General features: G+C 42.1%; 2 protein-coding genes across 5 annotated transcripts in view; both read left to right on the plus strand.

Annotated features, from left to right (window-relative positions):
- Positions 1 to 51,844: 51,844 nt before the first annotated feature.
- On the plus strand, positions 51,845 to 180,265 carry sh3bp2 (SH3-domain binding protein 2). The gene is made up of 14 exons (XM_060842792.1): positions 51,845 to 51,939; positions 88,879 to 88,928; positions 106,989 to 107,131; positions 114,256 to 114,358; positions 127,786 to 127,903; positions 136,995 to 137,065; positions 144,559 to 144,644; positions 151,056 to 151,145; positions 154,111 to 155,269; positions 163,753 to 163,879; positions 173,186 to 173,241; positions 177,366 to 177,444; positions 177,549 to 177,608; positions 179,441 to 180,265. The coding sequence occupies exons 3-14, from the start codon at positions 106,993 to 106,995 to the stop codon at positions 179,576 to 179,578; spliced, it is 2,226 nt and encodes a 741-aa protein (XP_060698775.1). The 5' UTR covers positions 51,845 to 51,939; positions 88,879 to 88,928; positions 106,989 to 106,992; the 3' UTR covers positions 179,579 to 180,265.
- A 90,988-nt stretch (positions 180,266 to 271,253) lies between these two features.
- The window catches only part of add1 (adducin 1 (alpha)), a 170,951-nt gene continuing 153,846 nt past the window's right edge, over positions 271,254 to 288,358 (plus strand). For 2 of the 4 annotated variants that reach the window (XM_060834598.1, XM_060834589.1), the window contains exon 1: positions 271,256 to 271,551. The gene's annotated coding sequence lies outside the window, so the exon portion shown is untranslated. Of the gene's footprint in view, positions 271,552 to 288,358 lie in introns of all 4 variants that reach the window. The other 2 variants (XM_060834616.1, XM_060834607.1) reach the window with 2 other exon arrangements.

The following is a 288,358-nucleotide window of genomic DNA, read 5'->3' on the forward strand; positions in this document are numbered from 1 at the left end:
GTCTTCCAAGTGCTTTTACATTAAACAAAAACAGAAATTTTGAAAACCTTAGCAAGTTTGGCAGCAGCTGCAGAGAGGAAGTAGAATTGATGTTTTGGGTCCAGTGAGACTTCTTCAGAACCCATATTGAATCAAGTCTTATATTAACTATTTTATAATGGACTCTACCAATGTGAAGCTGACTAGTCTGTAATTCATTGTTTTCTCTCTACCTCCCTTCTTAAATAGTGGAGTTACCCTAGCTACCTTCCAATTTACAGGAACTGTTTCAGAGTCTATAGAATTTTGGAAGATGACCATTAGCACATCTAATATTTCTAGGGCCATTTATTTAAGAATTATGCAATGAAGTTTATCAGGCCATAGGGATTTATCTGCCTTTAATCCCATTAAGTTTCCCAACACCATTTCCCTACAAATATTAATATCTTTTGATTCTTCCTTCCCATTAGGCTTTGGGTCCACTTGTGTTTGGAATATTATTTTTCTCTTCTTTTGTTAAGACAGAACTAAAATATTTGTTTAATTGGACAGCCATTCTGTATTCCCCATTATAAGTTCTCCTGATTCTGAATGTAGGGGACCTATATTCATCTTTATTAACAATTTTCTCTTCATATACCATTGTCAATTGTTGGGAAAACCCAGCTGGTTTCCTGTTAAATTTGTAAATACCCATCTGGTCAGTATTAAGTCCTTCTTTGGGGAAGCAAAATGACATCCTTACCTGGTTTGGCCCATATGTGACTCCAGATCCAAAATAATGTGACTCTTAACTGCCCTCTTAACAAATTAGGGATAGGCAATAACTACTGATTACTGGCATCTGTGAATGAATAAATGAAAATAACTATAGAAACTTTTCCTATCAGTTTGTATAATCCCTGCAAGTTTACTCTCATTTTCTATTTTTCCCTCTCTTAATCAGGCTCTTCATCTCCCTTTACTGGAATCTAATCTGTTCATTCCATATGATCCTTATAGTGGTTTATAAAATTGTGAAGGGCGTAGGTAAGGTGGATAGCAAAGGTCTTTTCCCTAGGGTAGCAAGTTCAAAACTAAACTGCCAGAGAAAGTGGTAGATGTTAGAACATTTAAAAGACATTTGGACATGTACATAAATAGGAAAGGTTTAGTTGGATGTGGGCCAAGTGCAGGCAAGTGGGACTAGCTTAGTTTAGGAAACTTGGTCAGTGTAGAACACAGAACATAGAGCAGTACCTCATTGGAACGGGCCCTTCGGCCCACAATGTTGTGCTGAACGTGACACCAAATTAAACTAATCCTTTCTGCCTGTCTTTGGCCCATATCCCTCCATTCCTTGCATATTCACGTGCTTATCTAAATCTCTCTTAAATGCCCCAAACATATCTGCCTCCACCACTATCCCTGGCAGCATGTTCCAGACTCCTACCACTCTCTGTGTACCCCTCACACCTCCTTTGAACTTTCCCCCTCTCACCTTAAATGCATGCCCCCTAATATTGGACATTTCAACTCTGGGAAAAAGATTCTGACTGTGAACATTTATCTACGCATCTCATAATTTTAAAGACTTCTATCAAGTCTCCCCTCAGTCCCTGCTACTCCAGAGAAAACACACCGAGTTTTTCTAGCCTCTCCTTACAGCTTACACTCTCTAATCCAGGCAGCATCTTGGTAAGCTTTCTCTGCACCCTCTCCAAAACCTCCACATCCTGCATTAACTATATTCTTTTCCTTAACATTTAATCCCCCGAAGTGCAGCACCCCACACTTACCTGGAGTAAACTCCACCTGCCATTTCTCCACCCATACCTGCAACTGATCTATATCCCGCTGTATCCTTTGACAACCTTCTACACTATCTACAACTCTGCCAACCTTTGTATCATTTGCAAACCTATTAACCCAGCTGTCTACATTTTCAAGTCCCAGTACAGATCCCTGCAGAACACCACTAGTTACTAGCACTGAAGGGGATAGAATGGGAGAGCAATAGTGATAGAGATTCAGTCATAAGAGGAACAGACAGGAGGTTCTGCAGTCACGGGCGAGAATCTCAGATGGCATGTTGCCTCCTGGGTGCCAGGGTCAGGGATAACTCAGCTCGAGTCATCAGGCTTCTTAAGGGGAGGGTGAGCAGCCAGAAGTGGTGATACACGTTGATACCAATGACATAGCTAGGAAAACAGAGGAGGACCTGAAAAGAGAATATAGGGAGTTAGGTTAGAAGCTAAAAGGCAGGATAAGTAGAGTAGTAATTTCAGGATTGCTACCGATGCCACATGCTAGTGAGGCTAAGAATAGACAGCGAGTGCAGACGAACACTTGGCTGCAGGGCTGGTGTAGGGGGAGGGTTTCAGATATGTGGATTATTGAGATACTTCCTGTGGAAAGTGGGACCTGGGCAAGGAAGATGGGGTGCACCTGACTGCAGGGATATCAATATCCTGGCCAGGTAATTTGCTAAAGCTCTTCAGAAAGGTTTAATCTAGATTGGCAGGGGGGTGGGAACCTGAGCTATGGATCAGATGATGGAATAGTTAATGAACAGCCAGACACAGCATGCAGAGAATGTGTGAGGCGGGGTGGACACTTAATAGGGCAAAGATGCAGTCAGTGTGATGGTTGACATATGTCTATTTTATTGTAAGAAGTATCAGGAATAAGGGTGATGAACTCAGAGCATGGATCAATACTTGGAACTACAATGTTGTGGCCATGACGAAGACTTGGATATCACATGGGCAGAAATGCTTGTTGGATGTTCCAGAGTTTAGATGTTTCAAAAGGAATGGGGGTGGGGGGCCAAAGGTTAGGTAAAAGAGGTGGGGAGTGGCATTGCTAATCAGGGATAGTATTACAACTGCAGAAAGGGAGGTCAGTGCAGGTGGAAGTCAGAAACAGGAAAAGAGCAGTCACTTCATTGGGACTTCCCAATAGTGACAGAGACATGGAGGAGCAGATTGGGAGGCAGATTTTGGAAAGGTGCAGAAGTCATGGGTGGTTTTAACTTCCCTAATATTGAATGGAACCTCCTTAGTTCAAATAGTTTAGATGGAGCAGTTTTGGTCAGGTGTGTCCAGGAAAGGTTCCTGACTCAATATGTAGATAGGCCGATTAGAGGGGAGGCCACATTGGATTCATGTGTTTGGCAATGAACCAGGCCAGCTGTCAGATCTCTCAGTGTGAGAGCATTTCGGTGTTAGTGATCACAACACCCTGACCTTTACAATAGTTATGGAGAGGGGTAGAAGCAGACGGTATGGGAAAGTATTTAATTAGGGGAGGGGGAATTACAATGGTATTGGACAGGAACTGGGGTGCCTAAATTGAGAACAGGTGTTCTCAGGGAAATGAATGACAGAAAAGTGGAGGCTGTTTAGGGAATGCTTGCTAATAGTTCTGGACAGGTTTGTCCCACTGAGGCAAGGAAGGGATAGTCGGGTGAAGGAACCTTTGATGACAAGAGTTGTGGAAGATCTAATCAAGAGGAAGAAGAAAGCTTACTTAAGGTTTAGGAGGCAACGAGCAGACAGGGTTCTAGAGGGTTACAAGGTAGCCAGGAAGGAACTGAAGAATAGACTGAGGACAGCTAGAAGGGGGCATGAAAAAGCTTTAGCGGGTAGGATTAAGGAAAACCCCAAGGCATTCTACATGTATGTGAGGAACAAGAGGATGGCCAGAGTGAGGGGAGGCCCGATCAGGGAGAGTGGAGGGAACTTGCATCAGGAGTCAGAGGAGATAGGGGAGGTCCTTAATGAATGTTTTGCTTCAGTATTCACTACTGAGAGGGACCTTGATGAACCTGAGGACAGCATGAAATAGACTGATATGCATGAACAGGTTGATGTTAAGAAGGAGGATGTGCTAAAAAGTTTGAAAATGATATGATAGATAAATCCTTGGGCCTGTTCGGGATATATCTTAGGTTACTACAGGAAGCAAGGGAAGAGTTTGCTGCACCTTTGGCAATGATCTTTGCATCTTCGCTGTCCACTGGAGTAGTGCCAGATGATTGTAGGATGGCAAATGTTATTCTCTTGTTCAAGAAAGGGAATAGGGATTATCCCAGGAACTACAAACCAGTCAGTTGTACATCTGTGGTGGGCAAAGTATTGGAGAGGATTATGAGAGACAGGATTTATGATAACTTGGACACCATAGTTTGATTAAAGATAGCATGACTTTGTGAGGGGCAGATCATGCCTCACAAACCTTATTGAATTCTTTGAGGATGTGACAAAACACATTGATGAAGGTGGACCAGTGGATGGGGTGTTTAGGATTTTGGCAAGGAATTTGAAAAGATTCCCCGTGGTAGGCTCACTCAGAAAGTAAGGAAGCATGGGATACAGGGAAATTTGGCTGTCTGGATCCAGAATTGGCTGGCCCACAGAGGGTGGTGGTAGATGGAAAGTTTTCAGCGTGGAACTTGGTGACCAGTGGTATTCTGCAGGGATCGGTTCTGGAACCTCTTCTCCTTGTTACTTTTATAAATGAGTTGGATGAGGAATTGGAAGGGTTGTTTAGTAAATTTGCCGATGACACGAAGATTGGTGGAGTTGTGGATAGTGTGGAGGGCTCTTGTAGGTTGCAACGGGACATTGACTGGTTGCAGAACTGGGCTGATAAGTGGCAGATGGAGTTTAACCTGGAAAAATGTGAAGTGATTCATTTTTGAATTTGAACGCAGAATTCAGGGTTAAAGGCAGGATTCTTGGCTGTGTGGAGGAACAGAAGGATCTTGGGGTCCATAGATCCCTCAAAGTTCTCACCTAAGTTTATAGGGTTGTCAAGAAGGTGTATGATTGAGTTTCATTAACAGAGGGATTGAGTTTAAGTGCCACAAAGTTATGCTGCAGCTCTATAGAGTTCTAGTTAGACCACACTTGGAATATTGTGTTCAGTTCTGATTATAGGAAGGATGTGGAAGCTTTAGAGAAGGTGCAGAGGAGATTTACCAGGGTTCTGCCTGGACTGGAGGGCATGTCTTATGAAGAGAGTTTGAGGGAGCTAGGGCTTTTCTCATTGGAGTGAAGAAGGATGAGAGGTGACTTGATAGAGGTGTACAAGATGATGACAGGCATAGATAGAGTGGATAGCCAGAGACTTTTTCCCAGGATAGAAATGTCTATCACAAGGCGGCATAATTTTAAGGTAATTGGAGGAAGGTTTAGGGGAGATGTCGGAGGGAGGTTCTTTACACAGAGAGTGGTGAGTGGATGGAATGCACTGCCAGCAGTGGTAGTAGAGTCAGATACATTCGGGAATTTAAGTGACTCTCTGATAGCCACATGGAAGATAGTACAGTGAAGGTCATGTAGGTTAGTCTGATAGAGTCATAGAGTCATAGAGATGTACAGCATGGAAACAGACCCTTTGGTCCAACCCGTCCACAACGACCAGATATCCCAACCCAATCTAGTCCCACCTGCCAGCACCCGGCCCACTTCCCTCCAAACCCTTCCTATTCATATACCTATCCAAATGCCTCTTAAATATTCGAATTGTACCAGCCTCCACCACATCCTCTGACAGCTCATTCCATACACGTACCACCCTCTGCATGAAAAAGTTGCCCCTTAGGTCTCTTTTATATCTTTCCCCTCTCACCCTAAACCTATGTCCTTCAGTTCTGGATTCCCTGACCCCAGGGAAAAGACTTTGTCTATTTATCCTATCCATGCCCCTCATAATTTTGTAAACACCTATAAGGTCACCCCTCAGCCTCCAACGCTCCAGGGAAAACTGCCCCAGCCTGTTCAGCCTCTCCCTGTAGCTCAGATCCTCCAACCCTGGCAACATCCTTGTAAATCTTTTCTAAACCCTTTCAAGTTTCACAACATCTTTTCGATAGGAAGGAGACCAGAATTGCATGCAATATTCCAACAGTGGCCTAACCAATGTTCTGTACAGCCGCAACGTGACCTCCCAACTCCTGAACTCAATACTCTGACCAATAAAGGAAAGCATACCAAACGCCTTCTTCACTATTCTATCTACCTGCGACTCCACTTTCAAGGAGCTAGGAACCTGCACTCCAAGGTCTCTTTGTTCAGCAACACTCTCTAGGACCTTACCATTAAGTGTATAAATCCTGCTAAGATTTGCTTTCCCAAAATGCAGCACCTCACATTTATCTGAATTAAACTCCATCTGCCACTTCTCAGTCCAGTGGCCCATCTGGTCCAGATCATGTTGTACTCTGAGGTAACCTTCTTTGCTGTCCATTACACCTCTAATTTTGGTGTCATCTGCAAACTTACTAATTGTACCTCTTATGCTCGCATCCAAATCATTTATGTAAATGACAAAAAGTAGAGGGCCCAGCACTGATCCTTGTGGCACTCCACTGGTCACAGGCCTCCAGTCTGAAAAACAACCCTCCACCACTCTCTGTCTTCTACCTTTAAGCCAGTTCTGTATCCAAATGGCTAGTTCTCCCTGTATTCTGTGAGATCTAACCTTGCTAACCAGTCTCCAAAGGGGAACCTTGTCAAACACCTTACTGAAGTCCATTTAGATCACATCTACTGCTCTGCCCTCATCAATCCTCTTTATCCTTCTTAGAGAAGGATAAAAGGTCGGCACATCATAGAGGGCTGAAGGGCCTGTACTGTGCTGTACTGTTCTATGTTCTATCTGTGTTCTATGTTTACGGATCTTCAACCTGAAAAATACCCTTCCACCACTGGCATGGACAAGTTGGATCAAAGGTCTGTTTTTGTGCTGTACGATTCTATGACTCTATATGGCTTTTCATCCAACCCCAGTACCCTGTTTCCATTTTTTCCCCATTCCTGTTAATCCCTTTGCCCCTAAGAGTTGTACCTAACTCCTTGAAAATATTCAATGCTTTGGCCTCAACTGCTTCTGGTGGCAGCGAATTGCACAGGCTCACCGTTTTCTTGGTGAAGAAAGTTCTCCTCACCCCAGCCCTAAGAGGCCTACCCCATATTTTTAGACAGTAAGCTGTGGCTCTGGACTCCTTGGTCATCAGGAATATCAAGCGTAGTGCAGATTCCTTGAAAATTGTTAATGGTGATGATTTCAATGATGATAAGGAAATTATGGACTTGTGACATAATTATCTTGTTTCAATATTGACAATAGAGGAAGGGTTCAGCTTGCCATACATCCCAATGAGTTTGACAGTGAATTAGGGCAGAGACTGAGCAACGTGTACACAAGCAAAATAGCAGTAATGAAGAAGAAAAATCACACCAAATAGTAATAAACTCAGGGACTTAAAGGAGGCTGTTGAGAGCATTGCAAAAGTCTAAACTATAATTGTGCAAACTTCTCTTGATTTGAAAATTGTTTTTACTTGGGAAGATTTGAGTGTCACTCTGCTCATTAGGAAGGGTGAGAGAGGTAAACCAATCTGTCAGCCCAACATCTGTTGTCAGGGGGTGTCAAAAGTCTTTGATTAAGGATCATCTGAGTAAACATTTGGAAAATTTTCGGTAGATCAGAACAAGATCAACATGAATTTGTCAAGGATAGGCCATGTTTGATTGTTAAATAGTTTGAAGAGGTCACTAAAGTAATGGACAAGTGTTTGTAGTTGTTAAAAGCAAATTACTGCGGATGCTGGAATCTGAAACCAAAAGAGAAAACGCTGGAAAATCTCAGCAGGTCTGGCAGCATCTGTAAGGAGAGAAAAGAGCTGACGTTTCGAGTCTAACTGACCCTTTGTCAAAGCTTTGACAAAGGGTCAGTTAGACTCGAAACGTCAGCTCTTTTCTCTCCTTACATACAGATGCTGCCAGAACTGCTGAGATTTTCCAGCATTTTCTCTTTTGGTGACTGTAGTTGTGGTTCATATGGACTTACAGGCATACCTTGGGTAAGCCCCTAGTAAGAGATTGCTAACTAAAGTTGGAAGTCTGGGAATTGAAGGTAAGTGAGTAACCTGCTTATCCGGTTGTCCAAGAAGCAGGAAACAAACGATGGAGATAATAAACAGGTCGCTGCAATTTGCAGCATGTGATCTAGCAGTGTCAAGGACTCAAATATTCATTTATTTAATTAACAGTTTGGATAATGAAATAGAGTGCTATGCATCTAGATTTGTGGTTGAGACAAGAAGAGGCAAGATTGCAATTAGTGCAGATGGAAATATTAAATTATAAAGAGTTACATATAGATTAAGTGAAAGAAAAGTGTGAAAAGTGCAAACATATGCGAAAGTATGGCAAATGGATTTCAATGTAAGTAAATGTGAGGTTATCCACTTTGGTCTTAAAATGAAAAGAACAGGAAATTTTCCAAAAGATTTTTAAAAATTGAAGTAATGAAATTACAAGGAGACTTTGGGGCCAGTGCATGCACCAACAAAATACCGTGAAATTGGCAGAAAATAATTAAAATAGCTCAGGAACTCTGGCCTTTATAAATAAAGCATTGGAATACAAGAGTATGAACATTATTCCTCCAGCTAACAGCTCTTAGACCACACCTGGGGTAATGGGAACTATTCTAGGTATACCTCTTGTGAAGAATGCATTAGCCTTGAAGAGAGATTGACCTAAATGATATCTGGACACCTGATATTAAATTACAAAATGGACATGTTGTAATATTTTCAAAATTGTGTTAGCCTTGTAGTCCTGCACTTTAGAAGGTTAGAGATGATTTGATTGAGGGATTCTAAATATTAAGGAGATCAGGGCAGGGAAGAACTGTTTCTGTGGGTGAGGAGTCTATGACCGGGGGGCACAGTCTAAAAGTTAGAGCCAGATCCTTTAGGAATAAGATGAAGAAACACTTTGCAATGCAAAGGATAGTAAATGTTTGAAATTCCGATCTGTGACTAGTAATTGATGCTAGATCAAGTATTAATTTTAATTTGGAGATTGATAGATTTTTGGTAGTCAATGGTATGAAGTGACAGAGGACAAAGATGACTTTATAGTGTTAGGTTGCAGATTAATCTTTACCTCATTGAGTGGTGAAAAAGACTTGAGAGACTAAAATGCATACTCCATTTCTTATCTTCCTATCCAATGGGTTCAAATCCCAGTCTGGAGACTTGAACCTAACCCTCTGAAACATTTGGGCTCCTCTCATGGAATACAATTCCGGTCACCCTTCTACAGAAAGGATGTTGTTCAACTTGAGAGGGTGCGGAAATTATTTACAAAGATGTTGCCGGGATTAGAGGGTTTGAGCTATATGGATAGATTGAATAGGCTGGGGTTATTTTCCCTGGAGTGTCAGAGACTGAGGGGTGTCCCTATAGAAGTTTATAAAAACATCAGGGGTGTGAATAGGGCAAATAGCCAAGATCTTTTTCCGAGATAGGGGACTCCAAAATTAAAAGGCATAGGTTTAAGGTGGGAAAGGAAAGATTTGAAAAGGACCTGAGGGGTAACGTTTTCAGACAGTGTGTGTGTATGGGATGAGCTGCCAGATTAAATGTTGGAGGATGCTACAATTACACCATTTAAAAGGTTAAAAATCACACAACACCAGGTTATAGTCCAACAGGTTTAATTGGAAGCACACTAGCTTTCGGAGCAACGCTCCTTCATCAGGTGATAGTGGAGGGCTCGATCGTAACACAAAATTTATAGCAAAATTTACAGTGTGAGGCAACTGAAATTATACATTGAAAAATTGATTGTCTGTTAAGCCTTTCATCTGTTAGAATACAGTGATAGTTTCACTTCTTTCATGTGTAAATCACAAAACCTTTTTTTTAAAATTGCATTCTCGGGTTAGCTGTGAACAATGGTGATAGATAGACAATATGTTGAAAGTGTTGGTCCCCTGGCTATGCCATGATGTTTAGATTGATTCTAATCTAAAAAGTTCCCTCCCAGTTGGGGAACACTTCAGTGGTCCAGGACATTCAGCCTTGGACCTTTGGGTGACCATTCTCCAAGGTGGACTTTGGGACAGGCAGCAGAGGAAAGTGGCCGAGCAGAGGCTGATAGCTAAGTTTCTCATTGGGAGGGCCTCAACCGGGACCTTGGGTTCATGTCACATTACAGGTGATCACCACTGCACTACACACACACACAAATATTCCTACACACACACACTCTCACATACACACGGACACAGGTACACACAGACACGCACACAGATACCTACACTCACCCTTATAGACACACACACTCACACACTCACACATGCACCCCGTCACAGACTTAAGACACTCTGCACTCACTACACACACACACTCACACACATACACACACACACACACACACACACACACACACTTTCTCACACTCACAAACCCCACCCCAGACAGACACACACAGACAGACAAAGAACCACATGGACACATATATTTTGTGGGGTGAATTTGTACTTGCAGGGTTACATTGTACTTTGCTCAAAAACTGCATGCATTCATGTAGAACTCTGAGCTCAAAAACTGCATGAATTTATGTAAAACTCCATTATCTCACTTTTTAGATTAGAATCAATCTAAATATCAGGTCATAGACAGAGAACACAGGGGGCTAACACCTTCAACATATTGTCTAGCTATCACCATTGTTAACAGCTAACCCGAGAATGCAATTTAATAAAAAGGTTTTGTGATTTACACATGAAAGAAGTGAAACTATCAAAGAATTCTAACAGATGAAAGGCTTAACAGACAATCAACTTTACAATGTATAATTTCAGTTACATCACACTGCAAATGTTTGCTATAAATTCTGTGTTACGATCGAGCCCCCCACTATCACCTGATGAAGGAGCGTCGCTCTGAAAGCTAGTGTGCTTCCAATTAAACCTGTTGGACTATAACCTGGTATTGTGTGATTTTTAACTTTGTACACCCCAGTCCAACACCGGCATCTCCAAATCATGACCCTTTAAAAGGCACCTGGATGGGTACATGAATAGGAAGGGTTTAGAGGAAAATGGGTCAAATGCTGACAAATGGGACTAGGCCAGATTGGGATGTCTGGTTGGCACAGATGAGTTGAACTGAAGGTTCATCCATACTGTATGACTTTATGACTGTAGGTACACTGGAACTGCCTTTTTGAACCACAACAGTCCACATTTTGTAAGGGATACCCACAATGTTGGCAGGGTGGGAATTCCTGAATTTTGATGCAGTGACACTGAAGGAGCAGCGATATATTTCCAAGTCAGGATGGTGAGTGGGTTTAGAGGAGAACTTGTACATGTGGTTGTTCCCAGGTATCTGCTGCCCTTGCCCTTTGAGCTGAAAGTGGTTGTGAATTTGGAAGGTGCTGTCTTGCGATCTTTGGTGAATATAGAACATAGAAAAGTACAGGCCCTCCAGCCCTCGATTTTGTGCCGAGCATTTATTCGATTCTAAGATCAAACTAACCTACACACCCCTCAGTTTACTCCCAATCATGTGCTTGTCCAGCAGTCGCTGAAATGTCCCTAATGTCTCTGACTCTACTACCACAGCTGACAGTGCATTCCACACACCTACCACTCTCTGCGTAAAGAACCTATCTCTGACATCTCCCCTATACCTTCCTCCCTCATGACAGCCATTTCTGCCCTGGGGAAAAGTCTCTGGCTATCCACTCTATCTATGCCTCTCATTACCTTGTACCCCTCTATCAAGTCACCTCTCTTCCTTCTCTCCAGTGTGAAAAGCACTAGCTCACTCGACCTTTCTTCATTAGTCAAGCCCTCAAATTGAGGCAGCATCCTGGTAAATCTCCTCTGCACCCTCTCCAAAGCTTCTACATCCTTCCTGTAATGAGTCGACTGGAAATGGACACAATATTCGAGGTGTGGTCTAACGAGGTTTTATAGAGCTGCAGCAAAATTTCATGGTTCTTAAACTCAATCCTCCTGTTAATGAAAGCCAAAACACCATATGCTTTCTTAACAACCCTATCAATTTGGATGGCAACTTTGAGGGATCTATGTACGTGGAACCCAAGATCCCTCTGTTCCTCCACACTGCCAAGAATCTTATCTTTAACCTTGTATTCAGCATTCAAATTCGACCTTCCAAAATGAATCACTTTGCATTTATCCAGGTTGAATTCCATCTGCCACTTCTCAGCCCAGCTCTGCATCCTGTCAATATCTTAGTGTAGCCTGCAACAGCTCTCGACACTATCTACAATACCACCAATCTTTGTGTCATTGGCAAACTTACTAACCATCCTTCTTACCATGGGGAATCTTATCAAATGCCTTACTGAAATTCATGTCTACCACATCCACTGCTTGACCTTTGTCAACTTGTCTCGACACATCCTCAAAAAACCCAATAAGACTTGTGAGGCATGACCTGCCTTTATCTTTAATAAAATTATGTTTTTCCAAATAGTCATAAATCCTATCGCTCAGAGTCCTTTCCAGTACCTTGCTTACCACTGATGTAAGACTGACTAGTTTGTAATTCCCAGGGATTTCCATATTCCCTTTCTTGAACAGAGGAACAACATTCACCTCCCTCCAATCAGCCAGTACTACTCCCATGGAGAGTGAGGACTCAAAGATCATCACCAAAGGTGGAGCAATCCCATTCCGTGCTTCCCGTAGTAACCTTTGGATATATCTGGTCTGGCCCTGGGGACTTCTCTATCTTGATACTTCCCAGAATATCCAGCACATCCGCTTCCTTAATATCAATCTATTAACCTGGTCCACAGTGTTCTCATTATCAACAAGGTCTCTCTATCTAGTGAATACTAAAGCAAAAAACATTCAGGGCCTTCCTTACCTCTTCAGACTTCAGGCACAAGTTTCCTCCATTATCTCTGATCTGCCCTACCTTCTCTCTGATCTTTCTCCTATTCCTCACGTATGTGTAGAACAGCTTTGGGTTTTCCCTAATCTTTCCCACTAAGGTTTTATTCTACATCCTAGCTCTCCTCAGTCCATTTTTGAGTTCTTTCTTAGCCACCCTGTAATCCTTGAAAGCTGTGCCAGATCCTTGCTTCCTCAACCTTAAGTAAGCTTCCTTCTGTTTCTTGGTGAGGATCTCCCCTTCTCTTGTCATCCAAGGCTCCTTCACCTTACTGTTCCTGGCCTGTCTCAGTGGGACAAAGTTATCCAACACTTGCAGGAAGAGCCTCCACATTTCTGTTGTGCATTTTGTAAGTGTTACTCACTGCTGCTACTAAGCATTGGTGGTGGAGGGAGCGAATGTTTGTGGATGTGTTGCCAATTAAGTGGGTTGCTTTGTCTTGGATGGTGTTGAGCTTCTTGAGTGTTGTTGGATCTACACCCATCCAGGCAAGTGGGGAGTGTTCCGTCATACTCCTGACTTGTGACATCTAGATGGTGGACAGGTTTTGGGAGTCAGGAGATGAGTTGCACACTGCAGGATCCCCTAGCCTCTGACTTGTTCTTGTAGCCACTGTATTTGTGTACCCAGTCCAGTTCAATAACTAATCAATGGTAACTCTCAAGATGTTGATGGTGAGGGATTCAGTATTGGTAATGCCAGTGAATATCAAGGGATGGTGGTTCAATTGTCTCTTGTTGGAGGTGGTCATGTCAAGTGCAAATGTTACCCGTCACTCATCAACCCAAACCTGAGATTGTCAAATTAAGTTCAACTCAAAAGACGGAACTTTGTCATCAGCTAGGCAATTTAGAGCCTTCTGGATTCAACCTCACACTGAACTGTTCTGAAGTAGAGTCACATTGGACTGAAAACATTAACTCTGTTTCTCTCTCCATGGTTGCTGGCAGACCTGCTGAGTTTCTCCAACTTTTTTTTTATATATGCATTCAACAATTCCAGCTCATACCCATGGGTCCCATTTTTTAGTTTCTTTTTGAAAGACAGCTGTTAGTAATGATTTTGCATTTTCTATTAAAATCTCCTCAAGACACAGCTCTCTATTAAGTCATACTTTTACTTTGCTCTCACCTTCCCTTTCTCCACCTCTAAATTCTAACTTCTGATTTAAGGTCACAAACCTGAAACTTTGACTCTCATCTCACTCTAAAGGTGATCTCGGACCTGCTGAGTTTTTGTTTTCATTTCAGATTTCAAGCATCACAATATTTTGCTTTTGCCTCAGAGACATTAGTTTATAGTGCTGCCATCTATTGGTACATTTGAGAAATCTCCATCACTTTTTTAGGAACATCTGAAATAGGAGAAAGAATCAACTATGAGACTGCCCCACTGTTTATTAGGAAAATGGCTGATCGTCCCAATCAGCTCCACTCTCCCACCAGCTCCCCTGAGAAATAAGAAATCTGTCTATCACAGCATTGAATATGTTATGATTTGGAGACACCGGAGTTGGACTGGGCTGTACAAAGTTAAAAATCACACAACGCCAGGTTATAGTCCAACACAACGAGGGTGGTATTCGTACGGAATGAGCTGACAGAGGAAGTGGTGGAGGCTAGTATAATTACAACATTTAAAAGGCATTTGGATGGGTATATGAATAGGAAGGGTTTGGAGAAGGGACTAGATTATGTTGGGATATCTGGTCGGCATGGACAGGTTGGACTGAATGGTCTGTTTCCATGTTGTACATTTCTATGATCTATTACAACCACCTGATGAAGGAGCAGCACTCCGAAAGCTAGTGCTTCCAAATAAACCTGCTGGATTATGACCTGGAGTTGTGTGATTTTTCATTTTGAATATGTTAAACTTAAAATATAAGCCATAACTATTAATTTAACCTAGGACAGTGTTTTGTAGAGGAATAAGACAATGTTATTTTCTGGGTCTTTAGATTGTGAAGGAGCAAAAATGGCCTTTGGTAGAATGACGTGTGCTTCTTGTCAGATGTGGGAGTTTTGAGAGAATTTAAGGATTACTACAGATTATATCTGCAATAAATGCTGTTGGTTATGAATCTTGCCAGATCAAATGGATCGGTTGGAGAGACAGAAGCAATGAGGAATTTGCAACAGCAACAGTATGTGATGGATGGCAGTTATAGGAAGGGGGGAAAGTCTCAGATACAGTCACAGAGATGGGTCAATTCCAGGAAAGGTAAGAGAGGTAGGCAGCTAGTGCAGGAACATTTTGTGGATATACCCATTTCAAACAGGTATGCTGTTTTGGAAAATGTAGGAGGTGATGGATTCTCAGGGGAGCATAGCACGAACAGCCAAGTTTCTGGTATTGAGGCTGGCTCTAATGCAATGAGGGGTACGTCGGCTTCCAAGAGATCAATTGTGTAAGGGGACTCTCTCGTCCGAGGTACAGACAGACGTTTCTGTAGCCAGCAGCAAAAAATCAGAATGGTGTGTTACTTCCCTGGTGCCAGGATCAAGGATGTCTCGGAGAGGGTGAAGATTGTTCTCAAAGGGGAGAGGGGCCAGCAGGAGGTCATTGTCCACATTGGAACCAATGACATTGAAAGGGAAAAGGTTGAGATTCTGAAGGAAGATTACAGAGAATTAGGCAGGAATTTAAAAAGGAGGTCCTCGAGAGTAGTAATATCTGGATTACTCCCAGTGCTACAAGCTAGTGAGGGCAGGAATGGGAGGGTAGAGCAGATGAATGCATGGCTGAGGAGCGGGTGTATGGGAGAAGGATTCACATTTTTGGATCATTGGAATCTCTTTTGGGGTAGAAGTGACAAGAAGGACGGTTTGCAACTAAATTGGAAGGGGTCTAATATACTGGCAGGGAGATTTGCTAGAACTGCTTGGGAGGATTTAAACTAGTAAGGTGGGGTGGGGTGGGACCCAGGGAGATAATGAGGAATGAGATCAATCTGAGACTGGTACAGCTGAGAACAGAAGTGAGTCAAATGGACAGGACAGGCAGGGACAAGGTTGGACTAATAAATTAAACTGCATTTATTTCAATGCAAGCTGCTTAACAGGGAAGGCAGATGAACTCAGGGCATGGTTAGGAACATGGGACTGGGATATCATAGCAATTACAGAAACATGGCTCAGAGATGGGCAGGACTGGCAGCTTAATGTTCCAGGATACAGATAGAAAGGGAGGCAAGAGAGGAGGTGGAGTGGCGCTTTTGATACGGGATAGCATTACAGTTGTGCTGAGGGAGGATATTCCTGGAAATGCATCCGGGGAAGTTATTTGGGTGGAACTGAGAAATAAGAAAGGGATGATCACCTTTATTGGGATTGTATCATTGACCCCCTAATAGTGAGTGGAAATTGAGAAACAAACTTGTAAGGAGATCTCATTATCTGTAAGAATAATAGGGTAGTTATGTTAGGGGATTTAAACTTTCCAAACTTAGACTGGGACTGCCATAGTGTTAAGGGTTTAGATGGAGAGGAATTTCTTAAGTGTGTAGAAGAAAATGTTCTGATTCAGTATGTGGATGTACCTACTAGAGAAGGTGCAAAACTTGACCTACTCTTGGGAAATAAGGCAGGGCAGGTGACTGAGGTGTCAGTGGGGGGGGCTCTTTGGGGCCAGTGACCATAATTCTATTCATTTTAAAATAATGATAGAAAAGGATAGATCAGATCTAAAAGTTGAAGTTCTAAATTGGAGAAAGGCCAATTTTTATGGCATTAGGCAAGAACTTTCAAAACCTGATTGGAGGCAGATGTTCGCAGATAAAGGGACGGCTGGAAAATGGGAAGCCTTCAGGATTGAGATAACAAGAATCTAGAGAAAGTATATTCCTGTTTGGGTGAAATAAAAGGGTGGTAGATATAGGGAATGCTGGATGACTAAAGAAATTGAGGTTTTGGTTAAGAAAAAGAACGAAGCATATGTAAGATATAGACAGGATAGATTGAGTGAATCCTTAGAAGAGTATAAAGGAAGTAGGAGTATACTTATGAGGGAAGTCAGGAGGGTAAAAAGGGGACATGAAATAGCTTTGGCAAATAGAATTAAGGAGAATCCAAAGGGTTTTTACAAATACATTAAGGACAAAAGGGTAACTAGGGAGAGAATAGGGCCCTCAAAGATCAGCAAGGCGGCCTTTGTGTGGAGCCGCAGGAGATGGGGCAGATACTAAATGAATATTTTGCATCAGTATTTACTGTGGAAAAGAATATGGAAGTTATAGGGAAATAGATGGTGACACCTTGCAAAATGTCCAGATTACAGAGAAGGAAGTGCTGGATGTCTTGAAATGCATAAAGATGGATAAATCCCCAAGATCTGATCAAGTGTACCCAAGAACTCTGTGGGAAGCTAGAGGAGTGATTGCTGGGCCTCTTGCTGAGATATTTGTATCATCGATAGTCACAGGTGAGGTGCTGGAAGACTGGAGGCTGGCTAATGTGGTGCTACTGTTTAAGAAGGGTGGTAAGGACAAGCCAGGGAACTATAGACCAGTCAGCCTGATGTCAGTGGTGGGCAAATTGTTGGAGGGAGTCCTGAGGGACAGGATGTACATGTATTTGGAAAGGCAAAGACTGATTAGGGATAGTCAACATGGCTTTGCGCATGGGAAAACATGTCTCACAAACTTGATTGAGGTTTTTGAAGAAGTAACAAAGAGGATTGATGAGGGCAGAGTGGTAGATGTGATTTAAATGGACTTCAGTAAGGCGTTCAACAAGGTTCCCCATGGGACACTGGTTAGCAAGGTTAGATCTCACAAAATAAAGGGAAAACTAGCCATTTGGATACAGAAGTGGCTCAAAGGTAGAAGGTAGAGGGTAGTGGTGGAGGGTTGATTTTCAGACTGGAGGCCTGTGACCAGTGGAGTGCCACAAGGATCAGTGCTGTGTCCTTTACTTTTTGTCATTTATATAAATGATTTGGATGCAAATATAAGAGGTACAGTTAGTAAGTTTGCAGATGACACCAAAATTGGAGGTGTAGTGGACAGTGAAGAAGGTTACCTCAGATTACAACAGGATCTTGACCAGACGGGCCAATGGGCTGAGAAGTGGGAGATGGAGTTTTTTTTTTGTAGATATTTTTATTGAAATTTAACATTTTTGCAAATTTACAAAAATAAACAAAACTCTCAAATACAAACATTGATGTACAATTAAATCATATATACAATAGTCATAATTTAACAAAGAAAAGAGAAAGAAAGAAAACAAAAAAAGAAAAAAAAAGAAACAAAAAAAGAAAGAAAAAAAAACTCAACTTTCTACTAATCTAACCTATAACTAACCAGAGTGTATACCTAAGTCTCTTACATGCTTGGAATGTATAAACATCAAATATAATAAAACCCGTATTCGCGCAGGATTCCTCTCCCAAGGGGCCCCGGAGCAGCCCGGTCTGAAATCTTCACTAAATAAAAGCCCTTGTTAGGATAGCCGAAATATCTGCATTTATATAATTCAAAAAGGGCTGCCATATTTTATAAAATAATTCAGTCTTTCGGTGCACCATATTTGTGAGGAAGTCAAGGGGGATATATTCCATAATTAATCTGTGCCAATTTGAAAGTCCAGGGGGGCCCTCAGCCACCCAGTTCACCAAAATATTTTTCCTTGCACAGAAAGAGAGAATAGAAAATAGTCTCTTCCCATGCATATCCAGAGATGAGAGGTTCGAAAAGCCCAAAAGGAGAGATACAGGGTCCACCCTAATTTCCGTTCCTAAAATTTCTGTCAGGGTATTTGCCACTTTAGTCCAGTATCTGCGGATTTTCTGACAAGTCCACAGACAATGTACAAGAGTACCCACCTCTATTTTGCATTTGGGACACATTGGAGATGCTCCTGCCTTAAATTTTGCCAGTCGAGCCGGAGCTATATGGGCCCTATGAAGTATCTTTAGTTGGATAGCCTGAGTTCTGTTACAGATAGCAATTCTTCTAGCATTCTCCCAAATGTCATTCCACATATCCTCAGAGGTTTCTAGCCCCAAGTCCTGCTCCCATGTTTTAAGCAGGTCATCCATGTCTCCTGAGACTCCATCATGTAGCAAATGGTATATAGTACTAACGGAGGATGCCCCCGCTGGTCGTAAGACATTACGTTCTCTGTCTGATTTATAAAGACTATCTATTAATGTAGTCTTCCTCTGTATATAATCTCGAACTTGGAAGTATCGAAAGAGATCCCCATTAGGTATTCCGAATTTCAGACGCAGTTGCTCAAAGGACATCAGGATCCCATCTTTAAATAGGTCCCCTAAGCATGAGATGCCCCTGGATCTCCAGAGTTTAAAGGTGGCATCTGTAATCCCCGGTTGGAATCCCCATGCGCCTACTATTGGTGCATGGGGGGATGTTTTATGTGAGTTACCCTCATTTTGCCGCATTATATTCCAGGCCTTAATTGTGTTTAATATTATGGGATTTTTACAGTGGTCTGTAATGATTTTCCTCTTATCTGAAAATAAAAGGTTAATAAGTGGGTATTTTACTTGGGAGGCTTCGATATCCAGCCAAATTGATTGTGGATCAGATGAAACCCAATCAGCTATGTAACTTAGTAGGGAGCTTAACTGATATTTCCTAAAGTCTGGGAAGTCCAGTCCTCCCCTTGCCTGTGGAAGCTGTAGCTTCTTCAGCTTAATAAGGGGCCGTCTATGGTTCCAAATAAAGGAGCCCAACCAGCCATATAATTTACGTAGGGCTAGCCTTGGCAGCATCAGCGGGAGCATTCTCATAGGATATAAGAGACGGGGCAGAACATTCATTTTAATTAATGCTATTCTCCCTAGCCAGGAAATCGGAAGGTCTCTCCATCGCTGGAGGTCCTGCCTTATCCTTTCCATTAATTGTACAAAATTAGCCCTATACAGCTGATCAAATACTGGCGTGATAAAAATACCTAAATATAAGAAGCCCTCCAGGGACCAACGGAAGGGAAAAGGGGATCCGTCCATTAAGTGGGGTATCATAGCCAGACCACCCATTGGCATGGCTTCCGATTTTGAAAAATTAATTTTATAGCCTGAGAATGCACTAAATGTATTAATAACTTGAATTAGACGAGGCACTGACATTAAAGGATTACTGAGGAATAAGAGAACGTCATCTGCATAGAGGGTAATTTTGTGTTTACCTGTACCAATCCTCGGGGCCATTATATTAGGATCAGTCCAGATGGCTTCTGCTAATGGTTCGATTATCAGTGTAAACAACAATGGTGAGAGAGGACATCCTTGACGGCAGCCCCTACCCACATTGAAGCCATCCGATCTTAACCCGTTAGTAATAACAGCTGCTTTGGGGTCATTATACAATGTTGAAACCCATTTGGTAAACACCTGTCCAATGCCAAACCTTTCCAATGTGTAAAATAAATATGACCATTCAACCCTATCAAATGCCTTTTCCGCATCCAATGAAATTACTACTCCTGGTATCTTTCCCTGATGACAGGCTTGGATCATATTCAAGACCCTTCTGATATTATTGGATGATCTGCGGCCCTTAATAAATCCCGTCTGGTCCTCCTTTATAATATATGGCAGTACCCTTTCTAGTCTTAGTGCTAACATTTTTGAGAGAATTTTAAAGTCTACATTTAGTAAGGATATTGGTCTGTAAGATGCACAATCTTCTGGGTCTTTTCCTTTTTTGAGGATAAGAGAAATATTTGCTTCTTTCAGCGTGGGCGGGAGACAGACCTGACTATGCGCAAAATTATACATATCCATAAGTGGGTCAACCAATATTCCTGTAAATTCTTTATAGAATTCAGCTTGAAAACCATCCGGGCCCGGTGCTTTTCCGCTCTGAAGTTGCCTAATTGCCTCAAGTATTTCTTGGACTGTTAAAGGGGTATTTAGGGCCGACACCTGTTCCAGAGTCAGGCCCGGGAAGGTCAAATTTTTAAAAAATGACTGCATCCTCCTAATCCTATCTTCACAATCCTGCGATCTATATAGTTCAGAATAAAATTCTTTAAAGGTCACATTGATCTTTTTATGATCATGAGTCAGGGTACCTGTACTTTCCTTGATGGTCGGAATAGTTTGAGGGGCTTTCTTTTTCTTTGCAAGAAATGCTAAGTATCTACCCGGTTTTTCGCCATATTCATATAATCTTTGTTTCGCAAATAATATTTCCCTTTTAGCCGTTTGAGTAAGCGCGGTGTTTAAAGCTGTCCTAAGAGCTGTAATCCTCTGCAATTTTGTGATAGAAGGTCTATCAGCGTATGCTGTTTCGGCTGCTTTTAGGCGAGCTTCGAGCAGACGCTGTTGCTCTCCCTTCATTTTCCTCTGGGTCGCTGAATAGGAGATGATCAAACCTCGTGCATAAGCTTTGATGGTCTCCCACATCATTGACGGATTGCTAGCCGTACCAGTATTAATTTCTAAAAATGTTTTAAGTTCTTGGGAGAAGTACTTTAAAAATTTGCTATCTTTTTTCAGGAAGGGGTCCATACGCCAATGCCGAGCAGATGTCCCATTGTTCTTTACCTTAGTTTCCATGTATACAGCGGCATGGTCAGAGATTGCTATAGTACCTATTTTACAGGTTGCTATGGAGCTTAGAAAAATCGATGGGGCAAAAAACATATCAATTCTTGTGTGACATTTATGTGGATTAGAGTAGAAAGAAAAATCTCTACCCTGTGGATGGAGACATCTCCATACATCTACCAATCCTAATTCTTTATTCAGGTCCGCCAGTTGTCTAGATCTGGGAGATACTCCAGCGGCACTCTTGGGAATCCTGTCTATTTCCGGATCCATAATACAATTAAAGTCTCCCCCTATAATTGTATGACGGGCACCAAAGGCCATCAGTTTTGAAAAAGCTTCCGTTATGAATTTAAAGGGGTGTGCCGGGGGGCAGTATACATTTAAGATCCCATATTCCTCTCCATTTATGAGGGCTTTAATCAAAATATATCGTCCAGATTCGTCTTTTATCTGATTTAGAATTTTCAAAGGGAAGTTCTTCCGGACAAGGATAACGACTCCCCTGCTTTTTGAATTAAAAGAGGAAAAAAAGGCCTGATCAAATCCGCCCTGTCGTAATTTTAAGTGTTCTTTATCCGACAGGTGTGTCTCCTGTAGGAGAGCTATATCCACTCTCTCCTTCTTAAGATTTGATAATATTTTCTTCCTTTTAACTGGCGAATTACTCCCCCTGACATTCCAGGTGCACCACTTAACCGACTGTTCAGCCATAATCATCTGGACAGATCCGAGACCCCTCGGGAGGGGAAACCCTATCTAGAACATCCCGAGCATGGAGCATACAAGATTTACAAAAGTAAAGATTCTCTGATACACTCAAAACAATATAACAAAAAACTCTTTCTAAATATAAAAAATATAAAACATTCCGAATTGGAGATTTTCTCCCTTGTTCCCAGGGAGCGTCACTTCCTCTCCCACAGTCCATCTTACCCTCTTCCAACCAGTGCCCCACCCTTGACCCAGGTGTTCCTCAATAAAATGAGGAGAATTCAAATATAATATAAAGCTAGAGTTAACAGTGAACACCCCACCCCCACCCACACCCACATCTAAATATATTTGGGAATATTAATACCATATATAACTATAAGATTACAATCTCAACACGTAATACTTAAATATAATACCACAAAATAACAGGGGAAAGAAAAACAACCCTGCTCCTAAAAACAGAAGTAAAATAGAATAAGGTAACCACCTCCCCCCATCAACATTAACCAAACGCCCCAACATATATATATATATACATACACACATAGGGGGAAAGATAAGAAAAGATGAAGGGATGTAAACCAAAATAATGGGAAAGGCAGACCAGCGTCCACAATCTCTTACAGCTTATTTAAGAGAGTCCAAGAATTCCTTAGCCTTCTCCGGTGATCCGAAGTTATATATGGATCCTTCGTGGCTAAGGCGTAGCGTCGCTGGATATCGTAAGGAGTACTGGATATTTAAGTCCTTTAAACGCTTCTTCGCCTCATCGAATGCCTTCCTCTTTCGGACCAAAGCTGGGGAGAAGTCCTGGAACAGCATGATCCTGGATCCTTTGTGGGTCATAGCTTGGGGATCTTTTCCCAGATTTCTTGAGGCTTCCAGGAGCATCTGCCTCTCCCTATAGCTCTGCAGCTGGAACAGGACCGGGCGTGGGCGCTGGGTTGAGCCGGGCCCACGTACTGTGACCCGGTAAGCCCATTCCACCCTTACCTGGCCTGATCCATTATGCAGATTTAAAAGTTGTGGCAGCCAATGCTCTAAGAATGCTGTCAGCTGGCCTCCCTCTTCCTGCTCGGGAAGGCCCAACAACCGAATATTTTTTCTACGACATCGATTTTCGAGGTCATCAATGTGGTTTTCTAGGTTCTGGACTCGATTCTCGAGAAAACGGATGTGGTTGGCTGTCGATTTTATCGCAGTCTCTGAGGCTGCGGCCTTCGACTCCACCTCTCTGACTCGGCACTCCAATTCCTGAATGTCTCTGCCCTGCTTCTGCAGCTCGGCTGATAGTGCTTCTCTGCTCTGCCGAGACTCATCGATAAAAGCATCAATCTTCGCCTCCCACCTGGCAAACATCTCTTCAAAGCTCATCTTCATTGGTAAATCTCCTGAAGTAGCTGAAGACACCTTTGTTGCAGCTGAAGAGGGAGAGGGTGGGGGAGGGGTCCCTGCTTTCTTAGAGCCGCCTGTTCCCTTCCCTTTACTCATTTTCCAGCTAGTATTAGACTATTTAAATGTACTAATAGGTAACTATTTAAGGTTAACAACTATTATAAATGGTTTAGTGAGTGTGGTGGGGGTGGATAGCCCACTTTTCCCAAGTTTTGGGTAGAGCACTGTGGACTCAGTCTTGCTGGGTCACCGCCATCTTGGATCCCCCGGAGATGGAGTTTAATTCCGATAAATGCGAGGTGCTGCATTTTAGGGAAAGCAAATCTTAGCAGGACTTATACACTTAATGGTAAGATCCTGGAGACTATTTCTGAACAAAGAGACCTTGAAGTGCAGATTCATAGCTCCTTGAAAGTGGAGTCGCTGGTGGATAGGATAGTGAAGAAGGTGTTTAGCATGCTTTCCTTTATTGGTCAGAGTATTGAGTTCAGGAGTTGGGAGGTCATGTTGCGGTTGTACAGAACATTGGTTAGGCCACTGTTGGAATATTGCGTGCAATTCTGGTCTCCTTCCTATCGAAAAGATGTTGTGAAACTTGAAAGAGTTCAGAAAAGATTTACAAGGATGTCGCCAGGGTTGGAGGATTTGAGCTAGAGGGAGAGGCTGAACAGGCTGGGGCTGTTTTCCCTGGAGCGTCGGAGGCTGATGGGTGACCTTCTAGATGTTTACAAAATTATGAGGGGCATGGATAGGATAAATAGATAAAGTTTTTTTCCCTGGGGTCGGGGAGTCCAGAACAAGAAGGCATAGGTTTAGGGTGAGAGGGGAAAGATATAAAAGAGACCTAAGGGGCAAAGTTTTCACACAGAGTCTGGTATGTGTATGAAATGAGCTGTCAGAGGAAGTGGTGGAGGCTGATACAATTGCAACATTTAAAAGGCATTTGGATGGGTATATGAATAGGAAGGGTTTGCAGGAATATGGGCCAGGTGCTGGCAGGTGGGACTAGATTGGGTTGGGATATCTGGTCAGCATGGACGGGTTAGACCGAAGGGTCTGTTTTCATGCTGTACATCTCTTTGACTCTCTAACTCTACATTGAACAGTAGTGTAACCAACAATGCTCTGAGGTAGACGTACTTGACAGAACTGAGCAGTGAACTGTTCCTATCAGCACGTAACTGACTGCATTAAATGTTCCCTCAGTGAGACTGGAGAGCCTGAAGACGATCATCTCCAATCTATGCCTTCACTTAGAGTGGTCGTAGAGATGAAGAACTCAAGGCTGCCTTTGTTCTTTCATGGGATGTAGTCGTCACTGGCACAACCTTCATTTCTTGGCCTTGAACTGAATGACTTACTCAGCCATTTCAGAGGGCAGTTAAGAGTCAACTGCATTGTTTTAAAGTCACATGTAGGCAATCCAGGTAAGGATGGCAGAGTTGGACTTCTTTCCCTGGAGTGTCAGAGGCTGAGGGGTATCATCATAGAAATTTATAAATTCATGAGGGGCATGGATAGGGTGAATAGCCAAGCTCGTTTCCCTGTGGTTGAGGTGTACAAAACTAGAGGGCATAGGCTTTTAAGGTGAGAGGGGAAAGACTTAAAAGTGACACAAGGGGCAACCTTTTCATGCAGATGGTGATGCATGTATGGAAAGGAAGGCTAGAGGAAGTGGTAGAGGCAGGTACAATTATGATATTTGGATAGGTACATGGATAGGAAAGATTTAGAGAGATATAGTCCAAACATAGGCAAATGGGATTAGTTCAGTTTAGGAAATTTAGTCAGCCTGGGCAAGGTGGGCCTGTTTTGATGCTGTATGACTATTTGTTTCGCTAAAGGGCATAGGGCAATGATGGTTTTCTGGGATGAGATGAGTTTTCAAACTCATTCTTTAAATTTCACCAGTTGCCATGGTGGGGTTTGAACATGACCCTAGGGTATTAACCTGGGCCTTAAGATTACTAGACCAGTGACTTTATCATTTTGACACCATCTCAACCAACTCAAACTACATTCTGTCATTTTCACCTGTGGACTTGCTGATCTCCTTTGCTTCAAGGTCCAGTCATGCTTGGGTTTAAAATTCTCATTCTTGATTATTTCAAATCCAATAATTGCCTCACTCATCTCTATTCCAATAACCTCCTATAGTTCTATACAAACACCGAAACAGGAATAGGCTGTTTAGCCCCAATAAGTCCATTTCAGCATTACATTAGATAAGCGCTGATCATCTTCTCAACATCAATTTGCTGCACTATATCCATGTCCATTAATGTCATGAATCACCAGAAATCCACCAATCACCATCTTGAACCACTGAAAATAATAAATGCTAGTGTTAACAGTGGATCAGACAGCATTCATGATGACTCTTCATCAGAGCTAAAGTGAAGAGTTATTTAGACTCGAAATGTTAGCTTGCTCTCTCTCTGTGGATGCCGTCTAATCCACTGTAATCTCCAGCATTTGTTATTTTCAGTACAGATTCCCGCATCGGCAATAATTTGCTACTCCATCTTGAACCAACTTAATGATTGAGTTTCCATAGCCCTCTGGGTTGGGAATTCCAAATCTTCACCAACTTTTGTATAAAAACATTCTCCTCTCCACAGAACTAAATGGCCTGCCCCTTATCCTGAGAGTATGGTCCCTACTGATCAGCTAGGCTAAGTATCTTATATACATCGAACATTGTGTTTTAGTGTTGTCACAATGCATTCTTCAAAACTCTAGAGGATTCAGACACAGACGCCTCAATGTCTTAAAACAACCCCACCATCACAGGGAATAATCTGGAGAGCCTCTGTGCATACTCTCTATTGCAAGTATCTCCCACCCTTGATAAAGACATCTAAACTGCACACAATACGACAGTGTCACCAAGGCGCTATAAGAAGGGCTTATGCCCGAAACGTCGAATCTCCTGTTCCTTGGATGCTGCCTGACCTGCTGCGCTTTTCCAGCAACACATTTTCAGCGCTATACAACAGCAGTAAGACATCTTTATACCTGCACTCAAATCACCTTCTGAGTTCTCCAATTTAAACTCTTGTGCTTCTCTCAGTTCTTTATCCATTGGTCACTGTGCCTTTGTTGATCTATGCCCTAAACTCTAAAAGGTGTCTTGCCCAACCTCTCCATCTCTGTCTCTTCCTTTACAACAACATATTATTTAAAAAAACGTAAGACTAGAACTTGCCTTTCACAAGAGCTTCTCTGATTGGACAACAACTGGAAAACTATTAAATCACTGCCACAAAAGGCTGTGGATGCCAGGTCATTGAATATATTTAAAACGAGCTGCGAATGTGTTGCTGGTCAAAGCACAGCAGGCCAGGCAGCATCTCAGGAATAGAGAATTCGACGTTTCGAGCATAAGCCCTTCATCAGGAATCATCATATTCCTGATGAAGGGCTTATGCTCGAAACGTCGAATTCTCTATTCCTGAGATGCTGCCTGGCCTGCTGTGCTTTGACCAGCAACACATTTGCAGCTGTGATCTCCAGCATCTGCAGACCTCATTTTTTACTCTATATTTAAAACGAAGATAGATAGGTTCTTGGTTGTCGGGGTGATTAGGGGCTATGGGGAGACAGCAGGAGAATGGGTTTGGGAAGCTTATTAGCCATGATTGAATGGCAGAGGAGATGGGCTGATTGGCCTAACTTCTGCTCATATGTCTTACGGCCTAATTGGAAATCTGAAAACAAGCCCTTCAATTCAATCAGTACCTGTTCAACCTCCATCCAAACCAGTAATTTACTTATTAACCCGTCCTGTTGCTACCTCCCCTTCATTACTCTACCTGTAGCTTTGTATATGGAAGGGGAGATTGTAGTATCAGACCTGATACACTGGAGGGCTCGGAGGATTGTACTACCAGCATTGAGGGGTGAGAGAGGTCATAAGATAAGAATCGAAATGCTAAAGCAGCACTAACCTCAGAAATATCAGTAATATAAAAGAGAGAAAGCTTTCAATAGGACAAAGGAGGTTGTAGGCTAGAGTTGAGTGTCAGTTTTATTTATCAGATTTTTTTCTCCCCCTTGGCTTTCCTCAGGTTCAGTTAGAAACCATTGTTTTACCATTGTTGGAAGTTACCAACTGAGGTTCAGGAATTCCCACAGAGTGGGACCAGCAAGGTGCTGACCAGTTAAGATGGACATTAGCAAGATTAACCCTCTCAGCCAGTGACACAATGGGGAGGAGGCGGTAGGGAAAGCCAAGAGAATGCAAGGAGGAGAAGGAAGATCTCAGGAACAGACTTAAAAAGTAGAAACTGAACTCAGTTAAAATAATAACCATTGAACAAACGGCATGATCGTAGAACCATAGGATGATCCAGCACAAAATGTGGCCCATTCGTTCCATCTAATCTGTTTTGGTCCTTTTGATGAGGTATCCAGCTTGCCCTCATTCTTGATACTTTGCTCAGTTTCCAGCAAAATTGTTCCCCTCCAAGGTTGTGTTTGAAGGATACCCTTGAATCAGTATCTAATGCCTTGTGGTGCTACATTTCTCCCTGACTTTATCACTCCAGCCAGTACAGTCCCACTGGCAGACCCACTCAGCTGCCTGTTCTTTATGTGCTGACCTTCAGTCCAACCAGTTCATGCTAACCATGATTCCAAACTAAACTAGTCCCAGCTGCCTGTGTTTGGCCTGTATCCCTCCAAACATCTATTATTCATGTAGTTATCCAAAAGTCTTTGAAACATTGTAACTGCATCTGCATCCATCAATCCTCTGCAAATTTATTCCACACACAAACCATTCTCTGTGTAAAATAATTGCCCTCATGTCTTTTTTAAATCTTTCTCCTCTCACCTTAAAAATATGCCCCGAATCTTGAAATCCCCCACCCGAGGGAAAATACACCTACTTTTCATCTTATCTATACCCTACATCATTTTATAAACTTCTGTAAGGTTATACCCCTAAACCTCCTGCACTCTAGTAAAATAAAATCCCAGGATTTCATCTCCAGCATCTGCAGACCTCATTTTTTAACCGAAGATTTTAACCTACTGCGAATCCTCTTGCAAGGATGCCTTCCTTGAAGAAGCTCTCTTCCTCCCTCTACAAGGATTTCAGTGAGTCTCTCTCTCACTGCACCCCCCAGGTCATCTCCTCTGACCTCTCCGCCCCCACCCCACTCTGGCCTATCACCCTCACCTTGACCTCCTTCCACCTATCACATCTCCATCGCCCCTCCCTCAAGTCCCTTCTCCCTACCTTTTATCTTAGCCTGCTTGGCACACTCTCCTCATTCCTGATGAAGGGCTTATGCCCGAAACGTCGAATTTCCTATTCCTTGGATGCTGCCTAACCTGCTGTGCTTTAACCAGCAACACATTTTCAGCTAAAATAAAATCCCAGCCTATCCAGCCTCTCCTTATTGTTCAAACCCTCCAATCACATCAACATCCTGGTAAATCTCTTCTGAACCCTTTTCAGTTTATTAATGACACAACGCCAGGTTATAGTCCAATGGTTTTGTTTGGAAGCACTAGCTTTTGAAGCGTTGGTTCTTCATCACGCGGTGGTCAAGCAGGACATTAAGACACAGAATTTACAGCAAAAGATTACAGTGATACAATGATACATTGAACAAAACTAGATTGTTAAGTCTTTCATCTTTTAGAATTGATTTGCTGGCTTTGGTTGTTTAATATGTAAATCCCAGAACTTCTTTTAAGTCACATTCTCAAGATAATTTAAGGTTTTCAAACATCTCAGCTCAGACAATGCCTTAAAGGTGTGAGTTAGACCAATCTTGAGTTAAACTGGTTCTATTTCCAAAATGGAATTTATAAATATTATATGGATTGACTGCCTGCATTGATTGCTTGCAGATTCTGCATTTTTTGAGCAAAATAGAATGCATCAGCAAATTTAATTCTGCAAATACAAATTCACCCCATAAACTTATACATGTGGCTTACGTTGTCTATCTCATACGCTGCAGGCAAGGATGCCCCGAGGCATGGCACATTGGTGAGACCAAGTAGATGCTACGACAACGGATGAATGGACACCGCACAACAATCACCAGACAGGGATGTTCCCTCCCAGTCGGGGAACACTTCAGTGGTGAGAGACATTTAGTGTTGGACCTTTGGGTGACAATCCTCCAAGGAGGATTTTGGGACAGGCAACGATGCAGAGTGGCTGAGCAGAGGCTGGTTGCCAAGTTCGGTAAACATGGGGATGGCCTCAACTGGGATCTTGGGTTCATGTCACACTACATGATGGCTCAGTGTTAGCACAGCTGCCTCACAGCACCAGGGACCTGGGTTCAATTCCAGCTTCGGGCAATTGTCTGTGTGGCATTTGCACATTCTCCCTGTGTCTGTGTGGGTTTCCTCTGGGTGCTCCAGTTTCCTCACACAGTCCAAAAATGTGCAGGTCAGGTGAATTGGCCATGCTAAATTGCCCGTAGTGTCAGGTGCATTAGTCAGAGGGAAATGGTTCTGGATGGGTTATTCTTCAGAGGGTTGGTGTGGACTTGTTGGGCCAAAGGGCCTGTTTCCACACTGTAGGGGATCTAACCTAATTTCCAGGTGACCACACTGCATGATACACTGTCACACACACAAACGCACACACTCCAACATACTCACACACTCATGCAGACTCTCTGTCATACACAAGCTCTCTCTCATGTGTGCACACATAAACCTCCCGCACTCATACCCATGCATGCACCCTCTCACAGGATTATGCTCCATCACACTCACACACACACACTTTACCAAGCTTGCACACACTCATTCATGTGCAGACACACCCACACGCGCACACTCACATGTATACATTCACTCTGTCTCTCTCTCTCTCTCTCTCTCCTGCATGTGCACACATATAATTTTATGGGGTGAATTTGTATTTGCAGAATTAAAATTGCTGATACGTTCTATTTTGCTAAAAAAATGCAGAACCTGCAAGCAGTCAATGCAGGCAGTCAATCCATATAATATTTATAAATTTCACTTTGGAAATGGAATCGGTCTGACTCAAGATTGGTCTGACTCACACCTTTAAGGCATTGTCTGAGCTGAGCTGTCACCTTTTGTTTGAAAACAAAAAACTTAAATTATCTTGAGAACGTGACTTAAAAGAAGTTCTGGGATTTACATATTAAACAACCAAAGCCAGCGAATCAATTCTAAAAGATGAAAGACTTAACAATCTAGTTTTGTTCAATGTATCATTGTATCACTATAATCTTTTGCTGTAAATTCTGTGTCTAATGGTCCTGCTTCACCACCACTTGATGAAGAGGCAGCACCTTGAAAGCTGGTGCTTCCAAATAAACCTCTTGGACTATAACCTGGTGTTGTGTGATTTTTAACTTTGTCCACCCCAGTCCAACACCAACGCTTCCAAATAAGTTTATTAATATCCTTCCTGTAACAGGGCGACCAGAACTGGACACATTACTCCAGACGAGGCCTCACCAAAGTCCTGTACAACCTCAACATGATGCCCCAATTCCTACACTCAAAGGTCTTAATAATCTGTAAGTGATGCAAACTTCAAAGAATTATAGATTAGATTAGATTACTTACAATGTGGAAACAGGCCCTTCAGCCCAACAAGTCCACATCGACCCGCCGAAGCGCACCCATCCAGACCCATTCCCCTACATTTACCCCTGCATCTAACACTACAGGCCAATTCACCGAACCTGCACATTTTTGGACTGTGGGGGGAAACCGGAGCACCCGGAGGAAACCCACGCAGACACGGGGAGAATGTGCAAACTCCACACAGTCAGTCGCCTGAGGCGGGAATTGAACCCGGGTCTCTGGTGCTGTGAGGCAGCAGTGCTAACCACTGTGCCACCGTGCCGCCCCAATTATGTGCCTAAACAGTTATCAGTTGCAGCAATCTTGCCTCTGAGTCAGAAGACTGTGTGAATAAAATCGCACTCCAGAGATCTGAATACTAAATCTAGCCTGATCCAGTATCAATCATGTACTGTTTGTGTTGTTAGATGTTGAGTAATAGGAGGAAGATTAGGCCATACAGACCATTAAGCCTTCCCTGCAGCAATCATCACCAATCCTTAAACTTTTTAAATCAAGACACCATGTGGCTTAATTTAATGGTTCGAAGCACAAAAAAACCGAGTACAGGCAAAATCTATTCAATCTTTCCTCATAGAACACCACCTTCACCCTAAGACCAGCTGAATGAGATTTCTCTGTATGGCCTCCAACACAAGCACATGGTGAATAGAAAAATGGCAGAGAAGTTAAGTCATTTTTTTGTGTCTGTTTTCACTGAGGAAAATACAAAAAAGTCTCCCAGAATTAGTGATCCAAATGGCTACGAGGAGCTGAAAGAATTTAGTATTAGTAAGAAGATTGTAATGTTAAATTAATTGGGCTGAAATTTGATAAATCTCAAGGACCTGATGGACCACTTTGCAGATTGTTGAAGGAGATAGTCAGAGATGGTCATGCATCATTGGAAGTTGATCATCTGCCAAAATTCTACAGACTCTGAAATGCTTCCTACAGGTTGGAACGTAACAAATGGCACACCATTATTTCAAAAGGGTACTTGAGGGAAAACAGGGGGAGTTTCAGACCTAGAATCTATTATAGGGATAGGATAAATAAGCTGATTGATAATAATGTGATTGGGAGAAAGTGAGGACTGCAGATGCTGAAGATCAGAATCGAGGGTATGCTGCTGGAAAAGCACAGTAGGTCAGGCAGCATCCGAGGAGCAGAAGGATTGATGTTTTGGGTATAAGCCCTTCATCAAGAAATAAGCCTTGATGAAGAGCTTTTGTCCAAAACGTCGACTCTCCTGCTCCTTGGATGCTGTCTGACCTGCTGTGCTTTTTCAGCAACACACTCTCGACAATAATCTGATTGGGCAGACTTAGCATGGATTTGTGGATAGGAGATAGTGTTTGATAAACTTGTTGGGGTTTTTTGAAGATATGCCTAACAGGATTCAGAAAGGACAGCAATAGACATAGCATACTTAGATTTTCAGAGGTTTTTGATATAGGATTCACAAAATACCTTTAGAAAAAAATTATTCAAACTGGATAGGAAACAATGTGTTATCAGTTATGAGTTAACATGAGTTAAAGATTGGCTAACAGACAGAAAACAGATATGAAGAAATAAGTGGGTCAGTCTCACAATGGCAGGCTGTGACCAGCAGGGTACCACAAGGATCAGTGATTGGCCCCCAACTGTTCAAAATCTGGATTAATGATTTGGAAGTGGGGACCAATTGGAATATTTCTGCATTTGCGAACAATTCAAAGCTAAGTGGGAAAGTTCAGTGGAAGCTGGAAAACCGTTTCAAGGAGATTGAAGGGACTTAGTCAATGGGCAAGAACATGGCTGATGGAATATAATGTCAGATTACCTCTTTGGTAGGAAGAACAGATGTGCAGAGTATTTCTCAATTGGTGAGAGTGTGGAAAGTGTGGACGTCCAAAGGGACCTAGGAGTCCTTGTCAATGAATCACTGAAGGCTAAGATGCAGATGCAGCAAGTTATTAGGCAGACTAATGGAATGTTAGCCTTTCTTGCAGGTATACAGGAGATTTTCAAGATGGCGGTGCTAGTAAGGTTGGGCTCCTGAGCCCATCAACTCCAGGTTGACACATCCCTCTTTCTCTTTCCTTTTCATCTTCTTTCTTTTTCTGTTTCTTCATCTTCTTCTTGTCGGCAGCAGAGGAGGTGTTATAAGGGAAGAGGCTGGAGTGGGGCTCATAGTGAAGGTGATGAGGCAATGACAATAGCTGTGGCTTATGGTTGTAGGCCCAGAGTGGGAACTCCTAGCGATGTTGGCGCGACAGCAGCTGAAGCTTTGGCTGTGTGGTGGGACTATCAATGTCAGTGAGGTAGCATCAATGGAGCAAGGGGAGGACTGCTGGGGCATCGGCTGGACTCAGAACAGAGACTGACTGTGGTCCTGAGACTGCAACATCTTACAGAAACAATGGGGACCTTAAGAAACCCTGGAGCCGTGCTTGACAAGAAGGGAGTAAAATTAAACATTATTTCTTATTTTTCTGCCATTACATTGTTCTGTCAATTACACAGAAGGTGAAACTCTATCTTAATTTCTTTTATAATCCAAAATGGCACCGGATGGTGATGACGAAACAGTTTTCACTGTATATTCCCAAATACACGTGACAATAAAATCATTCATCATTCAGGAGTAGTGAAGTCTAGCTTCAGTTGTAGAAGAGTTTTGTGAAATCACACTTAGCACAGTTTTGGTCTGCTTATCTCAGGAAAGATAATATTGCCATCAAGGGAGTGCAATGAAGGTTCCCAGGATGGCAGGATTGTCCAATAAAGAGAGTTAGGACAAACAGATCCTGTATTCTGGAAAGGTTTGAACATTGAGATGATGATCTCACTGAAACCTACGAAGTACTTAAAAGAGATGGACGGAGTAAATGCAGTAAGATATTACTCATGGGTTGGGAGTCTAAAACCAGGGACAATGTTTAAACATAAGGGAGATACCACTGAGATCTGAGCTAAGGTGAAATTATTTTACTTCGATGGTTGGGAACCTTTGGAATTCTCTACCACAGAGGCTCAATCTTTGAATACGCTTAAAGTAGAGATTGAAAATTTCTGATTACCAGAGGCATATAGGGTTATGGATGGGTAAAAAAGATTTAACAGGTCAAATGGCCTACTTCTGTTCCAATGTTTTTATGATAAGGGCCATTTGATCTCCTGTAACAGTGCTGGTGATCATCAACATTGGGACAGGATCCCAGGTTAAGACCTACTGAACCCAGGTGTCATATTTCACACAGAATACAGAGAGAGACAGGACAGCTGCAACCATTACAACCAAAAAGGACAAAAAGGTTTTGTAGTGATTGAAACTAGGTGGATCTTACTAACAATGAGATCCTTGATTGGAGTTGTTAAGCTGGGCTAATAAGGGAGCCCTGGCTGACAGATCTAAACAGAGGATTCCTTCACTTCAGGGACTGGCTCTGAGGTAGATGGCCACATTGTATTGTGCACTTGTAAGTAATGGGTGACTTGGTGACAGGATACTAGCTTCTGTAAAGTTATTTTAAACTAATCATTGGGAATTTAAGTCTCTTTTGTAGAGTCTTGGTTGCCATGAGGATCATTATAAAGTGTTGTGTACCATCATAGCAAGACCTCCCTACTTCTATATACCATCTCCTTTGCAATATGAACCAGACATTCCTCATTTTTAACAATCATTTCATGGGATAGTGAAGGCAGTGATTATTACCCATCCAGAACTGCCTTTAAACTTAGATGCTTACTCAGCTATTTTGGAGGGCTGTTATTAGTCAAACACATTGCTCTGGGTTTGGCCTTACATGTTAGCCAGACTGGTGAAGAAGGCAAATTTCCTTCCCTAAAAGGCATTAGTGAACCAGATGGGTTTATACAAAGATTGATGACAATTTCATGGCTACCATTACTAGATTAGTTTTCAATTTCACTATTTTCACTTTATTTATTAATTGAATTAAAATTCCACCAGCTGTATGGTTCCTACTGCATTATCCTGGGTCTGTGGATCACTACTCCTATAATATTACCTTAATGCCATTGCCTTGTAAAGGTTCCTCAAAAAGATCTCAGGCATTGTGTGAAGCAGCGGGGCTTAGCCAGTGTTCCATTCCAATATTTTTTTTCCTCACAAACAAATGAGTAACGTTTAATGATTAATTAATTAATAGACTGTAGTGACTGCAATATGAAAAATGTCGCAATTGTTGTAAAGTACTTTCTCAAAATTGTGGACTGTGTTACATAAATGCTAACTTTCAATTACTGATTGGTTTGAGTGATTGAATCTGGGGCTGTCATTGTTGTGATAAGCCAGCAGGGGAAGACAGAGCACACTTTGTGATAACATGAGTTTGTTATGGAGACTAGGAGATACTGTGACCGTAAGTTGTGTGACCTCAGTATTTAACAGCCCTGAGAGTTTCCATTCATAACTTAAAGAGAAACAAACAAGTGAACAATGTTGAATCAATGGGGGAAATCCCTCTACGTTTCAAAGATACTCTCAAACTGTGCCCAAGAACAGTGGAAGGTGCAGAATTTTCCACAGGCTTTCAGAATGTAACATGAGCTGGTCAATACTCTCTGCATCCCATTGGTGTGACAAGCAATTTGGGGATTCTTCATACAGAACCTCCGAATGGCCGAAACATTAACAGCCTTGGTTGTCTTTCGAAAACTGTTTCAACCTATAAATCAGTTACAGAAAGAGAAAAAAGGGTGAGATTTCAACTTATTAAAAACAAAATAACTTGCATAAGTTAAGATCTGTTTCAAGAGAAAAATAAAGATTGGATTTAAGAGAAAAAGAAAAAAGAAGACAGAAAGGAAATGTTAAAATGTTTAAACTTTACTAACACATATGCTAATTTGATACAAATCAATTTAAAATGTGTAAATATTCCCTTTCTGGCCAAGAAATTAATCAGCATTGTATTAGCAATTATTGTAGCATTAAAAGTGTATTTAGGTTCTTCCCTCTGAGTTGTAGTATTCTGAATAAGTTTAATGAGGAATTAATGTGCACATTCAGCAAGTGTTGAGAAGCTGGAAGTGAATACAGAGACGGAGAGACGTTGGAGAAATTTGAGTATGATGGTGTTCATTTTAAAACTGAGGCTCAGCCAGACTAGCAGCTAAAATAGATCAGTGAGAACAGGGTGACAGGTTAATGGGATTTAATTTGATAGGATATAGGCACCAGAGTTTTGTGGTGAGCTTCACTTTACAGCAGAAGCAAAGCAGAAGGCTAGCCAGAACTGTGCAGAGCTGGTCACAGCTCGAGTTAAAAATGTTATAATAAAGGCTTTCATATGGATTGAAACAGGGGCCAAAATAGGTTCTGTTACTAGCCGACACTGGAGTATGTGGTTCACACCTGATGACCAAACGTTGTACTTGAGCTACCATGACCTGTGAAGAACTCCCTCCTTCCCTACTTCATCTCACCTCTCACCAGAACCGTCTATTCCTTTCTCCTCTATCTATCCTATTAAATGTATCCAAGCCATTCATCTTAACTGCACTATGATAGAATACTTGTGGAGCCATGGTAGTGTTTCTCTCTGTGGGCTAGAAGGGTGGGTTCAAGTTCTACCTAACCCAGAGCTGTGCATGTCTGAACGGGTTGATTAAAAATATCTACATCCTGTGTTAGGAAGTTCGACATTTTCACTTCTATCTGAGTAAGGACTTTTCTCCTTATTAGGTAAAAACAATGACTGCAGATGCTGGAAACCAGATTCTGGATTAGTGGTGCTGGAAGAGCACAGGAGTTCAGGCAGCATTCCAGGAGCAGTAAAATCGACATTTTGGGCAAAAGCCTTTCATCAGGAATACAGCAGATTCCTGATTCCTGATGAAGGGCTTTTGTCCGAAACGTTGATTTTACTGCTCCTGGAATGCTGCCTGAACTCCTGTGCTCTTCCAGCACCACTAATCCAGTTTCTCCTTTTCCCTATTTATGGGAACTCTGGTCCACTAGATGGCGCACACACATAAATCTTAAAGAAGTTATAATTCTTGCACAAATTGCTGAGGGTGGAAATATTATATGATGTGACACAATTTATTAGCAAGGGGACGTAATTATTCCTGAACACCATAAAGTACCTTTTTAAAATTCATTTACAGGGTTGTGGGTATCCCTGTGTCAGCATTTATTACTCATCCCTAGTTGTTCTTATTTGGAGTGTACAAAGTTACAGCTCACACAACACCACGTCATAGTCCAACAGGTTTAATTGGAAGCACTAGCTTTCGGAGCGCTGCTCCTTCATCAGGTGATTGTGAAGTATAAGATCATAAGACACAGAATTTATAGCAAACGTTTACAGTGTGATGTAACTGAAATTATATATTGAAAAATACTTGGAAAGTTTGCTAAGTCTCTCATCTTTTAGAATGAGCATGTTGGTTTCAGTTCTTTCATATGTAAATCACATTACTTTTTGTGAGTTACATTCTCAAGTGAACTTTAGCAGTTGGTGTCATGTTGGCCCAGAGAATGCATTGAAGGTGTGAGGTGTCCTGTGTGAGGCTGTCTATGCCCCAATGTTCAGGATGATTATTTCTAAAAAAGAGATTTACAAAATCTTACATGGATTCATGCAGTTTTTGAGCGAAGTAATCCGGGTTCAATTCCCGACTCAGGCGACTGACTGTGTGGAGTTTGCACGTTCTCCCCGTGTCTGCGTGGGTTTCCTCCGGGTACTCCGGTTTCCTCCCATAGTCCAAAGATGTGCGGGTCAGTGAATTGGCCATGCTAAATTGCCCGTAGTGTTAGGTAAGGGGTATGGGTGGGTCGGTGTGGACTTGTTGGGCCGAAGGGCCTGTTTCCACACTGTAAGTAATCTAATCTAATCTAATTATTCTGCGAGTACAAATTCACCCGACAAACTTATGTGTGTGTGTGTGTGTGTGTGTGCACGTGGATGTGTGTGTGGAGTGTGAGAGTGTGTGTATGTGGATGTGTGTGAATGTGAGTGTAAAGGGATATAAGTCTGTGAGAGGATGTGTGAGTGCATGTGAGTGTGGGAGTGTATGTGTGAGCTTATGAGAGAGAGCTTGTGTATGAGAGAGGGTCTGCGTGAGTGAATGGGTCTGTAGGAGTTGTCTGTGTGCGTGTGTGTGTGTGTGTGTGTGTGTGTGTGTGTGTCTGTGGTGCAGTGGGGTCATTTATAGTGTGACATGAACCCAAGGTCCCAGTTGAGGCCATCTCCATGGGTACCGAACTTGGCTATCAGCCTCTGCTCGGCCACTTGGTGTTGTTGCCTGTCCTGAAGCTTGCCTTGGAGGATGGTTGTCTTCGAGAATTTCACACATTGAAGAAGTTATAGACAGCAATGACTGTTATGCATGAAACCCAACAGTAGGTCAGTAAACTTCCTGTTGTTGACATTGCGCCTGCTGACATTTCATTGTTGCTTTGATGCCTTCAATTCCCATCACCTTCAGTTCTAGTCACCCACAGTTCCTGACACCCACTTACTTCCCCACCCCCTTCATTTCTATTACCCTCATTGAATGCGAACTGCTTTTCAATTTCTGATGTATTTAATTTTCCTCTTGATTCCCCAAATTTCCGACATTCTGGATTTCCAAAACATTTCATTCCAAACATGCCTTTGATTGTTGGCTCTATCCTTTGTATCTCCCCACCTGCTGAAAATCGAATCTTGCTGGTATTCTTGCTGGCCCTGGTTCTCAGTGGAGGTGTTGGAGGGGGAGCAGGAGTTTGGTATCACAGAGTGACGGACTCCTCCTCACACAGAATGAGAGCATGTGTGTGGAGAAAAGGGAGGCACATCTCCCGATCACTTCAGAAACAGTGAGCATCTGAGGTTTATGATTCATTCCAGGAAGAATGTAATTAGAATCATAAAATCCCCACACTGTAGAAAGAGACCATTCGGCCCATCGACTCTTTTTTTCACCGACCCTCTGATCCCACCTAGACCAATTCCTCAACCTATTTCCATAACCCACCTAGCCTACACATCCCTAGACACTGTGGGCAATTTTTGCTAATCCGGCAAAAACCCAAGCAGACACGTGAGTATGTGCAACTCTACACAGTCACAGAAGGCTGGGATAGAGCCTAGGTCACTGGTACTCAGGCGCCATGCAACTCTAGAGAAGCTTCCTGCTTTAGCGGCATCCCAGAGTATCCTGTCCTTTTAGAGACAGGGGGAGAGAGTAATGGAGTGGTGAACACCTCCAAAAATCTAAAAGATCTCCAAGTGAGAGCCAGCAATCCAGCAGCAATGCTGGTCAGGATTTTTGGGATGAATTATTCTAAAAACACATTTCCCAGCACTGAATTAGGATTACAACCCCCCCCTCCCAGGATTATTGTCCAGTCTCTCTGGGAATTAAGCAGCACCTTGATTACACCAAGGGTGGGTTATCTGTTTGCAGTTAGCCATAGTTTGTGACTGACCATAAGTACCTCTCTGTTAGAGAAAATAAGAATCAAGTGGTTATAGAAATATAGAAGGCTAGAATACAGGAGCAGGAGTAGGTCATTCAGCCCTTTTGAGCTTGCTCTGCCATTCAGTATGATCACAACTGACCCACCCAGCTCAGTCCCCTACAAGCTTTCTCCCCGTATCCTTTGATGCCTTTGCCTCAGGAACTGTGTCAAACTCCTTCCCAAAAATATTTAATGTTTTGCCTCAACTGCTTTCTGTGGCAGAGAATTCCACAGGCTCACCACTGTCTGGGAGAAGAACTCTTTGCTCACCTGGGCTTGAAATGGCCAAACCCGCATCCTTAAAATGCAGCCCCTGCTTCTGGACTCCTTAATAATTGGGACATCCCTCCTGAGTTTACTCTGTCTACTCCTGTTAGAGTTTCATAGGTTTACATGAGATTTTTACCTCCACTTTTCTTCTAATCTCATTGAATATAGTCCGAGTCAATCCAGTCTCGCTTATTGCTCAAAGCGCACCCCTCCATATTGAGCACAGCTGGCCAGGAATTGCTCCCACCTCAGGCCATTTGGAACAACTAGACGATTCACCATGCAAGGGTGGCCTCTCACTTGATTCCCTGAAGCAGCTAGCAGCAACCTAAGATTCTGGCCAATGTCTGACACTGACAGTCAAGAATTATCCAATCGGTTAATTAATTCTACAACGTGGGCAGCCAATCAGGAGGACGCTGGTAAGGTCAAGTCTAAGCAACATAGAGTCATAGGGATGCAAAGCATGGAAACAGACCCTTTGCTCCAACTCATCTATTCTGACCAATCTAGTCCCACCTGACAGCACTTGGCCAATCTCCCTCCAAACCCTTCCTATTCATATACCCATCCAGATGCCTTTTAAATTCTGTAATTGTACCAGCCTCCACCACTTCCTCTGGCAGCTCATTCCATACATGCACCACCCTCTGCGTGAAAAAGTTGCCCCTCAAGTCCCTTTTAAATGTTTCCCCTCTCACTCTAAACCAATGCCCTTTAGTTCTGGACTCCCCCACCTCAGGGAAAATACCTTGTCTATTTACCCTATCCGTGCCCCTCATGGTTTTGTAAACTTCTATAAGGTCACCCCTCAGCTTCCAATGTTCCAGGGAAAATAGCCGCAGCCTATTCAGTATCTCCCTATAGGTCAAATCCTCCACCCCTGGCAACATCCTTGTAAATCGTTACTGAACACTTTCAAGTTTCATAACATCCTTCCGATAACAGGGAGACCTGAACTGCACACACAAAATTCCAAAAATGGCATAACCAATGTCCTGTACAGCAGCAGCATGACCTCCCAACTCCGATACTCAGCGCTTTGTTCAATAAAGGAAAACATACCAAACGCCTTCTTCACCATCCTATCTACCTGAGACTTTACTTTCAAGGAGCTATGTTCTATTAGATCTTTGAAAGTTGCCACTCAGGTGGATAGAGCTTGTAAGACGGCCTATGGTGTATTAGCGTTCATTAGCAGAGGGATTGAATTCAAGAGTCGTGAAGTGATGTTGCAGCTGTACAGGACTTTGGTAAGGCCACATTTGGAGTACTGTGTGCAGTTCTGGTCGCCTCACTTTAGGAAAGATGTGGAAGCTTTGGAGAGGGTGCAGAGAAGATTTACCAGGATGTTGCCTGGAATGGAGAATAGGTCGTACGAGGACAGGTTGAGAGTTCTCGGCCTTTTCTCGTTGGAACGGCGAAGGATGAGGGGTGACTTGATAGAGGTTTATAAGATGATCAGAGGAATAAATAGAGTAGACAGTCAGAAACTTTTTCCCCCGGGTACAACAGAGTATTACAAGGGGACATAAATTTAAGGTGAAGGGTGGAAGGTATAGGGGAGATGTCAGGGATGGGTTCTTTACCCAGAGAGTGGTGGGGGCATGGAATGCGCTGCCCGTGGCAGTGGTAGAGTCAGAATCATTGAAGACCTTTAAGCGGCAATTGGATAGGTACATGGATGGGTGCTTAATCTAGGATAGATGTTCGGCACAACATCGTGAGCCGAAGGGCCTGTTCTGTGCTGTATTGTTCTATGTTCTATGTTCTCTATGTTTTTATGAACCTGCACTCCAAGGTCTTTTTGTTCAGCAACACTCCCCAGGACCTTACCATACGTCCTACTAAGATCTGCCTTTCCAAAATGCAGCACCTCACATTTATCTAAACTAAATTCCATCTGTCACTCCTCGGCCCATTGGCCCATCTGACCAAGATCCCGTTGTAATCTGAGGTAACCTTCTTTGCTGTATTCATTCATGGGATATGAGTGTTATTGGCTGAGTCAACATTTATTGCCCATGCCTCTTCAGCCTTAGTGGTGAGCTGCCTATGAGAATTACTGCAGTCCATGTGCTGTAGGTAGACCCCCAATGCCATTAGGGAGGGAATTCCAGAATTTTGACCCAGCGATAATGAAGGATCAGTGATATATTTCCAAGTTAAGATGGCTAGTGGCTTGGTGGGGAACTTGCAGGTGGTCGTGTTCCCATGTGTCTGTAACCTTTGTCCTTCAAGATGGACGTGGTTGTGGGTTGGAAGGTGCTGTCTAAGGATCTTTGGTGAATTTCTGCAGTAGAGAGTACACTCTGCTACTACTGAATGTGGATGGAGGGAGTGGATGTTTGTGAATGTGGTGCCAATCAAACCAGGTACTTTTTCCTGGATAGTGTCAAACATCTTGAATGTTGTTGGAGTTGCACTCAAGCAGGCAAGTGAGGAATATTCCATCACTCTCCTGACGTGTGCTTTGCAGGTGGTGGACAGGCTTTGGGGAGTCAGGAGGTGAGTTACTCACCACAGGATTCTGAGCCTCTTATAATATGATTCAGCTTTCAGGACACTAATGAGACCATATCTGAGTACTGTGTACAGTTTGGTCTCCTTATTTATAGAATGTTATAAATATATTGAAGTTGTTCAGACAAGGTATACCAGACTAATATCAAGAATAAGAGGATTGTCTAAAGAGGAAAGGTTACATAGGACATAGAACATAGAACATTACAGCGCAGTACAGGCCCTTCGGTCCTCGATGTTGTGCCGACCTGTCATACCAATCTGAAGCCCATCTAACCTACACTATTCCATGTACCTCCATATACTTGTCCAATGATGACTTAAATGTACTTAAAGTTGGTGAATCTACTACCGTTGCAAGCAAAGCATTCCATACCCTTACTACTCTGAGTAAAGAAACTACCTCTGACATCTGTCCTATATTTATCACCCCTCAATTTAAAGCTATGCCCCCTCGTGCTCGCCGTCACCATTATTGGAAAAAGGCTCTCCCTGTCCACCCTATCTAACCCTCTGATTATCTTATATGTCTCTATTAAGTCACCTCTCAACCTTCTTCTTCTTCCCTCGTAAGACATTCCTTCCATACCAGGCAACATCCTAGTAAATCTCCTCTGCACCCTTTCCAAAGCTTCCACATCCTTCTTATAATGCAGTGACCAGAACTGTACACAATACTCCAAGTGCAGCCGCACCAGAGTTTTGTACAGCTGTAGCATAACCTCGTAATTCCAGAACTCAATCCCTCTGTTAATAAAAGCTAAAACACTGTATGCCTTCTTAACAACCCTGTCAACCTGGGTGGCAACTTTCAAGGATCTGTGTACATGGACACCGCGATCTCTCTGCTCATCTACACTATCAAGAATCTTACCATAAGCCCAGTACTTTGCATTCCGGTTACTCCGACCAAAGTGAATCACCTCACACATGTCCACATTAAACTCCATTTGCCACCTCTCAGCCCAGCTCTGCAGCTTATCTATGTCTCTCTGTAACCTACAACATCCTTCGTCACTATCCACAACTCCACCGACCTTAGTGTCGTCTACAAATTTACTAACCCACCCTTCTACACCCTCATCCAGGTCATACAGGACGAACAGCAGTAGAACCAACACTGACCCTTGCGATACACCACTAGTAACTGGATTCCAGCATGAACATTTCCCATCAACCACCACCCTCTGTCTTCTTTCAGCAAGCCAATTACTGATCCAAATTGCTATATCTCCCACAATCCCATTCCTTGGCATTTTGTACAATAGCCTACTGTGGGGAACCTTATCGAATGCTTTGCTGAAATCCAAATACACCACATCAACTGGTTTACTCTCATCTACCTGTTTGGTCACCTTCTTAAAGAACTCAATAAGGTTTGTGAGGCATGACCTACCCTTCACAAAGCCGTGCTTACTATCCCTAATCAAATTATTCTTTTCTAGATGATTATAAATCCTATCTTTTATAACGTTTTCCAACACTTTACCAACAACTGAAGTGAGACCCACTGGTCTATAATTACCTGGGTTGTCTCTACTGCCCTTCTTGAACAGGGGAACCACATTTGCTATCCTCCAGTCTTCTGGCACTATTTCTGTAGACAATGATGATTTAAAGATCAATGGCACAGGCTCGGCAATTTCCTCCCTGGCTTCCCAGAGGATCCTAGGGTAAATCCCATCAGGACCAGGGGGACTTATCTGCTACGTCATGTTTGTACTTACTAAAGTTTAGAAAAGTAAGAGGTGACTTGACTGAAACTTGTAAGATCCTGCGTTGTCTGTCCAGATGTGTACATCTGGAAAAGCTTGTTTCCTTTTGTCAGAGATTCTGGAACAATTCTGCATAAAAATAAAGAGTTGCCTCCATAAGACAGGGATAAAGAAAGACATTTTTCCCAAGCTGGTGGAAGTGCAGTTTTTAAAAAATGTTTCAGGCAGCGGTAAATAGATTCGTGATGAACATGGAGGTGAGGTTGGATAGGAATGTAGAGCCGAGGGTGCAGTCAGAATTCCAATGATCTTATTGAATGGCTGAGAAGGCTGAAGGGCTGAATGGCCTACTCCTGCTCCTATTCTATGTTTGCATGTGTCCTTTGCAATCTGTGCAGTGCCTTAAGTTGAAATAGAAGCTTTATGGTAGGATTGTGTTAAACATGGGCAGAGGAGGAAAAGCTACTGGTTTGGAAAATGCTCCAACTGAAGTGTTTCCATATCTAGAAAATATATTATGTCTGCCATTATCAATTGGTGCCTCCTCAGTCAGCTACAGAACTGAAGAATCCAAACAGACGGAGTCGAATCTCCTCTCATTACTATAAATTCTGGTATGTCGACTTGCAAATGAGGGAGTAATGGAGAAGGTTTCCTACAGATGATTCACCCTGCAACTTACAGTGTTTCATAAATAGTTTCATCATCTGCAAATATCCAGCCACATCTAATATTAGTCTGTGTCATACTTGTTGAAGTGAGTTTCCATTTAAGATTTATTAGGGGCTTTTCCTGTAAATTACACTTACTTCAAAAAAGATGATAACCAATTTTGACAAGTTGGAGTAATAAAGTGACATTTTCTAACCCTACCTCCCTTTTTTGAAGTTAACTCTGGCTTAGTGCATCACTTTCTCACCTCTGATTCACATGGTGTGTGTGGGTTCACATCCACTACAAGAAGGCATTGAACCAAAGACTTCTCAGAAGACATGTTAAGCTGAGTCCCTGTCTGTCCTCGAGGTGGATGTTAAAAAACCTCTCATGACCATTATTTGAAGATGAGTAGGGGAGTCCATCCCTGTACATTAGCTAATTTTATCCCTCAAACAGATCAGCTGGCAATTATCATTTGTTGGGGTTTGTTGTGAGCAACTGCCTGTAGTTTTTCCTGTGTTACTACAAATACTAACTATTTAATTCGCTAAAAAACAATTATGAAAAGTCTGGGGATGTGAAAGGTGTGATACAGATGCACGTTCTTCCTTCCTTTGTCCTTCATCCTTTCCAGAACTGCAACAACATTTCTCCTTGAGTATTTCCATCCTCACGTCTGATGAGGCAGGATTTCGAAAGACTCACTCAAAAGTTGAATTTCTTACATTCTTAAAAGACAAGGCTGAAACACTGACAATCATCTTTCTGATCCCTATCTTCACTGATGCCAGACTTCTGCCCATTTGGGAAAGAAAAATTCAAAGGTGATGACAGACTACCTGTGATTCATTTACAAAGTTAACTATAGTAACAGTGGGAGGTTAGAGCAGACTTGGGAATCTCATTACTCAATTCCAGAAAATTTGAAGAAAAGGACCATAATTGTGTAAAGGTGTGTGGCAGGTCAAACGACTGAATAGAAACAGCAATGAATGACTAAAGGATTCATAAGGAGGGAAAAATTAAAATGTGAGAGAAAGCTAACTAGAATTATAAATATAGACAGAATACATACTGAACATGGAAAATACTTAACAGAGTGAACAATAGACCCCAAATTCACAAACAGTGTGGGGTAAAAAAAATGTGCCCAGCTCCTCAAAAGCCTTTTCTGACTGTTCCAGAACCCATGGGATCTCCCTCTCTGCCGAGCATTGAACAGATCTCAGAATCTGAGATGGACACAGCAGATGTTACTTCCTCAACACCTTGCCTTCTGAGGAGAACAAATTTCTCTCAAGATGCTCCAGGCACAAGAGGGAGCTACTATGCATTACAAGGTGCCCATACCAGAGGCAGAGTTGGAGGAACCTGGCCCAGTGCTAAAACACTCCAGGAAGAGCTACATAAAACACAGACTGATTTACTCAGAATTAGAGGGGGAGGGATGTAGTGATTGTAATGCAGTTAGCCAAATGGACCTCATAGAATATCTGTTCCCTGATTAGGGATATTAATCCTTCAAATCAGGGACACCTGCTGGAAAGATAGGAACAGGAGTTAGCGAGTTTTGAGAAGATTTGTAGCTCAGGTTGAGGTTCTGGATGTGGGTTTAATCGTTGAGCTGGAGGGTACATTTCCAGATGTTTTGTTACTCTACTAAGTAAGATCTTCAGTGGGCCTCCGGGCGAAGCACTGCTGATAATTCCTGCTTTCTATTTATGTTTGGGTTTCTTTGGGTTGATGATGTCATTTCCTGTTCTTTTTCTCAGGGGTGGTAGATAGGGTCTAATTCAATGTGTTTGTTGATAGAGTTCTAGTTTGATTGCCATGCTTCTAGAAATTCTCGTGCATGTCTCTGTTTGGCTTGTCCTAGGATGGATGTGTTGTCCCACTCTAAGTAGTGTCCTTCCTCATCCGTATGTTAGGATGCTAGTGAGAGTGGGTCATGTCGTTTTGTGGCTAGTTGATGTTCATGTATCCTGGTGGCTAGTTTTGTGCCTGTTTGTCCAATGTAGTGTTTGTTACAGTTCTCACATGGTATTTTGTAAATGACATTAGTTTTGCCTGTTGTCTGTATAGTGTCTTTCAAGTTCATTAGCTACAGTTTTAATGTGTTGTGGGTTTGTGGGCTACCATGATGCCAAGGGGTCTGAGTAGTCTGGCAATCATTTCCAAGGTGTCTTTGATGCAGGGGAGATATCAGGTTTCTTAGCAGAGGCAGTAATGCAGAGACTCAAACAAATAGTTCTGCTAACCATCCAACCCAAACTTTGGGTCTGCTACATGGATGACACCTTTGTCATCACTAAACGAAACAAATTAGAGGAAACCTTCAATACCATCAATGATACCCTTACTGGCATAAAGTTCACTAAAGAGGAGGAAAACAACAACAAACTGCCATTCCTAGATGTCACAATAAACACGAACAGCCAATTGGGATCTTCAAACTACAGGAAAGCAACATATACAGACCAAATATTGAACTACAAAAGCAATCATCACAATATCCACAAACGAAGCTGCATCAGAACATTATTTTACTGAGCCAACACACATAGAGGAACTATGCAGAGCAGAGGAAAATCACCTATATTGTGTATTCAAAAAGAATGGGTACCCAATGAACACAGTCCACCGATTTCTCAGCAACAAATCCAAACAAGCAGACAAAACATGTCCAGAAACCCTAATCACTCTCCTCTACATCAAAGATATCTCGGAAACGACTGCCAGACTACTCAGACCCCTTGGCATCATGGTAGCCCACAAACCTGAGAAAAAGAAGAGGAAATGACATCACCAACCCAAAGAAACCCAAATATATAAATAGAAAGCAGGAATTATCAGCAGTGCTTTGCCCAGAGGCCCGCTGAAGATCTTACCTAGTAGGGTGACAAAATATCCGCAAATGTACTCACCAGCTCAACGAGCAAACCTACATTCAAGAACAGGAATGTCAGACATCCTGCTCACTCTGAGAATTGGCTTGATCAGTGTCGACTACTGGGTGACTTGGTGATATTGGCCTCTGTAGAGTTATTTCAGTGCTGGAATGGCTCATTCACATTTCAATGTTCTCACTAGTCCTTTATTTCTACAGTTATATGGGTTGTATATTTTGATGCCTGAGAACACACTTGTTTTCCTGCTTATGTGTGTTTTTTGACAAGTGGGTTTGTGTGTGTGTGAGTGTGTGTATGTGTGTGTGTGCACACAGGGCAACACTCAAAAATCAATGTATCTGTGTGGATGCTAATACACATTGGTCAATGGATGTATGTGTAGATGCATTTATTTACACATGTACTTGCACATTTGTCATAGAGTCATAAAGATTTTAAAACATGGTAAAAGACCCTTCAATCCATAGAAAATAGAGCAGTACAGCACAGGAATGGGCACTTCAACCCACAATGTTGTGCTGAACATGACGCCAAATTAAACTAATCCTTTCTGCCTGCCCTTGGTCCATATCCCTTCATTCCTTGTATATTCATGTGCTTATCTAAAGTCCCTTAAATGCCCCTATCGTATCTGCTGCCACCACCACCCCTTAGCAGCGTGTTCCAGACTCCTACTACTCTCTTTGTAAAAGACCTGCCCCTCATGTCTCCTTTCAATTTTCCACCTCTTGCCTTAAATACTTGCTCCTAGTATTAGACATTCTGAGCATCAACCCTATCTAAGCATCTCATAATTTCATAGACTTTGATCAAGTCTCCCTTCAGCCTCAACTGCTCCAGAGAAAACAACCTGGGTTTTGCTAGCCTCTTCTTATAGCTCATATTCTCTAATCCAGGCAGCGTCTGGGTAAATCTCTTCTGCACTCTCTCCAAAACCTTCACATCCTCCCTGTAATATAGTAACCAGAATTGAAGGCAATGTTCTGAATGTGGCCTAACCAAATTCATATCAAGCTGCAATATGACATCCTGACTCCTGCTTTCAATTCTGACTCATTCTCAATTCCTGACCAATAAAGGCAAGCATACTTTCCACCTTCTTTATCATCCAATCTACTTGTGTTGCTGCTTTGTGTTGGAGCTATGTACTTGATCCCCCAGATCCATCTGTAAATCAATGTTGTTCAGAGTCCTGCCATTAACTGTATACTTTTCCTTAACATTGGTTAGGCCACTTTTGGAATATTGCATATAGTTCTGGTGTCCCTCCTATCAGAAAGATTGGATTAGATTAGATTAGATTCTCTACAGTATGGAAACAGGCCCTTCAGCCCAACAAGTCCATACCGACCCTCCGAACAGTAACCCACCCAGACCCAGTCTCCTACCCTATGTTTACCCCTGACTAATGCACCTAACACTATGGGCAATTTAGCACGGCCCATTCACTCCTGCACATCTTTGGATTGTGGGAGGAAAGTGGAGCATCCGGAGGAAATCCATGCAGACACGGGGAGATTGTGCAAACTCCAGACAGACAGTTGCCGAAGGTGAGAATTGAACCGGGTCCCTGGCGCTGTGAGGCAACAGCGCTAACCGCTGAGCCACCGTGCCGCCCCAATGTTGTGAAACTTGAAAGGATTCAGAAAAGATTTACAAGGATGTTGCCAGGGTTGGAGGATTTGAGCTACAGGGAGAGGCTGAACAGGCTGGGGCTGTTTTCCCTGGAGCGTCGGAGGCTGAGGCGTAACCTTATAGAGGTGTATAAAATCATGAGGGGCATGGATAGAGTAAATAGACAAATTCTCTTCCCTGGGGTGGGGCAGTCCATAAATGGATGGTGAGAGGGAGAAGAATTTAAAACGGACCTAAGGGGCAATGTTTTCATGCTGAGGGTGGTGTGTGTCTTGAATGAGCTGCCAGAGGAAGTGGTGGATGCTACAACTTTGAAAAGGCATCTGAATGGGTACATGGAAAGGAAGGGTTTAGAGGGCTATGGATCAAGTGCAAAATTAGTTTAGGATATCTGGTTGGCACAGACGAATTAGGTGCTGTACACCTCTCCGACTCCGACTCTGACTCTATTTGATCCTCCAAAGTGCAGCACTTCATATTTACCTGGATTAAACTCCATCGGCCATTTCTCTGGCCATATGTGCAACTGACCTATATCCCGTTGTATCCTTTGACAACTTTCTACACTATCTACAAATCCACCGATGTTTGTATTGTCTGCAAACTTACGAACCCACCCATCTACATTTTCATTCAAGTCATTTATATATATCTCATGAACAGCAAAGGTCCCAGTAACAATCCCTATGGAACACCACTCATGGACCTCCAGCCTGAAAAACACCCATCCACCACTACCCTCTGTGGGCAAACCAATTATGAATTCACGCAGCCAATTCACCGTGGATCCCATGCATCTTAATCTTGTGGATGAGCCTACCATGAGGGACCTTGTCAAAAGCCTTACTAAAATCCATTTTAACAACATCCACTTCTCTACTCTCATCGATCACCTTTGTCACCTCCTTGAAAAGTTCAAAGAAGTTAGTAAGACGTGACCTGCCATGCTGATTGTCCCTAATTAGGCTATGCTTTTCCAAATGCGCGTAAATCCTATTCCTAAGAATTCACTCTAATACGTTCCCAACTACTGATCTATAGTTCACTGGTCTATAGTTTCCTAGATTATCCCTATATCCCTTCTTGAACAGAGGAACATTAGCTATTTTGCCATTCCTCTGGGACCTCTCCAGTGGCTAGTGAGGAAACAAAGATCTTGGTCAAGGCCCCAGCAATGGCCAAGCTAAATTGCCCGTAGTGTTAGGTGAAGGGGTAAATGTAGGGGTATGGGTGGGTTGCGCTTCGGCGGGTCAGTGTGGACTTGTTGGGCCGAAGGGCCTGTTTCCACACTGTAAGTAATCTAATCTAATCAATCTCCCCTCTTGCCTCTCTCGGTAACCTGGGGTAGATACCATCAGGACATAGCCACCTTAATATTCTTCAATAGATTCAACACCAGTTCTTTCTTGATCTCAACATACCTCAGCACATTAGCCCACAAATCCCACTATCCTCCATATCCTTCTCCTGGGTGACTATTGACACAAAGTAGCAATTAACGATCCCACCCACGTCCTCTGCCTCCAAGCACAAGTTCCTTCCTTTATCCTTCAGTGGTCCTACCTTCTCTCTAGTTATCCTTTCGTTTTAATGTATCTATTGAATAGCTTGGGATTCTCTTAAACCCTACTTGCCAAGGTTATTTCATGTCCCCTTCTTCTTGCTCTCCTTATTCCTTGAGTAATTGTTTGAGTACTTTCCTGTTTTATTTGCTTTTAGCTTCCTAAACCTTATATATGCTTCTTTTTCCCTTTTTACTAATTTCACAGCCTCTCTCATTATCCAAGGGCCCCTTACCTTGGATATACTTACAGGTCAGTGTGTATATGTGTAGATGTACACACAGCTCAGTGTGCGCGTGTGTGTAGATGTACACCCAGGTTTCTGTGTGTGTGTGTGTGTGTAGATGTACACACAGGTCAATATGTGAGTGTACATGTACACACAGGACAGTGTGTGTAGATGTACACACAGATCTGTGTGTGTGTGTACATGTACAAACACGTCTGTGTGTGTGTAGATGTACACGCAGGTCCATGTGTGTGTGTGTAGATGTACATACAGATCTGTGTGTGTGTGTAGATGTACACACAGGTCAGTGTGTGTGTATGTGTAGATGAGCACCCAGGGCAGTGTGAGTGTAAATGTACACACAGTGGTGAGCAGTATGAGTGCATGTATTGATGATGTTGTAAGTCAGCCTAATCTGACAACTTTACCGTCATTTTACTTGGAGAAAGTGAGGACTGCAATGCCGGAGATCTGAGTGAAAAAGCACAGCCGGTCAGGCAGCATCCCAGGAGCAGGAGAGTCGACGTTTCGAACGCAAACTCTTCATTTTATTTCCAAACTTTTTGAAATCAGTTCAAATTCAATAAAATAGGAGGCGCGACGTGAACACACGTTTGCTGCGGAGAGCGTTGAGGACTGTTGTCGATGATCCTCACCCGGCAGCTTGTCTCAGTGACCAGCAGACCCTTCCCCTGGGTTCCGGGGCTGCTCTCTAGGGGAGAGACTCTGGACTCGGCCAGAGTCAGCGCCCAGGCTCTGGGTCTGTTGGACATCTCCCCAACCCCAGGGTTAATTCAGGGGGAGCAGCACTAATGCATTATTCTAACAGGTGGCTGACAAGACGACAGTGAGCATTTTTTTTTTGAAAGCATGAAGTTAAGCTCCTTCAAAGGAACTGAGTCAGCGGATTCAGTTGAGGAAGTAGAGCGAGAGAGAGAGAGAAAGCAGTGTTTGGTCAGAGAGTCTGCAGCGAGCGAGTGGGACAGTTCACATTCCGGGCTGAAACATCGAGCTGCCCCCCTTCCAGCTGGTCACCCTCATGGAAGCTGTGCTCAGGTACAGTATCATCGCCCAGTGTCCTTTTTAATTACAGAGAAATCGAGAGCCAGGTAGAGTTGAACTCCCATAAGAGAGGGAGAGATGGTTTAGAAATTCGGAGGGTTGCGTTTTGACTCCGCGCTTGGAAGGTTTTTCGCCTCCAGATGTAGTGAAAATAGCGTTTGTCCCGGACATGAGTGGGACTGTGACCTGTCCCCAGTATTTATTCAGCGAGGTGACAGTCTGTTTATTGAATGAAGTGGAGATGAAAATTAAATAGGGCGACAGGGAGCGCAGGAACAGAAAACAAACATCAATATTTACAAGTCGTCAATTATTTACAGAAGCTAAGGATTTGATGGCCATTCGACCCAACTCCCATGCACTAGGTTGGGAAATTTAACTGTAATTTGTTTATGTTTACAATGAAATCCAGAAAAGTCTGGAAACGCTGAGGATCTGTGGAGTGAGACTGGGACAGGCTCATGTTGCTGTTGAGGATCCTTCGTTTTTTTATTCACTGGAGGGATGTAGGTGTCGCTGACTGGGCCCAGCATTTATTGTCCGTCCCTAGTTGCCCCTTGAGAAGGTAGGGGTGAGCTACCTTCTTGAAACACTGCAGTCCACCAGCTGTGGATTGTCCCACCATGCCATTAGGGAGGGAATTCCAGGATTTTGACCCACTGATGGAGCTGTCATATATTTCCAAGTCAGGGTGGTGGGTGGCTTGGAGGGGAACTTGCAGGGGGTGGTGTTTCCATGGATCTGCTGCCCTTGTGATTCTCGATGGGAGTGGTAGTGGGCTGTCAGATGATTCTTGGTGAATCTTTGCAGTGCAACTTGTAGCTAGTACACACTGCTGCTACTGAGTGCCAGTGGCAGAGGGAGTGAGTGTTTGTGGATGTGATGACAATCAAGCGGGCTGCTTTGTCCTGGATGGTGTCAAGCTTCTCGAGTATAGTTGGAGCTGCACCCATCCCGGCAAGTGGGGAGTATTCCATCACACTCCTGACATGTGCCTTGTAGATGGAGGACAGGCTTTGAGGAGGCATGAGGTGAGTTACACACTGCAGGATTCATAATCTCTGACCTGCTCTCGTAACCACTGTTTAGATGGTGAGCCCAGCTGAGTTTCTGATCAATAGTAACCGCCAGGATGCTGACAGTCAGGGATTCAGTGATGTTAATGTAATCAAATGTCAAAGGGCAGTGAATAGATTGTCTATTATTGGAGATGATCATAACCTGGCATTTGTGTGGCACAAATGTTATTTGTCACTTGTCAGCTCAAGCCTAGATATTGTCCAGATCCTGTTGCATTTGAATGTGGACTGCTTCAGTATCTGATGAGTCATGAATGGTGCTGAACATTGTGTAGTCTTCAGCAAACACTCACTTTGCGACCTGGGCATCATTGGCTGGGCCAGTGGGCAGCATAGTGGCACGGTGGTTACCATTGCTGCCTCACAGCGCCAGAGACCCGGGTTCAATTCCCGCCTCAGGCGACTGACTGTGTGGAGTTTGCACGTTCTCCCCGTGTCTGCGTGGGTTTCCTCCGGGTGCTCCGGTTTCCTCCCACAGTCCAAAGATGTGCAGGTCAGGTGAATTGGCCACGCTAAATTGCCCATAGTGTTAGGCAAGGGGTAAATGTAGGGGTATGGGTGGGTTGCACTTCGGTGGGGCAGTGTGGACTTGTTGGGCCGGAAGGCCGGTTTCCACACTGTAAGTAATCTAATCGATATTGCCCGTCCCTAGTTGTGCTTGAGAAGGTGGTGGTGAGCTTCTTGAACCACTGCAGTCCACACGCTGAAGGTTGATCCAACAATGTCATTAGGGAAGGAATTTCAAGACTGTGACCCAGTGATAGTGAAGAAACGGCAAGTCAGGATGGTGAGTGGCTTGGAGGGAACTTGCAGGTGGTAGAGTTCCCATCTATCTGCTGCCTTTTTCTTTCTAGCTGGAAGCGGTCACAAGTTTAGAAGGTGTTGTCTAAAGATCTTTGGAGAGTAGGTCATTTATGAATCAACTGAAGATTGTTGGGCCTAGGACATGACCCTGATGAACTCCTGCTGAAATGTCTTGGAGCTGAGAAGACTGACCACTAACAACCTTCTTCCTATGTGCGTAAGACTCTAACCAGCATAGTTTGCCCCGATACCCATTGATTCAAGTTCTGTTAGGCCACACTCGGCCGAATGCAGCCTTGATGTAACTCTCACCTTTTGTCCATGTTAGAACCAAGGCTGTAATGAGGTCAGGAGCTAGGTGGTCCAAGCAAAACCTAAACTGGGTTTCACTGAGCTGGTAATTGCTGAGCAGGTACTGCATGATAGTGCTGTTGATGACAACTTCCGTCACTTTACTGACGATCATGTTTACGACGGGGGTGTCTGATGGTAATTGGCCACGTTAAATTAAGAGTCATTGAGTCATACAACACTGAAACAGACCCTTTGGTGTAACTCATTCAGAGTGATAAGACATCCCAATCTGACCTAGGCCTATTTGCCAGCATTTGGTCCATACACCCATTCATAATTCATAGACTCATCCAGGTGGCTTTTAAATGTTGTAACTGTACCCGCTTTCACCACTTCCTCAGGCAGTTCGTTCTGTACACGTATCAACCTCTGTGTGAAAAAGTTACTTCTCCAGTCCTTTTTAAATTTCCCCTCTCACCTTCGACATGTGTCCTCTAGTTTTGGATTTCCCACTCCAGAAAAGAGATCTTGATTTGATTTGATTCAACTTATTGTTATCACGTGCAACCAAGTACAGTAAAAAGTTCTGTTTTGAGTGCAGTCGAAGCAGTTCATAACAATCAAGGATATACAGATCATAGGGTGATTGAACTGAGCAAGACAGAGTTACAATGACAAGATCAACATTATGTTTGAAATTTGAGAGGTCCATTCAGCAATCTGATAACAACAGGGAAGAAGTTATTCTTGGACTTGTTGGTACATATGTTAAACCTTTTGTGTTTTTTGCCTAATGGAAGAGGTTGGAAGAGATTACGACAAGGGTTGGAGGGGTCTTGATAACGTTGGCTGCCTTCCAACAGCAATAGGGAAGTGTACATGGAGTCAATGGATGGGAGGTTGGCTTGTGTGATGGTCTGGGCTGTGTTCACAACTTTCTGTAGTTTCTTACAGTCCTGGGCAGAGCAGTTGCCACAGCAAGTAGTCGTGCATCTGATGGTGCATCTGTAAAAATTAGTGAAGGTCATTGTGGACATGCTGAATTTCATTGAGTCATAGAGGAGTACAGCATGGAAACAGACCCTTTGGGACAACCCGTCCATGCCAACCAGATATCCCAACCCAATTCTAGTCCCACCTGCCAGCAGCCGGCCCATATCCCTCTAAACCTCTCCTATTTATATACCCATCCAGATGCCTTTTAAGTACTGCAATTGTATCAGCCTCCACCACTTCCTCTGGCAGCTCATTCCATACAGGTACCACCCTCTGTGTGAAATAGTTGCCCCTTAGGTCTCTTTTATATCATCCCCCTCTCACCCTAAACCTATGTCCTCTAGTTCTGGACTGTCTGACCCCAAGGAAAAGACTTTCTCTGTTTATCCTATCCATGCCCCTCATAATTTTGTAAACCTCTGTAAGGTCACCCCTCAGCCTCTGATACTCCAGGGAAAACAGTCGCAGCCTATTCAGCCTTTTCCTATAGCTCAAATCCTCCAACACTGGCAACATCCTTATATATCCTTTCTGAACCCTTTCAAGTTTCACAACATCTTTCCAATAGGAAGAAGACCAGAATTGCGCACAATATTCCAAAAGTGGCCTAACCAATGTCCTGTACAGCCGCAACATGACTTCCCAACTCCTATACTCAATGCTCAATAAAGGAAAGCATACGAAACACTTTCTTCATTATCCTATCTACCTGCGACTCCACTTTCAAGGAACTATGAACCAGCACTCCAAGGTCTCTTTGTTCAGCAACACTCCCCAAGACCTTATCATTATGTGTATAAGTCCTGCTCTGGTTTCTTTTCTAGAAATGCAGCACTTCACATTTATCTAAATTAAACTCCATCTTCCACTCCTCAGCCCATTGGCCCATCTGATCAAGAGGTAAAAACGATGACTGAGGATGCTGGAAACCTGATTCTGGATCAGTGGTGCTGGAAGAGCACAGCAGTTCAGGCAGCATCCAATGAGCTGCTCGCTGCTCGTTGGATGCTGCCTGAACTGCTGTGCTCTTCCAGCACCACTGATCCAGAATCCCATCTGATCAAGATCCCATTGTAATCTGAGTTAACCTTCTTTGCTGTCCACTAAACCTCCAATTTTGGTGTCACCTGCAAACTTACTAACGATACCTCTTATGTTCACATCCAAATCATTTATATAAATGTTGAAAAGTAGTGGACCCAGCACTGATCCTTGTGGCACACCACTGGTCACAGGCCTGTAATCTGCAAAACAACCCTCCACCACCTTTGAGCCAGTTCTGTATCAAAATAGCTAGTTCTCCCTGTATTCCATGAGATTTAACCTTGCTAATCAGTGTCCCATGTCCCATCTTGTTGAAAGCCTTACTGAAGTCCATATAGATCACATCCACTGCTCTGCCCTTATCAATCCTCTTTCCTTAGCTGCCTGAGTATGAAGAGCCATTGTTGTGCCTTTTTGACCATCACATCTACATGAGTGGTCCAAGACAGATTGTTAGTTATTGTCATTCCCAGGAACTTATACAGTCATGGAGTAGAGAGATGTACAGCATGGAAACTGAACCTTCGGTCCAATTTTTCCATGCTGGTCAGATTTCCTAAATAAAACTCGTCTCAATTGCTAACATTTGGCCCATATCCCTCTAAACCCTTACTGTTCACATACCGATCCAGATGCTTTTTAAATATTGTCATTGGAGCAGCCTCTGCCCCTTCCTGTGGCATCTCATTCCATACATGTATGACCCTTTGCATGCAAAAGTTACCCTTTAGTTCCCTTCAAAATCTCACCCCTCTCATCTTAAACCTATGCCCTCTAGTTTTGGTCTCCCCAATCCAGGGGAAAATACCTTGTCTATTTACCCTATCCATGCCTCTCATGATTTTGTAAACTTCTATAAGGTCACCCCTCCACCTCTGATGCTCCAGAAAACATAGCCCCAGCCTATTTAGCTTCTCTGTATTGCTCAAACCCTCCAACTGTGATAAATTCTTGTAAATCTTTTCTGAACCCTTTCAATTTTCACAACATCCTTCCCAAAGCAGGGAGACCGGTTGACGTTCTTGATTATCTCCATTGGTGTCGATAAGGGCTATTCAGCTCATGATTTTACAAATCTATATAAGGTCATCCTTCAAACTCTGATGCTCCAGGGAAAACAGCCCCAGTCTATTCAGCCTGTCCTTGTAGCTCAATCCCTCCAGTCCTGGCAACATCCTTGTAAATCTTTTCTGCTCCCTTTCAAGTTTCACAACATCTTTCCTATTAAAGGGTGACCAGAATATATGCAGTATTCCAAGCATGGCCTCACTAATGCCCTCAACATGACCTCCCAACTTCTATACTCAATGCACTGAACAATAACCTTCACCACCATGTTTACCTATGACTCCACTTTCAAGGAACTATGCACCTGCACCCCTCGGTCTCTGTTTTGGAAACACTCCCCAGAGCTCTACCATTAACTGTTGAAATTCTGCCCTGGTCATTCTTGTCAAAATGCAACCTCACATTTATCTAAATTAAACTCCATCTGCCAATCCTCGGCCCATTGACCCATCTGATCAAGGTCCCGTGGTACTTTGACATAATCTTCTTCATTGTCCACTGCACTGCCTATTTTGGTGTCATCTGCAAATTTCCCAACCATACATCCTATAGTCACATCCAAATCATTTGTATAAGTGATGAAAAGCAGTAGACCTAGCACTGATCCTTGTGGTACACCACTGGTCATAGGCCTCCAGTCCAAATAACAACCGACCACTGCCACCTTCTGATTCCTATCTTCAAGCCTTTTGTATCTAATCTTCTAGTTCTCTCTGGATTCCATGTGATCTAATGTTAATAACCATACTACCATGTGGAACCTTGTCAAAAGCTTTGCTGAAGTCCATACAGACATCTGCCACTCTGCCTTAATCAACCTTCTTTGTCACCTCTTCAAAAAGCTGAGATATGATTTCCCATACACAAAGCCACGTTGGCTATTCCTAATCAGTCCTTGTCTTTCCAAATGCATGTAAATCTTGTCCCTCAGAATCCCCTCCAACAACCAATGTTAGGTTCACCGGTCTGTAGTTCCCTGACCTTTCCTTACAGCCTTTTTTTAAATAAATGGCACTGCATTAGCCAACCTCCAGTCTACTGGCACCTTACAAGTGGTTATCAGTCAAACAAATATCTCAGCAAAGAGCCCAGCAATTTCTTCCCTTGCTTTCCACAGAGTCCTGGAAAACAAAATTTCTGATCAGGGCCGGGAGTTTATCTACCTTTATGCGTTTTAAGATCTCTAGCACCTCTTCTTCTGTAATATGAACTCTTTTCAAGACATCAATACTTATTTCCCTAAGTTCCCTGCCTTACTGAGTACAGGACAGACCTGGGCAATTTTCCACATTATTGGACCGATGCCAGTATTGTAACAGTACTGGAGCAGCTTGGTTAGGGGAGCAGCAAGTTCTGGGTCACAGGTCTTCAGTACTATTGCTGATATATTGTCAGGGCATGTGGGGTTTGCAATATCCAGTGTCTCCAACTGTTTCTTGATATTACATGGAGTGAATGGAATTGGCTGAAGACTGGTATCAGTATCGCTGGGGACCACTAGAGGAGGCTGAGATGGATCATCCACATGGCTCTTCTGGCTAACGATTGGATGAATCCTTCAGCATTATCCTTTGCACTGATGTGCTGGGCTCTTCCAGTACTGAAGATGGGGATATTTGTAGAACCTCCGCCTCCATTGAGTTGTTTATTTGTCCACCACCATTTCCAATTAGATGTGACAGGACTGCAGCGTTTTCATGTAATTCATTGGCTATGGGGTCATCTCACTCAATCACCTGCTGCTTCTACTGTTTGGCACACAAGAAGCTGTTTGGTAGCTTCATCAAGTTGATACCTCATCTTCAGGGTACCTGTTACTGCTCCTGGCATGCCCTCCTGCACTCTCTATTGAACCAGGGTTGATCCCCTGGTGTAATGGGAATGGTTGAGTAGAGGATATGCCAGGCCATGAGGTTACATAATGCGTTGAAGTACAATTCTGCTGCTGCTCATGATCCACAATGCTCCATGGATGCCCAGTCTTGAGGTGTTAGATCTGTTTGAAGTTTGTCCCATTTAGCACGGTGATATTACCACACAACACGATGGAGGGAATGCTCAATGTGAAGACAGGACTTTCTCTCTGCAAGGACTGTGTGTTGGTCACTTTTACTGATATTGCCATGGACAGATCTGCAGCTGGCAGATTGATAAGGATGCGATCAAGTATGTTTTTCCCTCTTGCTCTTCCCCTCACCTCCTGCTGCAGACCCAGTTTAGCAGCTACATCCTTTAGACTCTAACCAGCTCAATCACTAGTGTTGCTGATCAGCCACTGTTTGTGGTGGACTTTGAATTCCCCTACCCAGAGTACATTTTTCACTCGAGCCATCCTCAGTGCTTCCTGCAAATGTTATACAACCTGGAGGAATACCAATGCATCCACAGAAGGAAGGCTGTAGATGGTAACCAGGAGGTTTTCTTTTTTAACTAAAGCCATGAGACTTCATGGGATCCAGAGTCAATGTTGAGGACTCCCATGGCAACTCCTTCCCAACTGCCCATTATTATGCCGGTGGGACGGACATATCCAGGGACGGTGGTGGTTTCTGAGACATTGTCTGTGCGGTATGATTCCATGAGTGTGACTATGTCAGGCTGTTGCTTAACTAGTCTATGAGATAGCCCTCCCAATTTTAACACTAGGCCCCAGATGTTAATGAGGAGGACTTTGCCGGTTAAATAGGGCTGTTTTTTAACCGTTGTCTTTTCCGATGCCAAGGACGATGTCAGGTAGTCATCCAGTTTCAATTCTTTGAGACTTCATAGTAATTATTACAACTGAATGGCTTGCTAGACCGTTTCAAAGGTCAATTGAGAGTTAACCACATTGCTGTAAGGTCTGGCGCCACATGAAGACCAAACTAGATGAGGATGCCCCTGAAGGATATTAGTGAACCAGTTGGGTTTTCCTGACAATTGACAGTGGTTTCATGGCTGTCGACAGATTCTTAATTCCAGATGTTCCTTATTGAATTCACATTCCACCATCTGCCTTGGCAGGATTCAAACCCGGGTCTTCAGAGCATTAGCCAAGTTTCTGTCTTTATTATCAAGCAATGATACCATTAACTGTCGCCTCCTTCCATGTTGCAATCTTGATGAATGTTTCCAGCTATTTTTGTGGTTTTATTCCACATTTCTGGAAAATGATATTCACATAAAATCAGGACTTTACTCCCTAAACCTTTCCTCTCTTTGAAATTTCATCTGGTAACCTGTCTTGAATGATACAGCCAGGATTTGGGAAATGAAATGTTAGCAGTCATTGTTAGACATTTCGAGTATTAACATGGGGCTGACTTCCTATACTTGCACAGAACTATCAGGAGAGACTGTACCTAAGGTATTGCAGTCAGTTTTAAAGTCTGACTTACATTTCTAATTAACCTGTTCAAACACACCGCAGGAGCAGGTGGGACTTGAGGTAGGGACACTACATTGTGCCAAATGACTCCTCTTAAGGAGAGATCTACTTGCATTGGACACAATGCAGAAGAGATGCACTCAGCTGATCCTGGGATGGAGGGATTGTCTTAAGAGGAAGATTTGAGCAGGTTAAGCCTGTATCCATTGGAGTTTTGAATAAAGAGAGTAAATATGTGAATGGACAGAAAGATGAATGAATGGGTTAGATCAAGAGTAGAAGTTCTGAATTTCTAGGAATAATTAGAGAGAGGAAATAGTCAAGTACAGACAATGGCAACTGAAGACATGACAGCCTTCTGTACAGCACCCACAGATCATCAGTATTTCCAATAATTTATGTTATTGTTAGCTTTCTTCATCAAGACTTAAACTTTTCAATTCTCTGTAAAGGGACAGTATTTGACAGAATTTCTTACATTGATAAGTGGTATAGAAAAACTTCCAATTCTGTAGTGTTTTTCAAAACCTAAGGCTGTTCCAGACCTGTAGTTTCACAAAAACACAATTCCCAGATCCCTGCATCCCATCTACTTTAATCTGGCCTCTTGAATACTCTGTGATTTGAATTACTATTGATGGTCTTAATCTATCCAAGTGCTAAACTCTGGAATTCCCACTTCTCTCTCCCTCTTTAAGATGCTCTTTAAAAAACTACCTCTTTGATTAAATGTTGGTTGTCTAATCTAATATCATCTTATGAGGTCCTTCCTGGAAAGTACCTTGGAATGTTTCCTGACATAAAAGGTGCTATTTAAATCTGAGTTCCTGATGTTGTTGGGATGTTGGAAGTGAAGCAGCCAATAAACACACAGCAAGCAACCGCAAAATGGAAGGAGCTAATTTGCTTTAATGATGTTGGTTGAGAGATGACTATTGCTAAGAATGTCAGGAAAAAATCCCCTGCTCTTTAATAGGACTTTGATAGGACTTGACTGCATTGTCAGTCTAATTTTTTTCTTCATAACAACAAAAGGGTTAACAACTATCTAAGTGATATGTGCTATGGTATTGACAAAATAAATTAATCTAGCAGTTCGAAAAATACAGATAGCATAAAACAAATAATTGTTTTTATTTCCAAGTTACACCATTGATCTATCTTAACCATATGACCAAGTTTTACTTTTACTTTTATTAGTTCACAGGAAATTGGTTTTTTTTTGGATGAGCTTAGATTACTTACAGTGTGGAAACAGGCCCTTTGGCCCAACGAGTCCACACTGACCCACTGAAGTGCAACCCACCTGGACCCATTCCCCTAACACTACAGGCAGTTTAGCATGGCCAATTCAGCTACACATTGCTAGACATTTATTGCACATCCGTAAATGTCCTTTTGTTTCTTCAACTGACGCACTCCATTTGGTGTCGGCACACCCACAGTGTCAGGATTTTGACCCAGTGACCGTGAAGATATGGTGACATGTTTCCAGTTCAGAATAGAATGTGGTTTGGAGGAGAACCTGCTTGTGGAGGTGTTCCCCTGCACCTACTACTCCTGTCCTTCGAGGTGGTAGAATTTATGGGTTTGACTGGGATGATTTGTCTCCAACAGTCCTAACCAACCTCCCTTGTTCTTCCTGCCAATGGAGAGTTTCTTTGATTCCCATGACTTCAATTTTACAACATATTGCACTTGGTCATATGCTGCCTCGATGTCATGGACAGTCCCTCTCATTTCAACACTGGAATCAGGTCTTTTGTCTAATTTAAAACAGAAGCTGTAATAAACTCTGAAGCAGAAGTAGAGCAACAATGGCAGGGGTTTCTGGGTGTAATTGAGGACACAGTGCAGAGGTTCATCCTAAAGAAAAGAAAGATTATCCGGGGTGGGAGGGATTAGACAGCCATGGCTGACAAAGAAAGTCAGAAAATGTATCAAAGAAAAAGAGAGAGCCTATAAAGTGGCCAAGAGCACTGGGAAATCGGAAGATTGGGAAGACTACAAAAACAAACAGAGGATAACAAAGAGAGAAATAAGGAGGGAGAGGATTAAACATGAAGATAGGCTAGCCAGTAATATTAGAAATGATAGTAAAAGTTTATTTCAATACATAAGCAACAAATGAGAGACAAAAGTAGACATCAGGCTGCTCCAAATTAATGCAGGAGGCTAGTGCTGGGAGATAAGGAAATAACTGAAGAACTTAATAAGTACCGTCAGTCTTCACAGTGGAAGACAGGAGTAATATCCCAACAATTAAGGAGAGTCAGGGGGCAGAGTTGAGTATGGTAGCCATTACAAAAGAGAAAGTGGCCTAGATGGGCTACATTCTAGAGTTCTAAGGCTGAGGAAATAGCGGAGGTGTTGCTTGTGATCTTTCAAAAGTCCCTGGAGTCAGGGAAAGTCCCAGATTATTGGAAGATCGCTGTTGTAACCCTCTTTTTCAAACAAAAGATCAAGACAAAAGATGGAAAATTATAGGCCGATTAACCTAACCTAGGTTTTTGGTAAAATTCTAGAATCCATCGTTAAGGATGAAATTTCTAAATTCTTGGAAGTGCAGGGTCGGATTAGAACAAGTCAACATGAATTTAGTAAGGAGAGGTCATGCCTGACAAACCTGTTAGAATTCTTTGAAGAGGTAACAAGTAGGTTAGACCAGGGAAACCCAGTGGATGTTATCTATCTAGATTCCAAAAGGCCTTTGATAAGGTGCCTAATGGGAGGCTGCTGAATAAGGTGAGGGCCCATGGTGTTTGAGGTGAGCTCATGGATTGAGGATTGGCTGTCTGACAGAAGTCAGAGAGTTGGGATAAAAGGTTTTTTTCTCAGAATGGCAGCCAGTGACAAGTGGTGTCCCGCAGGGTTCAATGTTAAGGCCGCAGCTGTTCCCTTTATATATTAATGATCTGGATGAAGGGAGTGGGGGCATTCTGGCGAAGTTTGCAGATGATACGAAGTTAGGGGGACAAGCAGGTAATACTGAGGAGGTGGGGAGGCTGCAGACAGATTGAGACAGTTTAGGGGAGTGGTTCAGGAAATGGCTGATGAAAGTCAATGTAAGCAAATACGAGGTCTTGGACTTTGGAAAAATAAATACAGCATGGACTATTTTCTAAACGGTGAGAAAATTCCTAAAGCCGAAGTACAAAGGAATCTGGGAGCGCTAGTCCAGGATTCTCTAAAGGTTGTCTTGCAGGTTGAGTCTGTGATTAAGAAAGTGAATGTGATGTTGTCATTTATCTCAAGAGGGTTGGAATGTAAAAGCAGCGATGTGCTTCTGAGACTTTATAAAGCTCCATTTAGGCCCCATTTAGAATACTGTGTCCAATTTTGGGCCCCACACCTCAGGAAGGACATAATGGCACTGGAGTTTATCCCACAGAGATTCACATGGACAATCCCTGGAATTAGATTACTTCCAGTGTGGAAATAGGCCCTTCAGCCCAACAAGTCCACACCGACCCTCTGAAGAGCAACCTACCCAACCCACCTAACACTACGAGCAATTTCCCATTGTCAATTCACCTGACCTGCACATTTTTGGATTGTGGGAGGAAACTGGAGCACCCGGAGGAAACCTACGCAGACACAGGGAGAATGTGCAAACTCCACACAGTCAGTCGCCTGAGGCGGGAATTGAACCCGGGTCTCTGACACTGTGAGGCAGCCGTGCTAATGACTGAGCCACCGTGCCGCCCACAGTGCTGCCCACATAGTAGGCCTAACGTACAATGAACAGCTGAGGATCCTGGGATTATATTCATTAGAGTTTAGAAGGTGGAGAGAAGATCTAATAGAAACGTACAAGATAAGTTGTAAGTTTGAAGATGTTTGAGGGAGGGGTGACCACCGATGCTCCTGCTGACTTCATCTGCAGGAAGTGTGGCAGCTCCAGCTCCTCACAGACCGTGTTAGGGAACTGGAGCTGGAGGTGGATGAACTGAGAATTATTCAAGAGGCTGAGAGGGTGATAGATAGAAGCTACAGGGACATAGTTACACCAGAGAACAGAGGTAGCTGGGTAACAGTTAGAGGTGGGAAGGGAAGGAAGCAGGCAGTGCAGGGATCCCCTGTGGTTGTTCCCCTCAACAATAAGTATACCGCTTTGGATACTGCTGGGGGGGACGGCCTAGCAGGGGTAAGCTGCAGTGACCGGGTCTCTGGCACGAGGTCCGGCTCTGAAGCTCAGAAGGGAAAGGGGGAGAGGAGGAGAGCGCTAGTTATAGGAGACTCTATAGTTAGAGGGACAGACAGGCGGTTCTGTGGACATGGGCGAGACTCTCGGTTGGTTTGTTGCCTCCCGGGTGCCAGGGTCCGAGACGTCACGGACCGTGTCTTCAGAATCCTTAAGGGGGAGGGTGTGCAGCCAGAAGTCGTGGTGCACATTGGCACCAACAACATAGGTAGGAGGAAGGGTGGGGAGGTCATTCAGGAGCTCAGGGAGTTAGGCTGGAAGGTAAAAGCTAGGACGGACAGAGTCGTCATCTCTGAGTTGTTGCCGGTGCCACGTGATAGTGAGGCAAGGAATAGGGAGAGAGAGCAGTTGAACACGTGGCTGCAAGGATGGTGTAGGAGGGAGGGCTTCAGGTATTTGGACAATTGGACTGCATTCTAGGGAAAGTGGGACCTGTACAAGCAGGACGGGTTGCACCTGAACTGGAAGGGCACCAATATCCTGGGGGGTAAATTTGCTAGCACTCTTCGGGGGGGTTTAAACTAATTTGGCAGGGGGATGGGATCCGGACTTGTAGTCCAGCAAGTAGGTTAGCTGTTTTTCAGGATATCCAAGAATGTAGGGAGGCTGTGGAGAAGGTAGCACTGACAGGGAATACTTGCGGACACAGAGATGGGCTCAAGTGTGTATACTTCAACACAAGGAGTATCAGAAATAAGGAGGGTAAACTTAAGGCGTGGATTGATACTTGGGACTACAATGTTGTGGCCATCACGGAAACGTAGATAGAAGAGGGACAGGAATGTTTGTTGGAGGTTCCTGGTTACAGATGTTTAAGATTAAGGAGGGTGGTAAAAAAGGAGGGGGTGTGGCGTTGCTAATTAGAAATGGTATAACAGCTGCAGAAAGGCAGTTCGCAGGGGATCTGCCTTTGGAGGTAGTATGGGCTGAAGTCAGAAATAGGAAAGGAGCAGTCACCTTGTTGGGTGTTTACTATAGGCCCCCCAATAGCAGCAGAGATGTGGAGAAACAGATTGGGAAATAAATTTTGGAAAGGTGCAGAAGCCACAGGGTAGTGATCATGGGCGATTTCAACTTCTCAAATATTGATTGGAAGCTGTTTAGATCAAGTATATTGGAAGGGGCAGTGTTTGTGCAGTGTGTCCAGGAAGCTTTTCTAACTCAGTATTGTAGGCTGTCTGACCAGAGGGGAGGCCATATTGGATTTGGTACTTGGTAACGAACCGTGACAAGTGATGGGCTTGTTAGTGGGTGAGCATTTTGGTGATGGTGACCACAATTCTGTGACTTTCACCTTGGTTATGGAGAGAGATAGGTGCGTGCAACAGGGTAGGTTTCACAATTAGGAGAGGGATAAATACGATGCTGCAAGACAGGATCTGAGGAGCAGAAGTTGGGAGCATAGGCTGTCAGGGAAGGATGTCATTAAAATGTGGGACTTTTTCAAGGAACAGATACGACGTGTCCTTCATATCAATATACCTGTCAGGCAGGAAAGAGATGGTCGTGTGAGGGAACCATGGTTGACGAGGGAGGTTGAATGTCTAGTAAAGAGGAAGAAGGAGGCTTACATAAGGTTGAGGAAACATGGTTCAGACAGAGTGTTGGAGGGATACAGGATAGCTAAGAGGGAGCTGAAGAAAGGGATTAGGAGAGCTAAGAGAGGGCATGAAAAACCTTTGGCGGGTAGGATCAAGGATAACCCCAAGGCCTTTTATGCATTTGTGAGAAACATGAGAATGATGAGAACGAGGGTAGTTCCGATCAAGGACAGTAGTGGGAGACTGTGTATTGAGTCGGAAGAGATAGAGGTCTTGAATGAGTACTTTTCTTCAGTATTTACAAATGAGAGGGACCGTATTGTTGAAGAGGAGAGTATGAAACAGACTGGTAAGCTAGAAGAGATACTTGTTAGGAAGGAAGATGTGTTGGGCATTTTGAAAAAATTGAGGATAGACAAGTCCCCCGGGCCTGACGGGATATATCCTAGGATTATGTGGGAAGCAAGAGAGGAAATTGCAGAGCCGTTGGCAATAAATCTTTCGTCTTCACTGTCAACGGGGGTGGTACCAGGGGACTGGAGAGTGGCAAATGTGCCCCTGTTCAAAAAAGGGAATAGGGATAACCCCGGGAATTACAGGCCAGTTAGTCTTACTTCGGTGGTAGGCAAAGTAATGGAAAGGGTACTGAGGGATAGGATTTATGAGTATCTGGAAAGACACTGCTTGATTAGGGACAGCCAGCACAGATTTGTGAGGGGTAGGTCTTGCCTTACAAGTCTTATTGAATTCTTTGAGGAGGTGACCAAGCATGTGGATGAGGTTAGAGCAGTGGATGTAGTGTACATGGATTTTAGTAAGGCATTTGATAAGGTTCCCCATGGTAGGCTTATGCAGAAAGTCAGGAGGCATGGGATAGTGGGAAATTTGGCCAGTTGGATAGAGAACTGGCTAACCGGTCGAAGTCAGAGAGTGGTGGTAGATGGTAAATATTCAGCCTGGAGCCCAGTTACAAGAGGGGTTCCATAGGGATCAGTTCTGGGTTCTCTGCTGTTGTAATTTTTATTAATGACTTGAATGAGGGAGTCGAAGGGTGGGTCAGTAAATTTGCAGATGATATGAAGATTGGTGGAGTTGTGGATAGTGAGGAGGACTGTTGTCGGCTGCAAAGGGACTTAGATATGATGCAGAGCTGGGCTGAGGAATGGCAGATGGAGTTCAACCCTCTCAAGTGTGAGGTTGTCCATTTTGGAAGGACAAATAAGAATGCTGAATACAAGGTTAACGGTAGGGTTCTGAGGTAGGGGGTCTATGTTCATAGATCTTTGAAAGTTGCCACTCAGGTGGATAGAGCTTGTAAGAAGGCCTATGGTGTATTAGCATTCATTAGCAGAGGGATTGAATTCAAGAGTCGTGAGGTGATGTTGCAGCTAAATAGGACCTTGGTAAGGCCACATTTGGAGTACTGTGTACAGTTCTGGTCGCCTCACTTTAGGAAAGATGTGGAAACTTTGGAGAGGGTGCAGATTTACCAGGATGTTGCCTGGAATGGAGAATAGGTCATACAAGGATAGGTTGAGAGTGCTAGGCCTTTTCTCATTGGAATGGCGAAGGATGAGGGGTGACTTGATAGAGGTTTATAAGATGATCAGGGAAATAGATAGACAGTCAGAGACTTTTTCTCCGGGTACAACAAAGTGTTACAAGGGGACATAAATTTAAGGTGAAGGGTGGAAGGTATAGGGGGGATGTCAGGGGTAGGTTCTTTACCCAGAGAGTGGTGGGGCGTGGAATGCGCTGCCTGTGGGAGTGGCAGAGTCCAGAATCATTGGTGACCTTTAAGCGGCAATTGGATAGGTACATGTATAGGTGCTTAAGCTAGGACAAATGGTCGGCACAACATCGTGGGCCGAAGGGCCTGTTCTGTGCTGTTTTGTTCTATGTTCTACGTTCTATATTGCATGGCTTAGAAAGAGTGGACACTGGGAATTTGTTTCCGTTAGGCAGGGAGACTAGGAACCTAAGAATTAGAGGGGGTCAATTTAGAATGGAAATGAGGAGACATTTCTTCAGTCAAGGAGTGGTGGGCCTGTGGAATTCACTGCCATGGAACGGAGTGGAGGCTGGGACGTTAAATATCTTAAAGGTAGAGATTGACAAATTCTAGTTCTCGCAAGAAATTAAGGACTACGGGGTGAGTGTAGGTAAGTGGAGTTGAAATGCCCAAATGCCATGATTAAATGGCGGAGTGGACTCGATGAGCCAAATGGCCTTACTTTCACTATGTCTTAGAGTCTAAGTTAAACTGAACATCAGTAAGCAGATTATCACTGAGTAAATGCTGCGTTATAACATTATTGATGACAGCTTTCACCAGTTTGCTGATGATTGAGAGGAGTCTGATGGGGCAGTAACTGGCCAGATTGGATTTGTGTAGTTTTTATTTGTACACAGGACATACCTGGGAAATTTTCCACATTGTCAGGTAGGTGTCAGTGTGGTGGGTATATTTATTGCTCCAGACTAGTTCTGGAGTACATGCCTTCAGAGGTACAGCTGAGATGTTGTCTGGGCTTGGGTCTTTAATTATATAACAGTGCTAAAGATACTTTCCTGATATCACATCAGGAGTGAATTGATGGCCGAAGATTGTCATCTACAATACCAGGCACCGAAGGGAGAGGCTGAGAGAAATCTTCCATTTGGTAACTCTTGTTGAAGTTGGCTTCAAATACTTCAGCTGTTTCTTTTGGATTTATGCTGGGCTTTTCCTTCATTAAGGAGAAGGATATTCATAAATTCACATCCAATTAATTGTTGAATTGTCCACCACCATTTAAGACTATGTTTTTTATTCATTCAGTAATGGGGGAGGGCGTTGCTAGCTGGACCAGTATTTATTGCTCATTTCTAGTTGCCCCGAGAAAGTGCCACCTTCAACCACTGCTGTCCGTGTCCTGAAGGTACACTCACTATGCCCTGAGGAAAGGAATTCCAAGATTCTAACTTTTTATTAGTGTTTGGTTTAACGCACACATGAAGGTATCGAGTAAGACAGAAAAGACTATTTAACTGTAATCAATCATATTCTTGGTCTGAAGTCCCCATTTCTCTGATTATTTTAAAGACACCGATTAGATCACCGCTGGAATTCAAGTCAGATTAATGTGATCTGTTCCTAAGGAACTTTCCAAGTGTCAGTCTGGTACCACAGTGCTGTGACTGGGAAAAGCAATGGGGATAAAACTGTAGGTTGACCTTCCCTGTGCCAGCTGAATGGCCTATCTTGAGGTGAAAGGTATTCTCCAGAAGCCTTTTTTAGGGTTTCATTGATGAGACAGTGTTGGAGGTGGGTGAGTTGGTAGTTTATGAGATAGTGTGGAGTGATGTAATGAGAACAGAATTAAACTCAGTGCTCCTCCATGAGGCAGACTCCCTCACCTGGGTCTCAGTTTCACAAGGAGGGGTAGTGATAGTAGGCAAAGCAAGATATGATTCTGAGGTGAACTACTGCAGTTTCCTCTCTTCCTTGAATTCATTTTTCTTTTGTTTGTTCATTCATTCTTTTGTTCAGTCACAACGCCCATGCATTGCTTCCACTGCAGTGTATTTACATATTGTGGTGAACTCTTTAATACATCAATGGAAATTGGGGGATTTGTAACTTCTTTGAAGTTGACATTACTGGTCAAAACATTGGATAAATGTTTAATATTGTTTTTGATTCAGCAGCTCCTCCCTGAATGGTCAAGCAGTGTTGTTCTGTTACACTGTGGTTTTGCCACTCAGAGGTGTCAGATCTCTATACAGTCACGCCTACAGTTTCTGTTGAACCTGAGCCATGTTAGTCCATGCTTTAAGTTGAGATGGTAACATTTGATCATGAACAAAGAGTTCTCCACAGTGCGTGGTCAACTTTCAACCATCTATGAACATCATCTAAAAAGTCCAATCTAACATATGGCATATTCTCCCATTGATTCTGATATCACACCTTGATAGATTGTGGAGAGGTTGTTTCCTCAAGATTTGGAGATGCCGGTGTTGTACTGGGGTGTACAAAGTTAAAAATCACACAACACCAGGTTATAGTCCAACAGGTTTAATTGGAAGCACTAGCTTTCAGAGCAACGCTCCTTCATCAGGTGATTGTCGCTCCGAAAGCTAGTGTGCTTCCAATTAAACCTGTTGGACTATAACCTGGTGTTGTGTGATTTTTAACTTTGTTTCCTCAAGTCAGAGAACCTAGAATGAGGATTGCTGTTCAAAAATCTTTGGTCACTTGTTCAAAACAGAATGAGGTGAAACCTTTTCTCTGAGGGTCAAGAATCTCTGGAACTTGCTTTCTGAAAAAATGGTCGAAGCAGAGTTCTTGGATATTTTCAATGGACTGAAAGCTTATAAGGAGTAGGTGAGAATTTGCATTTGGCATTATAATCAGATCAGTCATCATCTCAAAGAGTAGTGGTGCAGGCTTGAGAGGCTGAATAGCTTACTCCTTATGTTTATGCAGCACAGAAGTTGGTCATTCATACCATCCTGTTCATGTCAGCACTTTAAAAGAGCTATCTGAAAAATCCATTCCCCTTCACCTTTTCTCCATGATAATGCAAGTTCATGCCAATTATAAAATAGCAATTAAAATTTAATTAGCTTTTGATCTATGTAGATTTATTTCGGAAAATTCTTTCTACATTTTCCTAAACAAAGCTTTCCAAGTAATTCATAGCATCCTAGAAATTCATAGCACAGAAAGAATGTGTTTTTGAAAAAAAAAGAGTTGTGTAAGATTAGATTACCTACAATGTAGAAACAGGCCCTTCGGCCCAACAAATCCACACCGACCCTCCGAAGAGCAACCCACCCAGACCCATTCCCCTACACCTGACACTATGGGCAATTTAGCATGGCCAATTCACCCTGACCTGCACATCTTTGTGACTGTGGGAGGAAACTGGAGCAAACCCACACAGACACAGGGAGAATGTGCAAACTCCACACAGACAGTCGCCGGAGGCAGGAATTGAACCCAGGTCTCTGGCACTGTGAGGCAGCAGTGCTAATGACTGAGCCACCATGCCATCCCACTGTGCCACTATGTGTGCTGGAGTAACTCACCAATGCTCCTGAGACAGCACATTCCAAACTAGACACCCCCTACCAGCTAGAAAGACAAGGGCAACAGATATGTGGGAACACCATCACCACCTGCAAGATCCCCTCCAGGTCACTCACCTTCCTGACTTGGAAATATATTGCTGTTCCTTCAATGTTGCTGAAAATCCTGGAATTCCCTCCCTAACAACGTTGAGTGCATCTATATTAAATGGATTGCAGTAACACAAGAAAGCAGCTCAACACCACCTTCGTCAGGGCAACCGGGGATGGGCCGTAAATCTCAGAATTGTATGGTGTGGAAGAGGCCATTCAGCCCATCAAGTCTGCACTATTAGAGTGAGAAGAAAAGATCTTTATGTGAGCTGTTGCAGTACTCACAGGAATTGAATGGACGATGTGAGTAACTGGATGCAACACAACAAATTGAAGTAAAGATAATACAGCAGGAAGCACAAAGTGCTAACTTTAGAAATATCCTATTGTATTCAGAATGAAGTAGCCACTATCCTTATTTGTCAGACTGTACAAGTATTTGTCTTGCAAATATACTTGAATCAAAAAATGTCTGTTTCCAAATAAAGGTTGGTGTTTAATTCATTTAAAATAAATGCACTTTAACACCTTTCACAGTTTCAGGATGTTTTAGGGTACATTAAAGCCAATAAAGTGCTTTTGAAGTGTTGACATTATGCTATGATGCAGGAAATGAGTACACAGCAAGCTTGCAGGCACTGCATGATAATCCGTTTCAGTAGTGTTGTTTCAGGGATAAATATTGGCCATGATATTGGGGCAGAATTTCCTTGCTTTTCTTCCAAATATTTTAGCCATCTAAACTTTGTGTTTAAATTTGTTTGTGAATTGTGGATGGCTGGGCCAGCATTTGTTGTCTATCTCTCACAGTCCTGGGGAAGGTGGTGAGCTGCTTTCTTGAACCTCTGCAGTCTGTGAGGTAAGTATAACTGTTAGAAAGAGAATTCTAGGAGTTGGACCCCAGTCCCATTGAAGGAATGGCGATATATTTCCAAGTGAGGATGGTGAATTGTTTGGAGGGGAATTTGCAGATGGTGGTGTTTCCAGACATCTGCTCCCTTCTCCTTCTTTTAAGTTGTGGACATGGTGGGTTTGAAAGATGATTTTGAAGGAGATTTGGTGAGTTCCTACATCCTCCTGCTCAGGCAATCCCTTGGGATCCACTCTAATGTTGTGGGTGTGACTAAACAATTCAAAGCCGGATCTACACTCCCTGCCACAAGCGAGGCAAGTGATGCTTCTGGAAGTGCTTGAGTGGGATATCTGGGTTTTTGCACACTCTTCCTGCTGTTTGCACTTGGCCTCAACCCGGGCTCTATCAGAGAACTCAAGATAGTTGGTGCTTTTGCAGATGCTTCGTTCCTTGTTTGGGCAGTAATGAGCGAGGGATTGTCACAGTTTATTACAGGTGTTGATTTTTTTCAGGGAGACTTTGAAAACGAACTTGAAGTATTTCGCCTGTCCTCCTCGTTGACCCTTACTTGAAACTCTGAATAGATCATTTGTTCTGGAGGTTATGTGTCTCCAGGACAATGTAACCAGTGCCTTGATACTGGGTTTGTTGCCCTGAGAATTGACACTGATATTGGAGGATCTATCTTTCGCGTGGATTGGAAGAATTTTGCAAAGGCATCACTGGTGTTAATTTTTAGGGGCTTTGAGGAGTCTGCTGTGGTGTGTTAGGTTGTATTGTTGCTGCAGTGCACCTTCTAGATGAGGTACACTACTGCTGTAAGCATAGTCCAACAGGTTTATTTGAAATCACAAGTTTTCAGAGCGCTGCTCCTTTGTCAAGTGAAGGTGCAGGACTCTGAAAGCTTGTGATTTCAAATAGACCTGTTGGACTATAACCTGGTGTTGTGTGACTTCTGACTTTGTCCACCCCAGTCCAACACCGGCACCTCAACATCATGGCGGCTGTAGGTCAGTGGTGGAGAAAGTATGTTTAAGTTAATGGATGCATTGGGAAGTTGACTGAAGAAAGATTTTAGGTTTCTTAATGTGGGAAAGAAGTGCCTGGAAATTCCTTTCACAGTTTTTAACTACATCAGCCTGGAATATTGCTGTAGCTTAATCAGTAAAACTGGATCTTTTCTCATACTCCTAAGATTCTGGAGAATTCCCAGAGGACTGGAAAACTGCCAATGTAACACCTCTATTTAAAAAGGGAAGGAGACAAAAGTAAAGCAGATTAGAATCCTTACAGCGTTGAAGTAGGTCATTTTGCCCAACAAGCCCACACCAATCCTCTGAAGAGTAACTCACTCAGGCCCTGTGTTTTCCCCTGACTAATGCACCCAGCACTTTGGGCAATTTACATGGCCAGATCACCTGATCTACACGTCTTTGGACTGTGGGAGGAAAGCTACACAGACACAGGGAGAATGTGCAAATTCCATACAGTCAGTGGCCCAAGGTCACTGTTGAACCCAGTTCCCTGGTGCTGTGAAACAGCAGTGCTAACCACTGAGCCATCATTCCAGCCCAAGTGTTAAAGTCTGTTACAAATGTTATAATAGCAAAACATTAAAATATATAACATGATCAAACAGAGTCAGCATGGCTTCACCGTGTTCACAAAAAAGTGGGAAGGCACATAGTGAGGACTCAAAGAATTGGCAGTGAGATATAGACAGGTTAAACAACTGGGCAGAAATTAGCAGATAGAATATGATGTGGGAACATGTGATGTTATGCACTTTGGCAAGAAGACTAGTGGAGCTGAATATTATTTAAATGGAGAAAGTTAGAGAACAGAATGATTTGGGAGACACTTAATGGTAAAGTTGCTGAACAAAGAGACCTTGAAACATAGCTCCTTGAAAGTGGAGTCACAAGTAGATAGGATAGTGAAGAAGGTGTTTGGTGTGCTTTCCTTTATTGGTCAGAATATTGAATGTAGGAGTTGGGAGGTCATGTTGTGGCTGTACAGGACATTGGTTAGGCCACTTTTGGAATATTGTGTGCACTTCTGGACTCCCTCCTATCGAAAGGATGTTGTGGAACTTGAAAAGGTTCAGGAAAGATTTACAAGCATGTTGCCAGGGTTGGAGCATTTGAGCGACAGGGAGAGGCTGAATAGGCTGGGGATGTTTTCCCTGGAACGTCGGAGGTTGAGGAGTGACTTTATAGAGGTTTGTAAAATCTTGAGGGGCATGAAAAGGATAAATAGACAAGGTGGGGGAGTCCAGAACTAAAGGGCATAGGTTTAAGGCGAGAGGGGAAAGATATAAAAGAGACCAAAGGGGCAACTTTTTCACACACGAGGGCAGTACGTGTATGGAATGAGCTGCCAGAGGAAGTGGTTGAAGCTGGTACAATTGCAACATTTAAAAGACATCTGGATTGATATATGAATAGGAAGGGTTTGGAGGGATATGGGCCAAGTGCTAGCAAATGGGATTAGATTAATTTAGGATATTGGTCGGCATGGATGAGTTGGACCGAAGGGCCTTTGTCTGTGCCGTACATCTCTATGAATCCATGACCTCTGGCATAAATCGTAAAAAGCTGGCATCAAGTTCAGAGATAATAGGGAAGGCAAATGAAATGTTGGCCTTTATTTCAAAGAGAATGAAATATAAAAATAGGGACATCTTGCAAAATTAATACTAGTCAGATCACAGTTGGAATACTTTGAACAGTTTTGTGCCTTTTTAAAAATTTGTGAATGGAATGAGGGCGTCTCTGGCTAGGCCAGCATTCATTGACCATCCCTATCTGCCCAGAGGTCAGTTAGAGTTAACCATATTGCTATGGGTCTGGAATCACATACAGGCCAGACCAGGTAAAGATGACAATTTTCCTTCATTAGTGAACAGATGGGTGTTTTCTGACAATCGACAATGGTGTCATGATCATCATTAGCGTCTTAATTCCAGATTTTTTTATTGAATTCAAATTCCACTATCTGCCATAGCAAGATTTGAAAACAGATCTGCAGAACATTACCTGGGTCTCTGGATTAATAATCTAGCAAAAATACCACTAAATGACTTGCTCCACTCTTATCTGAGGAGAGATAAACTGGATTGGAGACAGTCCAGGGAAGGTTCACTCGGTTGATCCCAGGAATGGAGGGGTTGTCTTATGAGGAGAGGTTGAGTAGATAGGGTCCTTAATTACTGGGGTTTAGAGAAGTGACCTTATTGAAACATACAAGATTCCTTGGGGGATAGATGTGGAAAGGTTGTTTCCCCTTGTGAGAGATTCTAGGACCAAAGGACATAATCTCAGAATAAGGGCTTGCACTTCTATGATAGAGACAAGGAATTTCCTCTGTCAGATGGTGGAAATCTTTTGTTTTATGGAATCTGTGGAATTCTTTACCACAAAGGGCTGTTGAGGCTGTATCATTAAATATTTTTAAGGGTGAGGTAGACAGATTTTTAATCAGCAAGAGAATCCAGGGTTTTGGGAAAAAGGCAGGAAAGTGGAATTGAGGGTTATCAGATCAGCCATGATCTCATTGAATGGTAGAGCAAAGTTGATGGGCTGAATGGCCCATTTATGCTGTTAAGTCCTGTGGTCTTATAAAAGCTAGAGATCAGTTATTTTAGGATTACTTTCAGCAATCACACAGTGATGCAATGGGAGGACGATATATCAGAATTAGTTCTTGCAGCCCTTTGAATCTCCTCTGCCATTTCATATGATTGTGGCCATTCTAGCTCAAAGCCACTTTCCCACAGGACTCTCCTATCCTCTGAATACCATTAAGGTAATATTTTCAAGATGAGAAGTCAGGATCTAGTTGAATGTGTGACTGGGACACTATTCGAGTGCAGAAATGGTCTCATGAGCCTGACCTAAATAATCGTGTGGTCTAACCAAGCTGCTAGTTTGGGTTTATAAGCCAGGCTACAACAAGTACTTAAACATGGCTAAATAAAGACACATTTTGTTGAAGCTCTTAATGTTTCATTCATCAGGACAACACCAATTTAAGTAGAAATCCACATTTTACTGCAAGAGAGGTGAATTCTGATTCGTAGGCAAGTGAATACTGACTGAGAGATGTTGCCATGAAAAATGGAGGTGAGCTAAAAGCCTATTGAGCTAGCTCTGTTAGTCAGCACAAAGATAGTTAATCTCAGGCTTTAAATCTACTGCTCCCCATTTCTCTTGATTCAGTGAGAGAACAAAAGTCTGTTAATGTTAGCGTTAAATATATTTGACAATGGAGTATCTTCAACCCACTGAGATATAGAATACTAGAGATTTGCAATTCTCTCAGTCAAGCAATTTCTCCTCAGCTCAATCCTAAATACTTGGCCTCTCTGCTGACAGTGTTATAGAACATAGAAATTTACAGTGCAATACAGGCCCTTTGGCCCTCAAAGTATAAAACCAATCTAAAGCCCATCTAACCTACACTATTCCATTTTTAGATTACTTACAGTGTGGAAACAGGCCCTTCGGCCCAACAAGTCCACACCGACCCGCCGAAGCACAACCCACCCATACCCCTACATTTACCCCTTACCTAACATTACGGGCAATTTAGCATGGCCAATTCACCTGACCCGCACATCTTTGGACTGTGGGAGGAAACCGGAGCACCCGGAGGAAACCCACGCAGACACGGGGAGAACGTGCAAACTCCACACAGTCAGTCGCCTGAGTCGGGAATTGAACCCGGGTCTCTGGCGCTGTGAGGCAGCAGTGCTAACCACTGTGCCACTGTGCCGCCCACCATGCCATCCATATGTCTATCCAATGACCATTTAAATGCTCTTAAAGTTGGCAAGTCCACTACTGTTGCAGGCAGTGCGTTCTACACCCTTACTACTCTCTGAGTAAAACAACTACCTCTGACATCTGTCCTATATTTATCACCCCTCAATTTAAAGCTATCCCCTCTCATGCTACCATTATCATCTGAGAAAAAAAGACTCTCACTGTCCACCTTTGATTATCTTATATGTCTCATATCTTATAAGTCACCTCTCAACCTTCTTCTCTCTAATGAAAACAGCTTCAAGTCCCTCAGCAATTTCTCATAAGACCTTCCATCCATACCAGGCAACATCTAGTCAATCTCCTCTGCACCCTTTCCGAAGCTTCCATATCCTTCCTATAATACGGTACACAATACTCCAAGTGCGGCTGCACCAGAGTTTTGTACAGCTGCAGCATGACCTCATGGTTCCAAAACTCAATCCCTATACTAATGAAAGCTAACACACTATATGCCTTATTCTCAACCCTATCAACCTGGGTGGCAACTTTCAGGGATCTATGTACCTGGGCACCAAGATCTCCCTGCTCAGGAATATTGTGTGCAATTCTGGTCTCTTTCCTATCGGAAGGATGTTGTGAAACTTGAAAAGGTTCAGAAAAGATTTACAAGGATGTTGCCAGAGTTGGAGGATTTGTGCTATAGGGAGAGGCTGAATAGGCTGTTTTCCCCAGAATGTCAGAGGCTGAGTGGTGACCTCACAGAAGTTTATAAAATCATGAGGGGCATGGATAGGATAAATATACACGGTCTTTTCAATGGGGTGGGGGATCCAGAACTAGAGGGCATAGGTTTAGAGTGAGAGGGGAAAGATATAAAAGGGATCTAAGGGGCAACTCTTTCACGCAGAGGTTGGTGCGTGTATGGAATGAGTTGCCAGAGGAAGTGGTGGAGGCTGGTACAATTGCAACATTTAAAAGGCATCTGAATGGATATATGAATAGGAAGGGTTTGGAGGGATATGGGCCAAGTGCTGGCAAATGGGACTAGATTAGGTTGAGATATCTGGTTGGCATGGACTAGTTGGACTGAAGGGTCTGTTTCCATGCTGTACATCTCTATGACTCTATGTTGAACAGTAGTGTAACTAACGATGCTCTGAGGTAGACGTACCTGACAGAACTGAACAGTAAACTGTTCCTATCAGAGGCAACTGACTGGGTTAAGTGTTCCCTCAGTGAGACTGGAGAGCCCGAAGAGGGCCATCTCCAATCTATACCTTCATTTAGAATCTTCCCTTAGTTATACTACCTGATCTGAAGACTACATCTATTAGGCCTCATTTGACAAATAGAGACAGTGTTGTTACATTGCTGGGAGAGGGAGTTAAAGCAATTTGTTCAAAATTACATACATATCAGATATATGTAATATATGTAATGAATAATAAAAGTATCAGACTTTAATTGCCTTCACATGGATTGCACAGACCACAGTGCTCAAGAGGGAAGGAAATAATTCGCTGATATGAATTTCTCGCCAGCCAAACAAGGAAGGAAGCAGTTTGCGACCTGGTTCTGGTAAATGAATTAAGACAAGTGGAATGTGTGACACAAGGATATCATCTAGCTGACAATGATCCCAACAATACAACCTTGTCACAAATATCAGGAGCAAGGTACAGTTATCACTGGGAACGTTACGAAAAGTTCAGGAAAGAATTCAAAGGCATTTAAGGATATTTGGACAGGTACATGAATTTGAAATGTGTTAAATGCAGGCAAGTGGGATGAGTTCAATTTAGGAAACCTGGCTGACATAGACAAGTTGGATTGAAGGGTGTGTTTTGGTACTGTATGACTCCATGACTCCATTAATAAGGAAGGGCAAGAGAAGAATGAGCAAAAATTAACAGGCAGCTTTAAATTGAAGCCTAAAACGTTTTTTTGAACATATAAAATGCTTGGTAAATGGTTGGACTGATTAAAAATCCAAAGGAATATCTTCATTTGGAGGATATGGTTTTGAATGTAGACTTTGCATCTCATAGAGACATTACAGTACATTGGTTTATCAAGTCAATGCTGGCTCTTTGTAGAACAATCCAGTGAGGCCTGTCCTGCTCTGCTTTTGTAAGCCTGCAAGTTCAATTTCATTCAGTGCCTATCCAATTTCTTTTTTGACACCATTGATTGTTTGCAATGGAGTGGAAACTGAGACAGTGACAGAGAGTTCTAGTTAATTACCATTCACTGAATGAAACAGGTTCTTCCTCACAGCCCCCCTGGATCTCTTGCCCAAGACTTTAAATTTATGTCCTTGGTCCTTCTATGATCAGTTGATTGGAATGGCATGTCTGTGTCTGTCCTATCCAAAACTATCATTTTCCATCAAATTTCCTGTCCATCTCCATTGTTTGTCCCAGTATCTTGGTAATTAAAATCCCCTGACTTCTGGTAAAACTTCTCTTTGCCCTCTTAAAGCTCCTCATATCCACCTTAAATTCTGGTGACTAGAACTGGGGGCAATACACTAATTATGGCCTAACCAGACTTCAACGTTTTAGCACAACTTCCCTGCTTTGTGTGCTATATCTCTACTTCTGAAGTCCTACATCCCATATACTTTGCTAATGACCCTCTCAGTATGCCCTGTCACATGAACCCCTACATTCCTGTCCCCCTGTATACTCTTCAGCACTGTGAAGTCAGTCGACAGATTCTTTCCAGTACTCTGACTAATTTGCATGGTTTATAATCGCTTCTTTTGTGTCTGCTCCCAGTTATTCCCTGGGTCCTAACTCTGGCAAGGAAGGCTGTGCTCTGCGGTATGAGAGCAGTGTGGCAGTGATTGCACTATCGTTGATCCACCCATACCTGTTATCATGACCTGATCTGCACCCGATGTGGCCTCCTCTATACTGGGGAGACAGGCCGCCTACTTGCGGAACGTTTCAGGGAACACCTCTGGGACACCTGGACCAACCAACCCAACCGCCCCGTGGCTCAACACTTCAACTCCCCCTCCCACTCCACCAAGGACATGCAGGTCCTTGGATTCCTCCATTGCCAGACCATAGCAACACGACGGTTGGAGGAAGAGCGCCTCATATTCCGCCTGGGAACCCTCCAACCACAAGGGATGAACTCAGATTTCTCCAGTTTCCTCATTTCCCCTCCCCCCACCTTGTCTCAGTCAAATCCCTTGAACTCAGCACCGCCTTCCTAACCTGCAATCTTCTTCCTGACCTCTCCGGCCTCACCCCACTCCGGCCTATCACCCTCACCTTGACCTCCTTCCACCTATCGCATCTCCAACACCTCTCCCCCAAGTCCCTCCTCCCTGCCTTTTATCTTAGCCTGCTGGACACACTTTCCTCATCCCTGATGAAGGGCTTATGCCCGAAACATCGATTCTCCTGCTCCTTGGATGCTGCCTGACCTGCTGTGCTTTTCCAGCAACACATTTTTCAGCCCTGATCTTCTTCTGCTCATTTCTGTTTTCAAATTATTATAATACACGCTCACTTACAGTACTATCCTGCTGCAGTGGTATTGAAATGTTTAAATTGCAAAATAAAAATCAGGAAGTTCAGTTAAGGGAAAAGTAACCTCTTCTTTCAAATAGTAACAAACAGGATGCTTAGGTTGCTCAATGTCCCCTAATCTGTAGTACTATTTTTACAGTATTTGTTCATTCTTGATTATGGAGATGTCAGCATTTAGAAATTGCTGGGGAAAGGGTGATGCTCGTGAAGGATATACAGTAGAGTGAGTTGCAATCCTATGTACCCAGGTCTCTCTCTGTTCCCACATCCTGTTCAAAATTACACCTTTTAATTTATACTAGGTATATAATCTAGCCTGACATTTCAGTGCACCATTGATGAACTGCTGTCTTTCTGTAGGTGTCATCTTTTAATTTCACTGCCAAACCGTGTCACCAAAAAGCAGATGAACAGCCTATTTTGCCCCTTGCTGATTTCAGAACCTTGGATTGGTTGATGTATTTTCCAACCAAACAATGGTGAATGTGTTTCAGAGACGAGCTAGTTGTGAAAAAATGGTACACGTTCTTTATCTTGTATTGGCAACCAAGACTCAACTGGAAAATGCAACCGACATTTGCTGTCAAGTAAAGTCCCTATGACCGAAAGTTTCCCTTCACATTTTTTTTTGGCTGTTTGATTGAAAATGAGACTGAAATATTCAGAAACTGGCAGCTTCTGCTTTTGTACATTGAGTTTCACAAAAAGCATGATATGCGAGGATTGGATTGGAAGCCAGCAGCCATTAGATTGCAAGGCTGTGGAACGGGGGGATGGGGGGGGGCGGGGGAGGTTGTGGTGGGGGGTGTGATTGCCAGTTCTGTTTGAACGCATTCCTGGCAGTTTCATCACCTGCCCCATCTGTTCACAGACCCATTATATCCCTTTTGCAGTATTTTTTACAGCAAAGAAATGGAAGGGATCTACAAAAATTGAATAAAACCCTTTTTTAAAAAAATGCTGATGCTTTTTTTCTCCCAGAGCTGCCTGTAACAGGGCTCAGGTGATTAATCTTGAATTGTTTCTGTTTCAACCAATAACATGAGTGTTGCCAACTATAGCTGGCAGAGTTAGGAGTGGTCCGATCATGACATAGGACCATGTGACCCTTGATCATGTGACAGCTGCAATTATTACTACTTGGGCACCATGGATTTTTGAGGAGCAGCTGTTATACCTCTAAGCAGCAGACAAAAAGGCAGCATAAGCCCAGGGTTGGGAGAGAAATCAGAGGGATTGTACAGTCATGAAGTGAATGGTGAAGGGGGAGGCTATACAATCACAGCAGGTCTGGCAGAATCCGTGGAGAGAAATCGGAGTTAATGTAACCGGTCGAGTAACTCGTTCTCAGAACTCAGGGAAACTGCACTCGTGTTAAGAACAAAAAAGTTCTGAGGAAGGGTCATTGACCCAAAACGTTAACTGGTTTCTCTCCATTGATGTTGCTAGACTTGCTGAGCCTATCCAACAACTTCTGCTTTGTTTCTGACTTACAGCATCTGCAGTTCTTTTGGTTTTTATTAACTACACAATCACATTCAGTTTTTGGCTAATCCCTCAGTTAACATGCCTTTTAAAACAATATCTGGTCAGTCAGTAACTAGGGGCCACGCTTTCAAGATTGTTAGCTTGAGAGCCAGGAGTGAGATGAAGAGAAGCTTCTTTAGGGTGTAGGTTTACTCGCTGAGCTGTAGGTTTGATATCCAGACGTTTCATTACCTGGCTAGGTAACATCATCAGTGGCGACCTCCAAGTGAAGCGAAGCTGTTGTCTCCTGCTTTCTATTTATATCTTTCTCCAGGATGGGGTTCCTGGGGTTTGTGGTGATGTCATTTCCTGTTTGTTTTCTGAGGGATTGATAGATGGCATCTAGATCTATGTGCTTGTTTATGGCATTGTGGTTGGAGTGCCAGGCCTCTAGGAATTCCCTGGCATGTTATAATGCCATAAACAAACACATAGATTTAGATGCCATCTATCAATCCTTCAGAAAACGAACAGGAAATGATGTCACCACAAACCCCAAGAACCCCATCCAGGACAAAGATATAAATAGAAAGCAGGAGACAACAGCTTCACTTCACTTGGAGGCCGCCACTGATGATGTTACCTAGCCAGGTAATGAAACGTCTGGATATCAAACTTACAGCTCAGCGAGCAAACCTACACCCTCAACCTCAACCTGAGCTACAAACCTTCACAAACCTTCCAGAAGCTTCTTTATTCAGAGGGTTGTTAGGATATAGAATGCTTGGGAGAGTTTTGGAGGTGGATTCCATAGGAGAATTCAAAAAACAGCTGGCTATATATTTGAAACTGATGAATTTAGAGGGTTACAACAATAGGACCACAGAATGGGACTCGCGGGGTTACTCTTTTCAGAGCCTGTACAGACGCGAAGGATCAAATGGTCTCCTTCTGCACTGTAAAATTCTAAATTATATATGACTCTATTACTTTATTGCTATTTTAGGAGACATCTGTGTATAATTTGGTAAACCCTTGCATGTGCAGAGTGGTCAGAAATCAAGGTCGAACATCCTCAGGAGAAAGTGAGGACTGCAGATGCTGGAGATCGGAGCTGAAAAGGTGTTGCTGGAAAAGTGCTGCAGGTCAGGCTTCTTCAGGAATCCTGAAGAAGGGCTCATGCCCGAAACGTCGATTCTCCTGCTCCTTGGATGCAGCCTGACCTGCTGCGCTTTTCCAGCAACACATTTTCAGCTCCGAACTTCCTGAGGCCCAGGAAATGAGAGAACTGAGGAGCAGGCATAGTGGAGGTCTACAGACAGTGAGGTTTGACAAGGGCTGTGACCATGCATGCAGATTTTTTAAATGAGTGTCAGTCAAGCTCAGTGGGTTAGAACACAGGAGAGCAGCTAGCAGTTGTTCTGTTTAAGTCAGGTAAGGCGACCCATATGATGTGGAGAGACAAAACTGTTTTAATTTTTATATGACATAGAGGCTAATTATATAGATTGTGTGTGTGCGCGCGATGGTTACTATTGATCTGTGTTGTGCCTTGATGTCTGTGACATAGAGGATGAATAATTTATCACTATCTCATCTTAGCAAATGTTCTCTTAGTTAGCCTTTAAAACATCTAATGAAACTCAGACGAGAACATATATGACAAACACATCCTCCATCTGATAGTGCAAACCGGGGACCATAATAATATCTTGCATGTACAAATTGGGCATTAATGAGTTAATTTAGATACATAAGAGGAATGAATTGTTTACGGTAGTGACTTGGGTACATTGATCACGATAAAGAATCTGCAGCCGAAATTTACAAGACCTGTGGAACTTGTTTTACACCTTTCAAGTGTAACATTGCTGAGCCATATTCCTCATGGAGTTAAGAGATCATTCAGTTAGTGTTTAGTTTAGTTAGGAGAATTTGAAAGAAAGTCTTGCATGCGCACTGCAGCTTTTATAATCATGGGACGTCACAATGAAGCACTCTGCAGCGAGTGAACTACCTTTGATGCAAAAACAAAATACAGAGGATACTGAAAGTCTACAGTAAAAATAGGAACTGCTGAAAATACTTTGACTCGTTGTATCTATCCAAAGATGTATAGAATGTTTCCAGCTGATGACCTTTCATCAGAACTGAACAGAGTGGATATTGGGAAGATGTTTTCAATGGACTAGGGCCTTTTAGATTTTTAGCACTGAGATAAGGAGAACCTTCTTTAGCCTGAGATTAGTGGAATTCATTACCACGGGAGGCTGTGGAGGCCAGGTCATTGAGTATATTTAAAACTGAGATAGATAGGTTCTTGAGAATCAAGGGGATCAAGGGAGAAAGCAGGAGGATGGGGTTGAGAAACTTATCAGCCAGGATTGAATGTTGGAGCAGATTCGATGGGCTGAATGGCCTAATTTTTGCTCCTATGTCTTATGGTCTAACTGGAGAAGGTTAGAAGTAGGCCATGATAGTGACAAAATATGGACCACTGATTTTCAAAGTCGCCATCTTATTTTAGTACCTGGGGCCTTCATGGACTAATATGATTTCAGGGGAAAGAATATCCTGCATTGAAGCAATCAGCAGACAACAGGTTACCTGAGCTTTGTGAAACCAAAGTGATTGAAACAAAATCATCAGAGCTGAAATTAATACTTTTAATCAAAAGATATTGATACTTAGTCTTTGCTGTTGAGCATAAAGAAATCCTCAGCACTTACCTTGATTTACACCTGTATGATAAATTTTGTACATTGTGGAAGGCGAATTGTCAAGCTTGACGTTGGAAACCATGAATCAGTTGTACTTGAGGGAGCTGCTTTTGGCAGTGCAGAGAAGTTGTGTTTATGTACATTTTAGTGCAAGGTACACCTCAGTTCAATTAAGTGTAGTTCATTAGTTCACAGGAAGTAATAAGGAACTAATTTGAAGGTTTGCTTGGAACCAGCTGGAGAAGGTGCTCTCTGAGCTTCTAAGAAGAAAAATGCCCAGTGACACAGCTGATTAAGAGAAAATATCAGAACATTGGGGATTCAAAGGACAGCTGAAATATTCACTCCAGCTGGGATTATAAGACTCAATTAAACAACTGTGGCCTCAAATTAAAACCTATAAGCCACAAATATTTTAAACTGTATATTCTTTTGATCTTCGTTTTGAGCTGGACTTTGTCTTTCTTTCAATGTTGTACATGTGCACATGTTTGTTAGACATAGCATCATGATTACTTTTTCCAAAAGTTAGCAGATAATAAAATTGTCATACTTTCACTCTGGAAAAATAAAACCTTGAAATTGATTCCTTATTACTTCTGGTGAACTATTGAACTACATTTAATTAGACTGAGGTATGCCTTGCACTAGAAAGAACATAAACTTTGATTGCAGCCAACGAAAGAGGTTGTAAAGAGATAAGCCAGCTCACACCTCCTTACCTACTTGTAAGTTGAAAGTGTGGCGCTGGAAAAGCACAGCAGGTCAGGCAGCATCCGAGGAAGCAGGAAAACCGATGTTTCGGGCATAAGCCCTTCATCAGGAAGGAGGTTTATGCCCGAAATGTCAATTCTCCTGCTCCTCGGATGCTGCCTGACCTGCTGTGCTTTTCCAGCACCACACTCTTGAATCTGATCTCCAGCATCTGCAGTTCTCCCTTTCTACTTACCTACATGTTACAATATTGTGGGCTGGTTTTCTGGGATAGAAACATGGAAAATAGGAGCAGGGGTAAGCCCTTTGGGCCTGCTCCACCATTCAGCATCGTCCTGGCTGGTCATCCTATTTACCACTTCGTTCTCAGTTTTCCAGCGACCACCCTCCATATCTTTTGATCCCTTTAAGTCCTAAGAACTACATCTACATCTTTCTTGTAAATCTTCAATGTTATGGCCTCAATCGTTTTCAGTAGCAGAGAATTCCACGTGCATTCCCATTGTACCCACAAACCATAAAGGAATTTGAGTGGGGAAATATAATGTACCTACAAAAACAATTTTTTTAAAACTACAATTAGGTTTATTATAATAAATTATATATAATTGACATTAACACTTTTCTAGGAAGGGACAAGGCAATTTATGAAAAATTAAGGGCACTGTCCTTGGAAGGAGTTAAAATTAAAAGGAGCAACTAGGTATTTGGTGATGGAGTTCCGCCTGAAAACCAGGAAAATAGGAATTGAAAAGCATGTGGCAAAATATCTAGAAGCTGAAAACTGAGGAAACGGATTTAGGGAAATTCCAATTGGAGCAGTGGTAATTGGAAGCAGAATTCAAAGAAAGGATAAACGAGAGAGAGGCAGGAATGGAAAGAAAACAGAATTTCAGGAAAGGCAAATAGAGAAGAAGGAGGCTGGAAAAGGGAAGAAAACAGCAATTTCAGTTGAAACGACTTTATTAAATTTAAACAAATAGGAATGTAATGGTATTGACTCTCAACATTTAATCCAGAAGCCCCCTCTAATATTCTGCAGAGCAGGATCAAATTTCACCAAAGCAGTTAGAAGGATTTAAATTCAATTAATTCAATCTCATTAATGGTGACCAGAAAACTACCATTTTCCACTTGGGGATACTGCATCCTTCTGGACTCAATACTGAGTTCAACCTTTAGGGCTTGAGATCTCCCATGTCTTTATCCCAAGCCCCACACATGAGGCTTTGTTATTACAGAGTCTGTTATTACACATAACCCATTGTTAGCCACTGACAGTCCCCATTAATTCACCCTTTGGGCTCTATCCCTATTGTTTACCCCTAACCCCCTCACCAACCCTATCTTCTGCATATGAACTGAATTTTCCTAGCTACCATCAGGAAGCATCATTGGACCTGAAATGTTAACTCTGATTTCTGTCCACAAATGCTGCCAGACCTGATGAACCTTTCCAGCAATTTTGATTTTTGTTTCTGATTAACATCATTCACAGTTCTTTCGGTTTTTATGAAACTATTATCAGTTGTCATTAAAAACCCATCTGGCTATTAATGTTCTTTAGAGAAGGAAATCTGCTGTCCTTATTTAGTCTGGCCTCCATGTGACTTCAGACCCACAGCAATCTTAAATGGCCTCTGAACTGGCCTCACAAGCCACTCAGTAGGTAATTAGAAATAGGCAACAAATGCTGGCCTTAACACCAATGCTAAGAACTATCCCAGTCCAACACAAACGTCTCCAAATCTTAACAGTAATGCTCACAATATAGGAGTTAATTTGGCAGTTATATAGCTATAGTGCATGCACAGGATCATATTACAGAGCTCCAGTAATAGATAATGGTAGTGCACTGTGATAGGCTAGTTAAACCACTGTTAGATGAGCTAATACTGAAGACAATGGTGTTGTAATGTGATAGGTTAAGTGTAATGTGGTGAACCAATGAGGCAGAAGATGATTAGTTTAGGAAGACAAAGCAAGCCAGTATGACTGAGTATGTTAATGCTATCAGATAAGCGCGGGAACCTAAGACTGTGTAAACTGCAGAGAAACAAATGTCTCGGGGACAGACAGAGAATACATTTTCTGGTTGTCACAGCTTTGATTTTGCAAGATTAAAGTTTAATTTCATGAAGGATTTTCTGCGTCTGGTGGTAATTATTTTTACAGAATATTGAATGATTCTTCCACAACAACATCTCAAGAAATAATGATTTTTTTAAAAAAAGTTTACATCAAGAAGGAATTTCAGTGTGCCCAGTAAAGGTACCTCTGGTGAGGGAACCACCCCTAACTCAGGTTTAAGGTTGAGGATGGTTAGCGTAATGGTTAACGAGGGACACTTGTTGTACAGTAAGTTCACAGGAAAACCTCGTGAAGAGCATACCCATCTACAAGACAACAAATGCAATTTTCAGGAGGACACTTTCATGAGTGTCTTGTCATGGGCAATGTTTAAGTAGCTCTCGTGGAAACCATTGGTTTTCTCAAGAATGGGACTACAGAAGGCAAAGAGATTTACTTTATCAAGCAATGAACACAGCCACCAATCAGGAATTAGAACTAGAAGTCATTCTGGTCAGGTTACCAAAAACATCATTTGACGTGTTATTAATTTCAAAGACCTACAATCCATCTATTTATCTATTACTTATATATAACAACTATATTCATAAATTAAATGCAATGCTACAAAAAAAATTACATAATACCCAAGTGATCCTAATTGTCTTCCCACTGCCCTTTATGGTACCTATGCAAATGTCCTTACACTATCTAATTGATTAGGCTTTGTCTCAAAGACCACTAGCTAACTAATCAACACCCTTTAGTCATAGAGAATAAATAGTTGCTGCATTTAAGATTTGGTATTGTTCTGTTTGGCTTGACGAGTGTAAGATGATAAACTTTATCCTCAGCAGTTTTATGTTCTGTACTATCAGGCGACTACTTCCCAAGCAACAAAACCAGAAATTGTTAGAACAGTTCAGCAGGTCTGGCAGCATCTTTGGAGAGAAATCAGAGTTAACGGCTGAGTTCTGAGAAGGCTCACTGGACCTGAAACGTTAACTCTTATTTCTCTCCACAGATGCTGCCAGACCTGCTGAGCTTTTCCAGCAATTTCTGTTTTTGTTTCTGGTTTCCAACATCCGTGGTTCCTTCGGTTTTTATTGACTACTTCCTAAGACTGTTTGTAGGTCGTTGAGAATGTTGGCTTGATTGCTACAAGTTACTCTTTTGTTGGCTGTCTTTAGAATCTGCTCCAGTAACAATCATTTGCTATTTGTTTTCAGCAGGAATTGAATGACCTTCATAATCCTCCACCAGTGGCCTCTCCTGACAGGTACGTACTGTGCTGTTCAACATTGTCATAGTTACCTCGTTATGGTCTTCCCAATTCAGTGAAATGCTGGCACAGGATTATCTGATTCCTGAAGAAGGGCTTATGCCCGAAACATCGATTCTCCTGCTCCTTTGATGCTGCCTGACCTGCTGCGCTTTTCCAGCAACACATTTTTCAGCTCTGATCTCCAGCATCTGCAGTCCTCACTTTCCCCTACAAGATAATCTACTCCAAGCTGCAGCTCCAATCACCAATTGAGTAAATGGTATCTATCAGTAGAATGAGTATCAGCCTGGGGTACATGCTATTGGTAGACATCACCAGCAAACACTGTATTTAATCTCTCTCCAGGGATGCTGCCAAAGCTGTTGAGTTTCTCCAGTATTATCTGCATTCATTTGTATTGAGACAGATTCAAGACTTGTCATCCACACAGCGATGCAGGTGTACAATTAAGACCTTGTTAACATGTACACTGTATGTGCTCTTGTATCCTCTTACTTATCCTTCAGCATAAATCTCACTGTTTCTACTCTTCTAAACTGAAACTAAAGCTTCCTTTATACTGTCCTCATCAAACACTCCCAGGACAGGTATAGCACTGCGCTAGATAGAGTAGAGCCGGTCCACTCTTTTAACTGAAAGTAAAGCTCCCTCTATACTGTCCCTATCAAACATTCCTAGGACAGGTGCAGCACAGGGTTAAGCACAATATTTACTTGCGTATCCTTAATTGCACTTGAGAAAGTGTTGGTGAGCTGCCTTCTGAGTGGTTTGATACGTCATGATACTATGGCTTTAAAGTCAATCACATTGCTTTGGGTTTGGATTCATATGCAGGTCAGCTGACAAAAGACAGTATTGGAAAAGCAGCTAGATTTTTACAATAGTCCAGAAGTAACATTGAGTCCATTTCTGAGACTAGATTTTATTAGAATGCAGATTTATTTACTTAATGTGAAGGGCACAACTTTGGAATGGTGTTATTGATGGAGTCCTGCATGCCATACCATAGCACTGGCCTTGCAAAGGAAAGTGCCATTCTTTCCTTTTCTTTGAATGAGGAAACATTAATAAGAACACAAGAAAAAGAAAGGGTAGGCCATTCAGCCCCTTAAGTGCGCCCCATCATTCTATAAAATCATTTCTCAGTTCCTCTTTTGTGCCAACTCCTAATGGTTCTTAACTCCCCATTATTTATAGGACAGATGTCAGAGGTAGTTTCTTTACTCAGAGAGTAGTAAGGGTATGGAATGCTTTGCCTGCAACGGTAGTAAATTCACCAACTTTAAGTACATTTAAGTCGTCATTGGACAAGCATATGGACGTACATAGAATAGTGTAGGTTGGTATGACAGGTTGGCGCAACATCGAGGGCCGAAGGGCCTGTACTGCACTGTAATGTTCTATGTTCTATTACTTCAAAAATCTATCTATTTCCTCTTTAAATACTGTAAGATCTAGTCTTCGCAACTCTCCTGGGTACAGAATTCCAGACGTTGTTTATGATATATATAAATAATGTAGAAGAAAATGTTGGTGAGGGGCAGATGCAGAGCGATGCTAAATAAGTTTGTGGATCAGACAAAGATTTACTGAGTAGTTGACAGTATAAAGGTGTTAGGCTACAGGAGGATATGGGAACGTAACAACAGGAGTAAGCCATTCAGCCCCTCAAGATCAAATGAGGATTGTAGGTGCATGAGAGTCAGAGTTGAAAAGTGTGATGCTGGAAAAGCACAGCAGGTCAGGCAGCATCCAAACATCAGGAGAGTTGACGTTTCGGGCATAAGCCCTTCATTCAGCCCCTCAAACCTATTCCACTATTCAATGAGACCATGGCTGATCTGTGGCCTAATTCCACTATTCTTGCTGTGACGATACTATGGCCATAAGAGGTGTTTTTGTCCTTTTTTTATGACGAGAGGCTGAGACAGAAGTGCCAAGTGGCCTGCTCCAAAGCCAATAAAGTAAACAACCTATGAGGCCTTGGGTTTTTTTTTAAAAGAGTTGAAACAATAGGTGAGGTCAAGCTGATTCAGAACAAGAATTTAGGTTTGGCTTTCAACAGCAGTTGCTGAAGTCTTGAAGCTGGGTGTGGAAGCTCTTATTCCTCTCTCTATTACAGCTGAAAGCTGGCATTCTCTTCCTGCTGCTAGAATTACATGTGAGACAATCGATTTTACTGAGTTTGCCTTTGCCAGTGATGTGCTTATGGAATGTTACTATATTGCAACAATTAATTAGTGGTACTTTATATATTTATATTATTTTGATAAGCATTTCAACAGTTACAAATAAGCCAATTATTTTATTTTAATTTTATCTGTATTTTAACGATAAAGTATGTTTTGCTTAACATTGAATAATTTGACCAATCAAATTGCATCTGGAACACAATGCCTGACATTTCGCTTTAAAAATAAGAAAATGTAAAGGTCTAGACTATTTTCTTAATATGTTTTGAGGTGGTTTGGTCTGGTCCATAACACTACCTTTGACTCATATCCTTAGTACCTTTGCTTAACAAAATATCTATCTATTTCTGATTTAAATTTAACAACTGTTCCAGTATCCACTGCCATTTATAGAAGAGACTTCCAGACCTCTCCCACCCTTTGTGTGTAGAAGTGCTTCCGAACATCTCTCCTTATTGGTTTGGCCCTAATCTTTAGATTAGTCCAGGGATGATCACCTTAATGGGATTGTATTATAGTCCACCCAGTCATCAGCTGGAAATTGAGAAACAACTTTGTAAGGAGATCTCATTATCTGTAAGAATAATAGGGTGGTTACAGTAGGGGATTTTAACTTTCCAAACATAGACTAAGACTGCCATTAGCAGCAGCATCTGCAGTTAAGGGTTCAGGTGGAGAGGAATTTGTTAAGTATGTACAAGAAAATTTTCCGAATGTGGATGTAACTAATTTGGAACCATTATTTAAGAAGGGTGGTAAGGACAAGCCAGGGAACTATAGACAGGTGAGCCTGACATCGGTGGTGGGCAAATTGTTGGAGGAAATCCTGAGGGACAGCATTGACACACATTTGCTGAAAATGTGTTGCTGGAAAAGCGCAGCAGGTCAGGCAGCATCCAAAGAGCAGGAGAATCGACGTTTCGGGCATGAGCCCTTCTTCAGGAATGCTCTCCAGCATCTGCAGTCCTCACTTTCTCCTTACTTAAATAAGCCTGTTGGATTCATCTGCCACCATGGGACCAGTGAGAATAATTCTATTTGTTTTAAAATAGTGATAGATAGGATCTTTGGATGCTGCAGCAACACATTTTCAGCTCTGATCTCCAGCATCTGCAGTCCTCACTTTCTCCTTTACACATATTTGGAAAAGCAAGGACTGATTAGGGACAGTCAACATGGCTTCGTCCGTGGGAAATCATGTCTCAAGAACTTGATTAAGTTTTTTTGAAAAAGTAACAAAGAGGATTGATGAGGGCAGAGCGGTGGACGTGATCTATGTGGACTTCAGTAAGGCATTCATCAAGGTTCCCCATGGGAGACTGATTAGCAAGGTTAGATCGCATGGAATACAGGGAGAACTAGCCATTTGGATACAGAACTAGCTCGAAGGTAGAAGAGAGAGAGTGGTGGTGGAAGGTTGTTTTTCAGACTGGAGGCCTATGTCCAGTGGTGTGCCACAACGATTGGTGCTGGGTGCACTATTTTTCATCATTTATATGAATGATTTGGATATACACAGGAGGTATAGTTAGTGAGTTTGGAGAGGACAACAAAATTGGAAGTGTAGTGGACAGCGAAGAAGGTTATCTCAGATTACAATGAGATCTTGATCAGATGGGCCAATGGGCTGTGGAGTGGCAAGGTGCTGCATCTTGGGAAAGTAAATCAGAACAGGACTTATACAATTAATGGTAAGGTCCTTGGGAGTGAATAAAGAGACCTTGGAGTGCAGGTTTATAGCTTCTTGAAAGTAAAGTCTCAGGTAGATAAGATAGAGAAGAAGGCATTTTGTATGCTTTCCTTTATTGGTGAAAGCATTGAGTATAGGAATTGGGAGGTCATGTTGTGGCTGTACAGGACATTGGTTAAGCCACTTTGGAATATCTTGTGAAATTCTGGTCTCCTTCCTATCAGAAGGACGTTGTGAAACTTGAAAGGGTTCAGAAAAGATTTCCAAGGGTGTTGCCAGGGTTGGAGGATTTGAGCTATAGGGAGAAGTTGTAAAGTCCGGGGCTGTTTTCTCTGGAGCATTGGAGGCTGAGGGGTGACTTTATAGAGATTTATACAATCATGAGGGGCATGGATAGGATAAATGGACATTGTCACTTCCCTGGTGGGGGAGTCCAGAACTAGAGGGCATAGGTTTAGGGTGAGAGGGGAAAGATATAAAAGGGAGGGGCAACGTTTTCATGCAGAGGGTGGTACACATATGAAGTGAGCTGCTAGAGGAAGTGGTGGAAACTGGTACAATTGCAACATTTAAGAGGCATCTGGTTGGGTATATGGATAGGAAGGATTTAGAAGGATATGGGCCAAATGGGACTAGATTAGGTTGGGATAACTGGTCAGCATGGATTAGTTGCTGTACATCTCCGTGACTCAAAGGTGCAAAACTTGACCTTCTCTTGGGAAATAAGTCAGAGCAGGTGACTGAGGTGTTAGTGGAATAGCACTTTGGGGCCAGTGACCATAATTCTAGTAGTTTTAAAATAGTATGGAAAAAGATAGACTGGATCTAAAAGTTGAAGTTCTAAATTGGAGAAAGGCCAATTTAGGCAAGAACTTTCAAAAGCTGATTGGGGGCAGATGTTCACAGGTAAAAGGGACAGCAAGAAAATGGGAAGCCTTCAAAAATGAGATAACAAGAATCCAGAGACAGTACACTCCTGTCAGGGTGAAAGTCAAGAGACATAAAAAACTGCAGATGCTGGAATCCAAAGTAGACAAGCAGGAGGCTGGGAGAACACAGCAAGTCCAGGCAGCATCAGGAGGTGGAGAAGTCAACGTTTCAGGTTTAACCCTTCTTCAAGACCCTTGTCTCCTGAGAAAGGGTGAAAGACTGGTAGGTGTAGGGAATGCTGTATAACTAGAGAAATTGAGGTTTTGGTTAAGAAAAAGAAGTAAGCATATGTCAGATAGAGACAGCAGAGATCGAGTGAATCCTTAGAAGAGTTTAATGGCAGTAGGAGTATACTTAAGAAGAAAATCAGGAGGGCAAAAAGGGGACATGAGATAACTTTGGCAAGTAGAATTAAAGAGAATCCAAAGAGTTTTACAAATACATTAAGGACAAAAGGGTAACTAGGGAGAGAATAGGGCCCCTCAAAGATTAGCAAGGCGACCTTTGTGTGGAGCTGTAGAGGATGGGGGAGATACTGAATGAGTATTTTGCATTAGTGTTTACTGTGGAAAAGGAAATGGAAGATATAGAATGCAGGGAAACAGATGATGACATCTTGAAAGAATGTCCATATTACAGAGGAGGAAGTGCTGCATGTCTTCAAATGCATAAAGGTGAATAAATGCCCAGGACTTGATTAGGTGCACCATAGAACTCTGTGAGAAGCTTGGGAAGTGATTGCTGGGCCCCTTGCTGAGATATTTGTATCATCAATCATCACAGGTGAGGTGCTGGAAGATTGGAGGTTGGCCACTGTTTAAGAAGGGTGGTAAGGACAAGCCAGAGAACTAAAGACCAGTCAGCCTGATGTCGGTGGGCACGTTTTTGGAGGGAATCCTGAGGGACAGAATGTACATGTATTTGAAAAGGCAAGGACTAATTAGGGATAGTCAACATGGCTTTGTGCATGGGAAATCATGTCTCACAATCTTGACTGAGTTTTTGAAGAAATGACAGAGGATTGATAGGATAGAACAGTGGACGTGATCTATATAGATTTCAGTAAGGCATGGTGACAAGGTTCCCCATGGGAGACTGGTTAGCAAGGTTAGATCTCATGGAATACAGAGAGAACTAGGTATTTATAAACAGAACTGGCTCAAAGGTAGAAGACAGAGGGTGGTGGTGGAGGGTTATATTTCAGACTGGAGGCCTGGGCCAGTGGTGTGCCACAAGAATCGGTGCTGGGTTCACTACTTTTTGTCATTTATATAAATGATTTGGATGTGAACAAAAGAGATACAGTTAGTAAGTTTGGGGGTGACACCAAATGTGAATGTGTAGTGGACAGCAAAGGAGATTATCTCAGATTACAACGGGATTTTGATCAGATTGGCCAATGCGCTGAGGAGTGGCGGATGGAGTTTAATTTAGATAAATGTGAGGTGCTGCATTTTGGGAAAGCAAATCTTAGCAGGACTTATACACTTAATGGTAAGGTCCTTGGGAGTGTTGCTGAATAAAGAGACCTTGGAGTGTGGGTTCATAGCTCCATGAAAGTGGAGTCGCAGGTAGATAGGATTGGGAAGAAGGCATTTGGTATGCTTTCCTTTATTGGTGAAAACATTGAATATAGGAGTTGGGAGGTCATGTTGCGGCTGTACAGGACATTGGTTAAGCCACTTTTGGAATATCTTGTGAAATTCTGGTCTCCTTTTTATCAGAAGGATGTTCTGAAACTTGAAAGGGTTCAGAAAAGATTTCCAAGGGTGTTGCCAGGGTTGGAGGATTTGAGCTGTAGGGAGAGGTTGAAAAGTCCAGGGCTGTTTGCTCTGGAGCATCGGAGGCTGAGGGGTGACCTTATAGAGATTTATACAATCACGAGGGGCATGGATAGGATAAATGGACATTGTCACTTCCCTGGTGGGGGAGTCCAGAACTAGAGGGCATAGGTTTAGGGTGAGAGGGAAAAGATATAAAAGGACCTAAGGGTCCACTTTTTCATGCAGAGGGTGGTACGTGTATGGAATGAGCTGCTAGAGGAAGTGGTGGAGGTTGATACAATTACAACATTTAAGAGGCATTTGGATGGGTATATGAATAGGAAGGGTTTGGAGGGATATGGGCTGGCAGGTGGGACTAGATTGGGTTGGGAAATCTGGTCAGCATGGACGAGTTGGACTGAAGAGTCTGTTTCCATGCTGTACATCTCTACGACTCTATGACTCTGACTACAGCTGGAGTACTGTGTGCGTTTCTCGTCTCCGTATCATAGGAAGGATGTGATTGCACTGGAGGGGTTGCTGAGGATATTCACCAGGATGTTGCCTGGAATGGAGCATTTTAGATATGAAGAGAGTCTGGATAAGTTTGGGATGTTTGCTTTGGAGCAGAGAAGTCCAAGGTGTAAGGTTTTAAGGGACTCAAACAAGGTGGATAGTAAGAGCTCTTCTCTTTGGTTGAAGGATTAAAGGGACATAATTTTAAGGTGAAAGACAGGAGATTTAGAGAGGATTTTAAGAAATAGGTTTGTCAGCCAGAGTGTGGAGGGAATCTGGAGGGAAGGATAGTTGAGTCAGGAAACCTTATAAACTTTAAGTGTACTTGGATGAACACATGAAGTGTTGTGGGCTATGTGCTGGAAAGTGGGACTAGTGTGGATTTAGTGTTGTTTTTGTTGGTGCAGTCTCACTGGGCAGAAGATTCTATTCTGTACTGCATGATTCTGCGATCCTAGGAGCACTCCATAATTATGTTATTCCAACCTGAAAAAGCTATTAATTCTGAATCTCTGCCTTCTGTGTGTTAACCCATCCTCATCTCCTGCTCATACATTACCTTCAATACATGAGCTCCTATCTTGTTCAATAACCTTTTATGTGTCATCTTATCAAATGCCTTCTGGAAATCCAAATACACAACATCTACCAGTTCTCTTTTATCAACTCTGCTTGTTATATTCTCATAACCACTGCAGCAAATTTGTCAATAACAGTTTCACTTTCACAAAACCATGTTGACTCGTTTTGATTGCTTTAAGTTTTTCCAAACGTCATGCTACATCTTTATTAACAGAATCTGGCATTTTCCCAATGCATATGTTAGGCTAAACTAAAACAAAGAATTGTGGATGCTGGAGATCTGAAACAAAAACAGAAAATGCTGAAGAAATTCTCAGCAGGCCTGGCAGCATCTGTGGAGCCAAAGCAGAGTTCACATTTTGAATCCAGTCATCAAAACATTAACATTACTTCCTCTTTCCAGAGATGCTGCTAGACCTGCTGAGTTTCTCCAGCAATTTCTGACTTTGTTGCAGATGTTAGGATAGTTGACCTATAGTTTTTGGATTTCAGTCTTCCTCCCTTCTTGAACTGGGGTGACCCATTAGCAGTTTTCCCATAATCCAGTGAGTTCTGGAATATATCAACCAATGCCTCCACTTTTGTTGCAGCCAATTCCATTAAAACCCTTGGGTGCAGGCCACCAGGTCTGCCTTTAAGGGTAAAAACAATGACTGCAGATGCTGGAAACCAGATTCTGGATTAGAGTGGTGCTGGAAAAGCACAGCAGTTCAGACAGCATCGGGGATTGGTTGGCTCAGTTGGCTGGTTTGCAGTACAGTATTGCCAACAGCATGGGTTCAATTCCTATGCCAGCTGAGGTTACCACTAGCACCTTTTGTATCTGCTATCTTTGGGATATTTATAGAATCCTCCACCGTGAAGATCAATGTAAAATAATGAGGTAAATTATGTACCATTTCCCTGTTCCCGTTATGAATTACCCAGATGCATCCTCCAAGGGTTCTGCACTCACTTCATATACACATACTTTTTTTTTATATACTATGGAAGCTCTTCATTTTGCTTTTTGCTTTGCCAATCAATTTTCTCATTTATTAGATTTTTGTCATCTGCTGGTTCCTAAAAAAAAACCCAAACCTCTGGCCTGCCACTAGTTTTAGCCACTTTGAATGCCTTAGTTTTTAATTTGAAATTCTCTTTGATCACCTTTATTAATCACAGGTGGTTCGTCCTTTTCACAGAATCCTCCTTTTTTTTAACCTTTTTTTGTGCATTATGAAATATCTGCTTATATATCAAATAATGCTCATCCACTGACTTTCCCCTTAGTGTATTTTCCCAGCCCCCTTTCCACATCCCTTTCGTCACACCTCTGTAATTGGCCCTAATTCAGTTAAGGAGGCTGGGTTGAGAGAAACCCAAATTACTCTGGTCACTTGGGCAAAGAACTCAATTAGGTGCCAATGGAACACAAACCCCAGCAAAATTCCAGGACAGAAGAAGATAGGATTTATTACAACGTAAACAAGAAAGTGGTTTGCAGGAGATTAATTTACACTAACATTTGGAAGCAAACATTACAAAACATAGCATAATTTGATAGATATGCCTGTTACATACAAGAACACTAAATTAACTGAAGTTATTATCAATGCCAGACACTAGCAGCAGGTTTTAAAGAAGAGAAAGGTACCTCTGCCTGAACCAGGAAAGTCTGGTTTGGTCAGTGCTGACTCAGCCAACCTAACCGGAACTTGAGCAGCTACAGTTTATTTGTAGGACCTTGCTGTTTGCAAAGTTGGGCTACGAGTTCAAATTCCAACACTATAATTGGAGAACTAGATTGAATTCAAGAAGCTTAGTACAGTTTTGGTGGAATGGAACTAACTTGATAGCTTTCTCAAAGTGTTGGCATAGGAGAACGTTGGGCAACTTATCCTGTAGGATTTTAAATTACACTGTGCCAAGAGACAAATTTAAACTTGTGTTGAGTGAAGGTTACATGAGGTATAAAGTACTCCATCATTAACATGCAGTTGTTACCTATAATAGGTAACAGTGCCTGCTTGATTTTGATTTACTTTATAACCACTTGTTGTTCTCTGCCCACAACATTAGCTGTGATACAGGAAGTGATATCTATAATTCAGAAATAAGGCGGTGTGAATGCAGTATATGTAGGCGAGTGGAGATGAGCAGACTTATAAATACCTTTCACCAAAATAGCAGCATTGTGCTGACACATTCTTGCGTGGCAACATCACACTCTGTAGATTGGAAGTTGGAAGCAGGAGTCAGTCATTTACATCATGGCTAATCAGTATCTTCACTTCAATCACCAGCTTTTGTTCCAGAACTCTCCAAAAATTTATCTGGCAGAAACCGGTTTTGAAATTTTCAGTTGACTAGTTTTCTTTGGAGAGGGTATTGCATTCAATACGGTAGAAACACGAAATACAAAAAGGAACAGATTTTGCTCTCCATTTCTTTTCAATCATATTTTCCACTCCCGTACCCTCAACTGTGCCTCAGTACATCATAGAGCATTGATTCATAAAGTCATACACTTCGTTCCAACCAGTTTGTTCTGACCAAATACCCCAAATTAAATTAGTCCCACCTGCCTGCACTTGGCCCATATCTCTCCAAACACATCTTATTCATGTGCATAACTAAATGTTTTTGAATGTTGTAACTGTACCCAGATTTATCACTTTCTTTGGAAGTTCATTCCACAGGCTAACCCCACTCTGTGTAAAATATTTACCACTCACGCCTTTTTTAGGTCTTTTTCCTCTCACCTTTAAAATATGTCCCCTAGTCCTGACATCCCCCCAACCAAAGAGAAATCTACAATTCACCTTATTTATACCCCTAATGATTTTACAAACCCTCAACCTCATACGCTCCAATGAAAAAATCCCAGCCTATCTAGTCTCTCCGTGTAATTAAAACCCTCCATCTGTGGCAACATTCTGGCAAGTCTCTTCTAAGCCCTCTCCAGTTTAAAATATCCTTACCGGAACAGGATACCTAGAACAGGTCACAACACTGCAAGAAGAGGCCCCACAGAGGTACTGCACTTTGAATCCGAAAACTGTGTTTCATGTCCCATTTTAGTAAATTATTGTTGTAACTTAGTCCAGCATTGCCATTGCAGTATTGAGTTGGTGGCATACTGTCAGAGGGCAGTTTTTGCTTGAGAGGTTAAGCAGAGACTTTACTTTTTTTAATATACACCCAGAATGGCTAAGACACACAACTGAATGACTTTCCAACTCCCAAAATCAACCTGACTCGTTTTCTTTTCCCTTTTTAAACACTAACCACTGCTAGTAAAACACCCATGTAGCCAGTTAGGTAGTTAAAACCTGTTTAGGCAATACAAACAACCAAACATGGGGGTGAGGTAGGGGATGAAAGAAGAGACTAAATCAAAATGGAATTGAAAGAGAAAAGGGTCTGCTCTTTTTAACTCTTTATACCCAGAAGTGCTATCCCACACAACAGAATGACTTTTCCATCATCAAATCATGGTGACTTTTTTTATATAAACTACTAACCATCACCAGTAATCACGCATGTAGCTGATTAAATATTTACAAGCAAAATCCATATTAGTTAATGCAAGGAGTGAGGGAGAGTTAGGGAGAGAGGGTAGGGACAGAATCAAAATTGAATTGGAGAAGGAAGGGAGGGGTCTGCTTTTGATATTTTTAAAATCCATTCAATTCAGTAGGATGGCATGGTGGCTAGCACTGCTGCCTCCCAGTGTCAGGAACTTGTGTTTAATCTTCACCCTCAGGTGACTGTGTGGAGTCTGTATACTCTCCCAGTGTCTGTGTTGGTTTCCTCTGGGTGCTCCAGTTTCCCCCCACTGTTCCAAGATGCGCAAAAAAATAGAAATTGCTAGAAAAGCTCAGCCAACATCTGTGGAGAGAAACCAGAGTTAATGTTTAGGTGGATTGACCATGGGAAACGTTGGGTTGCAAAGGTGGGGTGAACCTGGGAAGGCTGCTGTTCAGAGGGTGAGTGTGGACTTGATAAACTGAATGGCCTGCTTTCACATTCCACCATCTGCTATGTCAGATTCAAACCAGTTTCCCAGAACATTACCGGGGTCTCTGAACTGCCAGGGCAGTGACAATACCACTAGGCTATTGCCTCCCCACCCAGAGGTCTGGCTTATTGTTTTCTAATCAAACTGTCCAGAGATGTTGTTTTATACTTCAACCTGGGTCTCTTGGTTCAGAGGTAGGGACACTACCAATGTGCAATGAGAGCTGAGGGTTTGCTTTACTTTTTTTTTACCTAGAAAAATGATGACAAGTTGTCTGCGTTATAAAGGGCTCAGGAGCTGAGTTCTGGCTGAGCAGACCGTTGCTTGTTACGAAGGGAACTCATACTCAACAAACTCTCTAGGGAGATTAATGATTGTAACAAGGTCAGGCCAGGTGGACCTCGTAGAATATGAATTCCCTGACTGGGTTGTTAATCTGGTCCAAGCAGGGAGCCCTGGCAGACAGACATTCTGACATTCTAAGAGCTGGCTGAGGGGGCTGGATCAGTGTCAAAGACTTTCCAAGCGTAAATAAAGGGTGACTTGGTGATAGGAAATTGGCCTTTGTGGAATTACTTCAGGGGTTATCACAACAATGAAGGTAGAAATCACCCCAGAAAGCTATAGCCCAACTGTCAGAGACACCAATATTGTCTAATCCTTAGAATTTCACAGAAGTTACAGTGCAAAATGAGTAATTTAGCTTAAATGTTTAGGCTTCACATGATCCTCATTCCTCCTTGTTAGATTATCCCTCGATCACTTTCCCCCTGTTTATGCTATTTTCCCCACATGGCAGGAGATTTCACATTTCAAATGAGTCAGGTTAATGAGATCTCAGCCAAATTATTTATTTGTAACATCTTGTATTTGCGACTCCTGGAGTTTGCCTATACCACAGGTGGAGAATTCTTCTTTTTGTCTTAACCTTCAGCCTGTTTCACAGTTTTAATTACATATTACAGGTCACTTGTCAATCTTCTGATTTGTAAAATAAAAGAGCCTCAATTTGTCTAAAAATCCAGAATTTAACAAATGAAATGACCTTTCAGGTTACAGGGCTGATAAAGGTTACAGACATGGATGTGGGTCAGGCCCCTAGAGGGTCTTATAATCATGGAACATTGAAATATTGTCAAGCTGGGACCCATTGTAGATCAAACAGTATTCATTGGCGAAACTCACTGAACCATTGGGGAAAATGCAAATATGCACTTTAACTATATTAGAGGATATAATGTTGTACCATTACTAATTCACAGACTTGGGAGATAATGCTACTTTTATTTTGATTAGGCATTTTGCAACTGTAAGTACATTGAAAAGTACCATTGCCACTCATATTGATTGGAGTGATGGTTAAGTGGCCGAGCAGAGGTGAGGGGCCGAATGGCCTACTGCATTTCAAATGTTGAAAGGCCTTTTTCAGGTCAATCTTGGGAACACTGCATTGCAAAGTGATGAGGCTGGGACCTCTTTATTTGTCATGTCCATGTGCTGACCACAAGATCATAGAAAATGAAATTAGTTAATAAAGACAGAGACAAAATGTTTGGTGAAAGTGAGACTGTGGGTCCTATTGACCAAGAAATTCAGAACCAGGCCACGGTTTAATGATATAAGATAGATCATTTAGGACTGAGATGAGGAGAAGTGGAATTCTCTGCTGCAAGCAGCAGGTAATGCCAAAACATTGAATGTTTTCACGAAGGAGTTTATGTAGTTCTTAGGACTAAAGAGATCAAAGCATTCCGGGAGAAAGGGGGACTGAGTTGGATGAGAAAGTGAGGACTGAAGATGCTGGAGATCAGAGCTGAAGATGTGTGGCTGGAAAAGCGCAGCAGGTCAGGCAGCATCCACGGAGCAGGAGAATCAACATTTCGGGCATAAACCCTTCTTCAGGAATGAGGAAAGTGTGATCATGATGAACGGAGCAGCAGGCTCGATGGGCCGAATGGGCTCTGCTGCTACTTTCTAGGTTTCTATATTGATGAGCTGAATCCATGGAGGAATAGTTAAACAGGGGCATTTCTCTTGTACCATGTTCCCTTTGTTTAATTTTATTTTAAAAAATGCCTGACTCTGAGTTTTAAACATATAGCATAGTGTGACACTCTCGGATATTCTGAAAATGTTTCGCACACAAATGGTAGTGAGGGGCAGGAGCATCATTTTGGAACTTCAAGTTTGATATTTTAGACCCTTTTACGCCAACCGAGTGTGGAGGTAGCCACAGACAATATTGAAAGATATAAATGTACTGATTCGCCAATGAACAGACACTTCATGTCACGTCCTGTCTGGGAAGATGTTCTTGTTGCACGAGTCGGGTGAGGGGTGGGAATGCAAAGTTTCTTCGGCCAACTTGTACAGCTTCCGGCTTCCTGTGAATGTGAAAGTCAGGAAACCACATAGAGTTTATGAATACATATGGTCCATAAATATACAAGTGTGGAGCGGATCTGAAATAGGGAGGAGTTGTTGGAAGAAGTTGTCAGCGAGAATTTTCCTTCCAGTGTTAGACGTGAGTAGTTTGTCAACATTTGGAGAGGTGCAGAGCTCACTGATATCTCGGGATACAAAACCCACGAACACCCAGTTTCCATTCTCCTTTCTCGAAGCAGATGGTGGGAAGGCTGTTTGGTGCATTTTCACGAATCGTTTGCCTTCAGTGGCTCTGTAGATGGATCGTTGTTAAAGAAATTGTTGGATTGCTTGGTACGGGGCAATGGAAAGAGCCAAGTTGTGAATATTTTTAATTAACTTGTTCAAACATGACACGCCTCCGGAACAGATGGGATTTCAACCAAAACCTCCTGATCCAGAGGTAGGCACACGACCACTGCACTACTAACCCTCAAGGGTAGTTGTATAATTGCCGTTTTCTATCTCATTTCCTTGATGTTAAACTGAGGTCTCACCTGCCTGTTCAACTGTATATAAAAGTCAAGTCCATAGCCACCACATTAAAGAAGAGCAGGGATTTCACCTTGGACAATATCTATCCCTCAATCAACATCACTAAACGTTACCTGGTTATTTTTACACTGTAAACTATATTAATTATTTTTTTAAAAAGAGCTGGAAGTTATTCTGGGAAAGACGTGCTAAGACGAGGTTAGAATAGGCTCTGAGAGATACTAAGTAAAAAGGGCTTTTGCCCAAAACGTCGATTTCGCTGCTCGTTGGATGCTACCTGAACTGCTGTGCTCTTCCAGCACCACTGATTCAGAATCTGAGAGATACTGTAGGGGCAGAGTCGATAGTAAATGAGGCAAGTTTGAGAAGATACAGCAAGAAATATTGCTTCGCCTTGTGGCAAAGTCCACCAAAAAAAAGCTCTACCCAATTCAGAATTGTGCAAAATAATATAGAATTGAGCCCCAAGAGTTCATTCTGGTGATTTTCATTGATGTATTTTGTAACTTTGTTTTCTGACTGTGAGTACATGCTCGCCTTTCCTCAGTTTGCACATTAGGCACTTGCCAGAAGTTTGTCGAAGTATAAAGTGACTTCTTTTATTATTTCATTGGATGAGAGAATTACTAGCAGAATCAAGCATGTGTGACCCATGAGAAGGAGGTGGTGAGGTATAGATATCCTGACAGTGATGTTCGGAACGGCGTTTCAGGGTTTTAGTCTAGCATCAAAACCAAGAAAATTATGGCAGGACATTATAAAATACTGGTTTGGTCTCAACTAAAGTATATTTTCCAATCCAGGCTTCGTATTTGAGGAGGGATGTCAAGGCAATGGATGCAGCAAAGGTTCATTAGAATGGTTCCAAGGATGAGAATCTTGAGTTATGTTGTAGATGTGGTGACCAGAACTGCACTCAGTACTCCAGCTGTGTACCAAACATAACATAATCTCCCTGCCTTTATAATCTATACTATGATTGATAAAGGCTAGGGCCCCAGATTAGTTGCCCTGCCACCTTCAAGAATTTGTGGACAAGTAGCCCTCTGTTTCACTGAGCTTTCTAGAGTCTTACCTTTCATTGAGTACTCCCTTGTCTTGTTACTTCTTCCAAAGTGTATCGCCTCTGACTTATCTGTCATAAATTCTATCAGCCAATGATCTGTCCATCTGATCAATCCATTTATATCCTCCTGTAACTGAAGACCTTCTTCCTTACTATCAACCACCCAGCTGATCTTTGTGTCATCTGTAAATGTACTTATCATCCCTTCGACATTCCCATTTACAGGGTGTCCCTGATTTATGAATATGTGACTTACAAATGCTTGTATTTATGAATGCAATCCCATACAGGGATATAATGTTAAAGACTTGACATATGAATATTGACTGTACTTACTATATTGTCTCCTGCTACTAGGCCAGTTTTGGATCCAAATGGGCCGGATCCCATGTGCTTTTATCTTCTTTATTAGTTTTCCATGTGGGGCTTAGAAGTTTTGAAAATTAATGTATGTTATAGTTTATAAATTGTAAACTGTGAGGATGACAGTGTGGAATTCCAAAAGGACGTTGACTAGTCAGTGGAGTGGATAGATACATGGCAGATGAGGCTCATGCAGAGAGGGTGTGAGGCAATGCACTTTGGTCAGAAGAACATTGAAAGACAATATAAAATAGGGAGCACAATTCTAAAAGGGGTGCCAGAGAAGAGAGATCTGGGTGTGTATGTGTACAGATTATTGAAGGTGGCAGAATAGATGGAGGAAACAGTAAATTGAGCATACAATGTGCTCTGCATTATTGTTTGGTGCATGAATAGGGAAGTGGTGTTGAACTTCACAAGACACTTGTTAGCTCTCAGCTGGTGTATTGTGTAGAATTGTAGGTGCCATACAAAGAAATATGTGAATGCCTTGGAGAGTGTGCAAAAGTGATTTACAAGAATGATTTCAAGAATGAGGAACTTCAATTATGAGAATCAATCGCAAAGGTTGGGACTGTTCTCGTTGGAGAGAAGAAGGATGAGAGAAGATTTGTTAGAGGTTTTCAAAATTTTGATTGTGCTGGATAGAGTGGATAGGAAAAAGACGTTCCTGTTGATTAAAAGAAGAGGAGGGCTTGAGCTATAGGGAGAGACTGAATAGACTGGGGCTATTTTCCCTGGAGCGTCTGAGGCTAAGGGGTGACCGTATAGAGGTTTATAAGATCATAAGGGGCATGAAAAGTATGAATAGTCAAGGTATTTTGCCCAGGGTAGGGAGCCAGAGAAGGAAAAGGACCTAAGGAACAATGTTTTCACACAGAGGATGGTGTCTGTATGGAATTAGATGCCAGAGGAGTGGAGGCTGGTACATTAAAAGGGATGTATATATGGGGATTTGAATAGGAAGGGTTTAGAGGGATATGGGTCATATGCTGGGAAGTGGGACTAGATTAATTTAGAATATCTGGTCGGCATGGAAGTGTTGGACTGAAGGGTCTGTTTCCATGCTGTACATCTCTATGACTCAAAGAACAAGAGGGCATAGATTCAAAGTGATCTGAAAATGAAGCAAGAGTGAGTGAGAAAAAGCTTTTTCACACAGTGAGTAGTTCGGGTTCGGAATGTGCAGTTGGAAATATGGTGGAGGCAGGTTCAATTCAGGCGTTCAAGAGGATATATTGGATGATAATTTGGATAGAAATGGTGTGCAAGAATATGGGGAAAAAGCAGGTGATTGGCACTGGGTAATAGAACTGATGCAGACACGATGGGCCAAATGGCCTCATTCGACAGTGTAACAGTTCTATGATTCTGTGAGGTCTTCAAAATCCATGATCTGAGTAGGGAAAATAGGGAGAAACTGTTCCCATCAGCAAAAGTGTTCAAGTACCAAAGGACAATGATTTAAGATTAATTGCAGAAGAACAGTATATTTTCTTACACAGCGAGTGGTTGGGATCTGGAATGCAATACTTGAGTGAATAATGGACCCAAAATCAATGATACCTTTTGAAAGAAAATTAGGTAATTACCTGAAGAGAACAAAATTTACAGGGCTAAAGACAGGAATGGTACATGAATAGGTAGGGTTTAGATGGTTATGGGCCAAGTGCTGGCAAATAGAACTAGATTAATTTAGGATATCTGGTTGGCATGGACAAGTTGAACCAAAGGATCTGTTTCTGTGCTGTACAACTCTGTGGCTCTATGACTGTAAGTAGACTGTTCTTGCAGAGAGTAGGAATGGATAGGATGGACAGAGTGACTTCCTTCTGTAGTGAAACCATTCTGTGATTCTATGACTCTGCAGTGACAATAAAAATACAAGTATACAATGGTCTAAAATTCAGTGAAGACTCAAGCCTACTTAAATAACTTGAGTACTGTACTAAGTTGCAGCAATGAACTCATCTTGTTTGGTTTTGTTTGAATTGAATACATAATCAGCAATTTTTAATATTTTGTTTCAGCACAATGGCCGCTGGAATGGAGGAGAATTGGCCGGTCCCAATGAGAGCGATTGGAGCTCAGAACCTTCTCACTATGCCGGGAGGAGTTACACAGTCTGGCTATCTCCATAAGAAAGGAGGATCCCAATGGAAGATCATGAAGTGTAAGTTTGTCAGCCACACAGTTTGTTGTTTTAGTTTTATCGTTAGCTCCTTTTGCTGATATCAGATTCGGAGCCTCTTCCACTCCCACCTAATGTCAGTTTCCTCTAACTTTCCTTTCGCTGCACTTGTAAGTACATCCTCTGATTGTATATCCGATATCTCTGTGAAACTCTCCAGGATCGTTTACTATATACATTTTAAGAAGTGCAGGGTTTTGGCATTTATACACGTTCTGGGTTGCTTATAGAGAATTAGGTAGATACAACGGTGTGATAAATATAGGCCAACACATTGGGAGAAACTGGCTCCTTGACTTCATAATAGCAGTCCAAGATTCTATTACGTTCTGCTGAGAGAGGAGGCAAGAATGTTAGTTTAACGTCTCATCTGAATGTTCAAGCTTGGTGGGGAGGGTCAGTAATTTAATAAGATTATTTTCACTTGTCCATGATAGTAATGTTTTGTGGAAGATGAAATGTCCACTACTGTCAGTATGGTTCACTTTTCCTCTTCCTGCAGCTGGACAGTGCAGCTCCACTGATATTGATAGGCTCAGTGGTTACACGCGACTCAGCCACATTCCCTGAACCTGGGCAATAGTCCAAAAGCTATGGGGGAAGCGGGGAGATAAAATTCAGCTTGCTCTTTGTCTCCCACACTCTAACAGGAGTAACATTCAAGATCATAGATGCCGTGACTATCTCTGACTGGGATTATTTAGTGTGGAGAAGGTGCTTCCTATCTGCATTTACTCACTGTGTCAGTTTTTTTTGCACTGTAGGTCTGTTTTACTCTTCTTCCCCTTTTTTGAATTCCTGGCACCACACATTGTGGCAGGAAAGACAGAAAGACACATTCTGTCAGTCATTCTGAAAGCAGCTGCTGTGAAAGCCTAAATTCGATCAAATCTCCAATTTCTCTGCCTGCCTATAGGGTGAAGCCTGGTCTTTGGCTACTGTCCCACATCAAGGAAGTGGGAAATCCGAATACTTCAACATTTATTTCAAGATTATGTAGAATCAGGAGGGCAGGGCAGCAAGTCTGGGGACCCTGGGTATCGAGGGACATTGATAGTTTGATAAAGAAAAAGAAGAAAGCATATGTTAGATTCAGAGCATTAAAAACAGGGAAGGCCCCTCAGGAATACACAGTGTAGGGAGATATTTAAAAAAAAATTAGGAGGGCAAAGAGAAGCCAGAAAATATCTTTTGCACATGGCATTATGGAAAACCCCAAAGCTTTTTATAAGTATATTAAGAGTAAGAGAATTAACAGGGAAAAAAATGGGACCTATCAGAGACCAAAGGGACAACCTGTGCATAGAACTAATGGATATGGGTGAAGTCTGAAGTGAATACTTCTCATCTGTATTCACAGAGGAAAAAGACATTTAGTTGGAGATTTCAGTTTGGGTGGTGAGATTCTAGAACACATTAAGATCTGGTTAGGCCCCATTTGGAATACTGTGTCCAGTTTTGGTCCCCACACCTCAGGAAGGACATACTGGCACTGGAGCGTGTCCAGCGGAGATTCACACGGATGATCCCTGGAATGGTTGGTCTAACATACGAGGAACGGCTGAGGATCCTGGGATTGTATTCATTGGAGTTTAGAAGATTAAGGGGAGATTTAATAGAAACTTACAAGATAATACATGGCTTGGAAAGGGTGGATGCTGGAAATTATTTCCGTTAGGCGAGGAGACTAGGACCCGTGAACACAGCCTTAGAATTAGAGCGGGTCAATTCAGAACAGAAATGCGGAGACATTTCTTCAGCCAGAGAGTGGTGGGCCTGTGGAATTCATTGCCGCAGAGTGCAGTGGAGGCCGGGACGCTAAATGTCTTCAAGGCAGAGATTGATAAATTCTTGATGTCGCAAGGAATTAAGGGCTACGGGGAGAATGCTGGTAAGTGGAGTTGAAATGCCCATCAGCCATGATTGAATGGCGGAGTGGACTCGATGGGCCAAATGGCCTTACTTCCACTCCTATGTCTAATGGCCTTATTAATAAGGTAAATGTTTTAGCAGGCCTGCATGATGTAGAAAACCCCAAGTCCTAATGAAATGTATCCTCGGTTGCCATTGGAGGTGAAGGAGGAGATTGTTGGGTCCCTGGCAGAGATATTTAATACTTTGCTGACCTTAGGTGAAATGCCAGATAACTGGAGGATAGCTAATGTAATTCCTTTGTTCAAGAAGGACAGCAGGGATAGGCCATGTAATTACAGACCAGTTAGTCTGATGTTAGTGATAGGGAAATTATTATAAAGAATTCTTAGAGACAGGATTAATCAACATTTGGAAAGGCAGGGATAGTCAGCACAGATTTGTAAGAGGGAAATCCTGTCTGACTCATTTATCTTTTGAAAAGATGGCTAAATATGTTGAGGAGGATAGTACAGCTGATGTAGTTTACATGGATTTCAGTAAGACCTTTTGACAAAGTCCCACATGGAAGGCTAGTGAAAAAGGTAACAGCCCATGCGATTCAAGGCAACTTACAAAACTATATTCAGAATTGGCTTCCAAATAGAAGGCAAAGGGTGATATTGAATGGTTGCTTTACTGATTGGAAGCCACTGACCAGTGTGAAATACATGGCTCGGTGCTGTTTGATGTGTATGTTAATAACTTGGATGTGAATGTAGAAGGTTTAATTAGTAAGTGTCTTCAGGATACTAACAGGGAAAAAGAAGGTTGATAAAAATAACTATTTCCACTGCTGAAGATTCTAGAACCAGGGAGGATAGTCTATGAATTAGGCCAGGCCATTCAGCAGAGATGTTAGAAAACATTTCTACACACAAGAAGAAGTGGAGTTTAGGACTCTCTCTAATAGCAGTTCATGCTAATTCAATTGGTAAATTAAAAAAAAACAAATGTTTATTTAGCAAGGATGATGAGATTTGGGCCCAGGGCAGTCATATAGAGTTAGGCCACAGATCAGCCATGACCTTTTTGAATGGTGCAGCAGGCTCGAGGAGCTGAATGGCCTACTCTTGCTCATATGTTCTCACGTTCCTGAGGTTGTAGATGACACGAAAGTTGGTGTGAGGAGGATGGTCTCAGGCTACAGTCTGATTAGCTGGTAAATTGGGCAGAGCAATAGCAGATGGGATGTAATCCTGCGAAGTGTAAGGTGATGCATTTGGGAAGGTGAAATAACTGCACAGAGGCTGGTGTCCTGTCACCAAGTCACCCTGTTTTACACGTGCACAGTACATGCAGCTAGCTCAGAGCCAGTCCCTAGAGTGAGAAGACTTTCTAAGAGTCCTGTTATATCAGCCAGGGTTTCCTGATTGGCCTTTGGGAGTACTGAGGAACAAAGGATTTTGATGTACAAGTGTATAGATCCCTGAAGATGTCAGCACAGGTAGATAGGGTGGGAAAGAAGCCATACAAGATTTTTGCCTTCATTAGCCAGGGTGCAGGATATAGGAGCAACAAAGTCTTGTTTAAACTTTACTGAGCATTGGTTAGGCCACAGCTGGAATACTGTGTACAATTCTGGTCACCATACTATCATAGGGACATATTTGCACTGGAGAGGGTGCAGAGGTGATTCACCAGGATGTTGCCTGGAATGAAAAGACAGTAGATGTATCTAAGACTAGAGGGCATAAGGTTAAGGTGAGAAGTAAGTGGATTAGAGGGAATCTGAAGAAGAATGTTTTCACTCAGAGATGGGAGATATATGGACTATGTTGCCTGAGACCTTGGTGAAGGCAGGTACTCTCATAACATTTAAGAAACGTGAACACACACTTAACATGCCAGAGTATAGTAGGCTATGGACAAAGACCAAATACATAAGAACATAAGAACTAGGAGCAGGAGAGGGCCATTCGGCCCTTCGAGTCTGCTCGCCACTCAATAAGATCATGGCTGACCTTTTCATGTACTCAGCTCCACTTACCAGCCCTCTCACTGTATCCCTTAATTCCTTTATTGTTCAAAAGTAAATCTAGCTTAGCTTCAAAAACATTTACTGAAGTAGCGTCAACTACTTCACTGGGCAAGGAATTCCATAGATTAACAACCCTCTGGTGAAGAGGTTCCTTCTCAATTCAGTCCTAAATCTGTTCCCTCTAATCTTGAGGCTATGCCCTCTTGTCCTAGTTTCAACTGCCAGTGGAAACATCCTCTCTACGTCTATCTTAACTATCCCCTTCATAATTTTATATGTTTCTTTCAGATCCCCCTCATTCTTCTGAATTCCAATAAATATAATCTTACTACTATAATACTACTCACTCTCTCCTCATAAGCCAACCCCCTCATCTCCAGAATCAGCCTAGTGAATCTCGTCTGCACCCTCCCTTGCGCCAGTACATCCTTTCTCAAGTAAGGAGACCAAAACACGCAGTACTCCAGGTGTGGTCTCACCAGCACCTTGTACAGTTGCAACATAACCTCCCTGCGTTTAAACTCAATCCCTTTAGCAATTAAGGACAAAATTCCATTTGCTTTCTTATTTACATGTGGTGCCCGCAGACCAACCTTCTGTGATTCATGCACAAGGACACCCAGGTCCCTCTGCACAGCAATTGTGAGTGTGGTGCTGGAAAAGCACAGCCGGTCAGGCAGCATCCAAGGAGCAGGAGAATCGACATTTCGAGCATAAGCTTAGGCCTGAAACGTCGATTCACCTGCTCCTTGGATGCTGCCTGACTGGCTGTGCTTTTCTAGCACCACACTCTCGACTCTGAACTCCAGCAACTGCAGTCCTCACTTTTTCCCTCTCAGCAGACTGCATGTTTTTATCATCCAAGTAATAATCCTTTTTACTGTTACTCCTACCAAAACCATTTATTAACATTGTATTCCATCTGCCAGACCTTTGTCCACACACTTAATGTATCTATGTTCCTCTGCAATGTTTCACAGTTCTCTGCACACTGCCTTGCCACTCATCTTAGTGTTATCTGCAAACTTACCTACATGTGGTCCCCAACTCCAAATCGTCAATTAAACTGTGAATAATTGCAGTGCCCAACACCGATCCCTGAGGCATACCACTGGTCACTGATTGTCAGCCAGAATAGCACTCACTTATCCCCACTCTTTGCTTCCTATTAGTCAACCAATCCTCTATCCATGCTATATTTCACTCGTAACACCATGCATCCTTATCTTGTGCAGCACCTTGTCAAAGGCCTTTTAGAATTTTAGGTACACCGCATTCACTGGACGTCCATTGTCCACTTTGCTCATAATGTCCTCATAGAATTCCAAAAGATTTGTTAAGCATGACCTGCCCTTCATGAACCCTGTCTGTCCAATGGGATAATTTCTAAGGAGATGCTTTGCTACTTCTTCCTTGATAATAGACTCGAGCATCTTCCCCACTACAGAGGTTAAACTCACTGGTCTATAATTCCTCATCTTTTGTCTACCTCCCATTTTAAACAGTGGCTTCACATTTGCTGTTTTCCAATCTGCTGGGACTGCCCCACAGTCCAGCAAACTTGGGAAAATTACCGCCAGTGCACGTGCTATTTCTCCGGCCATCCCTTTTAGTACTGTGGGATGCACTCCATCAGGGCCAGGAGACTGTCTATCCTTAGCTCCATTAACTTGCCCAACACTACCTCTTCCATAATAATGATTGTTTCCAGGTCATCGCCCACCTTTGTCTCTTTGTCAATTACTGACATGTTATTCGTGTCCTACACTATGAAGACCGATACAAAATACCTGTTCAATGCCTCGGTCATTTCATCATATCCCATAACTAAATCCCCCTTCTCATCCTTTAAAGGGTCAATGTTTACTTTAGCCAGTCTTTTTCATTTTATGTATTTATAGAAACGTTTGCTATCTGTCTTTATATTCTGTGCTAGCTTTTTTTCTCATGTTCTATTTTACTTTTCCTTATTGCTCTTTTTATGGCTTTCTGTTGACCTTTAAAGTTTTCCCAATCTTCTAGTTTTCCTGCTGTTTTTGGCCTCTTTGTATGCCTTCTCTTTCAGTTTGATAGCCTGCCTTATTTCCTTAGACACCCACGACAGATTACTCCTTTTCTACAGTCCTTCCTTTTCACTGGTATATGTTTTTGCTGAGCACTTTGAAAACTGTTTTGAAAGTCCTCCACTGCTCATCAACTGTCCCACCATAAAATCTTTGCTTCCACTCTACCTAAGACAAGTCCTCCCTCATTCTAATGTAGTCTCCCTTGTTTAAGCACAGGATGCTGGTATTGGATTTTATCTTCACACTCTTCATCTGTATTCTAAATTCAACCATACTGTGGTCACTCCTTCCAAATGGATCCCTAACTGTGAGGTTATTAATTATTCCTTTCTCATTACACAGGACCAGATCTAGGATTGCTTGCTCCCTCATCAGTTCTATTGCACACTTTTTGATAAGATTACTTACAGTGTGGAAAGAGGCCCTTCGGCCCAACAAGTCCACACCGACCCGCCGAAGTGCAACCCACCCATACCCCTACATTTACCCCTTACCTAACACTACGGGCAATTTAGCATGGCCAATTCACCTGACCCATACAGCTTTGGACTGTGGGAGGAAACCGGAGCACCCGGAGGAAACCCACGCAGACATGGGGAGAACGTGCAAACTCCACACAGTCAGTCGCCTGAGTCGGGAATTGAACCCAGGTCTCAGGCGCTGTGAGGCAGCAGTGCTAACCACTGTGCCACCGTGCCGCCCACTGTTTAAGGAAACTGTCACGGATACACTCAACAAACTCCTCCTGAAGGCTACCTTGGTCTGACCAATCTACATGTAGATTACAATCCCCATGATAATTTCCGTAACATTTTTACAGGCATTAGTTATTTCTTTGTTTATTGCCCCCCCCCCCCGCCAAATGTGATGTTATTATTTGGTGCTCTACAGACTTCACTTATCAGTAACTTTTTCCTCTTAGATTTTCTAATTTCCACCCAAATGTATTCGACCTTATTCTAATGAAATTAGTGTAGTTTTGGTGTTTGTTGGTTGTCAGAGACATGGTGGGTCAAAGGACCTGTTTCTATGCTGTATGACTGTATGATTATGATTTGTCTTCTCTGTTTGTGAAGTTCCCTAGCTTCCTTACTTGACTCCAGGACCTGTCTTTACTGGTCTAAAATTGATTCTATTTCTGGTTTCAGGGCCACTGCGATTTGTTATCATTCACAAGGGCTGCATTTATTACTTCAAATCCAGCACCGCGGCCTCTCCACAGGGAGCTTTTTCTCTCAATGGGTACAACAGGTCAGTGTGGAACAATCACATTACTTGTATTTGACCTTCCCCAGGGTGGTCAAGATGGGTCAATATATGTTTCAGATTTACAACTTCCACAGTATTTTGCCTTTATATGTGTGTATCAAGAGTTTGCATTTTTGAGCAGAGTATGATTGAGGCAATGTGGTATAGATCTGGGATTAGGGCAAGTGATGGTCTAGTGGTATTATCGCTAGACTATTATTCCAGGAATTTAGCTAATGTTCTGGGGATGTAGGTTTGAGTACATATTGGAATTTGAATTCTAGTAAAAATGATTCTGGGGAGAAATTCATCTGGTTCACTAATTTCCCTTAGGAAAGGAAATCTTCCATCTTTAACTGGTCTGGCCAGACCCGCAGCTATGCAGTTGACTCTCAACTGCCCTCTAAAGTGGCCCTAGCAAGGCAGGCAGTTGTAACAATCACTACAAAGTGATTCTCCCGCCATCTCTTTTAGAAAGAGATGACATTGGGGGACACCTAGCATTAACCTAGCTGGCAAAAACAGCCTTGTAGACCCTGCAGAGTCCTATCTGGGGGCTGGTATAACATCTCTTCTTCATCAGATGGTTGTGATTGTAAGTCACAGAATTTATAGCAAAAGTTTACTGCGTGATGTAACTGAAATTATAAAAGTTAAAAAGGCCCGGGGGATTGTGTGTTAAGTCTCTCATCTGTTAGAATGACCATGTTGGTTTCAGTTCTTTCATATGTAAATCGCAAACCTTTTTTGAAAAGTTACATTCTCAAGTGAACTTTAACAATTTGTGTCTGTCAGCCCAGATAATGTATTGAAGGTGTGAGCTCCCCTGGGTGTGACTGTCTGTGCCACAATGTTTAGACTGATTCTAATCTTAAAAAATGAATTTACAGAATCTTACATGAATTTATGCAGTTTTTGAGCAAAGTAAGATATAATTTTGCAAGTACAAATTCACTCCACAAACTTATATGTGTGTGTGTATGTATAGTGCAATGGGGTCATCTATGGTGTGATGTGAACCCAGGGTCCTGGTTGAGGCCATCCCCATGGGTACCGAACTTGGCTATCAGCCTCTGCTTGGTCACTCTGCGTTCTTGCCTGTCCCGAAGTCTGCCTTGGAGGAAGGTCACCCAAAGATCCGAGGCCAAATATCCCGGGCCGCTAAACTGTTCCCTGACTGGGAGGGTGGCACGGTGGCTCAGTGGTTAGCACTGCTGCCTCACAGCACCAGGGTCCCAGATTCGATTCCAGCCTCGGGCAACTGTCTGTGTGGAGTTTGCACATTCTCCCTGTGTCTGCGTGGGTTTCCTCTGGCTGCTCCGGTTTCCTCGCACAGTCCAAAGATGTGCAGGTCAGGTGAATTGGCCATGTTAAATTGACCATACTTGTTAGGAGCATTATTCAGAGAACGGTGGGGTTCCTCTTTGGAGGGTCGGTGTGGACTTGTAGGGACGAAGGGCCTGTTTCCACACTGTAGGGAATATAATCTTGGGTGGGCTGTCTCACACAGTGGTCAAGCACCAGCCTGACATGAGCATACTCACGGAATCATTACCTGACAGTGTCCCAAACACCCTCACCATCCCTAGGTATGTCCTGTCCACCAGCAGGATAGACCTAGCAGAAGTGGCAGCATAGTGGTATACAGTTAGAAAGGAATTGCTCTAGGAGTCCTTGACATTGATGCTGGACCCCATGAAGCTTCATGGCATCAGGTTAAACATGGGCAAGTAAACCTCCATACTGTTTCATAGCCACTCAGCTGATTGATCAATACTCCTCCATGTTGAATAACATTTAGAGGAAGTACTGAGGATGGCAAGGACACAAAATGTACTCTGGGTAGAGGTTTTCAATGTTCATCACCAAGACTGAGTCTGCAGTAGGTGGTGAGACAACTAACAAGAGGGAAAAACATACTCAATCTCATCCTCACCAATCTGCTGGCTGCAGATGCATTTGTCCATGACTATCAGTGAGAGTGACCACTGTGCAGTCCATGTGGAGACAAAATCCCACCTTCACATTGCGAATACTTCCACCGCATTGTGCAGCACTTATTGTGCTAAATGGGACAGACATTGAACAGATCTAGCAATTCAAGACTGGGCATCTGTGAGGTCGTTGGACCATCAATAGCAGCAGTTTGTTCTTCAGCACAATCTGCAACTTCATATCCCCCACCCAACCATTACCATCAAGCCTTTTCAGACTTGTTCTCCTGTTGTAGTAGAAAGGAAATGCTTGTTCTAAAAATAGTCTATTTTATATAGAAGTTGGACTGCGGCTTCCCCACTGCATCTTGTAGACATAAATGACAAATCACATTAACCTTTGTTCATTCAAACTGCAGGGACCTTCTTGTAGAATCAATCTGGCTTATTTAAAAAAAGCGTTTCTGCTTTTCTGTTCTGCCTGGCCTCTGCAATGCTTACTTTCTAAAAATACTCAGGGCGGGACGGTGGCTCAGTGGTTAGCATTGCTGCCTCACAGCACCAGGGACCCAGGTTTGATTCCCATCTCAGGTGAATGTCTGTATGGAGTTTGCACATGCTCCCCGTGTCTGTATGGGTTTCCTATGGGTGCTCTGGTTTCCTCCCATGATCCAAAGATGTGCAGATCAGGCGAATTGGCCATACTAGTGCTAGATGCATTAGTTAGGGGTAAATGTAAGGTGCGGGAATGGGTCTGGGTGGGTTGCTCTTCAGAGAGTCGTGTTGGACCTAAGGGCCTGTTTCCATACTGTAGGGAATCTAATCTAACTGTTACCAAGAAACAGATCCAGGCGTATTCTCTTATATTACAAATTGATTATTCTTGTAATGAAAGAAAGGGTGAGAGGGGGATAGATTTAAAAGGGATCTAAAGGGTAATTTTTTTCACGCAGAGGGTGGTGTGTGTATGGAATGAGCTGTCAGATGAAGTGGTACAATTACAGCATTTAAAAGGCATGTGGATGCATTTATGAATAGGAAAGGTTTAGAGGGATATGGGCCAAGTGCTGGAAAATGGGACAAGATTAATTTAGGATATCTGGTCGGCATAAATAAGTTGGACCGAAGGGTCTGTTTCTGTGCTGTCCATTTCTATGACTCTAGTATACAGCACCTTTTGGAATGTCTGAAAGTGCTTTACCTGGTTAATCATTGTTGTTAGGTAGGAAAGGTGACAGCCAATCTGTGTACAGTCAGTTTCTACAAACAGCTGTTGCATTAATAACCAGATGGTTGACCTAATTAATTATTGGCCAGTGTATGTGGAAGCACCTCTCCTGTTCTCGTTCAAATGCTGTGGTGTAAGAATTTGTCATGTTCATCTGAGAGATCAAGTGCGGCCTTTATTTAAAGTCTTATCCAAAAGATAGCATCCTTGACAGTGGAGACACGCACACAGGAAGATACAGGTGGACACAGCCAGAGACACGCACACACAGACAAAGAAGTACACCCACAGACAGGATGTGGAAACATAGACAGGGACATGTGCACATTGACGGTGATGCATGCACACAGGAGAGACTTACACATACACAAACACTGAGATGTGCACACGCAGACAGATGTGCACACTCAGAGATGCATACAGACAAACATGCACATGTAGACACAGGCGCACAGACACAGAAGCGTGCTCACAGATACAGATGTGCAAAGAAAGAAACATGCACAGAGACACACTCACAGACTCAGGTGTGTGCCTGCATGTCATTTAGTGAAGGAAATCTGTCATCATTACCTGTTCTGGCCTACAAGTGACTCCAGATCCACAGAAATATGGTTGACCCTTAAGTGCCCTCTGGTCAATGGGCAATAAATGCTGACCTAGCCAATGATGCCACATCCCATGAATTAATTTAAAAAAGACAAATGCATGCATTCAATGAGTGGCTTAAGGACACAGAGAAAGACAGCGACATACACAGTCAGTGGCATGGACACACAAAAACAGAGATACAGACAAAGACACACATACAGCAACACATGTACAGACATTACCTCAACTGAAATTCTCCAGTTTATACGTACTATAGTTAGGAGAGCAATGATGTGAGTGACACTGTCTAATATTCCATTACAAACTGTGTAAACAATTAATGTAAACCTTCAGAGGAACCCAATTGTCAAGATTTTGAACACACTTTGAAAGCACATGCAGATCTGTAGGTTGCTGCAGAGCTATCACTGATGGCTGTGCACAATGCATCAGAATGTAAAGCACAGAAACAAGCCAATCGATCCAATCAGTCCATTTGGTTTATATTGCACATAAGCTTCCACCTATACTTTCTCATCTACCTCCATCAGTGTGCCTCCCTATTCCCTTCTTCTTCATGTGTATCTATATTTAAACTTATCCATAGCATCAAAAAGCTTGACACATTGAAAAAGGTCCTTCAGCCCATCAAACTTGTGCTGGTCAAAAAGTCCCGTCGAACTATACTAATTTCATTTTCCAGCACTTTTCCCATAGCTTTGTATACCTTGGCATTGCAAGTGTACTTCTAAATACTTCAATGTTATGAGTGTTCCTGCCTCTCCCACCCTTACAGACAGTGAGTTCAAGATTCCTGCCACTCTCTGTGTAAAAATAATTTTTCCCACATCCCCTCTCAACCTTCTGCTTTTACTCTAAACCTATGCCCCCGGTCATTTATCCCTGCACTAAGAGAAAAGGTTTCTTCTGTCTATGCCCCTCATAATTTTATACATCTCAGTCACATCCCCCTCAGTGTACTCTGCTGCAAGGAAAACAACCCGAGTCTGTCCAATCTCTGATCACACCTAGAACTCTTGAATGTATAATTTTATTATCACATGTATTTTATAGTAAGAATACAGTAAAACTCTTACATCCGAATAAATCTCCTCTGCAGCCTCTCAGCACAATCAGATCCCTCCTTTCATTTGGATTCCCGAACTGGACATAGTACTCTGGCTGTGCCTTAACCAACTTTTCATCTAATTCCAGCATAACCCCAACATGCTCTTAAACTCCACCTTCAACTCATAGAGGCAAGCATTCTACTTGAGTCTTTAACCATTTTATCTCACTGTCCTGCTACCTTAAGGGACGGAGGTACATGCAGACCAAGGTGCCTTTGATTCTCGGTGTTTCCCAGGGTGCTACTGTTCATCATGAATTCCTTTGCCTTGTTTGTCCAGCCCAAGTGCATCACCTTATGTTAATCCAGATTGGATTCCATTTGCCGTTGATCAGCCCATCTGACCAGAACATCTATACCCTCCCATACTCGAAGGGTATTCTCCTCACTATTTACACTCCATCAATCTTTTGTATCATCAGCAAACTTACTGCTCAAACCTTCTACATTCAAATCTAATCATTAATAAGTACCACAAACAGCAAAGGTCCCAATACTGATCCCCATGGGATCCCACTGGACACAGGCTTCTGGTCACAAAAGCATCCCTCGACCAACACCCTCTGCTTCCTGCTCCTCAGTTGGAGCCAATTATGGATCCAATTTGCCAAATTTCCTTGGACGTATGGGCTGTTACCTTTGGTATCAGTCTGCCATTTGGAATCTGATCAAAAGATTTGCTAAAGTCCAAGTAGACTACATCGAATGCATTGTCCTAATCAATGGTTATGTCTTTGAAACATTCATTCAAGTTGGTCAGAAATGACCTCCCCTTAACAAGACATGCTGACTATTCTTGATTAATACACACCTCTCCAAGTGTAGATTAATTCAGTCCATCAGAACTGCTTGCAATAGTTTTCCCATCACTGAGATTTGACTGATAAGTCTGTAGTTTCTTGTTTTATTCATTGGTTCCTTCTTATATAAAAGTACCACATGGAATGTCCCCCAGTCTTCTGGCACCTCTCCTGTGGCCAGAGAGGAATTGAAAAGTATTGCCAGTGCCATTACTATTTTCTCTCTTGCCTCACTGAACAATGTGGAGTACCTTTCATCCGGCCCTGGAGATTTAACTACTTTTAAGCCTGCCAGAGCGCTCAATATGCCCTGTCTGTTCAAGCTAATTTATTTTTAGTGTATCACAGTTCTTCGGTCTGATTTCTATTCCCACAATATTCCTCTCATTAGTGAACACCAACCCAAAGTATTGATTTAGAACACTACCCATGTTATATGGCTCCAAGTACAAATTATCCTTGATAATCCTTATTCTTTCCATAGTTCTCCTTTCATCAACTTTTTTTAAAATAGCTTAGGATTTTCCTTTACCTGTCATGAATCTTTCATCTCGAGCTTCTGCTGTTCTGAGCCCTCAGCATCTGCAGTCAGCCTCCTTTTTTCTCTTTATCTAATCCTGTGTATCCCTGATTGTTGGTCACACCATTTGTTTTTATTGCCTTCAATATCCAGGTTATTCAACTTAACAATATCCTGGGTAGCAAGATCCACACTTTCACCACTTTGTTAATCAAAATATTTCTTTACTAAGGGATTATCTTATGTCGATAATCTTTAGTTTAGGTCTTACCTATAAGTGGAACATTTTCACTATCTGATCTGACAAAACTTTACATAATTTAAAAAAAGCATTCTTATTAGATAACGCTTCAAGAGATTAAGCTTCTTGATCCTTTTCCAATGAGTATAACCTAATAGTTCTAGTATCATCCTTATTAACTTTTTTTATTTCTGATTCCTGGAATTGCTGGACTAATGTATGAAGAGAGATGGGTTCGGTTGAGACCATATTTACTAGAGTTTAGAAGAATGAGAGGGAATCTCATAGAAACCTATAAAGTTCTAACAGGTAGGTTAGAAGTAGAACATGCAGATAGGTGCTAATTGAGTGAGTACTAAGTGAACAGTCCCTGAAATTTAAGTCATTAATTCAAGAGATCCATATATATTGTAAGTACAGGGATAAACAGATTCCCTATAGTGTGAAAACAGGCCCTTCGGCCCAACAAATCCACACTGACCCTCCGAAGAGTAACCCATCCAGACTCATTTCCCAACATTTACCTCTGACTAATGCACCTAACACGATGAGCAATTTCACCTGACCTTCACACTGTGGGAGGAAACCAGCTCAGACATGGGGAGAATGTGGAAACTCCACACAGACCGTCATCCTAGGCAGGAATTGAACCCAGGTCCCTGGCAATGTGAGGTAGCAATGCTAACCACTGAGCCAGCATGTCACCCTTGTTACCCAATACTAGTTAGCAGTCACCATTCTGAAAATATTCCCCTTATCCCAACTCTCTGTCTTCTATTAGTTAGCCAATTCTTTATCTATGCTACTATGGGCTGTTACCTTATTAAGTAGCCTAACATGTAAGCACATTCTGAAAATCCTTGTTGCTTGTTACCTCCTCAAATAATTCCAATGGATTTGTCAGGCATAGTTTCCCCTTCATGAAGCCATGCTCACTCTGCTTGATTGTATTATGTATTTCTAAATGTTCTGCTATTATGTCCTCAATAACTTATTTTAACATTTTCCAAAAACAGATGAGAGGTGATCTTATTGAAACATACAGAATCCTGAGGAGATTTGACAGATTGAATACTGAAAGAATGTTTCTCCCCTTTGGGAGAGACTAGAACTAAGGGGGACAGTTTGAACATTAGGTAGGGGTTCTGGATCAGTGGTGCTGGAAGAGCACAGCAGTTCAGGCAGCATCCAACGAGCAGCGAAATTAGGTAGGGGTTGCCCATTGAAGACTAAGATGTGGAGAGTAGATTGTGCAACTTCACTTGTGATGCTATACTGGAAGGCCAACGTAGTGTTCCTGTGGAGTCTTAACTCATTGTACTTAAAGTAGTGTAATCCCAGAGAGATTTCAAACCTTCCGTTGTATGCACAGTGATATAATCTACACCAGTCTCTCACTCACACTGCTCTCTCTCTTTCTTCACCCTTAGTAAACCTATGGTTCTATTTTTGTGAGAGCATAAATCAAGCAAGGGTTATTCTGTGTCAAGGACATAAGTTGTCAATCATTATATGTGAACATACATACAAGTTGGGGGACTTTTAGATTAGTTAAGATTACCAACAGTGTGGAAACAGGCCCTTCGGCCCCTTATACTGCTTTGTCTTCCTACCTTTAAACCAGAAGATCTAGATACAAATCCCATCTGCCACAGAAACAAAAACAGAAATTGCTGGAAAAACTCAGCACATTTGGCAGCATCTGTAGAGAGAAATCACAGTTTCAGGTCCAGTGACCCTTCTTCAGAGATGTGTCTGAACAGATTGATCAAAACTATTTTTTTAACACAAGCTGGTAGATATTCTCATCCATTGGAAACAATGTTGGGAAATGGGTTCTTCGGGATTCTGTAAATATTGTAAAATTGTTTCTGGCGACATCTTACAGTTGAAAGTTAAAAGCTTTGCCGTATGTTATTGGTGAACACCTTCACCCTAACAACTATCATAGCTCCTCTTTATCAGTACTCTCAAACAGTGATAGCTGAATAGTCAGGATAAGTAGGAACCTGAGCTGATTTATTGTGGGTGGTGAGGCCAGTTGCTGTGCTGCTACTGACAGTCTGTCAGTAACAAACTACCTAGTGGATTAAGCTAGGTCTGTAGGGAACAAATGTTTTCCAGCTGAATTATCTGAGCCATTGGTGGGCAGCTAGTCTTTACTTATTTTTTTACTTTACTTATTTGTTACTGAGACATCTTTCAGGTCAGCCCTGATTTCATTGAATGGTGGAGCACAATCAATGAGCTGAAAAGCCTCCTCCTGCTCCTATGTCTTATAGTCTTGTACTTGCTAAGAACTATGAGTAACCGGGAGGCACAGTTTCTAGGAAAGTCTATGTCCCTAATTGTGAGGGGTCAGAAGTAATTTTATAAATTAGTTAAGCCTTTGGAGAATTCCTCATCTGATCAGACTGATCTTTTCTCTAAATGTAATGAATGCTGGCTGAGTGGTAGCATTGCTCTTCTTACTACACAGATTGGTTATTAAATTGTTGCCATACTTCCAAGACTAGATTTTGAGCGGTTGAATTTCATTAATCCAAACCCATTGCCCCCATCCTCATCCCAACCAGCTGTTCCTTAATTAATCATCTCCATATCCAAAGCTACTTACTCCTACAATACAACAGTGACTACACTTCTAAAGTACTTCAATGGTGTAAATTCTTTAGGATATTTTGAGGTCATACAGAATCTTTGGATCAAGTTCAATCTTTATTTATTAGTTTGAATGGTTCTGAGCAATGTCTCTATGACAGAAATATCATTACATTACTCAGAGCAGGCTCAAGGGGCTACCTTTTGGCTCTTATATAATTACGGTGTTTGTCGCTGTGTTCAGGATCAGTGATAGAATTTGGTGACTTTACTGAATCAAACACTCCTTCTAAAGCTGTAATCTGCAGCAGTTTTACATGGCCTTTGTGAAGTTGGTATGTACAGACACTAGAAATGTACAGTCTGTGGTACATTTAGATTTTGCCTGTGAATCTATACTAGAATTCTCTGAAGCTAATGTAACTATATTGTGGTCAGTCTGGTGATGTTATGCAATACAGAAGTCGGCCTTTTATTAGATTCAGTTGCAGATGGTCGAAGGAAGCTGAATGCAGAAAGCATTGAACTTTGCTGAGAAGTTTCTGTTTTTGTTGTATAGAAAACATTAAGATGCAGAATCAGGCCACTGGGTTCAACAGGCCCAAGCTGATATTTATGGTCCACCCTTCATTGAATCTCATCAACATGTTTTCTTCCTTTCTCTTGCATGTATTTATCTAGCTCTCTCTTTCCTCCCAAAATCCAAAGATGTGCAGATCAGGTGAATTGGCCATGCTAAGTTGCCCATAGTGTTAGGTCCATTAGTCTAGGGTAAATGTAGGGTATTGGGCAGGGAATGGGTCTGAGTGGGTTATTCTTCGGAGTGTTGAAGGAATGTTTTGGGCCAAATGGTCTGTTCCAGACTGTAGGGAATCTAATCTAGTACATTTGCACAATTTGCTTTAAATATTCCATTCAACAGTGAGTTCTCATCACTCCATCGGTAGAGAAGCTTCTTGTGACTTTCTTTTTGATTTATTAATGACATGTTTTAATTTATGGATCTTAAACTTGTTCTCACTCACATGAAGATACTTTCTCTATCTACTCAATCAAATCCTCTGACAGTCTTAAAAACCTCTTTTAGGTTACCCCTTAGTCTTTTTTTCTAAAGAAAAAGGCCTCCAGTCTTTTCTGATAGGTGTAACTTCTCAATGATATCATTCTCAGCCTTTACTTACCTTCTCTGTTGCTTTTCTATCTTTTTTTAAGATACAGAAATCATAACGGAACGTGGTATTCCGATTGTCCACATCAGAGTTGATGCAAATGTTTATATTCCACATATGCTTCCACTCGTCCTAACTCAAATAGCCCTATTAGCGTTATCTTGACAATTCCTTTCTTCTTTGTGTGTCTACACAAATGCATGTGTTATTCATCTCAACAACTCCTCGCCACATGTACTCAATACTCTGAGCAAGAATTTTATTGCTATATTGGCCTTCGTGGTCTTGCTTGGGTTTGCAATCTGCAGCTTTAGCTTCACAAACCGGGCATGAATCAAGGACTGGCATCCGTATATAACTGAAGCTGTAGGACCTTACTCTTCAGAGAATTTTGTAGTGTGGTTACGAGCCAAGGTCTATTCATGGGTGCATCTAGTGTCCACTTGAGCAAAAACAGGATGTGAGCATTCGGTTACACCATATCTGCAAAGCTTCTGTGACATTTCAGCCTCTGCATTCAGGCTGCAAGAATTGGCAGAGCATCAATACTGACCCTGCAATGTATACAGTTTCTAATCTCTGATGTGGTTTAAAATCAAATACAGACAGCTTGCTCCAAATATGAAGTCATTGTTACTCATGTTCTGGCCCCACACAGTTTACATTTCCAGACAGATTCTGATGAACTCTTTTTTTAAAAAAACTTCATTCTTAGAATATGAGAACTTCTAATTGATGGTGATGATGAAGATGGTAATGAGCTGCGCTCCTAAGAACTGAGTGATTTGTTGAAATATCTCAGAGGGTAATATCACATATAGGCCAGAACTAGGTAAAAATGGGTCAAATCCTTTTTTAAAGGGCATTAGTAAACAAGGTGGGTTTTTGCAATTAAGTTGTACGGTCACTTTTCCTCACTATTAGCTTCACTGACAGCTTTGACTTGGCTGCTCAACCATTTCCAAGGTTGATCCACTTTTTAAGAATTGATGCAAATGTGCCAGGATGGATACTAGGTTATGTTTGGACTTAACACAATAAATTACCTGTCAAGAAATTACCCAAGCTCCAGGTCAGATGTGGAAGCCGGAACCTTTGATTGACCTCGCTTCACCTTCAAACGGGTATAACCTAATCTTGTTGCCTGTGTAGCCCAAGTAAGATGCTTGCGGGGCCTGGAACATATTTTTCCTTCCTTAAGCATATGCCTGCTTTGGAAAAAGCCTTTGGACTTTACCAAGTTCTCTAAGTGTTCCTTGTTAGTTTTCCCTGTTATTTGAACGTCATCTAGATAAATGGCGAACTGAGGTAGAACTTGCAAAATGTTCTCCATCTTCAGCTGAAAAATTGAACAGGCTGGCAGTACCCTAAATGGCAGTCATATATTGGTACAAACCCTGATGGGGATTAATTGGAGCATACTTCTGGAAATCCTCATCTAAATGCAATTGCAAGTAAGAGGGACTCATGACTAGCTGCACGAGGACAGCTCTCTGCCACAAAAATCCCCATAAAGGCAAAGTGACCCATTGGCCTTCATAATTGGTGTGACCAGTGCTGCCCATTCTGCAAATTGGACTAGTCTGATGATTCCTTTGCATTCCAGCTGTCTGACCTCTTCTACTTTTGTCCATAAGGCAATGGCACTGGTGGGCCTTGCAGAATCATGGAATTGCTTCCTAGTCAACGTGCAAGGTAGTCTTGGCTCCTCTGATAGTTCCTAAACTTTTCTGGAGACTTCTGGTCACCCAGGCAACCATTTTCTAATTGAAAAATGTTGAGCCAATGCAGGTGAATCTCTCACAAGCAATTCCGCCTCATCAAGCTTGGACCCACGCCTTTTTTTTCCACAATCACTGAACCAGTCGCTTTTCATAAGAGATGGGAACCACAATCTGTCAATGTTCCACAGTACGGGCAGTTCTTCGCCAAGGGGATGCTTGCGTTCTTGTCCGTGTTGTAGAAAAATCACACTTTCGAAACAGTGCTTAAAGTGTTGATGATGTAATCATGTTACAGCCAAAACACATTTTAGAAGTTCACGCTTTAGAAACAGTGTCCCCAGTTTGGCAACTGTGCTACAGCACATTATAGCAGAACAACCGTTTCAGTTCTCAGCCTAGCTGAGGTCTTGTGCAAACTTAAGAGTTGCAGTCTGGAGTGAATTTTTTAAAAACCAGTTCTGGGATGACTGCTATGGCCACACCATTATTGACTTCTATTAGAACTGGGTGACCATTTGACCAGACGTTTATTTTGATTGGTTCTGATTTGGATGTTGCTAAGTCATTTAACTGTTTCAGATGTAGGTGGACTTTCAGGGTATGAACTCTCCTGGGTACCAGCCTATGAGTTATCTTAGAGGAGAAAGTGAAGTCTGCAGATGCTGGAGATCAGAGCTGAAAATGTGTTGCTGAGAAAGCGCAGCAGGTCAGGCAGCATCCAGGAAACAGGAGATTCGACATTTCGGGCATAAGCCCTTCTTCAGGAAGAATCCTGAAGAAGGGCTTATGCCCGAAACGTTGAATCTCCTGTTCCCTGGATGCTGCCTGACTTGCTGCGCTTTTTCAGCAACACATTTTCAGCAATGAGTTATCTTACTCAATTTAGGTCATGTAAGACTCTTTAACTATCTCAAGTCAGCATTCTGGCACAATGACTTGTGGGCCAGGAGCCTGAAGATAATTTTAATCTTTTAGCCAAGGCTTGACTTTGTTTTGGGGTTTTGTTGTGGACTGAGGCCCTTTGATCACAATATGTCCCGAATGAGGCTGTACAATTCCTCGCAGGTGTTCCCTAGTTCGGACTGGTGAAGATGTCTGCTTCCCTCAGGATATCCTGTAACTCTCATGCTCCACTTACCATATTTGCCAATGATAAAGCCAGTTGTAAAGTACCTGTTTGAAGTCCAGTTGAATGACTACCAATCATTGCCACTAATGACAGAGCAGCCCCATGGTTTGCTAAGACAATGGCAACTTTTGCATGGTTACATCATGGTTGCTCTGATCTGGCTGGGTTGCTAAGAAATCTGGTGAGATCTGTCTTAACTGAAGCTGCTGTTGAATGTGCCCTGGGGATGTTCAGGCAATTCAGCACCTTGAGCCTGCTCCCCTGTTTTCATATAAATATCTCAACTAGGCCTTAACTCCACTTCCCAGTCTGCTCTCCATAACCCTGTTACTGTGGTGTTTACTTCTCTCTTTCTTTTCCTCAGAGTTATGAGATCAACAGAAGAAACAACATCAAGCACTGTGTTTCCCTTCAAAATCATTCACATTAATAAGAAACACAGAACCTGGTACTTTTCAGCAGCATGCGAGGAGGAGAGAAAGGTGAGAGCATTTGGTTTAATGCGAACACTGCTGTTAGTGTCTGGTTGAAGATTGTGAAATACCAGGGTGAATGACTGTAGCAAGTAGTTAGGGGCATGGCTTGTGGCTACAGTATTATTTGGAGATTATCATCTATAGTGTCCTAACTTCTTATAACCGCTGTTGCAAGTGCTCCATTTAAAAATACCTAAAAATGCAAGGTAAGACTTTTATTTAAGAATTGAACAAATTGTTTAATTATTTTATTATTTCAGTGTAAGTCTAGTTCTGACTCAATAGCAATCAGTGACTGAAAACTTTGAAAGCAATTCCTTCTACATCATGTTAGCCATTCAGTTGCTAATTGGGAATCCTGATTTCAATATTGTAATTATTTTATTAATTGATTAATAAGTGAAACATAAATAATATATACCAGGCATATAATTTTATTATTACTTATTGAACTGTGTATTCATGTGAATTTTGTCTTATGTATGTACAGGTATATTTTTTAAATTCATTCATGGAATATAGGTATTGCTGGCAAGACCAGCATTTATTGTCCAGCCTTGAGAAGGTGGTACTGAGCTGCATTCCTGAACTGCTACACCTTGTGTGTTACCATGAAGGACACTTGTTCTCAACATTTCCTCTCGTTCTCAACATTTCCTCTCGTCTGAGTCGTGCTGACCCTCCTGTGCAATGACTACCAACCGTTGCTGTCTAATGATAGAGCAGCCCATGGTTTGTTAAGACAATGGCGACTTTGCCTTTTTTAAACCCACAGTGCTGTTAGGAAGGAAGTTTCAGGATTTTGACCAGCCATGATGGAAGAACAGTGGGACCTTTCCAAATCTGGAACTGCAGAAAGTTCTAGCTGATGTGTGACTTGTAGGAAAACTTCACAGAGTATTTCAAAATGTTTGCAGCTCTGTCCTTCTATATTATAGAGGTTTTGTGTTTAGATTGTGTTCGCTAGAAGCCACGTTTGTGAGTTGTTAGTGTATCTTGTAGACATTGTAGCCACTACACATTAGTTGTGTAGGGAGTGAATGTTTAAGGAGGTGGTGTAGGATATCAGTTAAGTTGGTTGTTTTGACAAGGATGGTGTCAAGTTTCAGTGCAGTTGTATCTGTACTCATTCAGGCAAGTGAAAAGTATTCCATTAAACTCTTACTTTGTACATTGTAAATGTTGAAAAATTATGACGTGAGTCACTTACTGAAGAAATCCTAGCCTTTAAGCTGCTCTTGTAGCCATAGAATTTATATGGACGGACCAGTTAGTTTCTGGTCAGTGGCAACCCCCAGAATATTGATAGGGCGAGGGATAAGTGATGATGAAGTGATGACATTGAAGCTCAAGAGGACATGATTCCATTTGTTGTTGTATTAGGTGATCATTGATTGTCTTCTGCATGACATGAATGTTGTTTGGCATTTCACAGTTCAACCTGAATATTGTTCATATTTTACTTTCTGTTTGAACAGACTTTCTTCATTGTCTGAAAAGTTAAGGAAGGTACTGAATATTGTGCATTCATCAGCAAACACCTCAACTTTAAATCTTCATTTGGAGGGAAGGTCATGATTTGATTTATTTGACTAGTATTTTTACAAAATACAGTGAAATGTGTTGGACAATATTGCCACATTCTGACACCATGTTAAAACACAGAAATATAAATCAATATGTAGGAAAGAAAGGCAGAGAATAAAGGAATAAAGAAAAATTTTCAACCTTACAGTCTATCTTGTTAAGTGTCTGCCATGGGCCTTCGCTGCACCACTGCCACTGGAACAGAAGTTGCCATTCATCAGTACCATCTCACCTCTACCAATGCCCTCACCACTATTAATCCTCGTTAGCCCTCGCCAATGCAGATGCCACCGAAGCTGCCAGGTATCATGCTGACTCAAACTCGATTCTGTTGCCACAATGAGTATGCTTTGGGCCCATCAGTGCCGATGGTGCTGGATCCTGTACTGGGCCCAACCTTGCCTTTGCCACCATCTCCATGAATCTGCGCTCGATGCAGGTGCTGCCAGGAACCCAAACTTGCCTCCGCTGCAGCAACAATGAGTCAGCACTAGGACCGCCCTGTCAATACAGAAGCTGCCGGGAACCCATACTCACCTCCAACGCTGCTTTGCTGGGCCTGCATGAGTCCCTGCTGGTCTCATTCACCACCACCATCACCTTGACCAAGGTCTTCAACAAGAAGTAAATAAAAGAAAAGAGAGGAACAAAAAGAAACAAAAAAAGAAGCCCTACTCCGACGCCACCTTATCTGAAGTCTGTGAGGTCATTTATGTAACAGCAGAAAGTTGGGACCAGGTTGGCCTTGGGTGTAATTTTGCAGTAATATCATTGACCTAAGATAATTGGCCTCCAACAACTACAGCTTAGAGTTTACAACCCTATAGTAGAATGTTATCAGAATCCATAACCTTTGCTGTTTTCAGAATGTCCAGTACTTCTGGATATTTTGTCGACTAAATCAAACTAGCTACTGAGATAATGGATCTTGGGAGGAGCATTTATGATGCATTTAGCACATGGGTGGTTATAACTGCTTCAACCTTGTCTCTCAAACTCACATCCTGGCTGTACTTCAGCGAGGAGAGAGGTATTTGTGGAGACTCTTTCTGCCTTTAATTGCTCACCACCACTTACAGCAGGGCGGCAGAGCCTTAATCTAATCTCTTTGTTGTGGGTTTGTTTAGCTAAGTCTACAGCATGATGCTTCCACTGTTTAGCATTCATGCAGTCCTGTGTTGCAGCTGCATCAAGTTGCCAACTCCTTTTTACATATAACTGTTTCTGCACCTGGCTTCCTCTTCTGCACTCTTCATTGAATCAAAGTCAGTTCCCTGTTGGTAATGGTGGAATGGTGGATATAATAGACCATAAAGTTACAGGGTTTTATGAAATGCACATCTAACTCATGGCCTCTAAGTGTTTGAGTTTCTAGATCTGTTCTGAATCTACTGTATTGTGCAATCCTTTATCCATTCACAAATACTGTAAAAACAGGAAGAGATGCTAATGTCGCTGGACATTGTGGTAATGTCACTGGACTAGCAATCTAGAGACTCATGCTTATTCCTTGGGGTTTTATGAATAATTCATGACAACTGATGGCATTTAAATTGAGTGGAGGCTGAGGGGTGGCCTTAAAGGAAATTAGGGAATGAGGATTGTGCTTACAACAAACAGTTTCATGGTAATCATGAACGACATTGCAAATCCAGATTTTGATATTTTTAACCAAACTGTTCAGTCATGTTATTACAACTCCTGATTTTAGTCATAGAGTCAGGGAGATGCACAGCATGGAAACAGACCCTTCGGTCCAAACTATCCATGCCGACCAGATATCCCAACCCAATCTAGTCCCACCTGCCAGCACCCGGCCCATATCCCTCCAAACCCTTCCTATTCATATACACATCCAAATGCCTCTTAAATGTTGCAATTGTACCAGCCTCCACCACATCCTCTGGCATCTCATTTCATACATGTACCACCCTCTGTGTGAAAACGTTGCCCCTTAGGTCTCTTTTATATCTTTCCCCTCTCACCCTAAACCTATGCCCTCTAGTTCTGGACTTCCCGACCCTAGGGAAAAGACTTTGCCTATTTACCTTATCCATGCCCCTCATAATTTTGTAAACCACTTTAAAGTCACCCCTCAGCCTTCGACGCTCCAGGGAAAACAGCCCCAGCCTGTTCAGCCTCTCCCTGTAGCTCAGATCCTCCAACCCTGGCAACATCCTTGTAAATCTTTTCTGAACCCTTTCAAGTATCACAACATCTTTTCGATAGGAAGGAGACCAGAATTCCACGCCATATTCCAACAGTGGCCTAACCAATGTCCTGTACAGCCGCAACATGACCTCCCAACTCCTGTATTCAGTACTCTGACCAATAAAGGAAAGCATACCAAATGCCTTCTTCACTATCCTATCTACCTGCGACTCCACTTTCAAGGAGCTATGAACCTGCATTCCAAGGTCTCTTTGTTCAGCAACACTCCCTAGGACCTTACCATTAAATATATAAGTCCTGCTAAGATTTGCTTTCCCAAAATGCAGCACCTCGTATTTATCTGAATTAAACTCCATCTGCCACTTCTCAGTCCATTGGCCCATCTGGTCCAGATCCTGTTGTAATCTGAGGTCACCCTCTTCGCTGTCCACCACACCTCCAATTTTGGTGTCATCTGCAAACTTACTAACTGTACCTCTTATGCTCGCATTCAAATCATTTATGTAAATGACAAAAAGTAGAGGGCCCAGCACCGATCCTTGTGGAACTCCACTGGTCACAGGCCTCCAGTCTGAAAAACAACCCTCCACCACCACCCTCTGTCTTCTACCTTTGGGCCAGTTCTGTATCCAAATGGCTAGTTCTCCCTGTAGTCCATGAGATTTAACCTTGCTAACCAGTCTCCCTTGAGGAATCTTGTCGAATGTCTTACTGAAATTCACATAGATCACGTCAACTGCAGTGCCCTCATCAATCCTCTTCGTGACTTTTTCAAAAAACTCATTCAAGTTCGTGAGACATGTTTTCTCTTGCACAAAGTCATGTTGACTATCCCTAATCAGTCCTTGCCTTTCCAAATATACATAAATCCTGTCCCTCAGGATTCCCTCCAACAATTTGCCCACCACTTACATCAGGCTCACTGGTCTACAGTTCCCTGGCTTGTCCTTACTACCCTTCTTAAATGGTGGTACCATGTTACCCAACTCCAGTCTTCCGGCACCTCACCTATGACTATCGATGATGCAAATCTCTCAGCAAGAGGCCCAGCAACACTTCCCTAGCTTCCCATAGAGCTCTAGGGTACACCTGGTCAGGTCCTGGTGATGTATCCACTTGTATGCGATTCAAGACATGCAGCAATTCCTCCTCTGTAATATGGATATTTTTCAAGATGTCACCATCTAGTTCCCTACATTCTATATCTTCCATGTGCTTCTCCACAACACTAATGCAAAATACTCATTTAGTATCTCCCCCATCTCCTGCAGCTCTATACCCAGGCTGACTTGCTGATCTTTGAGGGGCCCTATTTTCTCCCTAGTTATCATTTTGTCCTTAATGTATTTATAAAAGCCTTTTGGATTCTCTTCACCTTATTTGCCAAAGCTATCTCATGTCCCCTTTTTACCCTCCTAATTTCCCTCTTAAGTATACTCCTACTGCCTTGATACTCTTCTAAGGAATTCCTGCTGAGAAGTAGAGTTTTCCCATGAGAAGTAGAGTTGATTTGGCTCTTCTTGCATTCTAGCTTAATTTCAGATCTATCTGGATAATTTACGGTAATGCCAGTTGGTTTCCTGCATTTCTTTTCATTATTGAGTAATAATATTATTTTCATTCTTGAGTAATCTCTGAGACTGTGAATCTGGTCTGACCAGTTTGAGTCAGCAGTAGGTTGTCGCAGCAAAACGTGGCTGAAGACTAGAGGTTGTGGAATTGTTAAAGTGCCCAAACCATCAATGGGGTATTGGACCTGAAAGTCTGAAAGGCAGCTTACCTAGATCTCTATCCCGTGACACCACTGCCATCCCTAAAAACTCTTGTTTATATTTGAAATGAGGATAAAATCAAATTTGGCTGTGATAGCCCAGGCATGAACAGCCAACCAGCACTCATTACCTTTGCTCAGGTAAAGTATATGCCTGTTATAGGGGAATGGGCAAAATCTGTCATATTGAATTATTGTCTTCAGAAGAGGATGAATTGAGAAAAAAAAATGTGGGAAACAAATGCTGTTTTAAAATGGAACGAACCAATCACAAATAGAATAAAAGGTCTCCAGACTCGGTGATATTGGTTTTTCAATGAAACAATGAATGTTTATCTCTTCTTGAATAAAATTGTATTCATTTTATACATTGAAAGAACAAAAAGACATCTATCCAAAAAATGTGCAGGATGATTGTAGACAGTGGGACTTTCCATTACTTTAAATTTGAAAAACAATTTCTATATTGTTTTGTTGATATCAGAACAATTAGATTTTTTTATTAAACTCTATATTTCAGTAACCTTCTTATTTGTGGAATTCTTGTCGTAAGTACTGTTGTGGTTAAGATCAGTTAGTTCAGAACAGACAAAATGTCCCGAGTTTGGCACATTGATTTGTATGGCTCAGCATTCTTTCTGAATAGATCCAAAAGTTACAACAAGCAAAACCAGAAAGTTCTGCAAATAACGCAACATAGAGCTCAACCAAACCTTGGTCTGTCTTTAGTTGAAAATGTGTTGCTGGTTAAAGCACAGCAGGTTAGGCAGCATCCAAGGAATAGGAAATTCGACGTTTCGGGCACAAGCCCTTCATCAGGAATGAGGAGAGTGTGCCAAGCAGGCTAAGATAAAAGGTAGGGAGGAGGGGCTTGGGGGTGGGGCGATGGAGATGTGATAGGTGGAAGGAGGTCAAGGTGAGGGTGAAAGGCCGGAGTGGGGTGGGGGCGGAGAGGTAGTTCGGAGTCCGTGTGGGATCAGTCGGTTCCGTAGGCAGGTGCTGAGGAAGGAGATGTGGCTGTGGTAGGGAGTTCTGTTTTTACCCTTGGTCTGTCTTTAACCTACTGTTTCCCAAATGTTTTCCTATTGTGACCCCAATTTGTTTTAAATTCATTCATGAGATGTGGGCTTTGTGGTTGAGCCAGTATTTATTGCCCATCCCTAGTTGCCCCTGAGAAAGTGGTTGTGGTGGTGTCCTGCACCTTGAACCATTGCAGTATTTGGGGACTGGGGACTAGGGACACTGACAGCGCTGTTAGGGAGGGAGCCCCAGAGTTTGATTCAGCGATCCTGAAGGAACAGCAATATATTTTCAAGTCAGGATGGTGAGTGGCTTGAAGGGGAACTTGCAGGTGGTGGTGTTCCAATGTATATGCTGCCCTTGTCCTTCTAGATGGTAGTGGTCATTGGAAGGTGCTGTCTCAGGAGTCTTGATAAATTTCTGAGGGTAGGGTCCTGTTACAGAAAATTTTTAGTTGCTATGGGTGGCACGGTGGCTCAGTGGTTAGCACTGCTGCCTCATAGTGCCAAGGACCTGGGTTCGATTCCAGCCTTGGGCAACTGTCTGTGTAGAGTTGCACATTCTCCCTGTGTCTGTGAGGGTTTCCTCCCACAATCCAAAGATGTGCAGGTCATGTGAATTAGCTATGCTAAATTGCCCATAATGTTAGGTGCGTTAGAGGTAAAATATAGGGTAGGGGAATATGTCTGGGTGTGTTACTCTTAGGGTTGGTGTGGACTTGTTAGGCCAAAGGGCCTGTTTCCATACTGTAGAGAATCTAATCTTATAATTTTGTCAGAGATGCAGAGCACTCATCTCAGAGGTTGGGATCCCAAAGTTTCAGCTAATTAATTTTATATATAGGGTAGAAGAATGTGTCTGGGTGTGTTACTCTTAGGAGGGTTGGTGTGGACTTGTTAGGCCAAAGCCAGAGTTAATGTTTTGGGTCCAGTGACCCTTCTTCAAAACTCTCACCCCCTCCTTCAACTCCCTCCATGCCTCCATGATCGTACTTCAGGTGTCGTGTGGAGACAAAAAAAAAATCTAACAATATAATATGGCACTAAATCCAATAAACTTTATAGTGAAACAACTCTTGAACCAAAAAAGAATTTCAGAGCTTTTAAATCCCAACTGACTCCTCAACACAGTTGTGTTGATGCTGCACAAATAGATGCTAACGTTTCCTCTAACTTACACCTATCAATTAAAACAGTCCAGTAAGATTTTTTTCTCTCTCTCTTTTGGTGACAGTTTCTATCTTATTTTGAGGTTAAAGACCAGAGGACTTGAGAAGTCTCAGGTCATGACAATCAAACAAACCATATTTGCCTTTCAGAGTGTTTACATCTACTCCATCAATTTGTGACTCCCATATAAGGCTCTTGTACCCGCCAAAATGTGCCATATTTCAATTTTGAACCAATTTTAAATGGATAAGATTTGAGACTTGTTCCTCTGTGCATCCTCCCCACCCCTAAACTTTATTTCCTTTCTCCAATCAGGGAAAATGATTTTTGCTGGCAATGGGAGTGGGTTTTATGAGTCCAAGTATCAACCATCATCTTAAAATGCTCCGCGGAGTTTTTCTGACCCCACTGAACTTCTGCCCTTATCTTAGCATAGAGTACTTCCTTTGTAAGATAGAGAACAGAGTTTTCTCTGATATGTACAATGCTTCATAGTCATTGATTGTATTAATACTTAAGTCACAAAGTGAAAATACTTGGAATTAAGGATGGATGAGGGCTAACTAAACTTCTTGAACTAATCAGAAATGAAAAATCAAACTCAAAATATCATATAAATTTCCTGTTAAGAAGGGTCTCTTAAGAATTCAGCTCCTTTGTTGATTGATTCTTTTGATTATTTTCTCTTTAATTCTTTTGCTGGGTAAAGTGTTCCAAACTTTTGTGATTCTATGGTTAGTTAGTGTCCGATAATTTAAAACAAAAGAAAGTGGTTGAGATTGGATAAAGTTCCTGCTCCTGACCATTGTGACTTGTGATTATAATCAATAACCCCACTGGAAGTACAAATGCATGAAGATGACAATTGGGAACAGGAATGTGTTTGACTGCAATATTTCTTTCCATATAAAAGGAAATCAGCCACTCTCTCAAACAGCATGCTTGCAATTGACTAGATGGTCTTATTCTGTTGCTGTGTGATGACTAAAGCAGCTGTAGGTTGGAGAGAATGTTGATGTGCACTATCAAGTTTTGGAGATTCAACACTCCAGAAAAGCTCATATGGAGTTTCTTAGCTTCTTTTCATTCTTTCCCAATTAAGACCCTTGATCGGACTGGAAGTGTGGAATAGGAGAAGAGCTGGAAAAAAGGTCACAGTTTCCAGCTTTCACTCCACAATGATGAAATGATTAACAGTATGAGAATTTTAAGAATTGTGACAATGCAGATTGTATCTAATACAACAACTGAATGACCACGACTGTGAAGGCTTGGGGGCCTTCCTTATCCTTTGTCCCCATAGTTCCCATGGTGAATTAATGCTGAAAAGACACAGATGAAACGTGGTATGATAATTTCTTATTGCTGTTTCTTTCAGAAATGGATGATGGGTTTGCGAAAAGAAATTGATCGTTATCATGAGAAGACAGACATGCAAGGGAATTTGAGGTATCCACTGAAAACTTCCAACTAAGTTAAATTTTCTATAGTCACACACATTTCTTAATTACAGTAGAACCTCAATTATCCGAATGAGATGGGCAGGGAGTATTTTGTTTGAATAATTGATTGTTCGGATAATCGATCTGATCAGAAACAAGCAGTAATTTATGAATGCCAGTTATCCGAACATTTCTCGGTTATCTGGCAACACACACCATAATGTTGTTTAACAGGTAACTGATCTATCATAAACAAGCGGTAATTTGAGTGCCATTTATCGAACATTACTTGGTTATCCAGCAAGGCACACCATAATGCCGTTTAACTGATAACTGAATGCTCAGTTGCTTAATGCTGTTTTTATGGGACCTTGAGATCTTGTTCGGATAATCCGAAATTCGGATAATTGATGTTTGGATAATCAAGGTTATACTGTGTTATCCTTTTTACAAACATTTACTTAGTTCTTGTTTAATGCCTTCTTTCAGTTATTTCATTGTCATAAGTGAGTTTTCAATATCTAATACATTCAGTCATTCAGCCTGGGAAACATTGAGGAATGTCTTAGTTATCCTCATTGTTTCTGGGTTTGTGTGGCATCATTCCTGCCTTGTTCTTTCCCATACTGTCATATCACCAAGAGGAATAACCTGTTCATGAATACAACTTATATTCAAGCCTGTAGAAGAGCCATTTGTGTGCAGCACCCTGAAGGGAACTGGTGTCCATTGCACAGTATCCATCAAGGCAATACCTTAAAGGCAGAAGGAAGAAACATTAAATGAGAAAAGTCGAAAAGAAGAAGAAAACTTTTAGTCCAAAAGAAATTGAGCTCTTGAGTTGTTGTGATAATTAGTTAAAAATTACACAAAACCAGGTTATAATCCCAACAGGTTTAATTGGAAGCACTAGCTTTCGGAGCGCTGCTCCTTCATCAGGTGGTTGTGGTGTCCACAGCTACCTGATGAAGGAGCAGCGCTCTGAGAGCTAGTGCTTCCAAATAAACCTATTGGACTATAACCTGGTTTTGTGTGACTTTTAACTTTGTACAGTCCAGTCCAACACTGGCATCTCCAAATTGTGATAAATTCGAGCCTTCTTTAGTGAGAAGGAGAAGGGACTGCTTGTGTCTTGTAAAACGCACATTTCATGATTTCAGGATCATCTAAATTGCTTTTTAGACAAAATATAAATCCAAACAAATCTGGAATTTAAGGTCTAATAATGACCATGAAATCATTCTCATAAAAACACGTCTGGTTATTCATATCCTTTTCGGAGGAAATCTACCATCCTTGCCAAGTCTGGTGAAATGTGACTCCAAATACACATCAATGCACAATTTTAAATGCTCTCTGAAATAGCCTAGCGTGCCGCTCAATTGCATCAAATCACTAAAAAGTATGTTATCTAAATGGAGAGAAACAGAAGAGTGCTTTGGTGCAGAGGGTTCCATGTGTCCTCATGCATGGATCACAGAAAACTAGTTATGCAGGTTCAGCAGGTCATAAGGAAGACAAATGGAATTTTGGTGTTTATTACTAGAAGAGTAGAGTGTAAAAGTAGACAACTGTTACTGTGCCAGTGCAAGGCATTAGTGACACTAGACCTGGAGCTTTGCAGGTTTTAGAGGCAACTCAGAAGAGATTCAATAGATTAATTCCAGAGGTGAGGGGTTTGTCTTATGAAGAGAGATTGTGCAGTTTACACATTTATTGTCTGGAGTTTAGAAGAATGAGGGGAGATTTAATAGAGATGCTAAGGGGTTTTGATAGAGCAAGTATAGAATGGGTGTTTCTGCGTAGGTGGAATTCTAGAATGAGAGATCATAGTTTAGGATAAGGGGTAGCAGATTTAAAATACAGATGACAAGAAATTACGCTGTAAAAAGGTCATGAATGCTTGAATCACTATCCCAATGTGTACTCACGCTGGGACATTTAGTAAATTTAAGAAGGAGATGGACAGGTTTTTAATGAGTAATGGGTTAAATGATTATGGACAGAGATAGGAAAGTGGAGCTGAGGCTGAGATGAGACCACCCATGATTATATGAAATGATAGAGCAGCCTCAAGGAACTGAATTGGTTTCTCTCGCTCCTTTTAATTTTGTTTTTTAAGTAAAGGAATGAAACTGGACAAACCACTTGGCACCAGGTCAAAGCACATGAATCAACAATAGTAAAGCCAGCTGTGTCAGCCCTGTGAAGCCCTCCTTACTCTCATCTGCAGGCAAGTGCTAAAACTGGCAAAGCTGTCTCACCGACTAATCAAGTAACAGCTTGACAGTTATAATCACAAAAGTCACCACCCCAGAGTATGTTCTGTTCCAGAGGCAGGACAGACCCAGCAGAACACAGTTGTGGGGGAAATTGATGAGGGGTTGCCCAGGTGTCCTCAACATTGACAATGGACCCCATAAAGTCTCATTATATCAGGCCAGGCATGGGTAAGGGAACCTCAAGAACAAGCTGGGGCTGTTTTCCCTGGAGTGTCAGAGGCTGAGGTGTGACCTTATAGAGGTTTACAAAATTATGAGGGGCATGAATAGGGTAAATAGGCAAAGTCTTTTTCCTAGGGTTGGGGAGTCCAGAACTAGAGGGCATAGGTTTAGGGTGAGAGGGGAAAGATATAAAAGAGATCTAAGGGGCAGCTTTTTCACGCAGAGGGTGGTACAGGTATGGATTGAGCTGCCAGAGGAAGTGGTGGAGGCTGGTACAAATTGCAGCATTTGGATGGGTATATGAATAGGAAAGATTTGGAGGGATATGGGCCAGGTTCTGGCAGGTGGGACTAGATTGGGTTGGGAAATCTGGTCGGCATGGATGGGTTGGACCGAAGGGTCTGTTTCCATGCTGTACATCTCTATGACCCAATGAATGCTGGAGAAAGTCATGAGGTCTGCCAGAATCTGTGGAGAGTTTCCTTTGTTCATTCATGGGATGTGGACATCTCTGACTGGACCAGCATTTATTACCCATCCCTAATTACCCGGAGGGCAGTAAGAGTCAACCACATTCCTTTGGAGATAGAGTCACATGTAGGTCAAACTAAGGAAGGATCTCTAAAGGACATTAGTGAACCAGATGGGTTTTTCTGACAATCGGCAATGGTTTCATCTTATTTCAATCTTGTTTCCTGATTATTATTGAATTAAAATTCCGCTATCTGTCATATATCAAACCAACCCTGTTGTGGAATGGGCAGCACCGATTGTAAAGCCTGACCGGTCAGTTGCCTTTCTGGGGATTTTAAACAAATCGTAAACCACTTTTGCAGCTGGATAAATACCCAGTCCCTCGCATAGAGAATATAAACACAAAACTAGCGTGGGGCTGTCCTACATGAAGTTGAACATGAGCCATGCATACCTGCAATTCATTGAAGTATGCGACAATTAATACCCATAAGAGTTCGTACCACTATACAAGACAGCCATTTGGAGGTATCGTCAGCCTGTGCAATGTTTCAGCAGATAATGGGGAAAATTTTACAAGGTCTACCCCAGATCGCCATTTACCTAGATGTGCTAATAACCAGGAAAACTAATAAGGAGCATGTAGAGAACTTGGACATTGTGATGGGATACTGGCATCTGTGGAATTATTTCTGTTCTGGGTCATCAATCTGAGAAAGAACCCCTTATCCTCACTCACTGGTTCCTGCCCATATCCAATTCTCTACCCATGCTAATACAATACTTCTAACACCATGGGCTCTTATCTTCTGACTTAACCTTTTGTGAGGTACCTTGAGGAACACCTTCTGGAAGTCCAAATACAACACATCTACTGGTTTCCCGTATCCACTTTGGTTGAGACTTCCTCACAAAACTCTCATTATTTAAGTCAGATGTGATCTCCCTTTCATGAAGGTATGCTGACTCAGTTTAATTAAATTATGATTTTCCAATTGCTATTGCTTCCATAATTGTGGGCGGCACGGTGGCACAGTGGGCGGCACGGTGGCACAGTGGTTAGCACTGCTGCCTCACAGCGCCAGAGACCCGGGTTCAATTCCCGACTCAGGCGATTGACTGTGTGGAGTTTGCACGTTCTCCCCGTGTCTGCGTGGGTTTCCTCCGGGTGCTCCGGTTTCCTCCCACAATCCAAAGATGTGCGGGTCAGGTGAATTGGCTGTACTAAATTGCCCGTAGTGTTAGGTACGGGGTAAATGTATGGGTGGGTTGCGCTTCGGCGGGTCAGTGTGGACTTGTTGGGCTGAAGGGCCTGTTTCCACACTGTAAGTAATCTAATTATTGATTCGAACCGGTTTGTGCAGGTGGTTATAAGCTGCCTTCTTGAACTGCTGCAATCTATTTGCTGAACGTAAAGCCAAATGCCATTGGAAGGAATTCCAGGATTTGACCTGGTGCCACTAAAGGAAAGGCAACGTTTTTTCAAGTTATAATGGCAAGTGCCTTGGTAGGGAACTTACAGATGGTGGTATTGCCATGTAGCTACCACCCTTGCCCTTACAGAGGGAAGTGGTCGTGGGCTTGGAAAGTGATGTCTAAGAACCATGGTGAATTTCTGCAGTGCATCTGGTAGATGGTACGCACTGCCACTACTGAGTATTGGTGGTGGAGGGAGAGAATGCTTTTGGATGTTGTGCCAGTCAAATGTGCTCCTCTGTCCTTTGTGTTATCGAGCTTCTCGAGTGTTGTTGGAGTTACATTCGTCTAGGCAATGTGCTTCATCATTTTCCTGACTTACACCTTGTAAATGATGGACAGACTTTGGGAGTCAGGAGGTGAGTTACCTGCTGCAGGATTCCTAGCCTCTGATCTGCTCTTGTAAGCACAGCATGTGAATGGCTAATCCAGTACCAATGGTAACCCCCAGGATGTTGATGGTGCAGATTCATCAATTGTAAGACCATTGAATATCAAGGGGAGATGGTTAAATTCTCTCTTGTTATGGTCTTTGCCTGACACGGTGTGACATGACCATTACCTGCCAATTGTCAGCCCAACAATGGATATTGTCCAGGTATCTCTGTCATTCTGACATAGACCATTTCAGTATCAGAGGAGTTGTAATTTGTCTGAAAATGGTGCAATTATCAGCAAACACCTCCACTTCTGACCACACAATAGAGAGAGAATTATTGGTGAAACAACCGGAAATGGTTGGGTTAGGACACTTCACATGTGTGAAGAGAGAAACAGAGTTAATGTTTCAAGTGCAGTGGAAAGTGATGGTTTTTATTCTGTTGATAAAGGGTAAGGAGGGATAAGTGAAACAGATGGGGAATGCTTAGAGCAAAGGGAATGCTGGTAGATGAATTATATAGACGAAAAATAACTGCTAATGGTTTTAAATGTAGTGCTAATATAGAAAATAGATCAGCTGTACTGACAGCAACTCTTTTTAACAAGACACAGATAGGGTTGGAGGAGAGGGGAGAAAAAGGAGTCAAGATATAAAGAAGTAAGGTCAGCAGATCATGATTGGGTGTTGGAGAATTGTCAGTTGAGCTGAGTTGCTGTTGATAGATCTTTATGCTGGCTTCGGCCTAACGTCAATTCGGCATACAGCCAATTGGAGCTATAACCAATGCAAGAGGCTGAACCCCAGGTGAGGGTGCCTGGAACACAGTCAGGATGATTGTGAAGAAGGTGAAAGAAGGAATGCTAGTAAATTGGACCTTCTTCATGAAGAGGATCCTCCTGGATTGCTGTATGTTCCAAGCAGCGGATATAGTCTGTCTGCAGGATTTTTTCCAGCAAGCAGTACTTTGATCTGACCTTCTGAAGCCTGAGGCAAATGTGAATATCTTCTGAAGGTATTGAGGAGAAAGGAAAGTGAGGGTCCCCTCTCCATCCTGTCTCAGGTATTGCAAACAATGGGCCTAGCTGACTGGACCATTCTGTATCACCTGTCCCTTGTGGAATAATTTGGAAAGAATAACACCTTTGACCACAATTCTATCAGGAAGTAGTCAGCACATAACATCCTCGATATCCTGGGGGAAGAAGGTGGATCCTGTTCCTGGTTCCCTGAGCAGACTGCCAAAGTCATTTGGCAGAATACCTTATCACCAAGACTTTCCAACAAGCACCAAAACATAGCATGGCTGGTGGTGAGAAGGGCACTCTCCATCAAATTCTTTATGTATGTCCACATGCGTGCCATCAAAGTGGCTGTGGGGGGGGGAGTGCGGCTGGAATGTGCCTTTGTAAAGAAGGTCTGAAGAGAGATTTAGTGGCTTTTGTCAAAGTTTGACCTGAGCAGCTCCAGACGTGGGATTCTGGGCTCTGTGGGCTGCATCCTGGATGCGCACTGAGACTAACAAAGACTGTGTTTGAAAGAACATAAACTTAGTGAAAGATGCTCTTTGATCTGCTGAAAGCATTGTTGGTCTTCCAGTGCAAAGAGATTACCTCAACTGAGCATTGCAGACTGGCACATTCTAAAGTCCAGGACTACGTGCTGAGGGATGCACTAGGGGGCAGCTGCCACCAAGGCATGGAAGGGAAAGACCACCATTTGAGGGTGGTTTCTGCCAAAGTACAATGGGGTTTTTTTCAGTTGTCAGACCTTCTCGCCACCTCAATATATGTAAATAGTGTCCTGCGTAAAGTAAGAAATGTCATTGGCAGGGAATGTCAGATGTAAGGTTTGTTTTCCTTGAATTGCAAAGAGCTTTCAGAATTGCTTTAGTACATGTATATGTACATAATTTTTTTATGAATAAAGTATATTTTTGCAATTAAAATAAGACATTCATTAGGCAGATTTCAGAGATGAAGGGGTTGATTTATCAAGAACAGGCTAGTCCTTTTACCTATTCCTGAGATGCTGCCTAACCTGCTGTGCTTTGACCAGCAACACATTTGCAGTAGTCCTTTTATCATTAGGATTTAGAAGAATGAGAGATGGTCTGATTGAAACATACAGGATTCTAAGGATAAACATTGAGAAGTTGTTTCCACTGGCTGTGAAATTGCAGACTAGGGACATAATTATAGAATATGGGGACATTCATTTAAAATTAAGATACAAAGGAATTTCTCCTCTCAGAATCTATGAGAGTCTGGAATTTTATATCCGAGAGGCCTGTGGAATTTAGATCACTGCAAGTGTTTGAGAAGATAGATTTTTAACGTAGCAGGACATTGAGGAACTGACATAAAAAAGGAGTTGAGGCCTGAGGCACATCAGCCATGACATAATGAAGGGAGGCTTAAAAGGCTAAAATGGCCTTTTCATCCTATTATTTCTGGTTACTTGTTAATTATTTGTGTTGCCAATTGCTGTATTTTTGTTTTGAATGACAGCATATGTACCTACAGTGAACTGACAGCAATATTTCAGACTGAAAAAGGTACATTCAAATTTCATAGCTAGGTTCATCTTCATATTTGGGGTGTGAATGTCAAATTTTGAGAAGAACTTGTTATGGAGTATCCACAGAAATGCTGCTACAGAATAGATCATAGATCTAGATCTAATGGCTGGATTTTAATGACTTGCTTTGCGTGTTCTTCCTTTCAGTGACTATTCTGATGCCGAGAAGTTTTATGGCTCAATAGAGCGTCCAGTACAGATAAAATACACAGCAAAAGAATCAGAATCTGGAGGTGAGTGGTTAGCATTTTGCTTTCCTGCTATATTTGCTGTAGTTTTATGGGCAATGATGGGACTTGTATTTCATTAGCTAGTGTTAGGACTAATGACATACTATCAACTACATGGTTCAAATTCCATAAGGCCAGTGCCAATAGCATTGCTCTGATGCATGCATCTGATGACAAAATGATAATCATCTTCTGTAGCTCTCAGGTGAATGCTTTTTGATTCTAATCTAAAAAGTGAGATAACAGAGTTTTACATAAATTCAATCTAAACATCAGGTCATAGACAGAGAACACAGGGGGCTAACACCTTCAACACCTTCATGGGCGGCACGGTGGCACAGTGGTTAGCACTGCTGCCTCACAGCGCCTGAGACCTGGGTTCAATTCCCGACTCAGGCGACTGACTGTGTGGAGTTTGCACGTTCTCCCCGTGTCTGCGTGGGTTTCCTCCGGGTGCTCCGGTTTCCTCCCACAGTCCAAAGATGTGTGGGTCAGGTGAATTGGCCATGCTAAATTGCCCATGCTAAATTGCCCGTAGTGTTAGGTAAGGGGTAAATGTAGGGGTATGGGTGGGTTGCGCTTCGGCGGGTCGGTGTGGACTTGTTGGGCCGAATGGCCTGTTTCCACACTGTAAGTAATCTAATATTGTCTGGCTATCACCAGAAAGGCTTAACAGACAACCAATTTTTCAATGTATAATTTCAGTTACATCACACTGCATTGAAGGAGAGTGGCTCCGAAAGCTAGTGTGCTTCCAATTAAACCTGTTGGACTATAACCTGGTGTTGTGTGATTTTTAACTGATGAAAAGTGACTTGGTTATGGAAGTTAATCCAACAGAACATCTGAATGTCAGCTATCAAATCCAATATTTCCCTCTCTACCTGCTGCCTGTAATGGCCCACATGTAGCAATCAGTAATTAAGGGACAGCAATAGTTGTGGCCTCAAGTATAGATGCACGCAAATATTTAGGAGGCTCGACAGGTTGAAACTGGTGCTGAAAATAGTGCAATTTAGCGCCATCTACAGGAAATCTGTGGTGTCTGGGGAACAAAAATGGCAGAGGGAAGTCTGATACACTCGGCAGAAGGAAATGTTCTCACAAAATAGGAAGGAAAAGATAGGTTTTACAAATCCTCTTCAAGTCAGAAATAAACATTGGAATACAAATATAGATCAAATAGGAGAAAAAGTTTTTGATAAGCAAAATTATTCAAAGATCTGTAACATTTATGATTCTAAGATCAACATTTAGATGTTCTTGTAAGGGAATACAACTCCCCATCTGAGTTTTACAGAGCCAGAGAACTTGTTCAGCCAGCAACCATGGTTTCATATTATTAGAAACTCAGCAACTTGTGATTGATAAGGGCTTAACATTTAAATCTTTTCAATAATGAGAATAGTGTGTAAATAGTTGAGGTTCACAATGCATGTGTAGAGATAATGGGTCAGTACCCTCTAAAGGTATTGTTGACAAAGATTGTTTGGATTTCTGCATTGTACAGATGGCAGTGATTACCGTCAGTTTTACCCAGTGTTGATAGTTAAGTGGTCAGTAAAACACAAATCCTGGCCCAATATTTACTTCAAGATATTCTGCTTTAAAATATCAGCCTTCCAAAATTGTCCTAGACTATGAATTGACAATTAATCTTCAGGACTCGCTGCAAACATTTCTATGGAGGGGCACGACATTTTTAACATTTGTTTTAGTACAGAACATGAATATTGTTAAAAAGTGGAACATGTTACTATACTCTCTCTCAGTTAAGCTTATTCATTATAGAACTATTAAGGTTGATTAGACAATCCTTCACAGGCAACCAACTAAGCAAGCCTGTTCACTTTCCAAATGAGCATGGGTGTATCAAGCAACCATTGGAAGGACAGCGGATCCGAGCAGAAAACGGCGACGTCATCCATGTACAGGGAGGCCTTAACCTGCAGGCCCCCGCTGCCAGGAATAGTCACCCCTCTCAGGCTCGCATCCTTCCTGATGGACTCGGCAAATGGCTGTATGCAACACACAAACAAGGCAGGAGAGAGAGGGCAGCCCTGCCTGACTCCAGATCTGACTGGGAAGCTCTCTGATTCCCACCCATTGATTGAGACTGCACTGACAATGTCTGTGTAGAGCAGTCTGATCCAATTACTGATTCCCTCCCCAAAGCCCATTTTGGAGAGGACATCTCTCATATACCTGTGTGATATCCTGTCAAAGGCTTTCTCCTGGTCCAGGCTGATCAGGCAGGTGTCCAACCCTCTGTCCTGCACGTAGGTGATCATATCCCTGAGGAGTGCGAGACTCTCAGCGATCTTCCTGCCCGGCACAGCACAGGTTTGGTCAGGGTGAATCACCGACCCCAGAGCAGACCTGACCCGGTTGGCGATTACCTTTGACAGAATTTTGTAATCCACATTCAACAGTGAGATTGGTCTCCAATTTTTGAGTTCCTCACTCTCCCCCTTCCGCTTGTGGATGAGGGTGATGATGCCTTTCCTCATGGATTCACTCATGGTACCTGCCCGAAGCATACTGACATACACCTCCAGCAGGTCCTGGCCAATCAAGTCCCACAGAGCGGAATAGAGCTCGACCGGTAAGCCGTCGCTTCCGGGTGTTTATTCTTTTCGAAGGACTCGAGGGCCTTGGTCAGCTCGTCCAGAGATAGCGGCTGGTCCAGCCTCTCGCGTGTTCTGACGTCTAAGACCTCCGTGATAGAGGACAGGAACGACTGGGAGGCCGCGCTGTCAGTCGGCTTCGCGTCATACAGACTGGCATAGAAGGATTTACTGATCCTCATGACGTCGGCCTGAGATGACGTTATCGAGCCGTCTTCTTCCTTCAGGCTGCTGAGCACAGAGCTCTCTTTGTGCACCTTCTGGAAGAAGAAACGTGAGCACGTCTCGTCCTGCTCCACTGAGTGGACCCTGGACCGGAAGATTATCTTGGAAGCCTCCGAGGCAAAGAGCGAGGCTTGCTGGCCCTTCACCTCCTTGAGGTCCTCCGTGACATTGACCCCCATCGTCTGCAGCAGGAGCAGGTTCTGCATACTTTCCTGGAGCTGGGACAGTTTTCCCCTCCTCTCTCTCGCCTCCTGAACACCTTTGAGGATGAAGAACCTCTTGATGTTCCCTTTTACTGTTTCCCACCAGTCCGCTGGAGACTCAAAGAGGGGCTTCACGGTTCTCCAACCTGCGTAGTCCCTCTTGAGCTCCTCAATGTTTCCCGGGGTCAACAGCTTAGTGTTCAGCTTCCACGTTCCCTTACCAGCCCACCGCTCATCCTGTAGATGACAATCGGCCAGCAGGAGGCAGTGGTCAGAGAAGAACACCGGCTTGACGTCGGTGGATCTGACCGAGAGCGTTCGGGACACAAACAGGTAATCTATCCTTCGGGACACAGCGGATAGACCCATCTGCCCGTGACCAGGTGTATCTACGCTGCGCTCCGTCTGCAGGGGCACTGAAGACGTTGTGCAGCTTGGCATCTTTTACCGTGTCCATCAGGGTTCTGGACATGTTTTACGGCAATTAATTTTTATTCCCTTCCCAGATTGCTTCACCAACTGTATGGACATTATTCCCAGACTGCTTCATTGTGACAGTGACTGTGAGAACACCCTTTGCAGAATAATAAATATTATTATTGCCAGTGAGGCTTAGATCCTATATAAAAAAAATACATTTTGTTTTAAATCCCTGTTTGAGATTTATGCACGATTTTCTGAAATTGTCTCCTTTGACCTTTGTCTTTATTGGTCAGCCATGATGTGGTGGTGCCAGTGTTGGACTGGGGTGAATGAAGTCAGAAGTCACACAACACCAGAGTATAGTTCAACAGGTTTATTTGAAATCACAAACATTTGAAGCACTGCTGCTTCATCAGTTTGCCTGACGAAGGAGCAGTGCTCTGAAAGCTTGTGACATAAACCTGTTGAACCTGTGGGTCTGGGTGGGTTGCTCTTCGGAGGGTCGGTGTGGACTAGTTGGGCTGAAAGGCCTGTTTCCACACTGTAGGGAATCTACTCTAATCTAATATATAACCTGGTGTTGTGTGAATTCTGACTTCATTGGTCAGAGCATTGAGTTTAGGAGTTGGGATATCATGTTGGGGCTTTACAGGACATTAATTGGGAGAAAGTGAGGACTGCAGATGCTGGAGATCAGAATTGAGAGTGTAGTGCTGGAAAAGCACAGCCAGTCAGGCAGCATCTGAGGAGAAGAGAGTCGACGTTTCGGGCATAAGCCCTTCAACAGGAATTCGATGTTTTGGACATCGAATGATGGGCTTATGCCCGAAACATCGACTCTCCTGCTCCTCGGATACTGCCTGTCTCCAGAATATTAGTTAGGCCACTTTTGGAATACTACTTTCAATTCTGGTCTCCCTGCTATAGGAAGGATGTTGTGAAACTTGAAAGAGTTCAGGATGTTGCCAAGGTTGTTGGATTTGAGGAATAGGGAGAGGCTGAATAGACTGGGGCTATTTTCCCTGCAGCATCAGAAGCTGAAGGGTGACTTTACAGAGGTTTATAAAATCATGCGGGGCATACATAGGGTGAATAGACGAGGTCTCTTCCATAGGGTAGGGGAGTCCAAAACTAGAGAGCATAGGTTTAACATGGCAGGGGAAAGATTTAAAAGGAACCTGAGGGGCAACGTTTTCACAGAGAAGTGGTGCATATTTGGAATGAGCTGCCAGAGGAAGTGGTGGAGGCTGGTACAATTACAACATTTAAAAGGCATCTGGATAGGTTTATGAATAGGAAGAGTTTAGAGGGATATGGGCTAAGTGTTGGCAAATAGACTAGATTAATTTAGATATCAGATTGGCATGGATGAGTTGGACTGAAGGGTCTGTTTCCATGTTATAAATCTCTATGACTCTATTATTGTACAGAACAAGAGGAAAGGATATGATAAATGTAGGAAAGTATGCACAAAGCTTTAAAAGTAATTGCATTTCCATATCTCAAGTTATGTCTTAACATGACTTTAGTTTAAAACTTTTAATTTTACATCTAAAGGGTCACCTGCCACTGTGATTAATTGATCATAACCCATACTCAATGGAGGGTTAAGAGATGAGAATCTGGTAGTACATGTATATAAAAGGCTGAGAAGATAGCAGGGAAAAACCTGTGGAGCAAAAGTGTTTCTTTACTGATTTCATTCATCTCATCTCATCACTCATTACATTCCTCACATCCAATAATTGAATTATGCCTGAGCTGCTTTAGATATTACTGTTTGCAGCATCCAAAAGCTCTACCTTTCTTGGATAGAGCGTACAGTGAACTGAGTTTATATGCTGTAAGGAGGTAGACGAGATTTACTTTGGTCCTTCTTTTGGCAGGATTGTAAATAGGCATGAATATATTCTGTGTCAAGATGTAGTGCTGGAAAAGCACAGCCGGTCAGGCAGCATCTGAGGAGCAGGAGAGTTAATGTTTCGAGCATAAGGACTTCCAGATGAATATATATTCTGTATTGAGTATTTATAGCAGTATTGCAAGGTATTATGAGAGTTGTCATAAAGCTGGTCCCGTTTTTCCAAAAGCTGTTTCTTTTCTCAAGGATACTGTGTCCTTGGTTTTTTTTTCTGAGAGGTTGTAAACAGCTCCCAGTTCTGAATAGACTGGTTTGGTTCCGAAATTAAAGGGTATTAAGAGGCCTTTTGTTTATCTGTTAACAGATGAGACTTCAGAGCTAAAAAATGTGTTGTTGGAAAAGCACAGCAGGTCAGGCAGCATCCAAGGAGCAGGAGAATCAACGTTTCGGGCATAAGCCCTTCTGCGCTTTTCTAGCAACACATTTTTCAGCTCTGATCTCCAGCATCTGCAGTCCTCACTTTCTCCTAGATGAGACTTCAGGGCAAAGTGGTCATGTTTTTGAAGTGACCTGTATAATGAAAGGAGAGTGGTCAGCTCCCGAGCTGAGCAGTTCAGTCCGGAACTCGTTAGGAGTTCAGCTGGATGGAAACAGGCTCTCTCTCTCTCCTTCTGCCCTTCTAACTTCATCTGTGAACATTTGCTCCATTTCCACTGTTTTTCTTCAGGGGGGTTGCTTATTGGTACTGTTCTGTATATTTGGAACAGCATAATTAAGTCTCATGTGGATAGACTGAGTTCTCTGGGGCTTCTTTATTCTGTTTTTTGTGTAATTTTGGAAATAAATATTTGTGTTTTAAAACCTGGTAATCAATCTAGCTGATTTACTCCAGGTAATTTTCACTAAACACTTACCAATACAAATTGCAAAGTTATAGTCTGGGCTGCCTGCTTAAGAATGTTTTGAGTGGTCTGGCCTAGTCCATAACAGAATTCACAGTACCTGAAAGAATTCATATTCCTCCGTTTTCTCTTTTGTGTCATGTATTCTTACAGATTTTATTTGTTTTACTCAGATTACGCAGTTGATGAGGAGGAGGAGGAAGAGGAAGAAGAGGAGGAGGATGACTACCTGAGACCAGATGGACTCTCTGTAGAATCAGAAGGTATTTTTATTTTTACTCCTTTATGAAATGTGGACATTGCTGGTTTGGCCAGAATTCATTGCCCATCCCTATTTGCCCAGAGTCACGCATAGGCCAGACCAGGTAAGGATTACAGATTTCCTTCCCTAAAGGACATTAGTGAACCAGGTGGGCTTTAATAACAATCAACAATTATGCCCAGGACAGCGAGGTATTGTTTGACTTACTCTATTCCTTTTTTAATGTTTGTCACTTACTGAGGTAGGCTGTAGGATATATCTTCAATTCCCCTGGTTTTCAGATTACAATTTCCAAAATAGGCCTACAGCAAAATCCTTTAAACTGAAATCAAGGATAGACTTACTAACAAAACATTCAAAATGTAGAGGAATAGTTTTGATATTCCTTCCACATAGACATGCACTCAGAGAATTAAATAAAAGAGGACAGGAGAAGAAATATGTTAAATATTACAAGCTTTGTTCAATCCAGAGGTACTAAAAAAATCAATTCACAAGTTATAACTTTCTGAAGGTCAGCAGTGTCTAATAATAGTTTCCTTTGTGAGCTGGACTCAGTAGCTATCCTTCTTGCAGGCAAAGCATAGTCAACTTTCCATCCAGCAACTTCAAGACAAAGATGGAAATCTGCTCGCCCCCTACAGGTCAGCAGCAACTGACTTCGAACCCCACAAATGTACACATCAGCAATTCAGTTTCCAGTCATGTGACAAAGACAGGTATTTCAGTACTGATGGTTCATCTCAGTGGGCTAATTGGAAGGTTGTTAAGCTGGCAGTGCAGCTTTGCCTCCCCCAGCTGGTGAAAACATAAATTGTTTTGAGGCTCTCCTTTATCCAAAGCTGGCAGGAAGCAGAGAGCTAGTGTCTAACTCCTTTTGTGTCAGCTTTCGCTCCAATATCACCAGAGTGGAACAGTTCAAAAGTTTCTGAAAATATGATCACATGATCATTTTATGAGTCCAATAACATCGTTCATTTTTAAAGGAAACTGAATTAAACTAAAAATTATAGAAAAGAATATTGTATTTGTTTGGGATTTCTCTTCATGGCCTCTGGCATGTCAAGTGACTTCCTCACAAAGTTCCAACAAGCTTCTCAAACAAGATTTGCCATTTGTAAATCTATGTTGACTCTGTCCAATTTTGCTATTTCTTCCAAATGACCATTTGTTACTCGCTTTATATCACAGGTCGTTCTTCTGTAATGTGATGATTACATTCTTGTGAAACCCCGGGCTAGATAAAAATCATGCAATAAAAATAGCACTTAAAGTGTTGGTGGTGCATGTTCTAAAAGCTATTGCTTTAGAAACAACGTCCTCTATTTGCCAATTGCATTACAGCTAATTTGCATTGATGAAACACCCATTATAGCAGAATGACCTGTAGATTCTAACATTTTCCTTAGTACTGACATTAACCTAACAAGTCTTTGATCTCTACTCTCCTTCCCTTCTCAAATAGTGGAAGCTACCATTCAGCCATCAGGAACCTTTTCAGAATCCTTGGAATTATAGAAGCAAGCTGGTGTAGACTCAGTGGGCCGAAGGGCTTCTCCCATATAGTATGATTCTAAGATCCAAGCATGTGTGCCTTGTTCCCCTATAGTACATGTCCTCACTATTTGTCTTCTAGTCAAGTAAAATCAGGGTTTAAAATTCTCATCCTTGCTGTTAAATTCCTCTACGACCCCACCCCTTCCTATCTTTGTAATATTCTCCACCTTCACAACCCACCAAGATCTCTGTCATCCTCTATTTCTGGCCTCTTGTGAATTCCCAAAGATAATTACTCCACCATTGGTGGCCACACCTTCAGTTGCACAGATCCGAAGTTCAGGAATGCTCTCCCTACATCTCTTTGCCTCTTTCTGATTCACTTTTCTCCTTTAAGACATTCCTGAAAACCTACTATTTTGACCGAGCTTTTGATCATCTGATCTAATGTTTTCCTATACTTCAAAAATATCCCAAAATGCATTAAGCAATGGCTTTATATTTTGAAGTATGAATAATTTTATTACATAGTGTTAGGATGGAGCTACAGTCCCCGTGTTCGTTTGAAGGAGAGAAACACTGGATCTGATTCAAAATATAAGCTGGTTTAATGAGAGAGAGCCGTACACAAAAAATACAGTGAGATGTTTACTGCTCACTGGAGAAAGCGCCTTCTGATCTATTGTTCTCTTTGTCTAGCTTTTAGCCCCTCGCATCCCAGTGCTACATCCTTATTTGGTAAAACTCAGAATTTTCATATGTGATTGGGTCTCGCCTGATAACGTTCTATTACCTCAGTTTGAGCTACGTGTATCTAGACACGGTTTCAATGTCCTGTTATCTGTTCACCCTTCCTGGGGCCTCATTATGCCATCAGCGTTTCAGTCTGTTCTTAGTGTAACATAATGGCTTACTGTTGTCTAGTGAAGCTAACAATTTCCAGACTTGCTAATACTACCTTACATGAGCACTACCTAACAATAAAGTTTCTTACACTGCCTAACCTTAATAATGGATCCCAACAATAGCTAAGTTAAAAATCACATAACATCAGGTTATAGTCCAACAGGTTTACTTGGAGGTACTAGCCTTTGAAAGCCAGTGCCTCTGAATAACTCTGTTGAGCTATAACCTGGTGTCGTGCGATTTTTAACTTTGTCGACCCCAGTCCAAAACTGGCATCTCCAAATTATATAGCAAATAATGGCTGTTAGATTGTCCCAGCATTGTCTTCTAAATGGTGACATTGGATTCTAATCTCCAATGGTTCAATGAACACAGATTTTCATAACAATCAGAAATACGAGAGTGTTGTAGAATGTATTGAATCAGTTAATTTCTTGTTGGAGAAGTGGCAAAGATTATAGGTGGCATCGATTAAAAATCTGAAAATTGTATGTGAGGTAATTCAGTTGGATTTTTAGTTGTGGTGAAGTGAAATATTACTTTTCTCTTCCCAATGTGTTTAGGTGTTCGCCCTATGTTGAATTCTCCAAGTCAGCTAGAAAAGAGCAATAAAAAACCACTTCCTCCTCTGCCACCACCCACACAAAGACGCATGTCACATGAGTTGGTCATTATTAAAGAAGGTGTATCAAGTTCATCACAGGATCATTTGCCTTCCCCTTCTTCTACAAAAACTGAAACCAGTGCATTGTTCAAATGTCTGTCTCCCAAAGCTTCTCCAGGCTGTCCAAACCCCCCTAATGTACATTTAAAATCCACTTCAAATGGAAAGGAGCAACACAGGAGATACTCAGAAACTACAGACTCTGACATCAAAGTGAAAAGCAAATTTGCAATGGAGTTAAATAAGCATTTACAACATACAGCTGGAAAAGAGACATCACTTGATGTTGTATCCCCTTCTGTACTCTTCTACAAAGGACATAATTCTGGATCTCCTTCCACACTCATGAGCAAAGCATTAGGCACAGTACCTCTTCCAGTGCCTATAAACAAAGGAACTGTCACTGTACCTCCTCCAGTACCAATGAATAAGAGAACGAGCACTGTACCTCCTCCAGTACCAATGAATAAGAGAACGAGCACTGTACCTCCTCCAGTGCCAATGAATAAGGGAGCTAACACTGTACCTCCTCCAGTGCCAATGAACAAAGGAACTGGCACTGTACCTCCTCCAGTACCAATGAACAAAGCAGCTAACACTGTACCTCCTCAAGTACTAATGAACAAAGCAGCTAACACTGTACCTCCTCCAGTACTAATGAACAAAGCAGCTAACACTGTACCTCATCCAGTGCCAATGAACAAAGGATCTAATGCTGCACCTCCTCCAGTCCCTGGCAATAAAGGATTTACTGCTGAATCTACAATATTTATGAGCAAAGAACCAAGCACTGCATCTCCTTCAATACTCACGACAAAAGGATGTAATGCTGGATCTCCTCCTGCACCATTGCCCAAAGGATCGAATGCAAGCCCTCCTCCATTACCAGCAAACAAACCCATGTTTACACCAATTCCATCTGAACTGGTACAGGTCAAGCCTAAACTATATAAACCAGAACTGCTGCCAAAAGGAACTTCAGCTTTCACCAAGCAACTACCTCCTGCTGTTAAGCCTAACTTTCAACAACATGATACAAAACTGCCAAAACCCTTACAGTAAGTGATTTGCTATAAATTATTGTTATGATTGATATGTAATTGACATTTCAAGTAAATTGGCAACACCACTGTTTTAGCATTTACCCTTCATATGAGCACGAATTTTAATGAAACTTACTCACTGTGTCATAGTTGTGTGTATATTCACTGAGCTGGGAAGTTGATTTGCAGACATTTCATTCCCTGTTGATACCTGAGCTACAAATCCTTATACAAACCCTACTCACTATGTTCCTACATTCCTTTAAAATGTTTCCTTTTATCCAAAAATCCAATCTGTTCTGGGCAGTGTCAAAGAAACTTAGGAAATAGGAGCAGGAATCAGCCACTCAGCCCTTTGAGCTTGCTCCATCATTCATTATGACCATGGATGACAATCCAACTCAATAGCCTATTCCCACTTCTCCCCATACCCTTTGAATTGCTTCTTGTCAAGTGCTCGATCACTCCTTTTTTGCCTTAACTATTTTCTGTGGTTGTGAATTCCACAGGTGCACACTCTCTGGGTAAAGAAATCTATCTTTACCTCAGTCTTAAGTGTTATACCTCCATCCTGAGACTTTGACCTGTGGTTCTAGACTCATCTGCCATTGGGATGCTTTCTGATCTACCTGTTAAAACTTGCATGTTTCTATAAAATCACCCCCTTATTTTTTAAACTCCAGCGAATATAATCCCAATTGCTTTAACCTCTCCTTCTACATCGGTCCTGCTATCCCAATAATCAGTCTGGTAGATCCTAGGTGCACCCCCTTTATAGTAAGAACAAGCTTCCTCAGATTAGGACCAAAACTGCATACATCTTAGATACACTCCAGGAATTCCTCCTCTACAGTATTGTTCCTAATTTGACTTAGAACATAGAACAGTAGAGTACAGTACAGGCTCTTAGGCCCTCAATATTGTGCTGACCTTTTATCCTACTCTAAGATCAAACTAGCCTACATAGCCTTCATTTTACTATCATCCATGTGCCTATCCAAGAGTCACTTAAATGTCTCTCTTGTATCTGACTTGACTACCAATGCTGGCAGTGTGTTCCAAGCACCCACCACTCTCTGCATAAAGAACCTACCTCTGACATCCCCCTTAAACCTGCCTTCAACTTCTTAAAATTATGCCCCCTTACGATAGACATTTCCACCCTGGGAAAAAAATCTCTGGCTATCCACTCTATCTCTGCCTCTCAACATCTTGTACACCTCTATCAAGTCACCTCTCATCCTTTTTTGCTCCAATGAGAAAAGCCCTAGCTCCCTCAAATTTTCTTAGAATTAGATTCTCTACAGTGTGGAAACAGGCCCTTTGGCTCAGCAAGTCCACACTGACCCTCTGAACAGTATCTCACTCAGACCCATTCCCCTACTACTCTACGTTAACCCTTACAAATGGACCTACCCTACAAATTCCTGAACACATGGGCATTTTAGCACGGCCAATTCACCTAACCTGCACATCTTTGGATTGTGGGAGGAAACCCACGCAGACACGGGAGAATGTGCAAACTCCATATACAGTCACCTGAGGCTGGATCTGAACCCAGGCCCCTGGCACTATGAGGCAGCAGTGCTAACCACTGAGCCATCATGCGCCCTCCAATCCAGGCGACATCCTGGTAAATCTCTGCACCCTCTTGAAAACTTCCACATCCTTCCTATAACGAGGTGACCAGAACTGAACACAATATTCCAAGTGTGGTCTGACTACAGCTTTCTAGAACTGCAGCATAACATCATGGCTTGTAAACTCAATCCCCCTGCTAATGAAAGCCAACACACCATAAGTCTCCTTAACAACCCTATCAACTTGGGTGGCAACTTTGAGGGATCTATGGATGTGATCCTAAGATCCCTCTGTTCCTCCACACTGACAAGAATCCTGCCTTTACCCTGTCATCTGCATTAAAATTTGACCTTCTAAAGTGAATCACTTCACACTTTTCCAGGTTGAACTCCATCTGCCACTTTTCAGTCCAGCTCTGCATCATGACAATGTCCTATTGCAACCTACAACAGCCGTCTACAGTATCCATAACTCCACCAACCTCTGTGTCATCAGCAAATTTACTAACCCATCCTTCACTTCCTCATCCAAGCTATTTATAAAAATCACAAAGAGCAGAGGTCCCAGAACTGATCCCTGCGAAACACCACTGGTCACTGAGCTCCAGGCTGAGTACTTTACATCTATTACAACTCTGTCTCTCAGAATAATTTGCTCACCACCAATGTAAGACTGACTGGTCTGTAATTCCCAGGATTACCCCCATTCCCTGAGGAATAACTTTTGCCACTCTCCAATCATATGGTACTACTCCAGTGGACAGTGAGGATGCAAGGATGATCACCAAAGCAATCTCTTCCCTCGTTTCCCAATCTATACACGGATTAAAGTCACCCATAATTACAGATTGCCTTTATTTGAGCATCGAGTAAAAAATGAGGTCTGCAGATGCTGGAGATCACAGCTGCAAATGTGTTGCTGGTCAAAGCACAGCAGGCCAGGCAGCATCTCAGGAATAGAGAATTCGACGTTTCGAGCATAAGCCCTTCATCAGGAATCTGTTTGAGCATCTCCAAGTTCCTATTTAATGCCATTCCCAATATTACTCCTGTAGTTTAGGGGTCCATATACAAGCACCTATAAAGTTTTTGGTGTTTCTCAGGTCTATCCATGCAGAATCGGTATCATTAGAACCAATATTCTTCCAAACAATTGCATTAATTTCCCCATCAAACAGCAATACAACTCCATCATCTTTCCCTTGTTGATGTTAAATATTGAATACCCTTAAAGTTGAGTTCCCAACTCTGGTCACCTGCTGTCATGTCGCTATACAGTTAGAGAGTCATACAGTATGGAAACAATTGGTCCAATTTGTCAATGCCAACCAAGTTTCCAAAACTAAACTAGTCCCACTGACCTGCATTTGTCCCACGTCCCTCTGAACCTTTCCTATTCATGTACTTGTCCAAAAGTCTTTCAAATGTTGTAACTGTATCTGCATCTACTATTTCCATAGCAAAGGTCTTTTCCCTAGGATGGGGATTCAAAACTAGAGGGCATAATTTTAAGGTGAAAGGAGAAATATTTAAAAGGGACCTGAGGGACAACTTTTTCACACAGAGGGTGGTTTGTATATGGAATGAGCTGCCAGAGGAAGTGGTAGATGCAAGTTGCATTATAGTATTTAAAAGAAATTTGGGCAGGTACATGAATAGAAAAGATATGGGGCAAACAGAGGTAAATAGGATGAGTTTATTTTGGGAATTTTGATTGGCATAGACAAGTTGGATCTAAGGGTCTGTTTCCATGTTGTGTGGGCTATGACTTTATGAGAGAGGGAAGCAGCACTGTTGATGTCATCAATGTACTGGAGAAAGAGTTGTACGTGGGGTCCAAAGTAGGATTGGAACAAGGAATGTTCCGTGTACACCACAAAGAGACAAACATAACTGAGACTCATGTGAGTACTCACGGCTACATCTTTGATCTGAAGAAAGTGCGAGGACTTCAAGGAGGACTATTTGAAGTGAGCATGAGCAGGCCATGGGGAGGAGAGTGCTCGTGGTAGATGGGGTCATTTCAGGCCTTTTTTCCAGGTCAAAGTAGAGAAGATTCTATTGGAGAATGGATGTGGAAAGGGGTAATATCTCCGTGGGAAGAGGAGACGGCTGGAGCCCACAAACTGGAAATTCTGAAACTGACATAAAGCATCAGAAGAATTGTAGATCTATGTTGGGAAGGACTGGGCAAGGAAAGGAAATAAACAAGTTGAGGTAGGAAAAGCTGAGTTCTGTGGGGCAGGAGCAGCCAGAAATAATGGGTCTGCCCTGGGAGATCTGTTTATGGATATTGGGAAGAAGGTGGAAGTGGCCTGTATAGGGTTGGGAGACTGAGTTTGAGGCAGTGGAGGGAGATCACCACATGAAATAAGGTTAGTATGTTGTGGACATAATAGCCTGGTGTTTAATAATCTGGTCATGGTCTGAGGAGATAGGAGGAAGTGTCTGAGAGCTGATGCTTAGCCTCCGCTGAGTGTGCCAGACATCAACAGCATCACCTTTGTTGACAGGCTTGCTTACAAAGTCAGGGTTAGATCTGAGAGCATGGAGTGCAGTCAGTTTAGAAGGAGACAGAACACCATTCCTTTTTTCAGGCTTCCTGCAGTGCCCCAACAAAGCTCAGCGCAAGCTGGAAGAAGAGCATCTCATTTTCTGCTTGGGAATCCTGCAGCCTTCAGGACTCCATATTGAGTTGGATAATATTAGGGCCTGAGCACCTTCTCCCATGTCCTTACCCCAAACCCCACACACCAGGCCTTGTCATCACATACACTGCTCCTATAAACAACCCATTGTCAATCACTAATTATCTCCATTAGCAGCTATTTATTTTCCCTGCTAACCTTTACCCATTCCTTTGTTTGCCTGTTTGCTTTTTTCTCTGTTTGGGCTTCATTTCCACCTTTCCTTTACACCTTCACCACACCCCCTGCTTCCCCCACTTCCCTCACCCCACTGTCAGCATACAAACCAACCTTTTCCAAGCTACAGATAGTTCTGAAGAAGAACCACTTGACCCAAAACATTAACTCTGCTCTAGGGCAGTGTCACCTCCAGTTTAGCTTCATCGTTCATGTTTGGTCAAAATCTGAAATAAGGTCAGGTGCTGAGTGGTCCTGGCACAATTGAAACCAAGCACCAATGAGCAAGTTACTTCTTTGCAAACATTGCTTTGATAGCACTGTTGATAGTCCCACTTTACTTATGATGGAAGCAAAAACAGAAATAGCTGGAAAAACTTAGCAGGTCTTGTAGCATCTGTGGAGAGAGAGTAACGTTAACTCTACTGCCTCTGATTTTCAGCATCTGCAGTTCTTTGGGTTTTTTTTTAAATTAATGTGGAAAATTGCTCAGGTATGTTGTGTACACAAAAAGCAAGACAAATCCAATTAGGCCAATGACTACTCTATTGGTCTACACTCCAGCCTATTGGAAGGATTTTGTAAAACTTGAAAGGGTTCAGTAAAGAGGATTCGAGCTATAGGGGAAGAGGCTGAATTAGCTGGGCTGTTTTCCCTGGAGTGTTGAAAGCTGAGGGGACACTTTACAGAGGTTTATAAAATCATGAAGGGCATGGATACGATAAATAGACAAGGTGTTTTTCCTAGGGCGGAGGAGTCCAGAGCTAGAGGGCATAAGTTCAGGGTGAGAGGGGAAAGATATAAAAGGGAGCTAAGGGGCAACGTTTTCATGCAGAGGGTGGTGCGTGTGTGGAATGAGTTGCCAGAGGAAGTGGTGGAGGACGGTGCAATTACAGCATTTAAAAGGTATCTGGGTGTGTATATGAATAGGAAGGGATTAGAGGGATATGGGCTAAGTGCCGGCAAATGGGACTAGATTAGGTTAGGGTAACTGGTCGGCATGGACGAGTTGGACCATCCATGGTCTGTTTCCATGCTGTACATCTCTATGACTCTAAGTAAAGTGGGATTATCAACAGTGCTATCAAACGATGTTTGCAAAGGAATACCCTGCTCATTGGTGCTTAGTTTCAGTTCTGCCACGACCACTCAACACCTGACCCTATTTCAGCCAAACATGGGCAAAAAACCAAACTTGAGGTGGGGTGACACTGCCCTAGAGCAATATTTGACCCAGTATGGCATCGTGGACCCCTAGCAAACATGGTGTCAATAGAAATCAGGGAAAAAAAAAACCTTTGCATTAGTTAAAGTGCATATCTTACACAAAGAAAGATTGTTGTGGAATAAATATTAAACTTACAGTGTGATGGTTATCCTACCAATGTGTCCTACCAATACTGTCATGGATTGATGTATCTGCAACATGTAGATTGATAAGGGAAATCAAGTAGATTTTTCCCACTTATTGCTTCTCTGTCATCAGCTGAAATCTTTCTTTGTATTTATATTTCCCAATTTCAGACAGCATCCTCATGAATCTGCATTGTACCCTATCTGTAGACTCAATAATCTTCCTTTAGTTTGGAATGTAATAATGGAGACTACAGTTGACAGTTTAGTGAGATTCTGCACAGATTTATTACCTGTTTGCATCTATAGTCTGTACTGTTTATAATAAGTCTAGAACTACTTTAACCCCTTTCTGCTACAACTTGAGAGACTTTGGCTAAAAGTCTCTCTCCTCTGGCACAGTGTCAAACAGCAACTTACATTTATAGAATGCAACATTTTCACGAAATGAAAATGAATGTCTCATAGAGAGACACTGATATATATCTTTTACCTTGTAACCTTATCCTTTAGGGAGGTTTTTTTTGAGGTCGGGGTGGAAGGTGTTGGTAAAGTGGATGAACTGTTCAACCTCCTCGTGGGAGCACAAGGCAGCGCCGATACAGTCATCGATGTAGCGGAGGAAAAGGTGGGGGGTGGTGCCAGTGTAGCTGCGGAAGATGGACTGTTCCACATATCCTACGAAGAGGCAGGCATAGCTGGGGCCCATGTGGGTGCCCATGGCTACTCCTTTGGTTTGGAGGAAGTGGGAGGATTGGAAAGAGAAGTTGTTCAGAGTGAAGACCAGTTCAGTCTGACCTGCTGCACTTTTCCAGCAACACATTTTCAACCTTATCCTTCATCCTATTAATATCTATTTGCAGCCAAGATAGCTGCTATCTTGATGTCTTCTGAAATTTTAAAATAATTCCCTTCAGCCAATATCCAAATTTTTCTTGAACTGAATCCAAATCTAGGAGGTGACCAAGCATGTGGATGAGGGTAGAGCAGTGGATGTAGTGTACATGGATTTTAGTAAGGCATTTGATAAGGTTCCCCATGGTAGGCTTATGCGGAAAGTCAGGGGGCATGGGATAGAGGGAAATTTGGCCAATTGGATAGAAAACTGGATAACCGGTCGAAGTCAGAGAGTGGTGGTAGATGGTAAATATTCAGCCTAGAGCCCAGTTAAAAGTGGAGTTCCGCAGGGATCAGTTCTGGGTCCTCTGCTGTTTGTAATTTTTATTAATGACTTGGATGAGGGAGTCGAAGGGTGGGTCAGTAAATTTGCAGATGATACGAAGATTGGTGGAGTTGTGGACAGTGAGGAGGGCTGTTGTCGGCTGCAAAGGGACTTAGATATGATGCAGAGCTGGGTTGAGGAGTGGCAGATGGAGTTCAACCCTGCCAAGTGTGAGGTTGTCCATTTTGGAAGAACAAATAAGAATGCGGAATACAGGGTTAACGGTAGGGTTCTTAGTCAGGTGGAGGAACAGAGGGGTCTATGTACATAGATCTTTGAAAGTTGCCACTCAGGTGGATAGAGCTTGTAAGAAGGCCTATGGTGTATTAGCATTCATTAGCAGAGGGATTGAATTCAAGAGTCGTGAAGTGATGTTGCAGCTGTACAGGACTTTGGTTAGGCCACATTTGGAGTACTGTGTGCAGTTCTGGTCGCCTCACTTTAGGAAAGATGTGGAAGCTTTGGAGAGGGTGCAGAGAAGATTTACCAGTATGTTGCCTGGAATGGAGAATAGGTCGTACGAGGATAGGTTGAGAGTTCTCGGCCTTTTCTCGTTGGAATGGCGAAGGATGAGGGGTGACTTGATAGAGGTTTATAAGATGATCAGAGGAATAGATAGAGTAGACAGTCAGAAACTTTTTCCCCGGGTACAACAGAGTGTTACAAGGGGACATAAATTTAAGGTGAAGGGTGGAAGGTATAGGGGAGATGTCAGGGGTGGGTTCTTTACCCAGAGAGTGGTGGGGGCATGGAATGCGCTGCCCGTGGGAGTGGTAGAGTCAGAATCATTGGCGACCTTTAAGCGGCAATTGGATAGGTACATGGATGGGTGCTTAATCTAGGATAGATGTTCGGCACAACATCGTGGGCCGAAGGGCCTGTTCTGTGCTGTATTGTTCTATGTTCTATGTTCAAATGGTCTCTTCTCACCATAGTGAAAAAAAACTGTCCTTAACCCATATTCACTGCTCTGTTCATTTGCAACAATTTAAAAGGGTTCAGACGTAACTTAACATTTTTGGCCTGTTTAGTGGGCATACATTATGCTAGCAGAAAGTGAGGGCTGCAGATGCTGGAGGTCAGAGTCGAAAAGTATGGCGCTAGAAAAGCGCAGGAGGTCAGGCAGTATCCGAGGGGCAGGAGAATCAACGTTTCTGGCATAAGCCCTTCATCAGGAATCATAATACATTGTGCAAGTACAGGAATTGCATGCCATTCCACGTAATTCAATGCTGAGTCTCCCAGCAAGATAAGGCTATAGCACTATTTCTTGAAAATTGCAGGGCCACGTTAGCTCCACCACATTTATACAACATATTCTGGTCCTTGCTCATCATTTTATGCACTGCACATTTTTATAATGGTATACACAATATTTAAGATTGAATGAGTCATATTGTACATTGCTACCTTAGAATATGAGAAAAATGTATAGTTAATATATAAGGACAAGAGCAAATAAAACATTATTTCTTCTAGCCGCTCATCTCCTGAAGGACGAAGTTTTCGGTCTGCTGAAACTGAAAAGCTGGTTCCACGCCTAAGGTCTCAATCGCAGCCATCACGGAGCCATGTAACTGAGAGTGATGATGATGATTATGAAAATGTAAGAATATGGCCTTCTTTTGTAGAACACCCCACATATTGCTCACTCCATCAGTACTTATCCCCTAAGCTTCTGATGCTATGACCAGTGACCCAGAGCAGATCGCAATAGCGCTTTGGATTGGAATGAGATAAAACATGGCATTATTTGAATTAATATTTTTGGAAAAAAAGTTAAAAATACTCCATTTGGCAGTGTTTTTGTTAACTATATGTTGATGTTGTGGCTAAAGTGAAATACTTCCTATCCCTCTGATAATTTCACTACATTTTATTTTATTTATTCAATACATGAGTGGCCTTTGGTTAAGACTGCTCTGCACTTATAAAGTACCTAATTGCCTTGTCAAAATTGATTAGTATTTCACATGAAATATGTTGTCAAATATAATTGTTATTTGACATCAGCAATATCAGTGAAACAGTGATGAGTTGATTGGTTTGCTTTTGGTGACACTGATCTTGGGGGCCAAGACACCAGGCAGGCTTTCGGATATTCTCCAAATAGTACTATGGAATTTTTAACATCCACTTGTAATCTTCTCATCTGAATTTGTAAGATCACACAACTATCAGTTCTACTGCTTTTGCCTTAGTTGCCTAGAAACCAAGGTTCACAGTTCATTTCTTCACAGCATGTCATAATACAAAAATCTCAATCCTTTCTTGGTCTTCACTTCCTTTGCAATGCTCAGGTGTGTAAAAGTCTAACCTCGCATCACCTGATCTTTATTTTATAATTTTACCATCTTTGGTCTTGGTGTCTTGTTCAGAAGGACAAATGTCCAAAGGGAACCAAGTTTCTTTGTTCATGAGTCTCTAAGAGCTAACAGTGCAAATGATTTGTTGGCCTTCATCACAAGGAAATTTGAGTACAGGATTAAAGATGCATTAATGCAATTGTGTAGAACTTTGACGAGATAAAACTCCAGATTGGAAGAACATAGCAACTAGAGTACGTTGTTCAGCCTGCTGAGCCTATTTCTGTTACATGGCTGATGGGACACTTCAAGACTCTTCTTCCATCCCCATAACCCTGTATGTCATGGATGATCAGAAATATAACAATCTTTATAATAAGCATACTCAAAGATTGGGCATTCACTGCCATCTGATGTAGAGAATTCCAAAAGTCCATAACCTACTAAATTTTTGAAAAAAATTCTCCTGCTGTTGGACCCCTGTGGTATCTCTTAATTTTAAATTGTGCACCCTGCTCTTGAATTCCTTAGTTAAGGAGTGAAATACTTATCACAAAGAAATGCAACAGAGGTTCATCTCATTAATCCCAGGATGGGGATATTGTCATATGAGGAGAGACTGTAGGTTCAAGTTCCCTAGAGTTTCAAAGAATGAGAGGTAATTTCACTGAAATTTACACTATTCTTACAAAGAAAGCTTGGACATAGATTGGATGTTTACCTGGTGAGTCTAAAATCAGGAAATACTCTTAGGATAAGGGGTAAGTAATTTAAAACTGAGAGGAGGTATTTCTTTACACAGAGAATGGTGAATCTTTGGATCTTTCTATCCCAAGGGCTGTGGAAGCTCATTCAAGACAGAAATCAATAGATTTGAACAGGCAAATGACTTCAAAGGATACAGAGATAATGAGGGAAAGTGACATTGAGATAGAAGATCAGCCAGTATCTAATAGATTGATGGGAAGACTTGATGGGTTGAATGGTTTGCTCCTGTTCTTGTGTCATATCTTGGAGGTATTGATCTTTTTCATAGGTTGTCTTCTGTTTTTAAAAGGCACTGTATCTTTACAATGTGTTTTGTACTAACAATAAGGAAATCAAAAATTGTGTTGCTATATAAAATTCCTAAATATAAACAGTTGCCCTTAATTTTGAGTATTGTAAAGTTAATTTATGGGTGTGACTTATAGGAAATAAGTAATGGAGGTTAACAAACAGTGGCCTCTAGTGGAATCATCTCGCAATAATGGGAGGATTCTGAACCGATTGAGTAAATTCAGGAGAGGGTAAAGACAGACAATTGTTATTGGATACCAACACTTGCAGTTTAGCCACTTTATAGGAAAGTAGAGCTATTTTGTTAATTACCAAGTCACATAATCACAATACTGTTGCAAGAACTGAAATATCAAGGATATGGTAATACTGGAATCATGAATGATACAGTATATAAAGAGGTGTTTAGGTCCATTGCACTTGTGCTAGGTCTTTATCTATTAATCTCCTCTTTCCCAAAAGTCCTGAATTCTTTCCTTCAAATTCTGTTTTGAAAGTTACTATTTAATCATCTTCCATAACCCCTTTAGGTACTACATTCCACATCATTATATTTTTATTGAGTATAAAAACACTTCATGCCACTATTTCCCTGCTGCTGTTTTACCTATCATTTTATACTACTTTTAATAAAGCCAAGGATTCTATATATTGTAACTTTTCCTATCACCTCCAAAGATTTGGTTACATGCTTCTCTAATTTTCTCTGTTCTTACATCTGCTTTTAAGTCGTACCATTTAGCTTTACTTTGTGTCTCCTCATTCTTCCTGTCATAATGCATCATCACACTTCTCTTTGTTAAATTTGTGATGAGTCTGCCATTTCACCATCAGCTTTTGTCTTCTGAAGTCTATAATTATTTTTATCTTTCTTTAATACATTTGTGAGTGTTTTGACATTTGAGGACTTTGAATTTTGTAATGCACTCTCAATTTCAGAACAATAACAACAAAAGGGTCAAGTCCTAATTGCCTCCTTCGCTATTTGGGTAATTAGGGATGGGCGGTAAATAACTTTTGCCAGTGATACTTGATCCTTAAAAATCAAAGGAGCATACTCTTAGAACCAATCCCAGAGAAAAATCTTTGCATAGCTAAAGAGAAAGTGAGGACTGCAGAAAAGTGTGGCACTTGAAAAGCACAGCAGGTCAGGCAGTATCCGAGGAGCAGGAGAGTCGATGTTTTGGGCATAGGCCTTTCATTACACCTGCTTTCTGAACCTTAGTCAATTTTGATTGATTTTATTTATTGTCATGTGTACCAAAGTACAGTGAAAAGCTTTGTTTATGAGCAGTACAGGCAAATTATAGAATGCAAGGATATACAGATCAAAAAGACTTAGACAGAGGCATACAGGTTACACTGCACAGGGAGTGCGCTAGACAAGATCAACATTAGCAAGATCAGCATTATTTGAGGCTAAAATGTCCATTCATCAGTCTAATAACAGCCAGGGGGAAGAAGCTGTTCCTGTTATGTGTGTTCAGGCTTTCGTATCTTCTGCCTGATAGAAGAGGTTGTGGGAGATCATTAATGGTTTGCAATGGGTCTTTGATGATGTTGGCAGCCTTTCTGCGGCAGTGAGCCATGTAAATGGATGGAAGGTTGGCTTCTGCGATGGTCTGGGCTCTGCATACCACCTTTTGTAGTTTAGATGAATTTTAGATCCATACCATCACATTCCCTCTTATTCTTCTGAAATTTTGAGTTTGCTTACAATTCCATTATGTGCAACTTTAACAAATGGGGAGCATGTATCTATCGTTGTGGGAACACTTCTGGTTCACTGTCCTTTTGAGAGGGAGATGCATCATCCTTACCTAGTTTGGCAGATGTGTGGCTCCAGGCCCACAGCAATGTCATTGATTCTTAGAAAATGATCTTTATTCTGCCACCTCCTCCAACTTCGTTTTAATTTAGTTCCTTCCCTCTTTTCCTATCCTCTTCTATTTTTATTATTGTTGCACTGTGAATAGTGTTTATTAATTGTTAACTGCTTAATTGGGAACATGGATTTTTTAAAACAATGATCTCAGTTCTGCTGGCTCTCTTGTGAAGTAGTTGTAGTGTCTCTACCTCTGAGCTAGGGTTCATATACCACCTGCTCCTGAAACATGTCATTACACCCCTGAACAGGTTGATTAGAAATTATCATGATTTTAGTTCTCCACTAATGGTGAGCAGACGTCTGGGTGGGGAAAGGTAAAATCTGATTTTTGTGCTAGACTGTAGATTGACAATAAAATCCTTATAAAGCTTAGATAGTCTTTTGCAACCTAATTCAAGACATGAATATCCGTCTATGAAACATCCTGGTACTTCCAAGGCAATGCCACTATCAGAGTCTATTTGCCAACCGATCAATGGTATAATGTCATAGAGTCATAGAGATGTACAGCATGGAAACAGACCCTTCGGTCCAACCGACCAGATACCCCAACCCAATCTAGTCCCACCCGCAAGCACCCAGCCCATATCCCTCCAAACCCTTCCTATTCATATACGCATCCAAATGCCTCTTAAATGTTGCAACTGTATCAGCCTCTGGCAACTCATTCCATACACGTACCACCCTCTGCATGAAAAAGTTGCCCCTTAGGTCTCTTTTATATCTTTCCCCTCTCACCCGAAACCTATGTCTTCTAGTTCTGGACTCCCCGACCCCAGAGAAAAGACTTTGCCTATTTATCCTATCCATGCCCCTCATAATTTTGTAAACCTCTATAAGGTCACCCCTCAGCCTCCGACACTCCAGGGAAAACAGCCCCGGCCTGTTCAGCCTCTCCCTATAGCGTAGATCCTCCAACCCTGGTAACATCCTTGTAAATCTTTTCTGAACCCTTTCAAGTTTCACACCATCTTTCCGACAGGTAGGAGACCAGAATTGCACACAATATTCCAACAGTGGCCTAACCAATGTCCTGTACAGCTGCAACATGACCTCCCAACTCCTGTACTCAACACTCTGATCAATAAAAGAAAGCATACCAAACATCTTCTTCACTATCCCATCTACCTGCGACTCCACTTTCAAGGAGCTGTGAACTGCACTCCAAGGTCTCTTTGTTCAGCAACACACCCTAGGACCTTACCATTAAGTGTATAAGTCCTGCTAAGATTTGCTTTCCCAAAATGCGGCACCTCGCATTTATTGGAATTAAACTCCATCTGCCACTTCTCAGTCCATTGGCCCATCTGGTCCAGATCGTGTTGTAATCTGAGGTAACTCCCTTCGCTGTCCACTACACCTCCAATTTTGGTGTCATCTGCAAACTTAGTAACTTGTTATAAATTGTTATTCCCTTTGACATTTGATATTCTTAGGATTTTGTACTGATGAGTGAGAGATTAAAAAGCCCCACAGCAGATCTCTTTTTATGACAATACTGAAGTCCTGTACTACTAAGCTATGATCTAATAAACTAGTTAAACCCAATTTCCCTCTCACAAAAGTATGTTGACTCTGCTTCCATTGTGGCTTTGAGTAACATGTTAGAACTTTCTCATGAATGAATTCCAGGATTTCCCTCAAGTGCATGTTAGGCTAACTGAGTTATAGCCCTGTGATTTCTTCCTTTCTCAAATAAAGGAGTTATTGCTATTTTCTGGGACCTTTCCAGAGTCTGTGGAATTTTGAAAAAAAGTAACTATTATCTCTACTATCAATGCACACCTCTTTTATGACCTTAGAAGGCACCCACCTGATCCTAGGATTTTGTCAGCCATAAGGTCTCTTCATTTTCCCAGCAGTTTTTTTTCGCTTGATGATGGCAATTGATTAGATTAGATTAGACTTACAGTGTGGAAACAGGCCCTTCGGCCCTACAAGTCCACACCGACCCGCCGAAGCGCAACCCACCCATACCCCTACATTTACCCCTTACCTAACACTACGGGCAATTTAGCATGGCCAATTCACCTGGCCCGCACATCTTTGGACTGTGGGAGGAAACCGGAGCACCCGAAGGAAACCCACGCAGACACGGGGAGAACGTGCAAACTCCACACAGTCTGTCGCCTGAGTCAGGAATTGAACCCGGGGCTCAGGCGCTGTGAGGCAGCAGTGCTAACCACTGTGCCACCGTGCCGCCCACTGCTTTAAGATCATCCTTTCCTTTGGCCTCTTGATTTCTAAATATCTTTGAGAAGCTTTCTAATTTTTCTACAGTGAAGACAGACACAAAATACTAGTATCAAAATGCTATACATGTATCTCTTGAATCTTATTATCCTACTCTAATTTGCTCAAGACCATAAGACCATAAGACATAGGAGTGGAAGTAAGGCCATTCGGCCCATCGGGTCCACTCTGCCATTCAATCATGGCTGATGGGCATTTCAACTCCACTTACCCTCATTCTCCCCGTTGCCCTTAATTCCTTGTGACATCAAGAATTTATCAATCTCTGCCTTGAAGACATTTAGCGTCCCAGCCTCCACTGCACTCTGCGGCAATGAATTCCACAGGCCCACCACTCTCTGGCTGAAGAAATGTCTCCGCATTCTGTTCTGAATTGACCCCCTCTAATTCCAAGGCTGTGTCCACGGGTCCTAGTCTCCTCGCCTAACGGAAATAGTTTCCTAGCATCCACCCTTTCCAAGCCATGTATTATCTTGTACGTCTCTATTAAGTCTCCCCTTAATCTTCTATACTTCAATGAAGGAGAAAGTGAGGTCTGCAGATGCTGGAGATCAGAGCTGAAAATGTGTTGCTGGAAAAGCGCAGCAGGTCAGGCAGCATCCAAGGAACAAGAAATTCGACGTTTCGGGCATAAGCCCTTCATCAGGAATCATAAGCCCTTTCCTGATGTAGGGCTTATGCCCGAAACGTCGAATTTCCTGTTCCTTGGATGCTGCCTGACCTGCTGCGCTTTTCCAGCAACACATTTTCAGCACTAAACTCCAATGAATACAATCCCAGGATCCTCAGCTGTTCCTCATATGTTAGACCAACCATTCCAGGGATCATCCGTATGAATCTCCGCTAGACACGTTCCAGTGCCAGTATGTCCTTCCTGAGGTGTGGGGACCAAAACTGGACACAGTACTCCAAATGGGGCCTAACCAGAGCTTTATAAAGTCTCAGTAGCACAACGATGCTTTTATATTCCAACCCTCTTGAGATAAGTGACAACATGTATTCGCTTTCTTAATCACGGACTCAACCTGCATGTTTACCTTTAGAGAATCCTCTACTAGCACTCCCAGATCCCTTTGTATTTTGGCTTTATGAATTTTCTCACCGTTTAGAAAGTAGTCTATGCTTTTATTCTTTTTGCCAAAGTGCAAGACCCCGCATTTGGCATCAAGGCTCAGGAAATAACTCAAATGTTACTACCATCAATGTTCTGCTTTCAATTCAGCTCCTAGCTGCTGATATTCATTATTCAGAACCTCCTTCCTAGCTCTGCTACGTCATTGATACACCTGTGGACCATAACACTGGATCCTTCCCCTCCCACTGCAATGTCATCTCCAGCCTTTGACAAATGACTAGACATTTGTCATGAGATAGGCAACTCAATCTTTAGTCTCTTGTTATTGGCTGCAAAGAGTTGTGTCCATCCCTTTGCCTATACTATCTTCTACCACCACTGCATTCCTATTTATTCCCCTCCCCGAATGGCTTTGTGTGCCATGGTCTGTTCATTCCTCCTCCTCCTAGCTCCTGCAATCATTCATACAAGCTGCCAGATCCTCAAGCCTGGTTGCCTTGGATTTCATTTAGTATCCATCAAAGCATATTTACTGCAACGGCAATATGTCACCTGACATCCCAACTTTATTATGTGTGAATTAATGGTTCTTAATTTATTATTAATAAATCCGACTGCTGCTGATGAGCATTACTATTTAGATGATAAAAAGTTACACTTACTAATTTTGAAAGAGAAATGAGAAAATATCACCAACCAATCAATTGGATGGTTCCTTTGATGACACACTTTGACTTTACTCAGGATGCAGTTAGTTCATTCTGGAGTCACAGACTGACCAAATTCCTTACGTTGCTGTTCTGTCAATCTCTGCACTTTTTTGTAATGATTCACTGGGATAGTGCATTGGAGTCAGGCTCATTATTTCTGGAGATGTCACAAATATGAATATTACTTTAAAACCCTGAACTGTTTAACTAACTGTGTAGCTCAGATTATAATAATATGCACATCAGATTGATTTCCATTATCATGAAAATATTGATTTATTGTAATCAAACTGTTTCTTTAAATCAATAGCAAAACAAGTTGAATTGCTAATCTATAACTTCGCAATTAAAACTCTACCCATTCTTAAATTCACATACACATCTAAACAAAGACATAAAGAGATAACAAGAAGCAAATGTAAGTGGAGAGGGAAAAAATGTCAGAGGAGCACAGTTCTGGCAGTAGTCCATATCAGAGATGTTGGTGAGTTGTTTTCTTTCAGCCTTCTTTTCACTCTTTCTGATTATTTGCTAATGACACAAAGTTGTGGATATACAGATTCTTAGTCTTTCAGTCACTGGTGGAAGATTTGTCCTCGCAGTATGTCTGAATGTGGTTTTCTCCTTTTCTTTTCATAAAGGGATTTGTAGGGACAACAACTTACAGAGAAAGGGAGAGTAGCTTGCTACTAAAGATTTCCTTTTACTTTTCCACAAAGAAGTGTATAGAGAGAGAGGGGGAAGAAAGTGGATGGATGTTTTCTCTTCGCATGTTGGCTGTTTCTGCTATAGTCATCTGCCCAGGAACCAGTCAAATAGTTGTTACTGTGCTGAGTCCACAACTGGTCCTGATTGAAGAAAAACAATCAAATGGCTGCCTCTGGGTAGTGCTATTTTGTCTGAAATGCTCTCTCACTGCTTGAATAATAAACCTTGTAGATACAGCTCCCAGTGTATGCCTGTGATTTGTTTTGAAAATTTCAAGCATTTTTTACACAGTCTCCTAGATTTAAAGCAATGTTTTTTTTTCATTTTTAGTCCACAGAGCAAAGAAAGTGTTCTTTACACTTTGCAGTGCTGTGCCTCTGATCTCTGTACTCTTTGCAGTGCTGTGCCTCTGATCTCTGTACACTTTGCAGTGCTGTGCCTCTGATCTCTGTACTCTTTGCAGTGCTGTGCCTCTGATCTCTGTACACTTTGCAGTGCTGTGCCTCTGATCTCTGTACTCTTTGCAGTGCTGTGCCTCTGATCTCTGTACTCTTTGCAGTGCTGTGCCTCTGATCTCTGTACACTTTGCAGTGCTGTGCCTCTGATCTCTGTACTCTTTGCAGTGCTGTGCCTCTGATCTCTGTACACTTTGCAGTGCTGTGCCTCTGATCTCTGTACTCTTTGCAGTGCTGTGCCTCTGATCTCTGTACTCTTTGCAGTGCTCGTTTTATTTAAGAAAATATTGCCCCTGAACATGACTGCTCCGCTTGAGTTTAAACCTAACCCAAAGTGCTTTAATCCAACCACAGAAAATAGAAAGGGTCTATATGAAAGTATGCCTTCAACTGAATTACCACATTTATTTATTTTATGTCATTTTACTTGCTTTACTTATTATGTGGCTTTATTGCAGGTACAGCTGCCACCCTCTGTCTTTGTAAATACAACAGAATCCAATGATGTTGAGAGGTAATTATTTATTGCATCATTAAACGTAGATATATTACTAACCATTAGGATTAAATGGCAACATTCAACTTTTCTACAATCTTCAAGCGATTGTAGAAATGCAATTGCATTTACTTCCTGCAGTATACAATATAACTCTCTAAGTGAACACCAATATTTTTGGAAGGTTTGTTTAAATACATCAAGAGAGCATAGATAAATGCAACAGTTCAATTTTATAAGATGTTCATTTTCTCCCCTTTCCTTCCACCAATGTTGGCTGTTTGATGAAGCATTGACGTATATGTGGCGTTCCTCTGGTTCTTTGATAAAGTGGTTATTATTCTGTAAGCCTTGATAGTAAATTTTTTCAGGAATTTGGACTGTGCAGTGCCCTATTTTACTCTTTCTAATTATATATTTATAGTACCATATTAATAAAGAAGAAACCTTCTAATAGAAAAAAATTCTCCACCTCCTCGTTGCAAACAGAAGACCCCTTTTAGCATAAAAGCAAAAGAAAAAACATGCAACATGGTGAAGATTAGTGGGAAGTCTTTAAATATCAGCCCAACGATAACTTTAAAAAAAGGAGACAGAAGATGAAATGTGAGGGCAAGCTAGATAGTAACATAAAGAAGGTTTCAAGAGTATTTTTAGATATCTAAAAGATAAGAGAGCGGCAAGAATGGACATTGGACCATTGAAAAATGATGCTGGGGAAGTAATAGAAGGTAATGAGGAAATGGCAGAGGAACTGAATAGCTACATTGCATTAGTGTTCACAGTGAAAGACACCAGCAGCATACCAGAACTTCAAAAGAGTCAAGGAACAGAGTTGAGTGAAGGTCACATCGCGAAGGAGAACATGCTGGGGAACCTGTAAGGTCTGAAGGTGGATAATTCATTCAGATCAGATGGAGGAGGGGGGGCACTGCTTAAGAAGGGTGGTAAAGACAAGCCAGGAAACTATATACCGGTGAGACTGACCTCGATGGTGGGCAAGTTATTGGAGGGAATCCTGAGGGACAGGATGTACATGTATTTGGAAGGGCAAGGACCGATTCGGTTCAGTCAACATGGCTTTGTGTGTGGGAAATCATGTCCCACAAACTTGATTTAGTTTTTTGAAGAAGTAACAAAGAAGATTGATGAGGGCAGAGCAGTAGATGTGATCTATATGGACTTTAGTAAGGCGTTCAACAAGGTTCCCCATGGGAGACTGATTAGCAAGGTTAAATCTCATGGAATACAGGGAGAACTAGCCATTTGGATACAGAACTGGCTCAAAGGTAGAAGACAGAGGGCGGTGGTAGAGGGTTGTTTTTCAGACTGGAGACCTGTGACCAGTGGAGTGCCACAAGGATCGGTGCTGGGCCCTCTACTTTTTGTCATTTACATCAATGATTTGGATGCGATCATAAGAGGTACAGTTAGTAAATTTACAGATGACACCAAAATTGGAGGTGTCGTGGTCAGTGAAGAGGGTTACCTCCGATTACAACAGGATCTGGACCAGATGGGCCAATGGGCTGAGATGTGGCAGATGGAGTTAAATTCAGCTAGGTGCTGCATTTTGGGAAAGCAAATCTTAGCAGGACTTATATACTTAATGGTAAGGTCCTAGGGAGTGTTGCTGAACAAAGAGACCTTGGAGTGCAGGTTCATAGCTCCTTGAAAGTGGAGTCGCAGGTAGATAGGATAGTGAAGGCGGCGTTTGGTATGCTTTCCTTTATTGGTCAGAGTATTGAGTACAGGAGTTGGGAGTCATGTTGCGGCTGTACAGGACATTGGTTAGGCCACTGTAGGAATATTGCGTGCAATTCTGATCTCCTTCCTATTGGAAGGATGTTGTGAAACTTGAAAGAGTTCAGAAAAGATTTACAAGGATGTTGCCAGGATTGGAGAATTAGAGCTACAGGGAGAGGCTGAACAGGCTGGGGCTGTTTTCCCTGGAGCATCGGAGGCTGAGGGGTGATCTTATAGAGTTTTACAAATTTTGAGGGGCATGGATAGGATAAATAGAAAAAGTCTTTTCCCTGGGGTCGGGGAGTCCAGAACTAGAGGGGAAAGATATGAAAGAGACCTAAGGGGCAACTTTTTCACGCAGAAGGTGGTATGTGTATGGAAAGAGCTGCCAGAGGATGTGGTGGAGGCTGATACAATTGCAACATTTAAGAGGCATTTGGATGGGTATATGAATAGGAAGAGTTTGGAGGGATATGGGCCGGGTGCTGGCAGGTGGGACTAGACTATATTGGGATATCTGGTTGGTATGGACGGGTTGGATTGAAGGGTCTGTTTCCATGCTGTACTTCTCTATGACTCTATGACTACACCCCAGAGATGTGAAGGAGATAGCTGAAGAGATTGTAGAGGCATTGGTGGTGATCTTGCAGGAATCACTGGAGTCAGCAAAGGTCCCATATATCTCGAAAATGGCTAATGTATCACCTCTGCTTAAGAAAGGAGGGATGCCGTAGACAGGAAACCATCAGCTGATTAGCCTGATCTTAGTTGTTGGTAAGATTTTACAGTCCATTTTTAAGGATGAGAGTTCATGGAAGTACATGGTAAAATAGGATGAGTCAGCTCAGCTTAAGCAAAGAGAGGTTGTTCCTGACAAATCTGTTAGAATTCTTTGAAGAAGTAATGAATAAGTTAGACAAAGCAGAGTGTAGATGTGATCTATTTCTAGAAGGCCTTTAGCAAGATGCCTCACAGGAGGCTGCTAATAAAAGGATTGGGTGACTGGCAGAGGGAGAGGGTAGGGATAAAGAAGTCTTTTTCAGGATGGCAGCCAGTGACTAGTGGAGTTCTGCAGGGGTTCAAATAGAGACCACATCTATTCATGTTATATGTTAATGAAGACATTATGGCTAACTTTACAGATGACACAAAGATAAGTGAAGGAGTAGGTAATGATAATGAAGCCGAAGGCTACAAAAGGACTTGGACTGGCTAGGAGAATGGGCAAATGAAACACAATGAGGGAAAGTGTGTAATTATGCACTTTGGCAGGAAGAATAAAAGCTTTGACTATTTTCTAAATGGAGGAAGGCTTTTGAAATCTGAAGCTCAAAGGAATTTGGGAGTCCCAATTCAGGATTCTCTTAAGATTAACACGCAGGTTCAGTTGGCAGTTGGAAAGGCAAGTGCATTGTTAACATTCTTTCAAGAGAGATAAAATGTAAGAGAAGATGTACTGCTGAGAATATATAAGGCTCTAGTTAGACTAGATTTTGAATATTGCTCCGGGCTCCAATTCAGGATGGATGTGCTGTTGTTGGAGGGGGTCCAGAGGAGGTTTCCAAGAATGATCCTGGGGATGAAGTGCTTGTCACATGATGAATGAATGATTGAAAACTCTGGGTCTGTACTCATTGGAATTTAGAAGGCTGTGGGGGGAACTTCATTGAAACTTACAGAATACTGAGAAGCCTGGGTAGAATAACATGGAGAAGATGTTTCTACTCGTGGGCATACCTTTAGAACTGAGGTGAGGAGGAATTTCTTCAGCTAGTGTGTGGAATTCATTGCTGCAGAGAGCTGTAGAGGACAAGTCATTGAGTGTATTTAAGACAGAGATAGATTCTTGTTCTTGATTGGTAAAGGGATCGAAGGGTTACAGGGAGAAGCAGGAGAGTGGGGTTGAGAAACATATTAGTCGTGATTGAATGGTAGAACAGACTCGATGGGCTGAATTGCCTAATTCTGCTCCTACATCTTATGGTCTTATGGTCTTTTCAATATCATGAAGGAGATAGAGTAGTGAGAAACACCCCTGTATCCTCCTTAATAACACATTCTGGCATTTTCACTTTGACGGATGTTAAGCTAACTGACCTGTAGTTTCTTGCTTTCTATCTCTGCTTTTCTTGAATAGAGGAGTTCTATTTTCTAGTTTTATGGGATATTTCCAGAATCTAGGAAATTCTGGAAAATTAGTCCAATGTATCTATTATTTCAGTAACTATTTCTCTTTAGATCTTCTTTGGAAGAAGTCCATCAAGAGATGGCAAATTGTGAGCTTTTAGTTATAAGAATTTTTTTCAGTACCCTTTCCCTGGTGAATACAATTGTTTTAATAAAGTACAGAGACTTTTGAAGTACTTGTTTAAAATAATTCTCATTTATTCAAAAAGGTTGTTCATATCTACACATCCCAGATCCAACCCAGAGAATGGACTGTACTGTATACGGAATTCTTCAAAGGCAGGAAAGGTACCAGTCTTAAAATTTATAGTAGTTGTGCTCTTTGCTCCATCACTGATAATTAACTGGTCTGTTTTAATTTATTTTTCCTACTTTCTGCCCTGTTGAAAAAGGTTTTAGTTGTATGGGATGGCTCAGAGAAGAAAGTGAGAAACTACAGAATTTTTGAAAAGGTCAGCAAACATTCTTTAAATATTTTTGCAACCAAGTTTGACAAATAATGATGGGTAGTCAACTACATTTGCTGTTTTAATTCTGTATTCCTCTTTTTGAGCATAATCTCAGTTCATTGGGAAACCCTTCCAAAACAATGATACTCAGTGCACAAGCTACTAATCGATGTAGCTACATTATAGATGTGGTTAGATTGTCATGGAAAATCTCATTTTGTTTCTCTTTTTCTCACATCTCATGAGTTTTAAACGGCTTTGATTGGCCTCTTAAGGGTTTCAAATAGCCATTTGAGAGCTTCAATTACTGAAGAGCAGATGGGCTGCCTAATACCCACCCAATTCCCTTTATATTGAAGTGAAACTGGAAAGTGATGGGCACAGCATGCCACTTGATTTTACAATCCCAAAGCTGCCAATCCATTCTCTTGGGAGCATAAAATTCTGGCTGTACAGAAATTATAACATAGGAGGCCATTCGGCTCTTCATATCCAATCCAACTTTCTGGAGAACAACCCACATCTCGTCCACATCCCGCACCTCCGCCCTCAGACCACACCCCTCCAACCGTAACAAGGACAGAACGCCCCTGGTGCTCACCCTCCACCCTACAAACCTTCACATAAACCAAATCATCCGCCGACATTTCCGCCATCTTCAAAAAGACCCCACCACCAGGGATATATTTCCCTCCCCACCCCTTTCTGCCTTCCGCAAAGACCGTTCCCTCCGTGACTACCTGGTCAGGTCCACGCCCCCCCCCCCCCACTACGACCCACCCTCCCATCCTGGCACTTTCCCCTGCCACCGTAGGAACTGTAAAACCTGTGCCCACACCTCCTCCCTCACCTCTATCCAAGGCCCTAAAGGAGCCTTCCACATCCATCAAAGCTGTACCTGCACATCCACTAATATCATTTATTGTATCCGTTGTTCCCGATGCGGTCTCCTCTACATTGGGGAGACTGGGCGCCTCCTAGCAGAGCGCTTTAGGGAACATCTCCGAGACACCCGCACCAATCAACCACACAGCCCTGTGGCCCAACATTTCAACTCCCCCTCCCACTCTGCCGAGGACATGGAGATCCTGGGCCTCCTTCACTGCCGCTCCCTCACCACCAGAGGGAGGTGGTGGAGGAAGAACACCTCATCTTCCGCCTCGGAACACTTCAACCCCAGGGCATCAATGTGGACTTCAACAGTTTCCTCATTTTCCCTTCCCCCACCTCACCCTAGTTCCAAACTTCCAGCTCAGCACTGTCCCCATGACTTGTCCGCACTTGTCCTACCTGCCTAGCTCCTTTTCCACCTATCCACTCCACCCTCTCCTCCCTGACCTATCACCTTCATCTCCTCCACCACTCACCCATTGTACTCTATGCTACTCTCTCCCCACTCCCACCTTCCCCTAGCTTATCTCTCCAAGCTTCCGGCTCGCTGCCTTTATTCCTGATGAAGGGCTTTTGCCCGAAACATCGATTTCGCTGCCCGTTGGATGCTGCCTGAACTGCTGTGCTCTTCCAGCACCACTGATCCAGAGAATGGAGAACAACCCAGTCAGTCCCCTTCTGAACTTTATTTCTGTAGTCATGACAGTTTACATTAGGACATTTAAAAAAAATTATATAAAGTCTGACAAAAATATAATCCACATTTTGAATTCAAAATTTGTATTCACTCCAATTAATGATCAGAGATTTCAGGCAATGGTATCCAATAGTACCATAAAGCTGTACTGAAATTCAATATTTATTGATTTCAATTTATTGTGTTTGTATTCCTGATAGCAGTAGAGCAGTATTGTTCTAAATACCATTTTTGCTTTTTCCTTTAGGAATCCAAGTTCTTCCTAGAAGCGGATGTAAAGTTCATATGCCTCGCAAGCATGGTTGAGTTTTACCATAAGCACACACTTCCAATACATGACAATTTACGTCTCAAAGTGCCTTATGGCTATGAGCACCCAACATGACATTAACTCTTCATATACTGCCTCTTTGGATGTGAAACAAATCAATATGATCAACAAGACAAATTAAACTGCACATGAAAAGCTTGGATGATTTAAGCAATACTGTTCTAGAAGAAGGCAGAAAGAAAGAAAAAAAAACAGAATTGTTGTACATTCCATCAGTTATTGTAACAGGACAACCTGGAAAGCTGTGAAATATCATTTATCAAAGCAAAAAGGCTGTAATGCCTTCTGTTGACTTCTCTCACGTTTCTGTGTCATACAGAAAAGATACTGGCAATTGTTGGAACTGAGATAAATCTTTTCCTTTTCTGGTTGTGAAGCACTTTCTGCTCAGAATCCTGACCAATCAGAGACAACTATCGGATCACCTGGGCTCTTCAAACTCTGCATTTATTGTCAACATCCACCTCAAGACCAGAGTTCTGAGGAACATTTGACGCAAAATATTAACTCTGATTTCTCTCCACTGATGCTGGCAGACTTGCTGAGCATTTCCAGTAATTCCTATTTTTGTCTCCAGAGACATAGAGATATGTAGCATGGGCCTGTATTACAATTTAATTTGCCTTTTCAGCACTGACCTACTATATTGATTAATAATCCTGTAATTGGATTCCTTATACATTCCTCTGGTAACAATTAGAATTTATTGCACATTAAAAGGAATTCCAAGACGAGAGAAAATGTTTTGAGAATCTTAAAACATGCTTTGGTTTGCATAATGTTAAATGATTAGAAGATGTGATATAGACGCCAGCACAACGACCAAGTCTTTGTAGGTTTGCTGTATTATTTTAATATGCTTTTATTTGGTTACCTTTTAAAATTGATAACACAGAATTTAATGCCCAGAAATAAGTAACTTGGCCCAATTAGCCTGTACCTGCATTGAGGTGACACAAATCTTCTCTCACTCCATTTATTTTATCTCAGCCTTGCAGCATAATTCCAATCTCTTTTCCTCAAATAAGGATATCACAATAGCTAAGTGGTTAGCACTGCTGCCTCACAGCAGCAGGGACTTGGTTCACTCCCAGCCTCGGGTGACTGTTTGGAGTTTGAAAGTTCTTGCTCATATCCACATTCGTTTCCTCTGGATGCTCCGGTTTCCTCCCACAGTTCAAAGATACGCAGGCTAGGTGGATTAGCCATGGTAAATGTGGGGTTACAGGATTAGGATGGGGGAGCTGGGCTGGGTCTAGGTGGGATGTCTTTCAGAGGATCAGTGTGGACTCAGTGGGCTGAATGGCCTCTTTCCGCACCGTAGGGATTCTACAATTCAATGAAATATATGATGAATGAGTACATTAGGAGTGAGCGTAGTCCACCTAACAAAGTTATCCTGCTTCAGGATTCAATAAGACCATTGCTGATCTAATTGTAGTCTAACCTCAATTTTTCTGTCTCCCCCTTTAAACCTCCACTCTTTTGTAGATTTAAAAAAAAAGACTGAACTGAATATTTTAAATGACCCAGCTTCCACTTCTGTCTGAGGTAGACAGTTCCAAAGATTGATGATTCTGAAGAGAAATTCCTCCTCATCTCATTCTTAAATGAAAGACTCCTTATTTTGAAACTGTCGTTTTCTCCAACAAGACAAAAGTATCAGCAATTTTTTGAGAAGATGTGTAGTTCAGGTTGATGATAAGTATGTAAGTTAGCTCACTGAGCTGGAAGGTTTGTTTTCAGATGTTTTGTCACTATGACTAGGTAACATCAGCAGTGAGAGTCTCTGGTGAAGCGCTGGTGGTATGTCCCGCCTCTATTTATAGGTCTTTGTTTCTTGAGGTGGGTGATGTCATTTCTGATTTTTTTTTCAAGGGAAGGTAGATGGGATCTAAGTCGACGTGTTTGTGATGGAGTTCTGATTAGAATATCATGCCTCCAACAAATCTTATGCATGTATTTATTTCACCTGTCCTAGAATGCGTGTGTTGTCCTAGGCAAAGTGTGTCTTTCTTTGTCTGTATGTATGGAAACTAGTGATCGTGGGTCATGTCTTTTTGGTCTTTTGGAGGAAGTATCCTCAGCATATACCCTCTCAAGGCCCCCTCAGAATCTTGTACGTTTCAATAAAAACCACCTCTCAATCTTCAAAACTCCAAATAACATAGGCCCAAACAGCTCAACATTTCCTCATAAGACAACCCCTTCGTCATAGAAATCGACAAAATGAACTTTCTGTTCCTCCAAGTGCACTCCTTAATAAATAAGGAGACCAAAGCTGGATGCAATTCCCTGGTAGTGGACTGACTGATGCACTTTATTGTATTATTGAGATTTTCCTACTTTTATTCTTGATTTCCTTTTTGACAAAGTCCAGTATCCTTTGGGAAAATTCTGAGCTAATTGCCTCAACCATTTCCTGTGGCAGCACAAAACAAATTCACTAAGTGAAGAAATTTCTCTTTATTTGCAAACTATTTTTTCAGTAATTTATTAGTAACCATCTTGTATTCGTGGACTCTCATTTTGGACTCTCCCACAAGTGGATGCATTCTCTCCATAACTACCCTGTCCATCCAGATGTTCACTTTGAGTATCATGCACGCTAGTCCATGCAAGTTGAGGGAATGAATGATGTGAAGATGCCGGTGTTGGACTGGAATCATCAGAGTTAAAAGTCACACAACACCAGATTATAGTCCAACAGATTTATTTGGAAGCACTAGCTTTCAGAGCACCACTCCTTCAACAGGTAATTGTGAAAGTGTCTTCATCCAAGAAGCACCACATTGCAATTTCGAGCAGATATTAGATTTTCTACTGCCTAATCTAGGAATAGGGAGACAAATTTTGTGAACTCTTTTGTTGCTTAAACTAAAATCAGTTTGTTGAACATAGTGCAGGGGCTGAATCTGGGGGGGCCCACCTGTAAGGCTCAGTTTCTCAATTCTCCATCTGGCTGAGCAATTGTTGTATCCTAAAATATTGTCTGATTTATTTTGCTCTTGGATTAAAACAAAATTCATGGGTCTTAAAATTGCACTGTGTAATAATACCACACAATAATTAATTTGACTAAATGCTTCTCATTAACTTAGCAACAACAGAGAGAAGAATACCACATGCTGCACAGTGGCTCAGTGGTTAGCTCTGCTGCCTCACAGCGCCAGGGACCTCGGATCAATTCAAGCCTCGGGTCTGTGTGGAATTTGTACATTCTCCCCGTGTCCACATGGGTTTCCTCCGGGAGCTCCCGATTCCCCCCCCAGAGTCCAAAGATGTGCAGGCTAAGTGATTTGGCCGTGCTAAATTTCCCCATAGTGTTCAGGGATGTGCAGGTTAGGTGTATTAGTCAGGAGAAATGCAGGAGGAGAATAGGTTAGTGTGGATTGTTGGGCCAAATGGTCTGTTTCCACACCGTATAGGTTCTATGATTGTATGAGATGCTGCGTTAGCCATTCATACAACAGTTTCCCAAAATCAATGTACAAATAGAAGTAGACCATTTTATCCTTCAAGCCTGAAATGAATGCATAAATTGTTTCCTCATTCATATCCAAAATTGCTTCATATCTTTTAATATCTATGATTAAACAATGTATGAATAGCAGAACAGGCTTGTGGGGTTGAATGGCCTACTCCCACACTTAATTTGTATGTTTGAAAAAAGCTGCAAAGTTCTATCATGCTGTGTGTGTAGAAGTATTCTGTCACTTCACTCCTGAATGGTCTGGCTTTAATTTTCAGACCACATCCCCTAGATCTAGACTCCCCAGCTATCAGAAATAGTTAATCTCTCTCTACTCAATCTGTTCCCCTTAATATAACTTGGTCTCTAGAAACTTTGAATCTACTATAGAACTGCTATTTAGACTGATGCTGGTGGTGATGCATGAAAGAGTTGAGTAGTCAAGAACAGTGTGCTTGGGAAGCAGGAACACTTTTGCATTTTGTAAGAGTGCAGAGATTGTTTTTCATGTCAATGATAGCCATAATGTGGAGGTGTCAGTGTTGAACTGGGGTGGACAAAGTCAGAAGTCACACAACCCCAAGTTATAGTCCAACAGGTTTATTTGAAATCACAAGCTTTCGATGTGCTGCTCCTTCATCAGGTGAAGACTTGATGATGGAGCAGCGCTCCAAAAGCTTGTGATTTTATATAAACCTATTGGACTATAACTTGGGGTTGTGTGACGTCTGAGATGTTTTTCAGTTTTTAACAGTCTTAAAGTACTTCACTGTTCCAAAGTACTTACAACCAGACAGTTAACTTTATGTACTAATACACATATATTTATTTAATTATTGATGAAATTCACACATCTAATTAAAATATCTGCATCCTTATAATTGCACAAAGTCATAATCAATTCAAGAGTGTTCTGCAGACATTGGGATAACACAGTTAAACTAATAGGATTTGTTTTCCAGGCACTGGCATGATCATCTGGACTGCAACAGTTCAGACTGCCTTATATCATACTTAACATTCAAAACAGAAAACATCGCAAATACAGGGCAGTCAGCTAGCATCTCAAAAAGGGAAAAGAATGGTCTTCTTTAAGTTCTCAGCTGTGACACAGATCTGACAAAAGGTCCAAATCTGTGATGTTAGCCAATCTTTTTCCTTTATGGTGCTGATGAGTTGGATACTTATTTTCATGAATTTATGCATTTAATGCTTAAGTGAGATGACTGAAGAAAGGCAAAGGTTCTAAATGAGTTTCATGGTAATAAAAGTTTTAACTGCATTGCATTTATTTAAATACGGTTTGTATTGGAATAACATTTATACATATTGAAAATTATTTACAAAATGTATATAGGAATTTTTTTTATATAAGTAAACTATTTTTGAGATCTGTTTGAGAGCATTTCATCATTCCAGTTGCTAATGATTTTTGTCATTATTTGGTTAATGACATTCTTATTTACCTCTGGAGTAGTGGCATTTTATTAAATTGCAAAGAGTATCACAGCCATAGCTGATCTTATCATATAATATTCACACAGCCACATTTCCAAAAGGATAGTAATTCAGACTGGAAACTCTTAAGTAGTTTCTTTTCTGTATATGCACAGAAATTATTTATGTTATGCACAAGTTAGGATTGAACCTGAAACCTGCTGATCTGCATGGTTCAGATACTCAGTGGCTTATCCAATGAAGCCATTATGATAGCCTATTACTTTTAGCAAGTGCCAAAATACACCTTCATGAATCTGCTGTGCTTGAAATAATGTTGAAACCAACATAGGCAGGGTAAATTCTAAGCAAACTGTGAAATTGTAAAATTGTGTTCTTTGCTAAACGGCAGTAAAGAAGATGTTTGTAACTATTGCACTGTTAGATCTACCTAGCACTCTTGGAACCTAGTCTTCAACAGGCAGGGTTCCTGCCATGGTTTTGTGTAGCTTTAGAGTGTTAGAAAACAAATGCCTTCTCATGTCACAGTTTGCTGCTGAACCAGAGACACTTCTTTGCAGCTAGAAAGAATCCTTTTGTTAGAACTGCAGAATATAGCCACTGGAAAATTTAGTGAATGGGCTTCCTGCCAATATTGGAAATGCAGTGAATGAAAACAGGAAATGTTGATCAGTGTACAATGAGTTAGCGAGCATTGGAATAAGAAAGGAGACAGCATTTTTGAAAAATGTTAAAAGTTGGGGGAGAGCATCTATAAGACATGCCAAAATGTTGGTATGCCTTTTTAGATTTTGACTGATTTACAGTCAGAATTTTCAATCTTTATTTCTGGAATTTTATATTTTCTTTTCTGTTTCTTTATTCGTAGAATGTGGGAGTTGATGGCTAGGCTAGCATTTATTGCCCATGCCAAATTGCCTTGCAGAAGATAATGGTCAGCTAATTCTTGGACTGCTGCAGGCCTCATAGACCCACAGTGCTGTTCAGAAGAGATTTCTAGGATTTTGATCAAACAACAATGAAGGAACATTTAAAGTGAGAGGAGAAAAGTTCAAAGTTTTTTTTACACAGATGTGGTGGTGGAGGTAGATACATACAGCACAGGAACAGGCTCTTCAGGTCCACCATGTCAGCACCAACCATGATGCCATTCTAAACTAATTCTATCTGACTGCACATAGACTAAATCCCTCTATTCTCTGCCTGTTCATGTGTCTGTATAAATATCTCTTAAGCATTACAATTGTATCTACTTCTACCACCTTCCCTGGCAGCACGCTCCAGGCACCTATCATCAACTATTTAAAAGATTTCTCACGCGCATCTCATTAAAACCTTCCCTCTCTCACCTTAAACCTATGGCCCGGAGTATTTGACATTTCCATACTGGAAAAAAGACTGATTATCTACCTACCAACTATCTACCCTATCCATGCCTCTCACAACTTACATACTTCCATCAGGTCAACCCTCAGCCTCTGACACTTTAACAAAAACTATCTAAGTTGTCCAATCTGTCTTTAAAACTAATACACTCCAATCCAGGCAATTGTCCTGGTAAAACTCTTTGACACCCTCCCCACATCCTTCCTATGGTGTGCAACCGGAACTCTGCACAAAACTTTAAATGTGGCCTACCTAAGCTTTATACAGATGCAACATGATTGCCTAACTTTATACTTAATATCCTAACCTTACACTTGTACAACCTTATCCACTTGTGTTGCTGTTTTCAGGAAGTTATGGTCTTATACCGCAAGATATCTCTGTATGTCAATGCAGGACCTAATTTCCTCTTGCATTTGACCTCCCAAATTGTATCAACTCACCGTTGTCCAGATTAACTCCATCTGCCCAACTTTTTTTTATATAGATATTCTTATTGAAAAAGAAGATTTTTAAGATATTTTACAAAATTACAAAAATAACACAAACTAGTGTATTCCACTTTACAATATAACAACACTAATGTAATTTTTTTAAAAACTAACTACTAATCTATTCTACAAACGACCAAATTGGTATAATTGAGGACACTGTACAGAGGTTCATCCCCAAGAAAAGAAAGATTATCTGGGGAGGGATTAGACAACCATGGCTGACAAAGGAAGTCAGGAAATGTATTAAAGAAAAAGAGAGATCCTATAAAGTGGCCAAGAACAGTGGGAAATCAGAAGATTGGGAAGGATACAAAAACAAACAGAGGATAACAAAGAGTGTAATAAGAAATGAGAAGATCAAATATGAAGGTAGGCTAGCCAGTAATATTAGAAACGATAGTAGAAGTTTCTTTCAGTACATAAGAAACACATGACAGGCAAAAGTAGACATTGGGCCACTTCAAACTGATGCAGGAAGCCTAGTGATGGGAGATAAGGAAATAGCAGGAGAACTTAACAAGTACTTTGCGTCAGTTTTCACAGTGGAAGACATGAGTAATATCCCAAAAATTAAAGGGAGTCACGGGGCTGAGTTGAGTATAGTTGCCATTACGAAAGAAATAGTGCTAGAAAAGTTAAAAAGTCTTAAAATTGATAAATCTCCTGGCCCCAATGGGATACACCCTAGAGTTCTGAGAGAGGTGGCTGAGGAAATAGCAGAGGCATTGGTTGAGATCGTTCAAGAGTCACTGGAGTCAGGAAAGGTCCCAGATGATTGGAAGATGGCTGTTGTAACCCCCTTGTTCAAGAAAGGATCAAGACAAAAGATGGAAAATTATAGGCCAATCAGCTTAACCTCGGTTGTTGGTAAAATTCTAGAATCCATCTTAAAGATGAGGTTTCTAAATTCTTGGAAGAGCAGAGTCTGATTAGAACAAGTCAACATGGTTTTAGTAAGGGGAGGTCATGCCTGACAAACCTGTTGGAATTTTTTGAAGAGGTAACAAGTAGGTTAGACCAGGGAAACCCAGTGGATGTGGTCTATCTAGACTTTCAAAAGGCCTTTGATAAGGTGCCACACGGGAGGCTGCTGAGCAAGGTGAGGGCCCATGGTGTTCGAGGTGAGCTGCTGGGATGGATTGAGGATTGGCTGTTTAACAGAAGGCAGAGAGTTGGGATAAAAGGTTCTTTTTCAGAATGGCAGCCGGTGATGAGCGGTGTCCCGCAGGGTTCAGTGTTGGGGCCACAGCTATTCGCATTATATATTAATGATTTGGATGAGGGGACTGGGGGCATTCTAGCGAAGTTTGCCGATGATACGAAGTTAGGTGGACAGGCAGGTAGTACTGAGGAAGTGGGGAGGTTACAGAAGGATCTAGACAGGTTGGGAGAGTGGTCCAGGAAATGGCTGATGGAATTTAACGTGAGCAAGTGCGAGGTCTTGCACTTTGGCAAAAAGAATAAAAGCATAGACTACTTTCTAAATGGTGAGAAAATTAGTAAAGCCAAAGTACAAAGGGATCTGGGAGTGCTAGTCGAGGATCTCTAAAGGTAAACATGCAGGTTGAGTCCATGATTAAGAAAGCGAATGCAATGTTGTCTCTTATCTCAAGAGAGTTGGAATATAAAAACAGAGATGTGCTATTGAGACTTTATAAAGCTCTGGTTAGGCCCCATTTGGAGTACTGTGTCCAGTTTTGGTCCCCACACCTCAGGAAGGACACACTGGCACTGGAATGTGTCCAGCGGAGATTCACACGGATGATCCCTGGAATGGCAGGTCTAACATATGAGGAACGGCTGAGGATCCTGGGATTGTATTCGTTGGAGTTTAGAAGATTGAGGGGAGACTTAATAGAGACGTACAAGATAATGATTAAAGCACAGCAGGTTAGGCAGCATCCAAGGAACAGGAAATTCAATGTTTCGGGCCAGAGCTCCTGATGAAGGGCTCTGGCCTGAAACGTCGAATTTCCTGTTCCTTGGATGCTTTCTAACCTGCTGTGCTTTAACCAGCAACACATTTTCAGCTCTGATCTCCAGCATCTGCAGACCTCATTTTTTACACGTACAAGATAATACATGGCTTGGAAAGGGTGGACACTAGAAAATTGTTTCCGTTAGGCGAGGAGACTAGGACCCATGGACACAGCCTTAGAATTAGAGGGGGTCAATTCAGAACAGAAATGCGGAGACATTTCTTCAGCCAGAGAGTGGTGGGCCTGTGGAATTCATTGCCACAGAGTGCAGTGGAGGCCGGGACACTAAATGTCTTCAAGGTCGAGATTGATAGATTCTTGTTGTCTCGAGGAATTAAGGGCTACGGGGAGAACGCTGGTAAGTGGAGTTGAAATGCCCATCAGCCATGATTGAATGGCGGAGTGGACTCGATGGGCCGAATGGCCTTAATTCCACTCCTATGTCTTATGGTCTTATGGTCTTATGGTCTAAAACATTATACCTTATTAACAATAAACAAAAAGGTAAATAAAAAACTGGATACATACTCAAAATAAATTTATATCAAGTCATAACAAAACCTGTATTTATATGGGATTCCTCCTCCCGGGCGCCTCCAAACCAGACGGAACCATTACCACAGGTAAACAAAAGTCCTGGACAATATGACCGAAATATCTGTGTCAGTGTAGTTCAAAAAGGTCTGCCTTGTTCTATAAAATAATTCCGTTTTTTGGTGCACCATTTTCGTAAGGAAGTCAAGATGTTTACATTCCATGACTATCCTATGCCAATTTGAAAGTCCTGGGGGACCTTCGGATACCCAATTCACTAAAATATTTTCCCTCGCACAAAAGGAAAGGATAGTAAATAAATTCCTCCCGTATACATCCAGAGAGGGAAAATCTGGCGACCCAAAAGTAGGGACACTGAATCCAATCCAATGTCCGCACCCAAAATCTTTGTCAAGGCATTTGCTACTCTGTCCCAATACCTGCGGATCTTATGGCATGTCCACAGACAATGAGTGAGAGTACCAACTTCGATTTTGCATTTAGGAAACATTGGGGATGCTCCTACCTTGAACTTTGTGAGTCGTTCAGGTGCTTTGTGAGCCCTGTGAAGTATCTTCAATTGAGTAGCCTGAGTTCTGTTACAGATAGAGACCTTACTGGCATTTTCCCAGACGTCCTCCCACATTTCTAAAGAGATTTCCAACCCTAATTCTTGATTCCAGATTTTATACAACCATTTCATGTCCTTCATACCTTATTGCATAGTAATTGTAGAGAGTACTGACCGAGGGCGGCCCCATCGGCCCAAGCACTCTCCTTTCCCTATGCGATTTATAAGGATTGACTATCAGTGTGGTCTTCTTTTGTATAAAATCTCGTATTTGAAAATACTGAAAGAGGTCCTTGCTGAGCAGTCCAAACTTCTGCCACAGCTGCTCAAAGGACATCATGACCTCCCCATCGAACAATCTCTCAAACAGGAAATACCTCTGGACTCCCAAATTTTGAATGTAGCATCGGTCAGTCCTGACTAGAATCCAAATGTTCCCATTATGGGGGTAGAAAGGGAGGTTTTTTGCAGGTTACCCTCATCTTGTTGCATTATCCTACAGGCTTCAATAGGGTTTTTACAATAATCCGTAATAACCCTCATCTTGTCCATAAATAGTAGATTGATGAGCGGACATTTTGCTTGGGAAATCTCAATATCTAACCAGATTGACTGTGGGTCATAAGAAACCCAATCAGCTACATAAGATAATGGGGAGCTCAAATGGTACCTCCTGAAATCCAGCAAGTCCAGCCCTCCCCTTACTTGTGGAAGCTGCAACATTTCTAATTTGATAAGGGGCTGTCTATGATTCCAAATAAAGGAGCTGAGCCATACGTAAAGCTTATGGAAAGCCTGTCTCGGCAGCATCAAGGGGAGCATTCTCACAGGATATAAAAGCCGAGGTAGAATATTCATCTTAACTAAGATACTCTGCCTAGCCAAGATATTGGGAGATCTTCCCAGCGTTGTAGGACCTGCCTTATTTTCTCTAATAAGTGTGTATAATTGGCTTTATATAGCTGACCAAATACTGGAGTAATGAAAATACCTAAGTACAGAAAACCTTATAGTGACCACCGAAAGGGAAAACAAGATTAGTCCAGAAAATTGGATGTACTGGCAAGGCCTCCCAATGGCATGGCCTCCAATTTCACAAAATTGATTTTGTTACCTGAAAACATACCAAATAAATTGACCACTTGAATAAAGTGGAGCACAGATATCAAAGGATCTCTTAAGAAAGGGAAGACATCATCCGCATAGAGAGTAATTTTGTGCTTGCCCGATCCAACCTCCGGAGCTGTTATGTTAGGGTCAGTTCCAGAACCAGCGGTTCAATCACTAGTGTAAATAATAATGGTGAGAGAAACATCCCTGGCATCAGCCTCTGCCAACACTAAAGCTATCCGAACTAAACACGTTGGTGATCACCACTGCTTTGGGATCATTATATAATACTGAAACCCATTTAGTAAAGACCTTTCCAACACTGAACCGTTCCAGCATATAGAAAAGATATGGCCATTCTACCCGATCGAATGCCTTCTCTGCAGCTAGGGAGACAAGTAAACCTGGTATCACTCCCTGCTGGCAGGCTTGTCCCATATTTAAGACTCTTCTAATGTTATTAGTTGAGCTGCGATCCTTTATAAATCCCGTCTGATCCTCTTTTATAATGAATGGTAAAACCCTCTCCAGTCTTAATACTAACATTTTTGAGAGAATTTTAAAATCCACATTTAACAAGGATATGGGTCTATATGAAGAGCAGTCTTCTGGGGCCTTTCCCTTCTTAAGAATGAGAGAAATATTTGCTTCTCTCAACGAAGGTGGAAGGCAACCCTAACTATGTGAATAGTTATACATATTTATAAATTTATACAATTCAAAATATAACTTTCTAAAGGCTGCATTGATCTTTTTATGATTAAAGGTCAGGGTACCAGCACTCTCTCTAATAGACGGAATGGCTTGGGGAACCTTTTTCTTTCTGGCAAGGTACCTGCCAGGCTTGTCACCTTATTCAAATAAGCTCTGCTTTGCGAATACTATCTCCCTGTTTGCTGTTTGAGTCAGTGCGGTATTCAAGGCTGCCCTAAGGGCTGTGATCCTCTGTACGTTAGTAGTGGAGAGCCTATCAACATACACACTTTCAGCTGCCTTCAGGCGAGTCTCAAGCAGACGCTGTTGCTCTCCCTTTTGTCTTTTCCAGGTCGCAGGATATGAGATAACCAAGCCTTGCGCGTATGCCGTAGCAGTTTCCCACATCATCGAAGGGTTACCGACCGTGCCTGAGTTGATATCCCAGAAGGTTTTTAATTCCTGCAAGAAATATTTTATGAACTTGCTATCCTTCAATAAGAAAGGGTCCATACGCCAATGTCGGGGACCTATCTAATCATCACTAGTCTTAACTTCCATGTATATTGCAGCATGATCAGAAATAGTTATATTACCTATTTTACAAGACAGTATCGAGTTCAAAACGATCGAGGGGACAAAAACATGTCGATTCTGGTATGGCACTTGTGTGGGTTAGAGTAGAAAATAAAGTCTCTACCCTCAGGGTGGAGACACCGCCACACATCTACCAGCCCCAAATCCCTGTTCAGATCCGCCAGTTGCCTAGCTCTCAGAGATATGCCTGCAGAGCTCCTAGGTATCCTGTCCATCTCTGGGTCAATGATACAATTAAAACCTCCCCCCTATAATTGTATAGCGGACCCCGAAAGCCATCAACTTAGAGAGTGCTTCTGTTACAAATTTAAAAGGGTGTGCCGGGGGGCAATAATGATTCAAAATCCCGTATTCCTCTCCATATATTAGGGCTTTAATCAATATATACCGTCCAGACTTATCTGTTATCTGGCTTAACATTTGGAAGGGAAGACTCTTCCAAATAAGAATGGCTACTCCCCTACTTTTTGAGCTGAAAGATGAAAAGAACATCTGGCCAAGCCCACCCTGTTGCAGCTTCGAGTGCTCCTTATCAAGTAGATGTGTCTCCTATCAAAGAGCCACATCAACCCTTTCTATTTTAAGACTTTATAATATCTTTTTCCTTTTGATTGACGAATGGCTCCCTTTGACATTCCAGGTGCACCACATAAACGGTGATCCAAAGTTATACACAGATCCTCCATGACTGAAGTGCAGTGTTGCCAGATATCGCATAGAATATTGAATATTTAAGTCTCTCAGACGTTTCTTTGCCTCATCGAATGCCCTCCTCTTGTGGACCACAACCAGAAAAAAGTCCTGAAACAACATTATATTGGAGCCCTTGCACATCATGGCAAGGGGATCCTTCCCCAAGATTCTGGAGGCCTCCAGCAGCATTTGTTTTTCCCTGTAACATTGAAGTCAAACTAGAACTGAGTGGGGGTGTTGGTCCGACCCGCGCCTGCGCACAGCAACCCAGTGGGCTGGCTCAACCAACACTTGGCCCAGCTCCGACTCCAGTTTCAGTACTTGTGGGAGTTATTGCTCCAGGAAATCCACAAGCTGGCATTTTGAGGTCATTGGTATGTTCCTCCAGGGTCTGAACTCGCCACTCAAGAGCCCAGACCTGACCCAGCTTCTGTAGAATGACAGAGATCGACTCCCACCTGGACCGGGTCTCCTTGATGGATGCATCGATCTTCTCTTGGAGTTTCATGAACTCCAAAATCAGGCTTGCCTCTACAGGTAAGTACCCTGAGGTGGGGGGGGGGGGGGGTGTCTCTGCCTGTTGCGAACTGTGAGAGGTTTTGCCCTTAGTCATTTTAAAAAGCACCAAACCGTTAAAGTTTGATGCATGATGCAAAATGGCCAAGAGTGCCACGCTAAAGCTATTTTAAGTAATTTAACAGGTGGGGTGAGGATGGGCACCCCACTTTGCCTGAGACTTGGGCAGAGCTCTGCAGACTCAGACCTGCTGGGTCGCCACCATCCTGAATCTCTCATTGCCCAACTTTTCAACTGATCTATATCCTTTGACACAGATATTCTTCCTATTCTTCCTCATATTCACTATTCCACCAAATTTAGTGTTAAATACAAACTTACTCATCAGACCACCCACATTTTCATCCAAATCATTTAATATATTACAAATAACAGAGGTCCCAGCACTGATTCTTATGAAACACTACTGGTCACAGACTTGCAATCAGAAAAACACCTCTCCATAACTACCATCTATCTACTGTGACCAAACCAACTTACCCCTCACTGTGTATTCCATATGTCATAATCTTCTGGACTAGCCTACATGAGGGACCTCTTCAAATGCTTTAGAAAAGTTTATGTAGACAACATTCTTCTCTCACCTTAACTGTATGCCCCCTAGTATTTGACATTTCCATGCTGAACAAAAGGCGATACAATAAACAATCAAATTTGTGAGACAAGACTTCCAATTGGTAGGGAGTTGAACTGCTGCTATTATTATCAATCAAAAACTTCAAGAAGGGTCTAATGGGTTTCTCTGATGTGGCTTCCCTGTTAATTTATCTGCACAAAACCATGCTAACCATCCCTAATAAGTCCATTCTTTTCTAAATGCAAGTAAGTCCAGCCCCATAGGATTTTCTCCAACAACTTTCTTACCACTAATTAAGGCTCACCAGCCTATAGTTTCCTGCCTTATCCTCATTGCTCCTCTTAAAGAAAGGAACATTACTTATTCTTTAGTCCTCTGGGACCTTGCCTGTGGCTAAAGAGGACATTAAAGTCTCTGTCAAGGCCTAGCAATCTCTTCTCTTGCCTTCTTCAGTATCTTGGGATAGATCCCATCAGGCTGTGGTGATGCATTTACCTTAATGCAATTCAAGACATCCAATACTTCCTCTTTATTAATATCAACATGCCCTAGAACATCAACATACCCCTCTAATCTTACCATCATCCATGTCCCTCTCCTTGTGATGCTTGAGATGCTTTAAAGTACTCATTAGGAAACCTCACCTACTTGCTCTGACTAGACACATAAATTCTCTCCTTTATCCTTGAGTGAACCTATACTTTCCATAGCTACTCTCTAATATATGTATAAAACAACTTGAGATTCTCTTTAATTCCACCAGTCAAGGACTTTACATGTCTCCATTTAGCCCTCCTAACCCCTTACTGGTTGAGTCATAATGGTTTGTGGCTTTGAGCAGAATTTGGAAATGGTGATGTTTCTACATTTGTCCTTTTAGGTAAAGGCCATTGCTCTTAAGAAGGAGAAAGTGAGGACTGCAGATGCTGGAGGTCAGGTTCCTGAAGAAGGGCTTATGCCCGAAACATCGATTCTCCTGCTCCTTGGATGCTGCCTGACCTGCTGCGCTTTTCCAGCAACATATTTTTCAACTCATGGCTCTTGTGAAGCCTTGGTGAATTAAGAGCCGAACTTGAGATCAACTGGAACCAATTAAATGCGGCCATTTCAGTCAGCTGGCAGGGACCAATTTGGAGGTGAGCATTTGGCAGCAGGCAGAGGTTCAATAATCCAGATAGAGGCATTTCTTGGTGAAAGAGCAGCCACAGTCTCCATTTAGAGGGACTGCAGATTCTTTGTCCCAAATCAGAGTGGCAGTGGTTGTCATTTTAGGAAATTTTCGTTTCTACAGTCCATAAAAGCAGAAATGTTGGAGCTTTATGATCCCCTGATGGCAAGCTAGGAAGTGGGGAGTTGGTAAAATACCAGGGAAGCCATATCAGAGAAACCTGATAGACCCTTATAGAAGTTTCTGATTGATAGTAATTGCAGCAGTTCAACTTCCTACCAACTGGAGGTAGGCAAACAATCAAGACAATTAAAAGACCAAGTAAGGGCCATTTCCCTGGGCAGATGGCATTTTCTATGTTTGTCCCAATAGCTTCCGTAGCAACCTAGAATGCAGAGTAGGAGTGGAAGCCTTGACTTATGGCTCAAAAGCAGGACCCTACTCGTTACATCACAAAGATTGTCGGAAAACTTAGAAATGTATATCTGTATAAAAAAAGGAAATGGAAGGTATTCAAGGTTTCAGAAACTTATTGGCTTTTTGTTTTATCAGCATCAATAAAAGGAAAGAAACTGTCTTCATTTCAGTATTTACTCATTATCAAATTCATTAGATTCTACAGGTTTTTAATTAAAGCTTATAGGTTAATTTAAGAAAATTGATTTGGAAGTCTTACTGATACTGGTGATGCATGCAAGCAGATTAAATATGCCCAAACAGAAGGAACTCTGAAGAAACTGTAATTAATAACCTAATTATCTTAAGTCAAATTAGCTCCTTCTCAATATGGCTTATAGCCACAACTGTAAATAAAGTTCTACTCAGGCTCTGTTTTCAGTCAGAGAATTGTACTCAGGATTCAGTAGATACCAAAATACTGATTCAAATTTACCATTATAACAGTTCACAATAGGAATAAGTTTCAACAGTCAAAAGAACTAGGGGTGTAGTAGTGCTGTTTTAATGGAGCCTTGCAGAAACAGTCTTTGAACAGTATTTCCTGATTTTTTTTTTGCTGCACAGCAATAGGAACTTGAAAAATAATATATTCCAGCTCATCAGTCAACATTGTAGAAGCTGGCAGTCTGTGAAGAGAAACTTAAGGCATCTGGAACAGCGAGTCTGCCAAGGGTCAAAGGTGAAGGAGATGTAGGACATACATGGCCCAAGGCTATATTATGAGTAATAGTGTTTTAAAGAAATAAGGCTTTTTTTTCCTTTTTCTCTGTACAACATTTAACTTTGTTCTGAATTGAAGAATGTGTAAAATGCAGTCATGGGCCTCCCTTTGGAGCTTTCACCTGCACACCATTTCTAAAGCTGTGAAAATATACCCAAATGTAAAGCAATTGCAAGCTTTTTTTCCAGAAACTGTTATTCTAGAAAAGTATCGACAAGATACATAGAGCCATTGAGATGTACAGCATGGAAACAGGCCCTTCGGTCCAACTTGTCCACGCCAACCAGATATCCTAAATAAATCTAGTTCCATTTGGCAGCATTTGACCCATATCCCTCTAAATCCTTCCTGTTCATATACCCATCCAGACAGCTTTTAAATTGTACCAGCCTCCACCACTTCCTCTGGCAGCTCATTCCATACATGTGCCACCCTCTGTGTGCAAAACTTACCCTTTAGATTCCTTTTAAATCTTTCCCCTCTCATCTTAAACTTACGGCCTCGAGTTTTGGAATTCCCCAATCCCTGGGAAAAGACCTTGTCTATTTATTCTAGCTATGCCCTCGTGATTTTATAGACCTTTATAGGATCACCCCTCAGCCTCCAAAGTTCCACAGAAAATAGACCCAGCCTATTCAGCTTCTCCTTATAGCTCAAATCCTCCAATCCTGGCAACATCCTTGTAAATCCTTTCTGAACCCTTTCATGTTTCACAACATCTTTCCTATATGAAGGAGACCAGAATTATTCCAAAAATGGACTAACCAATGTCCTGTACAGCCGCAACATGGCCTCCCAACTCCTATACTCAATGCTCTGACCAATAAAGGAAAGCCTTCTTCACTATCCTATCTACCTACGACTCTCATATTGGCCTCAAAAATCTGTCTATCCCCTTCTTAAATTTACTAAATTTACACTCCACTCTGGGACAGTGATTTCCACAGACTCATGACACTTTGAGAGAAGTGTTTTAAACCTGAATCATAAAATCAAACAGTGCAGAAGTGGCTTTTAGTCCATCAAGTCTGTACAGACAAAGCAACACTAAATTTATACTTGCCCCAATATAACAACACAAATAGGCCATATCGCCCTTTGAGCCTGTTCCACCATATAATGAGGTCATGGTTGATCTGTGGTCTAACTCCGTATACCTGCCGTTGGTCTATATTCCTTTATACCTTTGCTTAACAAAAGTCTGTCTATCTCAGATTTCAAATTAACAAGTGATCCAGCGTTCACTGCTCTTTTTTGGAGAGTTCAAAACTCTGCCACCCTATTCATAACATTTTGAAGATCTATGCATCTGAACCCCCAAGTCTCTTTGAAGAGTTCAAACCTCTGCCACCCTTTGTGTGCAGAAATGCTTCCTAACATCTCTCCTGAATGATCTAGCCATTATTCTCAGACTATAGTCCCCATGTTCGAGAATCCTCAACCAATGGAAATAGTTTATCTTTCTCTAACCTGTCTTTTCCTGTTATGATCTTGAAGACTTTGATCAGATCACCCCTTAACTTTCTAAATTCTTGAGATAACAGGCCTGATTTGTATTATCTCTCCTTATAACCTAACCCCTGAAGTCATGTTTCTTGTAAACCTATACTGTATTTGCTTCAAGGCTAATAAATCCTTCCTAAGGTGTGGTCCCAGATCTGCTCACAATACTCCAAGTGGGGTCTAACCAGGATTTGTACAACTGCAGTATAATTTCTCCAACCTTGTACTTCAGTCCTCTAGATAGAAAGGCCAGCATTCTATTAGCTTTTTTGATTATTTGCTGCATTTATTCATAACATTTTGAAGATCTATGCATCTGAACCCCCAAGTCTCTTTGGTCATCCAGTATGTTTAACTTCATACTCAATAAGCAGTCAGATCTGTCCTTTGTGGATCGAAAATGGATAACCTCACAATTGCTTACATCTATCACAGTTTTGTCCATTCACTTAGACTAACAGTATACCTTTGTAATTTTATTTTATCATCTACACTGTCTACAATGCTACTTAATGTTGTGTCTTCAGCAAATTTGGATATATGATTTTCTACGCCATTTATAAAGTTCTGAAGTAATAAGGTTCATTGCTGTGCAGCATTTAACCCATAGCCTTAGATGTTATGACATTTGAAATGCTTATCCAAGGACCTTTTAAAAGATTGTGAAGTTTCCCGCTTCTACTATCTCTGCTACTCCTTATCCTTAAACTATGCCCTCTCATTCCAGATTGCCCCACAAGAGGTAACATCTCTCTACTTCTACTTTTTAAAACCCCTTTTGCATCTCGTTTACCTCAATTAGCTCTCCTCTCATTACTTTAAACTCTAGAGAGTATGAGCCTAAACTACTGAATTTTTTTTCAGTACATGAACCCCTCAGCTCTGGAATCAATCTAATAAATCCCCTCTAAGCAACCTCCAATGCAACTCCATCCTTCCTGAAGTAAGGGGATAAATTGTATGCAATACTCCGAGTGCAGTCTCACTAATGTCTTGTACAGTTGGAGCAACTGAACCTACTTTCATCCTCCATCACTTTAGCGAGAAGTTTGCAACATCAATACCAAGGCAAGAGAGAGTAAGGATTCTACAAATTCACTTCAGGTGTCCCTTCCTCTCAGTGAGACCCACGCACAACAGGACCCACACAAGATCCCCAAAAACCTCTTCCCAGGACAATGCCCAACCCTTCTACTTCCACTCTGTCTGTGATCACAAACTCTGCAAAACTTTAAGCTGGGGAGTATTAAATTACATCTAGACAGGAGATTCAGAAAACCTGGGCCATCTAGGCCCAATGGCACCTCGGCATGATCACCCAAACTTTCCCGGTCAACAGGATCAACTGCAAAACAGGCTCTCACCATCCCAGCTGTAAAAGTCAAGACTGCACTTTAATATAGTGTGAGGCAGAAGAAGAAAAGCACTTACTGAAGGCACTTACATGGGTCAAATATCCTTGTAAATAATCTTTCACTTTTATAAATATATTTAACCTGCTCCATTAAAATGCCAGCTTAATTGAATTATTTGCTGTCAGAACTGGCTAAGTCACAACATTGTGAGTGATGAGAAACTAGTTCAGACATCCCAAGGATGAAAGGATTTCTAATGGCCAAGCATTGGTCGTCTCTCACAGCAACTGATTTGACTACGCATAGGCTCAGTGATCAGCGATTCTTGAACTGTGATCCAAGGTATTTCAGTCCAAGTGGGGCACATTGAATCTAAACAGAGTGCAGGGATTGTACTACGGTCTGGTCTGCACATGTCATTCCACACTTTAACCATCTTGTGACGAGAATACAGAATCAGTGATGATTCCATTCATCTCTGGAGGGAACGGTTCTTTCTATACTATCTCCAATTCTTCCATTTCTGTAACCATTCCTTTTGTGAACTTAACATCATGGCAGCTCAGACATGCAGTGGATTCCTGTCCAAACTGACCCTGCTCAGATAGAATTTTATATGGACTCCTTGCCCTTGTCATTCAGTGGCATTATCATCACTGAATCCCCCACGACCAACATCCTGGGGTTACCATTGACCAGAAATCAAACTGGACTAGCCATATAAATAAAGTATAAATACAGTGGCTGCAAGAACAGGTCAGAGGCTAAGAATCCCACAGCAAGTAACTCACCTCCTGCCTCTCCAAAGGCTGCCCACCGTCCACAGCCCACAAGCCAGGATGCAGTACTGTCCACTTGCTCGGATGGATGCAGCTCCAACAACACTCAAGAAGTTTGACACCATCCAGGACAAAGCAGACTGTTTGATTGGCACTATATCACGAGCATCCACTCCATTCACCAAAGATCAGTAGTAGTGTGTAGTATCTAAAAAATGCACAGCAGAAATTCACCAAAGATGCTTATACAATACTTTCCAAACCAATGGCCACTTCCATCTAGAAAGGCAATGGCAGCAAATACGTAATTACCCATAATTCCCTGGCTGGTGGAACTTGATCTTCAGGACTGATTTTAGCTAAATCCCCAGACTGGAAGAACATAGATCCCTGAAGTCTGTTGGACCAGGCATCTAATTTTTATTATTCACTTGTGGGATGTGTGAGTCATCGCCAAGGCCAGCATTTATTGTCCATTCCCAATTGCTGTGGGTCTGGAGTCACATGTAGGCTAGACCAAGGACTTTAGTGAACCTGACTGGGATTTGCCATAATTGACAGTAGTTACATGGTTGTCATTAGCTTTTTAGTTCAGACCTTTATTGAATTTAAAATGCTATGGTGGGATTTGAACCATGTCCCCAGAACCTTGGCCTGGGGTGTTGGATTACAGACCAGTGACATAACCACTAAACAGAAAGGGTTCCAGTGTAATGCTGTTAATGAACAACAAGATCTGCATATAAATATAAAATGACAAGATAGGAGGCAGACAACATTCAATGCAGAGAAATCTGAAGTGATTCATTCTAAAGGAGGTGCAGGAGCAGAGGGACTTGCCGTATATGTACATAAGTCATTGAAGGTGCAGAATCCAGACCTTTGTGGGAAGCTAGGGAAGAGATTACTGAGCCCCTTGCTGAGATATTTGTATCATTGACAGCCACAGGTAAAATGCCGGAAGAATGGAGGTTGCCTAGTGTGGTGCCATTATTTAAGAAAGGTGGTAAGGAAAAGCCAGGGAACTATAGACACATCAGTGATGGGTAAGTTATGAGGAGGAATTCTGAGGGACAGGATTTACGTGCATTTGGAAAGGCCAGGGATAGTCAACTTGGCTTTGTGCATGGAAAATTGTGTCTCACTAACTTGACAAAAAAAGATAGATGAAGGCGGAGAGGTTGATGTTGTCTATATGGATTTCAGCAAGGTGTTTGACAAGGTTCCGCTTGGCAGATTGGTTAGCAAGGTTAGATCACATAAAATCCAGGAAGAACTAGCCCAGTGCATACAAAATTGGCTTGAAGGAAGGAGACAGAGGGTGGTGGTGGTGGACTGCGTTTTGGAATAGAGGCCGGTGACCAGTGGTGTGCCGCAAGGATCAGTGAAGGGTTCACTGCTTTTCATCATTCATATAAATGATTTTGATGTGAATATAAGAGGTATAGTTAGTAAGTTTGCAGATGACACCAAAATTGGCAGTGTAGTAGACAGTAAAGAAGGTTAATTCAGAATACAATGGGACCTTGATGAAATGGGCCAATGGATCAATTAGTGGCAGATGAAGTTTAATTTAGATAAATGTGAGGTTTTGCAATTCGATTAGATAAATCAGTTCATGACTTGTACAGTAAATGGTAGGGTCCTGGGCAGTGTTGCTGAACAAAGACACCTCGGGGTGCAGGTGCATAGTTCTTTGCAAGTTGAGTCATAGGTAGATAGGGTGAAGAAGGCTTTCAGCATGCTTGCTTTCATCAGTCAGAGCCTTGAGTATAGGGGTTGGGACGTCTTGTTGCAGCTGTACAAGGCGGTGAAGTCACATTTGAAGTTCTGGTCCATCCTACTATGGAAAGGATATTATTAAACTAGAAAGAGTGCACAAAAGATTTATTAGGATGCTACCTGGACTGGAAGTTATAAGGAGAGGTTAGATAGGCTGGGTTTTCTTTCCCTGGACCACAGGAGATTGAGAGATGATCTTATAAAGGTCTATAAAATCATGACAGGCATAGATAAATTAGATAGCTGACAGCTTTTCTACATGGAAGGGAAGTCTAAACAAGTGGAAATAGGTTTAAGTGAGACAGGATAGATATGAAAGGGTCCAAAGGGGCAATTCTTTCACACAGAGGGTGATGAGTTATGGAATGGGCTGTTAGAGGTAGTGATGGAAGCGATTACAATTTTGTCATTTAAGAAATATTTTAAGATGTACATGGATGGGATGTGGACCAAATTCAGGCGAATGGGACTAGGTTAAATTGTAGAGATGAGGCAGCACAGGCTGAAGGGCCTGTTGGCATGCTGTAGAGCTTGATGACTGTATGACATTGTGGGCCTCATTGCATTCCGTACCAATTCTCTGAATTCTGTGATTAGTCAGTGCACTTCTGTTATGTAAACAACTGACAATGTCACATCTTAATTTATCAGGAATAACTGTGGAAAAAGAGATGTAACGTATTACATTGCAGTATAATTGTGAAAGTGCCACTACACCACTCAACATTGGTTACTCTCTAGTCACATAAATGAAAGCAATAAGAATAAGAAGAAACCTACAATTTACTAAATATATCCAATTTTTACAGAACAGTTTTAATAAAAGACAACTTAAGAAATTGGAGCTTTTAGAAAATGGCACACTTGAGGTTACTTTAAGGGCAACTGGATGAAGGCAATTTGCCAGGAGAGTTACAATTCACTATTTACCAGTTTTTGACTACTGTGAAAGACAAATAGAAACCTTTCCAAAAATGTAGCACTAAAGCTCAAAACAAAACTGTCAAATCATTCTCCCATCATGGCATTTACTTACTTAGTGGCAGCAATCAGAATCACTTTGCATTACTTCTAAATGAATGTCTTTAGTTGCCAGAATTTTGTATACTCATTCTGTCCATACTAAGTTAATGGAACTGTCACTTCCTTTCAGATCAAGTTCTTCACTTTCCCCTGCAGGAAACAAAGAAACCAAACCAAGGAAGCTTGTATCCCATAACAACTGGGGGTGTAAATGCAATAAATCCTTAGATTTCATTGATGTATAAGGATGCACTATTCATCTGCGTTATTCAAAAGTTAATTAAAAGATTTTGGTATTACGCAGAAAGGAAATTAATATTTTAAATTTAGAAGCCAGATGCAACATTAAAGGAAATTACATCAATACAAATTCACTGTAATAGTACAGACCGAAATCTGTTCAAATTCCAGCGAAACGATGCATAATTCCAAAGACTTCAAGCCAAAAATGCAATAGAGACATAAGGTGGATGAAATAAAAGGAGAAAAACATTGAACAGATCAGAAAAATATGAAGAAACTGGATTCCATGAATGAACTGGATTGAAGACAATGAGAAGACCAATATTTGTAGGGCACTAGATTATTTTCATATGTATGCTTTAAAAGAAACAATACATAGATATACTGTACTTCATATGTAGAAATATTTGAATTTTAAGAAGACATCATCTATAAACTGTGAAGTTTCATGATGCTGTGATGAACGTCCACAGATTTGAGCTAGTCATTTTAAACACAAGAACCCTTCTTCAGGACCAGGGTTGAGTGTAGGGGAACTGCAGATAAAGGTATTGGGGTGGGGGCACAGAGTGGTAAAGGGGAATAGGTAGAGATAGTTGGAGAGTGCAAGCTGGTTGGTCGATGAGAGGGATGAATCCAATTGGTGGTTGAGAGGAATGGAAGGGAGGGGGAGGGACTGGGAAGGATGTTGAGGGATGGGAAGGGAGGTTACTTGAAATTAGAGAACTCAATGTTGAGTCCTCCGTGCGGTAGGCTGCCCAGGCGGAAGATGATGCGTTGTTCCTTCAATCTGCTGATTGGTTCATTTTGGCGATGGAGGAGGCCAAGGATGGTCATGTCGGAAACAAGTGGAAAGGGGAATTAGAATGGGCGGTGACTGAGAGGTCCTGTCAGCCCCTGCAGGCCCAGCTGAGATGTTCGGCAAAACGAGCCCTGAGTTTACGTTTGGTTTCCTTGATGTAGAGAAGGCCACATCAGGAGCACTGGATGCAGTAAACTAAGTTGGAGGAGAGGTAGGTGAACCTCTGTCTCACCTGGAAGGACTGTTTGGGGCCCTGGGTGGAGGTGAGGGGTGGTGTGCCGGCAGGTTCTGCATCTTTTCTGGTTGCAGGGGAAGGTACCGGGAGCGGCTTCGGAGGGGTTGGTGGGGAGAGTTCCGCCAACCAAAGATTGGCAACAGGAACGGTCCTTGCAGAAAACAGAGAGGGGTGGGGAGGGGAAGATGTCTTTGCTGGTGGGGTCTAGTTGGAATTGCCAGATGTTTTAACGATAATGCATTGGATGTGGAGACTGGTGGGGTGGTAGGTGAGGACAAGGGAAACTCAGTCATTATTGTGTGGGGGAGGTTAGAGCAGTGGAACAGGGAAGGGAGGTGGATGACAGTGGAAAGCACGGTGTTCAAAATAGGTGGATATTTGGGATGCTTGGGAGTGGAATGTCTCCTCATCTGAGCAGATGCGACAGAGGTAGAGGAATTGGGAGAAAGGGATGGAATTCTTGCAGGACACTGGTTGGGAGGGGTATAGTCCAGGTAGTTGTGAGAATCTGTAGGTCTGTAGTAAATGTCCTTTTTGAGAGTGTTGCTGGAGATGGAAATGGAGAGGTCAAGAAAGGAGAGGGAGGTGTTCAAGATGGACCAAGTGAATTTGAGGGCGGGGTGGAAGTTGTGGCGAAGTCAATGAACTGCTCCAGGTCAGCTTGGATGCAGGACGCTGCACTGATGCAGTCATCAATGTAATGGCGGAAGAGTTGGGGCACAGTTGCTTGTGTAGGTACTGAGAAGGCACTGTTCGACAAAGAGGAAGGCATAGCCAGGGCCCATCCGGGTGTCTATAGCCATCCCCTAGATTTGGAGGAAATGGGAGGAGTTAAAGGAAAAGTTATTAAGGGCATGGACTAGTTCAGAGAGGTGGGGGAAGTGGTGCTGGGGTTGTGTAGTATTGGTGGAGGGATACCGGATGGGTCTGTTGGAGAAGAAGAAGCTGAGGGCCTGAAGGCCATCCTTGTGGGGTGTATGAGGTGTATAAGGTCTGCATGTCCACAGTGAAGATAATGTGCTGGGGCCAGGGAACTGGAAGTTACTGAAGAGATGGAGGATGTGGTTGGTGTCATGGATGTTGGTGGGAAGTGCCTGAACCAAGGGGGAGAGGATGGAGTCAAGACAGAACGAGATGAGTTCAGTAGGGCAGGAAAATGCTGAGCTGATGGGTTGGTTGGGATTGTTGGGTTTGTGGATCTTGGGAAGCAGGTCAAACCGAGCAGTGTGGAGCTGGGGAACGATAATATTGGAGGCAATGGAGAAGAGATCACCAGAGGCAATGAAGGCACGGACAATGTGAGTGATTAGGGCCTGATGAATCACAGTGAGGTTGTTGTCAATGGGTTTGTTGATAAACTGGGGGTTTGTGTGGACTGAGTGGAGCACTGTACGTTCAAAGGGAGTGAGGGTGTTGGAGAAATTCAGGCAGCTGATGTCATGGTCAGCAGTCAGCAATGAAGAGGTCTAGGCTGGATACGAGGCCGGCGGGAGTTTGACCAAGTGGAAGAGGATGGTTAGAGGTTGGAGAAGGGATCCTCAGAGGGAGGTTTTGTTGAAGAAAGTGGCACGGAGGCAGAGAAAGAAGAACTCAACGTTGGCGGGTGCAGAATTCATTCAGGTGGGGACGGAGGGACACGAATGTTACCCCTTTGCTAAGGACGGACAGTTCAAACTCAGAGAGCTTGAGGTCAGGGTGGGGGCATAATGAATATGTGGCAAGGCTTGGGGCTGGGGTTTTGTGGGGGCCCCAAGGAGACTGAAGTGGAAGGGGAAGGGTGATAGCATGTGGTGGGTGAGGGTTGGATATGGTGTGGTGGGGGGAGTAGGTGTTGTAGAGAAAGGAGATTGGGAGGCGGGTGGACTGGGGAGCGGGTTGGGAATAGGGGAAAGTCTGCAGGGGATTGGGGTGCATCATGGAGTAGATAGGTGAGACTAGCTGCAGGTAGGCAGTAGGACCTGGGGTGATCCTGGGAAATGTTGATTGCAGAGTGGGAGGACCCAGAAGTGGAGGCGAAAGCTGGAGGCCAGTCCCGAGGATCTCAGCTAGGCCTGAAAGGGCCACCCAGACCTCCCAGTCACCATCCATTTTAATTCTCCTTCCCACTCTCTTTCCGACATGACCATCCTTGGCCTCCTCCTCCATTGCCACGAACCAAACTGCAAATTGGAGGAACAACACCTCATTTTCCACTTGGGCAGCATACAGCCCGGAGGACTCAACATTGAGTTCTCCAAGTTCAAATAACCTCCCTTTCCTTCCCCCAACTCAAATCCCTTCCCAGCCCCTCCCTCTCCCTTCCATTCCACTCAGCCACTGACGAGATTCATCCCTCTCATTGACCAACCAGTTTGTACCCTCTACCTGTTTTCACCTATCCCCTTTATACCACCCTGCACCCCCGCCCCCCCCCCCCAACACCTTTATCTGCAGCTCCCTTTACATCCGTCCACAGTCCTGAAGAAGGGTTACACCCAAAACATCGACTTCTCCACCTCCTGATGCTGCCTGGCTTGCTGTGTTTTTCCAGCTTCCTGCCTGTCTATCTTGGATTCCAGCATCTGCAGTTCTTTTGTCTCTAACTTAATTTTACCTTTGGCCATCAAATTTTCAGAAGATGGGCAGTTTAACATAGATAAGTGAGGTTGTCCATTTTGGTTGGAAGAATAGAAAAACAACTTGTTACCTAATTGGAGAGAAATTTCAGAGTGCTTCAGTGACAGGAATTTGAGTATCCTCGTGCATGAATTGTAGAAAACTAGGATGTAGGTACAGTACTTAAAAAGGAAGGCGAATGGAGTTTTAGCATTTTTTGCTAAAAAAAAATTATAAAAGTAGGATGTGTTCCTGCAACTGGACAAGGCATTGGTGTGACAGCATCTGGAGTATTAGATTACTTACAGCGTGGAAACAGGCCCTTCAGCCCAACAAGTCCACACCTACCCGCCGAAGCGCAACCCACCCATACCCCTAACCTAACACTACGGGCAATTTAGCATGGCCAATTCACCTGACCCGCACATCTTTGGACTGTGGGAGGAAACCGAAGCACCCGGAGGAAACCCACGCAGACACGGGGAGAACGTGCAAACTCCACACAGTCAGTCGCCTGAGTCGGGAATTGAACCTGGGTGTCAGGAGCTGTGAGGCAGCAGTGCTAACCACTGTGCCACCATGCATTTTAGAAAGCCATCATCTATGACTTACTTGAGAAGAAATGCAGTTGCATTGGAGGCAATTCAGAGGAGATTAGTCTTATGAAGAGAGATTGAGCAGTTTAGGCCTACACTCTCTTGAGGTTAGAAGACTGAGAGGAAATCTAATTGAGGTATATAACATGTTAAAGAGGATTGACAATGTAGACAGAGACAGGGTGTTTCTTCTTTGTGGGGGGAGCAATCTAGAATGAGAAGTCTTAATTTTAGGATAAGGGATAGTGGATTTAAATCAGAGATGAGGAGAAATTACTTCTGTAAAAGGGTTGTGAGCCTTTGAAATTCACTGTCCCAGAGTGTGATGAATGAGTAAATTTAAGGAAAGATAGACAGGCTTTTAATCAGTAACAAGGAGTGAGCAGGAAAGTGAAGTTGAGGCCAAGATGAGATCAGCCATGATTGTAATGAATTGCGGAACAAGTTCGAGGGGCTGATTTGGCTACATCTGGTCCTCACTCTTACATTCTTAAGAAAGAAGAGCCAAGTGAACCTAAGAGTAATTTTTCCAGAAATATTCTTTGAAAATACTTTGTATTGTGCATTGAACCTGTAGTCAAATAAAATTAGAACTCTTTAGCAACTCTATGAAAACATTGCAAAAATAATTATTTCAGTGAGAAAATGTTACATATCAGTATACAAAATAGCAGAAGCAAGTGACCATTTGGCTCCTGCAGCCTGTTCTGCTACTCAGTAAGATCATTTGTATTTCAAATTCCAAACTTCCATCTAACCCCTTATAACTATTGATTCACCCGCCTAACGGGAGTATGTACACCTTTGTCTTAAAAATATTCAGTGACACTGCCCCTAAGGTTGAGACTCTGAATGGAGATTACAGAGAGTTACGCAGAAATTTCAAGGAGGTCCTCAAGGGGAGTAATATCTGGATTACTCCCAGTGCCACGACCTAGTGAGGGCAGGAATAGAAGGATAGAGCAGATGAATGCATGGCTGAGGAGCTGGTGTTTGGGAGAAGGATTCACATTTTTGGATCATTGGAATCTCTTTTGGGGTAGAAGTGAGCTGTACAAGAAGGATGGATTGCACCTAAATTGGAAGGGGACTAATATACTGGCAGAGAAATTTGCTAGAACTGCTTGGAAGGATTTAAACTAGTAAGGCGGGGAGGTGGGACCCAGGGAGATAGTGAGGAAAGAGATCGATCTGAGACGGGTACAGCTGAGAACAGAAGTGAGTCAAACAGTCAGGGCAGGCAGGGAAAAGGTAGAACTAATAAATTAAACTGCATTTATTTCAATGCAAGGGGCCTAACAGGGAAAACAGATGAACTCAGGGCATGGTTAGGAACATGGGACTGGGATATCATAGCAATTACAGAAACATAGCTCAGGGATGGGCAGGACTGGCAGCTTAATGTTCCAGGATGCAAATGCTACAGGAAGGATAGAAAGGGAGGCAAGAGAGGAAGGGGACTGGCATTTTTGATAAGGGATAGCATTACAGCTGTGCTGAGGGAGGATATTGCTGGAAATACATCCAGGGAAGTAATTTGGGTGGAACTGAGAAATAAGAAAGGGATGATCACCTTATTGGGATTGTACTATAGACCTCCCAATAGTCAGAGGGAAATTGAGAAACAAACTTGAAAGGAGATCTCAGCTATCTGTAAGAATAATAGGGGATTTTAACTTTCCAAACATCGACTGGGACTGCCATAGTGTTAAAGGTTTAGATGGAGAGGAATTTCTTAAGTGTGTACAAGACAATTTTCTGATTCAGTATGTGGATGTACCTACTAAAGAAGGTGTGAAACTTGACCTACTCTTGGGAAATAAGGCAGGGCAGGTGACTGAGGTGTCAATGGGGGTGCACTTTGGGGCCAGTGACCATAATTCTATTCGTTATAAAATAGTGACAGAAAAGGATAGATCAGATCTAAAAGTTGAAGTTCTAAATTGGAGAAAGGCCAATTTTGATGGTATTAGGGAAGAACTTTCGAAAGTTGATTGGCGACACATGTTCACAGGTAAAGGGACGGCTGGAAAATGAGAAGCCTTCAGAAATGAGATAACAAGAATCCATAGAAAGTATATTCCTGTCAGGGTGAAAGGGAAGGCTCGTAGGTAGAGGGAATGCTGGATGACTAAAGAAATTGAGGGTTTGGTTAAGAAATAGAAGGAAGCATATGTCAGGTATAGACAGGATAGATCGAGTGAATCCTTAGAAGAGTATAAAGAAAGTAGGAGTATACTTAAGAGGGAAATCAGGAGGGCAAAACGGGGACATGAGATAGCTTTGGCAAATAGAATTAAGGAGAATCCAACGGGTTTTTACAAATATATTAAGGACAAAAGGGTAACTAGGGAGAGAATAGGGCTCCTCAAAGATCAGCAAGGCGGCCTTTGTGTGGAGCCGCAGGAGATGGGGCAGATACTAAATGAATATTTTGCATCAGTATTTACTGTGGAAAAGGATATGGAAGATATAGGCTGTAGGGAAATAGATGGCGACATCTTGCAAAATGTCCAGATTACAGAGGAGGAAGTGCTGGATGTCTTGAAACGGTTAAAAGTGGATAAATCCCCAGGATCTGATCAGGTGTACCCGAGAACTCTGTGGGAAGCTAGAGAAGTGATTGCTGGGCCACTTGCTGAGATATTTGTATCATCGATAATCACAGGTGAGGTGACGGAAGACTGGAAGTTGGCAAACATGGTGCCACTGTTTAAGAAGGGTGGTAAAGACAAGCCAGGGAACTATAGACCGGTGCGCCTGACCTCAGTGGTGGGAAAGTTGTTGGAGGGAATCCTGAGGGACAGGATGTATTGGAAAGGCAAGGACTGATTCGGGATAGTCAACATGGTTTTGTACATGGGAAATCATGTCTCACAAACTTGATTGAGTTTTTTGAAGAAGTAACAAAGAAGATTGATGAGGGCAGAGCAGTAGATGTGATCTATATGGACTTCAGTAAGGCGTTCGACAAGGTTTCCCATGGGAGACTGATTAGCAAGGTTAGATCTCATGGAATACAGGGAGAACTAGCCATTTGGATACAGAACTGGCTCAAAGGTAGAAGACAGAGGGTGGTGGTGGAGAGTTGTTTTTCAGACTGGAGGCCTGTGACCAGTGGAGTGCCACAAGGATCGGTGCTGGGCACTCTATTTTTTGTCATTTACATCAATGATTTGGATGCGAGCATAAGAGGTACAGTTAGTAAGTTTGCAGATGACAACAAAATTGGAGGTGTAGTGGACAGCGAAGATGGTTACCTCAGATTACAACAGGATCTGGACCAAATGGGCCAATGGGCTGAGAAGTGGCAGATGGAGTTTAATTCCGATAAATGTGAGGTGCTGCATTTTGGGAAAGCAAATCTTAGCAGGACTTATACACTTAATGGTAAGGTCCTAGGGAGTGTTGCTGAACAAAGAGACCTTGGAGTGCAAGTTCATAGCTCCTTGAAAGTAGAGTCACAGGTAGATAGGATAGTGAAGAAGGCGTTTGGTATGCTTCCCTTTATTGGTCAGAGTATTGAGTACAGAAGTTGGGAGGTCATGTTGTGGCTGTACAGGACATTGTTAGGCCACTGTTCGAATGTTGCGTGCAATTCTGGTCTCCTTCCTATCGGAAAGATGTTGTGAAACTTGAAATGGTTCCAAAAAGATTTACAAGGATGTTGGAGGATTTGAGCTACAGGGAGAGGCTGCACAGGCTGGTGTTGTTTTCCCTGGAGCGTCGGAGGCTGAGGGGTGACCTTCTAGAGGTTTACAAAATTATGAGGGGCATGGATAGGATAAATAGACAAAGTCTTTTCCCTGGGGAGGGGGAGTCCAGAACTAGAGGGCATAGGTTTAGGGTGAGAAGGGAAAGATATAAAAGAGACCTAAGGAACAACTTTTTCATGCAGAGGGTGGTGCATGTATGGAATGAGCTGCCAGAGGATGTGGTGGAGACTGGTACAATTGCAACATTTAAGAGGCATTTGGATGGGTATATGAATGGGAAGGGTTTGGAGCGAAATGGGCTGGGTGCTGGCAGGTGGAACTAGTTTGGGTTGGGATATCTGGTCGGCATGGATGGGTTGGACTGAAGGGTCTGTTTCCATGCTGTACATCTCTATGATTCTATAACTCTACTGTCTTCTGAGGCAGACACCCCCGAGAGAAATAATTCTCCTTACCTCTGATCTAAAAGGATGACCCCTAATTTTAAAACAATGTTCCACTAGTTCTGAACCAGGGGACAAGAGAAAACATTCTTTCCATGTCAACTTTTTGATTTCCAGCAATTGGCTTTGGTATTTCCAATTTTAGTACAATGAAAACATGTTAATTTATTCATATCGCTTTTCAGTTCCAGCCTCTCTCTTGTTTTACTTTGAAGTCCTTCTGTGCGTTCTCTTAAAAGTACTTCTTCCATTCATAGATCTCCTATTTCTTTAATCTGCTTGTGCATTTGAAATTCCATTTCCAGAAGACCTTTGATGAGGTGCCGCACAGCAGACTGCTGTAAGATAAGAGCCCATGGTTTAGGGTAGTAGCATGAATAGAGGATTGGCTGACTGGCAGAAGGCAAAGAATAGGGACTGAATGGTCTTTTTCAGGATGGAAGTCAATGGCGAATGCAGTTCCGCGGGCATCCATATTGGGACCACAAATGTTCACGTTATACGAACAATAATCTAGATGAAGGAACTGTGGGCATTGTGAGGTGAAGGGCAATGTTGAGGAAGCATTTTTTTAAATCTCAGTTTCAAGTCTTTCTTTCTCTTCTTTCAGTTCAATTCCTTTTATTCCTAACTGCAGCAAAATCATCAAAGACGCCTCCCACCCTAGTTATAATTTTGTCCAATGTCTTCTGTCAGATTGAAGGTGCAAAAGCTTAAACACATGTAACACCAGATTCAAGAACAGCTTCCTTCCTGCTGTATTAGACTTCTGAATGGACTTCCAAATTTCAAATCTAATGTTGATCTTGCTTTTTGTACACCTTCTTTGCAGTTGTAACTTTGTATTCCTGTTCAATCACCCTATGATCTTTGTGTCTTTGTATGTTATGATCTGCTTGTAATGTATGCAAAACTTAGGTACGTGTGACAATAATAATTAAATCAAATCAAATCCAGCAAAGCCTCCCAGGTTTCAGGTTTTCTTTCTTCCATTTCTCAATATGTAATCACTTGAAGCATCTCATCCTTACATAGTCTGTTTTCGCTTCTTCCTTTAAGTTATCTGCTAAATCACTCTGTTTAGTTTTAGTCAAGAATTTGAAATAATCTACAGTGATGTCTTCCACTTCCAAAAATCCTTAACATTCAAAGCCATCTTCAAATTCTGCGCAATAAACTTTACCAGAATACAGCTGTTTTATATCCAGAACTACCACATAACTGTCATTTTCAGTAGTAAAGACATGGATCCCTCTTAAATCCAGGGAATGCAATAATCCTGACCAAACCATTTGTTGTAATCCCAGTTGATATCATTACTGGCCAAGTCTGATCTCGAACTGAAGTCATTGTTGATAAATCACATTTTGATTAGCTTTGGTTTTGAGAATATAGTGTCTCATTGAAACATAAAGCAAAATCTGCAGCATTGACTACTTAACATTAAAACAGAAGTCTATTAATAAAAGAAATTAATATGAAACAGAATAAACCAAACCAACTGCTTATAGCATATATTCAAATATTTTTCAATACACAGAAAAGTAGAATCCCATTAATCCCAAAACACTCATATATAAATTGAAAAGAAAACAATATTTTTTGTAAAGCACTCAAAATATATCCCTAGCACATTACCCAAAAACATACTTTTCATTGTACACAAAAATACCATTCATACAATACTCACAGAAAAGTCCCTGACTTTAATACCTTGGTAGGTTTAAGTCATTTGTGATAGCCATTTATAAACTGGAAATACAGACAGCTTCTTCCTGGAACTATATGCTCCTAAGCTTAAATATATTCAATTTTAAGTAATCTCTTCTTGGTTTTATCCCAATACCTAACTCTTTACTCTAAAATAACCTATTTCTCTAAATCCTCCCTTTCTCATTAGCATTACTATCTTCGTCCAAGAATTTTTAAGACTTCTCAAAAGTTAAAGTAAACCAAAAACAAAATCTTGCTCTTAGCTGTTGACATTTTCCTTATACTTAAACAAAAATAAGTTCCAAAAATTTCGATAAAACCTTGAAGCCCATTTATTTATTTTGCTGGGACATGAAACAGATGAAGGTAAACAAATATCCATTAGTGGTGCATAAAAACTCATTAGTTCTAAAGTTACGTCTCAAAATCTGCTTTAGAAGTAATCATTGTGATTAAAGAAATAGTTGGAAGTTAGTTATTCATTTTAGATGTACAGAAAACTCATTTGTTACTAACTCAGAGTCTAAAAACTCACTAATAATATATAAATTGCATTGTTTACATTTCAAGTTTTATTGGGGTTAATCAGATTGTACTTTTACCATGTGTTTTGAAATCTTTAAATAGAGTCATAGAGATGTAAAGCATGGAAACAGACCCTTCGGTCCAACTCGTCCATGCCAACCAGATATCCCAATCCAATTTAGTCCTACCTGCCAGTGCCTGGCCCATATCCTTCCAAACCCTTCCTATTCATTTATCCATCCGAATGCCTTTTAAATGTTGCAATTGTATTAGCCTCCACCCCATCCTCTGGCAGCTCATTCCATACACATACTACCATCTGCGTGAAAAAGTTGCGCTTTTTATATCTTTCTCCTCTCACCCTAAACCTATACCCTCTAGTTCTGGACTCCCCCACCCCTATTTATTGTCTATTTATTCAATCCATGCTCCTCATAATTTTGTAAACCTCTATAAGGTCACCCCTCAGCCTCCGACACTCCAGGGAAAACAGCCCCAGCCTGTTCAGCCTCTCCCTGTAGCTCAGATCCTCCAACCCTGGCAACATCCTTGTAAATCTTTTCTGAACCCTTTCAAGTTTCACAACATCTTTCTGATAGGAAGGAGACCAGAACTGCACGCAATATTCCAACAGTGGCCTAACCAATTTCCTGTATAGCCACAACATGACCTTCCAAACACTGTACTCAAAACTCTGACCAATAAAGGAAAGCCAAACACCTTCTTCTCTACTTTCAAGGAACTATGAACCTTCACTCCAAGGTCTCTTTGTTCAGCAGCACTCCCTAGGACCTTACCATTAAGTGTATAAGTCCTGCTAAGATTTGCTTTCCCCTGTTCTTAGACTCAGGATCCCCTATCTGCCACACCCTGCTGTTCCTGATTACTGGTAGAATTTGAATTACTTAGTCTACCAGGTGTGACTGCCATCTGAAACGAAGCGTCCAGGTAACTCTTCCCACTCCGGATGTGCTGAAGTGTTTGAAACTCAGATTCCAGATCATCAATTCTGAGCCGGAGGTCCTCTAGCAACCACCATGCTGCAGATGTGATCAATGCATATTACAATGGAATCAGCCAGCTCCCACATTAAACTACACCACATCACCTGCCCAGCCACCTCTACTTAGTTACTTTATTAATTTACATAAATTTATGAGCTAATTTCTATACTTCTCAGCGATGCTCTTTTTAAAACTTACTGCAGATTTCCTACCAGCTAATCAGGTCAGTTTCCCTGTGACGTCACTCCAGTATTTTTCTCAGAGACAGTGAGTCTTACGCTCACTCCGTGCTGCTGCTCCGCCTTTCAACCACTCCCCACAGACTGGGTTAGTACTTAGATGGAAGACTAGGTGCGGTCAGCATTAATGAACCGTCACAGAAAGTGGTGGAGGCTGTTACAATTTCAGCATTTAAAACATATCTGGACAGGTGCATGAATAGGAAGGGTTTAGAGGGATATGGGCCGAATGCTGGCAAATGAGACTAGATTAATTTAGGATATCTGGTTGGCATGGACAAGTTGGACCCAAGGATCTATTTCCATGCTGTACATCTCTAGGAATCTATCTATATCATTTACGAATATCACAAACAGTAAGTGACCCAGAAGTGATCGTTGTAGTTTGCCACTGGTCACCAGCCTCCAGTCATACAAACAGCCTCCAACCACCAAGGCAATTTTGAATCCAACTTGTCAAGTTATCCTGGACCTTATGTGCTTTTACCTCAATCAGTATTGAGGTTCCATCTGGAACCTTGTCAAAGGTTTTGCTGAAATCCATATAAACTATATCAACTACCCTAGCCTCATCTACACATTTGGTCACCTCCTCAAAACATTCAACCAGATTACTTTTTAAAACACACGATCCCCCTCTGAAAGCCATGCTGACTAGCCCTAATCAAATTTACTTCTCCAAATGGAGAATAATTTTCTTCTTCAATATGTTCCCTACTATTAATTAGACAGTCACATCCTCGTCTATCTCTGCCACCCTTCTGTCCTGCAGTCCTCTGGCACTTCCCGTCACTAGAGATAATTAAAAGTTTGGGCCAGTGTGCTGATTAGAATATTTCCTCCACCTCCCAGAACAGCTTGGGATACAACTTATCCAAACCTGGGGATTTATCCACTATTAAATCTGCTAAAACCTTCAATACTTCTTTGCTTCCTTTATCAAAATGCTCAGAAACTTTACAGTCCATCTTCTCTAATTCTGTACTTGCAACCTCCTCCTTCTGAGCAGACAGATAGGAGTTACTCATTTAACAGTCTACCAGTATCCTTTGACTTCACACACAAATTGCCCCTTGGTGTCTAATAGGCCCTGCTATTTCCCCATTTGTTCTCTTCCCCTTGATATGCTTGCAGAATATCTTGGGAATCTCCCTAATCTTGCCTGCCAGTATTTCTTTTTCTATGCTCCCTCGATCTCCCAATTGTGTTCTTAAATAGCCTCCTGCATTATCTATGCTTCTCTATGGCCTCTATTGTTTTGCTCCCTTTATACATCTTCTTCTTTATCTGTATCTGTACACATCCAGTATTTCTATGAGCTTGTTGCTCCTACATTTTACCCGAAAGGGAAAATGTTGTTGCTGTACTCTCCCCAGGATCTTTGTGAATGGTTCCTACTGTTCTGCTGTAGCTTCACACTCAATAACAGTCTATTTGGACCAGATCCTGTTTTTTTTAAAATAAGACCTGCCTTACCTCAATCCAAACCCTTTTTGCATTGGACTGGAGCAAGGCAGATTTTATTAAAACATAGCATAATCTGGCCATAGTAGATGGGAAACAGCTAGGTAAAATCTACAGCAAAACAGGGGGATGCATTCAAAATGGAGTTAGCAAGGTTACAGGCCCAACACGCTCCCTGTCAGGTGAAATACAGAAACAATCCCAAAGAATCCACATATTGAGGGATATTCAGGACTGGATAAAAAGGATGAGAAGCATGTAACAGGTACAAAAGAAGTAAATCAATGAAGGCCTGAGTGTAGAAAGGAGGGGCTTGGGGGCAACAGGCATCACCTGACTGCAACTAGGATAGCAAGCACACCAAGAGGAAAGAGGGTAACTAAGTAAAGAATGTGTCCTATTAAAGACCAAAGGAGCAATCTATGCATGGAGCTGGAGGTCAGTGCTCCAGTGTCAAACAAGCACTTCACATCTGCCTTCAATTTGGAGGAGGAAGGGGCACAGAATTCAGGAAGAGCAATTGCAAGTTTCTTGAGCTGTTTGACATAGGGAGTATGAGGAGGCATTGAAGGTTTTAGCAGGCGTACAAGTAGACAAACTCCCAGGTCCGGATAAACTGAATCCCAGGCTAGTGGAACATTGTTTTAACATTAGGGGTCATCCTTTTAGATTAGAGGTAAGGAGAATTATTTCTCTCGGGGGTGTCTGCCTCAGAAGACAGTAGAGTCATAGAGTCATAGAGATGCACAGCATGGAAACAGACCCTTTGGTCCAACCCGTCCATGCCGACCAGATATCCCAACCCAATCTAGTCCCACTTGCCAGCACCTGTCCCATTTCCCTCCAAACCCTTCCTATTCATCTATCCATCTAAATGCCTCTTAAATGTTGCAATTGTACCAGCCTCCACCACATCCTCTGGCAGCTCATTCCATACACGTACCACCCTATGCATGAAAAAGTTGCCCCTTAGGTCTCTTTTATATCTTTCCCCTCTCACCCTAAACCTATTCCCTCTAGTTGTGGACTCCCCGACCCCAGGGAAAAGACTTTGTCTATTTATTCTATCCATGCCCCTCATAATTTTATAAACCTCTAGAAGGTCACCCCTCAGCCTCCGATGCTCCAGGGAAAACAGCCCCAGCCTGTTCAGCCTTTCCCTATAGTTCAGATCCTCCAACTCTGGCAATATCCTTGTAAATCTTTTCTAAACCCTGTCAAGTTTCACAACATCCTTCCGATAGGAAGGAGACCAGAATTGCATGCAATATTCCAACAGTGGCCTAACCAATGTCCTGGACAGCCGCAACATGACCTCCCAACTCCTGTACTCAAAATTCTGACCAATAAAGGAAAGCATACCAAACGCCTTCTTCACTATTGTATCTACCTGCGACTCCACTTTCAAGGAGCTATGAACCTGCACTCCAAGGTCTCTTTGTTCAGCAACACTCCCTAGGACCTTACCATTAAGTGTACACCTGATCAGGTCCTGGGGATTTATCCACTTTTATGCATTTCAAGACATCCAGCATTTCATCCTCTGTAATATGGACATTTTTCAAGATGTCACCATCTATTTCCCTACATTCTATATTTTTCATGTCCTTTTCCACAGTTAATACTGTTGCAAAATACTCATCTAGTATCTCCCCCATCTTCTGCGGATCCACACAAAATGTATGTTATATGCAAATAGTTTGGTTTATTCTGTTTTATCTTCATTTTTTTCAAAGTAAATCTGTTTTGTTGTTAAACTGGAAGCTGCGCCATTGCATGTTTGCGTTTCAGTGAAAGATTGCTTCTTTAAAACCAAGTAAACAAAATACAATCTATCAAGCCAGATTTCAGCCTGGGATCTGACATGTCTGGCAATAATATCTGCTGGGAACATGATATTCCAAAATATCCTGTTAAATGCCTGCTACTGTATCTCTGTTGAACTATCCCCTAGCCCAGTAAGTTAGTTTGATTTCTACTAACTCAATTATCATGCCCACATACAACATTTCTGTAACAGTGTTCCAATGAGCCTCAACAGAAGCTCGAAGAACAAAGAACAAAGAAAATTTACAACCCAGGAATAGGCCCTTCGGCCCTCCAAGTCTGAACCTATCCAAATCTACTGTCTAAATCTGTCGCCCAATTCCTAAGCATCTGTATCCCTCTGCTCCCCACCTACTCATGCATCTGTCCAGATGCATCTTAAATGAATCTACCGTGCCTGCCTCTACCACCTCTGTTGGTAACATGTTCCAGACACCCACCACCCTGTGTGTGAAGTACTTGCTGCAAGTATCTCCCTTAAACTTTTCACCTTTCACCTCTCATTATTGAATCTTTCACCCTGGGAAAAAAGCTTATCTCTATCCACCCTGTCTATACCCTTCATGATTTTGTAAACCTCAATCAGGTTCCCCTCAATCTCCTTTTTTCTAGTGAAAACAAACCTAACCTACTCAACTTCTGGATTAGTGGTGCTGGAAGAGCACAGCAGTTCAGGCAGCATCCAAGGAGCAGCCTTGGATGCTGCCTGAACTGCTGTGCTCTTCCAGCACCACTAATCCAGAATCTGGTTTCCAGCATCTGCAGTCATTGTTTTTACCTAACCTACTCAACCTCTCTTCATAGCTAGCACCTTCCATACCAGGCAACATCCTTGTAAATTTTCTCTGCATCCTCCCAAAGCATCTACCTCCTTTTGGTAACGTGGTGACCATAGTTTCAAAATGCGGCCAAACCAATGTTTTGTAGAATTTTAACATGACTTGTGAGCACTTATACTCAATACCCCGTCCAATGAAGGCAAGCATACTTGCCTTCTTGACCACTCTATCCACCTGTGCAGCAACCTTCAGGATACACTCCCAGATCTCTCTGCCCATCAACTTTTCCCAAGGCTCTTCCATTCATTGTATAAGTCGCTCTAGAATTAGACTTGCCTAAAAGCATCACCTCACATTTGTCTAGATTGAACTCTATCTGCCACTTTTCCGCCCAACTCTCCAGTCTATCTATCTTCCTGTATTCTTTGACAGTTCCTTATGCTTTCTGCTATTCCAGCAATCTTCATGTCATCTGCAAGCTTGCTGATCATACCAACAATGCCCTCTTCCAGATCATTTATGTATATCACAAACAACAGTGGCCCCAATACTGACCCCTGTGGAACACCACTGGTCACCTTTCTCCATTTCGAGAAACTCCCTTCAACCACTACTCTCTGTCTCCTGTTGCTCAACCAGTTCTTTATCCACCTAGCTAGAACACCCTGCACATCATGTGACTTCATTTTCTCTATTAGTTTACCATGGGGAATCTTAACAAACGCCTTATTAAAGTCCATGTATATGACATCAACAGCCCTTTAGAGTCTGATTCCAACCTTCCATTTACCCATTCTATCTCCTCTATCTATTCATCTCTCCCCTCTCCACCCCCCACTTCGAAACTAGCATAAATAGCCAGTTTTCTCTCGCCATTAACAGTTCTGATGAATAGTCACCAGATGGAATTTCTCCAGCAATTTCTGTTTCTGTTTCCAGCAGTTTCTGTTTCGGATCTCCAGCATTTGCAGTTTTTTTCTTATTATTTACATCCATATAGCTGCTTTATTTAGGTTTAACAACGAGTCTTAGATCTAATTTCTCCCTTCCAAACTGAATATAAAATCAAATCACATTGTTATCGCTGTTATCTAGAGGTGCCTCAAGTCTGAGATTGCTAAATTAACCCTGTCAGATTACACATTGTTAGTAGCTTTATAAGCTGCTCTCTGGTCAGTTCGAGAAAGAGCTGCTCTGCAAAATTATCTGAAAAGCAATATATGAACTCTCCATTCAGGTTACGACTGCCAATTGATTTCTGCACTTCATATGTGGATTAAATTTACCCATGATTATTTGCTATCCTCTTGTTATAAATACCCAATATTACTTTTTATATACTTTGTTCCATATTGTGGTTACAGATAAGGGCCTATTGACTATTCCTATCAGGGAATTCTTTCTCCCACTATTACTCATCTCCACCCAAACTGAGTCTACAATCTGAGATCCTGAACACAGGTCATGTTTAACTGTTGCACATTTGCTATGCTTGATCAACAGTGCTATTCGTCACCTTTACCTAGTTTCTTATTTTACATGATTGTCATATACCCTGCAATGTTCATGTTGTCTTATAGCCACATCTCTGTAATGGCTATCAAATTATATTTATTTACTTCAACTTTCAAAATCAATTTGTTTGCTTAATTTAAAATGTTATATACATTCAGATACAAAATATTTGGTTTTAGGTGGATTCGCTATGCTACGTTGCTACTTAACGTCCTGCAGTCTAGGTGAGTTAGTCATCGTAAATGTGGGATTATGGGTAGTCGCTGAATCTCGGTAGGATGATTGGAGGATCGGTGCAGACTTAGTCACATTCTGATGTCCCTGATCACTAACTGAGTGTGAATTACTTAATCTCCCAGGTGTGACTGCCTCCTGAAACAAAGCGTCCAGGTAACTCTCCCCCTCCCGGATGTGTCGCAGTGTTTGAAGCTCAGATTCCAGATCAACTCTGGTCCGGAGTTTTTCCAACACCCAACACTTGCTGTAGATGTGGTCACTGCCATTCACAATGGGATCAGCCAGCTCCCACATCATACAGTCACAGCACATCACCTGTCCAGCCATCTCTGCTTAGTTAATTACTTTATTACTTTGTATAGGTTTGATTTAAAATACTTTCTGATACCGCTCTGCTATAGTCTTTTTCTAAAAACCAATTAATAGATAAACCATAAAAAGTAATTTTTTAGCCATTCACTGATAAAGAAATAGAAAATCCTTACCTTAACAAACCAGAGTCCTATTTTTGGTTAGAGGACGAGGGTGGGGGGGGGGGCCACGGTGGGAGACACAAGTGTAGTGTCTTGGGTTCAGCCACTGCCCAGATATATTACCGGCAGTCCCCTGGTCGTCGCTCCTGCTCTTCCTACTTATTAACTAGGTTAGAGGAAGAGGGCGGGTGGGAGAGACTACAGTAGTAGAGTCTCGGGTTTAGCCGCCTTGCTGATATATATGGCCACTGCTTTCCTTCCCGGCTGCCCCTCCGGTCCACGTCACTTCCTCCACTGCTCCCGCTCCTTCTCTGCTGCTTCTCGCACTTAAAGTGGCCTTTGGAGTCGAAGGGTGAGTATTTATACTCAGTGTTTATCTTCCCAGCTGCCCTTCTGGTCTCCGTCACTTCCTCCGCTGCTCCCGCTCCTTTTGTGAAAGCGAAAAACACCGCTGCCTACTACCGGTAAGTAATTTTAATAAAAACTGCCTTACCTTATCTGCAGTCTTCCGAGTTCATCCTACCTCCTCTGCTGCTTGCACTTAAAAAATCCTGATAGTGTGAAGGCGAGGCTAGCTGGTGACTGAAGATATTGAGGCACTGGTCAAGACAAAAGGAGGTAAATGTCAGGTATAGACAGTTGGAATCAAGTGAATCCCTTGAGGAATAGTGGTGGTAGGAATACACATAAGAGGAAAGCCAGAAGAGCAAAACAAAACATGAGATAGCTTTGGTAGATAAGGTTAAGAAGAAAATAAAGAGATTTTACAAGTATATTAAGAGGAAAAGAATACCTATGGAGGGAATAGAGCCCCTTAAAGATCAACAAGGTCATAAGACGTAGGAGCAGAAATTAAGCTATTCAGCCCATCGAGTCTGCTTTGCCATTCGATCATGGCTGATACGTTTCTCAACCCTCATCTCCTGCCTTCTCCTCATAACCATTGATCCCCTTGATGATCAAGAACCTATCCATCTCAGTCTTAAATACACTCAATGACCTGACCTCTATTGAATCCCATAAATTCACCACTCTCTGACTGAAGATGTTTCTCCTTATCTCTGTTCTAAAAGGTCTTCCCTTTACTCTAAGGTTGAACCCCTTGGGTCCTAGTCTTTCCTACCAATGGAAACAGCTTGCGAGCATCTATTCTGTCTGTTTCAATTAGATTTCCCCCCACCCCCATCCTTCTAAACTCCATTGAGTATAGACCTAGGGTCCTCAAACATTCCTCATATGTTAAGCTTTTCATTCCTGGGACCATTCTCATGAACCTTCTCTAAACATGCTCCAGGGCCAGTACATCCTTCCTGGGGGCCTAAAACTGTGCATAATACTCCAAATGTGACCTGACCAGAAGTACATCCCTGCTTTTATATTCAAGTCCTCTCTAAATAAATGCCATCATTGCATTTATCTTCCTAACTACTGACTCAACCTGCAAGTTTACCTTGAGAGAATCCTGGACTAGAACTCCCAAGTCTCTTTGCACTTCAGACTTCTGAATTTTCTCCCCATTTTGAAAATAGTCCATACCTCTATTCTTCCTACCAAAGTGCACGACCTCACACTTTGCCACGTTGTACTCCATCTGCCACTTCTTTGCCCACTCTTCTAAACTGTCCAAATCCCTCTGCAGCCTCCCCACCTCCTCAATGCTACCTGTCCCTCTGCCTATCTTTGTATCATCTGCGAACATAGCCATAATGCTCTCAGTTCTTTCATCTAGATCGTTAGTGTATAAAGTGAAAAGTTATGGTCCCAGCACTATGCCTTGCAGAACACCACTTGTCACCAGCTGCCATTCTGAGAAGAACCTTTTATCCCCGCTGTCTGCTTCCTGCCAAACAGCCAAGCTTCTATCAGCCAAGCTAGCACCTTGCCTCCAACATGGGCCCTTATCAGTCAGTAACCTCCTGTGTGACATCTTGTCAAAGGCCTTCTTGAAGTTCAGGTAGGTAACATCCATTGGTTCTCTTTGGTCTAACCTGCTCGTCACTTAGAGTTATGGAGATATACAGCACAGAAACAGACCCTTCGGTCCAACTTGTCCACGCTGACCAGATATCCCAATCTAATCTAATCCCATTTGCCAGTGCTTGGTCTATATCCTTCTAAACCATCCTATTCATATATCCATCCACGTGCCTTTTAAATGCTGTAATTGTACCAGCCTCCACCACTTCTTCTGGCAGCTCATTCCATGCATGCACCACCCTCTTCATGAAAAAGTTGCCATTAGGTCCCTTTTAAATCTTTTCTCCTCAAAGAATTCTACTAGATTTGTCAGGCATGGCCTCTATACATTTCCAAGTATTCAGAAATCTCATCCTTCACGATGGATTCCAAGATCTTACTCACAACTAAGGTAAGGCTAATTGGTTTGTAATTTGCCATCTTTTGCCTTACTTCCTTTTTAAACAGGAGTGTCTTGATAGTGACTATCCAGTCCCTGGGACTGTCCCTGATTCTAGCGACTCCTGAAAGATCATCACTAATGCCTCCATTATCTCTTCAGCTATCTCCCTTAGAACTCTGGGATGTAGTCCATTGGTCCAGATAATTTATCTACCTTCAAGGCATTCATTTTTTTAGGCACCTTCTCCTTGGTAATGGTCAACATACTCAGCTCTGCCCCCTTGCTCACTTGAGTTTTTGGGAGATTACTCATGTCTTCTCACTGTAATTATTCAGTTTCTCAGCATTTCCTTGCTCCCCATTACAATCTCTCTAGCAGCATTTTCCACTTTTGCTTCTCTTTTATCCGATATATCTCTAAAGAAACTCTTACACTCTTCCTTTATATTACTAGCTAGCTTACCCTCATATTTAATCTTGTCCCTCCTTATTTCTTTTTTTTGTTTCCCTCCATTGGTTAGCTTCCAAATCCATTGGTTTCCCATTGTCCTTTGTCACATTATTCAGAGTATTCAGCAAGAATGGATATCCCTGCAATTTCACTTTTGTTCTTATGCTATCCCTGACTTCCCTAGACAGCCATGGTTGCCTCATCCTCCCTCTACCATGTTTCTTTTCCCTCGGGTGAATCTCTGCTGCATCTCCTGAATTATTCCCAGAAACTCCTGCCATTGCTGTTCCACCGTCTTTCCTGTTAGGCTCCTCTCCCAGTCAATTCTATCCAGCTCCTCCCTCATGCCTCTGTGGTTGCCTTTTTTCAGCTGTAATACCATTATCTCTGATTCTATCTTCTCCCTCTCAAATTGCAGAATAAATTCAATCATCATGGATACGTTCACCGAGCTGGGAAGTTGATTTGCAGATGTTTCATCCCCTGTCTAGGTGACATGTTCAGTGCTTTAGAGCGTCCTGTGGAGCACTGCTGTACTGTGTCCTCTGGAATTTATTTGGTTCCATTTCTACTGCTTCTGGTAGCTCATTGTAGCCGTCAATATATTGGGTCCAGGTCAATGTGCTTGTTCATGGAGTCCGTGGTTGAGTGCCATTCTTATAGAAATTCTCCAGCTGTCCTCTGTTTAGCTTGTCTTATGATCTTTGTGTTGTCTCAGTCAAATTTGTGGGGCGGCACAGTGGCACAGTGGTTAGCACTGCTGCCTCACAGCGCCTGAGACCCGGGTTCAATTCCCGACTCAGGCGACTGACTGTGTGGAGTTTGTACGTTCTCCCCGTGTCTGCGTGGGTTTCCTCCGGGTGCTCCGGTTTCCTCCCACAGTCCAAAGATGTGCGGGTCAGGTGAATTGGCCATGCTAAATTCCCCGTAGTGTTAGGTCAGGGGTAAATGTAGGGGAATGGGTGGGTTGCGCTTCGGCGGGTCGATGTGGACTTGTTGGGCCGAAGGGCCTGTTTCCACACTGTAAGTAATCTAATCTAATCTAATCATCTGTGTGTATCAGGATTAGAGTGTTGCTGGAAATGCACAGCAGGTCAGTCAGCATCTGAGGAGCAGGAAAATCGACGTTTCAGGCAGGAGCCCTTCATCAGGAATCCTGCCCAAAATGTCGATTTTCCTGCTTCTTGGATGCTGCCTGACCTGCTGTGCATTTCCAGCACCACTCTAATCTTGATTCTAATCTCCAGCATCTGCAGTCCTCACTTTTGCCTCATCTGTGTGTATGCCTACTAGGGGTAGCTGATCATGGCGTTTAGTGGCTAGTTTGTATTCGTGGATGTGGATTGCTAGTTGTCTACCTGTTTGCCCTTGTGTTTCGTGCAGTCTTTGCATGGAATCCAACAATGTAAATTGTGTTAGCCTTGCAATGATGGATATAGGGATTTTTGTTCTGGTGAGTTGTCTGAGTGTGGCAGTCGGTCTATGGACTGTCATGAGTTTGAGTGGTTGGAGAAGTCTGGCTGTCAGTTCTGAGACTTTCTTCATGTAAGATAGCGTGGCTAGTGAGTTAGGTCGTGGCATGTCCTCGTCTCGTTATTTGTCTGTTAGGCATTTGCGGATGTAATTGCAGGGATATCCATTCTTGTTGAATAGTCTGTAGAGATCTTCTTCTTCTTCTTCCCTTGGTAGGCCAGGAGTGCCGCAGTGTGTTGCAGCCCTTTTGAACAGGGTCCTAATGCAGCTTCTCATGTGTGTGTTCAGCTAGTTGCTGTTCTAATTCAGGACCTGGTTGGTGTGTCTGGCTTTCCTGTACATTTTTCTGGTGCATTCACCATTCTGCGTTCTTTGTACCATCACATCCAGGAATGGGAGTTGATTGTTGGTTTCCTCCTGTCTCATAAATCTGATCCCTGTGAGTATGTGTGTTCTCAATTTCTGTTCTCTTAATGGTAGCACAAGTGTCATTTATGTATCTGATCCATAGTTTGGGTTGGATTTGTGGTAGGGCTGTTTGTAAATTAAATCATAGTATGATCACTGCCTCCTAAGGGTTCCTTCACCTTAAGCTCTCTCTAAAAGTCTGCCTCATTGTACAACACTAAATCCAGTATTGCCTGTTTCCTAGTGGGCTCCACTACAAACTGCTCCAAAAGGCTATCTCATAGACATTCTACAAATTCCTTTTCTCAGAATTCACTCCCAACCTGATTTTCCCAGTCCATTTGCATATTGAAATCCCCCATGATCACTGTAACTTTGCCTCACCCAAACATCTTTTCCAACTCCTGGTTATCTTGCGCCCCAGCTCTTAACTACTGTTCGGAGGCCTGTACATAACTCCAACTATGGTTTTTTTACCTTTGCGGTTTCTCAATTCTACCCACACAGATTCTACACCATCTGACCCTACTTTGTTTCTTACTATTGATTTAATTCCATTTCTTACTAATAAGACAACTCCCACCGCTCTGCCCATCTGCATATCCTTTCAATAGGATGTATATCCTTGGTTATTCAGCTCCCCATCCTAATCCCCTTGCAGCCACATCTCTTTAATGCCCACCATATATACTTGCCAATTTCAATCTGCACCACAAGCTCATTTACCTTATTTATTATACTGCGTGCATTCAGATATAATACCTTCAGCCCTGTATTAACAATCCTTCTTCTCATTGTCATTTGTCCAGTGTGCTTCAAGTTTGATTGCTAATCTTTTCCATACTCTGTCCTATTTGTGTCTATGCTGGACACTTAAATAACTTCTCTCGAATTCTACTCCCTTACCTCCTCCTTTAATTTGGGTTTCATAATTTATCCTGTAACTGAACCCTCCCACCCCACTACCACCCCCATTTAGTTTAAAGCCCTGTCTACAGTTATGCAATTCACTGGGAGTCTAGTCCCAGCACAGTTCGGATGAACACTGTCCCATAGGAACAGGTCTCTTCTTCCCCAGTACTGCTGTTAGTGTCTCATGAATTCTCCCACACCAATGTTTGGGCCATGCATTTACCTGCTTAATCTTTTGGCTCTGTGCCAATTAGTTCATGGCTCAGGTTGTAATCCAGAGATTATTACCTTTCTGGTTCTGCTTTGTAATTTAGCTCCTGGCTGTTCATATTCCCTTAGCAGAACCTCTGCCCTAGTTTTATCTATGTCATTGGTACTTCTGTGGACCACGACCACTGGATCTTTACCCTCCCATTTCAAGTTCCTCTGAAGTCCAGATTAGATATCCTGAATCCGAGCACCAGGCAGACAACACAATCTTCGGGACTCTCAATCCTTGTTATAGAGGACAGTATCTATGCCTCTAATTATACTATCCCCAATTACAACAAAATTTCTCTTCTATCCCTCCATTTGAATGGTTCCCTACACTACATTGCTATGTGTGGAATCACAGGAGATGGATGAGATCTCAAATGAATATTCCACATCACTGTTTACTGTGGAGAAAGACATGGAAGTTAGGGAACTCAGAAAATAAATAGAGATGTCTTGAAAATTGTCCACATTACAGAAAAGGAGGTGCTGGAGATCTTAAAATGTGTAAATCCCAGGACCTGATCAAGTGCATCCCTGGACATTGTAGGAAGCTAGGGAAGAATGTGTGGGGCCCCTAGCAGAGAAATTTTATCATAGAGAGCCATGGATGAGGTGCCAGAAGACTGGAGCGTGGCTAATGTTTTGCCATTATTTAAGAAAGCCAGGGAACCACAGATCAGTAAATCTGACTTCAATCATGGGCAAGTTGTTGGAGGAGATTCTAAGGGACAGGATCTACATGCATTTGGAAAGGTAAGGACTGATTAGGGATAGTCAGCATGGCTTTGTGTGTGGAAAATCATGTTTCACAAACTTGATTGAGATTTTGAAGAGATGACCAAGAAACTTGATGAAGAGTGATAGCATCCACATGGATTTTAGCAAGTCCTTCAACAAGGTTCCACATGGTAAGTAAGGGTAGATCAAATGGGATCCAGGTAATACTAGCCAATTGGATTTTAAAAATTGGCTTGGTGGTAGGAGACAGAGGGTGGTGGTGGGGGTTGTTGTTCAGACCGAAGGCCTGTAACCAATGTGCTGCAAGGATCAGTGCTGGGTCTACTGCTGTTTGTCATTTACATAAATGATTTGGATGAGAATATAGGAGACATGATTAATAAGTTTGCGGATGACACCAGAATTGGTGGTGGAGTACTCAGTGAAGAAGTGTACAATGGAATCTTGTGCAAATGCGTCAGTGGACTGATGAATGGCAGATGGTGTTTAATGTGAATAGCTGCAAAGTATTGCATTTTGGCAAGACATACCAGGGAAGGACTTATACAGTTAATGGTAGGACCCTAGGGAGTATTATTGAACACATAGACCAAGGGGTGCATGTGCATAGTTTCTTGAAAGTGGTGTCACAGGTAGACAGGGTGGTGAAGAAGGTGTTTAGAAGGGTTGCCTTCATCGGTCAAAGCATTGAGTATAGGAGCTGGGATGTAATGTGCAGCTGTACAAGACATGGTAAGGCCACATTTGGAGTACTGCATTAGGGTCACGCTGCTAACAGAAGACCATAAGACCATAAGAAGGATGTTATTAAACTGGAAATGGTGCAAAAAAGATTTATAAGCATGTCACCAAAACTGGAGAGTTTGAGTTATAAAGAGAAGTTGAATAGGCTGCGACGTTTTTTAACTGAAGCACAGTAGGCTGAGGGATGACCTTGTGTTGCTGGAAAAGCGCAGCAGCAACACATTTTCAGCTCTGATCTGCAGTCCTCACTTTCTCCCTGAGGGATGACCTTATAAAGGTTTAAAAAATTATGAGGGGTATAGATAAACTGAATACCCAAGATATTCTCCTTACGGAGGGGAGTTCAAATTTACAGAGCATAGGTTTAAGGAGTGAAGGGAAAGATTTTAAAAAGAGACCTGAGGGGCAACAGAGGATGGTGCGTATACAGATTGAGCTGCCAGAGGAAGAGGTAGAGCCGAGCACTTAAAACATTTAAAAATGTTTGGACAGTTACTTGGATAGGAAATGTTTAGAGGAATATGGCCTAAATTTGGGCAAATGGGACTAGTTCAGTTTAGGAAATATCACCATTCCTCCAATGTCGTTGGAACAAAACCCTGGAATTTCCATGTGGCATTGTAAGTCCACCTTCAGCACGTGATCTGCACTGATTCAAGAAGACAGCTCATTACAACCTTCTCTAGGCAATTATGGATGGACAACAAATCCTGGCCCAGCTAATGATGCTCTTGTGCCACAACAAAGAAAAAAATCCTTGATTAACAGACCATCACAGTCCTGTAATAACATTTGAAATTCGTTTGAAAAGCTCATACACCAAAATAAAGAATGCAATTTGAATAATTATTCTCTTTAGAAATGCATGTAAATGTCAGAAGATAAATAAGCTCATGATTTCTTGAATGGCTGTGTAAACAACCCTGCTGAGCATTTTGGTTTAGCGATTTGCAAGATATTGAAATCATCAAACTAGTCTTCCTCTGAACAACTGAATAAACAAAATGTCACTGAATAGAAAATAAGAGATTCTGAGACATTCAAAAACCTCAGATATCTGTAAGAACCAACCCAAGATTTCCAAAAAGAGAGATAAAATAAACTTCAAGATTAACTAGCAAATAATATCAAAATGGACAGCAAGATCATCTTTAAATATATAAAAATATAAATAAAATGGATAATAGGGAACATAAATGCAAAGTTGGCCTTTACCTCAAAGGAAATGGAGAATAAAAGTAGGGAGGTTTTGCCAAAATTGTAAAAGGCACTAGTCAGACTATAACTGGAATAGTGTGAACAGTTTTTGTCCCCTTATCTAAAGTAAGATACACTAGCATTGAAGGCATGTCGAGAGAAAGTTCATTAAGCTGATACAGTAAGACTACTTTGTAAGGAGAGACTGAGTAGTTTGAGCCTGTACTTGTTGGAATATACCATATTGAAACTTACAACATTTTTAGGGGACTTGACAAGGTAGATGCTGAAAGATTGTTTCCATTTGTAGAAGAGTCTAGGACCAGAGAGTATAACCTCAGAATAAGAAGTTACACTTAAACGACTGATTTGAAGGGGAATTTCTTCTTTCAGAGGGTTCTAAGTTTGTGAAATTCTTTAACACAGAGACCTGTTGAAACTGGGTCATTAAGTATATTCAAGACTTGGATATACAGATTTTTAATCAATAAAGAAATTATGGGGAAATGACAGGAAATTGGAATTGTGGATTATCAGTTCAGCTATTGTTATGGACCAGGCCAGTCCCCTCAAAACATTTCAAGAAAGTAGCCCAGGATTTAATTTTGCTAGTTGTTTTAATCAGCTATAATATGGATATTCCAGGAGGGATGCAGCTGGTCAAACCACTTAGTTTTAAACAAAATGGAATTTACTTACAAGATTACCAAATAAAAGACAAACAAAAAAGAACAGACTACTGAACAACTTAACCTATCCGGAAACCCAACAGATCATTCCACCTTATTGATGCTGTTCTCAATACTTGCAACAATCCCCATAAAAACCCCTTCGCACAAAAAGAAAAATCAAACACAGGTCTTACAGGAGAAATGTTAGAGACAGGGTCAGCGTGGACCTGCTTCTTTGGGTCCAGCAGCTTCACATCTGCCTGACTGCTTTCAGTGAACAGCCAGACTGCCAAACCAAATCAAACCAGAGAAAAGCTGAGCTGGAAGAACTGGCCACTTCCTTTTCATTGTACAAGTGTTTTTTTTAAACTTAAAAGCCTTTTGCCTCAGAAAGTATCTGTTAGCTATAATCAAACTGGCCCTAAAACTCTTCAAAACTAGACTTTTCAGAGCTTGTGTCTTTTACAGACTGTCTGAAAAAAAAAGCCAAGGACTACATAACCTTGTTAAATGGGCAGCATTATCACAGTATGATTGCATTGATCAGCAGAGCAGACATAATGAATTAAATGGTGTATTTCTGCTTTTATGACTAATGGTTTTCTAGTTATTTAATGGTCACTTAGCTTTACAAATCACAGAATTCTCATTATTCACTTCCACAAGTGCCCGCAATGTTGAGACAGCAACCTGTGGACTTGTGGCTGCCTGTTTTCTTGTGCTAATGAAAATTGATGACATTGGTAATATGACAGTTCAAGGCCTTGCCTGCCATTTTAAAAGACGGAAGTGGGTACTACAGATGCTGGAGATTAGAGTGGTGCTGGAAGAGCACAGCAGGTCAGGCAGCACTCAAGGAGCAGGAAAATTGGCATTTCTGGCAAAAGCCATTCATCAGGAATGGTAATTCTTTCCTGATTAAGAGCTTTTTGCCCAAAATGTCGATTTTCCTGCTCCTCGGATACTGCCTGACCTGCTGTGCTGTTCCAGCACCACTCCAATCTTGACTGCCATTTTTAAAGCCCACACAATGCACTTTGCCCCTTTGTCAGAAGAGGAAAATCTGTCCTGGTGTTTCAGTACATAGCCAAGCTCTCCTTGGCAATGCCTCCCAAACGGGTAACCTCAATTTTCAAAAGGCAGTTTGCACATGAAGACACCATACCTTCAATTATCCCACCCTTGTAAATATGCTGTTGTTTCTTCATTGCTACTGCAACTCCCCATCTCATAGCATTGTGGGATTATCACCACACAATCACAGTTCAAAACGATGACTCAAAGTCAAAAAGGAATGGGTAATATATTGTGGTATTACCAATTGCACTAACATCTCATGAAATAATTTTAAAAAAACACATTTTCAGAAAATGTCCCTTTAGAATTAAATCTTGGCTGAAGCATTCTTCTGACATGCTGATATTGAAACATTTGGAGGCACACCCATATGTGCAATGCTTTAGCACCTTCTTTCAGCTGTGAACATCATTACAGAATGGAAATTGTTGGAGATCAGACATATCTAGCATCTGCTTGCAGTTTACTAGCTAATAAACAATCTATCAAGTTAAGTGCTGTTAGCTAGGTAGTTCAGCACAAGCCTCAAGAGAAAATGATTCAATCCATTGTAAATTGGGGTTCTACACTCTACAACCTTCATACAATACTTCAAGAAGAACAAAATGTCCTAAGTGTGAACTGTGTTTATCAAAACTGTTTTTTGGTAATAACTGCATAGATTTGACCACTGGTAGAAACATATTTCTACTAGGATTGCATAGATAATTAAATAGAATTGGATTAGGAAAGCATTTTGGCACATCTTAATATACATTAAAGCCCTGTATTTCCCTCCATCACAGCACTTCACTGTCTCTTAAATGATACAAGTACTTTTTTTTAGATTACTTTTTAGATTACTTACAGTGTGGAAACAGGCCCTTCGGCCCAACAAGTCCACACCGACCCGCCGAAGCGCAACCCACCCATACCCCTATTACCTAACACTACGGACAATTTAGCATGGCCAATTCACCTGACCTGCACATCTTTGGACTGTGGGAGGAAACCGGAGCACCCGGAGGAAACCCACGCAGACACGGGGAGAATGTGCAAACTCCACACAGTATTGATCAATTCCTGCATTACAATTTTTCAGACATTAATCTCTATTTTTACTTATTCCCATCAATTAAACATAAGGGAATATATAGTTTTTTCTTTCTGGATTAGAAACTGGGCTGGAAGTTGGACACTGTTATATAGCCAAAATCCCGGGTGAGGTTTGCAATACAGAACAATGAAATGATGCACATTATTTAGTTGTGCATAGCAATGTTGAAATAGAGAGATCAATACATTATTGAGTCAGAGTAGCACTAGAAGTTTTGAGTTAAGGCAGTTAAGGTTTTCTGATGTCAGTAGATTAGTCCAGCTGCAGTTTGTTACAAATGTGTTTATGCAGAGCAGCCAGAGTAATCCAGAAGTTTGAGAACAGAAAACATGGTTATAATTTAAAATTTTTGGCTAAGCCTGAGTTGCATTGAGTTATTTAGAGAGTTTCTCGTTGTGAAGCTTAGTGAGTTCTCAAGCCATAACTGACCAAACTTGCTGTATAAACAACCTACATCACTGTTATGGTATCCACCACAACCATCTGTCATGTGCTGTCCTCAGAACAACTCACCACTCAGGGGATATCCACCAAAAGACCAGCAGCCCTTGCACCCAAGCTATCTTTAAAACGTTACTGTGCACCTGAATGAGCACTAGCTTTTTAAAGCTACCCTTCCTGCACGTCTCTGAAAGATATCAGGAAAGGGGAAGATAGCACTGCAATTCTTGTCAAAGGCATGTGTTATGAAGGTTTAAGGGGTACTGTACCTTTAAGAGAGTTGAAAGCTAGCGAGGACTTGGAGAGGCACAGAGAGTCGGGAACAAGATAACAATGTAATGCTTGGTCAGAACAGCTAACACTGGTTGGGTTGCTTTGAGATATAAAAAAAATTCAAATTTGGCCAATCAGTTTAAATTATGCCCCAAGATACCAAACTCCAATCAAGTTTGAATTTGGCATTTTGACAATATTAAAACAAACAAAATGATCCAATGTTTTAGGGTATAAGTATCAGACGCTTTGAACAGTTAGTCAGAGCGGCAAAGAGTGGCAAAGAGAACTGCCAAAAGACTAACAGATGTAGGTGGCTAGTAAGAACTCTCTGAGAGGTACCTGTCTGGAGAAGGAGTTTGCACAGAAAAAGACATCGATACCGACCTGGAGTGTAAATATACAGAGGCAGATACAAAGAGAAGGTTCGACAGTTGGCTGGTTTTGAAATTTGAATTTTTCTGTAAATCTTAATCAGGGGTTTTATTGGACCAGTATTGTAGAGGGGCAAGTAAAAGATAGGTTTAGATAAATGAGTTGTAAATACTTGTTAGTTAATTATTCTCTGTCAGACTTTAAAAATTAAAATTGTTAATTTTTGCTTTAAGTAGTGACTTTTGGGATAGTTCTTTCCTCTTGAATCTTCACAGATTACAATATGGGGTAAATTATTTCTGTGTTACAGGTTTAAATTAGCAGAGGAGTTTACCCCATATCATAACAGTTTGGGGCTTTCCGAGATTGGAACAGTTTTAGACAGATTTGAATAGATGTGAGCTACGAAAAAGCCCAGTAGATTTAAACATTTGCGGGTTAGTGTCCTAGATCTTGAAATAAAATGTAGGTGAGGCAATTTGTTTACTTTCGGTGATTCGTGGTTGATTAAATTAAAAGTGAAAGAATGGCTCTTAAAATTGCTAAAGAGGTTCTGTGATTTGAAGATGATTCTTAAATTTGCTAAGAAAATTTAGAAGGAAAGAAAAAGGCCATACTTTTAGAAATAGCAAAGAAATTGGATTTGGGTTTAACCAAGAACAAAAGTAAAGCTGAAATTGTAAGGGAATTACTCGAGCACTTAAGTGTATCAAAGAAACAGGCAAGTGCAATATGACAAAAGATTATGAAGATGTCAAACAGACTATTTTAAGTGCTTATAAATTGGTACCAGAAGCATATAGACAGCGGTTCAGAAACATAAAGAAGGAACCAGGTCAGACTTATTTTGAGTTCAAAAGAATAAACATTGTCATTTTGAAGGATGAGTACGAGCTTTAAAAATAGATAGGACCTTTGAGGCTCTAAGAGAGATTATTCTGCTGGAGGAGTTTAAAAATTCACTTCCAGAGATGGTAAGAATTCTTGTGGAGGAACAGAAAGGTTTAGGAAGTGAGAAGGACAGCAGAAGTAGCAGATGAATACATGTTAGTGCATAAGACAAGCTTCCAGCCACAATTTTGTTCCGTGAGGGATAGTAGTTGGGAGAAGCGGAAATCCTACACTATGAAAGAAAGAGTAGGGAACACTGGTATGATTTACCACAGGTTAAAAAAAGATGCCCAAGATGGTGGAAGGGAGGTGAATGGCCTCCAGTGTTGTCACTGTAAACCAGAAACTCAACGATTTTATGTGGATTATCGGACTATCCATTACAAAATCAGATTCATATCGAATTCTGAGATTGGAGGACTGTATTGAGAAATTTGGACCACCCAGTTACATCACCAAATTGGACTTACTGCGTGATTATTGGCAGGTACTTGTATCAGAGAAGGAGAGAGAAATTTCTGTGTTTGTGACCCCAAATGGGCTATATCAATTTAAAATGATGCACTTTGGAATGAAGAACGCACCCGCCACATTCCAAAGACTCATGAACAGAGTTGTGGCTGGGTTAACAAATTGTGCAGTCTATTTGGACGATGTAGTCTTTAGTAAGTCCTGGAAAGATCACATGGTACAGTTGGCAGACCTCTTTGAACGACTACAAGATGCAATACTGCTAATAACCTTAAACAAAACTGAATTTGTGAAAGCAGAGGTGATGTTCTTGGGACATAACATTGGTCATGGAAGGTTGACCCCACGGAATGCAAAGACAAAAGCCATCGAGGAATTTCCATGAACAACCTCAAAGAAAGAGGTGCTTCGATTTTTAGGACTCAGCGGATTCCACGGAAGTATGTTCCAAACTTCAGCAGTGTCGTGGCACCGATAACGGATTTGCTGAAGAAGAACACAAATTTTGGTGGACAGAACAATGCCAGCATGCATTCCATCATTTGAAAGCAATATTAACCGCCAAACCAGTTTTAGCTACACTAAACTTTTCGAAGACTTTCTATGTCACCATCAATACTAGTGACATCGGAGTTGGAGCAGTACTGCTACAGGAAGATAAGGATGGGATTGAACTGCCAGTTGGTTACTTTTCAGAGAAACTCAATATCCAGCAGAGGAAATACTCTGTGATTGAAAAAAGAACTATTGAGTTTGGTACTGGCCTTACAACATTTTAATGTGTATGTCATGAACAATGTGTCGGAGATGATTGTATACATGGATCACAATCTTATTACATTCTTAGAATTCTTTAAAGACAAGAATATGAGACTATTTCATTGGCATTTTATGTTACAGACTTTTAATTTAAAAATCATACATGTTGCAGGTCGTAAAAATGTAATAACAGATGCATTATCATAGAATTAAGTGATAAAATTTAGATGAGATTTATATCAATCCAATGGTGTGTGTGTATAGGAAGAAATTAAGCTGACCTTAGATTAAAGTCATCTGTATGTTATGGTGATATATTTAAAGAATAGAAATAAATGAAGCCATCTTTTATTTTGATGGTTCATTTTTTTTCTTAAGGAGGAGGTGTTATGAAGTGTAAGGGGTACTGTACCTTTAAGAGAGTTGAAAGCTGGCAAGGCCTTGGAGAGGCACGGAGAGTCCAGAACAAGGTAACAATGTAACGCTTGGTCAGAACAGCTAGCACTGGTTGGGTTTCTGAGAAACAAAAACAAATTCAAATTCAGCCAATCGGTTTAAATTATGACCTAAGATACCAAACTCGAATCAAGTTTGAATTTGGTATTTTGACAATACTAAAACCAATGAAATGATATGATGTAAGTTAGTCAGAGTGGCTAAGAGAACTACCAAAAGACCAACAAATGTAGGCAGCTGGTAAGAACTCCCTGAAAGGTACCTGTCTGGAGAAGGAGTTTGCACAGAAAAAAACATCAACACTTACCTGGAGAGCAAATCTACAGGGGAAGATACAAAGAGAATATTCAACAGCTGGCCGGTTTTGAAGTTTGAATTTCTCTGTAAATCTTAATTGGGGATTTTACCAGACCAGTATTGTAGAGGGGATGGTAAAATATAGGTTTAGATAAATAAGTTGTAAATAGTTGTTAGTTAATTATTCTTTGTTAGACTTTAAAAAATAAAATTGTTAATTTTTACTTTAAATAGTGATTTTTGTGATTGTTCTTTTCCTCTTGAATTTTCACAGACTACTGCACAGGAGAAATTTTTTCTGTGTTGCTGGTTTAAATTAGCAGAGGGGTTTACCCCATGTTGTAACACTTGGAGGTCCTTGTCAAAGGGGTGGTGCAAAGTACAAGCCAAGGAAACTATACCACCAGATCCTGGCTGCATGATCTGAGATCAATGCCGTACCATGGTCAGGAGAACCAGCCAACAGTGCTGTAAGAAGGTCAGTGACTTTCTACACTTGCCACACTCCTCGTCTGCCACCTCACATTCAATCTATCTTTGCTAATATACAAGCATCTTCCATGTAGGCATATGCCCTGACACTGACAACTCCCACACACCACTGGCCCTGCCTGGCCTCTGTGTTGTCTCCATACTCCCCCAGAACACCTCACCAGCTTTCAACCAACTTCTCCAGCACTAACAGCCATGCCATCCACCTTTACCTCATTCAATTCCTCCCTTTCTCTAATTACAGGAGAAAATAGCCAAAGAGGGCAGAATGTGCCTGCATGGTTGGAGAGAAGACCTACATTAGATTCCTTAGCCCCTATGAGGACAGAATCCTGGCACTAGCATGAAAAGACCAGGACTGCTTCTATGGGATGCAGAATTATTTATGTCTAATCATCTAAGTAAGTACCTATTTACTTCATACAACTCTCACATTAACCCCACTGTCAGTTGTATTCATTGCATGCTTATTCTAACCATTTTCATGTGTATCTTGCAGATGTAGCCAACATCTTCACCACTTCCATTGAGAAATGTCTAGCTTTACCAAAATCCATTTCCTGGCACTTTTATGGACCAACGGGTCAAGGCTTCAGAGGAAGCATCAGCAAGGCTGCCCCTTGCACTCCTCACTAGTCCAGATACCTACACATTAGTGGAAATGTTAGGCTGAGAATGTGCAACTATAGTCTGGTGAGTGACACACTATGAAAGCTTCACAGTTGGCTGAGGAAGGAACACCCCAGACCATTGCAACACAGAGAACTGCTGGAGACCAAATCTGCTCAGCTCTACGCTGAGAGGACCCTGTGCTGTCAGCTCTCAGGAACCTTATCTACATACATAGGGAAGAACAGCAGCTGCAGACTGGTATGTGGGAGACAATGGCCCTCACTGCCCAGAAATTTTTCACTTTGAACAAATTTCACTGCTTTGACTTTACAAAATGATTAGAGTGGTTCTGGAAAAGCACAGCACAGACAGCATCTGAGGAGCAAAAGCCCTTCAACAGGAATTAAAGCAGGGAGCCTCCGGGGTGGAGAGATAAATGGGAGGGGGTGGGGCTGGGAAGAAAGTAACCAAGAGTACAATAGGTGGATGGAGGTGGGGGTGAAGGTGATAGGTCAGAGAGGAGGGTGGAGCGGATAGGTGGGAAGGAAGATTGGCAGGTAGGAGCTGAGCTGGAAGGTTGGAACTGGGTAAGGTGGGGGAAGGGGAAATGAAGAAACTGGTGAAGTCCACTTAATGACTGTTAGTCTCTCCATTCAGTCCAAAATGACTTGGTCATATCATCAAGCATCACTTCATGGCCATAGATGAAGTTCCAAGGATAAATGTCTATATGAGTGTCTACTGCGTTATCTGGAAGAAAGAGGAGCATTAGGTCATGCTGACACCTATGATCTTCCTCGTACTACTCTTTTGTGGCCCCTGTGTCCAAGACTACCTGTCAATTAACTGTTCAGCAGTAAGATACCACACAAAGCAAGGGACAATGCATTGGGATACCCAGGCATTAGGGACAATGCAGGTCTGTGTCACCTATAAATTCACAGATATGTGTGCAATGTTCTTTCCCCTTAAAGGCCCTATTATCAGTGAGCCCTGCAGCTCCTTCCCTCACAAGTTGAATTATTTACCCTGCCCACTCTGAATGTGCATGCAGCCATTTTCTTCACCATTCAGCACTTTTGGTTTCCAGCACAGTGGAAGGCAACAGTGAGCTCTTTCGTAAGCGGCTTCCAACCTCCCAGTCAAAATGTTGATGAGTCCCTTAACATCCAAATTCCTTTCCTGTAGCCCTTCCCATAAACCCCATAGACCTCACACGTCCACAGGTAACCCTGTAAGCCATCTACATGTACCTGCCTACCTTTCCTCCCCAGCCTCTGGAATGTGAAGTGACTATGCCAAGTGTGGTCATTCACTACACTTTATTTGAACTGAGGTTGTTCCTACCTGTGGACAAATCTCCCTCCTGCATACACTCTTCTGAGCCATGCTCTATTGTATCCCCCTCACCTTTCAGATACTGTTGTTTCCCCTTAAAATTGTTATTCATCCTCCCTGCACCCCCCGTCCCCCCCACCACCACCACCACCTTGATGACTAATTCCCATACCAAATGCCACCTCTACCATCTCATCCCACAAAAACTCTTCTCCCTTATTTTCTGGGGACGGACCTGGTTGACTGACTGTGTTCCACCCAATAGACCTAACTGAATAGACAAGAAGTGCCCAGACTCCTAACTGATGGCTGTACATTTCCTCAACCTCATTAGTCCTTCATTCCTGTATTTTACACTATGAAACCGCAAGACTGATTATAACACACTTCCATGACAGACCACCTGACCAAGATCTCTCCAAGTGGATGTTTAACCACAGTTGAAAATGTGGTTAAAGCACAGCAGGCTAGGCAGCATCCAAGGAATAGGAAATTCAACGTTTCGGGCATAAGCCCTTCATCAGGAATGAGAAGAGTGTGCCAAGCAGGCTAAGATAAAAGGTAGGGAGGAGGGACTTGGGGGAGGGGCGATGGAGATGTGATAGGTGGAGGGAGGTCAAGGTGAGGGTGATAGGCCGGAGTGGGGTGGGGGCGGAGAGGTTAGGAAGAGGATTGCAGGTTAGGAGGGCGGTGCTGAGTTGAGGGAACCGACTGAGACAAGGTGGGGGGAGGGGAAATGAGGAAACTGGAGAAATCTGAGTTCATCCCTTGTGGTTGGAGGGTTCCCAGGCGGAAGATGAGGCACTCCTCCTCCAGCCGTCGTGTTGTTATGTTCTGCCGGTGGAGGAGTCCAAGGACCTGCATGTCCTCGGTGGAGTGGGAGGGAGAGTTAAAGTGTTGAGCCACGGGGTGGTTGGGTTGGTTGGACCGGGTGTCCCTGAGGTGTTCTCTGAAGCGTTCCGCAAGTAAGCGGCCCGTCTCCCCAATGTAGAGAAGGCCACATCGGGTGCAGCGGATGCAATAGATGATGTGTGTGGAGGTACAGGTGAACTTGTGGCGGATATGGAAGGATCCCTTGGGGCCTTGGAGGGAAGTGAGGGAGGAGGTGTGGGAGCAAGTTTTACATTTCCTGCGGTTGCAGGGGAAGGTGCCGGGAGTGGAGGTTGGGTTGGTGGGGGGTGTGGACCTGACGAGGGAGTCACGAAGGGAGTGGTCTTTGCGGAATGCTGATAGGGGAGGGGAGGGAAATATATCCCTGGTGGTGGGGTCCGTTTGGAGGTGGCGGAAATGACGGCGGATGATACGTTGTATACGGAGGTTGGTGGGGTGGTAGGTGAGAACCAGTGGGGTTCTGTCTTGGTGGCGGTTGGAGGAGCGGGGCTCAAGGGTGGAGGAGCGGGAAGTGGAGGAGATGCGGTGGAGGGCATCGTCGATCACGTTTGGGGGGAATCTGCGGTCCTTGAATTGGGAATATGGGATGGAGTTTTTACAGGGGGCAGGGTGGGAGGAGGTGTAGTCTAGATAGCTGTGGGAGTCAGTCGGTTTATAGTAGATATCTGTGTTGAGTCGGTCGCCTGAGATAGAAATGGAAAGGTCTAGGAAGGGGAGGGAGGAGTCTGAGACAGTCCAGGTGAATTTGAGGTCGCGATGGAAGGTGTTAGTAAAGTTGATGAACTGTTCAACCTCCTCGTGGGAGCACGAGGCAGCGCCGATACAATCATTGATGTAGCGGAGGAAAAGGTGGGGGGTGGTGCCAGTGTAGTTGCGGGAGATGGACTGTTCCACATATCCTACGAAGAGACAGGCATAGCTGGGGCCCATGCGGGTGCCCATGGCAACTCCTTTAGTTTGGAGGAAGTGGGAGGATTGAAAAGAGAAGTTATTCAGGGTGAGGACCAGTTCAATCAGTCGAAGGAGGGTGTCAGTGGAAGGGTACTGGTTGGTGCGGCTGGAAAGGAAGAAGCAGAGGGCTTTGAGTCCTTCGTGATGGGGGATGGAGGTGTACAGGGACTGGATGTCCATCGTGAAAATAAGGCGTTGGGGACCGGGGAAGCGAAAATCCTGGAGGAGGTGGAGGGCGTGGGTGGTGTCCCGAACGTAGGTGGGGAGTTCTTGGACTAAAGGGGACAGAACCATGTCAAGGTATGCGGAGATGAGTTCGGTGGGGCAGGAGCAGGCTGAGACAATGGGTCGGCCGGGGCATTCAGGTTTGTGGATTTTGGGCAGGAGGTAGAAACGGGCGGTGCGGGGTTGTGGGACTATGAGGTTGGAGGCGGTGGATGGGAGATCCCCTGAGGTGATGAGGTTGTGAACCACCCCGTGGCTCAACACTTTAACTCTCCCTCCCACTCCACCGAGGACATGCAGGTCCTTGGACTCCTCCACCGGCAGAACATAACAACACGACGGCTGGAGGAGGAGCGTCTCATCTTCCACCTGGGAACCCTCCAACCACAAGGGATGAACTCAGATTTCTCCAGTTTCCTCATTTCCCCTCCCCCCACCTTGTCTCAGTCGGTTCCCTCAACTCAGCACCGCCCTCCTAACCTGCAATCTTCTTCCTAACCTCTCCGCCCCCACCCCACTCCGGCCTATCACCCTCACCTTGACCTCCTTCCACCTATCACATCTCCATCGCCCCTCCCCCAAGTCCCTCCTCCCTACCTTTTATCTTAGCCTGCCTGGCATCCTCTCCTCATTCCTGATGAAGGGCTCTGGCCTGAAACGTCGAATTTCCTGTTCCTTGGATGCTGCCTGACCTGCTGTGCTTTAACCAGCAACACATGTTCAGCTTCATTAGAGTTTAGAAGGTTGAGGGGAGATCTAATAGAAACTTACAATATAATGAATGGCTTAGAAAGGATGGATGCTGGGAATTTGTTTCTGTCAGGTGGGGATACTAGGACCAGAATTAGAGGGGGTCAATTTGAAACGGAAATGAGGAGACATTTCTTCAGCCAGAGAGTGGTGGGCCTGTGGAATTCATTGCCATGGAGCGCAGTGGAGGCAGGGACGTTAAATGTCTTCAAGGTAGAAATTGATAAATTCTTAATCTTGCAAGGAATTAAGGGATATGGGAGAGTGCGGGTAAGTGGCATTGAAATGCCCATCAGTCATGATTGAATAGTGGAGTGGACTCAATGGGCTGAATGGCCATTCTTCCACTCCTTTGTCTTATGGTCTGGATGAGAAGGATGCCTTATCAGTGGAGTAGTTATTTAATAAGGTGAGTTTGGTGAGAAAGAAAGAAAACCTGTTAGGTCTCATTGTTATAAAGCTTTCATAAAACTTGACACAATTTGAACTTAGCCAAATAAAGTAAGATTCAGTCCAATATTGTGATAGTTACTGAGCAGGAAACTAATGTTGCATATTCAACTGACTATGCCTACTTTCCAAATCAGGATTTTCATTGCTTGAGGAAAAATAGAGACACCATGGTGTTTTTTTAATGTTTACATATTCAACACTGGCAAGCTTATTGAAAGATTATATACATAGGAATTGGTTAACCAGTGACAGCCTGGCTTAGTTACAATGCTTCTTTAGCAGTTGGGTCAAATTCCACATCTGCAGTTACAACACAAAAGGAAATGGGTGGGTTTTATGTTTTGTCGGTCTGGAGACCTACAACTAGGTTATTCACGTCTTTAACATATTCCAGATTACACAAGAAATGCCCAATATTCTCCTGCCAAACTTTTCATGCTTAATGTTTCTAAAGCCATTAAAATAAACACGGTAGAATGCATTTGCAATACATATTAATGTGCTATCAACTTCTGATTATATATTTAGAAAAATAGCATTGGGTTTTTTGCTCAAATTAGAACTGTGCAATGAGATATAGAGCTGAAAAGTGTGTTGCTGGAAAAGCGCAGCAGATCAGGCAGCATCCAAGGAGCAGGAGAATCGACGTTTCGGGCATAAGCCCTTCTTCAGGAATGCCTGAAACGTTGATTCTCCTGCTCCTTGGATGCTGCCTGACCTGCTGCGCTTTTCTAGCAACACATTTTTCAGCTCTGATCTCCAGCATCTTGCAGTCCTCACTTTCTCCAATGAGATATATCAAAGTGTCAATAGGTTGCTTCACTACAGCTACTTATAAGGAAGATAGCTTTGGTTCACCTCAGAAAAGGGTTGGCAAAACTGTTACTACCTTAATCAAGGTTTCCCTCAGTAGTTTAGTTTGGGGTTCATAGTTATACAGCAATTTCAATAACCTGACCAATTGCGTTGGAATGAAAAATAAAAACACTGAAATTTGCTGCAGATAACTTAGCAGGCTCATGTTTTAATAATTAATCCCTCAACATTATCCTTACATTTTCTCAGGTTTTAAAAAAGAAAAAAGGTTTTTCCAGACGACTGCTTCCCTATTAAATGTATTTGTTATTTTTATTTAACTGTGGAAAGAATACCCAAAGGTACACGGTAGCAGACTGAAACTAACTGTAGGTTATGATAATATTGACAGTGACCCCAAGACACTTAAGTAAACAATTGTCCTTAGTGAGGCGAAAGTGAGGACTGCAGATGCTGGAGATCAGTCAAGATTAGAGTGGCGCTGGAAAAGGACAGCAGGTCAGGCAGCATCTGAGGAGCAAGAAAATCGGTCAGGCAGTATCCGAGGAGCAGGAAAGTAAGTCAGGCAGCACCCAAGGAGCAGGTAAATCAATTTTCTGCTCCTTGGATGCTGCCTGACCTGCTGTGCTTTTCCAGCACCACTCCAATCTTGACAATTGTCCTTAGTGGCTGAGCTACTATGGTCAATAATAGTATTGCCCTATGTTTCCATGATAGGCCCCTGTTCTGAAGAAGAATCATACCAGGCTCAAAACATTAAGACCATAAGATTTAGGAGCAGAATTAGGCTATTCAGCCCATTAAGTCTGCTGCAGTATTTGATAATGGCTGATATATTTCTCAAGGAGGAGATAGTGAGAACTGCAGATGTTGGAAAAGTCAGAGTCGATAAAGTGTGGCACTGGGAAAAGCACAGTAGGTCAGGCAGCATCTGAGGAGCAAGAGAGTCAACATTTCGGGTTTAACTTTTCATCAGGACTGGGGAGGGGGAAGGAAACTGAGAAATAAATGGGGGGATGGGCGTTGGGGCTGGGAAAAGGTATTTGGGATGGCAATAGGTGGGTGAAGGTAGGAGGTGATTATGATATGTTGGTGGGAAGTTCTCAACTCCATTCTTCTACCTTCTCCCCATAACCTCGGATCCCCTTACTTATCAAGAACATACCTGTCTCTTAAATACACTCAATAGCTTGGCCTCAACAGCCTTCTGTGGCAATGAATCCCACAATTTTCCACCCTTTGGTTGAATTCCTCCTCAGCTCAATTCTTCATTCTGAGGGTCTGCTTGCCCTAAGGTCTGAGACTCTCCAGTGAAAATATCTTCACTACATTCACTCAATCCAGACCTCTCTGTAACTGTAAGTTTCAAACAGATCTCCCTTCACTCTTCTAAACTCCATTAAGTACAAACACAGCGTCCTCAACTGCTCCACTTATAACAAGCCCTTCATCCCTGGGATCATTCTTGTAACCCACCCCGGACACTTCCAAGGCCAGTGCATCCTTCCTTAGATATGAGGTCCAAAACAGCTTACAGTATTCCAAATAAAGTCTGACCACAGTCTCATACAGCCTCAGTAGTACGCCCCTGGTCTTGTATTCTAGCTCTCTTGAAATGAATACTAATACTTTAGTTGCCTTCATAACTCCAACTGTACCTTGTATGTTAACCTTCAGAGAATCCTGAACGAGGATTCCTTTCTGCTTCAGATTTCCAAAGCCTTTCTCTATTTAGGAAAAGAGTTACACCTCTATCCTGCCTATCAAAGTGCATAACCTTACACCTTCCCACATTGTAAACCATCTGTCACTTCTTCGTCCACTCTCCTAGCCTGCACAAGTTCTTCTGCAGCCTCCCTGCTTCCTCAATACTAACTCTACCTCTAGATATGTATGTATCATCTACAAACTGAGCAACAATGCCCTCAGTTCCTTTATCCAGATGGTTAACGTATAATGTGAATAGCATAGTCCCAACACTGACCCCTGCAGAACTTCGCTAGTTACCAGCTGCCATCCTGAACAAGATCTTCTTCATCCCTACACTCTGTCTTCTGCCAGTGAGTGAATATTCTATCCATGCCTGTACCTTGCCACTAACACCAGGGACTTTTTATCATATTTAGCAGATTTTTGTACATAGCACTCCTGTGCAACACCTTGTCAAAGGCCTTCTGGAAATCCAAATAGATCACAACCACTAGCTGTCTAATGTCTATGCTTGGTACTTCCTCAACGAATTCTAACTGATTTGTTATTCATGACCTCCATATGATAAAGCTGTTCTGACTCAGCCCTATTTTACAATACACTTCCAAGTACTCTGCAATCTCATCCTTAACATTGGACTCTAAAATCTTAACCAATGACTGAAGTCAGGTTAACCAGCCTATAATTTCCCATCTTCTGTCTCCCTCCCTTCACAAACAGGGAAGTTTCATTAGCCATTTTCCAGTCCTCTGGGACCCTTCCTGACTCCAGTGACTCCTGAAAGATCACCATCAATGCCTACAGCATGCAGTGCTTCCATATGTGCTGTGTGTAAAAGTACTATTTTTAACTCTAATTTGTAATTTTACAAAGCACTTTAAAACAATGGCTTCTGGTTCTTGATTAATTTATGAATGGGAATAGTTTCTCCCTATCTGTTTGTCAAGACATGTCATGACTTTGAACTCTTTTAGCAAATGTCCTCCTAGCCTTCTCATCTAAAAGGAAAACAGTCCCAACTTCTCCAATCTATCCTCATAACTGAAGTGCCTCATCTCTACTCCATTCTTGAAAACCTGTTCTGCACTCCAATGCATTCATATCCTTCCTGTAATGTGGCACCTGGACCTGTATACAATATTTCAGTTGAATTAAACGAGTGTCTTAAATATGTGCATCATAACTTCCTTGATTTTGTAATCCATGACAGAATAATGAAGTCTCAGATTCTGTATACTGTATTAACAGCTTTCTCTGCCTGTTCTGACAGTTTTAATGACTATGCACATGTACATATAAATATATATCCAGGTGTCTCAGTTTCTGTACCCCCTTTAGGATAGTATCCTTTATTTTGTACTATCTCTCCAAGTTCTTTTTTCTAAAGCACATCAGCTCACACTTCTCTACATTGAACTTCATTTGTCATTTATCCATCTACTGCACCATCATCCTCATTGTTTAAAACTCTCCCAGGATTTGCAAACTTATAAATTATTTTTCTTTACACACCAAGATCTAGATCTCTAATTTGTGTCAAGCAAAGCAAGGGTGTCATTCCTGATCCCGAGGGATTTCACTACAACTTACTCCCTCAGCTCAAAAAATACTCACTAGCCATTACTCTTTCTTTCCTATCGTTCAGCCAGTTTTGGATCTATGTTGCTACTGTCCCTTTGTCTGCTGTGTAGCACTTCTGAAAGTCAATGTATGCCAAATCAGTAGCCTTCCCCTCATCGATCCTCTCTGTTAACTTTTCAAAAAACTCAAGCATGTTAGTAAAACATGATATTTTCCTTCACAAATCCATGATATTTCTACATCAAGCCATATATTCCAATGTGACTATTACTTATCTAGAATACTTGTTTCTAGAAGCTTCTTCACCACCAAACTTAAACTGACTTGTCTATGATCGCTTGGCTGATCTTAAAAATCTTTTCTTGAACGAGGGCATAATGTTTGTAATTTTACAATTCTGCAGCACTATCCCTGAATCCAGGGAAAATTGAAAGACCATTCAAGTTTCTCATTTCCACTTTCATTTCCTTCAATATCCTTGGATGCCTATCATCTCTTTCTGGTGCCTTATCAACTTTACATACAGTTATCCAATATCTCACCCATATCTTATCGAATATCTCCCCCTTATCAATTTTAATCCCTTCTAGTGACTGAGTTTTCTCCTCTGTTACTATGGCTTGAGAAGAACCTGCATTGTAATTAAATGATGAGACATTGTATTCATTTAACACTTCAGCCATGCATGTTGTCTCTAAGTAAAAAATCCCTTTTTTAGTCCCTAATCAGATTTACTCCTCCTTTTACTGAACTTTTACTACTAATGTGCTTACAGCAGACATTGGGATTTCCTTTCATGTTAACTGCCAGTATGTTTTCATAATCCTCTTTGCTTCTTGTATTTGCTTTTTAACCTGCCTTCTCAACTTTCTGCATTCAGTTTAATTCCAACTGTATTTACACCTGTCATATGCATTACTTTTCTTCTTTAACTTAATTTATATCCCCTTTGTCATCCAGGGAACTCTGGATTTGTTTATGCTACCTTTCCCTTTAGAGATAATATACTTGACTGTTCCCGAACATCCAGGACAAAATATCTGCTTGATTGTACCACATCCACAAACATTTACTCTCTCTACCAGTTTTAGATGTTCAGTAGCAGCAGTGGGTACCATCTACAAGGTCAAAGTCAGTAGATACATTGGAACACTAGCATCCACAGGTTCTCCTCCAAGCAGCACACCATCCTGACTTGGAAAATACTGTCCTTCCTTCAGTATTATTGGATCAAAATCCTGGAGCTCCTGTTCCAAATGTATTATGGATCTACCTGCAGCAAATGAACTGTAACAGTTCAAGAAGGTAGCTCACCATCTAGGGATGGACAATACATGCTGGCCTAGACAGTGACACTCATATCTTGTGAATAAATAAAAAAAAAACTAAAGCCCTCCCTCCTGCATCAACGGCCACCATTCATCTGGTTTATCTTTCTATTTCTACTCACATACATGTGGTACTAGGAGAATTTATGGATTACTACTTTACAGACCATGCTTGTTCGATGACAGGACCACACACCACTTCCTCCTATTCACTAGAACCAATGTGCTTCATAATGTCTGCCTAAATACCCTCCCACAGGAAGAATGTCTTGTAGCTGGTCTGTAACATTTCTGGCACCAGGGAGGCAACAAACCATCCTGAAGTCATGTTGAAAACTCCAGAAATATCTATCTGTTCTACTAACTAAAGAATCCCATATCACTACTTTACTTCTGCTCTTCCTCCTCACCTATATAACCAGGACTTCCATGGTGCCAGGGACCTGTTGCATTCTTTCAATGATCCATCACCTTCATCTAGAATCAAATCAGTTGGTGAGCAGGATCTTTGGGGACTCCTGCACTGCCTGCCTGTTTCTTTTGAACTGCACAGCAGCTACCCTGCTCTGAATTTGTGCCCCTAACTTGTTGTAGGATGAACTATCTGAATGTGCTGTCCATGTAGTTTTCTGTCTCATGGATGCATCGTAGTGCCTCTATCTGCTGCTTGAGTCCCAAAATTTAAAGCTCAAGAATGTGCAACTGGTGACACTTCTTGCATATGGGCTCGTCTAGGTCATGAGAAATGACCACAAATGCCCGTATGCCACAGGACAGCATCCTGCTTAGCTGAACTGCACTGCCAAATTTTAAGTTATACTTTTAAGTTACTTTACACTGTAACTTTAATTACTTTAACTTACATTATCCATATTCTTGTACTATTAATTGAAAACTGGAAATTAGTGGAAAGTAGAAATTCTTCACCATTACTCATAAATCAGTTTCTCTCCTGTGCCTATAATTTTTTTCCCCTTGCCCCAATTTAGAAATGTACACTTTTATAAATTACTGGATTTGTCCCTGACAGCAGCTGCTTAACAACTTATGACTTTCCTGTGATGTAATTCATGGATTTTTTTTTCTTGGCTCTTTGATCTCTATCTGGCATGTGCTCCCTCTCAGTCATGAACCTTTAGATACTGGTGACTATCTCTGTCCTACTCATTTAGGTGCTGATGACCTTCACCAGGTCTTCATTTCTCCCACCCAGTTGGCTGCTGGAGACTGTGTCTGGGCCCTCATCTTTTTTTGTTCATTTAGAAGCTGGTTATGTCTGCAGGTCCTTCACTTATATATATAATTGTCTGGACATGGCTGTAATGCAGATCTTTGATGATTAATTGTTGGATCTGCTAAATCCGTTCTAAATCTGCTAATGTAGCTTTATAGTCAGGTTTTGTGAGGAAGTTGAAAGATGAGAAACAAAATATTTTTCAATTGAACAAAACTGCATGTCAAATAGTGGTCAAAAGTCTGTCAACACTAGCTCAATAATTGGATAATTCAAGGAGTCCTCCATATCATCCATTTTTTTTGAGTTTCTGTGGATCATCTCCTGAAGTTTTTTTTCTGGACAATTGTGATAAATGTTCTAAAATGTAACCTCAAAAAGCACTTTCATGCCTGGCTTTGCAAATGTAGTTGAATACATCAGGCTAACTTAGTAACAGTAATAAGGCAACTTGCTATAATGAAGCAAGAATCTCCTTCCTCCCCCTTGGAATACAAGCTAGTATTACTCTCATTGCTGGTTGTAAGAGGGTGTATTCCTTCACTTTATAACTCAAATATTTCTAAGACACATCCACAATGAAATTGGAATGAGTGATAGTCGGTCTCTGGCAGTAACTGGAACAATGCCAGATAGGTAAAAACAAGGACTGCAGATGCTGAAAACCAGATTCTGGATTAGAGTGGTGCTGGAAAAGCACAGCAGTTCAGGCAGCATCCGAGGTATTCCTGATGAAGGGCTTTTGCCCGAAACGTTGATTTTCCTGCTCCTCGGATGCTGCCTAAACTGCTGTGCTTTTCCAGCACCACTCTAATCCAATGCCAGATAGTCTTCAGTCCATTTTTGCAATTTCACTTAAGATATCTACCTCCCAGATTGCTGCTGTTCAGTCTTGTAAATGCTAAAAAATTTCCAGTGGAAGAAGGAAGACAACTGAAAAAAGAAATGAAGCCAACAGTAGTGGACCATTGCCAGGCAAATTTGATGCAAACCAACAAGACCCTTGAGAATCATGTAGTACAGAAGGAAACCATTCAGCATGTGTCTGTGTTTGCATTTTTAAAGAACTCCGAGTGCATGGACGACTGTGTTAAATAGACTAATGAATCAATGCAAAGCCTATGCAATGACTATCTAATCAAAAGGTATAATTGAATTAAAATATGTGCTCAAATATAAGTTTTTGGAAAATAATTACTGTCATCACCGATCTACTGCCAGCTCCTAAGGCTTTTACATTCAGATTATCTTCCTTTGTCAGAAATAGCTACACCCACATCCCATGAGTGAACAAAAACAAAATCGTAATCTCAATAGAATGTTGTCTCATGAACAATCTACTAACAGTTAGAAATAACTTGGAAGGAAACATCTTCCTAATAAATGTGGATTTTCCCATAGCCAGACATTACTTATACCCATAGATTGGAAGTTGCTTATGGAACCCAGCAGAATCATTACAGGCTCTCTAGGAATTGCTCAGGAAATTGAAGATTCCACCAGTCAATTCCTCTGTGCTTGGGATTCTCCCAAAATATGCATTTAAGTAAATAATTACTCATAAGGGTTAGACTATTAAAAACATAGGGGGGACTCTTATAGGAGTCTGTGTGGGCTATGGTGAGATTTAAGGCAGAATTGGACAAGAAGTCCAATGAGGCCAATTTTGACTTCAGACACATTTTGCTGAGTAACATAACAAGCTTCATGCTTGGCAGCAGCAAGTTGCCAATTAAGGGGGAATATAGCATATTTAGTTGTATTATTAGCACAACTTGCCTCATTAATTGTCAGCTTCCTATTTTATCAAAAGCATCAAAAAGGCAGAATACGAGAAATCTCAACATGGAAATCAGTGTGGACACCTAACAACTTCTGCTCAATGCTTGATCTGTTGAACCTCCATGTTGGACATTGGGCGTTAGCATCTCAGGACATGCCCTATGGGCACAAGCCACATGCACCTGGCTTCTACAAGTGTTGTACTGCCAATCCATTTATGGAACATGTCTTTACTTCAATGTTGTGCCTTGGGTTGCGCTGACAGCTTTCATTGTAATTCTGCAGCAAGGAGACTGTGCACTCACGTATACGCACAACTAAGCTGCATTTCCGGGCTCTTCAATCGCTGTCATAGTAGAGTCATAGTCATAGAGTCATTGAGAACGGAAACAACTCTTCAATCCAACCAGTCCATGTCAAACATAATCACAAACTATATTATTCCTACCTGCCTGCTCCTGGCTCATATCCCTCCAAACCTTTCCTGTTCATGTGCTTATCCAAATGTCTTCTAAGCATTGTAATCTCTTCTGCACCCTCTCCAAAGCTTCCACATTCTCCCTGTAATGTGGTAACCAGAATTGAATGCAATACTATTGTGTGGCCTAACCAAAGTCTCATAAAGCTGCAACATGACATCCTGACTCTTGTAGTCAGTTCCCCAAACAATAAAAGCAATCATGCCATATGCCTTCTTTCCCACCCTACCTACTTTTGTGGCCACTTTCATGCAGCAATGAACTTGAACCCCAAGATCCCTCTGTACATCAATGCTGTTCAAGGTCCTGCCATTAACTGTATACTTTTCCTTAATATTTGACCACCCAAAGTGCAGCCTCATACTTCTCTGGATTAAACTTCATCTGCCATTTCTCCAACTGATCTATATCCTGCTGTATCCTTTGACAACCTTCTGCACGTTCCACAACTCCGCTAATCTTTGTGTCATCTGCAAACCTATTAACCCATTCATCTACATTTTCATCTAAGTAATTTATATAAATAACAAACAACAGAGGTCCTAGTATAGTCATAGACTTCCAGCTTGAAAATCAACCTTCCACCATTACCCTCTGTCTTCTATGGGCAAACCAATTCTGAATCCAAGTGTCCAAGTCACTGTGGATCCCATGCATCTTAATCTCCTGGATGAGCCTATCAGGATGAACCTTGTTGAAAGCCTTACTAAAATCCATGTAAACAGCATCCATTTCTCTACTCTCATTGATCACCTTTGTCACCTCCTCAAAACTTTCAATCAAGTTAGTGAAACTTGAATTGTCCTGCATAAAGCCATGCTGACTGCTTCTTTTAGGCCACACATTTCCAATTGCATGTAAATTCTATCCCTTGTAATTCTCTCTAATAGCTTCCCAACCACTGATGTGAGACTCGCCGGTCTATAGTTTCCTAGATTATCCCTATATCCCTTCTTGAACAGAGGAACATTAGCTATTTTACCATTCCTCCGGGACCTCTCCAGTGGCTAGTAAGGATACAAAGATCTTGGTCAAGGCTCCAGCAATCTCGTTTCTTGTTTCTCTCAAGAAGATACCATTGGGCCCTGGAGACTTGTCCATCTTAATGCTCTTCAAAAGACACAACAACATTTCTTTCTTGATCTCAAAGTGCCTTAGATTATTAGCATGCTAATCTCACTATCCTCTATAGCCTTCTCCTGCGTGACTACCGAAGCAAAGTACTCATTTAGGATCTTATTCGCATTGTCTGCCTCCAAGCACAGGTTCCCTCCTTTATTCTTGAGTGGTTCTACTTTTTCCCTAGTGTCCTTTAGTTTTTAATGTATGTATAAAATAAGAAGTGTTGTTGTGCCTTCTTGACCATTGCATCTACATGACAAGTCCAAGATAGGTTGTCGGTCATCATGACTCCAAGGAACATAACACTGTCCTCAGTTCCGGTGATGTAGATTGGGGTGTGTTCTTTTTTTTTCTGAAGTCAATGATTAGTTCTTTAGTTTTGCCAATGTTAAGAGAGAGGTTGTTGTCATTGCATCATGTCACCAAGTGCTCTTTCTCCCTTCTGTATTTTGACTTTAATTGTTAGATATCTGTCCTACTATAGTGGTATTGTCAGCGAACTTATAGATGGTGTTTGTTGGAAATTTGGCAACACAGTCATGCTACTTGGCTTTAAGCAAAACACACTCTATTCTTATCGCCAGTTAAAATACAAACAAAATTTAAAAAATTAACTTTAACTCTATTCGAGAACTTACCAGAATAATAGATTAACTATTAAACAGCAACCGTTCCATATATAGTAACATTCCATAAACACGCTGTTGGCAAAGGCAAAGGCAAAGTCAGTAAAATAGATGGTCTCATATACAATTCTGGTAGGGAGAGAGAACCCAAGCTTTTTAGGCTGTAGCTAGGAGAGACAGAGACAGCTTCCGCAGCCAACTTCCAAACCCCAACAACTACTGGAAGCTAAACTAAAACCCTGGTAGTGTAGGAACCCCATTCCAGCTTTTCGTGCTGTTTCTTTTGTTCCAACTTCAAAAAAAACCCTGAGGCCTCACAAAGTATCTACTTTGTAGCTTTCAACAGACCATTCAGCACCTCTGTCTCAACCTCTCTTCATTGAAAAATACCAGGCCAAAATACTTCTCTTAAAGCCATAGTATCTTCACGTTAGTTACAGAACCCACAGATGGTGGGCTCATCTCTTAGAACTTTTATTGATTATTAGAATGGATTTATTTTGCGATACATATTCTAGAAATTTCTGGAATATTCCCTCAAATATTTGTAATTCTATTGATCTACCCCTAAATTGCTAGTTCATTTTAACTGTTCTGCTTTCAAGCCCTCATAATTGTTCTTGTTTAAACTCAAAACTGAAGTCTTGGAACCAAATTTTTCTCCCCAAAGTTTATGTATAATTAAATCATATTATGGTTGCTGTTACCTATGGGTGCTTTCACTATAAAGTGTTGCCTGTCTCTGAGAGGCAACAGTAGATATGTAGGTGAATATACAGTGAAGACACTTAGAGCTCTGTAAAATAAAATTAATTATTAAGTACTTAAGCAAATAACACACACTTTCACTGCCCAGATTTCTGTACCTAAACCCAAATGTTTTTGCCTCGGAGAGTTAGCAGCTGGCCAGACTGAAACTCTGCTTGAACTCTTCACCATGCGTCCTGACGTATGGTCCCTTCTTACAACATGAATCTTTGAAGTGTTGCTGAAGAAAGGGATTTCTTCAGGCGCATTATTCACAAGACTCTGTGCAAAGTGTATGTCTTATTTGGAATTATCAGTGCACAAAACCAACCTGAATGTTTAGTCCAAGTGCATACCTTATTTGAACTTATCCATGCATGTGATGCCTAATCTGGTAGAGACAATAGTTACTGATTTCCTGCAGTTTTAACTCTCAGAAAACCTGACTGACTCAGGGTAATACCATTCACATAACAGCCTTTGTAAAGCCTCTTATCAGTTCCTGTTATCTTCAGGCTTGTCCAACAGAAGATAGTAATTAATCCTACCTCGTTGGTCAAAACCAAGTCTAACATAGCCCACTCTGATGAATGGTAGGACCATACAAAGTTCAGATGATCAGAGGGACCTTGATGTGCATGTCCATAGATCTTTGAAGGCAGCTGACAGGTGGATAAAGTGGTTAAGAGGCATAGAGAATACTTTATTGGTTGAGGCAGTAAATATAAGAGCTGGGGGGAATTATGAAGGAGGTGTATATAAGGATAGTTAGGCTACAGTTGGACTCAGTTATGGTCACCACACTTAAGGAAGGATGAGATTGCATTATAGAGGATACAGAGGAGATTCACCAAGATACTACCTGAGTTGGAGCTTTTTCTAAAAGTAGAGGAGTTGGAGAAGATTAGAGAAATTAGAGAAGAATACAGAAGTAAACAAGTAGAAGAAACTTCCTCAATCACTATGTAGATGGCCCTACTGGAAAATGGGCAAAATTCAACCTGCTCTTGGGAAATAAGACAGGGCAAGTGACTGAAGAATCAGTGGGGGAGCAAATTGGAGCCAGTGACTATAATTCTCTTAGTTTTAAAATAGTTATGGGAAAGGGTAGGCCTGGTCCTTGAGTTAAAATTCTAACAGGGGCAATGCCAATTTTAATAGTATTAGACAGGAACCATTAAACGTTCACACAAAAGGGATGTTTGGCAAGTGAGAGGCTTTCAAAAGCGACATAATGAGAATTCAGGGACAGCATGTTCCTGCTAGTGTTTAGATTAGAGCGGTGCTGGAAAAACACAGCAGGTCAGGCAGGATTCGAGGAGCAGGAAAATCTATGTTTGGGCAAAAACCCTTCGTCAGGGCTGATGAAGGGCTTTAGCCAGAAACATCGATTTTCCTGCTCCTAGGATGCTGCCTGACCTGCTGTTCTTTTCCAGCACCACTCCAATCTAAACTCTGGTTTCTAGCATCTGCAGTCCTCACTTTTGCCTACATTCCTATTAGTGTGAAGGGCAAGGCTGGCAGGAGTAGAGAATACTGGATGACTAGAGATATTGAGGCTCAGGTCAAGGAAAAGGAGGAGGATTTGTCAGATATAGACAACTGGAATCAAGTAAATCTCTTGAGGAGTATAGATGGTGTAGGAGTATACTTAAGAGGAGAACCAGGAGGGCAAAAAGGGGACATAAGGTAGCTTTGGCAGTTAAGATTAAGGAGAAACCAAAGAGATTCTACAAGTATATGAAGGACAAAAGAGTTAACTAGAACAGAATAGAGCCACTTAAAAATCAATGAGGCGGGGGGATCCAAGATGGCGGCGACCCAGCAAGACTGAGTCCACAGTGCTCTACCCAAAACTTGGGAAAAGTGGGCTATCCACCCCCACCACACTCACTAAACCATTTATAATAGTTGTTAACCTTAAATAGTTACCTATTAGTACATTTAAATAGTCTAATACTAGCTGGAAAATGAGTAAAGGGAAGGGAACAGGCGGCTCTAAGAAAGCAGGGACCCCTCCCCCACCCTCTCCCTCTTCATCTGCAACAAAGGTGTCTTCAGCTACTTCAGGAGATTTACCAATGAAGATGAGCTTTGAGGAGATGTTTGCCAGGTGGGAGGCGAAGATTGATGCTTTTATCGATCAGCCGAGCTGCAGAAGCAGGGCAGAGACATTCAGGAATTGGAGTGCCGAGTCAGAGAGGTGGAGTCGAAGGCCGCAGCCTCAGAGACTGGGATAAAATCAACAACCGACCACATCCGTTTTCTCGAGAATCGAGTCCAGAACCTAGAAAACCACATTGATGACCTCGAAAATCGATGTCGTAGAAAAAATATTCGGTTGTTGGGCCTGCCCGAGCAGGAAGAGGGAGGTCAGCTGACAGCATTCTTAGAGCATTGGCTGCCACAACTTTTAAATCTGCATAATGGATCAGGCCAGGTAAGGGTAGAATGGGCCTACCGGGTCACAGTACGTGGGCCCGGCTCAACCCAGCGCCCACGCCCGGTCCTGTTCCAGCTGCAGAGCTATAGGGAGAGGCAGATGCTCCTGGAAGCCTCAAGAAATCTGGGAAAAGATCCCCAAGCTATGACCCACAAAGGATCCAGGATCATGCTGTTCCAGGACTTCTCCCCAGCTTTGGTCCGAAAGAGGAAGGCATTCGATGAGGCGAAGAAGCGTTTAAGGGACTTAAATATCCAGTACTCCTTACGATATCCAGCGATGCTACGCCTTAGCCACGAAGGATCCATATATAACTTCGGATCACCGGAGAAGGCTAAGGAATTCTTGGACTCTCTTAAATAAACTGTAAGAGATTGTGGACGCTGGTCTGCCTTTCCCATTATTTTGGTTTACATCCCTTCATCTTTTCTTATCTTTCCCCCTATGTGTGTATGTATATATATATGTTGGGGCGTTTGGTTAATGTTGATGGGGAGAGGTGGTTACCTTATTCTATTTTACTTCTGTTTTTAGGAGCGGGGTTGTTTTTCTTTCCCCTGTTATTTTGTGGTATTATATTTAAGTATTACATGTTGAGATTGTAATCTTATAGTTATATACGGTATTAATATTCCCAAATATATTTAGATGTGGGTGTGGGTGGGGGTGGGGTGTTCACTGTTAACTCTAGCTTTATATTATATTTGAATTCTCCTCATTTTATTGAGGAACACCTGGGTCAAGAGTGGGGCACTGGTTGGAAGAGGGTAAGATGGACTGTGGGAGAGGAAGTGACGCTCCCTGGGAACAAGGGAGAAAATCTCCAATTCGGAATGTTTTATATTTTTTATACTTAGAAAGAGTTTTTTGTTATATTTTTTTGAGTGTACCAGAGAGTCTTTACTTTTGTAAATCTTGTATGCTCCATGCTCGGGATGTTCTAGATAGGGTTTCCCCTCCCGAGGGGTCTCGGATCTGTCCAGATGATTATGGCTGAACAGTCGGTTAAGTGGTGCACCTGGAATGTCAGGGGGAGTAATTCGCCAGTTAAAAGGAAGAAAATATTATCAAATCTTAAGAAGGAGAGAGTTGATATAGCTCTCCTACAGGAGACACACCTATCGGATAAAGAACACTTAAAATTACGACAGGGCGGATTTGATCAGGCCTTTTTTTCCTCTTTTAATTCAAAAAGCAGGGGAGTCGTTATCCTTGTCCGGAAGAACTTCCCTTTGAAAATTCTAAATCAGATAAAAGACGAATCTGGACGATATATTTTGATTAAAGCCCTCATAAATGGAGAGGAATATGGGATCTTAAATGTGTACTGCCCCCCGGCACACCCCTTTAAATTCATAACGGAAGCTTTTTCAAAACTGATGGCCTTTGGTGCCCGTCATACAATTATAGGGGGAGACTTTAATTGTATTATGGATCCGGAAATAGACAGGATTCCCAAGAGTGCCGCTGGAGTATCTCCCAAATCTAGACAACTGGCGGACCTGAATAAAGAATTAGGATTGGTAGATGTATGGAGATGTCTCCATCCACAGGGTAGAGATTTTTCTTTCTACTCTAATCCACATAAATGTCACACAAGAATTGATATGTTTTTTGCCCCATCGATTTTTCTAAACTCTATAGCAACCTGTAAAATAGGTACTATAGCAATCTCTGACCATGCCGCTGTATACATGGAAACTAAGGTAAAGAACAATGGGACATCTGCTTGGCATTGGCGTATGGACCCCTTCCTGAAAAAAGATAGCAAATTTTTAAAGTACTTCTCCCAAGAACTTAAAACTTTTTTAGAAATTAATACTGGTACGGCTAGCAATCCGTCAATGATGTGGGAGACCATCAAAGCTTATGCACGAGGTTTGATCATCTCCTATTCAGCGACCCAGAGGAAAATGAAGGGAGAGCAACAGCGTCTGCTCGAAGCTCGCCTAAAAGCAGCCGAAACAGCATACGCTGATAGACCTTCTATCACAAAATTGCAGAGGATTACAGCTCTTAGGACAGCTTTAAACACCGCGCTTACTCAAACGGCTAAAAGGGAAATATTATTTGCGAAACAAAGATTATATGAATATGGCGACAAACCGGGTAGATACTTAGCATTTCTTGCAAAGAAAAAGAAAGCCCCTCAAACTATTCCGACCATCAAGGAAAGTACAGGTACCCTGACTCATGATCATAAAAAGATCAATGCGACCTTTAAAGAATTTTATTCTGAACTATATAGATCGCAGGATTGTGAAGATAGGATTAGGAGGATGCAGTCATTTTTTAAAAATTTGACCTTCCCGGGCCTGACTCCGGAACAGGTGTCGGCCCTAAATACCCCTTTAACAGTCCAAGAAATACTTGAGGCAATTAGGCAACTTCAGAGCGGAAAAGCACCGGGCCCGGATGGTTTTCAAGCTGAATCCTATAAAGAATTTACGGGAATATTGGTTGACCCACTTATGGATATGTATAATTTTGCGCATAGTCAGGTCTGTCTCCCGCCCACGCTGAAAGAAGCAAATATTTCTCTTATCCTCAAAAAAGGAAAAGACCCAGAAGATTGTGCATCTTACAGACCAATCTCCTTACTAAATGTAGACTTTAAAATTCTCTCAAAAATGTTAGCACTAAGACTAGAAAGGGTACTGCCATATATTATAAAGGAGGACCAGACGGGATTTATTAAGGGCCGCAGATCATCCAATAATATCAGAAGGGTCTTGAATATGATCCAAGCCTGTCATCAGGGAAAGATACCAGGAGTAGTAATTTCATTGGATGCGGAAAAGGCATTTGATAGGGTTGAATGGTCATATTTATTTTACACATTGGAAAGGTTTGGCGTTGGACAGGTGTTTACCAAATGGGTTTCAACATTGTATAATGACCCCAAAGCAGCTGTTATTACTAATGGGTTAAGATCGGATGGCTTCAGTGTGGGTAGGGGCTGCCATCAAGGATGTCCTCTCTCACCATTGTTGTTTACACTGATAATCGAACCATTAGCAGAAGCCATCCGGACTGATCCTAATATAACGGCCCCGAGGATTGGTACAGGTAAACACAAAATTACCCTCTATGCAGATGACGTTCTCTTATTCCTCAGTAATCCTTTAATGTCAGTGCCTCGTCTAATTCAAGTTATTAATACATTTAGTGCATTCTCAGGCTATAAAATTAATTTTTCAAAATCGGAAGCCATGCCAATGGGTGGTCTGGCTATGATACCCCACTTAATGGACTGATCCCCTTTTCCCTTCCGTTGGTCCCTGGAGGGCTTCTTATATTTAGGTATTTTTATCACGCCAGTATTTGATCAGCTGTATAGGGCTAATTTTGTACAATTAATGGAAAGGATAAGGCAGGACCTCCAGCGATGGGGAGACCTTCCGATTTCCTGGCTAGGGAGAATAGCATTAATTAAAATGAATGTTCTGCCCCGTCTCTTATATCCTATGAGAATGCTCCCGCTGATGCTGCCAAGGCTAGCCCTACGTAAATTATATGGCTGGTTGGGCTCCTTTATTTGGAACCATAGACGGCCCCTTATTAAGCTGAAGAAGCTACAGCTTCCACAGGCAAGGGGAGGACTGGACTTCCCAGACTTTAGGAAATATCAGTTAAGCTCCCTACTAAGTTACATAGCTGATTGGGTTTCATCTGATCCACAATCAATTTGGCTGGATATTGAAGCCTCCCAAGTAAAATACCCACTTATTAACCTTTTATTTTCAGATAAGAGGAAAATCATTACAGACCACTGTAAAAATCCCATAATATTAAACACAATTAAGGCCTGGAATATAATGCGGCAAAATGAGGGTAACTCACATAAAACATCCCCCCATGCACCAATAGTAGGCGCATGGGGATTCCAACCGGGGATTACAGATGCCACCTTTAAACTCTGGAGATCCAGGGGCATCTCATGCTTAGGGGACCTATTTAAAGATGGGATCCTGATGTCCTTTGAGCAGCTGCATCTGAAATTCGGAATACCTAATGGGGATCTCTTTCGATACTTCCAAGTTCGAGATTATATACAGAGGAAGACTACATTAATAGATAGTCTTTATAAATCAGACAGAGAATGTAATGTCTTACGACCAGCGGGGGCATCCTCCGTTAGTACTATATACCATTTGCTACATGATGGAGTCTCAGGAGACATGGATGACCCTGCTTAAAACATGAGAGCAGGACTTGGGGCTAGAAATCTCTGAGGATATGTGGAATGACATTTGGGAAAATGCTAGAAGAATTGCTATCTGTAACAGAACTCAGGCTATCCAACTAAAGATACTTCATAGGGCCCATATAGCTCCGGCTCGACTGGCAAAATTTAAGGCAGGAGCATCTCCAATGTGTCCTAAATGCAAAATAGAGGTGGGTACTCTTGTACATTGTCTGTGGACTTGTCAGAAAATCCGCAGATACTGGACTAAAGTGGCAAATACCCTGACAGAAATTTTAGGAACGGAAATTAGGGTGGACCCTGTATCTCTCCTTTTGGGCTTTTCGAACCTCTCATCTCTGGATATGCATGGGAAGAGACTATTTTCTATTCTCTCTTTCTGTGCAAGGAAAAATATTTTGGTGAACTGGGTGGCTGAGGGCCCCCCTGGACTTTCAAATTGGCACAGATTAATTATGGAATATATCCCCCTTGACTTCCTCACAAATATGGTGCACCGAAAGACTGAATTATTTTATAAAATATGGCAGCCCTTTTTGAATTATATAAATGCAGATATTTCGGCTATCCTAACAAGGGCTTTTATTTAGTGAAGATTTCAGATCGGGCTGCTCCGGGGCCCCTTGGGAGAGGAATCCTGCGCGAATACGGGTTTTATTATATTTGATGTTTATACATTCCGAGCATGTAAGAGACTTAGGTATACACTCTGGTTAGTTATAGGTTAGATTAGTAGAAAGTCGAGTTTTTTTTCTTTCTTTTTTCGTTTCTTTTTTTTTCTTTTTTTGTTTTCTTTCTTTCTCTTTTCTTTGTTAAATTATGACTATTGTATATATGATTTAATTGTACATCAATGTTTGTATTTGAGAGTTTTGTTTATTTTTGTAAATTTGCAAACATGTTAAATTTCAATAAAAATATCTACAAAAAAAAATCAATGAGGCAATTATGTATGGAAACACAGGAGGTTTCACATTAGTATTTACTTTGGAGATAGAGATGGAAGCTGTGGAACTCAGGGAAATAAATAGTGATGTCTTGAAAAGAGTTCACTTCACAGAAGAGGAGATGTTGGAGGTCTTAAAACACATAAAAGTAAATAAGTCCCTGGGACCTGATCAAGTGTATCCCAAGAAATTGTGGAAAGCTCGGGAAAAAAATTGCAGAACACCTAACAAAGATATTTGTGTCATTGATAGCCACAGGTGAGGTGCCTGAAGCCTGGAGGTTTGCTAATGTTGTGCCATTATTAGGAATAGTCAGCATGACTTTGTTTATGGGAAATTGTGTCTCACAAATCTGATAGAGCTTTTCCAAGAGATAGATGAAGGCAGAATGGTAAATGTTATCTATATGGGCTTTAGCAGGTCTTTTGACAAGGTCCCTCTCGGTAGTCTGTTGACAAAGGTTAGTTCACATGGGATCCAGGAAAGCTAGCCAACTGGATAGGACACAGAAAGTGGTGGTAGAGGTTTGTTGTTCAGACTAGAGGTCTGTGACCAGCAGTGTGCCGCAATGATCAGTGGTGAGTGCAGTGTTATTTGTCATTTACATAAACGGTTTGATTAAGGATATAGAACAAAGTTTTAAAAAATCACATGACATCAGGTGAAAGTCCAACAGCAGGCTCCAAAAGCTTGCGGATTCAAGTAAACCTGTTGGAACACAGCCAGCGTTGTGTGATTTTTGACTTTGTCCACCACAGTCCAAAATGGCACCTCCACATCGAGAATATAGGAAGCATGGTTGGTAAGTTTGCATTTGAGACCAAAATTTGTGGCATGGTGGACAGTGAAGAAGGTTACCTAAGAATCCAATGGGATCTTGATCAACTGGGCCAAGGAATGGCAGATGGACTTTAATGCAGATAAATGCAAGGTGTTGCAGTTTGATAAGATAACTCAGGCAAGATTTACAGATAATGGTAGGGCCCTGGGGTGTGTTGTCAAACAGAGATACCTAGGATGCAGGTACATAGTTTCTAGAAAATGGCATCATAATAGTAGACAGGATGCTGAAGAAGGTGTTTGACACATGTGCCTTCATTGGACAAAGTACTGAGTACAGAAGTTGGGACGTCATGTTATAGCTGTACAAGACATTGGTGAGGCCACATTTGGAGTAATGTGTACAATTCTAGTCACCCTAGTACAGGGAAGGATGTTATTAAACAGGAAAGGATGCAAAAACAAGATTTATAAGGATGGCACTGAGACTAGAGGATTTGGGTTTTAAGATGAGGCTGGATAGCTGGGACATTTTTCACAGGAGCGCAGGATGCTGAAAAGTGACCTTATAGAGGTTTATAAAACGATAAGGGACATAGGTAAGGTGAATAGCCAACGTGTTTTCCCCAGGATAGAGGAGTCCAAATCTAGAGGACAATTGTTTAAGGTGAGAGGAGAAAGATTTAAGAGAGAACAGAGGGGCAACGTTTTCCACACAGAGGGTTACAAGGAGCTGTCAGAGGAAGTGATAGCAGTGAGCACAATTACAAAGTCTTTTGGACAAGTACATCATTAGGTAATGTTTAGAGGGATAATGACCAAATGCAGGCAAATGTGACTAGTTCCATTTAGGAAACCTGATCAAGATGGAGAAGGTCTATTTCAGTACTGTATGTCTCAAAGGGTGATAAGCGACATTATTGTTATGTACAAAATTACAAGGGGCATAGATAGTAAAAAATATTCCTCTTAGAAGAATGATCAATAAGCAGTGGTTATAATTTTAGGTAAAGAGCAGGAAGTTTACAGGGGATATAAGAAAGAATATTTTATATGGTGGGTGTCTGGAACTCACTTTTGGAAGGATAGTAGAGGTGGGAATCATCTCAACATTTACAGAGTACTTAGATGATCTCTTTAAACATCATAGCATATAAAGCTTTGGGGTAAGTGCTGGAAGATGGGACTACATAGGTGTTTGATGACTTGCATGGACATAATGGGCCATAGGGCCTCTTTCAGTGTTGTCTATCATTTCTTTATCAGTTCTTTGCCTGAAAGCAGCCTGATCCATAATGCCACATAGAACATAGAACAATACAGCACAGAACAGGCCCTTTGGCCCACGATGTTGTGCCGAACATCTATCCTAGATTAAGCACCCATCCATGTACCTATCCAATTGCCGCTTAAAGGTCGCCAATGATTCTGCCACGGGCAGCGCATTCCATGCCCCCACCACTCTCTGGGTAAAGAACCCACCCCTGACATCTCCCCTATACCTTCCACCCTTCACCTTAAATTTATGTCCCCTTGTAATACTCTGTTGTACCCAGGGAAAAAGTTTCTGACTGTCTACTCTATTTATTCCTCTGATCATCTTATAAACCTCTATCAAGTCACCCCTCATCCTTCGCCGTTCCAACGAGAAAAGGCCGAGAACTCTCAACCTGTCCTTGTACGACCTATTCTCCATTCCAGGCAACATGCTGGTAAATCTTCTCTGCACCCTCTCCAAAGCTTCCACATCTTTCCTAAAGTGAGGCGACCAGAACTGCACACAGTACTCCAAATGTGGCCTAACCAAAGTCCTGTACAGCTGCAACATCACTTCACGACTCTTGAATTCAATCCCTCTGCTAATGAACGCTAATACACCATAGGCCTTCTTACAAGCTCTATCCACCTGAGTGGCAACTTTCAAAGATCTATGTACATAGACCCCAAGATCCCTCTGTTCCTCCACCTGACTAAGAACTCTACCGTTAACCCTGTATTCCGCATTCTTATTTGTTCTTCCAAAATGGACAACCTCACACTTGGCAGGGTTGAACTCCATCTGCTACTCCTCTGCCCAGCTCTGCATCATATCTAAGTCCCTTTGCAGCCGACAACAGCCCTCCTCACTGTCCACAACTCCACCAATCTTCGTATCATCTGCAAATTTACTGACCGACCCTTCGACTCCCTCATCCAAGTCATTAATAAAAATTACAAACAGCAGAGGACCCAGAACTGATCCCTGCGGAACTCCACTTGTAACTGGGCTCCAGGCTGAATATTTACCATCTACCACCACTCTCTGACTTCGACCGGTTAGCCAGTTTTCAATCCAATTGGCCAAGTTTCCCTCTATCCCATGCCTCCTGACTTTCACTAAGCAAGGATACAGGTCTCAAATTTACCCCCAATGGAATGGGGACTGAGTGGTGCTGTTGGTATCTACTTAATTCATACCGCTATGTAGGCAACCAATCATTCTGTAAACCCCAAGAAGTCTAAGACAACATGAATATTGTAGCCGAGAGCTACAGATCATGATGACAGATGCTCCAATTTTTTTCTTCTCATGGCTGACCAAAAATACTGCTGCTGTCACTAATTCTCTTTGGCATATGTTGGAAGGGTTTGCAGATTGATATTTAAGCTGTTTAGTTGGCATTATGAGCACTTGGCCATTAAAAGAATGGACTTTGAATCTGGAGAATCTAGCTCTGAGGCAAATATGCTACTCAGTGTGTCATAGACATCAAATGATAATGCAAAAAGAAAACATTTCTGAAATTCACTTTGAGCAAGAGGTAATTTTTCTCATTTGTCACATGAGCCATCTTATTATCTGTAAGCTCTTGAAAGCATCTAATCTTATTTCACAAAAGAGACTTACAGCTGCAAGTGACCTTCATCTTATTTAAAAAGAAATTAGAAATTAGAAACAAAACAGGAATTTTGTTTCTGGAAAAACTCAGCAGTCCAGCAGCATATGTGGAGTGAATGCAGAGTTCATGTTTTGAGACCAGTGATCATTCTCCAGAACTGCTTTCTCTCCATAAATGCTGCCAGATCTGCTAGCTTTTCCAGCAATTTCTGTTTCTGTCACCTTCATCTTATGGTTGTGGGCTGGATTCAAACCAAAATCTGAGAAGTTAAAAAACAACACACTCAGAGAATCTCTTAATTTATTTCTGATTTCCAAATGGGACATAGATCTCCTGTCAACATTTGGTTTCAACAAAGGGAAATAATTACATAAATATTTGTGTTTTGAATGAGTTAATTTGCCACAGTAAATACTTTATGCATGTTAAAATGTTCAGAAATGTAATATAACTTTTGTTGTGAGCGTTGAAATGAATCTTGTATTCAACTGGAAAGTTACTGCTGGAGTGGTGTGACGAATGTAGAAAGACAAAAAAGAAAAAATATTCAAAAGGGTCAACAGAACTAAAATAAATTGACAGTACTTTTGGGTAATGTATTATATGATTTTTCTATCGTTGAACCTTGATTATCCATCGCAATTCAAAGATCCTCCTTGAGTAGATAAACTAATACAAGGGAAATCCCTAAGTTGTGGCTTAGACATATCCTGGGCACAGAAGCTAGTGCGGTACAATACAAGAAGAGAAAAAAGCAATTTTATTGTCCAAGAAAAGCAGCCAAAGTACAAAGGATAAAACAAACCAATACAGACATGCTGTATAGCAACATTTTGATAGTCAAATTTGGGGCAAATAACTGCAGTATATTTAACAGATTACCAGTTTTGTTCCTCAAATAATTAAAACATGAATAGTTTCTCCTTTTCATTTTGTTAGAAATTCCTGCACAAGATGTAGGGCCAATAGGGCAACTCTTTCATCCCTTCAAATGCCTCCTGTTAATTGATATTGAGGATGATTTTTAAAATGTTTTAACATCATCAGAAAGACAAATTCAAAATATTCATCCTAAAAGATTACAAGGTAAATTAAATGCAACAAAAATGAAATATTCTGTCCATTTTTTGTTTTGTCATTTTGTTTAACCTTCGACAGGAATACGTTTTTGACTTAATTGATACAAATGTTGCACTGTGATGTTTTCTATGATCAGCATTCTGGCATTCACTGGCGTAATCTATACTTGAAGAATTACCTACTCCCACATTTCTCAGTAGTCTATCTATGGATTTTAGGATCCTCCAGGACTTGCAACAAATGCACTTAAATAAAGTAACTAACCATTTATGGAACCAAAGGCTTTATAGACCAAAATCTTCAAATCAGGAGAAAATGAAAGGCTGTTTCAGCATCATCTGTAATAAATATTAAACTTAAGCCTATCAGTATATTTATTATGACTATACAAATGACTGCAGCATTTCCTGTGTTCATATAATTCCTGCATCATATTTCAAGTCATGTCATACTTGAAATATTCTAACAGAAATTCTTAAAACATCCACAAATCACAAGTGTAAAACAATAAATGGTCAAGATTCAGCTTGGATCAGTTCATGGAATTAAGCTCTACTACACAACCAAAGGTCACACTCAGTTCATGTTGTGCTGCAGTGTTAGAGCACTGCTGCCTCACAGCGCCAGAGACCTGGGTTCAATTCCCGCCTCAGGCGACTGACTGTGTGGAGTTTGCACATTCTCCCGGTGTCTGCGTGGGTTTCCTCCCACAGTCCAAAAATGTGCAGGTTAGGAGATTTGGCCACGCTAAATTGTCTGTAGTGTTAGATGCAGGGATAAATGTAGGGGAATGGATTTGGGAGAGTGCGCTTCGGCTGGTCAGTGTGGACTTGTTGGGCCGAAGGACCTATTTCCACACTGTAAGTAATCTAATCTGTAAGTAATTTAATCTGAATGGCATTTTCAGAAGATTCTTTAATTTGAGGCCCTGCTATTTAGCCAGTTGAACATAAGAAGTCATATGCTATTTTTCAAAAATAAGAATGAATCCCCTATTGTCCACATACAGGCAAGCAGTAGTGTTCCCTATTGGCACCATTGCTGTTTTTGCCCTGGCATTCTGCTCATCCCACCGAATGTTGACCCCAACTAGCCAACCAACAACAACATTGCCTTTTCACATTTTTTTAGAATGTCAGATCCTTTGTGAAGAAAGCAAATATCACCTTCAAACTTATTGTGGATATGACAGATCAATGCTTAAAAATAGCAACTCCTTGTATAGAATTCAATTGTTCCACATTTGATTAACTGAGTCTTTTTACTATTGATGGTCATTGTACTTGATTGGTTAAGCCTGTATGTGGACGTAGAAAAGTAACTAAGCTGCACAAAGAGCTGAAAGACAAAGCTGGAAGCATGTAATAAAGAATTCTGCATAAAACCTATTACAGACATAGAAGCAAGTATCATTCCTGCATGAGTTGAGAAATAAAATATACAACATCCTGCCCCTTCCTGAACCTGCTTTGTCTGCCTTTAGTTTGTACCAATTGATTCTTTCAAACCCACAAAAATCAGCCTGATTGCAACGTTGTCTTTATCACTAAACTTCACATTGTTCTTTCCTTTTCCAGTTCATAGTGGTGCTTCCTTGTCATTCACTGGAAGCACTCTAGTTGAACTTTTGCCTCTAGTCTCAACTTTAACTTTAGTTTTGAGTGTGATTTTTTTTGGTACATTTTTGATCTCGGTGACTGGTGTTCAGAAATCCTGTCAGTTTGGTGGAGGTCTGGAGAGACCGTGATCACTGCAGCATGTGCTACTGAGAATTAATGAAGAAAACAAAAAGACAGTCTGTCAAGGCTGAACTCTACTGGAAAGCAGTAGATAATTTCCTATAATTTATTGTAAGCATAATTCCTCTAATTTTCTGCAGTAACTAAGGACTTAAACGATGACAAGAGCTGCACTGGCCAGTCAATTATTGCCCATTTTAATATCCAGATGCACATAAGCTTGAGGGAGATATTATGACACCTTTTAAGGAGTCTAGTTGAATTGGGGAATTGGAAGTTGTTACCAACAGGGATTCTGAATTTTAAAAAACAAATCCAGATCAGACTTCTGAATGAAGTCTGCCAAAATGCATTTTCTGACCTCAGTTTTCTTTTTCAATTCAGGTTCTTCACTGTGGCCCTACCCTGACCAAGTGTTTTCACTGGCATCCTCACTTCTTCGCTTCTTCAGTTTTGTATTTACATTATCAGTAATTTTAATCTTCAATTATCACTTGCTTTCTGCACTTCAATTTCACTGTTCCATTGTTTTAATTTAACTTTTGTTTGCAAAGAAACATTCTAACTCCAATTGCTAGTCACTTATGAAGCCTTGCCATCACATATTATCTTTATTCTCCCATCATCTCCATCATAAAGCCATCTCCAACCATTTCCTTATATTCTTCAATACTTAAATTACCTAACCCTCCACCAGTCACTTCTTTCTGATCTGATGCTTCCAGTTGTCCTGTAACATTAACTGGATTAGTGGTGCTGGAAGAGCACAGCAGTTCAGGCAGCATCCGAGGAGCAGTAAAAACGTTTCGGGCAAAAGCCCTTCATCAGGAATAAAGATGCCATTAATCCAGAATCTGGTTTCCAGCATCTGCAGTCATTGTTTTTACCCTGTAACATTAACTGTTTCATTCCACACATGCTGCCTGATCTCAACAATTGCTTTTATTGTATCCTGTCCTTGTGTTCAAACCCCCCCCCAAAAGATTTTCCAATTCACTTATGTCTGAACTCCAAACTGTCAATTGCCCAAGCTTTACTTCTCCATTTGTCACATTTTTTCAACATTATCAATTTGCTTTAATTACTTCCTCAACTTACTCTAATATAATCCTTCCTCTGTCATCAGATATGGATCATGAAATCCATTGGAAAAAGCGAGGACTGCAGATGCTGGAGATCAGAGCTGAAAATGTGTCGCTGGAAAAGCGCAGCAGGTCAGGCAGCATCCAAGGAGCAGGAGAAGAAGGGCTTCCTGAAGAAGGGCTCATGCCCGAAACGTCGATTCTCCTGCTCCTTGGATGCTGCCTGACCTGCTGCGCTTTTCCAGCAACGCATTTTCAGCTGTGAAATTCATTGCCACTGTACATGTACTGTTAAAGAGTACGACCAAGCAAAATCATTGACAGCATTTTGTAATTGAATAATGCGTGCTAATTACCTGGTAGAAGTTTGGGTGTTTAAAAATGTGTTGCTGGAAAAGTGCAGCAGGTCAGGCAGCATCAAAGGAACGGAAGAATCGATGTTTCGGGCATAAGCCCTTCTTTTCATGCCCGAAACGTCGATTCTCCTGTTCCTTTGATGCTGCCTGACCTGCTGCACTTTTCCAGCAACACATTTTTAAGCTCTGATCTCCAGCATCTGCAGTCCTCACTTTCTCCTAGTTGATTTTAACCTACTGCGAATCCTCTTGCAAGGATGCCTTCCATGAAGAAGCTCTCCTCAAAAAAAAGGGCTTATGCCAGAAATGTCGATTCTCCTGTTCCTTTGATGCTGCCTGACCTGCTGCGCTTTTCCAGCAACACGTTTTTAAGCTCTGATCTCCAGCATCTGCAGTCCTCACTTTCTCCTAGAAGTTTGTGTGTGACATTTTGAGTATTGGCTCATAGTTATGGATGTATAAACATTCGCAATTTAGTTCTTGCTCGCCTTTGCTGTTCTGTCGACTCTGCAGGAGGAATTTCAGGGCAGTTGAATACATCAGTATCAACTGGGGCTCCTGTGGTTCCCTGAATCTTGTACGCACATACATCAACTTGGGTGAGCTGACCCGCAAATACCAAAGCTCGGTGAAGTGTAAACATCTTCAGAACACCATTGTTGGGGAGACTTAATTTTCCTCTCACTCCGTGACTCAGTGAGTAGCATTTTTGAATCCGTAATTTCCTGAATCAACCACCTGATGAAGGAGCAACGCACCGAAAGCTAATGCTTCCAACTAAACCTGTTGGACTGCAACCTCGTGTAGTGTGATTTTAACTGAATCAACGTCAATTTTCGATGTCTGAGAATCTTAACCTAGGTTTGTTGTAGGCTGCAGTGGGACATTGACAGGATGCAGAGATGGGCTGAGAGGTGGCAGATGGAGTTCAACCTGGATAAATGCGAGGTGATGCATTTTGGAAGGTCAAATTTGAAAGCTGAGTACAGGGTTAAGGATAGGATTCTTGGCAGTGTGGAGGAACAGAGGGATCTTGGGGTGCAGGTACATAGATCCCTTAAAATGGCCACCCAAGTGGACAGGGTTGTTAAGAAAGCATATGGTGTTTTGGCTTTCATTAACAGGGGTATTGAGTTTAAGAGTCGTGAGATCTTGTTGCAGCTCTATAAATCTTTGGTTAGATCGCGTCTATTTGGAATACTGCGTCCAGTTCTGGTTGCCCTATTATAAGAAAGAAGTGGATGCTTTGGAGAGGGTTCAGAGGAGGTTTACCAGGATGCTGCCTGGACTGGAGGGCTTATCTTATGAGGAGAGGTTGACTGAGCTCAGACTTTTTTCATTGGAGAAAAGGAGAAGAGGGGACCTAATTGAGGTATACAAGATAACGAGAGGCATAGATAGAGTCGATAGTCAGAGACTATTTCCCAGGGCAGAAATGACTAACACTAGGGGTCACAGTTTTAAGCTGGTTGGAAGAAAGTATAGAGGGGATGTCAGAGGTGGGTTCTTTACACAGAGAGTTGTGAGAGCATGGATTGCGTTGCCAGCAGCAGTTGTGGAGGCAGGATCATTGGGGACATTTAAGAGACTCCTGGACATGTATATGGTCACAGAACTTTGAGGGTGCATACATGAGGATCAGTGGTTGGCACAACATCCTGGGCTGAAGGGCCTGTTCTGTGCTGTACTGTTCAATGTTTGAGGTTCCAGTGAAGTGTAAGGGAGTGCTATATTGTCAGAAATTACGTCTTTCAGGTGAACACGTTTAACTCGTGATTGTAATAAGTGGGGGTGGTCGGGGTTGGAAGCTCTTCATGACCATCTTTATCCCTCAACCAACATCATAAATAATTTTCAGTCACATAGTTTTGACAGCACTGAAGATCTTCGGCCGGTCGAGCCCGCACCCTTCACCCCAAAGATCCATCGGCTTCAATCCAATTCTACGGCATGCAAGTTCCTTTCCTCATGCAAAGCAACGCTGTTGTTCGTAATTCTCATTTCTCTTCTATGCAAACAGGCACAAGATACCATACAAAAATAATCAGGACCAACAAAAGACAGACAATGCGCCCCAATCCCATTGACGGCTGAATGTCGGTTAACCGCGCGCGCTGTGGCCGTTAGCCGGAGCGGGGAGTTTCGCACGTACGTGCGCGAGTCGAGCTGAATCGGCCTTGGCGCGCGCGGCCATGGGGGAGGACTGGTGTCTGGATTCTTGCGTGAGGAGGCGAGAGGGAGGTAGAGAGAGAGAGAGAGAGAAAAGCAGAGGGGAGGGTGGGTGGAGACGATGGGAATCTGACCAATGGCGTTTAAGCATGTTGAAATAGTCCCCGCCCCCGTCGACCCGCCTACCCTCAATCCCAGGTCCAATGGAATACGCTGATGGGAGCGCCAGTCGTTTTCGCCTCGCGATCTGGAGTCGTCGTGTTCTCGCCCTCTTTTCTGGAGGCGCTGCTGTTGCCGCCGCACCCACGTCTATGTATTTGTACTAGAGAGGCGGAGTTAAAGGAGGAGGGGTGAAAGAGAATATAGAGAGAGAAAAAAAGGAAAGAAATCGACTAGGGTACCTCTTAAAGGGGGTGGGGGAGGCAATAAAGACAATATCCTTACCACTCATTTGAAGCGAAAACACATCAATAATCTGCGCGTCACCTCACGTAGAGACTGGCGGCGGTGTTTCTCCCGTGGAAAGGTAAGCCCCTGCAGCAAAGGGCCGAGGAAGCGGCTTGTTGTTCACTGTGAATCCAGCGACTGCAAACTGACGGCTGTTTGAGATCGGCGTCAGTCTGTTATTGTGGCGGCGGTTCACACGGGTTTTATTTTTGATTTCTCTTCTCTTTCCTCGCCCCCCCCCCCCCCCATAACTGCCTTGAACATTGACCTCCTTCATCAATCGATATTATTACCATCCATTTTCTTTCCCTCTTTCTACGGGCAGCGCTGTATTTCTGCTTGCCGACAGCCATTCCGCTCGTGAACCCCCCCCCCCCCCACTCTCTTTTAATTAATGTTTTAATTTTGCCAAAAAGAATAAAACCCTTCCCTTTCCCTTCGCGTACACGGCCCCAACCACTGCATCCTGTCCGGCTTGTAATATTCGCCCTGTGTCAATACTGTAATATGAAATATGACCAGCTGCCTGATGTCGATAAACACAATCGCAGTGTAGTAATCTAGGGGGTGGAGGAGAAGTAGCAAGCCTTATGGATTGAATGAATTGAACATAATGCGACCAGTGTTAACTATATTTGACAAGTTTTGCTGTTCGCTTCTGTGGACTTCATCCTGCCTTCCATATAGTCGACCAGCCGCCAATGCTGCTGGTTTATTTAATCTGCTCATATTCTGTTTTAAAATAATATTGATTTAAACGCGTTTGTTTATAACGTCGCATACAGCGTAGCGCTGATCTCCAGTATGTTTTGAGGGCAGCGTGTGAGCGATAAAGTACCCTTGGAAAGGAAAGTGTATGTTGTGAGGGCAGTGTGTAATCTATGAAGTTCCCTGGAATAAGGCTTGCTTCATTTTCTTTGGTTGTTCCGGTCTGAGTCCACATTCCTGACGTTGGACACGATCATCAATATTTAATTAAGTGGGGAGGCTTGGGGTACAGTAGGAAATATGCCACTATGTATTTCACAAGATTAACCATAAGGTGTTAATCAGATGAGAGATTATATTCAAAGCAATCTTAAAATGAGGTAGCTTGGTTGTTGAAGGTAGCTAGTTCCTTTCTCCCTATCGATTAACACCACCATAAAATAAAATGCGATTTATGTGATGAGCACCAAAAGGGATGTAATTTGATCCATTTACTGCTGATCATAGAAATTGCTACACCACTTCTAACGCCTCATTCAATTCCAATCATGAGGGTCATGAATGGGGTAAATTGACAAGGTCTTTTCCCTGGTGTGGGGGAGTCCAAAACTAGAAGGGATAGGTTTAAGGTGAGAAGGGAAAAATTTAATAGGAATCTAAGGGGCAGTTTTTTTCACGCAGAAGATAGTGTGTATATGGAATTAACTGCTAGAGGACTTGGTGGAGGCTGGTAAAAGTACAACATTTAAAAGGCTTCTGGATGGATATATGAATAGGAAGGGTTTGGAGGGATATGGGCCAAATGCTGGTAAATGGGACTAGATTTAGTCAGGATTCCTGGTTGACATGGATGAGTTAGACCGAAGGATCTGTTTCCATGCAGTATGTCTCTATGACTCTGACTCTGCAGCTTTTAATTGTGTTTCTTGGAGGAGGGTGAGAGATGATGGAGAAAATGTTTTAGCTTTCATTATCCAAGCTAATCCATTTATATCTATTCTAGATATAAAATTGAAGAAGTGCTTCAATCTTCAACCTGACCTTTTTCTAGCTTACTTTATCTTGCAGCTATGAATGTTTCAATGTTTCTCAAAGTTAATTAACCTTTCCATGTCATTTAGTATTTGTAATGCCCTATCTCATTGGCCTGTTCATGTTTGTTTAAGCTTTCATAAAACAGCCTCCTAGCAGAGCTTTAAGTCTTTTATTTTGCTTTTAAGGCATGTTACCGTGTGATCCGTGACCAGAAATTAATAGAGAATTCAAGGTGTGGTTGAATTGGAGGACCATACAACTTCATGATGGCTTCATCCTTATCTGTGAATTGATACAGTTGTATCATGATAATTAGATATAGGCTGAGGAGGAGTTGAATTTTATTTGATGCAGATAAATGTTTTAGTATAGGCTCTTGCAGTATTTCCTGTCTTGAAGTGCAAGACAGTATTTCAGCTTTCATAGTTCCATTGTCATGCTGACCACTTAATTTGTAGCTTTCCTGCTGAAGGCAGATTTGCAAGTTCTATTTTTGAAATGGGCCAGATGGTTGTTTGCGAAGGTTCCTAAGTTATGACACAACAAAAGTAGAAAAATTTGGTTAATTTGAATTATTTAGATGTCTTTTCTTTTAGGTTAATTTCATAATTCTCTTTTGTCATTTTCCTCCCAATGCATTGATTTGTTACCTCTCCAACTTACATAATGAATGAACCATGTTAGCACTTGAGTTCAGATGGAACTAATGGAATGTCATAGTCATCGAGATGTACAGCATGGAAACAGACCCTTCTGTTCAACTCCTCCATGCAGTCCAGATATCCCAACCCAATCTAGTCCTACCTGCCAGCATCCGGCCTATATCACTCCAAAGCCTTCCTATTCATATACCCAGCCAGATGCCTTTTAAATGTTGCAATTGTACTAGCCTCCACCACTTCCTCTGGCAGCCCATTCTACACACACACACACACACACACACACACACACACACACACACACACACACACACACACACACACACTACTCTATGCGTTAAAAAGTTGTCCCTTAGGTCTCTTTTATATCTTTCCCCTCTCACCCTAAACCTATGCCCTCTAGTTCTGAACTCTCTCCCCCCCCCCCCCCCCCCCCACCCCACCCCACCCCACCCCACCCCAAGGAAAAGACGTTAACTATTTACACTATCCATGCCCCTCATGATTTTATAAATCTCTGAGGTCACCCCTCAGCCTCTGATGCTCCAGGGAAAACAGCCCCAGCCTAGTCAACCTCTCCCTACAGCTCAAACTCTCCAACGCTGGCAACATCCTTGTAAATCTCTTCTGAACCCATTCGTTTCACAACATCCTTCCGAAAGGAAGGAGATTAGAATTGCACGCAATATGCCAAAGGTGGCCTAACCAATGTCCTGTACAGCTGCAACATGGTCTCCCGATTCCTGTACTCCATACTATGACCAATAAAGGAAAGCACTCCAAAAGCTGCCTTCACTATCCTATCTACGTGTGACTCCACTTTCAAGGAACTATGAACCTCCACTCCAAGATCTTTTTGTTCAACAACACTCATTAGGACCTTAACATTAAGTGTACATGCCCTGCTAAGATTTGCTTTCTGAAAATGCACCACCTTGCATTTATCAAAATTAAGTTCTATCTGCCACTTCTCAGCCCATTGGCTCATTTGATCAAGATCCCGTTGTAATCTGAGGTAATCTTCGCTGTCCACTGCACCTCCGATTTTGGTGTCATCTGCAAACTTACTAACTATACCTCTTAAGCTCACATCCAAATCTTTTATGTAAGTGATGAAAAGTAATGGACCCAGCACTGATTCTTGTGGCACTTCCCTGGTTACAGGCCTCCAATCTGAAAAACAGCCCTCCACCACCACCCTCTGTCTTCTACCTTTGAGCCAGTTCTGTATCCAAATGGCTAGTTCTCCCTGATTCTGTGAGATCTAACCTTGCTAACCATGTGGCAAAGTTGTTTATAGCTCGAAGTTCAGCTAACTTTAATTTTGTGAGCACATTTAAAGTATTAAGCATAAAATACCTCTATTACTCATAAACATTTCTGATACCATTTTTAAATTTAAAGAATTTCTTTAGTTAAAAAAAATGCAGATGCTACAGTGAGTATAATTCATTAGACAATTCAATTAGTAGTTGCCCTCAGTAGATGTCTGTATGCAGCTTTAAACTTAATTGTTTTAGCTAGGCCAGCTAGACAAAATGCATCCTTATTAGGTTTTGCTTTAGAACTCTTTTGGTTGCTGCCAAGTTGACTGTTATAGTATTTAATGATTACATTGAATACATAAACAAGATTAATTTTTAATATGTTGGCTATTTTAATATATTTGATCTGAATTGAAGGCATTAATTATAAGTTTTCAGCTCAAAGGAACTTGTCGTTCTGTGCATTTACAAGAGACTGGTATCTTGTTTCATCCTCATTGAGTATGTGCTTGTCTGCCCCTTTTGTGCATTTTCATTATTGTATATGTAGGTGTGCTGGTAGGCTTTTGATCTTCATCCAGCTCTGTTTATGACATCTTGACTTTGCTGTGCCATTGAGTGTGGATTCATGCAATATAGAAGAAGCCCTTTAGTCATAGAGTCATAGAGATGTACAGCATGGAAACAGACCCTTCGGTCCAACCTTCCATGCCGACCAGATATCTCAACCCAATCTAGTCCCACCTGACAGCACCCGGCCCATTTCCCTCCAAACCCTTCCTATTCATATACCCATCCAAATGTCTCTTAAATGTTGCAATTGTACCAGCCTCCCACAGCTCATTCCATACATGTACCCCCCTCTACGTGAAAAAGTTGCCCCTTAAGTCTCTTTTATATCTTTCCCCTATCGCCCTAAACTTATGACCTCTAGTTCTGGACTCCCTGACCCCAGGGAAAAGACTTTGTCTATTTATGCTATCCATGCCCCTCATAATTTTGTAAACCTCTATAAGGTCACCCCTCAGCCTCCAATGCTCCAGGGAAAACAGCCCCAGCCTGTTCAATCTCTCCCTGTAGCTCAGATCCTCCAACACTGGCAACATCCTTGTAAATCTTTTCTGAACCCTTCCAAGTTTCACAACATCTTTCCAGTAGGAAGGAGACCCAAATTGCATGCAATATTCCAACAGTGGCCTAACCAATGTCCTGTACAGCTGTAACATGACCTCCTAACTCCTGTACTCAATACTCTGACCAATAAAGGGAAGCATACCAAACGCCACCTTCACTATCCTATCTACCTGTGACTTCACTTTCAAGGAGCTATGAATCTGCACTCCAAGGTCTCTTTGTTCAGCAACACTCCCTAGGACCTTACCATTAAGTGTATAAGTCCTGCTAAGATTTGCTTTCCCAAAATGCAGCACCTCGCATTTATCGGAATTAAACTCCATCTGCCACTTCTCAGCCCATTGCTTCATTTGGTCCAGATCCTGTTGTAATCTGAGGTAACCCTCTTTGCTGTCCACTACACGTCCAATTTTGGTGTCACCTCCAAACTTACTAACTATACCTCTTATGCTCGCATCCAAATCATTTATGTAAATGACACAAAGTTGAGGGCCCAGCACTGATCCTTGTGACACTCCACTGGTCACAGGCCTCCAGTCTGAAAAACAGGCCCCCTTCACAACCATCTTCTGTGTTCTATCTTTGAGCCAGGTCTGTATTCAAATGGCTAGTTTTCCCTGTATTCCATGAGATGTAAACTTGCTAATCAGTCTCCCATGGGGAACCTTGTCGAACGCATTACTGAAGTCCATATATAGATCACAGGTACTGCTCTCCATTGAGTCTGTCCCACCAAAAATACACTATTGCCTGCAGTGGTCCTACTTCTTAGCACTAGGTCTGTCGCCTTAATTTCTTGATTTTTATATAAATGTCTATATGTCTGTGTGTGTGTGTGTGTGTGTGTGTGTATTTTTTAATAAGAGTTTTGTGCCTCAATACTGTTTTGAAGTGTCTGATTTTTATTTGGAAGGCGGCGATTTAGTACTTAGGATGGAGGGTGTACTGTAGTAGATTCCATGTGTGTGTAGTATGACCAAGTTTTCACTGATTTAATCTTCATCTGTGGGTCTTCACATGACTGAAGACTCCAATGCAGGATTGGCATGGATGTTAATTAGAAATTGCACTTGATGTGGAAACTTCTTTGGCCTAGCCACACGTGGTATTCCTTTGGAGATCAAGCACCACCAAACTCCATCGCTAAAATCAAATTGAATTTCTGCATTATAGTTTTACTTCCCTTCAGCTTTTAATATTTAAAACATTCTGATTATTTATCTAAGTAATTAAAATGATTTCTTATTCAGTCTATTCGTGAGTCTAATTACCAAAAATCTATTATAGCTGCTGTCTAGGCTATTTCAAAAGATCGCCGATACAGAACAGGGGTCAAATAATGTTTTCTCAAGAGAATTTTTAAAAAATTCATGGTATATGGACATTGCTAGGTCAGCATGTATTGGCTATTTTTGTCTAGTAAAAGCTGGTAGTGATGAAAGCTGCTGTTTACTTGAACCATAGCATTCCTTCGATTGTTGGGTAGCCATAATGCTGTTAGGAAGTTTCAGTATTTTGATCCTAGAACACTGAAGGAGGAGCAATGCAATAAGAGGAACTTGCAAATTATGATTTTCTTGAGGTCTGCCTTTTAATTTTGGGGTAACATTTTGGTATCTAAATATTTTAATTCAAAAACCAAACTGTTAAATTTGCAAACTTTCATTGCAGTTTTGTTAAAGGGTATTAAAAAGATAAGATACTGCTGGGTAGGCTGCCAGGAATCCAACATAAGTTAGTCAAATTTGTTTCATTCATCTATCTACTTTGTTGTCCTCTTTTAGATATAAAAGCAAGCTTGCGGCTTTGAATATTAAGCTCCTCTGGATCAGCTAGGTGTCCCATTTTTTATGTAATGTTTAAAACCAAAAGAATCTTGTATCCAGGGAAGCACTTCTATAATGTTTAAAGATTAAACAAAAAACCAAAAAGAATCTATTTCCCCAGATACCTCAAGTTAAAATTTACTTTCAAAATTTTATTGGGAAAATATACAAAAGGATGAAAGCCAATAGGAAAGATTTAATGTTTTACTTATGTTTTGTTTGGCTATAGTTGTTGAGTAAATTTGGAAGCTAGGCCCAGAAAGACTTTTTTTTTTGAAAATCATACAGATTAATAAACAAACGAAGAGGGTGCACTATTAATGATCTTACAATTACACAGCTCTTTTGAGACTTTTTGTCTTATTGATGGTCTGCAGCTACAAAGTTTGAAAATATATCTTCTAAGTGCAGTTGTCTCACTGAGATGGCTTCAGGCTAATACACCTCCAACAACCTAATCTGAAAACAATCAGAAACAAAATCAGAATTTTTTTGGAAACACTCAGTAGGTCTGATCACATCTTTGGAGAGAAAGCAGAGTTAAAGTTTCAGGTCTGGTGACCCTTCTTCAGAACTAAACTTTGGTCACAGCTGTCAAAATATGAGCAATTTTACAATTGCAGCTGAGATAATCCACAACAATCTCTTTTTTAAAATCATCAATTTCCCTATCTCTCCATGTTAACAGATGAATCTTTTAATAAAGTTCCAGGGTTTGTATTTCCATTATTCATGTGCCAAGTTTGATTGAAATTTGTCCATTAGTTTTTGAACTTTTTGCTTACAAAATTAAGTTGAACTATCACTGATGAATGTAGACATAGGTAGAAATAATAAAAAGCTGTAAATGACACTTCCTGCAGGTGTGTTTCAGTAGGATACATGCTGCCTCTGTAACTTCACATCTATTGCAGGAAGTACCTTCCACTAGCTGAGTTTACCTGCCATTACATAACAAAAGCTATTTATTACTAAAAATAATTTACTAACTACTCGCCAATCGTCTCACACTTCCCCATATCAAAGTAAGAACTAACTGCTAGGGGCTAAGAAGAGTAGTAATAGGAAAAGAGCACCTTTTTCCTCTTTGAAATTTGTTCAAGTGACAAAATAAGATGAAATGACAAAGCTAAATTTCAGTGTTATAATTATGCTAAATCATTTCTTTCACTTACAATATTTATTGCCTGTCACTGGTTGTCATTGAGAATGTGGTGGTGAGCTGACTCCTTGAACCACTGCAGTTGACATTCTATAGGTTGGCCCACAATACCTTTAGGGAGGGAATTCTAGGATTTTGAGCTAGTGACACTGAAGAAACTGTGATATATTTCCAAGTCAGGATGGTGAATGGGTTGAAGGGAAACGTGCAGTGCTGGTGTTCCCATGTATCTGCTGCCCTTGTCCTTCTGAATGGAAATGATCATGGGTTCGGAAGGTACTATCCAGGATCTTTGAAGTTGCTGGAGTTATGTGTTGGAGAGTAGTCAGAGTGGCAATGTTCAATGCTGTCAATAATTGTCCGTTGACATGGTAGCTTATGACCTGTACTTAGCAGTTATTACTTAATCGGTGAACATGAATAATCTGACAGTGTCATGACCATGGGTCAGAACCTAAAAGTCCTTTTGTAAGGATATTTGCAGCTTGAATTATGGCTAAAAATGACTACAATGTAAATTAAGTGGCTGCCTGGAGAAAGACAGGATGGTGGAATGTCACACTTAAATATAATAAAAGATCTCCAATTAGTAACACCTTTTTAAAGTTGGGAGAGGCAATTCAAACAGACTGGACTGTGATCGCTCATGACTGCAAACATAACAAGGTGTTGATGTCCCTTGCTCGACAGCAAACCAGTTCTTGTCGATTATGCCACGAACTGCAGGTATACTTTGTGTTTCTCCATTTTGAAGCATTCACAAAAAAGTGTTAAAAAACCAGTTTCATCTAGATAAGTGGATGTTATCTAGACTGCCAAAGGCCTTTGATGAGGTGCCTCATGGGAGACTGCTGAGTGAGGTGAGGGCTCAGGTTGTTTGAGGTGAGCTACTGGCATGAATTGAGGATTGGCTGTCTGCCAGAAGGCAGAGAGTTGGGATAAAAGATTCTTTTTTTGGAATGGCAGCCAGTGACAAGAGGTATCCCGCAGGATTCAGTGTTAGAGCCGCAGCTGCTCACTTATATATTAATGATCTGGATGAAGGGACTGGGGGCATTCTGGAGAAGTTTCCGATGATAATACGAGTACTGAGGAGATGGGGAGGCTGCAGAAAGATTTAGACAGTTTAGGAGAATGGTCCAGGAAATGCGAGGTCTTGTATTTTGGAAAAAAGAATATGGGCATGGGCTATTTTCTAAAGGGTGATAAAATTCCTAAAGCCGAGTACAAAGGGATCTGGAGTGCTAGTGTGAGATTCTCTAATTTGCAGGTTGAGTCCATGATAAAGAAAGTGAATGTGATGTTGTCATTTATCTCGACGGTTGGAATATAAAAGCAGTGATGTGCTTCTGAGATGCTATAAAGCTCTAGTAGGGCCCCATTTAGAATACTGTGTCCAATTTTGGGCCCCACACCTCAGGAAGGACATACTGGCATTGGAGCATATCCAGCAGAGATTCACACTGATGATCCCTGGAATTGTAGGCCTAACATATGATGAATAACTGAGGATCCTGGGATTGTATTCATTAGAGTTTAAAATGTTGAGGGGAGATCTAATAGAAACTTACAAGATAATGCATGGCTTAGAAAGGGTGAACGCTGGGAAGTTGTTTCCATTAAGTGGGGAGACTAGGACCTGTGGGCACAGCCTTAGAATTAGAGGGGTCAATTCAGAATGAAATGAGAAGACATTTCTTCAGCCAGGGAGTGGTGGGCCTGTGGAACTCATTGCCACGGAGCACAGTGGAGGCCTGGACATTAGATGTCTTCAGGGCAGAGATTGATGAATTCTTGATCTTGCAAGGAATTAAGGACGACAGGGAGAATGTGGGTAAAATAAGTTGAAATGCCCATCAGCCATGATTTAAATGGCGCAGTGGACTTAATGGGCCAAATGGCCTAAATTCCACTCCAATGTCTTGTGGTCTTATGGAGTGTGCTAGAGGAACTGAAAATCTTATATATACTACTGAGCTGAATTACCCATGTCTACTAGCCTGAGTTGAGTATCAGCATGCTGTGAAGGTCACAGATGAAGAATGATCTCCAAACTATGCCTGTGTTGCAGTTAAAGGACGGTTCTCACTTTGTGCTAAAAGTCAACTAACTGGCAGCCAAACAAAAGGATATGCTGGAATTCTGTCACATTTAAAAGGAAACTGAACACAGAATCTCAACCAGCTTGCAAACTTAATTATGTTGAAATTGGTGGTTTAACTCCCAGCATATTACTACTGTTAACCTTCATTGCAACTATCTCAATGTTCAACTCTTGCAAAGAAATTAGAGAGTATCTTGAATTTTATCTCTTTTTGAACTTGTTTCTTATTTCTAATATGTATGTCTGTTGGTTGTATTTTTTAAAATTTAGTTTAAGGGATGTGGGTATTGTTGCCTAAGACAGCATATATGGGCCATCCCTAATTGCCCTTGAGAAGGTGATGGTGAACTGTCGCCTTGAACCACTGCAGTCCATTTGTAGTCATAGATCATAATGCTACTAAGAAAAGTGTTCCAGGACTTTGTTGCTCTTCAACATCACTGGAGTCAGTTATTCCAGGTTAGGGATAGAGTGTGTCTTGGAAGGGAACATGCAAATGTGCTGGTCCCATGTATCTGCTACCTTTTATACCTTCAAGATGGTAGTGGTTGTGGATTTGGAAGGTGTTATCTAAAGAGCCTTAGTGAATTTTTGCAGTGCACCTTGTAAGTGGTACACACTGCTGCCACCAAGTGTCTGGTGTTAGATGGAGTGAATGGTACCACATCTGCAAAGAATCGAGTGGCTGCTTTTGTCTTGGAAGTTGTTGAACTTCTTGAGGAGAAAGTCTCCTTCATCAGGGAGTGCTCTTGCCCGAAATGTCGATTCTTCTGCACCTCGGATGTTCCCTCACCTCGGATGATCCCTGACCACCTCTGATATGCTGACCTCCTGTTGACTGTCTGTGATCAAACCTTGTTTTCGAAATGGAGATTAACTCTTTTTTTTAATTCCAAATTTTCTCCAATAATTTCCCTACTACAGATGTCAGACTTCCTAGTCTATAATTCACTAGTTTATCTCTACTATCCATGAAAACTCGAACCGCACCAGTTGGCTTCAGTTCTGTCATCACTCCTGTGCCAACTTTAGTAAAATTTTGGTTCAGAGCTCCTTTTAATGTCCTCCCTCATCTCTACTAAATGAATATTTTGTATCCGTATTCACTGTGGAAAAGAATATGGAAGATATAGACTGTAGGGAAATAGATGGTGACATCTTGCAAAATGTCCAGATTACAAAGGAAGAAGTGCTGGATGTCTTGAAATGGTTAAAGGTGGATAAATTCCCAGGACCTGATCAGGTGTACCCGAGAACTCTGTGGGAAGCTAGAGAAGTGATTGCTGGGCCTCTTGTTGAGATATTTGTCTCATCGATAGTCACAGGTGAGGTGACGGAAGACTGGAGGTTGGCAAATGTGGTGCCACTGTTTAAGAAGGGCTGTAAAGACAAGCCAGGGAACTATAGACCCGTGAGCCTGACCTCGCTGGTGGGCAAGTTGTTGGAGGGAACAGGATGTACATGTATTTGGAAAGGCAAGGACAGATTCGGGATAGTCATCATGGCTTTGTGCATGGGAAATCATGTCTCTCAAACTTGATTGAGTTTTTTGAAGAAGTAACAAAGAAGATTGAGGGCAGAGCAGTAGATGTGATCTATATGGACTTCAGTAAGGCATTTGACAAGGTTCCCCATGGGAGACTGGTGAGCAAGGTTAGATCTCACTGAATACAGGGAGAACTAGCCATTTGGATACAGACCTGGCTCAAAGGTAGAAGACGGAGGGTTGTTTTTCAGACTGGAGGCCTGTGACCAGTGGAGTGCCACAAGGATCGGTGCTGGGCCCTCTGCTTGTCATTTACATCAATGATTTGGATGCGAGCATAAGAGGTTTGCAGATGACACCAAAATTGGAGGTGTAGTGGACAGCAAAGAGGGTTACCTCCGATTACAATAGGATCTGGACCAGATGGGCCAATGGGCTGAGAAGTGGCAGATGGAGTTTAATTCCAATAAATGCGAGGTGCTGCATTTTGGGAAAGCAAATCTTAGCAGGACTTATACACTTAATGGTAAAGTCTTGGTGAGTGTTGCTGAACAAAGAGACCTTGGAGTGCAGGTTCATAGCTCCTTGAAAGTGGAGTCACAGGTAGATATGATAGTGAAGAAGGCGTTTGGTATGCTTTCCTTTATTGGTCAGAGTATTGAGTACAAGAGTTGGGAGGTCACGTTGCAGCTGTACGGGACATTGGTTAGGCCACTGTTGGAATATTGCGTGCAGTTCTGGTCTCCTTCCTATCGGAAAGATGTTGTGAAACTTGAAAGGGTTCAGAAAAGATTTATAAGGATGTTACCAGTGTTGGAGGATCTGAGCTACAGGGAGAGATTGAACAGGCTGGGGCTGTTTTCCCTGGAGCGTCGGAGGCTGAGGGGAGACCTTATAGAGGTTTACAGAATTGAGGGGCATGGATTGGATAAATAGAGAAAGTCTTTTCCCTGGGGTCGGGGAGTCCAGAACTAGAGATCATAGGTTTAGGATGAGGGGGAAAGATATAAAAGAGACCTAAGGGTCAACTTTTTCACGCAGAGGGGGGTACATGTATGGAATGAGCTGCCAGAGGATGTGGTGGAGGCTGGTACAATTGCAACATTTAAGAGGCATTTGGATGGGTATATGAATAGAAAGGGTTTGGAGGGATGGGGGCCGGGTGCTGGTAGGTGTGACTAGATTGGGTTGGGATATCTGGTTGTTGTGGACAGGTTGGACCGAAGGGTTTGTTTCCATGCTGTATATCTCTATGATTCTATGATTCAAAGCAGCCTGGGATTCAGTTTATCCGGACCTGGGAGTTTGTCTACTTGTATGCCTGCTAAAACCTTCAATACCTCCTCACACTCCCTATGTCAAACTGCTCAAGAAACTTGCAATTGCTCTTCCTGAATTCTGTGCCCCTTCCACCTCCAAAGTGAAGGCAGATGTGAAGTGCTTGTTTGACAATGGAGCACTGACCTACAGCTCCATGCATAGATTGCTCCTTTGGTCTTTAATAGGACACATTCTTTGCTTAGTTATCCTCTTTCCTCTTGGTGTGCTTGCTATCCTAGTTGCAGTCAGGTGATGCCCGTTGCCCCCAAGCCCCTCCTTTCTACACTCAGGCCTTCATTGATTTGCTTCTTTTGTACCTGTTACATGCTTCTCTTATCCTTTTTATCCAGTCCTGAATATCCCTCAATATGTGGACTCTTTGGGATTGTTTCTGTATTTCATCTGACAGGGAGCGTGTTGGGCCTGTAACCTTGCTAACTCCATTTTGAATGCATCCCCCTGTTTTGCTGTAGATTTTACCTAGCTGTTTCCCATCTACTATGGCCAGATTATGCTATATTTTAATAAAATCTGCCTTGCTCCAGTCCAATGCAAAAAGGGTTTGGATTGAGGTAAGGCAGATCTTATTTTTAAAAAAAAACAGGATCTGGCCCAAATAGACTGTTATTGAGTGTGAAGCTACAGCAGAACAGTAGGAACCATTCACAAAGATCCTGGGGAGAGTACAGCAACAACATTTTCCCTTTCGGGTAAAATGTAGGAGCAACAAGCTCATAGAAATACTGGATGTATACAGATACAGATAAAGAAGAAGATGTATAAAGGGAACAAAACAATAGAGGGCATAGAGAAGCATAGATAATGCAGGAGGCTATTTAAGAACACAATTGGGAGATCGAGGGAGCATAGAAAAAGAAATACTGGCAGGCAAGATTAGGGAGATTCCCAAGATACTCTGCAAGCATATCAAGGGGAAGAGAACAAATGGGGAAATAGCAGGGCCTATTAGACACCAAGGGGCAATTTGTGTGTGAAGTCAAAGGATACTGGTAGACTGTTAAATGAGTAACTCCTATCTGTCTGCTCAGAAGGAGGAGGTTGCAAGTACAGAATTAGAGAAGATGGACTGTAAAGTTTCTGAGCATTTTGATAAAGGAAGCAAAGAAGTATTGAAGGTTTTAGAAGATTTAATAGTGGATAAATCCCCAGGTCTGGATAAGTTGTATCCCAAGCTGTTGTGGAAGATGGAGGAAATATTCTAATCAGCACACTGGCCCAAACTTTTAATTATCTCTAGTGACGGGAAGTGCCAGAGGACTGCAGGACAGAAGGGTTGCAGAGATAGACGAGGGTGTGACTGTCTAATTAATGGTAGGGAACATATTGAAGAAGAAAATTAATCTCCATTTGGCGAAGTAAATTTGATTAGGGCTAGTCAGCATGGCTTTCAGAGGGGGATCATGCATTTTAAAAAGTAATCTGGTTGAATGTTTTGAGGAGGTGACCAAATGTGTAGATGAGGCTAGGGTAGTTGATATAGTTTATATGGATTTCAGCAAAACCTTTGACAAGGTTCCAGATGGAACCTCAATATTGATTGAGGTAAAAGCACATAAGGTCCAGGATAACTTGACAAGTTGGATTCAAAATTGCCTTGGTGGCTGGGGGCCGTTTGTATGACTGGAGGCTGGTGACCAGTGGCAAACTACAAAGATCACTTCTGGGTCCCTTACTGTTCGTGATATTCGTAAATGATATAGATAGATAGATTCCTAGAGATGTACAGCATGGAAATAGATCCTTGGGTCCAACTTGTCCATGCCAACCAGATATCCTAAATTAATCTAGTCTCATTTGCCAGCATTTAGCCCATATCCCTCTAAACCCTTCCTATTCATGCACCTGCCCAGATATGTTTTAAATGCTGAAATTGTAACAGCCTCCACCACTTTCTGTGACGGTTCATTAATGCTGACCGCACCTAGTCTTCCATCTAATTACTAACCCAGTCTGTGGGGAGTGGTTGAAAGGCGGAGCAGCAGCACGGAGTGAGCGTAAGACTCACTGTCTCTGAGAAAAATACTGGAGTGACGTCACAGGGAAACTGACCTGATTAGCTGGTAGGAAATCTGCAGTAAGTTTTAAAAAGAGCATAGCTGAGAAGTATAGAAATTAGCTCATAAATTTATGTAAATTAATAAAGTAACTAAGTAGAGGTGGCTGGGCAGGTGATGTGGTGTAGTTTAATGTGGGAGCTGGCTGATTCCATTGTAATATGCATTGATCACATCTGCAGCACGGTGGTTGCTGGAGGACCTCCGGCTCAGAATTGCTGATCTGGAATCTGAGTTTCAAACACTTCAGCACATCCGGAGTGGGAAGAGTTACCTGGACGCTTCGTTTCAGATGGCAGTCACACCTGGTAGACTAAGTAATTCAAATTCTACTAGTAATTAGGAACAGCAGGGTGTGGCAGATGGGGGATCCTGAGTCTAGGAACTGGGGAGCCTCAGCTCTTGACCTTGTCCAACAGGTATGAGGTACTTGCTCCCTGTGTAGATGAGGAAAAGGGCTATGGAGGGGGGGTGCGGGAATGAGCCAGTTGACCACAGAACCGTCTTGTAGGAGGCCATTCAAGGGGGGGGGGGGGGAGCAAAATGACAAGTGGGCTTTTAGGAAATTCCATAATTAGGGGGGGATAGATATTATCCTTTGCAAGCTTTGGGAGTCCTGCATGGTGTGTTGCCTGCCCAGTGCCAGGGTGCAGAACATCTCTGATTGGCTTGAAAGGATATTGGAGCAGGAGGGGGAGGATCCAGTTGTTACTTGTCCTGACATGGACCACAACATAGACATGACTAGGAAGGGTGACATGTCTGGTGATTACCAAGCACTATGAACGAAATCCAGGAACAGACTCTCGAGTGTTATAATCTCCAGATTACTACCTGAGCCACATGCAAATTGGTTTAGGGATAAGAAGTAAACACGTGGTTAAGGGAGTCATGTGGGAAAGAGGAGTTCCATTTCATGGGACATTGGCATCAGTTTTGGAACAGGAGGGATCTATACCAATGGGACGGTCTCCACCTGAACTGTTCTGGAACCAGTTTTCCAGTGAAAAGGATAAATAGGGTGGTCACTCGGACTTTCGACTAGTGAGACAGGGGAAAATGACAGGAAGTGTGATGGTAAATAAAAAGGTAAGCAGCAGGTTAGCAGGTGCCCAGGAGGGTTTAACTACAAGGCAGACTATGAAAGAAGTGAACAAAGAAGGATAACTCACGAGATATTATTAGAGATGTTGGAAAATCATGAGTATGGAAACTAGCACAAGGGCACTTTTACCTGAATGCTCGTAAAGTTCATTACAAGGTCGATGAGTTAGCAGAACAAATCATTGTGAATGAATATGATTTAGTAGCCATTATGGAGCCTTTTTTATTCACCCTATCAATGCCTCTCATAATTTTATAAATCTCTATAAAGTCACCTGTCAGCCGCCTCCGCTCCAGGGAAATGGCCTCAGCCTCTCCCTATAGCTCAAACCCTCCACCCCTCGCAACATCTTTGTAAATCTTTTCTGAACCCTTTCAAGCTTCACAACATCTTTGCAATAGCAGGGATACCAGAATTGCATGCAGTGTTCCAAAAGTGGCCTAACCAATGTCTTGTACAGTTGCAGCATGACCTCCCAACTCCTATACTTAATGCACTGATCAATAAAGGCAAGCATACCAAACCCCTCCTTCACTATTCTGTCTGCACTCCAAGGCCTCTTTGTTCAGGAGCACTCTTCAGGACCTTACCATTAATTGTATAAGTCCTGCTCTGATTTGCCTTTCCAAAATGCAGCTCCTCCCATTTATCTAAATTAAACTACATCTGCCACTCAACCCATTGGCCCATCTGATCAAAGTCCTGCTGAACTCTGAGGTAACCTTCTTTGCTGTCCACTACACCACCAATTGAAACATGGGAATGGTAAGTGTGCAGATGACAAAGATTAGCTGGGTGGTTGACATTGAGGAGGAAGGTGTTGGGTTACAAGATCATATAAGGGATTGGTGAAATGGGCATATCAGTGGTACATGGAATGTATGCTGATAAATGTGAGGTGATGCATTTTGATGATATCAATATTAAAATTTGATAAGTCCAATTAGAAGTCTAATAATAGTGGGGAAGAAGCTGTTCCTGAATCTGTTTGTATGGGTGTATAAGCT

This window comes from Hemiscyllium ocellatum, chromosome 2 (genome assembly GCF_020745735.1).
Source record: "Hemiscyllium ocellatum isolate sHemOce1 chromosome 2, sHemOce1.pat.X.cur, whole genome shotgun sequence".
Taxonomy (NCBI): domain Eukaryota; kingdom Metazoa; phylum Chordata; class Chondrichthyes; order Orectolobiformes; family Hemiscylliidae; genus Hemiscyllium; species Hemiscyllium ocellatum.

Bases quoted from the DNA above. Each gene is read 5' to 3' on its own strand.
- sh3bp2 (XM_060842792.1), top strand. From the start codon at position 106,993: ATGGCCGCTGGAATGGAGGAGAATTGGCCGGTCCCAATGAGAGCGATT. The intron at 127,904-136,994 runs GTGAGAGCATTT...TGTTTCTTTCAG, and splicing joins CATGCGAGGAGGAGAGAAAG to AAATGGATGATGGGTTTGCG. The intron at 137,066-144,558 runs GTATCCACTGAA...TCTTCCTTTCAG, and splicing joins GACATGCAAGGGAATTTGAG to TGACTATTCTGATGCCGAGA.